General features: G+C 45.3%; 2 protein-coding genes and 1 long non-coding RNA gene across 6 annotated transcripts; 1 reads left to right on the forward strand and 2 right to left on the reverse strand.

The window, feature by feature from the left end:
- Positions 1-25027: 25027 nt before the first annotated feature.
- PRICKLE2 (prickle planar cell polarity protein 2) lies at positions 25028-133532 on the reverse strand. Of its 4 annotated transcripts, XM_039558908.1 has the most exons (9): positions 133425-133532; positions 133065-133150; positions 56568-56751; positions 45040-45153; positions 43179-43316; positions 42330-42533; positions 40498-40684; positions 37270-38133; positions 25028-26973 (listed from the first exon to the last, which is right to left on the reverse strand). In XM_039558908.1, the coding sequence occupies exons 1-9, from the start codon at positions 133464-133466 to the stop codon at positions 26105-26107; spliced, it is 2688 nt and encodes an 895-aa protein (XP_039414842.1). In that variant the 5' UTR covers positions 133467-133532; the 3' UTR covers positions 25028-26104. The 4 variants fall into 4 exon arrangements, with proteins under 4 accessions (XP_039414842.1, XP_019135969.3, XP_010388495.3 ...); XM_019280424.3 differs by lacking the exons at positions 133065-133150; positions 133425-133532 and adding an exon at positions 82371-82393; XM_010390193.4 differs by lacking the exons at positions 133065-133150; positions 133425-133532 and adding an exon at positions 66465-66993.
- Positions 133533-143971: 10439 nt separating this feature from the next.
- On the reverse strand, positions 143972-225278 carry ADAMTS9 (ADAM metallopeptidase with thrombospondin type 1 motif 9). Its single transcript, XM_039559099.1, is given in 41 exon segments — positions 143972-146547; positions 146846-146940; positions 148933-149037; positions 150514-150605; positions 152076-152209; positions 152304-152398; positions 152551-152645; positions 152883-153015; positions 154846-155040; positions 156576-156746; positions 161820-161905; positions 161908-161992; positions 166104-166271; positions 178719-178895; positions 179465-179626; positions 180279-180563; positions 180741-180908; positions 181054-181158; positions 182937-183056; positions 183928-184092; positions 185212-185376; positions 186096-186306; positions 187936-188062; positions 188626-188755; positions 188864-189030; positions 191526-191621; positions 191881-191998; positions 193059-193195; positions 193291-193472; positions 199836-199981; positions 204513-204617; positions 204833-204974; positions 206475-206621; positions 208474-208579; positions 208700-208740; positions 209108-209229; positions 209332-209415; positions 210377-210663; positions 223144-223306; positions 224499-224887; positions 224994-225278. Coding segments are annotated over 40 exon segments (5790 nt in total). The 5' UTR covers positions 225088-225278; the 3' UTR covers positions 143972-146547; positions 146846-146850.
- Positions 224881-230537, forward strand: LOC120410666. The gene is made up of 2 exons (XR_005602971.1): positions 224881-225055; positions 225841-230537. It is a non-coding gene; the product is annotated as an uncharacterized LOC120410666 (long non-coding RNA).
- Positions 230538-288358: the final 57821 nt, after the last annotated feature.

A 288358-nucleotide genomic window follows, 5' to 3' on the forward strand; every position in this document is an offset into this window, starting at 1 on the left:
ATTTATATGAAGAAGTAAGGCCTTGTGGTGACCATAATTTAATGTGGTCTTACAGCATTCAGAAGGATCCAAATGATTTTTTTTTTCCAAAATGGATCTCAAATGATTGTTTCCTTCCTTACCAGATGCATCAGGGCAGCAAGGAGCCCTGTGATAGCCCCTAGTAACTTTTTCTTGAAGAGTGACAGTATGGATGTGCTGCAGGTAGGGTCCAGACCCTGCACTCCCATGGCGATGCTCACATGCATCAAGAGGTTTTTTTACTCCTTGCAGTTCCTGGGTGAACACATCTTGTGTGGTCAGTGACCCAGACAGTGATCATGGGCATCCCAAGTAATGCCACCCTCCTCGTTATCATTTTTGCAGCCATAGGAGGCCACAAACAGGGCTGGAAGTGCAACTAGAGATTTCCAGATCCCCTCCTTCCCCAGTAACAGCTGTTCGTTACTAAATGCTACCCAGAGCAAGGTGGCTTTCTATGCATCTGTGTGCTGCTGCTCGATTGTGTCCTGGCTGTTGGAGCCGTGCCCAGGCCACCCCGATGTCCAGCAGGACAGTCAGAAACAGTATGTTTCTGGGGCTGAGCTGCCACAAGGTGCCAGTGTTTCAGAGCACTAACTGCGCGCTGTCTCTGCCTTCTGAGTGTTTGCTTTGCTGGGCTGTTTTTCCCCCTCAGGGTGCCTAGTGAAGCCCTGCTATCGCTGAATGTTGACTGAAATCTTTGGGGACTGCCAGCCTTCTGCAGGGGCACAGACCACCCAAAACCTGCTGTGTCCCCTCCCCAGCCACTGCCTGGTTTCCAGGCCCCTGTGTCCAGCCAGACACCACTTTGCTGCTGGCAGAGATAAATAACATACCCATTATGGCAGTGTCAGGAGCCAAGTACTTTGCTTGCCAGTGCCATCAAGGGAGCCAGGGACCATGTCTGTCACTGATCCCTCTGCTTGTCCCTCTCTCTCTCCCAGTCCACAAAGGGAAAAGCTCCCCATCACTCAGGGTATGTGGCACTTTTCAGCAGCAGGTCACAGAGTGCTCGCCTTTCCTCTCCAACGAGGTCCTGCAGCCCTACCTGGTTCTCGCAGGCTTCAGAGACAGGGACTGTCCTGGCACTGTGAGCATTCTCTGCCAGTAGATCAGGATCTGCAGGAGGACCCAGGACTGGCCCCAAGTGCTGTTGGGTGACTTTAATTCCCACTGCAGAAGGCATGAAGGGCCCTGGGAGCTGTTTGACCTGTCCGTGCTGTAACGAAGAGCTCTTTGTGCACAGCCACAACGCTGTGAGCTGCAGGCTCACCTCAGCAATACCAATTATGCTTTCATACCTTGCTGTCACACTCAGGCATCTTCAAGGCCAGTGCATTTGTTTCATTTGCAGGGCTGGTTTAACTGAACTTGGGAAAAGATGGCACTTGAATCACATCTGGCTTCATTCTTTGCCCTTCAGTAGTGGAAGTGTTGACAGCAATACTCACAGCGGCACTGTATAAGCATACAAGTGTTAGGCATTCTGAATAAGCTCCTAGAAGTTGCCTGTTTTCCTAGGTAATTATTGTTGGCATAGGTATGGCTGTTGTCTCAGGAAGTCTGGCTCTCTCGAACTACAGTCTGTGTCAGCAAGGAGTGAAAAGCACAGGGTTGAGCCCTCTGCTAGTGCAGCTCCATGGGCTGGCTGGTGTTAGACAGGCCCTGGCACCAGCATAAGAACAGCTAGAAAATGCCCTTGGAGTGGGATTTCTGCATCTCTTGACCTCCGTGATATTCTTTTGTCATCCTTTCTGTGTCACTAATTGCAGCTGATCAGCCAAGTTTCACAGCAATTAATAGAATTTATTCCCTTGCATATTTTCAAATCAATAAATCCTTGTTTGGAAGGACAACGTTTTACATAGTGCCCAAATTAAGTCTTTTGCAGCATTACAGTCAGGGTGTTCCAACAAACAGACATGTTGGGGGAGCTTATTACTTTGGGAAGAGAGGATGAAACTGCATCATTACATAGAGATCTGAAAAGCTGTTAATGTGTAATGGCCATGAGAAATCAAACAGACAAGTAGGGGCAGTGGAGGAGCCTCTTCCTTTGCTCCACACCTCTGGCAGCCCTAGGTGCAGGGAAGGGTGATGGCATACTGCTGCCTGAGGCTGGATATATTTAACACTATTGCCTCAGGAAATCTCAGGGGAGAAGCTCTTTCTGAACAGGTGAGAACCCAGGGGATTTGGTGGCATGAAGACATGCAGCAAGTGACAGCTCCTGGGTGGAATGGCTGTAACGCGGAGTGGGAGAGAGCGCTGCCAGCACAGGGAAGTGAAATCCTGCTCAGTGTCTGTCCCATCATCAAACCAAGAGACACTGAAATTACATTTATGGAGATGTGTAAATACACATACACACACACACAAATGTTGTATGCTTGAGCCTTTTGTTTCAGATCCTGTGTTCCAGCTCACCTGTTACAAGCAGAAAGGGGGATACGGACTTTGGAGGGTCCATGGGAGATGGTAGACTGTGAGTCTGAAATCAAAGTGAGGTCTGTTTGTTGCATCTTTTCTCCAAAGTATCGATTTAGTTTCAGAAAACAGATACTCGAGACCAACCCACTGATGTATTTGTTTCATACACAGCAACAGCACCCAGTCTTTCCCATGATAAATGGTGTCAATATTATCACAGGCTGGTGCTGGATCTGGCCCACATGGAGCACAAATATTGATATCCCCTGCAGACTGATGTGAGTTTTAGGGGGGTGCTATGCACGGGGTAAGGTGTGCTGCTGTTTAAGGTATCCTATTGAACATAGAAATCCACAAATCCTCATTAAGATGTGATGGCTCCAGCTGTGTGTCTGTGTCTGCCTTTGTTTTTTAGGTAATTTGTGCTGTACTCTTTCATCCCATGATTGCTTTTATTGTATATGGATCCTTCTGTTGGGCACTTCTCTGTTGACTATGATTACTACCACATCAACTGAAAATGCTCCTGTACTGTATAATTAACTTTATCTGCTTTGCTACAATGTCTCTGACTGGTAATTAAACACACTTCAGCTCTTTCACTACATTTCTAAGACTTTAAGAAGTGCTGATTACTCTTGCCCAGTCTCTGTCCAAACTGGAGGGGCTTTACATGCCTAAAATGATATCTTTTTTCTTGCAGCAACCCTGGCATAATCTGGATATTGACTGTAGTACGTATAATGTGATCTTTAAACAAACCATCAGTTTGGAATTCATTGGGGTTTACATGTGCTGGTGGCAAAAAGCTTATTTAAATCCTCAGGTTGTTGGTGGGTTGATGTGTTAGTTATCAGTTTGCTGAGGTAATTTGAAATGAAGAACAAGGAATTTGAAATCTTTCAGTCCTCTGAGAAGTTACTCCATTTTCTTCCTCCTTAGCTCAGCCTTGTCAGCCTCCCCTGTGGCTGAAGAGTGACTTTTGTCCTTTGATGATTTTTTAAGCCTCTTTTTCTTAAGCAATAGTCTCATGCAGTTACACCCTCTGCCATCAGCCTGTGTTTCTGTGCTCTAATGTCTTTGAACCCCTTGGTCAGTTTGAACCAAATCTGATAAATGTAATGAATTCTTAGTAATGTCCAGTTCCTTGAAGTTACATGAGATCAGGGAGGGCAGATCCCAACTGGGAGGATTAGCCATTCTGGCTAACCCACACCATCCTGCCCTGCAGTGAGTGTATTCCTGTGCCTTTTGCTCAGCTGGTGTTTAGGGAATCTGGCCAGCAGTAAGGACTGCTGTGTGGCCAGTGCAGAGTGCATGGAGGGATAGGAAATATATAGGAGTGAGGAGCAGAGGAAGGAAGAGCTGGGAGTCTCATCATGGAGAGAGCAGAGTGGGGAGGAGGTGTATGGGATCCATGGAAAAGCAGCCTTCATCCCTGACTACTCACCTAGCAGCAGCTACCACTGTAATTGCCAGTACTGGTCTATTTCCCACAGCTTCTTTTCCAACACACAGCCTGGGGTTTGTTTGTTTGTTTGTTTTTTGTTTGTTTGTTTGCTTGTTTTCACTCTTTATAACACAAATGATTTTCACATCATGAAAGGAAAAGCACTTGGCTGAGAAGTGTTGTGTAACTTCTTTTGAGATCTCATAGCAAACCAGGTACACATTTATTAATTAAGGCAAATGATGTTTGACACAAACAATAGTGTGATGATTGAATATTGTGTTGTCTTCTAAAATAAACCCAGTGTTGAAGTGATCACAGTCTCAACATGCTGGTAAGTTCACAGGGCAAGGCATTTCTCTAAAATATGTGCTAATTTAGCTCTGGCTGTTTCTGCAGACTTTTGGGGTACCTGGAGAGCACCTGCCAAATGCCCATTGGCTTGAACACAAATTTAACTGAGGAAGATGCTCGTTTCCTTCTCCTGAGTGCACTTTGAATCCCAGAGTGAGTGCGATTTCAGAGTTCACACAGTGCTGTGCCCTTGTGCCTGGGCACTGATCTCCCCAAATGTTTTGCTTTTACTAATGGGCAAGTTGCTAGCCTGAGAAACTTCAGTTTTGGTGAAAATAGATGGATTGTTACTTTAGGGGGTTTTATGTTGGTTTTAATAAGTGAGCAGAAAATTCAAACCATCTGGAATTGAGAGTCCATCTCTGTGCGGTGCTAGAGGATCCTCCTCAGCTGATGGGAAGAGTTTTGCCATTGCACAGAGGTGCCTGAGTGACTTTGGGAAGCAGAGTACTCAGGTGCCCTGAAAGATAAGTAACTCCAGTATATTTCCTTCTTTTATTTGCAAGACTAACTCTACTTTCACAGAGTAGAAGTATCCTTCACCCGGTAGAGCTGAAGAAAACTCTCCAGATGATTTACATCACATCTCGAGATCAAACCTTCAAAGGTCAGAGAGAAAGGCCTTAAGAAAGGAAAGTGTGATTTAGCCCTCTATAAATGCTACTGTTATTAATGGCATTACATCAATGTAGGCAACTTCTGGTTGCATATTTAATCTTCCTGAGCTGCGATTTCACATTACTGAGTAAAACCCCCCATGTAATTAATTCCTTTTGGTGTCTATGTTGTAACCTCTCAGAAGTAAAGAAACCTGTGCCTCCATGGTATTTCATAAATACCCAGTCAGTGCCCTGTAAAGCCCTGACTGGCTGGGGCTGCATTGAACTCTCTCTCCCGTTGTAGCTGATTAGAATTGCTTCTTAGCTAGGGTTACTTTTCTCTAAATTCCCATTTTCCTTTCACCTCTCCCTTGACCTTCCCCATCTCGTATTTTGCTCTCTGGACCTTTGTTTTTTCTTGGTTCCTTGCACTTGGGAGTAGCAATCCCCTCTGGTGAATGAAATGGTTCTTCTGCTGTTGCCTCCTTTTGGGTTGTCATTTGAGTTGCTGATCATTATATTTTCCATGGATATGACCAACTGTCTTGGTCTGAAAGACAGGTGTCTACCAAGGAAGGCAGGAACTTCCCTTGGAATGGAAAATATGACCCCCTTCCCTCCAAATTACTATAACTTTGAAATTAAGGGGCTTTCAGGCAAAGATATGGGGAAAGGAATAACAGTTCTTTACTAGTGTATATATATGTATCTGACAAGGCCAACAAACAACAACAACGGCAGCAACAACAAACAGACCCAGAACCCGGTGCCAGCCTCTCTCGGCTGTCAGGCCCTTTCCCCTCGGGTGCAGTTCCGGTCACAGCCGGCAGGGGCGCTGGTGGCTCCCCGGCCGGGCAGGGCGGGTGCGATGGTTCCCCCGCGCCTGCAGGGGCGCTCCGGAGCGAGCTCGGCAGTCTCTGTCCCGTGGTGAGGGCGGACGCGGCTGGCGGAGGAGATGGAAAAATGGGCGGCAGCAGGAGCTGCGGGGGTCGGGTGGACACGGGGTGTTGGGTTTGAGGGCAGCGAAAAAGCCTGAGGCAGCTGCAAAAAGCAGCGGGGCTTGGCAGCGGCAACTAGGCTTTTCCGTGTTGCATGCAGCGTGGGAGACGTGCCCTCTGGGAAGGGGTGGGGGCTTTTTCCCCTGAGGCACCTGAATAGATGGTGAGGGTCCTTTCCAGTCAGATAGGGTGTTAATAAGGTCCCAATGCAACGGCTGCTCTTAACGAGCAAAGGGTCACCCACAGTAAGGAAGAAGCAGTACAGGGCTGGGCTCCAGCGGTGGCAGTGAATGCTCCCTGTAGTAAGCAACAGCTCACAGCAGCCGTCGTCCTCCGATGCCGAGAGCGAGAGAGAGTTAGGAGCTGCGCCCAGCCCCTTCCCCCCAGTCCAAAATCTCAGGTATCTCTGCCATTCCCAAGAGAATGCCCCTCAGCTACGGTAGTGCAGCCATCTGCAATCCTCCCCCTCCCCCTTGGGTACGTCTTTTGTCTCTCTTAAGTAACGGTCATTATTGTCTCTTAGCAACAAATGGGAGAAATTCCATGAGAGAAAGAAACAAAAGGAAAAATCCTAACCCCCAACACCAACCTCTAAAATCCCCCAACTCACATGAACCTGCTGTAATGCCTGAACACCTCTGGTACTCACCTTGAACTATTTTGTCTTGCCTGCTGAGACACACTGCTTGGTACTTTCTAGGGCGTATATACAAGTTGCTGTCGCAGGATTATTCCTGGTTAATTCACTGTTTATTCCACCGTGGCACAAGAACTGGGGTGGGATTATCCTGGCCCCAGCCAGCAGCAAGTGCTGCTGAGTGATGTAACATATATTCTGCTGCTTCTCGCATCTTCCAGCTAACACTTTTCCCTGTTAGAACACAATTCATTCATCTCCAAGTGCATAAACCACCCTTTAATGTTTTCCTAGTGTGACCTGCATGACAGTACCTCCACATCGCACCTGCTTTCCTCCGTGTTCATGCTGAATCATGCCCTGTCATTCCCAGCACCATTACCTGGAGGTTGTACCTTCTGCTCCACTTTCTGGACTGGCACACCTGCTCCTTCCCCTGTGCTTGCAGCTCCTTGTACCGGCAATTTTGGCTGGAAGAATATGCCTGGATGTGCCACCGAAGGAAAAGGCACTTTGTGAAATGCAGTTTGCTGCTTTTTTGAGCAGATACGAAGGTGTCCTGGTTTGTGGCCATCTCTCCTTGCTGGGAATTGCCAACTGCCTCCCTGTTGGCTGTAGGCTCTCTTGCACAGATCCATTCTGCTGTTAGGTGCTGGATCTCACCCTCTTTGTGTGTTTTCTGGTCACAGCCATCCTTGGGCAGATGCCATTTAGACACTGGTCCAACTCATCAGACAACTTGCTTTCCTGCTCAAGGCCTTGGACTTCAGTCAAGTGAACCTCTGAGAAACCCTCTTATCTTCAGTTGGATGCAGGAAGAATTTGATTTGTGCTGCCTTGGTGTTTCAGTATTTTTTTCCCGGTAATGTATATGTGTAATGTATACACCTATATATGTGTGCACACTCTATGTAGTTAAAAATATGCACTCTGTGCTCTATGTAATCACGCACACATGCATTATTTTATCTGTCTATACATCTGTAGGTATGTGTATTATAAATCTTGTAAGAGTCTTACGTGCACTCATTTTTCTTTCAGAGATTTTTTTCTCCTGGAATGTTCCCTGAGCCACAGTTTTGTGGTTTGCCCCATTTTTCCCTTTAAAATCCAATTTCCAAGAACATCTAAAATTACTAAGCTTTATTCAGTTGCCTTTTAACGTCTAGAACCTTTGCAAAGAAATATTCCAGAGCAGCTATTTTCAGCTACTTTTTTCATACCTACTTGTGTTTTGTGCTACTTCACTTGTAGTTTCCATGACAATTATCCCCAGTTAGAGGCAATCTTGCCCTCAGTCGCTGTTTTGCAAAGCAGCCATTGCTCTTGCCCATCTGAGAATCTGACTGCAGAAGTTCATGTTTAATACAAGTGTTTGTTTTCATAGTTTCTCTATATCCCAGTAGCACTACCTGGGTTCTGCAGGTTGCTGTAATAAATTGCATCCTGCCTATTGCTATGGGAATGATGTGGAGGGCAAAGACATCCCATCCTCAAAAGGAGAAGCATATTCTGGCTGGTGGAAGAGGACATATTGTCCACAGAAAGACTCACACAAAGGATTAGCTTTGCCTGGTGCAAGGTAACCCACTACCCAACAGGAATTCCCCACAGTGCAGTGGAGCCTGGTTTGGTTTGTGGTAGGATGGACGAGGAGGGTGGGCACAGCGCGTTTGTGCCATGGGTGGTGCTGGTTTGTGCAGAGCCTGAGCCCTGGCTGGCTCCTGCTCCCCACCCCCGACACCAGTTCCCTACTGGGCACAGCCTCTGCCTGGCCACATCCTCCCTCCTGGGCACAGGATGTCACTTTCTTCCTGCACAGTTGTCCAAACATGAAAATAATGTATTTTGAATATTTTGAACTGTATACTGTTCAATATATATTTCAGTATCTTTTAATGTTATTATCATCTTAGTGTTTTCCTCTCACTCATTCCCCTTTTCCTGTTTTCTCCATCCCACCTCTAGTGACTCACAGCAATTTTTGAAGTGCCCAGCAGCAATCCTTTGATACATTATCCTTATGCATTTCCTTATTATCCTTATCTATTCAGTTTGGTACATGTAACTCTGAGCTTTCTGTATGATCTACTCTCAATACTGCCAGTACCTCCTCAGCCTTTTTGTGCATCTTTTTTTCTTCTTTAGTTGACTGTTTCCTTCCAATTTTCCATGTACTGCCTCCTTTTATTCTTACCTACTTGCATCCTTTCCACCCACCACCCCCAGTTTCCTCTCCTGAATCCACTTAAGTGTAATCTAAAACATACTGCTTGAAAGTGGAAGCCCAGGGAAATATTTGCTCTGGCTCTCACTAGCACCTCTTGATGCCAGTGAGCTCTGAGACAGTGGATTCTCAGCCCTGCAGTAAAATGAGTTTTTCCCATAAGTTTAAAATTTGGTTCTTTCTCACAAGCTACAGTCAAAGTGATTGTCAGCTCAAAAAGTACCTTTTAACTAAATTCAAAGGAATGCATTCAGAGCAGATTTTTGAATTTACACCATGATAAAACTAATTACAATTAGCAGCTTGTTACTGAAACAGCAAACATCCAGAATGCCACAATATTTGAAGTTATATTTTAAGGAAAAAACACATATCAGAGAAAAAAGCTTCAAAGTCCAAACTGATTATCTTCTTAAACAGTCTTAATTGTAAGATAAATGGGAATGAAGAACTAGGGGAAAGAGAGATCTTGCAGAGAGAGTGTGATCTGCCATAGCACATGAGCTGTGAGTGATTCAGTACTGAACAGTCCCAAATTACAAATTCACCCACCCAAATGGCACCACTGACCAATGGCCCAAATGCCTCCACTGACCAATGGACTGACTTGGCTTGTAGTGTGGCAAGGGAGACTGAGAGCTCCCACTTCAGGTAGCTATGGGATAATGAATGCTGCTGCTGGTTACTGAGAACAGCTCTTCAAAGCTCCTGAAATGTTTGCTCATCCTTGTATTTGCTGTTACTCATCTCATCCTTAGTCAGATGAAATGCAGGGTTTTGCAGTCATGTGGGGTGAATTTCTGGGTGAGTTCCTTGACTTGTTCCACTGGCTGCTGGAGGTGATCTGCATGGATGCACTTTTTCAGTCTCATCCTTGCACTGTGTATTGCTCACTGTGAGATCCAGCCCAGCTACAAGCAGGGTTTGAGGCAGTATTCCTTGTCTGACATACCTCACCAGATACACCCCCTTGTGGGTACCTTTGACAGTAAGGGGTTAACCTCTCTTTCCTGAGGCTCTCTCGTGTTTGATGTTCTCCTGTCCAAATGCTTTGCTGTGTATCCAGCCCCAGCTCCTTGGTACAACCTTGGTAAGAGCTCCATTTCCAAAATGCCCCATGCTTAGGTCTGTACCCAGAAGTATGGCAGCTGGTTGTGCCAGGATGCCCAGCTGGACTCTTCCATGGGCAGTGGCTGGTTGCCTGATTTGACAGTGTCCATCCACAACTCTTCCCAACCCAGCCTGGACTGTTGAATGGGCTTTGGGGAAGTACAAGTGGTGGCAGAAAGAATTAGAGGAAAGAAGGCAGTGGAGGATCAACCTGTACATTCACCAGACCCCACCATGCACCGCAGATTTGTCTCAAAGCATTAGCCAGGAGTGGGGCTGGGACCCCTAAAAAAAGGGCTAGGGTGAGTAATAGGGAGACAAGAAAGAGAAGGGGAAGGTGGCCAGGCTGGTGAGGTGGGCCTGGAAATTGCATCTGGAACTGAAGCTCCCAGACTGCATCTTTCCCTGTGTGGTTGGACTTGCCGCAGTGCCCCAGGGATGTGGATTTTGGAGGCAGTCACAACTGGCTTCTTCTCAAGCTGTGGTGTTTATGGCCTGCTGTGGTTTTGGCACACAGTTCCTATTTCAGCTCTCCCCAGATACATGGTTTGGGTATGAAGGTTCCCTGTGGCACGGGGGTCTGCACCCAAAGTCCGAGGGCCAGGTGAGCATTGTCACTGGTGACTTTTCCAGAATCCCTTTTCAATGAAGATGGAGCCAAGGTGTGGCTGCCCTGCAGTCCCTTCTATTGATACAAGGCAGCTAATATTTTATTCCAAGTTGGGCTAATGATGAAAATGTGCTGGACACTGGAAAAAGATGTCTTGAGCACACAAAGCAGCTTACAAGCCTAAGAGGCAAGGAGGGAATTTTTCATTTGGCAGAATAACATGCATAGTGAGTGCTCTTGTTTTTAATAAGCTCACAAAGCTTTCTTGAAAGCCAGGGATTTTTTTTTCCATCCTGAACACATGAGGTATTTTCATTTCATAATGAATGTATGTTACGTCCAAATTCCAGAAAGCCTTTCACATGGAAAAAAAATAGCAAAGAATATTTCAGATGCTGACCTGAACAGGGTGGAAGTAATCATGAAACAAAATGCTGGAATATTTGCTCTGTGCTCAGAGATTGTGTGGCATCTTGTATTGTGTGAAACAGCAACAGATAATAATCATACGTGCAAATCTCTCAGACTGGAGCAACAGGGAGAGGAGCCAATCTCTATGTTTCCATAGAGCTGGAAGAAATTTCAGATATTTCTGTTTGTCTGCAGAACAGCTGGGGACTTCTCAGACATGAATCTAATTAAGCATGTTCCTCGCTACAAACACTTCAAGTCCTATTTCTGAGATCCAAATGTCTTTCCGAAATGAAGCCTTAGAAATATTGCTTTCATGCAGCCTGCTTTTTCTAATTTGGGCAAAATTAAATTACAGTTACAGGCTCAGAGGAAAACTTACTGAAGTCAATAATACTGATTGGTATTTGGGTATCAGTGTAATGCCATGCTTTAGTGATAGCTGAATTTAATCCACAGGCCCATGAGGGCTGCCAGCAGCAATGTGGGTATTGGATTGGCCAGGCTGGGTGACATTTAACATGCGTGGTCCTCTCCATCCAGCGATGGGTGTCCTCCCCACCATTTGGTGCTGGTTCCTGTCCCTGCCTCCTGTCCTGCCCTGGGTTTGCAGGTAGTCAGGCTAGGACCAAAACTCAAATATTGAATCTTTTGTTTTTTCTCTGCTTGCCACATCCCAAGGTTTAAAAGAGAACATTTATTTTCACAGTAGAGAAAAGGACTTCCCACAGCAAAGGGCTTAACTGGACCCACTTCATTTTGCTGGGATGTGAAGTGGTGTAAGCCCGGTTGCGTGAGCACAGTGTGAGCAGTCGGGCCTCCAGCTCCCATGCTCCCTCTGGCATTGAGATCCTTCAGCTGTTTTCATGGCACAAAGCCCTCACGGCACAAACTCTCCTGCATGGCTGTGTGGACTGGCTGCTCATCTGGTAACCATGCCCAGAACACAGGGCAACTATGCTCAAATCAGGCCTGCCACCGCCTCACTGAGACCCCCAGGAGCCCCAGCCCCACCACAGCTCTGCAAACCATTAAATTGCAGTCTGCAGCCACTTTGTTTTAAACTCTGGGTTTCAAACCAATCCAGAACAGAAAGAACCTTTCTGCTTGCTTTCTTCTGCTTGTTTTGTGGCACAAGATTGCCACTGGCTTCTCTGCTGCGTGTGGAAGCACTCTCTGGAATTCTTGCAGAATTGAAGGGATCTTTTCCTGCTGATACTTCAGGGAATACACTAATCTGAATAAAAATCCCAGTATTGATGCATTCATTACATTTTTCATCTTTTTCCTGCTGTCTTTATTCCACTCTTAATCCAGTTGAAGCCAAACATGAGGCTTACAGGAGGGTGGTCCTAGGCTTCGGGTCCTGCTCTCTGATGCAGGTCACAGCCATGGCAAGGCTCATTGGCAAATCCACATTCCCTCAGACCATCTAATGGAACTGGAAAAAACAGATAAGTCAGTCACATAAACTTGGGTCTCTTATATGCAAAGTTGTCTGTGCTCCTCAGATGTTGAGCTTTTGATGGGACACCCTCCCTTCTTGGACCAGGGTAAGAGAGCAGAGGAGGCTGCTGTTTTGCTAAGTTCTTTATTTCATAGTTTCACAGCTTTCTTGAAGGCAGAGTTCGAAGGAGGTTACATGATAAAGGCAAGCAGCAACAGCAGCAGCAGGCAAATAACAGGCAGAAAACAGCTTCTTTTTCTAATTCTAGTTTCCTCTATATTTTTTCCTTACAGAAGTGTGGATTATATTTGTTAATTGACCAATAAGATTAACACACAATTCTAGTTTTCCTTTTCTTAGCCTATCCTGGTCTAATTCTAACAGTCATAAGTCTTACACAAGTGTTACACAGATTTGCGTATACAGTTTCTATCAGCTCTTATTGTTTATGTGAACACTCTATCTAAAAAATGTAGACAGTATAGTTCTGTCTATATTTTGTCTAAAGTGAAGAAATTCTGTGAATAGTTAACACTGCTGCAATAAAAACTATGTTTAAGGTCTCTTTGCTGCAGCTTTTCAATGTTTAAAGCACTTAGCATATATTTCTACTAAAAGTTAAAAATCTGTATTTCTATTTCACTTTGATGTGACTTCATGTATCTCAGTTTATCCAAAGGTTTTAATTCAGCCCTTGTGCTTTGGCTTTCCTCTGGGTCTGAGTCCAGAGAAACTTTCACTCCAACACTCAGAGAGTTTGATTTGTGTTCATTTGCAGGTCCCAAATTTCACCTTTGCGCAGTGAAACCCAGTGAATTCTCCTGATATGTTTTCACTCCTGCAAGAAACATGATGGGAAGTGGAAGATAACGATCATCTCCCTCCCTAGTGGCATCAGTATCACACATATCAGACTAAACCTTTGACATTTTACCAGCAGTGTGAAATTTGTTTGAAGATGCTGGAAAATGAGTTGAAGATATGAAAGCAAGGCTTGGAATATGAATACAAACATGTTAACCCTAAAACCAGTGTAATTTGCTTTTCCTGAAATCCTGATATGTGGAGCTGGAGGGGCTGGTGAGGAGAACTCCCACCACAGAGCCTTGGGGTGAATAAGATGTGAGCCATGAGACAGAAATGCCTTTTGGCTCCTGAGTAGTGATGGACAGCTAAATCCTGCCCACTGATCCTCAGGGATGCACCCCAGCAGTGATGGGGGAGATCACCTGGGGGTCCCTGGGTGGTGTCAGGTATATTCCTGTCCCAGTACTGGGGTGCAAACTCCTGTGTCAGTGTGGCCACTGGGGAGAGCTGCCCAGAAGCTTTGCATGAAAAAAAATACACTTTTCACTTAGCTGAAAAGATAAAATTCCTCAGGAGTTGCTGCAGTATAATTATCCACATGCAAATGACTTCAGGAAAGATGAAAGCTAGGGATTTGAGATGCTGTTGTGGGCAGGACTGAGCTTTTGATCTAGAATTTAAGTCAGGACTCTTTTATGTCTTACAATAAGACTGGTTTTAGTGGTTTTTACTGCAAAAACTCTCCATCAGGTTTCAGACACTTCTTCCCCTGACATGCTTAAGCTGAAAGGTGCCCTAGGGTAATGATGTTGGATTTTCCATGTTTGCATTTGGGATCTGTCATGTCCTGATGGTGAAACCTCATCCTGGTACAGTAACCTCATTTGAGCATGGCACGTCCCACTCAGTCCCCTTCAGCCTCCTCCATGGACATGCACAGGGCAGCAGTGAGCAGCAGCAGCAGAAAAAAAGCTGAGAGACACGAGAAATGTTGTGCATTTTAAGGAACAGACTAATTGTAATCCAGAGGAATTGTTGAGGCAATTACACTGTTCAAAGTGGTTTCAGTGCTTCTTATTAATTTCTTCTGCATTATCCTCTTGCCCCCTTGGAGATGACCAAGGAGTTGATTGCAACTGTTGTTTGTGAGTGCAGCAGTTCCTTGGGAGTCATTAGGGATACAGGATCTGCTGGAGTTGCCATGGGGATGCCGAGGCTGACTGTAAGCCAGGTGAAGTGCTCCTGCTGCTGCTGGCTTATCCCTCCTGGAGGACATGGCCACACAGCCTCACACTGGGGTGGGAGGAACAGCAGCCTCAACTTGGGCAATTGTGCTGCTGGGAGGGATGGCTGTAGTAATCAGAGCCAGGTGCTGGTGTGGCTGGAGCTGGACCCATCACCAGTGTGGTGAAGCTGTTGGAAGCAATACAGACAAGCCCGAGATTTATATTTGCAAAACGAGATGGGCCACAGGAGGGGTTCACTACACCAGACCTCTGTCCTAAATATCCTGGGCCCAGCCTTTTGTGGGTTCTCTCTGGTTGGTCTCACTGACCTGGCCAGAAGTTGCTCCAACGGAGCTGTGGCCATCACTGGGTGTTTATGCCCAGAAGAGGAGGAGGTAACTCCGTTTGGGTTTGTGTTGTAGCAATGAGAAATCTGGTCTTTCAATATGTGGCAAGCACAGAGTGACTTGAAGTACAGTCTGAGCATAAATTACCTGTGAGCACATTTGTCTGTGGCAGAGGGAAGGTGGCCCTTTGGCAGCAGGTGGCTTATCTTTTATGCAACAGATATGCTGTCTTCACTTAATAAACATGTATCAGATAAAAGGGTGATGCAGTTGACATCAGGCTCATCTATTCTGGCATTTGGGAACATGGTTCACTGCCTGGATTTGCGCGGAAGCATGTACCATTTCACAGGCAGAAAGGTCCTTCACTGTTAATAAATTTTGACTGAGATTTAATTGCAAGATAAGCAGGTACCCTCTGTGCCCCAGCTTTTCACTGCAGCCACTGCCTGCATTTGTAGTTTGCCCAAAAAATCAGACTTCTTGCACCCAGTGCTGCCCTCTCCTTTCAGGGTCCAGTTTTAGGAGAGCCCATCAGACCACTGGGACACTCACTGGGCTGTATCTGCTCTATGGATGCCATTACTTTATATACGTCACACTATATATATATATATATATATATATATATATATATATATATTTATATTTATATATTTTTAAATATATATTTATATATATATATGTATTTATATCTAGCTATCTATCTATCTCCTAATTTATACATAGCCTACCCTGACACTATGATCACCTCCTTTAAAAGCTAAAACAGTTCTTACATAGTTCAGTTATCAGAGAGAAAGTCAAGAATCCTTTTTTTTGTCTTCTTTTGAGAATGATCATGGAAAAAAAAAATTACGAGATATGAAAACAGGGTGAAAAAGCTGCAGATAAATGCGACAGAGCATCAAGTGAAGTGACAGGAGACCTAATTATGGGATTGAAGCTATGGCATGAAATAGGCAAAAATCTCACAGGAGTTTGTATCTCCTTTTTATTTTATTTTTTTTTGCAAGAACTTTAAATGCTCTTTTCTTTTCTCACCTGAGCATTTTAGAAATCAGTATATTTTTAGCTCAGAGTTGGAGACAAGGACCAAATGGCCTTGGCATTAAACGTTTCAGTTGTCCAAAAACAGTTGGAGAGGTGTTCGCCTTTCCCTCCTGGTATTCAGGACTGGGTGACTGACCTTGGAAATGTGGGGGAAGTCAAGGAAAGCCATTGGGCTTTTTTCCCACCATTTTAAATTGGAGTTTGTAATCACCACTACCGCACTTTTTACCATCTACTTGCTTCAGGTGCTGAATTTAGAAGGGCAAAATTCTGTGGCACCAAGATGTTATACAATGATTGCAGCAGTAAGTTCATCCTTGCTGTGGGTGGGTGGGATGGTCCATGTGGACCTCTGGTGGGAGGTGTTCCATGGCAGGGGAAGTGGAACTGGATGACCTTTGAGGTCCTTTACAACCCAAACCATTCTAGGATTCTGTGTTTGCAGAGTCATGTTTGCATGCCCAGGAGTGACTGTTCACATTCGTGCTCAAGTGCTTGCCCATCCAAAGGTTCAAACTTGCTGGTGCAAATGGCATTTGGCAGGATAGATGGGTCAGCCAGCCACAAACCTCAGAAATTCAGGCTTCTGAAAGCCTGAAATACAGGGACACACAGTCTGAGGGAGGAAATTAGCAATCAGGTTAAGGTTGAGTTGATAAAATGCCCCCTGTGCCTTGTGCTGTGCTGAGAGAAGAATAAGAAGCATGTGCTTTGCAGGTGGGCAGAGGCCTGGGAAGATGCTGGTGGGCAATCCATTTCCACAGTCCTGTGCTGGGAAAATGATGGTAACACATCAGTGAGAAGGAAATATTACTTTGTGGGTACGTAGTCTGCTCCCACTGCTCCTGAGGCTCCTCATTTCCCAAGGTTCTATGAATAAATAATGCAGTATGAAAATGAAGGCAATGTGGTTATTTGGGCTGTTAGATGGAAGCACATCAGGAGCTGATTTGAAACTGTCTGTTCTGCCTGTAGTTTAATGTAGTGGCTTTTGGGAACATCACTTCTCTGGAAAACTGTGCATGCTGGTCCCAGAACATGCTTACCTTTAGGAAAGAGTACTGGGAGATCTTTCTTCACGTTGGTGAAATGATTACTGCCTTATCATTCAGAGCTTGAGGGATATATCCATGCTGTTTTTATAACATGTTATTTCTTCACGGTTCCTCATATAAATGGTGGAGGCTGTGATGTAGAACTCCATGTGTGTGTGTGCAGGAGAGAGAGAGCCTGGTGCCTCTGTAAATGAAAATCCGTCTGTTTTCTGTGCTGGAGGTGGATGCTCAGTGCCAGGCAGAGGCTGCTTGCTCTGGTGGTCACAGTGAGCAGTGATCAGTGAAGGTGTAAAGCTGCAGGCACCAGGAGTGAGAAACTTTCTGTACCTGTTTAAGGACAGAGATGTGGCTCCTCTGGCAACCTCCTAGATCCTAAAACTGCCCAAAGCAGCAGCTCAGGGTCACTAGGAGGTTCCCTGTTTCTGCAGCAGAGCTTGTTGCTGGTTCTGTGGGGAGAGAACTCGGGTGGGAACAAACCAGGGCCATGCTGTGTTGCTCACACTGCTGTTCCAGGTCCACAGGACAGGACCTCAGGCAGCCTCCTCTCACCTGCTCGAGGAGAAACACTGGCCCCAGGGCAGACCCTCAAACCAGTTTCTTTATTTCCAGCAAACTCAGGGACTTGAACTGTACTTTGATGCCAACAGGCAGGGAACTTGCTGATGGTGCTGGAGGAGATCCAAAGCAGTACCAGCACATCCCAATCCTACCAGTCTTTATCCAGGTGTGGAGCTGGAGGTGCCTTTTTGGTTGGTGTCTGCACTAAAGTCTTTCAGGCTTTAGTGACTTCTTCGATGAGAAATGGTTGAATGGGGATTTATTGGGAGAGGGATCCTTCCCTGCCAAGAGCAGAGTGACATACCCTTGCAGAGACCCAGAGGAACACTGTGAGCTCTCCATCTAGCAGGTTGTTAAAAATAATTTTCGTGGGAAAGCAGAAATCCTGCTCTTAGAAAGACTGTTTCACTTGCTAACCAGTGTTTTCCACTTTCAGCCAACCCATGTCACATGGAGGATGCTCTGATTATCTTGCCAAAAGGTAGGCCCAGGCCACACCAAGGGGAAAGTATTCCTGTAGGCACCAGCCCTTGTTTTTATAATGAACAAAACCTCAGACTTCTGGGGTCCACATGTGCAGGGATAATGGCACATTTTCCTCTCTGGACAGAGGATTTACCTCCTGGAGAGGACCCTATTTCCAAGCACTTGGGTGCTTACAGCATCTCTGGTGTTTGATCTCGAAGCCTCACTTGCTGCCTTCAAGCCTTGGCACAAGCTCCTACTCAATTTTCTATTATTTTTGCCCATTCTTTAGCTTGTTTCATTCCTCATCCCAGTTTTCTCCTGTAGATGTGATTGAATTCAATACTGCTCCCTGCTCGATTATGGAGATCTGGAATATTGCATTGAACTCTGATTTTACAACTTTGTCACCTGTGAAAAAAATTTGCATTACATGTGGAAATAAAATCAAAATTTAAATTTCATTGAAAGGAAAACTGGGGTTTGAGCAATTTTCATTGTAATCTTCATGTCTTAAAACCATCTCAATATTCTAGCAATAATTTTGGGTTGTTTGGACCTGAAAGAATCAAAGTCTTTCTTTCTGACAAGGCTGACAGATGCTTTGACTGACGATAGCAAAAATCAGGTCTTTTAGTCTAAGAAATGTTACAACATGATTTGCATACAAACAGGGACTGAGACAAACTCTTGAAAATCTCTTGCATTTGCAAATCCTGTCATTGGAGACAAATAAAAGGAATTTTATTCCCTGAGCCCAGTAGATGCTCAGCAATAATGACATAGTCATCAACATTGGTTTGAAACTTGAAATTATGAAAGTGAAACTGGGAGATTTTTGCCTTTTTTCCCCCTAGACAGTCTCTCCCCACCCTCTCCCAGCTGTTAACAATCCAGGAGCATTAAAAGGCAGGGATGGATCTCTGGGGTTGCAGTGAAGCCCCATGGGGAGCCAGGCTTGTTTGCTCCAGTTCTCTGTGCATCCCAAATCAACTTCTCCTCTTTGTATCTTTTGCCATAAACAATTATGTTCATAAATATGCAAAGATTTGCTTCCTCTGAGCAAAACCCTCCACTGTCACAACTGGGCCAGGTGGTGAAGCCAGGCACACTTATTCCCAGCACTGTGAATTCCAAAATGAACTGCTAGAAGGCCAAGTGTTGGGAGAGGAGGCTGCCCTGGTACGCCTGCCCAGGCAGCTGCCCACTGCCTTGCTGTGTGCCCAGTGAGGAAAAAGCTTCTCCCCTTTCACTTCGTCTTCTCCTTTGCCTTTCTGCTTTTCCCTTTCCCATTTATTTTCCCCTTTTTTCCCTTTTGCCCTTTTTCCTTTTGCATTTCCCTTTATTTACTTCTTCCCTTTCCCTTTCCCTTTTTTCCTTTCCCTTCAGGTTGGCAGACCCCCCTAGTGCTGCCAGCTGAGCCATCTCTGCCCCAGGCTGGGGCCACGCCAGCACTTTTGGAGGGTCTCACTGAGGTTCCCCACACTCAGATGCTGCTGTGCTGAGGCCTGGCCTTCCTGACATATAAAAAAATTGCCATTTCACCCATCTGTTACCCAAGGATGAGGTTTTCATTTAACTCCTCAGTGGTGGCTGAGCAGAGGGGCATAGAGCTGCAGGGGGAAGGCACAGGGCAGCATGGTGTCTGCTGGACCAAAATTTTCATCTAAGCCATGAGGATTTTGCAGTGACTCTCCTTGGCTCGCCTTTTCTCTCCTGTGGCCACATGAACAGTCAGCAGTGTGAGATGCAAGTGTTTCACTCAACATTTTGAAACTGTTACAAGAGTCTATGAATTTAGTAAAGCTTCCTAAATATTCCCAAAGTGCTCAGCAGGCACATGATGAAGGATGGAGTGGGCTGGGGGGGCAGGATTTACTATTTTGAAGAGTCATCACATAAATTATTAATCAGTGCTAATGTGCCCAGCTGTGTTTACTGTCTTGGGCCAGAAGCTCCAGAGGCTGCTGCTCCCAACAATGAGCAATTTTGCTGCCTTGGCTTTTGGTGGGGAGTCAAGGTCAGACCTAAGCCAGGCAGATGGGGCAGGAGGATGGGGGAGCTCATTGGAGGCATCTGGAAGGAAAATCTCCATTGGGCCAGTATATGAATGGCCTTTCTAACAGGCCCTCTGTGCATTGTGAACGAGCAGTGACAATTATGGGATTGCAGCAGCTCCAGATGTTTTATGTATATTTCAGTCTTCATTTACTTGTTTTCTGTGCCGAGTTACTTGGGATACCAAAAAACATAAATAATGAATATGTGATGAGCAGCAAGAATGAATCTCTGCCCTGCCTCCTTCTTCCAAAACAGCTAATTAATCTAAGTACCAAAATAAAAACTGCTGGAGTCTTCTCCAGCATCAGCCATGAAAGCATGCTCATGAGCAAATAATTGACAATTAATGAATCTCTGCACTGCCTCCTTCTTCCAAAACAGCTAATTAATCTAAGTACCAAAATAAAAACGGCTTGAGTCTTCTCCAGCATCAGCCATGAAAGCATGCTCATGAGCAAATAATTGACAATTAAAGCCCAACTTACAGAAAAGAAGAAAAAACCTCAATTTGTATAGAGCTAAAGCTCTATAGCAGCAAGGATGTAAGGGAGGAAACAACTCTGATAGAAATTACTGGCATGCAGTGCCAACAAAGCTGGCTCAAACCCTGAGCCACTGGTCTAAATCAGAACTCTCTTGCCAGCCTCATTCACCCCAGATTTTTAAGTTCCTTGCTTTTAAAAGCTTCATTGTGGTGGAGGTTTGGAGATAGGGAAACTGAGGCACGGAGCACAAGCAGGGCCAGCAGCCAGAGGCATCCCTGTATTTCGGGTGGGAGTGGATTGCCTGACTGGGTTCGTTACAGAGGAGGGCATGTGCTAATATATACATTGCCTAATACACACCCAGCCTGACTCAGGGCTGCTTTACTCCTGGGTGTTGATATGGGATCCCAGTCCAGAGCGCTGTGCTTTTGACTGCCAGAATTACATGGTATATATATACATATACATATACAGATATACTGTGGTCTGATGTGTGCTCTTCAGAGTTTAATGCTTTATTTAGACTGAATTAACTTGCTTCACAGGGCTTTCTTTATCCATTTTAATAAATCATCCCTTTCAGCTAAATCTTGCCTTAAGAGTTGATCAGATCCAGAGCCTCTAAGAGCACAGGAGATATAAATATTTGCTTTTACAACAGGAAACTCTCCTGAGAATGCTTTAGCATTTAGCAACTGACTAGGTTTGCCTAAAACAGGGAAACTGGTAATTTGCTGAGTGGTTAATAAGAAGTCAAGAAGCAGAAAGGTGGAGATGCCTTTGGTCACTGACCTAAGAGCCAGTGTCCCATAGGTGGGTAAAGCCTGTGACCTGGGTTTCTCTGCTCCTCCCAGCTGAGGATGAAGCCTGGATGCAGATGAAGCTGATGCCATAACATGAAGGGAACACACAGCATAACACTGGAGTTCATTGTTGATGGCCAGAGGCAGCAAATTCAAGTAATTTAAACTTTCTAATTTTTTTCCTTCTCAGAGATCCAGACAAGGATTCTTGGCACTAAAAATGACTACAATAGTTCGTTCCTTCCTTCCTTCCTTCCTTCCTTCCTTCCTTCCTTCCTTCCTTCCTTCCTTCCTTCCTTCCTTCCTCCCTCCCTCCCTCCTTCCTTCCTTCCTTCCCTCCTTCCTTCCCTCCTTCCTTCCCTCCTTCCTTCCCTCCTTCCCTCCTTCCTTCCCTCCTTCCTTCCCTCCTTCCTTCCTTCCTTCCTTCCCTGCACTGATATGTCACAACTTGTGGATGCTTTTGGAAAGGGGCCCCAGGTCTCCAGTGACTCCCCTTTGTATTCAAACTGGATCTGAATTCCTACTTTTAAGCATCTAGGTTGAAAATGTATTGCATAAAAAAAGGATAATCTTTAAAATAAAATCCTCTAGAATTGCTCTCAGTTAATGAGCTTTTCCAGACATGGAGGATGGTCATATAATAGGTGGCACATAATCTTCAGGAGAATGAGGACAACCTAGATTTCAAGATTAGCATAATTGCATGTAAATGCAAGGAACTGGGAGCTTTTTTTAGCCTGAAAGAGCAAAGTTCATTAGGTAACAGGGCAGTTCAAAGCCCAGGAGACCAGATAGCTGAGAGCTGGGGAGGGGGCACCCAGCCCCAGCCAGGAGGGTGCTGCCAGCCCCATACTGCACAGGCATGGATTTTTGGGGTATTAAATTGTGAGGGTAAATGTGTGCCTGTTTCTTAGGAGCACTCAGTCTTTGTCAAACTGATGTAATTAATTAACTCACCACTCAGCGATGCTGTCCCTCCCTTCATCAGCAACTGGCTTTTCAAAGCCACTGAGGGCTTTGGGCTGTACCAGAGCCACTTGGGCCTCTAGCAAATGTGGGATTATCTGTGGATGATAATTTCCAGACAAGGTGCTGCTGAATATTTTTAACTTTACACTTCTGATCACTGCATCTTTCTGCAGAGGCTTTGCTCATCTCATGATGTATCTGCCAGGTTCAAGACTCTGTGGCTTTTGGCTTCCTGAAAAACAAGCCTTAGTGTGCTGGAAGCTTCCCTGCATAGCCCTAATGGCTTTTGGGCCAACATGTTGTCATGCTGGGGTGTCTCAGGTGTTGCAGGGACCTTAGGGAGTGCCCCCATGTCTGCTGGGGAACATGGACGTGAAAGATGCTGTGCTCCCACTATCACATGAGTCATGGCCAAGTGTGTGGTGCAAACCTTGGCTTTGCAATGGAGGTTAACACCAGCCCAATACAGTGGTAACACCGGGTGGATTTTGCCAAGGACTTTTTGGAGAATAAAGGGGGGAAAAAAAGACATATTTTACAGAAGAAAATTGTGGTAGCAATAGACCTGGTCAGATTTAATTATTTTTGTAAGTGACAGTGTGCCAGGCTGGCCCTGGCAGCACAGCTGTCTGGGGAAGCCCACTTGGCCAAGCCAGGGAAACTGCAGGTGACCCCAGGGAGACTGGGACTAACTAACATCGTGTCTCAGTAAAGCTCACTCAGTGTCACCTTCACTCAGTTCTGGAGACACAAAAGGAAACGTCAGCACATGTCCCCTGCTTCCATGAGCAGCACGCACAGAGAGGGGAACCAGCAGGGCCAGATGGCAATGGAGCAAGATTTTACAGACTTGTAGCTCCATCCCTCAAGCTCAGTGGGTATGTCAGAAATGGTTAATCATACTCCAACTGGGCTAAGCAGAAAAAGATCTCTTTTTCTACAATCATATGCCTCAAAGTGTACCGGACTTCTGGAGCCCCTATGAAAAATCAAAAGGCTTTGGAAACTGCATTTGCATTTACTGCTGAAATTTGTACGAACTCTTTCTTAGAAAATGTGATCTGACACCTTTCTGTGGTGCTGGTGAAGGGTCCAGCAGAGCATCACCCGACAGACTCTTTTCTCACCCATTTGTTGCCCATCTGTTCTAATTCCATTGCTGCATTAAAGCTGGGGTGTACATCAGTCATTGCAGGGATGCAGAGATGCTCTGCAGTGAGAACCCAATTTTGAAGAGTTGCTTCCAGCAGCAAAAATGATCGTATGAACAGAGGCACTGTGCCCAGGATTTCAGTATAAAATTGCATGTGCAGAGTGCTGCAATTCTGCTGCAAGGAGTCTCTAAACTTGTTCTGTTAGCCCTGGGGAGAGGCAGCAAGCAGGAAAAGGGGAAAGGCTGGGGATTAGTTTTTTATCATTTGCTGAACAATCCAAGCTCCTGCTGCACAAGAGCAGCTCAGCTGTACAGACAACATTCATTGTGCTTTTAATCACTGACAATGAATTAAGTGGTACATATTAACTTCCAATTATATAATAACTTGTAGTTACAGTGTCATACTTGTTGCTGTAAGCAATACCCCTATCCAGCTTGGCAGGTCTATTTTAGAAAACATGGAAAAATCTGTGAACTTCTAAGGAAAGGCTGTTACTTACAATTTCAGGTTAATAGTCTCCCCCAGCATGCCAGAGGCCCAGCAGGGATTTCAGCTGAGCTGTGCTGGCTATTACCAGGGGAAGATTTGAAGACAACCTGGAAATGTTCAAAAGCTGTGAGGATGTGGCTCTTGGGGATATCCTTTAGTGGTGAGCATGGTGGTGTTGGGTTGTTCTTGCTCAATGACTTTAGAGATTTTTTCCGACCCTAATGAATCTATGATGTGGCTTTTTAAACAACAAATAATGGGTCCAGGGGGTACCACACCAGGTCACCAGCCCTGGGGAAGGTGTGTGGTGTGCAGGAGATGTTCTTCCACCAGCTTTCCCTGCCCACCAAAACCATGTCAAGGATGGAGCTGAGCTGGTTCTTGTGCTTTTATTGCAAGACTAGCTCAGTGAAAATCAAATTTTCTACTCACAATTTACCAACACTCCTTAAGAGCAAAAAACATACACGAGACTCTTCCCTTTGGATGAATACTTCTGTTTATTCCAACTGGAAAAAACATTTTTTTTTAAATATATTTAAGTATCATTTCTTTTTTTTTTTCTTTTTAAAGGAATAATAATTATCACATTGTCCTTTACAAACAACAAAAAATTCCTAGCAATAGTCTGTGGTATGGAGACATCCATCTTCCAGATTTTTCTGCTGCTTTGAGGAGGCATGGAGGTGTCCCTGTGTGTGCCCAAGGCTGCCAGGGCCATCCCTGCACCAGGATCCACATTCCCAGGGTGTAGGGAGGGGCTGGCCTCAAGGTGCAGGGACACCCTGAGGTGCCAGCAGCACATGGGGCCAGGGCAATGCAGCTGGTTAAGCTCTCAGCCCTCCTGTGGCTCAAAGCCCAGCCTTATCTTAAGCCCCTCAGGTGCTTTGGGTGCCAAGAGCCTCTTTTGCAAACTTGCTCCTTTCTGGGAAGCACTGAGACAACCTGGCCTTGGCTTGCAGCTGGGATGGCAGAACCCTAATGGATTAAAGCACACAAGAGAACAAACTCACATTCCACCATAATACAACACAGCTGAGCCCTATGTAGGGGCCCTCTGCCACAGCGAGGGGCTGTCCTGGCCCCCCAGGGGACAAGCCCTGGCCACAAACAGCCCCTGAGGGGCAAGGGCATCTTGCAGGGCAGGAGGGGCCCATGGGGAGCAGTTTGCAGGTGTTCTCATATGTGTTAGGCAAGAGGCAATACTGAGACTTCCACTTGGTAATGAACAGCAGTCAACATAACCCAGGAGACTAGAGCACCATAAAACAAGTCTATATTCAAAACAACATCATGCTGACATCACACAATTGCACCATTTACACTTTATTTACTCCAAATAATAGTTCAATGTTTAGTAACTTCAGCGTTCTCTACAGAGGCGTGAAATTCCTTCTCTGGCTTTGGTAATTTACAATGTTGCAGACATTTGGTAGTTCTGTTCTTTCCTATGTAATGGTAATAATAATAATAATTATAATTTTTTAAAAGTCCCTTTTGCAGCTTTTGTCAGGGTTCCTGTATCTGACTGATGGAGTGTACCTGCAAATCACAGGCTTCAAAATGCCACCGAGGCCTCATCAAGATTTAATGAATCAGAAAATGTTCTGTTTATTGACCAGGATCAAAACAAATGAACAGGAAAAACCAAAAAAACCAAAACAATGTTAAAACAAAAAAAACCCTCAAAACCAATGAAAACGCAAACTCTCACTGAATAATTAAGGCGTTTGATGATGAAATGGAAAGGGTGTCCAAAGCACTGTTTGGTTAGCTCTGACTGAAAACAATTCTGAACATGCATGCATTTTCCCAGTGACTCTTAGGATATAGAAATTCCTCTGATATTACAAAATACAAAAATATTTTCTCCAAACTCTCATTTACATCGCATTTACAACAATTGTGGAAATAACTTAGGCTCCCACACTGTCCAAGAGACAAATCACCTACCAACATGGCTAATGGAAAACAAAATCATGGTGGAAAGCAAAAGCAACCAGCAGACTGATGCTGAGAGTCAACAGTGGCAACCAAAATGTACAGACAAACAGAGCTCAATGGGGTGGCGGTATTTGGGAGAAGGAAGAGAAACTACTAGGTAAATATTACAGGCTAAAGTGAACTTTTAAAATTAGTATCTCCAAAGTAATATGTGCAAAATATATTCACCATGCCCAGGATTATGACTATTTATACTAGCCAGTCTACAACCTTTTATAAATCCCTACTCTTCGGGCCTTTTTTTCTTACAATAAAAGCACTTACACGATCTAAAACAGTGCAAGATTGTGAATTAATTTACATTCTCCCAAGGTGCCTGGCAAGGATGCCATTAGGATATGATACAGTTCTTGCTCTTCTGTCTTTTCCGGCTGTGCAATTGTCCTCTGGCCCCCACCGTGGAAGACTTGGGCATGCTGTATGAGCCGTACTTGTGCAGCAGCTCCTCGCTGGTCACATACCGGAGGCGGGCAGGCTGCGGAATCGGCTCCCCGAGGAAATAGCCCTCATTGTCAGACTCTGAAGAGGAGGAGCAGGTGGAGCACCAGTCGTATTCGGTGAAGTAGGGCCCCCATCTCTCACCCAAGTGGTTCTGCAAGGCAAGATCCGACACCGTCCGGGGACAGTGGCCGTAGACATCCCTGCGGGGACCCTGCTCCACTGTCTCCCTGCAGCTCCTCTGGTGCATGAACGGGTCGTAGTCGTCCCTGGCTCGGAGCAAAGGTCTCTCCTTCAGGCGGTAGCACTGCTCACTGGCCAGGTGCAGGGCGTTGTCCGAGCGGGACCGCCGGGACCGCCGGGGCCGGTGCAGGCGATAGTGCTGGTCATCATCCCGGAGAGTGGTTCTCCGGCGCATGCGCTCGCTCATGGGTGTGTGCCTTGGGATCTCCTGTGCCCCCAGCTTGCCCCCGGGCACCCCGCTGCCATAGTCAAAGCTCTGGTGCATCCGTCCGTGCGACGGCCGCTCTCGATAGCCGAGGGGGCTGGCGAGGTCGTGCAGGGTGGGCTCTGTGTCCTGGTACTGCTGCACCGACAGCAGGCTGCGCACGGACTCAGCGCTGCGGAACTGCATGGAGGAGTTCAGGGTGCCCATGTTGCTCATTTTCTCTGAGACGTTCATGCCCGAGTCTTTGCTCAGGTCAGGCATGGAGAACCTGGAGAGGTGCTCCTGGCGCTTGGCTCCACCATCTGCTGAGAGGCCTTTGCAGGAAAAGGGCAAAGGGGAAAAAAAAAAAAGAAGTTAAGAAAGAGAATTTTCTGTCAGCAGAGATGCAGGGTGGAGGCTGGTTTTGGCCCAAGACTTTTGCTTTAAAAAGTAACTCAGTGGTACGATCCTGTCCTGAAGAGCCCTTTTTAAGAGGAGGACTTATATTTTTTTTTAAAGAGCAGGCAGTTCCTCCTTTGGGGAAATCACACCAATTTAAGGTGTTTTGAGTTGGACTCCAAGCTGCTTTTCACGACTTCCTTTCCCATATGTCTACACTGTCTGCAACTTGATAGGAATAACCAGCAACGCCAGGGAGAAATCATGCATCAGAGGTAACCTGAGGCCTCCTGCATGCTGAGCTAACTAGGGTGCCATGATCCAGCCCCCACAGCTTCTCCAATGACAACACATTTTGGAGGACAAAACAATATCAGGGGCAGATGAAAACAGGGCCGCTGACTTAATTCAGGGTTGTCACTATGCTGCACTTTACAGGTCCCCTGAATGACACCTGTGGAGAGACTGAAGTTACAGTTGGGTTTCCCCAGAAGCGAGGAAATGCCCAAGCACCAGAGGGTCTGCTGGAGCTCCCTGTGAGCAGCAGGACAGTGCGAGGGTCAGACTATCCCTGCAGATATCCAGGGAGTTGTGCATGGGCAGGAGCTAAAAACATGAGCTCCAGCTTGATGGGCTGCCTTGCTTGGGAAGGTGACCCATTGGATCTCTCCAGTGTGCTGACAAGCCCTGAGCTCCTGTAAAATGCTTTCCTTCAGCCCAGGAAGCCTTCACCTGGCATCAAGGAAGAAGTGAGGTGTTTGCTCAGCACCTACCTGTCAACAAGAAACTCAGTGCACTCCACAGTGCCCTAGTCCTTGGCTTGTTTTATGGGTGTTTCCTGATTATTTTCTATCTCCCTGTTGGCTTGACAACTGGCAGCAGTCAGTGGTTGCATTGCAAGCTCAGGACAAGACGTTTCACAAGTTATTTCAAAGGAAATCTGTTTCATCCCAAATCAAATGCAGAGTGTTTGCTTTGGCACCCTTCTCCCTGTCCCTCTCCGACAACACCCCGCTGCAGACCCAACACAGAGAGCTGTGCACCATCAGCAGAATTTCCAAAATGACGCATAGACTTTATGCAATCACCGAGAATTTATGACTTTGTAAATTAATTATAAAAAATAACAACCCAGCCCACAGTTCAAGAATAAAGCCCTTTTTCCCTCAACAAAAGCTGCTTGCATTTCATCAAGAGCTCAGCTGCTTTTTGGCATTAGCTGTTGCTGCTAAACCTGAGCAAGAACAAGGGTTGCTGTCACTAACCCTATTCATGAGCTGCTTCAGAGTTTTCTTGGGCTCAGCATTAAAAAGATCAACAGATCCTGCAAAGCTGGGCAAGGTTTTCCAAACCCTGCCCTTGGTGGCACCTGGAGAGCTTTAGCCACTACTGGCCCTCACCTGGTTTGGTTTTGTTCCCTGAGTCCCAGCTCCTTTGCTTTTCTGCTGTTAATGGGGGTGTTTCTGAAGTTTATGATTACAGAGGAAGGTAAAGTGAAGGTGATCCCTGAACACCACAGGAAGAAGGAGAGGCTGACAGAAGGAAAAGCCATGTTTTGTTTCAAAAAGGACACACTTTTCAAGTCAACTTTATGCTTTCTTTTTTCCTCCCTAAGTCACACTGATTTTGAGTAACCAAGCCCAACACTGCCCACTGCCCTTTGGAAAAAACCCTGGATGGACTTCCTGTCCCTTCTGAAGACCTGCCCACCCACACTCCACACTCCCATTGTGTTTCTCCTCCTTGCTGGAGCTGCTATCTTCTGCCTGTGAACCCAGTGAAGGCATTTGCCACATCAGGTGCTGCTCCCCATGTCCCTCCTGTGCCACTGTGGAGGAGCCCAGCAGCCCCTGGGGGGGGGAAGAGCAACTCGGTAACATGCGCAAAGACTTCCTGAAAAGTCAGAGCAACAGTGGGACTGCTGGCAGAGCTGATCACAATGAGAATCATGGCTGTTGACAGTCCAATGTGGCCTTAATCAGATCTGTCAGACAATAGCTGACACCAAGGAAAATGAGCCCTCGGTGATATTTATGCAGCCCTTCATTAAGGGAGCCGGTGCAGCTCAGCAAAAAGAACGAGCAACAGCAGTGCTGTGCAGAAATACAGCTCCAACACCACAGGATGCTTCTGTGACATCAACAGATTGATTTTGGCAACATCATTAAAAAGGGGCTGACCTTGTCCCACTCGCAGGGATGTGGGCTGAGCTGGTGCTTTGCTCCCAGCGCCAGCCGTATCAGATAGTACCCACAGGTCTCAGCTGCCCCTCACAGCCATCTCCCTTCTGTGGTCCTGCATCCAGCAAGAATAAAAAAGTGTCTAGGCACAGGCTCTGGAGACATGGCAAGAGTGATACAGTGTTTTCAATTAAACAAGACACATCTGCATCCTTCACATCACAGGCAGAATGATGTTGCCAAGATCAAGCAGGACAACCTGGAGGGAAGCAAGTTGTGATAAGTGAGGTGCTCCGGCTCGGGAAGGGCAGAGCCAGAGCTTCACTGGTTTAGTTTGTGCAGGACAGGGGTCTCCAGTCCCTCACATACTTCCACCAGACACCCATGAGTGCTTTAGTCTTTTCCCCTTGGAAGTCAGCACAGGGCAGTGAGTTCAGACAAGGGTTCTGTGACCATGTGAATGGCTCATGCTTGGAGTGCGAGGTTTAATCAGTCCAGGGGATGTTTCTGGCTGATCATTCAGACAGCTTGATTATAATTAAGCACAAACATTCTAAGATCTTCATTCACTGGGAAAATGCTGATTGTAAGAGGAATCCAGCACTGAATATGTCCATCACCATTGCCAGCACACAGAACTTGGGGTGTGATGGAGCCCATGCTCAGGAGGCTGATGTAAAGCCACTCCAACATCCAATGGCTTCATTTCTCTGTATGACAGAGTGGAAAAGGCTCCATGCTGAGGGGTAAAACATGTCTTCCTAGGTAGACTGGGCAGGCTGCACATGCACAAGCCTTTTTTTTGGGAGCCACACTTGGAAGTGACCCAGCAAGCTGTGTGGCTGGGAGAGGGAAACTTCATTTTACCTGCTCATGGTGACAGTGAAGGATTTATTCCACTCACTCAGGAGCAAAGCTGTGCTTTTCCAGCTGAGCTCTGCATGGCTTTTATTATGGTGCCCACAGCAGGTTCCAGGTCCAGGATGCAATCTACAATCCTTGCAGAACACAAAAGTGTTTCCCAGCTGAATTTTACATTTATGCCACGGCATCGTCAGTGGGGCTAGGCCCAGATTAGTCTAAGGTCTCTAAATGTCCCTCCCTATGGAGCCACAAGACCTCAGGAGGCATAGTGGGAACAAGCCAGGAGTGTTCCAGTCTGACCTCAGTGAGATCAGGAGATAGCAATAACCATTTGTCTAAAAAAATTTCATCTAGAAAGCGTAACCTGGGAATGAAGTTTGAAAGAGCAGAGGTTGTTTAGTCTAGAGGAGAGAAGGCTGAATGGGATATAGTAACAACCCTCAAATGCAGAAAAAAATGCTTGAAAAGAGGAGGGAACACATTATTCTCCAGGTCTGCTGACTCCTGCAAGGAAAGTTTCAGAAGAAAACTCTTCCTGTGTAATCACAGCAGAAGGTGACTGGGGCAGGCTCTGGTGCTGGAGGATTTCCTTGGCACCCAAAGGCAGTGGGTACCCATGCACATGCAGGGTGTCTCCAGATTCCTGGTCCCACACTGCCCTGGATGGGGTGAAAGTGGCACCAACCCTTGTCTCTTAAGGTCATTTGCCATTCCAGAGCTACACCTATCCATGAGGCCCCACCTTCTTGAGCTACCAGTATTTATGTACAGCTGTTGCAGCTCCCTCTTAATGAAGTGCTTCATCTGGGAACACAACTAATAACCCAAGAGAGCCTCAGTCTGGAAGAGCACACATGGTGAGACCCCACCATGCAGCCCTGACTTTCTCCTAACTAAGAAATCTGAGAACCTGTTTCCCAAGGCCATCCAAGGGAGCAGGAGCCCTACTCTGGCCCATGGTGTGGGATGGTTGTTACCACATCACAAAGACCATTCCAAGGGTGCAAACCCAGGGATAATGTGCTCATCCCACCAAAATTTACTTCTGCACAATGCTCTGAGACACATGCATTGTTGGCTGCTCCAGAGACTCATGCACTGGAAGAGATGTCACTGCTGCCTCTGGCATGGTGCTTCAGCCAGTGGCTGTCCTGGAGCCAGACTGGTGCCAACACTGCAGCACACGTAGACACAGCAGATTTTTCTGCCACTGCTCTCCACTGCATGGGGCTGCCAGGCTCAATATTTCACCCTGGAGCCATGGAAACACTCGCTTTTCCAATGAGCACAAGGGAAAGCTGCAGCTTGGCTGTGGGTGCTCGATATAGAACTGGAGCTAGCTGCAGTGCTGAGAAAACCAAGCAGGTGTCTCATTAACATTCAGGTTCGCTAAGAACACATTGTACCATACCCTCTGAAGTCCTTCCCCACCTCTACTGAGAACCACGTTTATCCCATAAGCACTGCCATGGGAAAAAACACCCAAATAAGCAAAGTAACAGCACAAAGATACCCCTCGTGAACATCACCTCTACAACCTTGCCACAACAAAGCACTCAGAGGCACTTAAATCCCATTGTGTGCTTTGCTAAACAGGGGCTGCAAGTTGCATTAATTATGAATTATTAAAGCACTTGGCAGATGACATCAGAGAGGCTGCAGAGAGCACGTGGGCTGGGTGTGAGGCTGGGAATGGAGCCCCCCGTGAGGGGAAGCAGCTCCCAGCCCCCAATAAATCAAACTCCCCATGAAGCTGTGCTAACATGGGGTAAGCCAGCATCCCACTGCAGGAGAGCATCACCCACGGAATGCAGAATATCCTGACATAGGATATTGCAAACAAACAAGGCTGTGCTGACACTTGCTTCTTGCCTTTACATTTATCACAGTGGACACACACACCTGTGCATCACAGCTCTCACCACAGAGCCCCACAGAGGTGCCTGCCAGCACCAAAACCTAGCACCCAGCCCTGACAGCCAGTGTTTAAATGCAGCTATAGATGCATAGGAGGGGACAGCATGGCATCTCTTGTGTCCGGCCCCCTGTGCCACAGTCTTCTCTCTCACACAGTATCAGGCATCCTCACTACCCCTCAAACAGGGTTTATTTCAAGGTCAGTTCCTAGAACTAAAAAGAAATTTAAGGAGAAACAGCCTGCACAGAGCTTTGTTTAAAGCCCAGCCCCATCTCACTTCTGAGCAACCTCAGGGCGTGCAGAAATAAAGCAGAACCTTTATGTAACTGGAAATCATGGTAAGTAAACAATTTGGGGGAAGGCAGAGCCCCCAGCAAGTGGATCACAGTCCCACCAGCCTTCCATGGTGTCCCCATGTGCAACTCATAGATGTCATTGGGTATTTCCCACCCAATTAGTCCCTTCCAGCTTGGTGAAAAGAAGTCCCTATGTGGGTGCTGCTGGGAAAAGGGTTGTATTTTAACCTAGAAGCCCCTCCTACAGCTCCTTTATCAGCAGTCCCATCTCCTGCACCCTCCCCAGCTGATGGCCAACAAGCCATGTTGCAGATGATGTGCTATTGCTTCCCCCAATAACATCTCCTTCCAGAAGTCCATTTCGGTTCTCCCTCGGTTTGCATTACCCCACATGCTCTGCAGACCCACACATGTCACATGTGTGACACTGAAGGGTTGAAGACAGGCAGGAGGTTGGCCTCTGCAGCAGGCACACGAAACCTCCCACTGTTGAGTGGCAAAAGGCAAGTGAGGGAGAGAAGAAATGTTCTTGACAGTTTTACGGTGGTTTTGCACTGGGCCTTTGGGGTGGAAAACCTTTATCTTCACATTGGTTTTGAAATTATCTGGCTTGAATTAGGGAATGTTATACCTGTGCCTCAAAATTTCAAGAATTTCTCCCAGGGATCTCATCTTCCAACTTGGAAGCAGTTTGGAGGAAAGAGAGTGATAAGAATATGGTGGAGAGCTGGGAGCCTCCTTTTTTCATAGGAAAACTCAGAACAGCCAATGTGTCATTTTCTGGATTGCATAACTCAGCTGGAGCACTCAAGGCAGCTGCCCTCTCCAGCCCAGGGGAGAGAGGAGCACCCATGGGATGCAGTGCTACTGAGGACACGGGAAGGGAGATCAGAATCCAGACCCCTCACTGCCATCCCTGAGGGTGTTCAGGAGCTGCTCCCAAGCTCCCAGTGCAGGAGAGGCTGGGTTAATTAATGTCTCTCCAGAAAATACAACCTGGGCCCTTAGTCAGGGCTTGTTCTTACCCTCACCTGCCCTGCAGCTTTTAGCTCCTCTGCAGGCAGAGGAAGAAAAGGGACTGGAGACAGATGATGCTGTCAGGTCACTGCAGCTCAAACATGCAGGGATCAGCCCTGTTCTCTCCACTTTCTGGGTATATCAACAGTTGTTGTCTAGTCCTGGAAAAACAAACTATTTGGGGTCGCTGGGCATCACACAACACAGATGACAGGAGCAGTGTGTACCATACAAGTGAAATCACATTCCACCCTGTAACAGCACCACTTTAACATATTTTTAAACTGGATTTATGCCTGTGACAGATGCTCCCCTCATCCAAACTCATTTTCTCAAGGAATCCTTAAAATCTGTTTCTCTTTTTGCATACAGCAGTGTCACCATTCAAAGTGACTTCTACCTCCAGAGGGCTCCTGCTCTCTGCAAGCAGCACACAAAGACATTGTTCCTAGAGAACAACATTTAGCTTGCAGGTACTTTCTTAAGTGGGCCATTTGACCAGCTGTCATTTTGTGGAAATAACTGCTTGGAATCAGCAGAGATCAGCTCTTGATTTCTAATTCCACTGCCAAGCACATGCAGTGACTGCAAAACCTTTCTGGAGAGAAACACAAACACAGGGAGCTGGGCTGATGGACTGAGTATCTTCTGGGAAGTGATTAACCCCTGGTAGAATCAGGCTTTTTATCATGAGCAAACCTTCTTGGACAAATTCCATCTTAACATCATCCCAGTTGCTTAATACAGGGAGCTAGCTACAAGGCAAACACTGCTACAGGATCCACTGTTTTTTGTTCTTGTTACTGCCATTAAAAAAAACAAAACACCCAAAACCCCCAAAAGTAGACAAAGGAAGCACAATATAAAAGATAGTATAAAAGAAAATCTGCAAAAATTAGCTCTCTCTTGGAAAACAGGCTGAGAAATATTGTTTCCTTTTTGCTTCTCCATCTAATGGCCATGTAGTGCAGGAGGATACAGTCTCCAAAAAGCTGTAGCAGATTGGAGTCTGCTGTAGCCTTCAGCTGATGGCAGAATAGGGATTTTCAAATAGAGACATGGAAGGGAAGGAGAGATGCCTCCCACCCGCAGGAGACTGCCCTTTGCCAGCGGATGTGCTTAAATCCCATCAGCATTTGTGGCAATTACGCAAGTGCAAAGCACAGGGCAGCAGAGACACTCCCACCTAATTCAAGCCTCAACACAGAGCACAAGGAGGGTCACAGCCACCTCTGCCACTTGCGTGTCTTCTGGCGCACTACTGCCCATGGTGACAGCAGAGCACAACCCAGCACTGTAAGGGCACATGCCCAGGATTAACACGGTGTCTCACCTCTTTACTAACGCATAGGAATTGGCTTTAAAGTGATTAAACAGAGCCCTTTTGGTAAGGTAGAAACCTGGGGTTTTGCAGGAGATTGGGGTCATGTAGATCTTGACCCCGAAATGGCTGACACAATGACTGACCCTGAAATATTACAGGGAACAACATCTGCTCACGGCAGGCAGCCTTCCGGCCAAAGGACAGGGATTACTGCTGCACAGCCCTGAGTTACCTGCATTACTGATTGTCTCTGGCTAATTAGTAGTTAAGTCGTAATAAAAACATCACAGCAAAATCTGCTGCGAGGGAGGTACCAGCTTTTAACATGTGTTCTCCAGGTCAGGGACTGTTTGCCCGTCAGCTCCCTATAAAAAGCAGAATGTTTTCAGCGATGCCATAAAACCTTAGATGGATGCAGTGTTAATTATTTCACTTTATAAGGTGGAGCAACTGTGCAGCTCAAAGGGACTTTGTATGTGGATGCCTGGGAGCTTCAGCAAAGCAGAACTGGAGGATGCAGGGTGGAGGACATGGGATGAGCCAGACCCCTGGGCTGTGTTTGGGGGCTGCTCTGTGGGGAGCTTGCTCAGCCACAGCAGGGAGTGCAGGGATGGGAAAAAGCCAGGCACTGGAGTGCTGTGCCCTGACATCACCCGCCCAAAAACCTGCTCTCTCACAGACCTCATCCAGGTCACCAAATCTCCCTGTCCTCAAAACACTGCCAATTAAATGGGATGATAATTGTGTCCTCCATAATTGCAGGCATAGCCCTGGGGGAGCTGCCTGTTGCTCCTAGCTCAGCTGAGCCAGCTCCCAGAGCAAGGAAAATTATTAGAACCTTACGCATTAATAAAAATATTATCACCTCACTCTGCAGAGGAACAGTGAACACTCACTGCAAGCCCCATCATGCTGAGCATCTGCTCCAGAAAGCAGTGAGCCATTAAGGCAGTCACTGCCCCTGAGGAAAATTCAGACTCTGGCTCCATATGGAGGATGGATGCCTTTGGAACGTCTTCCTCCCAGCATTTTAAAAAGGGGTTTCTAAAATGAAAGGCAGAATGATTTTCACTTTGATATGAAGGCCTTGCCACATTTTCTGTGTCTTGACGTATATCCCCAATAATATGTTACACTTCAGCTCCAAAGCATGCAACAACCCCTCCACTGCTTAGGGATTGCTCATCCAAGCTTGGTGTTGCTCAAGACTCTTTGTACTGATGGGGTTTACACAACGCAAGTTTTCAGGAACACAAGAGGCTTTCGAAATGTGGAGCTTTGCTTAGGGAAACCCTGTTTTGGAGAGCAATTCCCGATTCCCTCGCCATTTCACATCTATTTCTCCTTTGTGTATATCTGAGGCTGTTTAAGCAAAACCCTTCCCAGCTCATTAGCTTCTCCTCTGCCCCCATTTTTCCACTTGCTGGATAGGGAGATCCTGGCTGAAACAGAGATCATTTCACATCTTGGCATAGGGCTGGCAGCTTTGCTAAACAAACACACCAAACCCTGGGTGCGGGTGAAAAGGCACAGGCGTAGCAGAGCAAACCTGTCCATCCAGGTGGGGCAGAGCCCAGAACTGGGATTCAGGGGAGGCTCAGCTCTCTGTGGGCTTGGCAATCCTCACCACCCACTGCTAGCATCCTGTGGGGGTTCCTCAGGACCAGGCACAAACACCCCACAGGCCACTCCCTGCCAGCAACAAGGCAGAAGGGCTCCATCTTGCAGTCATCCAGATGCAGGACCTGCCCAAATCCAAGCAATGCTTGTCTGGAACAGAAAAAAGCCCGGGGAGCCACAAAGAAAAAAGCAAGGCAGTTTCTCTGGAGAGCAAACCAGGCTCAGTATTCTCTTTTCTGAGAAGTTTTCCGCTGAGGGACTTGGGAGCTGTGGTGGGTGAGTGAAGCAGTGCAGGCTGCAGGAAGGACGGAGCCTGCCCAGCGCCAGCTGTGGACCAGAGCTGCACACGGACACATCTGTGCACATACACCCATCCCCGCAGCCGTGAGTGAAACCCAAACATGTCTGGGGTGAGAGGACTGAGAAATATGACCCTGGGATGTGCTCATGAGAAACAGGCTCAGCCTGATGGGACAAGTATCTTGCCTGGCTTTTCCCTGCAGTTTCTACCAAGGGGTTGGGGAAGAGGAATTAAAGAGCTGTGTGCATAGAGGGGGAGGAATTTCTTTTAACTAGTCACGTGCTTGAGGACTGCGTAACATTCAAAAGGGGTTAACTGGGCCTATTTCAAAGCATTTAAAAATACTTTTAGCCCGCAAGGACAGCTGACAGCAGTCCTTCAAATGCTGAAGGCTGGAATCTGCCTCTGCGTTAGCAGGTGGCCTTGATTTTCCCCCCTCTCCTCACAAAAGGGAGGATTAAAGAGCTTGAAAACATTTGTTCTGAGCTGAACAGAAAGGCCAGCCATCTATAAAGCCCTGCACTTGGTAAACAAGCAAGCAAATGGAGAGGAACTGTTAGGCTTGTTGGGACCAGGCAGACAACTGTTAGACTTGGTGGTCCCCAAGTTGTCGGTCACCCTGACATTGGGAAGACACCGGAACACAAGGGACTCACTTGCATGGAGGGTGTGCTGGGGTAGTCTCAGGGTGGCAGGAGCAGAGGTGACATACCTGTAGCATTGGAGAGTGCGAGGGACTCCATGGAGCCTCGGGGGGTCTGCTCAGTGGGCGTCAGATCCTCTGTGAACTTGAGGGCATTGATGGGGTGACGGGTGCGGCACTGCGACGTTGGCATCCCACCCTCCTCTTCCTCTTCATACTTGGGGACTTTGAGATTTCCTCTGGTCTCTGGGAAGCTCTGGTTGGACATATCACTGTAGCTCTCCTGTGAGTGGAGCCTCCCTGAGTAGTAGTCCTCTCTGCAGTCCTGGATGAAGCTGCCACCATGGCTCTTCATGGCCAGCGAAGAGCTCCTCTTTGGGTTGCTGAAGTGTTTTGCCCATAAATCCGACTGTGAGCCTGGGACCTGGGTGGGGTTATAGGAGGTTCTTATGTTGCACTGGCTGAGAAGCTGCAAGGGGGTTTGAGACTGGCTTTGCTCCATTTTGCCCCCGTAGTGATAGAGCTCATCCCGGCTCCTCCACAAGTGGTCCCTGTTGAGGCTCGGTGTCTGGCTGGCCAGGCTCAGCAGATCCATCTGCAGGGACAGCGGGTCCACGTCGGTAGAGAGACGGTTGGAGGTGACCTGCAGCTGGTTGCAGGGGCTGCGTGCCCCCTCCTCACCCTTTGCCTTGTTCTTGCCGATCTTGGCGCTGCGGCGGGATTCCTTGGCTCGTGCGCTCTGGAAAGCTGAGTCGGAGGAGTCGGAGCCATTGGGGTCATCACCAATGCTGCAGGCCCTGGAGCAGAAGATCTGCCCCTGCTTGGGCAGGAAGGGCCGTCCCAGCAGTGACTTCTTGCACTGGGCGCAGCAAAAGCAGGTCTCGGTGGCGTGCCAGTGCTGGCCGTCGTATGTCATCTGGCCCTGGTCAATACCTTGAGGGGGAAGACACACAGTGTCAGGGTCATCTAACACTGCACTTAAAACCTTCATCAAGGTCAGGCTGGATGGGCTTTTGAGCAACCTGGTCTAGTGGAAAGTGTCCCTGTCAATGGTGGGCAGTTGGAATGAGACTACCTTTAAGGTCCCTTCCAACCCAAACCATCCTATGACTCTATGATCCCCTATGAGTGACGTGCACTCAGCCTCGCTTGAAAGCCCTTTTTCAGGGTTTCTCTGAAGCATGAAGTTAATCCCATTTTTAATTCCTCCCAATTGTAATTCCAGGCCTTTGCTTGGGAGTTACTCAGTGTTGGGAACGGCAGCAGAACCATGCCTCAAGCTATTTTGTATTAAATGGGGATATTTCCGATCATAAAGCAAAGGAATGCAAGAAGTTCTCCAAAAAGTCCTTGAAGTAAAAGTAATATGCTGCTTATTAAAAAAAAAAAAAAAAAGCCTCCAACTAAACCATAATGAGGAATTTGTGCTGCCTTGGTTAAGTATGTAACAGAGCAGATGACATCCCTGTCCCTTGCTGCTACTGTGGTCCCATCCTAACTTTATTTTGGCTTCTGGGGCCGCTTCTCCAAAAGAGAATGGAAAGAGCTGGCCCCAGGGGTCAAGCACACACCCTTGCCTTGCACCCAGCCACATTTCCTGGGTTGCTTCACCAGGTCCACCTTGGGTTCAGTAAAGGAATTGATGCAGTCAGTCTGTCCCCCGCCAGCCAAACCTCAAGGAGCAACATCTGCACAGTGCTCTCAGTCAGAGCCGTGAGCAAAGCTCCTGAGGTTTCGATTACAACGTTTGCACTCTTGTTTAAGCTGCTGTTCCTGGCCAAAGCCCTTGTTGCCCTTGTTCCCTGAGAAACTGCAGTGCACAGTGTGGGCTGGCTGGCACGGTGGGTGTCACACCCACATGTGCACAGCACGTGCCTGCACACCCGCTGTGGGGCCAAGTGCTGCCAGGTAACTTATAAATGAACAGTATGTTAATGGTCTGTTTTATTCCAGGCTAAATTAGGTTTAGTATAATTGGTTTTTTTCCTCCCCTTATAGTGAGCAAAATGCTTTTATACAGATGGGAGTGCTACCCTTGTGGGCAAAAGAGAGACAAGATGGTGGGTGGGATTTTACCAGCTCCTTTTCCACTGCCAAAGCCATCTTGCAGAGGAAGGAAGGCAGCCTCTTTACTTCATCCTCACCAACCCAAGCCTTACAAGACTTAATCACATGCTTACTTCTTATGTAAGAATCACTTCTTACTTCTTATGATTTATGTAGCTTGTAGGCACAGTGCTCAGTTCACTACTATGAGCGACTTGAAGCAAAATGGTTGCAGTCCCTCCTTTGCTAGAAATGTGCAAATATGCACGAAACCAGACATTTTACCCTGAAAACCTGACAGTCAGCAGGCTCCAGCAGGCCAGTTGGAGTGAAGGACAGCAGATGGGAGAAGCACAAAGGAAGGGACCATGCAAGAAGCATTAACAGCTGCTTCTTCACTGTTCTGCAGCTGAGCTTTTGGAAAGGATGTGCTGCAGGTCACAGCAGACACATCCTCCAAGTGCTTCACCTAAACCCTGAGTCTCCCCTCCCTGTGCCATCTGGCTGCTACACAAGAGCAAAATGGTTGTTTTCTTTTTCCCCTGCAGCGCATGAAATATTTGAACATGTGAGCTCACCTCTATGGACAAAGGAAGGGCTGCCTGTGTGTTCACGGTGCTCAGCCAAGTGGCAAAGGGGGCTGGGGAGAGTAGCAAGGTGCTTCCCAGCCCACCCAGCTTGCGGACAGCTAGCCCCTTGAATGAAGTGCATTTTAAATCACTGTTCTAGAAACATAAATTGACCCTGATGCATTATTTATTTCTGTCTGAGAACATCTATCTGCAAATTGATTGAAAAAGGCTCAGAAACAATAATGATGCCTAATGAACAAGCATCTTTTCTGTCAGTAGCTCATCAAATCATGTGATCCTTTGGCAAGCTTGGATGGGAAGAATCTGAGTTGAAGAGCCAGGCTGCTTACAGGAAAATGCGATTTAAAGGGAAAAAAACATGCCAGAGAAATTTTATTATGCCAGAGAAAGCTTTCACTGGCTGCCATTGCTGCTGAGGTTGCCCTCTGATAATTGTCCCCTCTCTGACTACAAAAAGGGGGATAAACAGTGGTTTAATCAAATAAATCACCATGTTACCTCCTTGGTGGGATGGGAGAGAGGCATAAGCACATTTGGTTGCCCCAGCCATGCATAGTCCTGCCCGCAGCCCCACAGTGTTGTCAAGGACTTAATGCAACAGCTCTTGTCAGCAGCAAGCTCCCCAGCAGCGCTGTGCCCGCTGCCCTCCTGCACATACCGATGTGCTGGGCGCAGGTGTCACAGTACTCGGCGTACAGGGACTCAAAGCAGCTGCAGCAGTAGGGCCTCCCATCCTTCATGATGTAGCGCTGCCCCCCCAGAACTGTCTCGCACTCAAAACAGCAGAAATGCTTCATGTGCCAGTGCCTCCCTTCGGCCTCAGTGCACTCGTCGGCAAAAATGATCTGGGGGAAGAAACACACAAGCGTGGAGCAGAGTTGGTCAGAAAAGGAACCTGGGATGCAGACACCAACCTTTGTGTCTCCAGTCCAGTGCATGGCAGCTGTGCCCCTTTGTTGATGCAACCTCCAAATTTTACAGCTAACTTCCCCAGTCCTGCATGGGAAACTCCCATGGTTTGGTTTGTGGCAGGGGCACCCATCATTTCTTAGAAAAATCCATTAAAATGCAAATTCCTCAGAAGTGCATTAGTGCCCAGACTACAAAGTGTTAAGGCAGAGCTGCAGTAATGTGCTCATAAGCTCATCCATCAACTGGAGAGGTTGATCAGGATAATAAACTAACTTACATACAACCTATCGATCTGGTGGACTTCTGAAGAACAGAGCAGCCGCTTACTGGAACACATTTACCCATCTCGGAAACAGGGACCTGACCACAAAGGATGAGCAAAAACACAAGGAGAAGTGGCAGCTCTCTAGGGAGGAGAAAAGATGGAGCTACCTTGGCTCCTCATCTTGCTGCTACCCCAGCCTGGGTGCTTATAAAGGTGATTGCAGTCATTATACCAGTGGGGAAACTGAGGCACAGAGCACTGTTAAGGATGACTTGGAGAAGCAGCCATCTAAAATGTCCTCAGCAGATCCCACCCTATCTCAACTCCCAAAGCCAAGCCAAGGGAGCCAGCAGCCCTAGATCTGCTCCCTGTTTCTCTACCCTGGCACAGGGTACACCAAAAATTTTCCCCTGCAGATCCTCCTATCCCTGAATTACTGTTTCTCACAATTAGCACTTGATGTTTTAGGGGGAAAAAAGCATGCTGAAGGAGCTGAATGAAAGAATTAAATGAAAATTTGCAGGGATAAAAAGTACATGAAAAAAAATTACCCAGCCTAAGCCACAAGGAAATAGAGCCAGTCGAATGGTTAAGGGTTGTTTTTTACTGGTAACACTACAAATTTAATTGGACACATACATCAATGCTCTTTATATTTGAAGTGCATATAGCCTTGGATATTTACTATTACATGCTTGCAAAGATGGAACGTGGTATTTTATAGTGCATACAGTTTTCCACGCTATGGTTTTCATAACTTTAAAAACCTGAGCAATCTCCTTCACCAGCCTTTTAAACAGAGATTTACAATTGAGAAGTGCTCAGAGGTGACTCTGTATGGTTTTCTATATTAGTTTTGTATTCTATTTGTTCAGCTTCCTACAGCTTGTTAATCACCTCTCTCAAAGCCTATTTCAGCTTGGCATGTACTCAGACATGACCGACTTGTAAGAAACACAGCATCCATCCCATCACAGGCTTTTTCTGGGGAAATGGAGGAGAAGGGAGGATCACCACACCAGCTGGGCTAAAATCACACAGCATGGGGGCTGTGCTTCTACTGGAAACACTCATGGAAACCCCCCAGCTTCCTGCATGTAGATGAGGTCCTAACTCAGAACAGTCCTAGGCAGACTGCAACTAAGAATACCTGAAACCTCAGGAAAAGCTTGCTCGAACCCTTGGCAAAGCCAAGCCATCAGACTTGGTGTGTATGCCTTCATGAAAAAGTCAGGGATGGAGGGGAAATGCCACCCAACCCTCTTGTGCCACCCCAGTGGGCAGCGGTGCTCGTGGCAGATGCTGGCTCTTACCTCATCACAAGCAGCGCAGCGGGGCTTGAGGCACTCGGCGTGGTGCCTGCCACAGTAGATCTTCCCATCCTGGTAGAAGTAGATCAGGTCGACCAGCAGCTCATTGCAGATGCTGCAGATGAAGCAGGGAGGGTGCCAGCAGACGCCGTGTCCCGCTCGCGAGGCGAAGACGGCCATGTCCCCTCCATTGATCTGGCCGCCACACTGTCAGAAAAGCCAGAGATTAACAGGGGGTGCGGGTGACCCCACTGCTACCCATTGCCAACCAGCTGCTCTCACAATCACTTCCCTGCACAATGCCAGGAGCTGAATTGACAACTCCATGTCAAATATCCTGAAAGGTGCCCTGACAGACCCCAGCACTCACACCTGGCAGGGTCATGGGCAGATACTTGTCCCATGAGCCTCATTAAATCATAGAACGGTGTGACTTGGAAGGAACCTGAAGATCATCCAGTTCCAATCCCCCTACATTCCACTAGACCAGGCTCCTCAAAGCCTCATCCAATCTGGCCTTAAACACTTCCAGGGATGGAGCAGCCACAACTTCCCTAGGCAACCTGTGCTAGTGCCTCGACACTCTCACAGGGAAGAATTTCTTTCTCGTATCTGATCTAAACATGCCATCTTGTCAGTTTAAAGCCATTCCCTCTATCAATATATGCCCTTCAGCTATATCCCTCTTCAGCTCTCATGTAGTCCCTTTAGGTACTGGAAAGGTTTTAAAGGCACCCCAGAACCTTCTCCTCTCCATGGTGAAAAGCTCCAACTCTCTCAGCCTGTCTTAACAGGAGACGTGCTTCACATAAGTTGGGTGATGCAGGTACCAGTTCATCAGCCACTACCCACCTGCTCACAGATGGCTCCTGTCATGGTTACAGGGAATGGTCGAACATTGCCTCTCCCTAAATTTTCCCTCTTCCTCTGGTTGCTGAAGAGTTTGAGCTCCCTCTTCTCCTCCTCATCCAATGAGTTGCAATAGCGGACCTAAAAAATACACGTGATGCTCAGTGCCTGGGGTGCCCCTGGCGCACTGCCCAGTGAGGGGCAGTTCCATGGGCCCTGCAAACCCCTGCCCTTGGCTTGGGAGAGGCTGGAGAAACAAAGGTGTATGGGCTTCAGTCTTCTGGGGTTTGGTCAGAATTTCAAGAGGCGGAGATGAGAAAAAGGGGCAGGAGAAATGTTGCTCTTTAGGTGCTCAATTTGTAGAAAAGCCTTAAAAGTTGGGTTCTCAGAGTCCCACCCAGACCATCAATTGGACTGATGGTTTTCCTGCTTTCTCCATCAGCCTCCTGTGGCAGAGGTCTTCATAATATTCCACTGGTATTTCTAGAGCACAGACCCTTTTCTCTGCACAAATTATGGTACGGGAAGAGTTCCAGGGACTTGTGAACTATTCTTCCAGCAAAGGATCAGGTCTGCACATTTGCAAAACCTCTGCATTGCAAGGTAATAAGGAAATAAGTAAAATAAAAGGATACAAACAACAAATGATGCAATTTCCCCGAAGCTTATAAAACTCTGAGGTTTTCCTGGCTATTTCCATCCTGCAGTCTTAGCTCTTGGCTGGTTGCATTTCAATGGGGAATACAACTGAAGAGCCAGGGAGGTCAAATGTAGCACCAGTGCCAATCCACCCTCTGTTACTTGGGAGAGAAGGCTCATGGAGCTGAGCAGAGCTAATCACATGAGCAACCACCACACCTTGAATTTTCAAAGGAGCAAAACTGAGCATGAAGGGAAACTGGATGCAAAATCTGCCACTTTGCAGAAAATACACACAGACTTGTGTGTCCAACTTGCAGGAAAACACAGGCTGCAGTAGCAGCTCTTGTGTGTATTTACTCTTATGTTTTTTGGCTGTCAGAGGCTGTGGGTTTCCAGCAGCTGCCAGGGAAGCAGGCAGGCAGGTTGGTGCTCAAGGGTGTACAGGAAGAAGCCCCTTCCTTGTGCCTGGAGCTCCCCCCATGCTGACAGTGCTGTGCCTGTGGCACCCAGCCACGTGCAGGCAAACTTGTTAAAATCTGACTGAGATCAAACAAGTTACCTGCATGTATTTCCCAGAGCGGCTTCTTCAGAAAGTAGCATGAAAATTATTCTTTTCGTTTACACAGGGAAATTTTGTGGGTTACCAGAAGCCAGTGTTCTCACTGGTGAGATCAGGACGTCAAAGACCAGACCCTTTTTGCTGCCTCACATCATTCTTGCGAGATGTAAGAAGGTTTATTTTGCTCTGACTGGTTTTGACTCAACCTGCGGCCTCCCAGGCTCTCCCAGCTCATGAGGCTCAGCCCAGCTGAAGCCCCTCCTCAGCACACTCACTCCCACTCCCAAGGTGAGTCGGAAGCAGCACACGGGAAAAGGCTTTTGCAACTTTGGATCTGTCTCTAGATAATCTCAACAGCATTTCAAGGCACTCTTAACAGGGCCTTGGCCTCCAAGGGCTGAGAAAATGCTTTTATTTCAGACAACTGAAGAAAGATGATTTAAAAAAAATTTAACTTCAATCAACTCCCCACCTCCAACAATCAAAGCAGGGAGCAAATATAGCAACTTAAATAGCAACATGACCAAAATTCAAGTAAATCCCCCTGAAAAGCAAAAGGACTTGAGAAAGGAAAGCCACGCTTCTCACAAGCAACCCCAGGAGGAGCGTCCACTCCCCACCCGCAGCCCTGTTGACGTCCAAGCACATTTTTTAGATACTGACCTCATTGTCATGGGGTGGCAGCTGGTGAAGAAGTTGCTTTATGCGAGATTTTTCCCCTGGGCTGTTGACATAGGGAACCTTGTCCTCGGGCAGGCAGCTGTAGTACTGGTGCACCTACGGAGCAAGAGAGGGGACTGCAGTGGAGTTCCCTGGCTGAGCCCGTGCCCCTCTGCCCAGCCAGCACCACCCCCTGAGGCAGCAAGCACTGGGTCTTCCCAAAGATTTTGAGCAGGGAAACAGAGCCAGGAGCTGCTTCGGGTTTGTTGTCTTTTGTCCTCCGAGGAAGAGGGGTGGCAGCCCCGGCGAGGTGGGGGCGCGTTACCGTTTGCTCAGTCAGCCTCCATAGCGTGAGCATTGCGCCGGCTGTGGGGATGTGTCGGCACCTGCCTCAGCAGGGAGGTTAAAAAGGCTGCGCCCCGGCAGTCTCCGTGTTGCTGGCTATCTGAGCCTCCACCTCCATCAAACCCCTCCAGGCTTTTTAATGCAGCAATTTGTGGAAATAAACAGCAGATAAAATCTGGTGGAAGGCTGAGTTTTTCTCTTTCGTCTCAGAGTGTGTAATTAAAATCAGCCATTAAAAAGGCTGAGGACTGGCGTGACTGGCGCTGGGAGCGCAGTGCAGCCTGGAGAGGAAGCACACCCTGAACCCCAGCGTCTCTCCTCTGACTGCCACACCTGGGATGTGCACTCGAGGGCCGGGCCAGCACCAGGAGGGGACTCGCTGGCTGAGGATCCGCTCTGAAATGGCGGCCACAGTGATGTTGAATGGCTTGGGAAGAACCAGGAGAAGGTAAAGGTAAGGGAAAGCTCAGCTGGGACTGGGATTCTCTGCAGCCCCAGATGCTTGGGCAGAAACAGAGGGCTGGCCGGCTTCCTTAAGTCTGCTCTTGGCTAGAGAGATGCAGTGCATACAGCTTTCTGCCTTTACCATGGTGGGATCAGCCCCAAGATGCTCCCTCAGCTCTCAGCAATTAATTTTGGAGTAGCTGCACTGCCTGCAGCTTTCACAGGGCTTTTCCCAAACGACAGTTCCTTTGCAGTGGTTTCTGATCAGCTTTTTCCCTCGCTGTATGCTTTGGACTTTGGCCTAGAAAGCACCACCTGGGCTGGCTCTCTCCAGAGAAGCCCCCTCTGCCTGCACAGCCCCACAGCATCTGCAGATGACAAGCTGCTGTGGGTCACTGGGAGGGATGGGGACACAGGCTGGTCACACAGGGCTGGCTGGCAGGGGAGCTCACCCACGGGCTCGCAGGCTGATGGGGGTGGCTCATACGCAGCTATCTTCTACAGGAAGAAATACCCTTTTATTCTAGAATAACTATCCAAACCTAGCTTTATTCAGGAATAATTGCTCTGCATTCATCTCACTCTTTGCTCTCATTCAGAACTACCTGCGAGCAAGAGCTGCTCCGGCAATTTTCTCAATTTATGATTCCTCCCCAAACCGATGTCACCATCCACCTTTCCCAATCATCAGATTTTCCAGAAAGGGAGATTTTAGCAGATTTCCACACACGACTCCGCAGTGCTGATGACAAGGGAACTGCTCATGTTGCAAAGCCAAGGAACATGCTGAGCATATGCCACTGCAAAACCCTAAATTTGTTTTGCTAAGGCACAGCAGAAACAGACCCACCAGCTATGGAAACTGTCAAAGAAAGAACGGCTGCGAAGTATTTTGTTATGTTAAAAAGAAAACAAACTATGTACATTAGAATACTTACTTTGCATTTATAGAGCATCCTTCATCCAGGGATATCAAAGCACATATGACATGCTACATAAGGTAGCAAATATACACATTGCGAAGGACTGATTGCAGCATCACGATGTTAAATGAGCTCCCTGAGTTCATGCAGCAAGTCTGTAGCAGAGTTTGCAGTTGAAAATCTCCCGGCAACGCCCCACCTGCCATACCATACCCTTTCCTGGGCTGCCAGGCTTCCACACTGCCATGCTGTGCCTGCCCAGCTGGCACACACTCCTGCTGGCTTCTCCCGCCGAATTTCCCACGTGTGGAGACGCTGCTCACTGTGCCCTGTGCTCACACTGGTTAGCTTGTGTTTTGATTTCTTGCAATGAAGTCTTTTTGCCCACCCAGTCCTTGAAGTTGGTGGAGACTATAAATTACTTTTTTTCTGAAGAGCCGCCAAATTCCTAAAGCAATGAGCCCCAAGACGCTCACCCTGGGCAAAAAGCAAGGATGGGAGCTCTTCCTTCAGCTGCCTGGGTGCTGCCTTCCCAGAGCACAATCCAGCAGGACGTACGTGCCCAGCTCCACTCCTGCTTCCGTTGGGAAGTTTTCCATTTAGTCTCAGCAGGTCTGCAGGAACTGGTTCCCATCACACCAGCAATATAGCTTGGCAGGGATGGGCAATTTGGTTTGAGAAGCAAAACAAAATAAATACAACAGGCTCCAACCTGTGTTCTGTTGCCTGAAATAACCTGAAAGGGTTTGCTTTGGATCCGCATCAGCCAAAGGGACCTTCTACAGGAGTGCTCATGGAGTGGATGGAGCAGAGGCTGTCCAGTGCCTGTGGAACATCTCATGGGGAGAAAATCCTTACGCCTGCCAATGGCTTTCTCGAGCCACCATTCCCTCCTGGGGAAAAACTTGAACCAGAGGGATGCACAGATCCTTTCACCTGGGACATCACTTCTATCCCAAGAGATCCATCCAGAGGGCAGATGAAGAGCAGAAGGACACCCCTTGCCAAGGCTCACATTAGGCCAGGCTTGTGCATATAACAGGCTCTCAGGCATCACCCATTCCCATGGCATGGACCCAGCTCCTTGGATGAGAGACCCAAGACTGGGAGGGACAGGGTCACAGGCTGCCAGTGTCCCTGCCTTTGTGTCCAGCTGGCTGCTAACAGCATTTCTGACCTGGTGTGGGAGCAGCTGGGCTGGCACAGGCCCATGTGATGCTCAAAAATAAAGAAGGAGAAGGGGATTCTTAGATCAATCTGGCTTCTCAGGGAAAAAGCGTTAACTTGCTGGAAAACTAAAACCGCTCAGTCTGCACTTTGCTTTTGTACAAAAGGTCACTGTTTTATGCTAACTCCTCCTCCATCCAGCTCTGGGTTGCAGCATGCACAAGCCTTGTAGCTGGTGAGCCTTGCAGGGCCAGGGCCAGACCCCCCACGTGCCAGCTGATGGCTCCTCACTGCTCTTACAGGCTCTGCACTGTAAGTTGCACCCAAATAAGGATAACAGTGCAGGCAATGACCCTGGAGAAATAATATTTCCCCTTTAAACCTTGCAGTATCTGTAACTGTTTTATTATCAACTACTTCTGCTGTACAACACAGCAGCTCTGCATCTTCCTATTTCCCCTCGCAACAGATCTGCTCTGCCCGTGATTATCCCAACAAGAATCACTAACACACAGGAGCCCCTTGTGGGGCTGGACTAGGTTTCATCCTCAGTTTCCACACTTGCCCCACTTCACTCTGACTTCTGCTCACATCTGGATGAGAGAAATCCCAAAGGAGTCTGAAACACCAGGCTGAGTCAAAATAAGGCTTCAGACAACATCACGAGGTCACAGATGCCATGGGAATGGTCTGGCCAGTGCACTGGATATGCCACCCAGCTGTGGGTGCTAGGTGCCATGGGATACTGGCCAGCTGGGCAAGCCCCATCCTGCCCCAGGGAGGTCCCACTCGGACAGGCATAGAACCTGGCACAGCAGATTCCCAAGATGTTATTCTCACCTTCAAAAGGAAAATGTCCAAACACCAAGTTTTGCTAACAAAAACGGATACACATTTTGGAAATTAACAGCTGCTTGATGCTAAAAGGGAGAAGAGGAGGAGGAAGAGGCATAAATTAGAAATAAACCAGGAGAAAGGAAAGAACATAATGTAAAAACAGGGTAGGAAAAAGCCTTTAAACTGGAGCCAACTTTGTTCAAAGGCACTGAGGAAAGTAATTACATTAGTTTACAAATGCCTTTGTGTTCTGTGATCTTCTTAGGTTTGGGGTATGTTTCCAGTTTAACTTTGACAGTTTACAAACCTACCCTGGCCCTGCTAAATAAAGGCAGGACTGTGGCTTGTCCTGGCGGTCCGAGGGTGACCAATGACAAAACCCACATGAGCATATCTGTGAGCAAAGCCTTACACCTCCCAGAAGGAAAAGTTTGCAAACATCCTGTAAATTCAAGCTATTGATGACAGATCTCTTTGATCAATTAAGTAAAGGAGTTGGAGAGGAAGTATAGTGTTTCTTACGCCACGAATTGCTGTTGGGAAGTAGCATTTGGTTGTACTTCCCTGAGCACAACACCCCTTCCCAAAGCACCCACCAAACCGGGCTGTTTGGAATGACTGTACGGCTGGGATGGACTACAAAGGAGCACCGGGTGTCCTGGCGCGGGTGCCGACTTGCTCAGCCCTCACAGCTCCAGCACAGCCAGCTGGGCAATCCTGCCTGGCTCTCATGAAACCAAACAAACTGCACAACCAACTGCAAGGCTTTTGCAAAGAGCCCTGTGAGGGCAGGACGTGCTGGCCTATGTGCAGTAGGGTGCCTGAACATGGATGTCCCCAAAAAGGGACCTTGGTGAGTCAGCCACCACTCAGGCACAGCACAGTAAAGCATCACACAAAGTGGAGTCTGTCCAAACTACAGGCACACCAGCATTCCCCAATGTCTGCCCCATGCCCAGGACAGCATCATTTCCCCTGGGAACATGCCAGGGTACCACAGCCCTAGCAGCCCATTCCATGACACCCAGGGATGTCCCATGGCAGCACAGGGAGCTGGTGGCACACTGATGCGTGTGAGCTCAGCTGTGGCCCCTTCGCCTGGCTCACTGCTGCATGCAAACTCCCATGGGATTTGGCTGCTGAGGGAGGAAGGCAGCCAGTGGCTCTGACAAGCCTGTGCTGGCCTGGGCGAGCAGGGCTGCTCCTGTGGCTTGCCTGCTCCTCCCCAGTGTCGGCTTCTGAACAGCACACGTCAGGCTTTAATGATCCTTTACAATGAGCACTTAAAATTGACAGAGAAACAAACCTGATGCTTTTGTATGTCTTTCATTCCTGCTGGCCTCTCTTGGAAAAGCAAGGGGGAAAAATCCCAAACAAACCACATGCAAATAACTTTCCCAGTATGTCTGTGAAATGTTGGAAGTGCTCGTACACGTCGACTCACACACAAGCTCCACAGATGTCAGCATGTGAGCCTGGAAAACGGGTTCAGTGTGCTTTGGCCTGAGTCTGGCATGTCCTCCTTTTCCAAGGACATTAGGATACAAAGCACTGATTTATTTTTTGAAGCAAAACAATCCTTACAGCAAGGTCAGATGCTCTGAAATGAAGAGTGGGAACTGCTGTTTGGGTCTGTCAAGCATGGAGATGCAGCCAGGCATGCACCCTGGAGGGATCCAGAGCACCCCCTGAGAGCCCAAAGCCCCAGCTGGGAGCAGACCTGCATCACCCCCAGATCTGTGAGTGCCCAAGTGCCAATACACAGCAGTGGGAGGCAAGATGCAATCCTTGGCGCCGGGCAGTCCGGCATCCCGCAACGCTGGGTTTGCTCTTGGAAACCCGCTCCTAAGTCAGAGGGACAAGGGCAGGGAACAAAGGAAAAATAATTTTTCTAAGTGCTATTTGTTCTGGCACGCTCTGCGGCTTTCCGCACGCTCCTCTCCCATGGTGGCTAACGGCAGCTGAGGCATCTGAGCACTGTGCTCCGCAGTCAAGAATGACATCCATTCCTGCCAAGCCTTTGGAGCAGCTCTCGGTCTGTAAGAGATCCCGCGGAAGCGCTGCTTCCTGCTGGCATCAAAGAGGAACATTTGAATGAAGGCCCTACATCCACATGTTTTAGACTTGTGAAAGTAGATGACATTATTTTTCTTTTTTAAAGCAGAAATTGAATTTGGATTAAAAAGAGCCAGATCAGCGCTTTCAACAGCATCCAGAGCGGTCTATGCTGCGAGGTCCATGCAGGACTCAGGGTCCCCTGGAGCACCAGGAATGATAATGATCATCTGCTGCATTGATCATCACTGATCATTCCCCTGGGTGCACTTAACATGCTCTTGGATTTCTAAGGCATGGGGTAGCACACTAGCCTAACACTGAAACACAGAAAAGCTGTAGTTGCACACTAGAATAAACCTCCAGAAGTTTCTATTGGGTAGTCCAGAGTTCTTCAGTTTTGTTTTCCATTCCCTGCCTCTCACCTCTGCTGACCACCACATATCTGCTTCAAATTTCAGAATCAAGCAAACCATGTCAGATGAGTGGTTTGCTTTCCATGGCCCACCAAAAGTAGCTGATTCCCTCCCTGATAATAAGATTGTTCAAGGACTAAGTAATTTTAACAGCTTCCATTGGCTCACCATGATCAGGACAACACCCCAGGATACAGAAACAGAGCAGAAGTCCAGACATAGGGTTTTGCCATGGGCTTTTTTGCAGCATGGGATGTGCTCACACTCCTCCATCCACTCTGTTCCAGGGCAGGGGGAACAGCTCCAGGACCTCCTACCTCACCCCAGCTGCCCCCAAATCATGCAGCACTGGCATCACATGCAGAAAAAGCATTCTGTGTGCAGGACTGGTGCTCCATCCAGCAGCTGGGAAGCATTCGGCACAGTCCGATGCCTGGAGGCTGGATTTAGACAGCTCCAGCCTTGAAATAAGAGCTGTTAACTGCATGGCTATTTAGGTACTGAGAGAGTTCACTGGGAAGGTGATGGACTTACTGCTACCTCAAAGTGAAACTGGAGAGCTTTTCAAAATGTGCTGAAATGCAGCTTTTGGGTAAAATACTCCAGTGTGCACATGTGTAAGGGGGCAAAATGAGAGGCAGCTGCAGCTCCTGGGAGCAGGGTACACAAGTAATAGCTTCTCCTCAGCACCCTCAGCTTTCCATCCACCCTGCTCTGCTCTCAGGATCAGGGTCTACCAGGAAGGTAGAGCTCTTTGGGCATTTTGTCCGTCCTCTACTAAGTAATAAATTAGCTTGTCTGCTCCCCATTACTATACAGGTTTGGGGCATGGGGTCACTTTGGTCTGTTTTACTCCTTGCCTCATGCAAGACTTCTTGAGGAGTAGAACAGTAAAACAGAACTCAGAGGGCTCAAGAAAGAACAAGATGGTACAACGACTGTGACACACAGGCACAAGTGAGACACACACCCCAGAGCAGGCTGGCCCAGATAGTGTACTTTCTACCTCACCAGAATGGTGAAAATCTTTATGTAAGGTGTAAAGGCATGTTCAGTGTAGGTTCACCTCCATTCTCCTTTGCTCACTTTGTGACCTGAACAGCAACTGATGAAATTTAGAGGTTTTATAACTCAAGCCCTTGCAACAGGTCTTGCAAAAGATCCAGAAGAGGGATTAATGTGTATGTTAGACCCTGAATAAGTTCCCTGTGACAGCTACAAGTTTCACACCACTGCAAAGCTCTTGAGGTCCAAGCTCTAACAGCTGCCTTAGAGAAAAATGGTCCCCTGAACCTTCATGCTGATAATTTTAGCTCAGATGAGATTTTCATAACTTTTTAAGGGACTCAACCAGAGCAACTGTGTTGACAACAAGAGGGAATTAAGTTCTTACGGCACATGTAAGGTTCTCAGATGTTGGCATGCCATACAAAAAGCTACACCGCAGCTGAAGTAGAGCCCCATCTCTTGTTTAATTGGAAATTTCTGCCCATAACCAGCTGCTCCTATTACTGAGACATAATAAAGATAGAAATCCTAAAAAATCTCTTGTATTCAGAAATTCAAGCTGGCATGTTATAACCCCTTTGGATTTCTCCAAACCACAGGCCCAAGGAATTCAAGGCTGCACATTCACATGTATTTATACATGCCTTGCCTAAAAATGTGAAAAACACATCACAGAAGGACCTATTTTCAAGCATCTGCCCTCAAACTTATGTCAGTGCAAGGAGGATCAGCTATCGGACTGCCAGCCCCAGCAGACAAACTGGCTCCCAAAGATGTCTTCCTCCGACTCTGCAGCCAGGCTCAGTCTGGGATTTTGCTTTGCTGAGGACACACTTCTAGAGGTGTTTGCCCATTTCAAGACTTTGACACTTATTTCTTTATCCAACCATTAAACTGCAGACAGAAAAAAAGAGCATTTCTCAAAGCCCATGTCCCCTGCTTCTGTAGGCCACCTCTGCCATTCCCATCTGCATCCCTATCTTCCAGAAGAGAAGTCCCTCTTCTGCTGTAAGGTCCAATCCAAGTGGGATTAGACCCCACAGAAGCCTCCTGGCCATCCTGTGTAGCTAATTGCAGCTACAAGAAACCCTATTTCCTTATCCCATTGTAATTTATGGAGCTCAGTCCTGGGTTTTTCCTGTCACTCTCCTGGCTGGCAGGCTGTCGCTGAGCCTTACACCTCGGATGGTTTCAAACCTCTTCCAATTTCCTGCCTGAATGCATTTTGAGACAGTTCATGTCTACATTCTTGGGCTAAAGTTGGAGCTTGGATAACTTCTTTTCCCCCTCTAATGAACAGGGAAGGATCATAACCTCTAAATTTGCTAAGTTGGACAAACTAAGCTCATGTAGGCTCCCCAATGAAATAACATTTCCAGTGTCCTACCAGTTTACACCCCTCTTTCTTGAGCAGACATGTCATACATTTTAGTTGGTTTACCAGAAAAAATTTCATCATACCTTAATTCAGGGGTGCTATCAATTTTTAAATTACTATCCTAATGCCTGTGTTATAAACATATTTAGAAATAGATTGCATTTATGGCTTTTGAGTCAAGCCCTTTGTAGTCTTACACACTGATGAGCCATAATATAAGGGATAATGTCCAGCTCCACTCCTCATTACAATGTTTGGATCAGTATCTGTGCACACTGGACCAATGCTTTTTTTGTCTTTAGTACTGGGCTTTGAGTAACCAACATGATTTTCACTAGTGACAGGTACCACAGACCAGCTGATGCCTGAGTTAGTGTCCAGGAATACAGTGAGACCTTATAGGTTTGAGTCGGTTCCCATCTAGATGACAATAATTTAAGCTTTGGATGAAGGGACTCTCCAAATACTGAAATGATGTGTGGACACTGCCAAAAAACAATGTCATGTTGCAGGCCAGCTCCTCCCCACTGAAATCCTCTAAATTGCTGTGTTGAGTGAGACATGAGTGCTGTCTCCCAAGAACAGCAAGGTAGGAAGGCTGTCATCCAAGTAAAATAGGAAAATTGCATTAGTCTTTCAGGGGAACACTTACCTCCCCAGTTCATATACTGCATAGAGATTTTAATAAGGTAGAATATTGCAGAAGAAGTTGTTTCATTTTATCTGTTTCACATCAAAAAAAAAAAAAAAAATCATCAGCAAAACAGCAGGAGGAAGAGAAAAATTCCCTGCCTGTTATTTTCCCCCCAGCCTGACAGCAGTACCCTCAGTCAGAGTAGAGCCCACCAGCTGCTCCATGGCAGGCACCAGCCTTGCAGAGGCTCCACATCACGTGCACACACCTGACTCATTGACCAAAAAGGCACACATATGTCTGCAGACTTACACGGCCCCAGTGAATTGTTGCAGAGGTGTCTCCTACCCCCATGGGAAGTAAATGGCCCCTCCAGCACTGTGGGGCATCCACAGCCACAGGACAACCATTCTATGATTCCTTGAAATTCAGGATGCTGCTCTTCACCCAGGGACAACCCCCAGCCCTGCAGTGTGGCTCTTGCACAGCCCAGGGAAGTCACACAACGCTTTTGTCATCTTAGTGGCTCATCTAACACATGAAAACTCATGAAAGGGCTAGCAGATGAGCTTTGCTGGATGGATTTCAGTGCCTGTCTCTGGCTCTGCTTATGGCTGCTCTTCATCTCCATAGTGATTATAGAGACAGGTTTGAAGTGGCAAATTTGCTGAAAGGCCCAGTGATGCAGACTGGGGAGTGTAATGAGAAAACGAGCATTTGGATCGAGGAGCACCATGACCTCTGCAAGAAATAGATGCTGGAAGAACCTAAAAATACATTAACCTGGGTAATGCATGAGATGTCAGTAGCTACAGATAGAGCTAATGGACTTCTGTTTCTTCCTGGGCAACCCAAACTCCCTGAAGCCACACTTAAAGAGCACCTGAGGGATCAAAGAAGCATACAGGTCTCCTGAAATATGTCACCACGATGCTGAAAGTGGGTTTCAATCACTGCTCATGCCATGATGTACTCATTAAAGACCATGGCTACCTGGTCAGGTGCCACCTGTCACTAAATACCTGTATTTCCACCCAAAGCTACAGGAACATGAGCCAGCTTGGGCTCCAGAAACTGCCAACATGCCTGGACAGAAAACAGCAATGACAGCAGGTGGCACCAACTTGGGTATGGTCCTCCAACGGGACGCCTCAAACCCAAGTGGTTCATGTTGCCACAGCATGAAGGACCAGCAGAGCTACTTCAGAACCATCTGCATTTCTCCACACCCCACATCTTGTACCTCCTATGAGGCAAAAAGAGAGCCTCTGACATAAGGAAGGTGACAGAAAACAAGGCTGCTGCCTGATTTGCATGGTTGGATGGCACCAAATGAAACACAAAGTGCTGTGGAGTTACAAGTGAGCACTGAGAGAGGCTTATAAAGACAAGGAAAAGAAAAAGAAACAAGCCACCAAACAACTAGATTCTCTAATCAGACAGATAATATTTATAGCCTACGGGTGGTACCAAAATATTTCAGGAAATTTCTAAGCCAGGAATAAAAGCACAGGAAAACACAGTAAAGGACAGCAACTATGGCAGTAAGAATGAAAGCTTTCCACCCTCTCCTAGCCTCCTTACACAGTTTAATATTATTGCCATATCATATCATACTGCAATTATCAAGGCTAAGCTAATTTTGCAATCTCCACTGCAAATTAAGTTCTGAGTTGAACATATAAAAAACCAGCATAAAAATCAAAGGAATCATGTAAACTGGAAGGAGCAGAATCAATGCATGCTCCACACAGCACACTGAGGTCTATCCATCCCACTCAATCCTATACCAAGAGACTTGAGCTTTATTTAAGCTATTCCTTCCAGTAAGGCATAAACATCATGCTTGAAAAACCCAAACCACAAAGCTTTTGGCCCATTTTTCAGACTAATCTACCAGCTGACTGTCTGCCCTGGACTTATGACAGAGAAGAGCAGTCCAGGAGGGCAGAACACAAGCACTGAGTCCCTGGGAAACACTGGAGTCCCATTGCTTTTTTCCCAGTGAAACATTAGATACGTCTGTATCCTTTCCCTTGCACAGCCACAAGAAATCCCATCCTGGAGGTATTTTGTCTCCCCCCCCCTCTCAATTACCAATTACATCCACATACGCAGAAAACCACAGGTCCTGCAAGGATCACATGTCTATTTTGTTCCATTTGTGCTTTCAGACCAGACCTGTCCCTGCAAGTCTCTCTAGGGCACCTGGAAACAGCCACATGCAACATGCGCTTGCACCCTAGAAGAAAAAGCAGGGAAACTATTTCCAAAGAACATGCAAACCCAATTATTTTCTGGTAACTGGGTGGTGTCATCATTACCTGCTCAGGCTTCAGGCCAGGGGGGACCCAGGCATACTCCTCCAAAGCACAGCCTGAGTCGTCGTCAGAAGTTGAATTCCTCTGGAAGTCAAACATGAGCTTCGTGACTGTCTTCTCCATCTCCAGAGGCATAACTGTTACAACGTGCTCTTCCTGGGAGCACTTACAGTGAAGGCAAATCTTCCTGTAAGGTGAGGAGAGACAAAAAGAGATGCCCCAGTGAGCAGTGCTTTAAACAAGAAAGTGATTCCTGCCAGTTGCTGGCCTGCAGAGACTAAACTCAACCCTTTCTTGTGCTCAGGCATTTTCTAACACAGGATTTGTCTCTCTTATGAGGAGAAAATAAAAATCCGTATTTGCTGTAACAACACCTGGCAATCCATCTGAGTCAGACTGCCCAATGTTTGGGGATATGCAATTACTTGTCCCTTTACTGCACCACAAAGAGTATTTCCAGGGGCCAGCACAGGCACAGGGCATGCACCTGCCTGGCGGGGGTTGACATGCCAGCCAGAATTGCAGAGTCATTACCGAATTTAGGACAACTGAGCACTTCGCTAAAATGGGAAATAGTGGATTGACTGGGAAGCTGCGAATGACAAGTCTCTTTAGCCCGCTGATAGCATAAATTTGCTTATTAAAGTAGCATAAAAATTGATTACAGTCTGAACACATAAAACTAAATTAAATTAAGGGAGGCTACAAAACCCACAGTCACACTACAATGGAATCTTAACCACCTGGCTCAGTGGCACACGCTGCAGCTCAGCGGCACAGGAAGGAAAGAACAAGAACTGAAAGAACAGCCCACAGGCTGCAATTCGACAGGCATTAGCTTAATTTACTGCAAATATCAGTTTTCTTAACACTTCTTTAAAGGGGCTGTTCCTGCAGCTTGTGGTCTGTGACACATTTTCTTCACAGGCTTGAGCCTGAGCTTTTATCTGCAGGGCTGCAAGGACAGTATAGATTCATACAATAGTTTGGGTTGAAAGGAATCTTAATGATCATTCAGTTCCAACATCCCCTGCCATGGGCAGGGACACCTCCCACTAGACCAGGCTGCTCAGAGCTCCATCCAGCCTGGCCTTGAACACCTCAAGAGATGGGACACCTGCAAGTTCTCCAGGCAATCTGTGCCAGGGCCTCATCCCTCTCACAGTAAAGAATGCCTTCCTAATATCCAGTCTAAACCTACTCTGTTTCAGTTTAAATCCATTCCCCCTTGTCCTATCTCTATATACCCTTGTAAAAAGTCCCTCTCCAGCAATCCTGTAGGCTCCTTTGGGTACTGAAAGGCTGATAAGGTCACCACAGAGCCTTCTCTTCTTCAGGCTGAACAATCCCAATTGTCTCAGCCTTTCCTCACAGGACAGGTGCTCCATCCCTCTAATCATCACACCCCTTCACCACAGTAACAGTGAAGGACAAACCTGGCAGAAAACATCCCCCGACAAAGAGGTTAAAGGGAGTGCTGATAAATTGGCTTCTATTTCTGAAAACTCTTCCACAGGCTGGGTCAACGGTATCTATTTTAAAGCAACCACACAGGATTCTGAATTAATTTGCACTAATGAAGCACCACTGACTTCTGAGGAATGAGATAAGGTTTCACTTGGGTAGCAGAAGGGAGACATCACAGAAATAATAAGGTACCACACAAAAAGCAAGGGAAAATTTACAGTTGCCGTTGCAGGTTTCTCTGCTCTGTGGCAAAGCAAAGAAATTCAGAGGGAAGCAATAGTTAAACCTGGGGGCTGGAATTTTTAAACACCTTTCCTTCTCTTTCACTGCTGTGTACAAGCCAGCTAAGCATAGCAGTGCTCAGATCCAGCTTCAAGTCTAAATTTCCATTTGGCCATTACAGCACAAAAAATGCACTCTAGCAAAAATCAAGAGGCTCCGTTAAGTCAAGCCAGGGAGATTTGCCAGATTTTCCCATTTCCTGCCTTTCATCAGATCTAAACCACACAGCAACCCCCACACACCCCAGCGTCTGGTTTGCATCCAGTTGGGGAGTCTCGGCATCACCTCTGGCTGTTTCTTTAAAAAATAATCAAGGAACCATTTCATGTGAATACTTTAATTAATCAGCTACCATGGAAGGGTGTGGAAGGGGTACTCTGCCTCAGCAAAGTCACTGGTATCATTGCTGTTTCCATCTCATTTCACGGTACGATTAAAAGCAGCTCAATAGGCAACAAGATGTTAAGAATAATTCATAGAGCCCCAATTTGGCACTAGAGACAGCTATTCTAAGGGAGTTTAGGACTTAGCCAAATTTTAACTTTTGGGATATCGATCATGAGCTTTAAAGGGGAACAAACCCAACAGTCCACTGGGAGCATGAACATTACAATGGGGAAAGAGCCAGCCCACAGGCTGCTTCCTCCTTCCCACTCTAGACACACCCCCTTCAGGAGATGGGAGATGGCAGGAGAGCATCAGAGGTCTTGGCTTTTAATAAATTAAATAAATCAGGACCTGTAATAACAGTGTCAAAGAGTGAATAGGTGAGATGTATGATCAGACAGACCCCAGAGATCACTCCCACCATTCCCCCCCCTGCCCCCAGCTCACACCACATACAGCCAGGAGCTTGAGGACTGGGTCAGGAAGCTGGTTTACTCCACCCTTCCTCCTGCCCCATTCCAGGCAAGTGAGTACTGTCGGTGAGTGGCTTCCCTGGTCAGAAAAGCAAAGGATGAAAACAACACAGGTAGTCTATCTACTCAGCAGTGACGTCCCCAAGCCAGGACAACTTTTCACCATTAAAACTTGATGATATCCAGGCATGGGGTTTCTGCCACCTCCCCAGGCAAACTGTACAAAATTTGAGATCTTGCCTCTGAGACATTCAGCTTTTTCCTCCTCATTAAAAGCAGATGATTAACAGCTTCAATTACAATTTTCTTTACATTAGGATATGTTGTTTCATGGGAACAATACCCAGTGTCCTAGGAGTGTCTTTCTATGATCAGGTTTCCATGACTTCTTCACATAGGTCTCACTTACTCAACTTTATTTTATCATCTTCCAGCTCACTATAATTAAAAATAATTCCCCATAGTAAAAATTTAATATCAAAATGTACATTTCAAATGTGAGATGAAATCGAAAAACCCATTTTCCCCTGCTGCATTCAGAGCAGAGCAGCACAAAGCAAGACAATGACTGTGTCAGCGCTCACCTGTGCCTGCAGTGACCGCAGTGACAATGTGGGTGCCCCTGCCACAGCAGAGAGCTGGTGGGTGTTGGAGAGGAGCAGGGCCATGGCTGGCAGCCTGCCTGGCTGCTCCTGCCAGCAGCAGCTCATTAGTCACTATTGTGGGAAGCGCAGCACAGCCTGGAGATGATCAGCACATCGGTGTGTCACACACCTTAGCATGGACAAGGAGCTACAGCCCAGGTGGGGTGGCACCTCCTCCAAAGGGAAACCCATTAGCTTGGCTCTGGCCAAGCCTCATCAGCACCAAGGCCTCAGCAACAACAACCTCTGCTGCCTGTGCAGCCTCGCACAACTTAAGAAGAGCGCAGGCAGCTGTTTCTTTTTAAGCAAGAATAAATTAACACCAATCACTGTCTGGAAATTCCGTCTTCATTCATGAGCCTTTCCATTTTGCTCTCATCCCAGGTCTGCAAGTTTGTCTCGGGGAAGAACCTGCCCTGGTGACTCAGAGATATCACCAGCACTGGGGAGGAAACAAGGATGCCAGGATGGCTGACAGCATGACTGGCTTTGAGCACGGAGGGTGAATAAAGGAGCTTTTAAGCAGCTGTAGCTTGTGGACAGGGAGGAAAGGCAAGCGGGAGCCAGCCGGCAGCCAGGCTGCTGCGGGAGGCACGGGCTGGGGGGCATCAGCAGGGCTGCTTGGCACGGAGCTGTGCACAGAGCTGCCCTGTAGCAGGGCCAGGACAGCAGGAAGCAGATGGGGAGAAAAAGAACATTTCCTGGTGTCAGATTTAGCTGGAAAAGAGCTTGCCTTGAATTTACTTCACATGGTACAAAGCAGCAATGTCTCAAAAACAGACCAAAAAATTTCTTCTCCTCAAGGCCAGCAAAGTTACAAGATGGATGTGCTTTATTTTGCATTGGCTGCTTTTACATGGTGCTCCTGGCACAGTGGGCAAGTTGTCTCCTCAGAGGAGACTTTAAGCCCATTCCCAGTCACATCCCTACCCACACACTGGTGCAGGAGGAAGGTGCAAATAGACCCACCACCCCATGCCAGCCCTTTTCTCTCTACGGATGAAAACAGGCACACAATGGGAATCTGAAGCAAAGAGGACCCAACACACCAAGCAGAGAACCTGGCTTCTAAGTCCCTCTTGCTTGGGATGCAGAAGTAAGTACACTCCCAGCCTCAGTCCACCTACAAAGATCTTGATAGAAAACCAATTGACCTGCAAGGTCTCCGGGACGAGGCAGTCCCTTGTTGTACATCCCTGTTAGCAAAGCACAGCCTCTGCTATCTCTGCAGGCTCCCACAGCCCCTTCATCTCAGCAATGGCACCAACAATAATCTAAACCACGCTGAAAACACTAGTGCTGTGCAAGAGGCTCTGGAGAGAGCTGCAAACATGACCCCAGCTTTCTGAAGAGACGTGAGGTCTCCCTGCTGTGAAAAACCAGCACCAAGGCAAAGGGGATCCTTGCCAAAGGTGTGTAGCTTCAGCAAAGGAGCCAGGTAAGCTGGCCTCTCCCAGCATCCCTGCATGTGTCAGGCTTTGGGGTGCACAGGCAGGATGGGACTCCCTAGGATGTTGACAGCAGCATACCCCTGCCTGCAGGAAAAGCTCCTGGCCACAGGGCTCTTCTCTTCCCGTTTAGTGGGTGGGCATGCAGAACATAACACAGCAAACAGCACCAAAGCAAAGCGTGCCCAGGCTGGGATCTGCAGATATTCTGAGGAAAGGCAGAGACCAACACCTCCCAGCAACAGTAGGAATGAAAGCAGAGTTTAAAATTGTGGCAGAAATGTTAAAATTCCTCTCAGACAAAGAAGGAACTTGGTAAACAGCCCTTATCACCCACCAGTGGGTGCTTATCTCTGCTTCTCACTTGTTTCTTCTGGGATGGAGATAAATGGGCTGTATCAGGGAGCACCTCCATCTCCAGACAAAGCGAGAAGCAGGAATGCCATGGCCTTGCAGGGCCATGTGATGCCTCTGCTGTGCTCCCTAATACAGGATTTGCATGCATTTGTGCACACATTAACATGCAAGATTTGGAATCCCTCAAAATGCAATTGGCTGCTCTGCTCGGATGGGGTGTGTAAATGCAGACGGACAATTCCCTTCTCATTTGGCTTAAGACATACACAGCAGCCTGATCTCTTCCCACCATCATGCCATCATTCTGACTGCAATAAGGCTTTTGAGTCAGCCATCAGTCAGTAAATCACAAAATCCCAAGACTTCTTGAGAAAGAGAGAGGCTCAGGATTTGGGGCAGCTCATATGACCTCTGAGTCTCTTAACAAGGGTGTCTTAATATCCCTGCCTGTTATCTCCTCCCCTCATTTGAGAGTTAATGAGGCATCTTCCCATCCCAAGTGAGCTCCAGCTATACAGACCCGTTTCTCCAGACCTCACAGACAGGGCAAACATTTACCTAAATGGAAAAATTAACACAGTCCTTCACTGCCATAGGGAGAGTCCAGCAGCTCTTCTCCAGCACAGGGAAACTGATGCATGGAGCAACCACAGGCAGCACCCAGCTGTGGCTTCCCCACAGACTTCCTAAACATCAGACAAGCCCCAAGCTTTTGTGCTCAAAACAGTTCAGGCTGAAGTTCTGCCTCTTTCTCCATCTTCTCTAACACTGTATTTTGAACTAAACGGTCCCAGCAGCCCCCAACCAGCTGCTGCCCATGGCCTCAGGTCCCATGGAGTTCAGTGACAAGAGGGCATCTCTCCAGACAAAACATTTCTGCAACTTCCCAGCTCTTCCAGTCACTGCAGCTGAAAAAAACCCCAACCTATCAGTGGGAATGAACTGCAAAGACTGTGTTACCTGGGTTGAAAAGGAAGCTTAGCAAAAGCTTTTACCTGCCCACTGTGGTGCAGGAGGAGGTGAAGTAGACACGAGTACCTACAACATTGGGAACTAAAAGTCTGAAGACGAGGCCCTTGGTGCCCTGCAAGGACAGTCAAGGGATGCTAACACTCACTTGACACAACCTGTTGTGGGAACAGCTGGCTTGAAGATCAACATCAGGTGGTAGCAACAGAGCTGGCAGAACAGTAATGCCAGGAAACCAAGGAGGAGAGAAATAATCCAGCAACCAAACTGGTTGCATCCTACAGATACAAGTCCCCCAGATCCCAAAGGCCATGGGAAGAGCACTTTTAGCCACCCAGCTCCATAAAGGTCTGCAGGAGGTGGGGAAACACTGAGAGGACGGAGGAGTTGCAAATCAGACTCTTCTCCATCTTCCCCATCCATCTTCTCTTGTCTCCCCACTCAATTTGCTCAAGGCAAGTCAACTTTACAGTGTTGTTTTATGTGTAGTTCCCCCTTGACCCCTGCAGTGCCCACAGCAGCAGCTGTGAAGGTATCCAGGATGGCATTGAAGCTTTTATGACGAAGCCCATTTCCACTCCTGGAAAAATTCTCCTCTCTAGCTGATTTGTCCAGGCTGGAGACTAATTTTATTTTAAAAACTCATCCTTTACCAATGCAAAAGCTATTCTTGCTTAATTAAAAAAAGGAAGAATAAAAAAAGAACTATCTCCAGTACTGCCAGTTGCAGCCAAATATGAGCAAGAGCTGCCTTTGAGGATTTTCCATTTGCTCTGTTTCCATCACAAATCAGGACCATCCCATTCAAAAGCAGGTAGAACATCTCCCTGTGGGTTCCCACTTGCCCTGTCCCCATATCACTGCTTCACTGAGGCATGGCCTGAGGCAGCCTCCAGGCTGCTCCCAATCCTGCTGTGGTCTTAGGCACCACATGGCAGACAACAACCGTCAGCACACCAGAGGCAGACCAAGAAATTAGGACAAAACACAACACAATGCACAAACCCCCCAAATTCCTCATCTGATCTGTCTGGTGCCCCCTTAGGCAAACAAGGAATCACAGAACCACAGATCAAAGCTGTGGCCAGACCTTGCAGCAACATCCCTGGATGAGAATGAAAGCACGACCAGCCTTTCAACCTGTGGCTAAACCACAGTGGGGGATCTAGGGTGCACCACAGGCCATTTTGGGGGTGCACCCCAGTGCTCTGCAATGAACACAGGTCCCTGCTTGGGCTCCAGTTTCTTCTCGTGAGCTGGGTAAGAGCTGCAGGGTGTTGAAACACCCTCTTGACCTGAACCACACTGCCAGGCTGCTCCCATGAGCCACAACCTCTGACATGAACTGTGAAAATTCTGATACATAAAGATGAGTTAGCTAAATTAAAGGATATTAATAACTCAGCAGGTCTCAGAAGAACTCTCAACTTGGATCTCTCAGGATATTTTGCAGAAGATTCAATAATTTTTTTCATAAAAAGAGGTTAGACAGAAGAGGGCAAAGTGCTACACCTATGTGAGCTGCAGATCAAGCAAAGGGGAGAGAGATAAGAGGCAAAAGAAGCTGCAGTGAGCCCCAGCCTGTTTCCCACCCATGCTACCAGGAGAAAAGGAATCCAACAGGCTGCTCCCTCACATCCAAGATGACGGAGGCAGCCTGCCAGCTCTCAGGCTTACCGCTACTCTCAGCATATTTATATTAGGGTTGGTTTTTTTCCCCTTAAAGGTCCAGCTCTTAGCATACAGAAACAATAACAACCACATATTTTTCCCTGGTCATGGAGAAAAAATGCAAACCACTAGTTTACAAGTTGAAGAGAAGAATGGGCTCAGCAGCAGCAGTAACAACCCTGAAGCTGGTGGGCAAACAATGCTGAAGCCAAGCTCATGATTATAAAAGGCAGAAGAAGGTACAGGATGGGCAGATGCAGGGACTGTGGACACCCGAGAGGGTTTGGTGTCCCCCATGGCAGGACAGCTCCAACCCCAAGGATCCCAGAGACCCATGGGGCCCCTGGCTGATGGGGTTGGGGCAGGGGAGGTAGTGGAGGAGTAGGCACAGCAGGCCCCTGACAAACTCTCCCTCTGGGCTCCCCATCCAAGAGCCAATGTGAGTCTGTGTGACAAAGTGCTGCCTACCCTGAGGGTTATCTTGTCAGATTTTAGTGATAGCATTGCGTAGCTTTTCAGCCTAACAAGATGCAGAGCTGTATAGAAGGAGGTTCTTTCTGCTTTGTTCTTAACTGAATGATGAAAATTCCAAGCCTGGGGTTCTAGAACCCTGGATCCAAACCCAGCTCTCCACTGAGAAACCTGTCACTGTTCAGCATGCAGATCTTCACTGTTTTCTCAAGTTTGAATAACCCTGGGCTCTCCACAGGCAGTATTTATCTTCCTGCCCGTCTCTTTCCCCCATCCCATTCCAGGCTTGCAACCTATCACTCCAGACTAGCTAAGCTAAGTGAGTTCCCAGAGACCTGCCCCAGGGCTGTACATGCTATTTTAAGGGCCTTCACCAGTTTGTATTTGCAGCATGACAAGCAGAAACCACGGGAACCAGTAAACATGCTTCAATCCAAACATATCCAGGCCATACATCCTGAAGGAAAAAACCTGGCTGACAGGCAAAGTGCTCAGAAGCAAGATGAGCTAGGCTGAAAATTGTCACTATTTCAAATGTTAAGGCTCAGACAGTGTCCCATGAAGCAGGCAATACTGACCTGCCTGTGAAAGCAAACACTGCCAGCCTGATCTGTGCCTGTGCTGGCTGAGCCAGAGCCATGCTGCCAACAGCAAACACACAAGGCTGGGTCATTCTGTTAAACCGAGTCTGGCTGGCAGAAAACACACAACGGGAGAAGATTAAAATATGAAGCAAAACATAATCTTGTTAGCTGCAGACAGTTTTACTTCACAAATCTTTATCACAGGCTCAAGCTGGCACCCTTATAAACACAATGCAGTGATGCGAGACATGTAAGTGCTCCCACAGCAGGCGAAATAATCGCCGAATGAAAATAAGTCAGATAAGTTACAAGATAAGAGAGCTAAAACTGAAAGGATGACACTGCATCTGGTGCAAATAATTATTTTGGCATTATTCTGTCCAGCACTAATCCTCAACTGCTCGAAAAGATTCAATCACTGTTGAGCACCGCCAAGGAATCATGACTAGAAAACAAAGAGCAACCGGATTAAAATCTTTCCATGGTCACAGGTCATGTCTGTGCCACATCTGCTTAAAATGTTCCTTCAAGGGCCGAGAAAAAAAAGGAAATTGGACTTGAAAAGATTGCACTGAAAAACAGAACCCCCAGGTTGCAGTTCTAGGTTGGTTTACAGTTTGGCATTCTGGCAAGAACAACAAGGACTTAGAAAGATTACTTTAAAACTTTCTATTCTCAGGAAGGCAAAACCACCAAAATAAACATCCGAACGGCAATGTCCTCATTCACAGCCCCAGCCTGCATGCAGAAAATGTGCTTCTAGGGGCTGCATTTACCAGAGCAATACAATTAACACCAAGAGATGAGGATTTTTTAACTCCTACTAGAGTCAGCTGAGCCTTCCTGATTATTTTTAAAATGAAAAGTCCATTACAATAGCATCAGCATTTCTCCCTGATATCCTGCAGCTGCAGAAATGCAATTTAAGAATTAACCTTTTACATCCATAAACACAGAGAACAGCAAAGGCTGGAAAAACAGCACAGCCCCTCACAGCTCACCACCACCAGCACACTGAGCAAAGTTATTACGCAGCTCCGTGCATCCATGGAATGCTCCTTATTCCTCCTCCTCCTCCCTTCTACCTTCTATCTCTCCCAAAAATCCACGACAAATTTGAAGTCTCTAGCCAAAGGAAGTTCCTTACCTGTTCCCACTGGCAATGACAGTGCGGGAGGGAAGAATCTCTCGTGCTGCCCAGCTGTCCTAGCTGTGACCGGTGCCTCTGGGCTGGAGGGCTGCTCGCAGGACCAGCTGGAGCACCGCAGTGCCATAAAGCATCCCTCACTCCCGGCTCTGCCCAGCGCCAGCGGAGCCGCCGCTCGGGGCTTTGTCGGAGCCTCTCAGAGCAGGCACGCACTGACCGCGGAGTGTTCCCAAAGGAAACCTGCCCCGGAAAAACGTGCCATTCCTGCCCCGCGTCTGAAGCTTTCCCGTCAATTGCCTCGCTGTGAAATCCGGCTCCAGAGGGTGCCTCCCTCTCTGCTCCCAGTCCGAATGAATCCAGCAGCTTCCCCCTCCAGCCTGCCTTTCACTAACTGACCCTTGAAGGTGGCAAGAGGATGTCCAATTTGCTCGCCGAGCGCAAGGCATTAACGAGGAGCGATGCAGCCCGTAGAGAATAATTGGCGGCGCGGGAGCGGCGCGGGGCTCTGCTGTTGCATTGCTCTCCTCTCCTGCATGTTAATGAACAATGATGTCAGCAAGCCAAAGTCACCGCATACCACCCGGACCGGCGCCGCGGCCCGGCCACCCGCCCCTTTATTTACATGGAAATCAGCCCACTCTCCGAAATCAATAAATCCTGTAGGCGGCTTAGGCAACGGAGAGGGGAAAAAAATCCTCCTCGCTCACTTGCGTGTTTCAAAGAGTTGGCTCCATACCAGCAGCCCAAACTGAATGGTGTGAAGACACTGATTATCCTTCCCCCCTTATTTGATGCTGACTGAACCTCAACTTGCTGTCAAACTTCAGGCACCGCTTCTTAGGTACGTGGGCTATTAACGCAATGATCCGATGCCTCTGAGCAACGTATCGTTTTTCTCCTGGCTTTCAATGCCCTCTTAATTATCTTCTACAGTCGTTTGCTGTGATTCCCTACTGGTTTTCAGATGCAGCATGTTTGTGACCAGCAGGGCTAAACATTCTGGGAAATACAAGCTATTAGCGTGGCATTTTGCTGCATATTTTAATACATTTTCTCTCACGCGGCCGCGACAGATGAACGATTCACACCCTTTTATGTGTGTCTCAGGTGAGTACTGCGAGCCCCAGGAATGCAGCACCTCAACAGGGATACTAAGCATCTTTCCCCCGTGTTTCCTTCCCCTTGGAAAAGAAAATGCAGAGAAGGAGCTACGCTGCCAAATCTCTTTTGCTGTTCTTTCAGTCCGTTGTTTGGGAATTCGGTGGTCACAAATGAATAATTCGAGTCAGCTGGAGTACAGCGTACTTCTCAGTTTTTAGCACTTGCAAAAAGTGAGTGAAATTCAAAAAACCAGTTTCTGTGGACTCAAAAAAACCCCACAGAAAGCAAATAAAATTTTCCCAACACACAGTGCTTCTTGTTGAGGAATGCACCTGGTCCAGGCAGCTGGGCTCACAAACTGCAGATTGAGATGGAGACTGAAATGCACTTTAAACTCTGGGCAGGACCCTGATACAAGAGGCCGTGAGCTCCCAACCTTTGGGATAACAAAGGACATGAAGATGGGGGATGCCAGCCAGGTAAACAGATACTGAGAGACACTGCAGGAGCTGGGAATTGCCGACCTTTTGGGTAACAAAGGAGTTAAAGACCAGTGATGCCAGTAAGGTGGATGGACAGGAAGAGGAGAGCAGGAGCCGAAGACAACTAAAGGTGAAGAGCGAGACTTGAGCCTGGGTAGACTGTGAGAGGATGAAAGCCCAGGAGTTCCTTTCTTGGAGGGTTCTTCTCGGAGGCACCAGCTCGGGCTGTGTCTGTGTTGCTGCTCCGGAAATAAATGGCTTTATGGAACAGGACAGCTAAGACTCTGCTATGAGAAACCTGGGGCCGAACTGGTGAGGAAATGTTGTCTGGCTGTGAGTGGGGTGTGCGGGGAAGCCAAGTGGGGCTCCCGTTGGCTCACTGGAGCCGCTGCTGTGAAGGGACTTTAGTCCCAGAAGTCAAAGTCTCTGGCCTTGGGAGTGTGACTCCCAGAGAGTCCTGTGAATGGTCAGACTGGGAAGTTTCCTTAACGTTCTGCTGCATGCTCCTGAATTTCGAGGCCTGACTCCAGATTTCACAGCCCTTGATTTTGGCAATATTAACTATGTTTACAGAACACAGGAGGATGCAGAAACTACAGCTGTGAGTCTTTCTGCAGCCTAAAATGACTTGAATTATTATTACTAAGGCTCATAAATTAGGTTTAATTACATGGAATTACACTCAAAATCTCAAGGGTGAGATCTTCAGCTGGGACAAACCAGCCCAGCTCCCACCCAGAGCCTCCCCAAGTTACTTGGCCAAGTGGGACAAACCAAGAATGTGCAGAGATCTGAACTCTCTTATTTTTTTCATTTAAATTAAGTCTGAGCAGCAAGTTCAAGAGCAGAGCACTGACTCTTAGTGCATCCATCCAGCCAGATCAGACCTTCCTTTCATAGAGCAGGGGCTTCTGCTGGAGATGGCTGAAGTGCTGAGGATGGTCTCCTTCAACTCGTCCAACTACAAAGAACTTGTAGGAAAAATCTTCCCTGATCCTTCAGCTTCCTAAACTGGCCCATTTTGCCTCTTCCAGCCTGAATCAGTGCTGCAGGCAGGCTGTCAAGCTTGCCTCTCTATGGTTAATGTGCCATGGCCCCAAGATAATTTACTTTTCCTCTTGAACTCAGAACATGTTAATTACAACACAAAGGGAACGAGATGAAACTGAATTGGGCAAAAGCAAATAAAGAAGCCTGCTTATAAAATGATAATGTTGAGCATAAATGCTGTAGAGCAGAAATTATGCATGTTCCCTGGAAACATATCCCTAAAAGAGTGCAGCAGTGACTTGGGGCTACAAATGGCACAAGGAACACATCCTGCTCCATAGGGCACATCTTGCAGGCACTAATTTTCACCCAACACATGAGTAAAAATGTCTGACTTTACCTGCATTAACTTTCAAGGAGGAAAAGCCCTTTAGCTGCAAACACTTTGGAGCAAAGTCTCTATTCGTGCTTCAAGTGCTGTAGGAGCAGGACTGTCAGCCGGCCTTGCCCTCAGGGGAAAGGTTGACATGGCACGAGTGTCCAACCCCACACTTCTTGTACAACACTCTCTGTGCAACCATCTACAGCAGCTTTGATCACCCTGCACCAGCCTGACATGATCCCACCCCAGGGCACGTGGGGTCCCCACACAACCAACCATCCTCAAGCTGAGTTCTGCTTGGCTTTCTTGGCCAACTGATCATCTGCACAAAGGGATCACACCAGGAACCGCAAACTGTTCAGTCTAAGTTCATCCACAAAGAAGAATGGGTGTGAGAATCATGGACTGAAGTAAAAGATTAGTAAAACACCAATGTCTGTAACACTTCAGCTGCAGGGCTAGCTGCGAGCAGAGGAGCTTTGTGTCTCCAAGCAGCGTCTCTGATCATCATCGCTCCTGACAGACTTCTTGTTCCAATACCTGCAAATCTAAATATCTACAAAATCCAACGAACAGCGTCTTCTGAGACAAGAAATCAGATTAGAAGCTGTGTAATGTTTGGACACACAACTGTCTCAGGGAAATGGAAATGAGCCTTCCTGCTTTGAAAGCTGCCAGTTTGCTGACAATTGCTCCATATTATTGTTACCTACTGCAAGGCTTGTGAAAAGGTCATGCATTGGAATAACTCCAGAAGGCACACAAGATTTGTTGACGGATTGTGCACATTATGCAGGTGAAATGGGTGTTTCATTAGGCAGCAAGGAGAATACTGAGCTGGTGGAGCACATTATCAAAGGTTAGGTGAAGGACTTGCATCATTACAAGGATGGATGCTGACAATTGCCAGCAATGAAGAAAACGACCAGAAGTAAAAAGCTACTAAAATAAAGATCAAGAGCAGGAAGCCCCTGCTTCTACGCAGGGGTGTAAGATGGACAGCTCTGCTTGTAAATGTAGCACCATCTTTCTTCCCTTTGTTGCTAGTTTTAATGATAAATACCCAAATGCAGTCAACTTTAAACTTTCTGCCATTCGCACAAACTCATACCTGCGGCTAATTTAACAAATCATTGGAAGAGCCCATTTTTCATAAATGCTGTGTTTTATCACCTTGATGTATTGATTGTCTGTCAGTCAATAGAGTTCCACAATGTTGACTCTGCTGATGGCAATGAGCTGCACAGCAGAGCCACATGCAGCAACAGCAGACTGGTGCCCTCAAGGTCACCGGGCTACTACCCTGATGAATGTCAGATCAAATTGCCTTTCTGAATTATTTAGTGAGCATCCTCTGCTGCAGCATGCCAGGGCACTGCACAGCACTGCTACCTTGGGATGTCACAAGAGGCTTCAGACTCTGCCACCCCAAAATGCTGCCCACAGGGACGCAGACCATCCCTTGTACTGCACACACCACCAGCTTGTTCTGCACCAGGGGGGTTGCAGGTCCCCTTCACCACCACCAAGCCCATCCTGGCTCATAGCCACAGGCATAATAATAGATGACTTTCCCATTGCTCTTTCTGACCACAGAAATACAGAACTGGATACTACAGTGGTATTTTTCCGCTCCGGTCCCACGCTCACCCTGTAATTTGCAGAGCAATCTCCACTGACAGAGCCAGTGCTCCCACCCCAGCGCCAGCACAGGAAGAGCCCAGTGTGGTCCCTGGGCACAAGGCAGTAGAACATAAGCAGTACACATAAGCAGTAGAACAACAGGCTGGAGAGGGCACAGTTTTACAAACACTGGATGGGAAAGGCAAGATGACTGCAAAAAGTTGTTAGTGACAGGGAAGGGAAATGACCCTATGTGGCAGGGTACAGCCCAACTCTGCCCAGCCAAATGCCCGTCTCTTCAAGAGTCACACAAGGATGTGTCCAAGGCATGGGGAAGGCTCCTTGAAGAATGTGAATCATGAAACAGAGGTCAGGACTTGAAATAAGGATGAGGTTTATTTTTTCTTTTTTGTTTTTAAGCAAGGCAGCAAATGCTTCCCCACGGCTCTCAATGCTAGAAGCAGGGATGTCTTATGTAAAAAAAAAAAAATGGGATAGACAGAGAGGCAGAGAGACCAACACCAGATGCAGATCATTAATCCCAAAACTTGGCCTCCTCCACTTTTCCTCAGGGCTGCCATTTGTACCTTCACGTGCCTGCTGCCTGAGACCAACTGTGACAGACCCACTCCTCCTGCTGTCACCTCTGCTGCCTTCCACTCATTTTTGGCAGAGCCAAGGGTAAGGATCTGTGCTGTCAGTCTGCAAGGAGGACTTTGGTTTTTAAAACACCATCGAGTCCAGCAGCAGCTGACACAGAAGGGGAGATGCAGCCCATATGCACTGCGGCTAATTTTAGAGACAATTTTCTGTGTTTCCTACCAACTCACCCAGTGAGACAGGTCTGACCCTGGCTGGCACCCTCTGGTGCACAGCCAGAGCTGGACAGTGAGGTGTGGCCATGAGCTCATGCTGTCCTGTCCATGTCCTCTGGCAGCGCTGAACCACACAAACACAGGGATGATCAGCACACTGTGCTGATGTTCCTGAGCATCACTGCCTGGCACCCCAATCCCCTCCATGTCAAGGCACCCCAAAAGGACCCTCCTCCACCGACCATCCTCACCCCAGCACTGCATGCCCTGGTATGATACACAGAGCACACCAAAACCAGAGTTTAATCAATCACTATCTCTTCCTCTCTCTTTTTTTTTTTTTTAATCACCTTAATGCAAGAAGCTTTAGAGAGCTTAACACAATAAGGCTTCCATTGGCTCTAGCTTCCACTCGGCACTAATAAGATTTTTACTTTTTTATGTTGAAACCAAATTTGTAACTGAATGTGAACAATCCAGATGCTCCTGTGGTTTCTTCCCCTTTGCTAGCCTGATAGGCTTCTCATCTGAAGACTTTTTAATAGTGTCCTTTAATGATGTCTACAAAAGCCTCATTAAAGCACTCTATTGTAATTTAAGCTAAATAAACTCAACACAGTTATTTTTGTAATCGCATATTTTCCTTGGGGCCTTTCCACAAACAATAAAGTGTTCACTGAAAATACATTACAAAGGAATTGCATAAATCTTCAGCTTATCTGGTGGTATGTTTTCCAAAGATCTAAACCTTTGATCAGCAACAAATTAATTTTCCATTTACACAAAATAGAAGATGTATTTTCAGGATAACCAACTAACCCTGCAAGTCTGCATTGACATGGCAGCAGCTCAGGACTCCCTTGCTGCCGCCCTTCTCACTACCTGACACTGTCAGGGTCGCTGTCACATCAGATGATTTTTATTTTATTTTTTGGTTTCAAACCTGTCTAACAGGGTGTTTCGGGTCAGTGGTTACATACTGAGGATTTCTTGTCTTAAGTCACTGAGCTCTCCACTGCACTAGCCATGCGCTGCCTGGCCCCACCACCAAAGCTGTGCATCCCCGAGACCAGGGGAACTGACTATCTCCATGCTCAGAGGCGAGTCTTGAGCCAGCCCAGTCCTGGACAAGTGACACAAGTCTGGTTTTTACCTCCTTACACCAGATTGTGCACATCTTCCCTGGCTGCCAGCAGGATTTTGGTGCTTCCCTCACTTTGGCTGGCACCACATGAGCCCCTGCTCCCAGTCAGGTGCTGCAGGGCTGCACAAACCTCTGGCCAAGCTCCCTGGACACCAGCAAAGGTCTGAGATGGCCATGCGTCTACTCCCACCCAGGAGACACAGTTGCCTGCTTTTTGTGAACTAAGAGAAAAGATCTGTTTGCTGCTGGCACCCAAACTGTGTTAAATGCACAGGGAAGTGGTAAATTCAGCACATTTTTGGATCCAGCCCTCTCATATGATGTCAGGGAGGGAATCACACATGCTGGGTCATGAACAAGAAGGGGCTTTTGCTATGTCTTCAAGTCTTAAATTTCCTAGTGTATCTAGGGAGATCAGATGTGGTCAGGAATGCACCTGGCTCCTCACCTCCCAACAGAGCAGTGGGAAGAAAGGTGCCCAAATGGGTTTTTATTTCATACCTGAGAGCAAGAAATGGCCCTGGATGGTACAAAACCAGCCAGCAGATGGACTAGCACGTGCTGTTTCAGTACACCCCAAACTCCACAAGACTTCTACAATCAAGCCAACCTTGATTAAAAGAAACACCTCCAAAATAGAAAACAATAAAATTCTGAAAAGTGGCATCTCTATCTAAGCTTGGGTGGTTTCCCAGCCCCAGCCCTCTTAGGATCATGGCCCAGGGCCCTTCATGGAATGCACAGAGCAGGTCTTAGGCAATGGCAAGGTTCCCAGCCTGTCTGTCCCACTGGTTGAAGCTGGATGGAGTTCCAGTGTCCTCCAGATAGCCTGGCACTGCACACACATGACAGGTGATGTTTGCTGTCCTTCCCTTTGTTTTAATTAGCAATAACAACTTGTTATCGTGGCTTGACATTTGTTCATACTTAGGAATAAATTGCTTCCTTGAATGATGTGCTGACATTACAACAGGCTTTCTATGTTTCTGTTGGTTTTAGTAGCTCATAACAATCAACGAAATTCATTACTCTTGCCACAAGCACCCACAAGATGTGCCAACCAGGGTGTGGAACTCACAGCTCAACTCATGGAAGTTAAAAGGTTTTAATGTTGCCTGCAAGAAGTCCAGGGTTTGAAATTTTATACACCTGAATTACAGAAAAAGAGATGCAAGCCACTGCATTGTTTTATCTGCCTAAGGACTCAACATTAAAGTCAGAGTAAAAATAATTCATTAAATATTAATTAAGTGTATAATTTGGACAGCGTTTTTAGTGATAAGCCTTCTGGCCTGCAAGTTATTTCATTCTCATCTGTTTTTAACTTAAATTTACCTTAAAAATTAAAAGGATGGTATTTAACAGCAAAAGTTCTCTGCTACAATATAATTCGTCAAAGCATTCTCACTGAAAGGAATCACTAGAGAACAGCCTGTGCCTCACCATCCTTAATGGGAATGGGCTGTCAGTTATACTCTAGTCCCATTTCTCCATGCTGTGTCAAGCCTTGTACATCAAACTCAATACACAAATCACCAGCTCCATCAAGATCATTAGAGCCGCTCAGTCTGTCAGGGAAAGGTCAGTGCATCGCTGCCTGCTCCAAACACAGCATCAATCACAGCCCTCATCAAAGACGGCCACAGCGGCAGGAGCATGCAGCTGGAAACCCACATTCCTTCCTCCTGCAGCAGCCTGTCATCCCCTAAACCTTCTTCTCTTCTTGTAGAACACAGCCAGGCTTTTATCTTATCATCGTCTATAGGGAAATGCAACTATATCGTCTGCTCTGGGAACAGGGGGATCAGGGGGAATCAGGACCTGCAGGGAGGGATTAAGACCGTTATCAGGAGAGGGCTGGCCAGAAACGTGGCCACTGATTCTTACACTGGCTCCCTCCTCCATGGGGTCCCACACTGTCCCCACTCCCCGGGATGAGTCCAATGCAGGCAGTGTCACGGGAGCATCCCTCCTCACTGTGCCAGACCCAGACCCACACATGTGGTAACAGTCCTAGGGAAGGCTCAAAGCCATCCTTTAAGATGCTGGTTGTTTCCATCATAGCCACACTGAGGCATGGCTTGCAGAGAGACCACATTACCCTGGCAGGCTGCTGCTGGCCTTCCACCAGCCTGAGCCTCAGCCGTGGGGCTCCCAGCTTACGCGAACCCACGAGGGCATCATCCTGCCCACAGCTCAAGCACCAGGAGGGGTGGAAAACCCAATTGCTGGTGATTAACAGGGGACACCAGCATTATCCAATGCTACGGCTCCCACCAGACACTGCTCATTAAACATGATGAAACTACAGGCCATTTCTTCCTCTTTTTTCCCCTACCAAGCTGCGTCGAACACACAGCATTATCTTCAAAGGGCAAAGCAAACATGTTTGCTAAACATGAGCAGACTAAATACATCAGCCTTTTAGAAGCAATTATTGCTGCTAGAGACTTAGTGAGTCCCATTGTTTTGTGGCTCAGCCAGCTCCTTTGGAGTGGGCTGTTCTGCAAAGCCAGCACCCTGTGACAAGGCGTAACCCCTCCCCAGGGAAATAAAAAACAGGTGGGCATCCCAGGGAGTGGGGCTTTCTTTCTGCTGAGTGTTCAACTTACAGTGTCTCCTTGCAACAAAATAACAGCAGTTTGGAGGTCAGCTCGGCTGCTGACTGAGGACAGGGTTAGCCAGGCTCCTGCAGCAGAGGTTTGAGGCTGTTTCTGGAAAACTGTGGATGGGTTAAAGCTGGGAACCTTCCTGTGGTGTCTCCTGTCTGGAGGGGATTACTCTGACCAGTAGTTAGCCTGGCTGCACTGGTGGGGGGGGGGGGGGGGGGAAGAGGGAAAAAGCCCTCTTCTCTCCATCCCAAACAAGCTGGGCAGCTCCAGACCAGGGTGGCTCACTTTGCTGAGATTTTTAAAAATGTGTATTTGCAGAGTCAGGGAAACATCTCCCCTTTCCATGGCCTTAATTCAGGGCAAACAGCTCAATCCCCAAAATTCCTTCTTTGTACAAACTGTGATCATTCCCTTGTGTCAGTATGGAGAAGCAGAGGCAGAGTGCAGTCGGGCTCCCTGGGGTAATAAGCACTTCCAGTGTATCTCAAAAGAGATGAGCAACCAGGGATGGCCAACCTGACAGATGGGGGAAGGAGAAGGGAAGCTAATGATACCAGCAAGACGATTGTAATTAGTGTAATAAGCAGCAATCGTAACCCAACAGCTGCCTTTCCCTCCCTGAGTGTCTGCTGCATGCACCAGCGCAAACCATGGCCAAGGATTTTGACACTTGCTGCACTCTGAACATCTCTGCTGTGAAAAAAGTTCTGACTTTGATAGTTTTCATTCCACACAAGACATAGAGCAGAGCACTTATTCCAGCCTCTACACCTTCACCTGAGTGAGCAGCACCGTGTGCTTACAGAAGGGACATGAAACTGGGTTTAGTTTTAATGTCAACTGTGAAAACTGTGTTTTGCTTGTGACTTTGAATGAAAGGTCGTCTCCTCTATGTTGAGGCAAACCTGCCATGCTCAACTTTTTGAAGTGCCTGAAGCCTCAGAAAAGCTGCTCTACAGCAAATGGCAAAACATGACAAATATAATTTTTGGTGGGCATATATAACCAACCTCCACTGATGGGTATTTGTCTAATGTCCTTCCCTGGTGCATGTTTAAGCTAAAGTCCCTTGAAACACAACAACAAAGCCGACAGTGAGCCAGAAAAAACTATGTTCTTCCACCAGTTTTAGGGGTTGGATCAACATCCACAGTCAGCATAAGAGTTGCAAATCTGCTGATGTGACAAGCTACAGGACCTCAATAACAAAAATATGCTGTGTCTTAGACCCAGACTAATCCTGAATCATTTCTGGTGCTCAGTCTCCAGGAGGGAATGCTCTTCTCACTTCCTTTCTGTTATCCCTTGGTCCAACGGAGGTGGTATGGGGAAGCAGTCACATCCTCAGGGTATCTGGATATTTTGGCAGTAGTTAAGGATTCAGTTCCCAATGATTTTTAGTGGGTGTTAAGACACTCAGAAAGTATCTGCTGTGAAGATGTTTGGAGGTGTGAGCTCTAAGCTCTTCAAGCAAGGGACTATTTCCTGCAGTGCTTAAGAAAATGAGAGTATGATGACAACAAATAATGACAAGCTCAGAGAGCAGAAAATGTTTATGTTGAGGAAATTTAACCCCTATGAAAGGAAGAAGCCCAGGCTGGGCGGGAAAGCTCAGGAATAACTGCAACCAGGAGGTTTGCTGAATGTTTCCTGACTGACCAGCTAGGCAGTGAAAAGTCAGAGGCAAGTTAAAGCCATCTATGTGAGGTGCCACAAGGCATTGCTTCATGCACAGTGAAAAACATGACAGACCAGAGGCTGAGGCCCAGTGAGAAGCTCTCTGTGCTGCATTCCTGGCACAAACCACACCACTGTCCTGACTGCCATCAGGATCTCCTTTCTCATACAAAGGACAGGGGAAAGGTATCAGGAAGCCAAGAGCATGGCTACAGTCAAACCTTTCACTTGCTGCTCTGCTGAATGGTGCCAATGGAAATCAATTGGGGTTTCAAGTACATAAATGGATCACAGAGACATCTACATTGAATCCATCCGCTAATTGGTCAAGATTAGCATTTATTTTATCCAACAGGCAGTCCAGGTAAAGGAGGTAATTCTCTCTCTGTATATGTCCCTTTTACACTTGTTAAAAAGTAGGACAAAGCTGTCTCCTGATGACAGTAATACTAAGAGGAACTTTCCACCGGGGAAGGTGCCTGTGGGTCTAGCCTGATCTGGGCATATCACTTGCTGTGGCTGGACAGGGCCAGCATCATGGACCTTCAGCCCCAAATCCCAAATCTGGCAGACCTGTGCAACTACTAGAGTTTTTGACACGAGCCTGAGGCCAGTCTTGGGCTCACAGTACTGGTCCAGAACAAGGCATCCTAAAATCTAACACAAGACCCCATATCATCTCAAAGGAAAATTTAAACCATCAGGCTGCTACTGCTTCAGACTTTCCATTAACACTATGGGAAACCTAATACATTTTGCTGTGATCCTGTATCGGAGGATGCAATGGCCAGCAAGTAAATTCAACCATTTAAATAGCTTTACTTAACAAATATAAGAAACACTTTTGATTTACAGCATCAGAGTAATTCGATACCTTCTATGCTGTTAATGAAGCAAGCATTAACACCATTTTATCATCAGTTCTAATCTTCCTGGCATCATTTCATGCCCACAGAACACTCACTCTGTAACACGGTACCTACAGCTCATGCTGGATGAGGCCCCTGGCTACAGCTGGTTTCCAGCACTCCGAGAACTCAATCTCTGCTAATCCCAGGCCTTTACATCACCTCAGACTGGAGCAATCTAAAAAGGAGACACATGAAGTCACTTAGGCTTATCTCTCTAATTGCCTGCCTGCAAACCAGGGTTTGGTGTCAGCCACTTGCACTCCCATCAGACACAGCAGCCAGACCTAAAATATTTACCACAAGCATTTTGAGAACGGTAAGTGAAACTACTGAAATCCTGGTTACTGCTGCAACTCCAAATGCAATGCCAGCTACGAGGGATGTGTCTGGTAACAAAGCCAGCGTTCATGCCTTTCCTCTGCTGCAGCCCTTTCCAGGTCTGTGGCTGTGCAACACAGACTCCAATTCTCTCGGCAGCTTTCTTGAACTGCCCAGTGCCAACAGAGTGAAAATGCTAATGAATACTGTTCCATAAATACTTAATGCACATTTTCCTGTGAGTCCTGCTGTGATTAAATAGCCACCTCATTACTCAGTACCATCTTTCTTTCTTTTTTATCTTTGCACAAAATACCAAGAGTTGGAACTATATCCATACAATCGAACTTCTGGAAACATCACTGCATAAACCAACACCAACAGGGCAAAATCCAAACATCGATTTCCAAGGAATGCAAAGAGAAATCAAACCCTGCTAAGAGCACATATTTCCTCTGAGCTACCTCCTCCTAGGATCAGCAGGAAGAAAAGCAGAGGAAGAAAAGCAGAGGGCCCTTGCCTGCAATGCATTTTGTCCTTGAGTCTAGTTTATTTGGTTTTGTCATCTTTTTCCATTGCATTTGGAGGTCCTTGTCAGAATGCGGGTCCACTGCAGGCACCCCCCAGATACATGAATCCCTGCGTACCACCCTGGGGCTGGCTCTGCTCTTACATCAACTCCTGAACAGCTGCAACAGGAACTCTGCTGTTCTCCCCCAACTGCAGCTTGGAGGGTGTCCATGATTTGTCCAAGGTTACACAAGCCATCCAGGACAGACATGTAAGGGAACATGGATCACCCAGAGACATTTGCTGTATCGGTGACCGTGGTGTCCAAAGCACAGCTGACGACAAGATCCATCATGCCTGCATGCACAACATCATGACAATCATTTAGGAATCATGACATAGAAATATTAGAGTATTGTTTTTTGGACCATTAGAATTCATGTATTTGAGTCCTTCCCACCAACCCTCAACTATTTCACAAACCAACTAAAAAGCTGCAATTCCTTTGGGATACCCAAGACCACAAGGATAATGCTGAGAGCCCAGAGTCAGTCAGGGTTGGCGGCACTGGGGTTGTGGGACTGTGTGTGCTGCCAAACGTGACACGTGGGATTTCCAGCACTGCCATCCAAGCAGGTCCTGGCTGGAGTGAGTGCTGGTGCTGGAGATATATTTGTGCTGCTCCCTGTGGTTTTGCTTTGCAGGGCAACACTCTGCCTTTCACACGGGCCACAGGAAACATTTTCTCTGAGAGAGGAAAGTTGTACAGTCCAAATTCATGTCAAACAACTAAAAATGCAGAAGACTCAAAGGACTAAAGCTTGTGTACGTCAGAACTTTTGGTTCCCCCCAAAAACGTAATTTTTTTTGGCGCGGATGCTTCAATGTAACTAAAGGCCAAGCACTTAGCTCCATTTTAGCAGGGAGAGTCCCAGCTCCTCTCTCTCCAATTTAAATATGGAAGCAGGCTCATTATACAGTATGTGTTTCAGAGAGTTCTGCGCCAGAAGAGAGTGTGAAGCTAAGGCTAATGAAGGGAATATCATTAAGAGTAATAAACAGTACAAAAGCAAGAACAAACAGGCTGGTCTGAAGTATGGGCTGCTGCTACATGTATCACAAGAAGTTTCCAAAGAGAAACATTTGGGCCTCTTTGAGACTCGGGAAAAAGCGCAGCAAATGAGGGTGTCTGGGGAATACTGGTGAGGAAATGCTGGCAGCTGGAGAGGTTGCTTTTGAAGTGCTGTATGGAGACACTGGGTGGTCAACACAGTGCCATGTGCTAATGCATGGGAAATGTAAAGACCACTGGCGACTAAAAGATGCTTTATCCCCTTCAGAACTGGTCCTGAGACACAACCCCAGCCTTAGTCCAGTTAATACACACAAAGGACCACTTCAACTTATTTTGTTTGTCTGCATAACACAGATGCCAGGAATAAATGTTCATCTACATCTCATTTCAAATTCGTGCTGCCAGGACACTCAGCCAGCAAGAAGTACCAACATCTCCTGGAGTCAGAACTGCACATGCCAGCACATTTCCACTGCCAGCCTGAAAGGGCTGGTTGGATTTATAGATCACCACTTCCACGAGTAAAGCGATGGTGCCATTTTGCTCAGCCTCTGGAAGCAGCTCACTTCCAGCCCCCTCAAGGCAGTTTTGCTGGGAAGGACCTGGTGGTGGCTGGCAGGATGCTCCAGCACAGTTGGCATGGTCCCCTAATCACCATGCTATCACCATGTCCATCCCACAGAACCCTGATGTGGCAGCACCAGTGAAGCCAGCTCACCTGAGCTCTCTTCACTGACTTAAGATGATCTGCATCCTGGAAAGGGGAAAAAAAAACCTTTAAAAGAGAAAAAACAGGAACTTTTTTCCCCTTCTCTGGGTGAACAAATAGACTCATTTAAGGTGTAAGTAGATGAAGTAGCTAATTAAGGAAATAACTGATAACTAAATCAAGATCATTAGATGAAGCAGCATGTTGCTGCCATTACTTAAATGGTAGCTGAGCAAAAACACGCTCATGCAACCTGGGACTTCAAAATCTACAGATAGCCTGATCCACACAGGGAGAGCTTCCCATGTCACCCCACCACTGGGGCCAAAGCCATCGAGGAAAACACTCAAACCTCCTGGTAGTTTCCTACAGTATGAACATTTAATCATCCCCAGCCAGCACCATAGAAATCGCAAGTGAATGATTCACACGTTGAGAGAAATTTGCCATAAGCAGCAGCAGTGTCTTCTGCCCTAAGATGCAGCCCCTGCCTGTTTCTGGCAGTGGGGAGAACAAACCCTCTGCAGAAATAAAATCAAATACATTGGGCCACATGAATTTTGCTTCTGGCATCTTGTGTTGACTGTGCTCCTCAGCCAGCTGCTCCCAGGATGGACTCTGGGATTTCTCTACCCACCCCCAAGGGGTGTTTGCACACCAGTGCCACATCTCTCATGAATTACTACACCAGTTGCACAGACAAAACATCTGCTGAAGGAGAGAAGGAATCCTAAAGCACACAAATAATTTGCACTGCCTAAACAAAGGCAAACAGAGGATGCGGTTAAACCCCCACCCACCACCCAGCAAACAGACCCAGGAGCTCTGCCCACAGGCTGCGGGTTCCTCTGCCTCCTCCAGCAGGAATGAATCCTTGTTTCCAACTAAAACCGCAGGCTACTAACATAGCCTCCTTCTGTTTAATTCCTAAATTATCCTAAAGCAACTGAATTCAGCCAGTTGATTAAGTACTTAAAACACTTTGTTTCCTTCAAAAGAAGCTTTTGTTTTGCTGGAAAAAAAATTGGACTTTTTCTCCTGAATTCATACTAACAAAGGCATAAGAAACCCAAATCCCAAAGCTAAAATACCGCTTTATCCTGCATTAAATACAGCTGCCAAAGGCCCAAAATCCGCATTTTGTCATTCCACATGTATCCTTGCAACAGCTGAGAAGACACACAGCACATCTGGAAACTCAGAGCTGAAGATAAGCTGCAGCCTCTTGCGGGGTTTTACTCTTCATGGGTTTTAAAGAGAGTGAAAAAGCAGGAGCAGCTCAGGGACTGGCGACAGAACTCATGTTTGCAAGGAGAAGTTTTGCTGTGTCCAGATATTAAATCAAATATTAGCAGAGGATACAGCACAACCCTGCTCCTGTGCCTGGCCCCTGACAGCCCTTGCCTGTCCTGGACTCTGCCTACAAAGGGAACTGATGCTCGCAAAGGCAGGCAGGAATCAGGGCTGAAAAAGAAAACCATTTCTTAATGCAAACATTTGTAGAGCATTAAAGCCACTTATACTTTCAGATGCTGTAAATGGGGTGTGATTACTTACCCCGGCTAAATAGGCATTCATACGCTGGAAAAGCCCCATGGAATGGGTAAGGGCGGAGGGAAGGACGGGCAGGACAGACCCTGGAGCATCCTCAGCGATGGCAGTGCCCGGGCTGGAGGCTGCCTGTGCCCTGCCAGTGGCTGTGGGAGGGCAGGTCCCTGGCGGCTGCCCCGGCTGCTGGAGTGACGCTTGCTGCAGTTTTAGCTTATTGGTGAAAATCTTAAACCTTGCTCCAATCCTGTCCCTTTACCCAAATGTAGCTCTCTGCAGAGGCAACAGCCTTTCCAGTTTTGACTAGCAGTATGAAAGCAGTTACCTTGCCAATGTATAAATCACACAAAGAGAAGCAATAAAAAAACCACCTCCACGTTCAATTTGTTTCACCTCTTTCTCACAAAAAAAAGTTTCTTATCTACTTACTTGGAATAACAGCCATGTGAGAGCATTGAAGAAAGCCGGCAACTCTCAGCCTGTATCACCAGATCAAAAATCAGTATGGTAAGTATCAGGATGCCAAGAGAAGCACTATTTGTAAGAAAGTCTACCAGTGCTGCTGTCACATGTGGGACAGGACTGTAAGATGTACAGAGAAGGTTTGCAGAAACCGTCAGCACATGGTTCCTGAAGTTATACTGAATTTCACAAAGGTAACTACTGAATCATAAAGTGCTGCTGGCAAACAGCCTGACTGGCCAAAATATACGGTTTTCCTTTTTTTTCAGCTTGGCGCAGACATTAGACTGTAGAGACATGTCCTTCTCTCCTACACACAGACCTAGACGCTTGACCCTGGTGCTCACTTTTGACACTCGGGCTACACTGGATCTGCAAGCAGCAGCTCAGAAAGCACAGGGCTACACTGTGGGCAGCTGCCTGCTGCAGGCAGTGACCTGGAAACCTGCATTCATTCGCAAACAACCGACAGGCAGGGATAAAAGCCTCTCATGCAACTGCATATTGCTGCACTCAGTTACAGATGTGCAACCCTGGAGCAGCTCCAGAGCATGGGCTGGCATCTGGGTGAGCTCTGAATGTGCTCACACAGCTCCTCCAAACAAGGGGGGAGTCAATGGTCTGCACTCCAGGTGTCCCGGCAGACAGGCAGCAGAATCCAGATGTGGGCAAGCTGCCCCAGCCCTCACACAGGCTGGGGATTCAATGAGGTCTATTCATGGAGGAGTGAGCAGGGCTTCCAGGAACGCAGAGGAAGCATTTTGGAGGGGTATTCCCATTGTAAATCCAATAAGCCTCTTTGCATTCTAACCCCACCACCACTGCAAGCTTTAAATACAGAAGTAATCAAAACATACACTAAAAGAAGAACTTAGAATTTGGCAGTGTTAATCTAAGAACCATCCCACTGGGGAGCGGGGCTCGAAGAGCACTGGCAGCCTCAGGGAGGGCTGAGCCTGGCTCTCCAGGAACAAAGGCAGCTTACAAACCAGGTTTGCCACGTGAGAGCCTAATTAGAGACCGAAGCCCACACAGCAAACAGACAGACTACAGAGGAAATTGGAGTCTAATTTACATGGAGAACGATTACGTACTGCAACCAATTAGTGTCAAGCTGACTGACAGACTACCCAAAATATATTCTCCCCACCCTCCCCTGCAAGTCTGAGTTTTCCCTGCTGTGTTATTTAACCTGGGTTGTTCGGTAGGTGAGCAGTAGCACCTCACCACTAGACATGAGACAGCAAATGGAGACCTTCTGAGCTTCCCCGTAACAAACACAGAGTTAAAGCCACCCTTCTACACCCAGTGCCAGCCTCAGCCAAGCCAAACACAGCATCATCAGAGAGCAGTGTAATGTATTTTCTTCCCTGGTCTTAAATCCTCGAATGACACCCTGAAGATCCCAAAATTAATTCTTTAGGAGAGGTGCTCACTGCTTCCTGAACATGTATTCTGCATGGGGACTTTCACACCCTCATTTGCAACCACGCAGTAGGAACTTCAGGTAAAGGCTGCATCCACAAAGTCTTTGCAATGTGCTCAGGCTGTGGGTTTTGGGTCCCAACCCATGTTGCTGGTCTCTGTCACTGGAAAGCACCATCCCACAGCATCGCTGCCGCTACTCAGGACACTCAGCTCCAGGTACCTGCTTATGAAACAGCCCTTTCCTCTCTGGCCGTGCTGTTCCCCATGCACTGGCAGGACCTTTGCTGCTCTCTGGGGAAACAGGGAATCCCACTGCTGCTGGAGGGAGCCATGTGGACACAGAAACTCCTCCTTGGTTGGCACAGCAAAGGGGTGCCCATGGTCCCATCAGTGCCTGTGCTGGGCAAGGACATCACCTTCATTCAGTGCATCTCTCTTCAGCTGCCCTGAAAGAGGACTACTTCATCACGCTTCCCAAAAGACAAGCCTGCTGCTAGCTCTGCATAAAACCTGCCCCTTCTCCCTATTAATTAGTCCCCAAACTGATAAGCAGACTAAAAACTCCTGAAGTGCACACATGGAACTGACCAAATGCCATTTACCTTCATTTTACTGTTACAAAAGAAACAACTCATTCTATCACTTTTTTCCTTCCCAGCACCATGCTCATTATTAACAGGACTGACTAATTGCTGTCCTCTCTTCCACACCCTGGCATGTGCATTTGGAATGCACAATGACAACAGCATTTCAATACAACTTGCTGTGTTATTCTTCACAAATTCCTAAGTATGGTCTCTGTCTGAGCAGACTCTCTGACTACTCAATCAGAAAGCTCTTCTGTACACATGCTCAGGCACACAATGACCACATTTTGGATATTTGAGACCAGACAATCAACCCTTCCTTTGAGAAACACCAATATAAAACATATTTAAAGACTTTATGAGTCTTCTGCATGGATGAGATAAATAATTTTTTTAATCTCTGCAGGCTGCATGGATATATGGCATTTTAAAGGAAAGTTATCCTATGTAGCGGGTTTTGTTTGTAACCGGGCAGAAACACCAATTCAGTGTAGTGGTTTGGTCCAAAATACTCATTACTGTTTACCTTCTGTGAGATGAGAATTAGGAGAAAAGCAAAGCAGGCACAAAACTTGAAAGAATATAAAGTTTATTAATAGAACTAAAAGAAGGGAAAAAGAAAAAAAAAATCATACCACATCTTCAGAACACTTCTCCTCCCCCCACCTTTCTCCCTTCTCCCAGTGACAATGTAAAAAGACAACCCTTGAGATGTTCAGTCTGTTTACCACTTCCATAATAACCTTTTTCAGTCCATTTAGGAAGAGGAGTCTCTCTTGCCCATGCTATGAAAACATTATCACAACGAGCCAGCCGCCTGGGTTGGTCCTCTGCTTGCATGTGAGCCCCTTCCCTCCGACTTGCAGCTTTTCCCACAACTGCTTTTGAGGGTCCAATCTTGAGCTACTGGGGTACAATTTTAAGGTTGAGCCGTTCAGAAATAAAAGTTCTCTTCACCCATCTCTGGGAGCATTTCATCTCTAAGAACAGAGGCCCTTTCCCTGGGAGCAAAGGGTCCTCCTCATCTTCATCTCTAGGACTATCTCTGGGAGCATCTCTAGGAACAGAGGTCTTCTCCTTCCAATTTGGAGCAAGAGTCCTCATCACTTCAATCTCTCCCTGTTCAAACTTCTCATCAAATTACAGCTGCTTCAGCATTTGCTTATTCCAGCACAGGTGCTTTTGCTCACAAGTACAGTTTGAACGCTCCACCCCCCATGCCTTCATGAAATTACAATGGGGTACTCTGATATATCATAGTCCATCACCACCATAGCGTTACAACAGAATTTCAGCTTTAAGCATCTCCTCTTTCTCCTCCCTCAGGATTTCAGCTCTTCACAGCACTAAAAGGGTTAATCTCACCCGGGCCTTGCAGCTGGAATTTCGCTGATCGCTGTTGGTCACATGATTTTTGCTGGGCATCGGGCAGCTTCATCTGAATCTTCATCTTCGGCCGCACTGGAGAGGGGGAGTGGCCCATCTGCACGTAGCAGGGTGGGGGGGGGGGGGGGGGGTTGTGGGTGGAACAGGGCCCATCGGCTCCAGGATGGCTGTGGCCCAGCCCAGCCCAACCAGAGCAGGTCCCGGCAGGGCCCGGCAGAGCTGCTGCCCAGTTAACAGTCCTCTGGCTGGAAGCAAGAGAGACAGCTTCCTGGGGTTTGTCCATTCTTAAATGTGGACCACAGAGGCGGTCAAAATTCTAAGTGGCTTAAAAAATTGTCCATATTCAAACTAGCCTGCTGATAGGTTCTGTCAGGTCATAGAGGAGCTGTAAGCACCTCTTTGCAAGAACATCACTTCCGGGACTGTGCTTGCTAACCCATGACATTCTATAAAGAAAACTTGGAAGAAATGCTTGGTGAAGTTTTATCTAGTAACTGTTTGGTAATATCTGGAGATAGCCAGGACCTCAGATGGGGTAAAGCATCAGCAGAAATCCTTTGAATTTCAGCTCACTTCACATCAATGGTGCTCAATAAACTTACACCACAGAAGCCCCATCAAGAGAGGTAATGCAGGATCATCCCACCTGGTTTCCTTCGGGTACAGACACCAAATCCTGGTGGCTCTGGTCTCCCTCTTGGTTAAATTAAAAGTCTCCATTAATCACCAAGTGGATGCAATGAAAATGCACGTGTGCTCATGCTCCTCAGAATTAGGCTGTTAATCTGCTGCTGGTGCTCCTGGAGTTTATCTCCTCCACACCTCCCTTCTCCCCCAGGAACTGCCTCGCTGCCACTTTATCTGCAGCTCTAAGGACAACACATGATGCTTTGTTTTTAAATTCCCCTCCAGTGCTACCCCTGAACCAGCTCTTCAGAGAGGGGGGCTCCACCAGCTGTAATTCCCATTCATTCCTCTTATAATTAACAGGTCAGCTCACTCCACCCTGACAGCAGTGGGCTTCAGAAGTCCAACTCTATCAAAATTATCTATGCATGAAATACAATCATTACAGGAACAAACACCTCACTGAGACTTTTATCAGCTGTGTGCTTCCTGCTTGCTGTTGTGCCACTAATTTAGAGAGGCACAGGCTTTAGAGAGAGTGGGGAAGGCTTCAGCCTCATTGCTCTGCAGTGGCTCCAGGCACAGGAACCTCTTCTCTGTGCTGGGCAAGATGTTAATTATAAAGCTGTGGAGGCAATCACTCCTGGAGAGGGGCAAGGGCAGGTCGGAGTGCAGGGAAATTACAGAAATATGGGGAGTGTATCCCATTAGGGCTGGTGGCAACTACATGCACTGATCAAGGAGGTGGGCTTCCCAGAACACATTCTGAAATTACCAGGAGGGAAGGGAAGGTGAGAGAAAGAAGGAAAAAAGGAAAAAAAAAAAACAAGAGCAGCAAAATAACCTTCAACAACAGCTGAGACATCCTCTGGCTGCCTGGGATCGGGGACAGGAGAGCCGCCTCCTCCCTGCAGGCAACACATGCTGGTGGTCACTCAGGGGAGACCCACAGAGATAAAAGGCAGTATGACCAGTTGAAAAATGCTTGTAAAAACGCTAATGGTCTCAGGTCCTTTTAAGCCACCTCAAGCACTACTAAATCACTTTTACTTACTTTCCGGTGGATTTTCCTTAGGTTTAAGCTCCCCATGTTTACACTGATGCACTGCACATCCCCGTGTGCAGGTCAAGGTCTGTGTGGATCCACCAGCCAACCCACAATGCAGGCATCACTGCCACGTTCTGCAGGTCCTTTTTCCTCTCATTTTCCCACTTTTTTCACTGGTTTCAACAGGAGAAATGAAGAAACCAACTTAACAACATCTTCCTTTCAATGTGCACTATTGGGAGTTATTGTAGTAATAAAAACTAGAAGGAAAGGCAAGAACTTGCATTGCAACCACTGTGCAGCCTTGCAGTCTTGACCCTGGAACTCCTGACAATGTATCACCACACATTATTATGAAATATTCATATTAATCCCAATTGTAAAGCTCTATGTTCAGCCAATTACACTGCTTGAGTGGCTGAGTGCTCCTGGAGACCTTTGTACTCTCCTTTTTATATTCTTTTTAAATGCTCTCTTAGGGAAAGGAATGGTTTCTGCAGAGATCAGCCACCCTGCTCCTTCCAGCCTCACCATGTGTGTATAAAATGTTCTTGGCTGCTTTCAAACACTGCACATTAATCTGTGCAATGGAGCCTGTCTCGTTCAGCATTCCATCATTTCTCTTTGAGACGGGTAAGACAGAGCTGTTCCACTTGGCATCACATCACCTCCCTGCCTCCTTCCCAGGTTTTTTTTGGGTTTTTTTTTGTATTGCCAGAATAGCTCACAAGCCATCACCCCTGGCACGTCTGGACCTGGAGAAGAATATATCGCTGTAGCAGTCCACAGATATATGAGATAAGCAGGGTGCTCAGAAACAGGACTGGAAGATTATGGTTTTAGCACTTCAAATTATGAAAAATACCAGTGCTCCCTTCCTGCAGCTTAGGACACATTACTTCTTTCTCCCCCAGCCAGTTCTTTGCCAATGTCTTAACTGGAGGGACAAAAACTGTTTCTTGAGTTAAGGGCTGCTGGAAACAAACCCCAGAGAGGTCTTTGAGTGGTGATGACTGGGCTTTGCTTGCGACCAGTGTGAGCACCATTGTTCCACCTTGACAAGCTCTTGCACTAATAAATCAGAGCATCTCCCACACACAAAGGGTGATCTGATACAAAGCCAAGTATTTTTACTAACCCCACTCCTGGGACATGGGTTTTCATGCCTGCCTGCCCAAAATTTACACATGTGAGGATGCCTGTTGCTCAGGCTACTGCCAGCCAGGCACCTCACTGGCTGCTCGCATGTGTGACCACTACCACACCTGAAGTACCTTCTGAACTACCCATGTGCCACCAAAGCCCAGACTAGCAAATCATGACATTTCTTCAAGTCTTTATTAAATACTAAAATGTTCTGTAGTTGCAGCCAATAGGGTTCCCCACAGAGGAAGCTTCAGCTGCAGCCTTCTCTGCTGGGAAGTATAAACTTGGCTGCGCCCCACACAGAAGAGATGCATTCATTGCTGGCCTGAGTGGTTCCTTGCCACGAGTTATGGAAGACATTTCCCTTCTTCACCCTACTCTCATCACCTCGGGTATTAAACTCCATGGAAACACCTAGAGACTGAGGAATGGAACAGGAGCCAAGCGGAGAAGGACCACAGACCTCCTTCATGCCCGGTGCCAACTGCTTGATCACACCTGGGTTTACCATGAAAGGGATGAGTGTCCATAGATGGGGCTTCCCAGATGGGCAAATGGATGTGAAGGATAAAAGCTGCCTAAGGATGCATAGGCATTCTAAACCCTGCCAGCTGCTAGTAATCCAGCAGCCACAGGCATCTGCAGTACATCTCGTGTTTTGGAAGCTGCAATGGGAACACCATGCACTTTCCCTTATTTCCAATTATCCCTAAATCCTTGGCTCCTGGCATTTCCACAGTGATTAAACACACAGTTCTCAACACTGAAACCCCATAAAAACAAAAATCCATATGGGGAGTGTCCCCATAAACTGGCCGATACCTGCCAGCAGCTGTAATCTTGGTGCCATCAGATCTGCACAATAAACAAGTTAATTTTACTGGGGCAGGGTTTTTCTACAAAATGGAAATAAAAACTGGCTTGTGAAGATGAACGATGCCTGTGGAAGTTTTTTGCTGCACTTGATTAAATACACACAACAAACCCTTTTTTTTCTACTTGAACATCAAACTCAATAGTCTAAAATTAAGACCAACAGGGTAAGTAAGATCCTGTATGGATTTCAAAAGATACTATCTTTTTTTTTTTAAAACCTGACTGCAACATATACGCACTAAAAAATCACTTGAGTACCTCTGGCACCAAACATAAACAAAGGGAAAGCTAAAAATCATGTTGTGTTTTTATTGTGATACATCCTGCACCACAAAGTACAGCCCTGGTTTGCCATTTCATGATAAACCAGCTTTTTGCTTTTGATCACTTTAGTGTACAACCATGGATGTAAATGTATATTAGTATCATAAAAAGAAAACGGGAAGAAAAAGCCCAATCACAGAAGCACACCAACCTGAACCACATGCTTCCCAACCAAGGGGTATTTGTAGATACCAGAATTACCATTTCTCTTCAAGACAACTGATCCTTTTAATGAAAAGATAAGAAGCCCTAGAGAAATTCTGGTTGATCGTTATTAAATGCACAGGCCTCATGCATTTTTTTTTCCAGGAAAATGACTGAAGCTTGGCTTTAGCATAATCCTGAAGATTATTTACATCTTCCCTATTTTTTCCACTGCTGTTGAATAATCAGGGCTCCTTAGAAAACCGCTGCCAGAGAAACAGAAGTCTTTTTTTTCCCCCCCTTCCTTTCCTCTCTCTTTTACCTGCTTTTATATATTCTTTCTTGCACAGAAGCAGTGAGGAGGTGTTGGAGGTTAGGATTTTTCTTTTTTTTTTTTCTTTCTTTCTTTCAGGGAATTTTGTCCCATTTGTTGCCTAAGAGATGATAACAACCGGTACTTAAGAGACAAAGAATGTGGCTGGGAGGGGGAGGACAGGAGGGGTGCTGCTGGCTACTCTCTTAGCTTGGGGGGGGGGGGGGGGGCGTTTCTCTGGGAAGGGCAGAGACACGTTGAGATTTTGGCTAGGGGGTGAGGGACTGGGCTCAGCTCCTCACTCTCTCTTTCAGCATCAGAGTGGAGACAGGTGGGGTTTCATGCCGGACCATTGGCACCCAGAGAATTCGCTGCCACTACGGAGCTGTTGTCCTCCCACTGCTTCTCGTACTGTGGGTGAGCCTTTGCTCATAAGAGCATCTCTTGAACTGGGACCTTTCCAACACCCGACCGTCCAACACCCGACCTCCCTGGGAAGGGGATCCCGACCCCGTCCCCCTTCCCGAAGGGCGCGTCTCTCGGCTGTGCGCGGCAGCTGCTTGCAGAAGCTCAGCAGCCACTGCCCAGCCCCGCTGTTTTTCTGTTGCTGCTTTGGGTTTTTTGCTACACTTTAACTCGACACCCCAGATCCTCCCGACCCCCCGCGGCTCCTGCTACGGCTGCGGAGTTCCTGCTACATTTTGTTTGCCACTCCGGAACCTGCTTGCCTCTGCTCCGAGGTCCCTGCTACAGCCCATTTCGCCATCCGGAGGGGCACCGGGACCGGCTGTCCCAGTGGGTTTGTAAAGGAAGCCCCTTCTCTATCTCTCCCGCCAGCGCCCCCTGCAGGCGCGGGGGAACCATCGCACCCGCCCTGCCCGGCCGGGAGCCACCAGCGCCCCTGCCGGCTGTGACCGGAACTGCACCTGAGGGGAAAGGGCCTGACAGCCGAGAGAGGCTGGCACCGGGTTCTGGGTCTGTTTGTTGTTGCTGCCGTTGTTGTTGTTTGCCTTGTTATAAATATATATAGATACTAGTAAAGAGCTGCTATTCCTTTTCCCATAGCTTTGCCTGAATGCCCTGTAATTTCAAAGTTATAATAATTGGGTGGGAAGGGGGTCACATTTTCTGCTCCAAGGCCGGTTCCCACCTTCCTTAGCAGACACCTGTCTTTCAAACCAAGACAGGAGGCAAGCAGACATGAGAGAAATTCCTGGGAAGCAGCTAGGAAGGGGCAGTGTGCACACTGCCTCAATCCCCCTCCTCAATCCCCAGCTTCCAGACATTTGATGAAGGGGAGCTTAGGTTGCCTTTCAAACAATTTTTTTTTTGTCAGTAGAAAAACCTAAGAGAGTTAAAAATTGTGGCTCCTCAGAAGGCAATGGAAGGAGCTGTCTCTCCTCTTTGGAGGAAAGGGCTCCAAAACACTGCAGGTTCCCTAAATATTGGGATGCTTTGGGGAGGGACTCTTCCATGGATGCTTCAAGACAGGCACTTTGCTTTCTGCCTCAGCATCCTTTATTATTTCCCAACACGTGACCTCCCTTCCTCTCCTCCTTCTGCCCTATCCACAGAGAATGCACAGGGAATGAAAACAATTTAATACCCTTAGACAGGCAAGGCTGCAACTGGCATGGTAATAAGGTCATTACACACCTAAACACGTTTTCTGAAAATAAATTACATCCAGGTATAGAGATGTTCTGACTGCACTGTGCCTGGGGAATTATCTTAATGCAAAATTTCTAACAACCTGGTTTGGTTTGGTTATTTCAAAGCAAACCTGGCCTCATCAGGAGGCCAACAACAAGGGCTTGGCTGATGTGCAGCATCACAAATTTCAGCTCATCTCAGGTCAAGGGGAAGCCAAGAGGGCTGGTTCTCTGCAGGGCCAGACCTTGTGTTAGAGCCAAGGGTCACCTCTCAACGCACCAGGGCACAGCCAGGCTAAGGGAGCTCTGCTCCACAACCAGGTGCCATCACAGGTCAGGACGAACATCTCATCCCACTTGTGTGACATGCTCCCTGTCACCAGCATGGGGACAGACACTGCCAAGGTCTTGCCTAGAAAGGATACCATCTGGAGTGCAGACTTGGTTAGAACTACACAGCAGCCTGGGTCGCAGGAGGCTCATTTGTAGTAATTAGAAGCATGATACGGGCAAACGGGAGGACATCAATGGACACTGGTAGCTTTGATGGCACAAGTCTTTTTTTTTCAGTGGTCAAGAGGAAAAAACTCCCCTGTGCCCTTGAGCTTCTCTTAATAAACCAAAACTATGCAGAATTCTGTTTTTGGCGAGCTAACCAGACAAATCACTACAAAACCCACGCCAGGGGAAAACTAAAGGTCAAAATTTTTATTTTAACATGTGCATTCATGAAATAATTTAGGCTGGAAAAGACCTCTAAGATCATCGAGTCCCCCCATTAACTAGTACTACCATGTCCACCATTGACCATTGAACCCTGTTTGTAAGTGCCACAAGAGACCTGTGCATGTGTATGCACAGACACACACATTCCCTGCTCCAATGCACAGCCATATGGGCTGCTTTGCATCCCCAGTCTCCCAAACTGAATACAAACAAGGCTTCATGTATATTGGAATCTGTAGGAAGCTTAACATTTATTTGGCTTTTATGTAAACACTTACGTGAATTACACAAGTTTCAGTCAAGAGTCTTGGCACCCTGCCGTACTGAGCCAGGTAACTCATTACAATTAAAAGCAGAGAGGGAGGCAATCAGGCTCACCTGACACTGGGTCGGTATGGATTTGCTCTTGCAAATGGTTTCCAATTTGTCTTCACAGCAGCTCAGCCTCTCTGGAGGAAACCCCACTAGCATCTGCATGGGAATGGTGCTCCTGCACCCCAGGGCCAGGCTGTGTGCAGCAGGGACCTGGGACACAGAGGTGTCCCAGCCAGCAAGGGAGCCACCAAGCTCCCCTTCATCAACCAATGTTGATGTTTTGGGCTGTGCCTGTGTCTACACTATCGGAGTAAGGCAGCACCTGCTGAAACTTACCTTGCAGGCAGGTGAGCACTGCCCTGGGTACAAGTTTTATACATACAGAGCATCACACCCTGAAAAAAGTACTTCAACAATAACAATGATGATAATAATAATAATCAACAAAAAGGCATGTGGATGTGGTTGGGGATATGGCTTAGTGCTGAACTTGGCAGTGCCGAGTTAACAGTTTTACTTGTGATCTTAGAGGTCTTTTCCAACCATAAGGATTTTATGATAAAAGAACCCCCCCCCCACCATAACCACATGTGTCTTGGTTTGAAAGACAAGTGTCTGCTAAGGAAGCCAGGAGCCTCCCTTGGAATGGAAAATGTAACCCCTCTTCCCTCCAAATTACTATAATTTTGAAATTAGGGGCTTTCAGGCAACAGTGAGGAACAGGAATAACAGTTCTTTACTAACATATATATATAACAAGGCAAACAAACAACAATAACTATGGCAGTAACAGTGAACAGAACCACAAACCCAGTGCCAGCCTCTCTTGGCTGTCACGCCCTTTCCCCTCGGGTGCAGTTCCGCTCGCAGCCGGCAGGGGCGCTGGCGGCTCCCGGTGAGCAGGGCAGGTGCGATGGTTCCCCCGCGGCTGCAGGGGGCGCTCCGGAGCGAGCTCGGGGAGCACGCGGCAATGGCGGCCTGGGATCCCGGGGAGGGATGGGACAAAGGCTCCACAAACCCCTGGGCAGCCAATCCTGGTGCCCCAGCAGGACCCTCGGGAGAAGCAAACTGAAATGGCAGGCATGAGCACAAAATCCTGGGTGGTAGATGACATGTATCAAACTCCACATCTGTAGCGGGAACTCTGGGATGTTTCGGCAGGCAGGGGGTATGGAGCTACCGTGTAGCGAAGGCTCGGAGCAGTGGCAAAGGAATGGTGGGGGTAGGACAGCTGCAGCCTGGCTCTCAACAGGGCAGGGAAAGGCGGTCTTGGGATCCCGCAGTTTTCCCCCGAGGCACCCCAGCAGACAGTGGAAAAAAAGTCCCTCTTTTAGTGAGGTGGGGTGTTAAATAGGGCCCCAGTGCAACGGCTACTCCAGCAAGCAGAGCTCCACTCACGGTAGAAGGAAGGCAGCAGAAGGCAGAACCCTGCAGCGGTGATGAATCGTCCCCACAGTCACTGCAGCCTCTCTCCCCTCCCAACGCCAAGAGAACAAGAGACCTAGGATCTCCACCCAACCCCTTCTTCCCAGTCCAAACCTCAGGCATCTCTGCCCTACATGAGAAAACCTCAGGTAAAAGAGAGTAGCCAGCTGGACCCCTCCACTGAGCTGTGGCCAGGTCTTTTGTCACTCTGAAGTATCCAGTCATTATTGTCTCCTAGCAACACATATGGGGAAAATTCCTTAAGAGAAAAAAAACCAAAAGGGGAACTCCTAAAACCCCAACAATATGCATCACCCCAAACTGCAAGGCAGCATCTATTCCCCAAACTCTGCCTTTCTCACTCAGTATCCATAATATGCTAAACTATTAAAACTATCCTGAGGAAAGTGCTGTGGCTTACAGTGCTGAAGACAAGTGGTATTATCATTTGGTATTTCTTCTTTTGTTATTACAGTGAATCTTCCTACATCTCTGAAAATAATGCAATTATTGCTTACCACTGGTAAGGTCACTGTTGCTTTGAACAGAGATTTGGGTAATACTCTGATTACTCTTAAGCAAACATTGCTGAGACTTGAGCAGAAATTTGAGAGAGATTGAAAATCCATTTAACTGGAAACCACAGATGGGAAAATATTCACACTCTAGTGGATATAAACAACAAAAAGAAGGTATAATTTCTCTGTCTTATTAAAAAAATACTGGTTTATCTGAAATCAACAGCATAAATATATTCAGCTATTAAAACAATATATGGTTTCTCATATCATATAACCTTCAAAATACAGCAATCATCGAGTCTTTATTAAATGTTCCTATATGGGCTTCCAAAGGTATTGAACTACTTAAGTGCAGTATATGGAAAAAAGCAAAAGGTTTGTACAATTTGTGGGAATAAAAGAGCTCCTGAAGAAACGCAGATATCAAAGATCAATCTGTAATAAGGAAAGGAAGTTAACATCCCTTACAGTGGTCTTGAAGATAATTTTTCTGCATGGAGCCAACAAGATAACAGCAAAATCTTACAAAATACAGATGGTGCCAAGAAAAGGTGTCTATTATAATTCCTTTGGTGCAATTAATCATAGGTTCTTTACTGTCAGACCATCTCCAGGTAATGGCAAAAAAAAAGGGAAAAAGCACCCAACTCTTTTTGTTATTTTTCCTTAAGCAGGAATATTATCACTGGAAGACGCTTTTTCTGACATTGCTTCACTCGAACTGGCCAATTTATATTAAAAACAAAACACAGCAAGGACTTGCTGTCCCTCTGCTAAAAGAGCGGAGAAATGCTCAGATTAACCCCCAAGTATCCTGACAGCTGGGAACGACTCATCTCAGCAATACCACCAGAAAATTCAAGCAAGTGTCCCTGGACAGGGGGAAGGATGAAAAATTCCAGTAGCTCTGGGGCTGGCTGCCTGAACCATGGATGGCTTCTCCTCCTCTTCTCCTTCTTGCAACCACATCGTTTGCTGGAGAATTTCCTCCCAACACCCCCATAATACATCTTCATCCCACAGCAGGGATCTGTACCAGGGTCCCAGCTGAACTCCCACTCAGCCCTGGTGGGTTTGGCACAGTGACAACCCTATGCCCCTTTTAGAGCTGCATCTTTTTTTTCTCCACTCTTTCAGTCTCGTGAGGTTTCCAGCACTGCAGGCAGATAATGCCAGGGCGGGATGCCACAGTGTTGTGCCAGGAGTGAGACAGCCAGTGATGTGCCCCTGGGGATACAGACAGGTGAGCAGGCACAGTCCTGCATCCGTCTCTCTCCGAGGCAACCCACTCCGCCTGCCTCACATGCGCCAAAATCCCAAGGGGATAGTGAAGAGTGGAAATTGTATCAAGAAAACCTGTTTAAAGTGATACCCCACTGTCATGCAGCAAAGGCAAAAATGTGCGCCTCAGCCCTCCAGATGACTCTATTCCCTCCAGAGAGCTGCCTGCAAGGAAACTGCCTGCCCAGCACCAACGATATGGCAGAACTATCACAAAGCCCAGCCCTGCCTTTGTCCTGCCAGTCTTTGTCTTGGACCACGAAGGGGACAAAGAAGGCCTGCAGAGGAGAGAACCATTGCAGGGCAGCCACTGCCTAGTAAAGACAGGAGGGGACAAGGATGCTCAGGGAACGAGGATGCCCAGGGGATGAGTGAGATCCCAGCCATGGCTAATTCCCCCCTGATGAGTACCATGGGGTTCCCACTCATCTCCCAGCATTGGCTTCTCCCCCCTCTCCCTGCAGCCAGGCAGCAGCAAGGGGCTGCACAGGGATTCAGGCATGTTTTGCAATGGGACGCAATGCTCTCATCCACACACTCAACATGTTTTCTATTTTGTACCTCAGTCCCAATGCCTTTCTCCTGTTTGCTTCGTAATGCTTTCCTCATCAGTGCCCATACCCACTCTGTGGCACAGACACCTGCAGGCTTTTAATTGCTTCTGGATTGCCTTGATTAGATGCTTTGGGGGAACTTTTACTCTTCTCTTAAGAGGTATCCAAGAGACACGCATAAACTCACAGTGTCAATCCAGAGTGCTGGGCTCTGTTTTCTTTTGTACATACACAGCAGCCAGGGCTTGGGTCTGCTTACACCATCCCTGGGCATCTACAGTGCTATGAAACCAGCATGCAAACAGTACAAAATGCTGGCTAGCAGCAACTACGCTTCCACTGGGCTAAGAACTCACACCTCATGCGCTTATTTCTACAAAAAACCTAAGTATGTTGCCAACTAATCCCCTCTTTCCTACATAGTAACTGTATCTGGATTTTTTTTTTTTTTAGCTCTTTCTCTGAAGACCTGTTTCTTCAGAGAAAAAGCAGCAGCCTAAAAACCTGAAAACTAACTATTTAAGAAATAAATTGTATTGGTGCCTTAGGAAGAACATGGGCTATTTTAAGCACATTAGACTGTTATGTTAAATATTAGCAAACAAAGGAATAAAAAACCACATAGTTTTGCGCTTCTTGTTAATGGCACTAAACCCCAGCACACAGGAAACCCCATGAGATAGAATTTTTAAAACCATTCTGTGAGCTGCAGAATAACCTCCAGGTTAAAAGTGCATTAAGACAGTTATAATTAAAACATCTCTGTCAAGGGTGGATCTCAAATCCACATTCAAGGACAGCACAACACAAACAATCCACATCATTGTTTTGCTGCTAGTGGCAGGATAAAAGTTACCCTGGCCACCTCGCTGGGGCTGGCACTGGCATAGGGACCCAGGATCCACTGCTGCAAGATGCAGGCACTGTGGGGGACCCTGGCATGCCAAGGGAGCCCACCATGTCAAAATGCCCAGGCTCCTCACAGCATCCCTCTTCCAAAAAGCAGTCTGGGTGAGACGGGCTGAGACCTAAGAAATGATGGATGGCTCTGAGATACATGAACAGATGCAGCATCTGAGGAAAGGCAGGGCAAAATGCAGAGCCAGGTAGCAAGCATTGCCTGTGACTATGCTGGCACAGTCCAGCCTTGATGCTGCCAGGGTTTTCAGGAAAGAAATAAAAAAATAATGAAACCCCCCAAACTCAGCTGGCACAGACTGCTTTTACAGACATTTGCACAGACACTGGAGGAATATCCAAAGTATAGTTGTGTTTAATATTGTAAGTTTACAAACAGCACCTGATAATGCTGACTGGGTAGAGCACTTCCCAAATAAACTTTTTAGAGTCAGGAGGACCAAGAGAGGATACACTCTAACCTGCTTTTAGCCAGGGCTGTATAAATGTGAGGAGCCTGGGGAGGCTGCTAACAGGAAAACAAAACAGGTGGATTTAATGCAGAAACCAGAGCTGGCTCATTAGTGTGGAAGCAGTTGTCAAAGAGCTCAGGTCTGCACCAAAGCACCTACCTGGCCAACTGAGCCCAGCTATTTAACCCAGAGTGAATGAAGCTTCACTGGTGGTACCATGCTGCCATGCAAACCAAGGCAGCTGAAACAGCCAGCAAACACCATGTATGGGAGGATTTCATAAATCCAGTCCAATGACCAGTTGCTCAGAGCAAATGCACATTGAAATAATGCCACTCGCAATATCAAGGTTCTCATCAGGGACGAGCATGTCATGAATCACTGCTGAAGCCAAATTTAAAAGGATATTGATTCCCAGGCATCCCATTTGGTGCTCATGTAACATATGGCACATGTGAATTTTATAGCTTTTGTATGAATCTGCCCAGAATGCCATCACTTCGTGAGATTTCATGACATATTAAAATTAATGAGGAGAATTTATTTTACAACTCTTGGCAAAGGCCCTGGGAATGATGAGAACCTCCCCATAAAATTCACTCAGGTTTGTGACTCACAGCCCTAATACCTGGCATCTGTTTGCTGAGGGAAAGACACAATGTTTTTCAAGTTGGTTATTTGATGGATTGGACTGAATTTATTCATTAAGGTTTCTACAATCCATTATCACTACAGGAAACAGAGGGGGAGGGATGATAGACTAAGCATGTTTATCAAACCATCTACAGAGATGTTCAAAACAATTCTCTCTAGCCACTGCAGGAAAGTGTTGGGTATCTTTACTGATAGTCCAACTGTGCCTTACACAGTTGGCTTTCAAAAACCCAACAGAAGACTATGATGTATAAGGACAATATAGGAAAAGGCTGAATTTTCATGTCTTGTGATAAATACAACAGTGCTAGAGTAATTTCTTAAGGACTCTGCCCACCTGTGTGCAAAACAGTATTAAAGATATCAGCAGGTGGCAAAACGCTCATGTGCCAATGGAGAAACCCAGGCAGTGACAGACAGCATTGGAAAGCAGGCGGGGCCAAGATATTCCCTGCTATAATGATTACTGGGGAAGAGAGTGGTTTCTGCAATGTGTATCCAGAAGATTCAAAGCCAACAGCTGCTGGGAACTTTGAACAACCACAGAATTCAGTAGTTAATCTCTAATGAACGGTTAACACCTTGCAAATCTTTTCAAGAGCAGTGAATGGTATCAGACTAGTAGCCTGCTGCAAAACTATGTGTGCACAAGATACAAAGTCAGTGTTTCAACCAACTAATCATGAGAAAAGAAGGGTTCATGCAAGGTCCCTTAGTCCAGCCACCTGTCCCAAGAGGTAGGGGAATTGATTGTGTGAGTAATCGTGTGTGTCTTGGACTTGGCTACATCTGTGCATGCAGGAAGAGGCAGCGGAAGAAATCTACTGCAGCAGTATATCGTGTCTAACAGCTTCAGCTGTGTTCACGTCTGAAAAAACAGTTAGCAATCCCTGTACCTGAAACAGATCACGCATCAACTTCTGCAAAATTTATTATTCCCTTATTTCCTATTTCAAATTGGTTGACTGAAATCCTCCAAGCTTCGCAACCAAACAAATCATCCTAATAAACATGAACTGAAGGGAATGGTTGGAGACAAATCTGCTTAAATGAGCACAACTGGTAGTTACTGAACACACAGCTATGAAAACTTGAGTCTGGGTCTACGGAGATGTTTCCCACTAAAAAACATCTTGTTAATAGCAAATACTCTTGGACTATTTCTCTACAATGTAAAAAATCATGTGCAAAATTACATTCTACTTCCAAGATGCCATATACATGAACAGCAGAAAAACAGTATTATGAAAAAGGAATTTCATTGCTCATGTTACCGTGCCAAAATGGCTGCGCTGCAACCAAACACATCAATTGTACCATCCACAAAAGAGTCAGTAATTGCCCAACAGCAGCCCACAGTCAGAATCACAATTGATAAGGACAATGATGATGATAAATGAAGTTGGACTGACAACAACTGGCTCTGAATTACACTTTGATTCTATTATTTCCATCTTCCAAGACACATATGCTCAATATATTGAGAACATACACACGGTGACACGTGGATTTGCATCTATTTCAAAGGTATGCGGAGTCACATAAGCAGAGCAGGAGCGTGTGCTTGCTCCAGCCAAGATACTCATTTATTCTTCATATGCATTTATGTGTGGAAATGGGCTCGTCAGCATCGCTGCTTGGTTCATCCATAATTAATATCTGGATGCCAAAGAGAATGAAAGCTGACACAAGATCCAAATATTCCAAAACTCAGCAAGCTCTCTGGACACTTGAAAACTAAAGAAATATCTTGACCTGAAAAGGAGACTTCCCATTTCCAGTTTAAGCATGTGCTAAATTGTACAGACATGTTGGTCCAGGGTGTTGACCCCATGTCTCAGTTGATGAAGGATGACCTTGACAGATGGAGTGATCACACAGTAATGCAGAAACAAGAAGAGATTTTGCTTTGACAACTCTTTTCTGGGAAATGATCAAGTGGAAACAGTACCACTAAACTAAGGGAGGCTGGGGAGTCAAAAACAGGGAGAGGAGAAAAACCAGTACAAAAGAGCTTTCATGCACCACCAAAACATGACAAGGATGCAGATGGCCATGCCTTTCTCCCATAAGGGGGGTTTGCTGGAGAAACATTCCCGCGAAACACCTCAAGTCCTTGTTCATCGCACCCCAGCCTGGGACCCTGTTCTCTCCTCAGGGCAATCACAGCGCTCAACTGGCTGGGATGCAAAATTTTGACTGGAACCAAAGAATCTTGAATTGGCTTTGCAATTTTGTTTCTGGAAACTTCAGAGCAGCTCTGTCATTCTCTGTTAGACTGGGGAATGCTGCTCGTGTACGGTTTCTCTGAGTCTCCTTGCTTTTAAAGGGCCATCAGACATAAACAGGATCAGGAAATGGACAAACACACTCGGAAAAAGTCGTTAAAATACTTGTAATGTTCCCTTAAACATTCACTGTTGTGCTTTACTGGAGGACACCGCATGCCCTCTGTGGGCTGGGATCTCCACCAAAGGAAGTAATCCTGGTTCTTCTATGCTTTAACTCATGGCAAATCAGTCTGGATCACCACATTATACCTGTCCCTAGAAATAAGGAGGCACTTCTCCAGGGCACTACCTTCTCCTCAACTCAATCCCTCTGGGAAGCCCCTTGGCAGACTGGCTGTCCCAGGTTTTTTTTACACTTTTTTTTTTTTACAGTGTTTTTTCAGAGGACCTGGGCAGAGTCTAGGTGCTGACTGACCTAACATCAAACCCTCAGCCATCACCTCTGTGATGGCTGCAAATCCATGCAATGCACCAGCAAGGTGGGATTATCTGTTAGTATAACTGACCCAGGAGCAGATACGATTCCTGCTCACACCTTGGTGAAGTGAGAGGCTGGCGGACAGTTTGCCTTTGAGTAGCTGTCAGAGATGGAGGTGAAGTCATCATGAAACAGAGGCACTGTGGTAACTGTGAGGTGAGAAAGAGGACAACCCCCTACGAATCCTGAGCCATGCTCAACTTATGCCAAGCAGTTAGGGATAGGCTCCTTTCATTGTAAACATGCTTCTTGTTTGCAAACAAAACTAATGCCACAGCAGAATCTACTTACGGAATGTCAACACGAGTCTGAGATATGTTTTCTACCCCTACAAAGAGAAGATTAACCATAGTACTTTCGGCAACTCACATTTAAATTAATAAGAGCACTATCTTATGAATAAACCCAATTATTAACTATCAAAATCCAAAGTGTCCTACAAGAGGGGTTTCAGCAAATGAGGAAAACAAAGCCTCACTTGCTGTTAGCAGAAGGATGGTCCATCTTTACCTTCCCAGATGCTTTGGGCATTTGGCATCACAATCACAACACAGTGAGTCAATATACATATTATATATATTACATATGTTATGTATCAGTACTCTGGGTCTCCAAAGGCTTTACAGATCACTCATCAACAGCAAAGCTTATGTGTGCTATTATCCAAGTAGTTCATGCTTCCAACTAGCGTAACTGTCTTGGGTGATTTAAATAAGAACTGAAAATCTTCCCACAAGACTGAAGCAGCACCATCGAATTTGTAAATACCTTGGGCTCCACAGAAGGATGTTAATGCTAATACAAGGAATTCAATGCAAATGAAAAATGAAAAAAAAACCCCTCATTACAGAGTTTCTTGTAATGACAGTGCTCAAATATAACCACAACAGTCTGCTTTTGATTAGAGCAAGCCATTTAGTGCTGCCGTTATTATTTGTTGTTTCTATGGTTCCTTGGGTGCACATCACTCTTCCCAGACAAACACGGAGAGAGGCTCAAAAGCTTCTTCACTGAGATAACAAATCCTTCTGGATTTCAGCAAGGTCAAGCCCAGGCACACCTCTGCCCTCCTCCCGGTTCCAACAGTGCTTTCCATATGGACTTGACTTCTCTTTTCTCCTTTTTGGAGGAGTGAGGTTCCCTTACACATTGAGCCACACTGGGAACTTTCCATGTTCTCTTATCCATCAGCAGAAAAAGTTCACACCTTTATTACATCTGGAAAAAAGTCATTCGCATCTTAAGGAGAATTGTTTAGGGTTCATTTAAATCTGTGCAGTGCCATGGATGCAAAAAAGAAAAGGCCCCAGGTGAGTACCTCAAATTAAGCACATGATCCCCATCCAGTACTCCAAGGTACATCTACACAGCCAGCACCCAGTGACCCTTCAGCCATCACAGAAGTACCCTTTCTTCAGACTTCTCATCTGAGGCTTATTTTGATTTTTTTTTTTTTTTTTAAAGAAAAAACCCAGCAAAACAAAAAACCTCCCGCAATCTGTTGGGTCAGAGGGTTAGAAAATGGGAGTCCAACTTTAATTAGGCTGTGGTGGTTAACAGCCCCATAAGCCCATATTTTACATTGCGTACCCAGATTTGCGACCTGGGTTCCCCAGCACACACCTTCGTTTGGCTGCAGGAGGTGACACCAGGCACACAAAAGCAGCTGCACAGCTACAGGGTCAGTTTGTGTAGCATTAATGAAGCAATATAGATGACAAGAAATACATCCAGTGCCTGGATATACTGAATGCTCGGGGGAACTGGGCTCATATTAAACAACAAAATAGTGATCTGTTGTGTAGAGATGCACGTCTGAAAGAATGGTTTCCAGACTGGACCACACCACTGGTAAACAGAGATTGAAAAAAACCTCACTATTAAAAAAGAATAAGAATAGTATCTACACATACAGTACATCTATAGCACATATCATATATCTTGCTTACATTTTTCCACGGAGCCTTTATGACTGCTCTTCTTTAACTTGTGCCTCTTTTGTACCAAGATTTTTCTTTTAAGCATAAGGTATTTTACCGACGCAGCACGTGGCTTTCTGCCTTAGAAAAGAATTCGAATTGAATTGCCACACCTTGCTTTTGCCCCCAAAAATTCTCCCAGCTCTGGATGGCTGGGATGGATTGTAATGCTGGAGCTCAGACAGCAGGAAAAACAAATGTAAAATTGTTTTAATTTTTATAGTACTTCCATGTGCAGTACATAAACCCCTATTCAGGGTAAAGAAACCCACTGTGGAGCTGGAGGGAGGGATAATCAGAGTACAGAGATCTCAATAAATACATCAAACTATCGAACTGTCAGATTTGGCTCTTTCTTTTTCTATTTCAAAGGCACCAAACAAACAGTTGGAATTAATAAAATACTATTTAGAAAGGCCATAAAATAATGAGGCTGGTAATAAATCACGTTAGCAAAGCATCCCGGTACAAACTTGTGTGTTAGAGCAACAGACTCTGGGAGTAAAACACTGTTCTCCACTCCTCATAACTAAAAACTTGCTTTGTTGCCATTGACATGTTGTTCTCAGAGTTCCTGAAAAATTTCCTGCCTGTCAGTGATTTTAAAGAAATGTTCACTATGGGTTGAAATTCCCACCTGAAGCTGCTTGGGTTGCTGTGGGGCAAGTCACCACATCCCTGCTCTTCCTGTCTGCCTGGATGCTGGACCAGAGGTGATGGGAAACTAGGACACTGAATCCTGACAAAATTTTACCTATTGTTACAATTCCACAATTTGATTTTTACTCCACTTCTCACATCTGTTTGCCAAATCCAGTTATTTGCTTATCCATTTCATTTAAACATTATTTTCCTCTTTGACATAAACAGTTCATTAGTGGAGAGCTACTCTACACCAAATGAGGGCTGTGAGCAATATTCCACCCTCTTACTTATGTAAATACTGTTTATTAATGACAGACACAGAGTGCAACACCTGAACCAAGCCCTGTGAAACTTTGCATCCACACTTCGGCAGAAAATCTGAGAAATGTGGGAAGGTTTGATGGGGTGTAAATCAGAGGGAACCCCAGCTTGCTACCAGGGAGCTGTTGGAGCTCCAAGCACCTTGCCATGCCAGGCAAGGCTCCTCACGCACCATGAGCCACCCCAAAATGCAAACCCATTTTCTGCCAGTCCCAAGAGGTTCTAAAAAGGCACATTTTTCTGAGTGGAAACGTCTGACTGTGGCAAGGTCAGGACAGCTTTTTGCTTTATTGTCACCATTTTACCCCACAGTTGGTGGGAACCCTGTCAGAGGAACTGAGTGAAATGGCAGTTACAATATTATGGCAAGAGATTTGCACCATAGATCAGCAGCTGATGTGATGAAAACCAATATTCTCCAGTAAAATGGTATTCCCTGAATGACTGACCAGGCAACTCAAACGAGTACAAAAGAAGAAAAAGTCTATAGGTCAAATTACTTAAAATCTTGTCTAACCCTTGTTTACTTCACTAATGACAACAAACTCTCTCACTTTTCATCTGCATTACTTCAGCTGTTTATCAAAATTTCAATAAAGAGCTTTCTTCTTTTTCTTATTCCTGTTTACTTCCATTTACTATTTAGAGATTTCAGACTTCAGCTTTGAACATTGGCTCCACTCTGCTGCTTTTCATGTTGCACCAGCAGACTTGTGGCCGACTGAAATAAGGTAACCTCTCCTCTGCCTGCCCCTGAGCATAGCCCAGGGTAAGGTGCAACTCCCTGAATAAACACCCTGTGAGTCACTTTGTTACTGAGCTGGGTGCAAGCTAATTAACTGGCCTTATTGTTCCCCTGTACTGTATTTATTAAGGCAGCTTCCCCAGAAAGGCTGGCTGCCTCGCAGTTACAGCATTCAGATGTTATAAGTTCATGATCCAGAATCAGTAAACATGATGCAATTATAAAAATAAGTTGATGTGGAAAATCAATTTAAAGGGTCCTCGAGAGAAAAAGTACTTCTAGATAAAATGCCTCATAAAAATGCACATAAGAGCACCCTGGCTGCAGCACAACCAACAATTCAGGACTGTGTTTTATTTCACACTGGGTGAGTTACACCTCAAGATAGATACCTGATTCTGCCTTTCCCATCCAGCCATGTATCCAAGGTCCACAGCCCTGGATCTGCTCCCGCTTCCCAAGCCACTTTGACTGGACCACACCAAGCACTCAGCCATTTCGAAGATTGACAGGATGGGTTTTCTCCTGTTGTGCTTCTTACTGTTTCCCAGGGTTTCTTTTTGATTTTACTGTCATGTTAATTCTCCTGAAATCCTGTGATAATCACCCTTAATCTGGCTGTCAGCATCCCAGCATTTGTTACCTTGCATTTAGTCCAAGGAAGGTGTGAAGGTGTTTCATACAACCTAGTCACAGATAGATGAGCTTCTAAGTGCAGAACTGTTTCTACTTGCAAACCAGTTTCCATAAGAGAGACAAGAAAGCCTTTGCACAACCCTGCACTTTCACATGGTCAGCACATTCTATTGGCTCTCCTGGCAGTTCACAAAACCACTGTCCACCAGCTTTACTGCCTGCTTGCAGGACTGGACAAGAGAGGACAATTCTGTTCACCAGTGGCTCCTTCCTTCTTCGGAGGTTTGAAGAAATTCAAGTGGTTAAATCTCTAATATCATCAGAGGGCTCAGGTGAATCATGGCCTCTCATAGTCTGAGGTCACCAACACGTGTTCTTAGTTGCAAGACCATCTCTTCAGGATGCTCTGCCCAACATCTCCAACAGCTAGTGGCATGGGCTGAAGGGAAGGCACCTACACCTTAGGAAAAAGCCCAGCTGCAAAGCAAGCACCATAAAAACATGTGCCCAGGATGCTTGTAATCATTTCAAGGAGAGAACAAGTTTATAGAATCACAGAATTGTTTAGGTCAGAAAAAACTTTCAAGATCATGAAGTCCAACCATTAACCCAGCACTACCAAGCCCACCACTAAACCATGTCCTTGAGTGCTTCTTCTGCTTTACTTTCAAATACCTTCAGAGATGGTGACTCAACCACTTCCCTGGGCAGCCTGTTCAATGCTTGACAAACCTTTCAGTGAACAATTATTTCCTGATATCCAATCTAAACCTCTCCTGGTGCAGCTTGAGGCCTTTTCCTCTTGTCCTCTTGCTTGTTGCCTGGGAGAAGAGGCTGACCCTCACTTTCAGGGAGTTGTAGAGAGTGATAAGCTCCCCTCTGAGCCACCTTTTCTCCAGGCTGAGCCCCCCCAGCTCACTCAGCACTCCTCATAAGCACTTAGGAGAGTTCCTCCCTTTAATTTCTACCAGCATCTTCTAAGAGAGTCCTGTGAGCACTGTGAGGAGCCTCACCTTGTTGGAGTCAGGATTACACCTTCCTTGCCCTCAACTCGACAACAGCAGGAGGAGCTGTCAGGATGTGCAGAGAGACACTGATACAGTGACTATCTGAGCGCCACTACAGCCACATAGGTTGGGTTGATGTGTGATGCCCTGAGGGGTCCTGGGGCAGGTGCTGCAGAAAAGCACAAGTTTTGGGATCTCCTGGTAGAGAATCATCCCTGTGCCCCTTTCTGTGCTCCAAGCAATGAAACAAACTGTCTGAGCCTTTGGGCAAAGTGCTATCCCAGCCCTCATGCCAACATGTGCCAGATGCCATGGCAACTGGCGCACTGAGCTAATGATGTCCGGCCACAGTTACATCGCCTCAATTAAAAAGCCTTTGCCTGGCATTGCCCTCTCTCCCCGTTCTGCCTGCAAGGGGAAGAGACCACTCCAGCCATCGCACTGCAGGGCCCTGCCAGCTCCTCTTTCCAGCAAAAATGACAGGCTCTCCATCAAGGTGATGGGGCTGGATCTGGCAAACTCTGCACTGCTCTTCTATGAAAAACTCCATTCCATGAGGAAAATAGAGGTGGGTGAGCTGGAGAGGCGATGCTATCCCTTGTATCCAGCATGGCCCCTTCCCTTTGCCTCTCCTCACATGGTGTTTAAGGCAGCTCAGCAAAACATCCCGGACTCGGGGCTGGCTCCCACCCAGCGGTATCCACACAGGACCCTGCTTGGTTGGCTGGCCAGGACCATTTCTGTGCTCTTTGCATGTGGTCCCTGTTCAAGCACCATCTGTCTTGAGTTTAGCAAAATAATGCTGCAACCCCACCAATTAAAACAGGCTGCAGAGTTAAATCCTGAATAAGTACAAAGTTAAGTAAATGATCAGCAGTGAAGATAAACAGCACAGAGATGGGTCTGGCACTGAGGTGGGAGCCAGAGGGGCTGGGACCCCACATTGACCCCAGGTAGAGCCAGTCCCGTTCCCAACTTTTAGACTGGTGACAGTGACACCAGGACACTGCTCCCTGTCTTTAATGCAGACTTAACTGTTCATTTTCTGCTGCACGGCACCTCACTACTCCAGGGTCAGGTGAAAATGCAATTATTATCCAGCCTTCCTGACATCCTCCCCATTCCAACCATTCCACGTCATACTGGAGGAACAGGGTGGGATGCTCCCAGTGCCTGCATCCAGCCCCTGCACCCGATGGTCTGTCTGAGGCACCAACTCCTGCAGGTTCTGCCTGCTGTCCCAGTACTGCATCTACCAAGGATTTTAGGAGATGCAGGAGCTCTAAGATGCTCTCAGAGGAGCAGCTCTGCACTATGCTCCTGGTGCACAGGCTGCCCAGCTCCATCCCAGGTCCATTCCCCCAATGGGCACGACAGGACACACACCCTTGCAATAGCACATCCTACCAATCCCACTGGAGAGGTCCTGCTGGCTCCAGTGGGAATGGGACCATTTCTTAACCTAGAGGATGCAGCTGGAAGCTGCTCAGTGGGGATAGTTTAGATAAGCATCATATAAAATATCTGAATCCCAGTGCTTGTGCAGAAATGTATCTGCTTGTACTTACCACCCACATACTATTTTATTAAGACATAATCTCAAACAAGAATTGTTGCCATTGCTCAAGTTTATTTTAACATATGGCCAACTGAGCCCAACAAAAAACACGTAAAATACATTTTAATGTGCTATTCTTGTCTAATGGTTTTTAAAATTTTTTTAATGTGCAATATATATTTATACATTCCAAACATTTGGGGAGGTGTACATTAAAAAATTTTATCAGTCACAAGTTGACTGTTAAATGAAAAAAGTACTGTCGTTCCTTTGTATTACTCCAAAACCACTAGTGTTGCATTAATTTTCAATAGGTAAAAGGTAATTTGTGGCTTCATAAATTCTGTTCAAGACATGGTAATTCTTACCTGGTCACAGCTGTCAGACATTGATAGGCTATACCATGGTGATGGGTTTTTAAAACCAGAGATGGATGTGCTGTGAAAATCCTGAGGTATTTAAAAGGCCAAAAAATTCTTTCAGTCCAGAAAAAGCCCATCTGAAGTCCTGGCTGGGGTTAGGTGCTTTCTCTACAGTTCAACAAAAGCACTGAAACACACACCTAATACCGAGCACAGGAGTCCGTTCTGCTGCCTTTGATAAACCATTTGTGCATGAACTTTAAGCACACAATTTGCCACATAGTCATGGGTATCAGGACCCCATTAACTGGAAACCATTTGCAGAATGAGCATCCTTGGGGTTTCCAGCTCCCTCATACCATTTGCATACAGGTACAGTGCAGGCACCCATCCCACTCCTGCAAACAGGGAATGCTGCTTGCCTCCCCACTCCCAAATTGTTCCCCCAGGCCTTAAAGAGTGTCTGGTGGTGCTGATCATCCCCACAAAAGGGAAGCGCAGTAACACATCAAACCACCCTCGGGCTGGCCTGGATAGAAAGCATTCCGTCTATCCAGGTTGCTCAGAGTCGCTCGCTCCCATGGAGGAGCATCTTGATTGGAGACCAGTATGTGCCACCCAGCCAGAAGGATGCTGGAGCCTCAGAGGGTGCAGCCTATGAAGAGAGACCACAGGGCAGCCCAGGCTTCCCCAGCGAAGCCCCTGAGCTGCTGTGACCCACCAACCCATTCCCACACGTTGGTTTCTCATTCATATGATGCAGACCCAACCAAGGGTGGCAATCATAGGTTCACAGAATCATTTAGGTTGGAGAAGACCCTTAAGATCATCAACTCCAAGCATAAACTTATCACAATGAGTCTTGCTTCTTCCATGATGCCATATAAGAAGAACATGCCAGCCATTCCCTGGTGGAAGACAGGCTCCCAATGCATCAGTGACCACACCCAGGGCTGGAAAAAGTCCTTGTCAAAAGCATGGATGAAGTTACAGCTGACCACTTCTTCATCAGTTCCTGCTTCTCATGCTTGAAGGGGCGCAGCTCTAAATGTATTTATCTTCACATATGTCCTAGGTTACAATGCAAGATGTGCCCACATCTGTATTCTATCACCATCTTCATGAGCTGTTAAAAGCAGGTGGGGCAGTGCTCCCTGCCTCCTCCCTCAAGACTATGTCCTGTTAATGGCCCATCAGTGCCTTGTCTCATGACTCATCATTCCGCCGTGAAGATGCTCCACCCAGAGAGAGAAACCAAGCATCCCATCCTGGATATAAACTGCGATTTTTGAAGACCACAAGCAGCCTTTTTCCCACTGGATTTCCAGAGGACAACAGCTACATACCTACCACTGAACCTTCTGAGGAAGACCAGATCTTTCTACACAGGATCACTGCTTCAACAGAACCACATCCATTCACTCCAGGAGGACTGCAGCCACCACCTTATCGGACTGCTACTGCTACCCTGACTAGCAGGGTCAGGTCATATCTGTCTCTGTCAGTTTAAATCAGTTTTGTTCTTTTTTTTTTCCTGCCTTGTTTTTTTATATATATAAGAACTGTTATTCCTATTTCCCATACCTTTGCCTGAAAGCCCCCTGATTTCTAAATTATAATAAATTGTAGGGAAGGGAGGTTGCATATTCCAAGGGAGGCTCCTGCCTTCCTTAGCAGACACCTGTCTTTCAAACCAAGACAACATGAAAGCCCACTCTGCAGAATTTAATTGAATACATTCTAAAATATCAGCTTTGTTTCTTCACCAATAAACCAGAAAGCTGCTCCCTCACATGTTTATTTGAAATAGGGATTTAGCAAATATTAAATGCTTTCCTCTCAGCTACAGTTTCAGGCCAGGATTTAAATACCTGTGTTACAAGACGAATTCTAGCTTTAAAACGCAGTAAGCACACCCTAAAAATGGAATAAAATAATCAATTCCATGTGCAAATCTCTGCCCTCCCGGTAACCTTCCTGACCCAAATACAACCAATGCTCTGAGCAGCATGGGATGGTCCCCGTGCTACAAGCTTAAAGTGAAAGAAGCCAGAAGCCAAGACAGAAAACACTCCCTAATTTTTGCAGTTCTCAGCTATTACCCTCAAAGGACAGAGGGTTGGGGGGGATGAACTCTGAGACCACTTGCAAAGGACACTCTGCACACATGCAGCATTCTTTATTTACATATTTACATATTGACTCGCATCCTGTTTTGCTGTAAACCATAATGTTACTTCACCGCTGTCTGAAAAATGCAAATTCCAGCAGATGTGGCAAAACACTTCAGCCACTGCCTAGCTTCCAGTCCAGCAGTTGCTCAATGGGGCTATTCATGAGCCCTGCAGAGACTTTAATCCTTTCTGTACTAAGCGGTGCTGAGCTCTTTTCCTGGTTGCAATCTAGAGTTCCCAGCAGGACATATTTTCACCTCTGCCCCTCTGCCTTTATCGCCTCTCTTTGTGCTGCACATGATGTAACAACCAAAAAACCCCCAACAAACCAAACAAAAAAACCCCAAAAAACAAACAACAAAAAAACCCAAAGCACACAAAAAAAAACCCCCAAACCAACCAACCATCCAAAAAGCCCCCCAAGAAAATCATAGAGAATGCAATGACTGATTTGTTTTCAGTGTTGGCCTGAAGGCAGCCATGGTTCAGCACAAGCAGTGGGCAGCAAAGGATGGTATTGCTGATCCCAGCGTGGCTCACCATTACAGACACAGCAGAACTGTTATTTTCTACATTTCTAGGACACCACTCATACAGAAAACACTCAAGATGAACCTTAGATTATGTAAGGGGTTATCATTTTATGAAATGCATTTTTAATTTCTATTTTTTTAAAGAGAAAAAGGAGAATCATATAGCTTTTTACATCCAGTGAATCAAACTCCTTATAATTGGGGCTGCTGGTTTCCAAGGTAACAAGGATCCAACTCTCTTTCACGTGAAGTAAAAATAAAGAATAGCTCTATCCAGCTACCGGTGTGGTGTGGGCACTTTAAGCCAGCCCACCATGGCATGGTGCTGCAGACACAGTGGACCTTGGAGCACCCAGGGCAGGTCTGCTCTGCTGCCAGTGCCACCACATTGGAGGAGGGACATATAGCAGAATACTCCGTTTCCAATCCAGCCAAAATCATGGACATGGGCAAGGTGTAGACAGGGATTTCTCCAGCCTTCCCACTGATGCCTGTGTCCCCACGGCCCAGGACTCCACCGCCACCACCACCCCTCTTTCTGCAAGAGCAGCATCGCCCACACCCACTTCCAAGGGCTACAGCCTCCTCTGTGATGACTTCACCTCTAACAGTAACTTTCAGAGCCCCATGGACTCCAGAGGAAAATAAACTCAAGTTAATTTTCCCTTTTACACTCCTCTTATTTTAGGAATTTGATGTACATGTAAAAGAAAAAAGACACACCTATCATAGCTGGAAAAAAGCGCTGCGGGTATGATGTGACTCTGGCAAGCACAAAATCACAGGAGGATCTGCACCGACTGTCTAAAGCAGTAATTTGCCTGGACCAGGCTTCTGCAACAGATGTTGCCATTTATATATGTAATTTAGTATTGCTTTTTCTAATAGATTAAGGGAGCGTGTGAGTGTTAATGTGTCTGTGTGTTAGTGAGTGTGTGTGTGTGTAACTGTGCATCTGAGTGGGTATGTGTAACTGTGTGAGTGTGTTTGAGTGTGTAAGAGTGTGAGTGTGCATGAGTGTGCAAGAGTGTGAGTGTGTGGCACAGTCATTACACAATGTCACCATTTTTGCACCAAGGCTTGGGCACCTGGAAAACTCAGATGTCCCAAAGCCTACCAGTCGCTTGTATAAAATGTGAACCTGGTTATTTTCTGGATGGTTTCTCCCTCTTCCCCTGCTTCTGGCAACACAGAGCCAGAGCCTGTCTTGAGAGCAGCTGAAGGGACATGGCCAATGGGACAGCCCCTCTCATGGACAGTTCGACTTTGTACATCCCATGTAATGTGGAGGAAGTTCCTGGTCCCCCCTTGTCACCAAAATCTGGGAGATCATTCTCAATCAAAGCAGCCCTCTGCAGCCCTTCTGCAGCCCTCAATATATTGTATTCCACTGTCAGATGTCAGGTCAGAGTCATTCATGCAGTCAAAAAACCTGGTTACATCCACACACCATCTAAGCATCTGAGCTCCCAGGATGTCTCTTGAACAAAACAAACCCAATTATTTGCACAACATTGGACAAGGGGTTGTTCACTTCTGCAGAAGAATGCCTGTGATGTTTAAATGCTTTCCAAGAAGAACCTTTTCCTTTTTTTGCTTTACATCCAACCACAAAGCTTTTTCCTTATCTATTAGGAATCTTTATTACAGATATACTGTTGAGAAAATGAGATTGGCTGAGTAAATTTGCAACTGCTGCTATACTATAAGCCAATAGGGAAAGAGATACAACTTGCTCAAGCTTCCAAATAGTGCTTTGAGAAGAAACGTGGCCATCAGTGCAGCCCTGGTGCTGGCAATGACCTGTGGGCAGACTGGGAAGGTCTTTCCCTCTCCCTTCCTCTGCTTCCCCACCTGGATGGTGGACCCTGCTGAAGGAAGTTACCTGGGTTCAGAGTAACCCAAGCAAGGTGGTCCTCCATGCAGGGGCACCAAGCCATGGCAAGTGATGCTGTGGATGCCAGAAGTCCATGTGGGCTCAAAGGAAGAAGATAACTTACGGGACAGAAATGCACCCAGGGACACCTAATACCTGGAAATCACCATGGCTTACAAAGTCCCCAAACTGGAAATACTTTGGGTGTGGGAACACATGCGAGAGACCGTCACAGTGTTCTCTCCCCAGCACTGTCACAAACTCTCCCAGTTACCTGACTCAACCCCCTCCCCTCCACTCTCAGGCTATGTTCACCTTTGCATTCCAGGAACCAGAGCATCTTGTAAACCACCAAATTAATGTTTGCTTGTCTGGTTTTTTAGTTGAAAACTTAGAAATGCTACATTTGACAAGCCACTCCTTTCACTTCCAGACACTTTTCAGACCTGTTTGTTTCCCCACTTCTCCACCACACGCTTTGGCTGGTTATAAGCAAAAAGGAAGTTTTACCAAGGAAGTTTTTCAACCCACGCCTAATGTTAAATAAAGCTCAAATTCATGGGACACTCTACATAAACCCAGCAGAGACATAATATGGCATGAGGCGTTTGCAGAATCCACTTTGGAAATCCACAGAGGTGCTTACAAAGACATCTACCCTGATCAAAGTGATTTATATTTTTCATGAGTGAGCAATTTTCTTACTAAGAAAGAGACAAATTTAATTTTTAATTTGATCCCCATCAAAATAATATTTTCTTGTTGCTATGACAGCTGAAAGGAAAACCTCTTCCCGCAGCAAGAGCCAGCTAACAACACTGCTGCACGTCCCCCAGCAGCAGCTCGGGGAGGGAACACAGCCATGTGCATCATTTTTGGCTCTCGGTGGCTTTGATTTGATGGGATTTTTTAAAAGGACATTCTGAAGCCAAGAAGTAGAAAGTGTCTTTGGAGAGACTGAGAGGAAAGATCTACAAAACATGGGAGCCTCATAATGCCTATGGGACTCTCCAAAGCCCCATGGATCATTCCAGGGACCCTCTGGGTTTCACACCAGGCTCCTGGGATCAGCTGCCCTGCACCATAACCCAAACTGCACCTCTAATCCAAGATGCACAGTGCTGGGAGGGGAGAAAAAAGACATCTGCTGACCATCAGTAGATATGGCAAGAGTCCAACAACAATAACAGAACGGGCTTAAATACGTAACCGTTCTTTTCCTTCCACTCCTCCTCCATGGCTACCATCCTTGCAGTACTGAAGAAGTGCCCTGATGAATAAATATCTTCTTTCGCTTAGCAACAGAGTCATGGTTTTTTTGCCTTGCTCAAAAGAAACACATCTCAAACTAACATAGATGATTTAAACGGCAGTAAATATAGGACGTGGGTGTAATCAAAAATCACTGAAACGCAAATCGCACTTTTTAGCCTGGGTTATTTTAAAGCATGAGCAAAACTGCCAAAGATCTGTAGAAAGAGCAAGGAGAGGGCTAAAGGGGAAAGGAAAATCACAGCAAGATTTGAGGAGGACAGAGAGATACTGTCCATTCCTCCTGAGCAAAGCCAAGGCCAGGAACAGCAATGAAACCTGAGGTTTGCCTTCAGCCTTGAGTACAATCTGAGTTTCTGCAGCAGATTTCACTTTTTACAAACTGCAAAGCTCACATATAGTCAAAAATCTGTTAAATGCATAACCCCAGTGCACAGCAAACGTATTCTTTTCACGGCTCTATTACTTTAACAGTTCATTTAAGATGTCTGCCTTGCATTTTTCCATTTGGTGTTGGGAAAATGTTTTCTTTCACGTGGCATAAAGCCCAATTCAACAGAAAAAGAAAGCCCTCCCCATTTCCATGGGGCCCTGCAGTATAAGACATGGGACTGATTTTACCTTTAAGCAGGCTACTTTCAGCTCTGTCACCAGTATTTTGGCCCTTTCCTTTTTGCCCAGGCTCTTTTCCTCCCCTGTCATTTAGAGGATGAGTTAATCCTTTGCTGGTTCCTTGATGCATCAAGGGCAATTCCCTACCACCACCTCTGCTCCTCTAAGGGTTGTCATCACCACCTCCACCACAATCCATGAGAACCGTCTCCCTGCAGCCCTTTGCACCCCATATCCTTAAGCCTTGGTCCCAAAGAATGCAAAGCTGTGCTGCCACCAGTAAAGCGTCACAAGACACAGGTCTAGCTGGGTTTTTGGTGACACCTCCCTGCTCTTTCTCCACCAAGAGAAATATTCCTGATTTCCATACAAATCACAACAGGAATCACAGCTGGACCACAGAACACAACCTGGTTTCTATCCAAAACCAAACAATGACAAATATCACTAAATGCAAAACAAAACCATGGCATGGTCCTCCTGATATGGCACCACGAGAGGATAGCCTGAGAGTCCAGCAGTTCCGTGGGGAAAAGTGGATCTTTGGGATGCCTGGCTCCTGTGGATATGGGGGGGAATGGCAGTTGGAGCCAGACAGTTCCAACATGCCCTGATTTTATTTCTCTAGAGAGAAATAAAATATATCACAGGTAAAAAAAAAAAATCTCAGAGAGATAACAGCATTTGTTTCCTGCTGAGTTTTTCACAATAAAAAACTGGCTGAATTTTTTTATTTTTTTTATTTCAGACTGAAGCTGGAGATGGCAGAAGGTATCTCTGCAGCCAAGGAAGCCCAGCTCCCCAGCTGATGCTGTGTAATGCCACATCCCCTTCTTCATCCTGTTCTATTCCAACAATGAAAACCTGTTAGGTTCTTTTCTCTAATTACCTATTGACTTCAGAGAAGAATCCCCCGTACTCAGTGATGAACTGAGGAATGATTCCCATGTCACACCCCGTCAGGACACCGTGCTGTAACGCACGTCACAAGGCTGTGCCGTATGGATTTGTACCTAAAATGACTCAGTAGAATGATGCCAGCTGTGCTGACTGAGAATTGGGCTGCTACGTGGTTTTCTATTGTATGTAGATGTCTAAATCCCTAAGCCTGAAGTAAAATAATTTATAAGCTTCAAGTAGAAAAGATCTGCTCCCAAATCCTCATAGTTTTTCAATCCTAGTCTCTAACACATTATACTCTTTCTGTATTTAATGTGCCCTTAAGGTGGGGATTAGGCAGATATTTGATTACATCTTTTATGTTTATGGCAATTTATTTCCAAACCTTTACAAAATTTAATTAAATGCTACATATTTACCACCTCATCCTGAATTAAGAGAGACCAGCAGAGGAAAATCTGTCCTTAAACAGAACTTACATTTCTAAAGCACCTTTTATTGTGCAAGCACCTTTGGAGTGACTGCATAAAATCATCCTGAGCTGCCTTAAGATGTATCAGTGCAGACATCAAAGCAGCTCTAATACCCAGCATCACGCAGACCCGCACACAGCTGAGACCACTGTGTTCGAAAGCACGAAATAAAACAGTTCCTGCCGAAACCAACCATTGATCCTCTCAAGAGGCAGCCGTGGCCATGGGGAAAGTGAGAGCAGCAGCCAAGCTCAAGCAGTAAAAAACAACCTTTGCCTTTGAGAAGGCTCACAGGAAGGGGCCTGGTAGCCAAAAGCATAGCAACTTCATTCAGTCCCACAGACCCTTTTTTTGAGCATCACTGTTCACAAGAGCCATTGTGTTCCCATGAAGCTGAAGGGGAGCTGAGCGTTCCCAGTGAGGAGGAGAGCTCAGCAAAGACAGTTCTCCAGAACTGGGAATGATCAAACCATCTCCAAAGGTAATCCCCCCCTTGACTGAAAAGAATTCCAGGGAATGGGAAATGTAATGCCATTTCCTTAAAATCTGGACTCTTCTCTTAGGTTGCAGCTGGGGTCACCCCATCCCTGGCTCAGTGAAAGGCCACACACCTGCATGCATCATCTTGATGCCATGAAGATTTTTTGCTTTTTCTTTTATACCCCTGTTATACCTTTTTTACAACTTCTGTATTCCTAGTGCTTTTTGCCTACATTCTTGGCCTTGTTTGTCAAGCTAAGAGACTAAACATTTTAGAAGCTTCGTAGCTAGGGATCAGTGTGCCCCAGACTGCAAGGTCCTCTCCAGAACACATTCTGTAAACTAAGATAGAACCATCCAGGGGAAGGCTCCTTGGGGAGGGGGGGCTCACTTGAGCCTCTCATTGGGGAATCTTTGATAGATATGCTAATTAGTAACACCTATAATGTTACACCCGATCTTTTGGGGCATATTCGGTGGGGTGCATTTCGATGCACATGACCTGGACATGTGCACCTAAGGATCCTTAAAATAAATACCAAGGTAAAATCCCTTTTTCCCTTCTAACCGTGTATGACTCTTGATTTTAAGACCAGGAAAAGGAATCAATCTCTGTGGTCATTTTGCAGAGGGACACAACAAAAAATCTGTCTCTATTCAGCATTTAGGACCAAAGACATTGGTTTTGATGCCAAATTTTAATTTCAGGTTGGAAATTGGGAATTTGTCCTATTTTAAAGTCTGGGTGCAGCAGAAACCATTCTGAGAAGCTGTCAGATCAAAAAGATAGGGAATCTCCTAAGATTAGCTGAGTTCTGCAGCTTTGCCCTTTGGGGGCAAAACAGAAGAATGATATCAAATTTTTATCAGTTAAGAAACTCAAGCCTGGTTTGAACACCACCACATCACTGCAGTCCATCAGAATAAATTCAGACTACATAAGGAGAATACTAAAAAAGGTTTAGTTGAAAATCTCACAGGTTGGCTAGCATCAAGGTCAAAGCTGCAGACACTCCTGTGCACAGACATAGAAAACAATGAATCAGTAGCAAGATCCTGCAACTCTCTGCCCATCCTTTCAGTGTCAAAATGCTGTGCCTTATTTGCTGCCTCCCCATCCTATAGGCTTCAGGGTGGAATGGTGAGATGAGATCTCTGCAGCTATGGACAGTGCCACCTGAGCAGGCAGGGCATCCCAGCTCCCTGTAGCACAGCCAGCTTCAAATCCTTTAAACAGCTTGGGGGGGTGGGATTTAAATCATTGATCAGCCTTGCATGTGCCCTCTGTACTGGGCTGAAATTTCACTCCTTGGGTTACCACGGTTGGAAGCACCACACGTGCACAGAGCGTCCCACTCTGAAAACTCACTCATTGCTCACATCCGAACAGCTTCACTTTTCCTGGATCACACAAAGGCATTTCCCAGGATTAACCATGGTCAGGCCAAATTTTGGCCTTCTAGCTGCTGTTGTTGACATCAGAGAGCATTAAGAAGATGTAAAGCTGTGTTTCACTTTGCCTGAAAAGTCCCACAAAGGCCAGACAAATTCTATTCAAAGACTGTTATCACAGGTCCTGCACTGACAGCCACTTTCCAGGTCCCTGGGAAATTCATAACATGGCTTCCCTGAGGTCAGGATTTTACTCCAAACTTGGAATAGTTCAGGCCAAAAGGAGTTTCAGCAGTTGCTGCGTGGGCTCAGAGGAGCGGCTGGAGCAGGAAGCCAGTGTTTAACAGCACTTGCAGCCCTGCAAAATTTTACAAGACACAACCCTCACGTTAGAGGATCCATTTCTTTCTTCATAAAATATACTGGGCCTTTCCACAAACTCCTTTTATTGGTCCATTTGGTTACTCACTCCTTTTATGAACTACTCAGGTTCCTGGATCATCTGGAAAAGCCAAGGGAGACGACCAAGCTGAACCACACGGATGTGCCAGCCATCACTAACAACCCTCTCTGCTACCAGGGCTCAAGCACTGTGTGCCAGCACACAGGGCAGCTGGATTTCATCCCCTGAAAGGAAGCATGCAGGATCTTTTTAACCCATTTCTTCTCACTTCCTACAAGATTTTGGAGTTCCAAAGTTGAAATAAATCCCCCAAACCCAGGTGCCTTTATGCCTTTCACTCCAGACCAAAATCCACCTGGCAGCAAACAAGCAGTTAAGACTGGGATTTTTTTTAAACCAACCTCCTACATCTCTTCCTTGGGGGTCCTTTAACTGATCCAGTTAAAGAGCAAGCTCGCAGGGAGGTCCACATGCTAACCTAATAACATATTTTTACTGTGTATTTAAATAGTTTCATTTCTATTGACATTGGCTAAGGTGAGTCCTAAGGCTTGCTGGTTTCCAGCACAAGGCTGGACAATTCATGAGTGCAGCCTTTCAAGCTCGGCATTGCCACATCTCCTTTAACAACAACAGAACATTTCACAATGTTTCCCCAGGAGATGGGTGCCTGAGGCAGTCTGTGTACTACGTCCGCTCAAAAAAGACCAGCAAAGACTTTCAAGAAAGGAAAAGCCAAGCAGCATGAGCAGATACGTGCTGGGCTCTACACATGTGCTCCTGCCCAAAAACCTGTAGCCAGGTGGGTCAGAAGCAGGGTCCTGTGCTCCAGGCTGTGGTGCTGCAATTTGCTTTTGGTCCCAATCCCAGAGCTGCAACAGTTCATTCCCAGCAGCGTTCTCCCAGTACCTCCCAGCCCACCAGCAGAGGCAGGAGCATCTAACTGGTGGTGGCAGCACCATATTGCTCTCACAGCCCCAAAATCACACAATCCAGGAATCACCATAATGGGACAAAACACCCTTTCCCAGAGCCCAGCTCCAGTGACATCTCCAGAAAAGTAACTATCCAGGCACAATGATATAACAGCATCTTTATCCTAGTGAGAAGGTGCTTTGGAGCATGTGGGCCAGCTTGCATCCTTGAAATTATTCACATATGTCGTGCCTGAGCTGTACCAAGCCCTTGTGAAGTAACCAGCCAAGGGTGAACGCTGCTTGAGACAATCCCACAGAGAGGCTAAGCCATGTAACAAGGAGCTGTGCTGCCCTCCCAAATAGCAGGAGCTACTTTAAAAAAACCTTAATATTGTAATCTTGGATTAGTCCCTACTACCCAAATCCATTTCATCATAATTAGCACCCATTATTATAAAGCCCCTCCAGTATTTCCATATTTCTCTGATCATTACACTCCAGAGATACTCTGTAGCAAAATCTACCCAGCTGTATATTTTGCATAAACTGGTTATCTTGAACCACATGCCCTCTCATTCTTGTTACCAGCCCCATATTTTCTACAACCGCATTAACACTTCCAGCCTCTTGCAGGAGCTCTGCTTTCAGAGACGTAGATTAAGCCCAATGCAACCAGCTCACTGGGGGAGACAGGAGGAAATCTGAATTCCTCTTGAATTAATTACTAAAATCTGAATATTGAGCATGGCATCATATGGTTTTACCATGAAATACCTCACCCAAAGCATGGCACAAAATCCATCTGCCCAGAATATTTTAACAGCACTACAATGCAGCCAAAAGCTGATCAAGGACTTTGCTTTGGAGTTCTTTATTCCCTCTTAAAAGAAAAACACAAGGTGCACTAAGAGTTCAACTAGAAACACACCTTGGCAGTGTCTGAGCAATTAGCTAAAGGGAACAGGAAAAAAAAAGAAAGAAGTCCATTTTTGTTGGAAAAAAACTTATTACAGAAGATGAGGTAGCCCCAATCTCTGTGATCAGCTCTGGACAATAAAGCGCATACATCTGTACCTCCAGGATGGGGTCCCTCACTAGCAAGCAGGTGCTTCATCTTCCAACTAACAACGCTCCAGCCAGCATCCAGCCCTTCCACAGCATCCTTGGGGCTAGGACTGCTTCCTGCTCCAGGACAAACCTCAGTATGTTAAATTTCCTTATACAGATAACTTCTACAGTAAGGATAAGAACAATCTCAGGACATTTCACAAGAGCCTTGCAACTCCACTGGCTTTGGTGCTGTTGGGAAGGAGACCTCAGCACTGAAAACTCCAACACAGAACCCCCAAGCCCTCAGATCTGCTGCTTTTCTAGACAGAAGGACTCTTAATTCTGCACCCTCCAATATTACCCATCTTTCAAGATCTTTCCTTCACTTGGGTATTTCCCAGCATCCTAGGATGTCCCCAGACTCTGTGCCTTCAAGAAGATGAAGACTGCAACACTTCACTAGTCAGGGCCTCTTCATTTTCTCGTCTCAGCACACTTCAGTCCCCTCTGAAGCTCAGCGTAACACCAGGCTGAACATTAATCAACACAACATGCGCTTCACCTAACTTCAGCTACTACTACAAATATTTAAGTTTTATATTATGTGCTGGGTTTATTTTTACATATATGCCACCCTGTCTCTTTTTATATACACACTCACACCCCTGTATAAGCAAACACAGAGTATTTCATTTCTGCAAACTATAATTTAAGCACAGGGATTTTTTTTCCCCTTCAGGCAGCTGGAGCAGCAGCTGAGTAGTACAGCAGTGATGCCGAGTGCCCTCTGCTGTACATGAGGCAAATGTTTCTTTGTTTAAAAATATTCTTGAAATACTTATAACTTTTCTTAGGAAAATATTTATGAAAATTACATTTGATCATTTCTAGCGCAACATGCAATACTGATACCACCAGATTTCTCCTGTCAGACTGAAAGATTCACGTCTCTTCCAAGTTATATCAGCAGCAAGTAAATAAGTCTGGGCTGGAACTGCACAGGGTACAATGTGAAAGTCTTTTATTTATACACTTGAAAATAGCAAAGGGAGATGAGAACAAACAATATAGATTTATTATTCAGGCATTTATCAGACAGCCTTCACACTTCAGCAAAGCACACATCTATTAGATGTACAAGCTGAAACGGTCACGTGGCAATGTGAAATCATTCTTCTATTGTAAAGCAGTGTTGTTCCTGCTACTGGAAGGAAAGATAATATTAAAAAATATTCAAATATATGTAGTTCAAACTGCTACACCTTGTAATAAATTATGCACTTGATATTAAAAATCCAAGCTATGTTGCACAAACCTGACTTTAGATTATTAACTTTTATTGTCTTCTCATGTCCCAGTTCTTCTCACATCTGACATTTAAAGGGGCTGCACTTTAAACATGTGGCCTTTATGGCACCAAAAGCAGATAATATGGCCCAGCCACAGCACTGTGATGAGAGCCCCCACTGTTTGATAGGTGAGAAGAGAAAGGGAATCAGCCTTGTCCCCACCCTGCTGCTACTTCTTCAAATGTTGTGTAATTTCAAGCAAAAGTCTCACTTTGATAGAGTTTGAGTTTTGCAAAAACAGGGATTAAATAATCTGCAAAGAGTCAGGGTAAAATAGGGGACACCAAGGCCCACAGCATCTCTGCACAGGGCTCCACCTCCACCCAAGGCAGATGGGTCAAAGAACAGCCAAGTCTTCCTCCACAAAGCAAACCCTGCCACAAAGCACCCAATGGCCTGGAGAGGTTGGAGCAGCACTGTGTGCTACACAAGCATCAAAATCCCAGTTACTGGCACCACGATGTATTTTCTCCCTCCCTGTGTCACACTCCCACAGAAGAAGATGTCTTTTTTTAACCTGTCTCTATGCAATACCTCGGCTTTGCAAGCAGGGCCCATCTGCTCCGCAGAGCTCTGTGGCGACACCTCCACGGCGCCCTTGGAGGGTAGGAGGGGAACACTGAGGTCCAAGCACCCCTGGGTGCTGGCTTGAGATGCCCAAGCCTCCAGGTGCTTCCACATAGCCACCCTGTCCCCATCATGTCAAAGAGCTGGTTGTTGACCAGCACAGTCACACCAGAACAACTGGTTCCTCATCCTTTCCAGTGACTCACTGCAAAACCTCTCCATTTCCAGTATTTGTATTCACTTCACAGCTTGGGTTTCCTAGAAGAGGCACTACCCAGGAAAACAAGCCTCCTCTTATGCCCTCCTGTAAATGTGTCCACATGAAGCTGATCAAAAATATTCCAAATTATTTTTTTAAACAAAATCTTTTACCTGCATTTTTTCCCCCGAACAAAACACTGTGGTTTTTTATAACTTTTCATCTTGCTCTTCTCAGGGATTCTTGTCCTAGATTCCCTGTCTTGGTTAAAGGCCAAGCATCACTAGCTGAGCCAGAGGGAATATACAAGCATCTTTCTAAAACGGTATAGAAAAGAAGAATTGGACTCTGGGAGCCAATTCACTTTTATGCCTTGGGTATTTAAGGATCAAGCACATTTGTCAGCTGACACCAGGTAAAAAGATGGCTTTGAGACTATGGTGTCTAAAGAAGCCTCTCAAAGCATCTCTTTACCAACTAGAGCAAAAGAGAAAACAAGGAGCAGTGACACAACCTCTAGTGTGGCTGCTAAGCCCCTGGAGACAGCTGGGCTCACAGGCCACTCCTGGTGACACCAGGGGCACAGGGAACTTGCAACCACTGCTCCGCTTGCAAAGCAAACAGCTGAAGCCAGGGAAACAGGAACCACCCAAGACATGCTGAGGAGGTTTCCTATGGTTACTGCTGCCATGGAAATATTTTTTTTTTTGGCTTGATCTAAATAATCTCTGGCTCCTTGGCTGCAGTATGCTTCCTGCAAGGTTGGGTTGGATCCTTAGACCTTCACCCTGCCGCTGGAATGCGACCGCACTGAGCACTGGCCACCTTCGAGCTGGTCCAGGAGCATCTCAAACTTGAGCTGCTTGGGCTTTCCTCTGTACTCCCTGGAGCCTGTGACTTGGTTTCAAGGAGAAGAGGAGGAAAGAAAGTGGAGGGAGGGGAAAAGACATCCTTTACTAATTACTCACAGCTGTGTCTGAGCAGCTCCCACTTCAGCTGCCAGGAGCTGCAAGCTCGTGCTCTCCCCAGCAGGCTTCGGAGCAACAGAAACCCCTCACAGGGAGAGGGACTCTCCTCCATCCACCCACAGGCTCTGCATAGGGATTTCAATAATTACACTTATACACTCCCCTTATCAGCCAGAGCAGCCATTATGTTTCTTATCACAGCAGCAGCAGCATCCACACAAGGGCAATGGATAGGGGATGAAATATTTGCTGCAATGGCTGAGTACAAAGTGTTTCCCTCTGCAGTGAGAATAATAATTGAGCTCTCCAAGTGATAAGCTCTGGCGTCAGGGTCCTGTGAAGAGCAGAGCCACACACAGGAAGAAACAGCCTCTACAGCACCAGAGAGGAGCACCCTGAATTTTCTGTACACCTCCTGGCCCAAGCACCGGTGAACTGAGAAAGGTTCTGGCTGTTGGGGCTGCACTGATGCACCTGGGGTCTGCAAGCATGAGAAAAATGTTCTTTACAGCCACACTCATGAGGTTCACCCTGAAATTAGTTTTCCTCACATCAGACAATTCTGCTAATGTTACAAATTCCTCCAACATTAGATAGTGACCACGGAGATGCTACAAAAGAAAAAGTCTGGCTTTCCACTGCCATGGCTGGGAGATTATTCATTGGAGAAAAAAAGCAAATACCCAAATGAACACCACAAATTGCAAAGCCAGCTGCCAAAGGTCTCAGCTGATACTATCGGCCATCCTTAAACTCGGTGATAGACTTACAAGCCAGACAATGAAAACGCAATTCATTATTAGAAGAGTGACTCACTGGTGTAATAAGGATGGATTACTGGGCGGGGGGAGGAGGGGAGGGGGGAGGGAAGAATGTCTTTGAAAAAGTCTAAAAGACTGCAGATTGACTTTTTAAGGGCAAACAGAAAAAGAACAAAACCAAAGAAACACTCTTGAAAGCACTGAACGTACTCTCTAAAGTCGAGAGCAACAAAGAGGAGGGCAGTGCTCAGTAGGCGTCAGCCGAATAGCTGCGCCCGGCCCCTCCAGCTGGGCATCCCGAGTTCCAGCCTTTATCCCACCAAAGCGGCGGCTGGCAGCTTTTTCTTCCACGCCATACCACGCTGGTGACAAAGGCCTGTTGCAAACCCTCTATTAAAGCAGTAGGAGTCTTCCTGCCTGCCCAACACGTGCCATAGGTGGCACAGCACCGCCGGGTTCCAGCGGGACACATCCTGTGGGGAGCGCGGATCCGTGCACTCCTGGTGCAGCCAGAGAGGAGCACTGACAGGACTGACGCTACAGCAGGGCAGGAAAATTCAGTAATGGGATAAGGATGCCGACGGCAGGGATGACAGCTCAGCTCTGCATGTAACAGGACCAATGCAACTCTTTATCTCCCACCTTCTCCCTCTCATCAGCTCAGCAGAGGCTTCAACAAGCGATTTAACCCATTTCCCTGGGCTTGGGTGGATGCACAGGGAGCTCACCTTACACATGCAGCGGCACTAATCTGTTACATCAGTTCACCATGTCCCACTAAATCACAACCTATACACCTCCCAAATCTATAACAGCAGCCTCCAGCACCGACAGCTGTCTGCTTCAAGGAAATCCCACTGCAAGCCAATCCATCCTGCTTCCACGTTTTGTGGGTCTCTCTCGGGCAAGTCCATCTCGAAAGGCTCCATGAGGCAACTGTGCTTTGCCAGTGTCCGGCAGCGCAGCCCCGTGGCTGAAGCACCAGGAAAGTGCTCACCAGCCACATGCTGCCTTCAGGATGGCAAACTCTGATTGCCAAACTCGATCACACCAGGCAGGTAACTTTCTACTCTTTGCATACCAAGAAGCAGTTGTAGTCATTTTCAAAAAAATATAGTGCAAAAAACCCGACCAACGTTTTAAATTACTTGTTTAGAAGTAAAATATCACAGAAACTTACAATTCAGTGTGTCTGCTCTGCAGACAGCTATCCATCATCAGTGTCATTCACAATCACACCAGAAACAGAATAAACCCCACAAAATCAGCCCAAATCCCGCAACAGCTTGTAAGTGTTTTTTCACACCATTCATAAAAATAGAATTGCACAAGGCCACTTCAAAACAGACAGAAAATCTACCCACACTGCCTGTTCCCTAGGAGAAATTCTGCTTTTCTGGCTTTTGCCAGCAGCTCAGTGGCAATGGAGCTGGGCAGAGTAGCTCCAGCTAGAGCAGCTGCAGAGCAGGACTCTGTGCTCTGCTGAAATTCAATCAACAAGTATCTCAAACTCCTTTGAATTCTTGCAATACAATCCTGAGTGGCTTGTAAAGGATTTCAAACAGGCTTCCTTGGCTTGCCCGGAAACAAGTACATACCTCACCTGCTCTTTTGTACATCGCATACAAAAAATTAAAGAATTTATTTTAGGCTTTTTGCCAGGGACAACACTGCCTCTGACACTGTAATGCTTTGGTAATGTGGATACTGTGTCCCCCAGCCAACACAAACAGGATACCTTATCGGTCTTGGCTGTTTTAAGTGCTCTTTCAGCAGCAGGGCATGAAGAAATGGAACCCACAAGTCAGAAAAAATGGTTGGGAGTCCCTTAAATGCAACTGTGCACTCAACATTTAGGAAAAGATTGTCCCAGGGCAGGACAAAGCTGATACCTACACCACGACCCACCCAAACCCCCATCCCAATGGTCTGGCTGCCCCTTGGTAGAGCTGCTGTGGGAACAGTGGGAGCAGCACAAACCATCACTCATCACCCCTGCTCTATCCCTACTACCATGGGGGTGAAAAGCTCAAAGAAAAAGTAGACCTGATTTTCCAAACACTTACACAAGTGTCTAATCTCACAGGGGTAAGAAAATAGGACAGCTGAAGTCATTGATGCCAAGCCAAGTGCACACTGCAGCATCCCCCTGAGCTGAGCTCCAGTGCACACAGCAGCCACCCACAACAAACCGCTCTGGGCACAGGGGCTGAAGGGCACTGACTGTCACTGAGGAACCTGGTAGGGAATGGCTTCTCCTTTCTGAACCTGTGACCAAATAAACACACAAAAATAAATTAAAAACAAGCTAATGATACCAACTGCTTTGTGAAAGGCTTTAAAATCAGCAAACAAACCCAACCTTTGATTTTTTTTTCATCCCCTCTGCCAGGATGACAGTATCTTTGGGAAGCAGGTGACTCCTGCCCAACCCGAGGGACAGGCACAGATACCCTAGAGACAGCAGCACCCTTAGCCCTCCACAGGCCCTTAGGGAATCACCTCAGGAGCGCTGTGATGGAGTTGCACTGGTTGAATTTTGCCCATTTTAGCAGGTTCCCCACTGCAAAATGATGAATTTTCTAAAACCCTCCAGGACAGCACAATTCACCGTGGCAGTGGAAGGAAACATCAGCCTATTCAAGATAAGGCATTGCTATTCTCACATCTCCAAAACCTTTCAAATAAACATGCAAGGAAGTGGAGAATATCTGAATCCTAAAGGAGAGAGGCACAAAGCCTGTTATTCATGACAGGCAAAAGCTGGGAGTGTGTGTGTGCAAGAGACATAACCTATGAAAAATGCTGAAAACATATGGAAGCAATAATCTGTACTTTTTTTTTTGAAGCAGTAACAAATGTTTCAGAATTCGGTGTTATTCGTTCATGTGCTGTGTTACAAATATTATTGTTTCTGCTCTCTGGAGGAGGAGCTAGGCATCAAACTGGAGACCCAAAGGCACCCAGGGATACAGGAGTCTACTGGGGTGTACCTCCCATGCGCAGCATCAGAGCTGGGGGAATGCAGACAAAGGCTGCAAACATACAGAATTTCTCACTCCTCATGCACAGCAATCTCCAGAGCACTGGGCACTGAACAAACACGCAAACAAAACAAACATCCACTGCCACAAGCAACTCCCTGCCTACAGTCAACAAAGCAGAGAAGGGAGTTGCAAAGCAACTTGTGCACCATCACCCAACAACATCAAGCACCACTGGGCATCTGGTCCACCACCTCATTTTGGGTCACCGTCCCATGACACACAGCTCTTTACCTTGTCCATAGGTTTTTGTGATCCAGTGGTCAATCACAACCCTTTGGGCTGATCACCTGGGATCTCCAGGCGGATCTCTCCTGAGAAGCTGAAGTTTGTCTCTGCAGATGCTCCCTGACCCAACAAGGCCAGATGAGATCAGACTTCAGTGGGACTGACTGCTGAAGATTATAGCAAGATACTGAGTTATGGAAATAAATAAATAAATCCTCTAAACAACTGTGTGCAGCAAAATTTGTTAATATGGGATATTACTGGATACTACATCAGGTAACATAAATTTGCCCTGGAAGTTAAAAGCCAGGCACTGTGTGCTGTACAAACACATACCACTGATATTAAGAGCATGACATGTGACAGCAACATATGAAGAGAAGCAGATCTCTTCCCAGGCAAAATGTGATTACAAGGGACAAAGATCACACGACGTATGCAAGCAAAAAGATGCTCCAAGAAAAGATGTATGACATAATCTCACACTGAAACTAAAACCCTGGCAAACCAGTCTTTGTCTTTATGTCATGTTTATTACTACTTTTCAAATGCTTCTGCAAACCAGAAGAATAACTATGGCAACAAAGTCTTCTCCAAAGGTTTTCATACTCTATTTTTAAAATTGTCTTCTCTGTCACAGCATCTGAGTTCCTTCCCTCAGAAACTGGCCGTATGCCACTGCCTCTGCAGGCTTTGCAAACCAGGTGGTACATCCCCCTTTCCTCAAACCAAAACTCAAACACCATCCTGAGACCTGGGTGTCCTGCATCTATGTTTTTAGCTGGTGGGTTTGGAGAAAGCAGAGAGCAGGGAACAGTAAGGTCTGTTGAACTGCAAGAGTATTTTGCAAGGCTTTCTCCAGGAGCAAACCATGGTTCCGTGTGCTAAACACATGCGCCAATCTCCCAAAGGATCCGCTATTTTAACTGCGGCACTAAGGCTGCAATTTTACTTCAACCAGAGTAAATCTGAAATTAGTTCTTCACAGTAAGCTTAACAGCAGCAAAAGCCAACCATTTGTCACCTTTAAGGTTTTCATACTCACACTAATTGCACCAGGACTAGGTTATAAATTCCCTTCCCTGCTCCTAGACCACCTCCCTGGAAGGCTTTTCTCTACAAGACATTATGCAAAAGACACTCCTAATGGCTATTCATTCACCAAACTACAGTGACACCTTTATTTAATGCCAAAGCCTGTTAACAAGCTGAATGGCACACAGTTTAATGTAATGCAGATCTGATTAGAAAACAGCAACCAGGCTCCTAAGGAGTTCCATTTTTACTGAATTTGATTTCCCTTTTTCCACACAAAGCCACCTTTCAAGTATTGACCTGTATTAATGAGGATATGGTTATGTACACCACATTTCCATCCTCCAGACTGGAGCCCACACAGATGAACTCAGTCCTTCTGTACTTTGCTGACAACCCACCACAGCTAAAAGCGATGAGACGAGAGGAAGGAGTTGTTTTGCTGCTCAGGCCATGAGAAATTCAGGGTTTTACTGGTTATAGTTTGACAGCTGTGTCCTCATGGACTTCGCGCCCAAGGGGGGTGGAATTTAATCTTCAGCCTTCTCAGATAAACCACTTACTTTCTCCTCTTTGGGGCTAAATGATTTAAAACTAAAAATTGAATTTCTGCCTTACAACAAAAGGCAGATATCTGTGGCGTGCAGAAGAGAGCTTTGAGGGGTAAGATGTAGGCTCTAGTTGGGCTCTAGTTTAACCGAGGTGTTTTCAATTCCTTGCTTCCACCAGATTAGCATTAAATAGGCTGGCACTCGTACAGGATAATTCGCCCATTACCTTGAATGTGGGATTATAATTTCAGAGCAAAATTACGAAGATTCAAAAACAAACTTAAAAAAACAGGGACGTTACTTAATTATTTAACAATCCCCTTTCATCTTCTTTCTGCACATCACCTACAGTACAGAGACCAGGCTTATTCTGAAAACAGTTCTGCAGAGTATAATTTATTTTCAAGAGGTTTCCCTGTCTCAGGAAGCATGCCTGTGCTTCCAGGAATGATAAATTCAACGAATGTTCAGAGCCATCTCTGAGAAAAGTGGCTTTTAAGGCAACAAGCACAGGAATCTTCATCGTCTAACAAAGCAATCTGCCTGCTTGATGGAATGCCTGCACAGATGACGCCTAAAATCACAGGTAAGTAGAAAATACACAGTCCAGCATAATTAGGTATAGACAATGCCTGTCTCAGCAATGGTTTCAGTGTCTGCAAAAGTTCATAAATTCTGTCTCCCTAAAGCGTTATCACCACTCGGCATCTTTGAAGCAAAAACGTTCAATTTACATTTATCAGCAAAACTCCGCTGTTTAAAGGATTATAAAAAGCCTTACAAATCTCTACTGGTCAATTGGTCCAGAATTATATCCCTAATCTGAGGATCTCCTTGCAAACCCTTGTTTTCTTTCTATCTCACTCTGCATGTTCAGGTGAGCAGCCCCACCAGTCAGTGGCTGCATCACCTCATGCACAGAGGGCACAGGCTCCTCAGCATGTTTTCAGCCTACAAAACTACTGTGAATAATTTGCCTGCTTATCTATTCCTGGCATTAATAGACCACTGGCTAGTAAAAAATGAACGCATTTCCTCTCTATTGTGTTCTGGCAAATAGGCTGCTTTTATTTGGCTTAATTGCGTAATTACTCTTATATCAGGCAATTAAATAGGAATGCCTGCAGGAGGGCTCTCAGCTCATCGAGTCCTGGTGTAAGGTCTAACCTGCTCAGCGGGATGCAAACCTGGAACATGAAGGCTGCAGTGCCTCTGGGGGCTGACCCCACCCATACCCAAAGGGTCCCCATCCTTCTCCTGCTTCAGGGAATGTGACTACTTCTTCCCTGAGAGAAAGCTGCTGGAAAAAATCCATACTGTTTTATCAAAAATTCTTTCCCATGTCTGGGGCTCCTCAGCAAAGGAGATGGTTATGGGTAGTCCTGGCAGGCTGGAGCCTCCTGCACATGGGGTTGGCAGGATCTGGCCAAGAGGCACAGTGTGCCAATGCAGAGGGCACAATCTGAAAAGAGCTGCAACATCCCTCTCATCTGACACTCCCCAGGCAGCTGGGTGCCCCTTCTTCTGGGCCATTTGGCATCTGGTGGGATGCTATAAAAATTCACTTAATTCTTCAAAAGCTACTGTACAGGTGTACCCTCTGACATAACAAAACATGAACCACAGCACCTCACAAGTCCTTGGAGCAAGGGAGAAATATTGTTGGTGACCATGGCTTTTCTTCTTATCCTTCATTTGAAAGATCTCCTTGACACTTTTAAGCATTACAAAGCAGCTCTGAAGCAACACGAGGAAACCCGGGACAGCCTGAGAAAGCCGTGAAAAGGAGACAGCTCCGGGGTGACCTTCTGAATCTGCCACATGTGTGTTAATAGATTTATATCACTGGGAGGGTGTCAAGAGACCATATCTCCTGCAGCCCAGGAGAAAGGGACACCTTCAGCTCCTGAAGGTTTGAGGTAGGACATGATACACCTGGATGTGGCATCAGCACCTGCAGAGGGCAGGCTGGAGGACCATGGCGAGCCCCACCTGCCGCTATGCATCCCTCAGGGCAGACCTCACCCTATGGAACCTGTCCTACCACACCCTGGGGCAAATGCCACAGGGAACGATGATTTGCAAGGCTGAACATTAAGATAGAACTCAGAAGGAATACATCAATCCCCCTCCTTGCTCTGAACCCAAGCTTTAATCTGGTGAGACACAGCTCTGAGAAGTAGGGCAGAGGCTGGGAGGAATGCCAAGCACAGCAGATGCTGTAGAAGAGGGTATACCCTGAAAAATAAGGTTAAAAGGTCGCCAAGGGCTCCCTGGCCTACTAAGACTGTGCACAGCTCCCAGAGCCCACAGCCCAGATTTAATATTACCAAGTCCCAGATCACCCATCAGCAGGAACTCATTTCGAGGCAGCAGAACATGGGGAGGGGAGAAAGAGCTGACCCAGGAGAAGGCCAGGGCTTGCTTTGCTTAGCAGGCACCAGTGCTGTCAGGTTTGTAAAGAGACACAATAGCAACAGCCAAAAATACTTGTTCATTCCTACACACTCCCATCCATTTCAACAGCTAAATCTCTGCTTGGCATCACTGACAAGGGCTAAATCCAGTCACAGGGGAGGCAGGAGTTTCATGGAGCGGTTTGGTGCAGACTGCCAGAACCCCTTCAGCCCCGTTTTCCCCTTCCCACCCCACCCAGGTTGTCCCTGCCAGGTGAGGGCGGCTTCAGCCCCCGGCATGACCCAGAGCAACAGGACGAGCCCCTGACCGCAGCGGGGAGGCTGCGAGTTGGTAATTACCAAACCAGTTACCCCAGTCCCGCATCTGGATTCTGCTGCGCCCCGCACCGGCGGCGGCCACGGCCACACCTGTGGGGCACACCTGTGTGGGGCTGACCGTGTCCCCAGAACGCCTACCCTGGGTGGGCAACACGCTTCGGACTAACACAAGCACTCCCAAAGTAGCCATATCTGCACCCCGGATGCGCACGGAACTGGGAGGGAGCCGCAAAACCCTGCGAAGGGAGAGCCAGGATGGGACCTGTCGTGGGGGGGACGGGGGCGATGGGCCGGAGGATAAGCGGGGTCTCGCCGGGCCTTACCTCCACTCGTGCAGGGCGAAGCCGGGGCACTGGTCCCCGCAGGTGTTGCAGGGCTGGCCCCGCTCCGGTTCCCCCGACGCCGTCAGCTGCAAGGAACGGCAGAGTCAGCGCCGGCTGCGGGACGAGGGGGACGGGAACAGGCACCCGGGAGATAAGGAAAGGGACACGCCCGGGGGAAAGGCACCCGCACGGCTGGGAGAGGGCAGGGGAAAGGCTGGAGGGGGGACGCACCCCAAGTAAGGGGCACATGTGGACGGCGGGGACCCGCTCGGCGCCGGGGCGCAGCGGGAATGGAGCGGAATGGAGCCACAGGTTGGAGCGGGGCGGGGAGAGAAGGGAGAGAGACCCCCCGGCACTCACCGAGCGGCTGGAGAGCCGCTTGCGGGAGCCGCGGCCGAACATGGCAGCGCTCCCGGCGCAGAGCCCGGCGCAGCCCAGCCCGAGTGCGCGGCAGCAGCGGCCGCCCCGGCCCGGCCTGGCCCGTCCCCCCCGGCGGCCGCCCCTCGGCCGCGCTCCCGCCCCTCACCCGCCCCTCGGCCCGGCAGGCACCGCCCCGGGAGGGACCGGCTCCCCCCGCCCCGTCCCGCTGTCATCGCTCCGCTCCGCAGTTAGCCGTGCTCCCCGAGCCCTTCGCGGCGCTTGCTGCGGTGCCGCCGGCCTCGGGAACGCCGCGCTCGGCCGGGTCTGGAGTGGGCAGTGCAATGTCCTCGGTACGCTCCACAGCTCGGGTGGTAGTAAAGAAGCTGAGCTCCCGAAGGACAGAGGTAGGGCTCAGCAGGGCTGAAGGGCGCACGCTGCGCTGTGCAGGGGGATTTTACTGGCCCAGGCAGGGAGCGAACATCCAGGGTTCCTGCAGGGCGTCTGATCCGCTCCTCAAGGAGAATAGGTTTAGTTCACAAACACCAGCAGGGTGTAGGGAAAAACACTGACGGGAAATATATTTGCAGCCTGAGAAGCTGTGCCGGGACACAGAGCACCTGTTACAGCCCCGGAGCTCACGGTCCTCCCAGAGCTGCTTGTGGGCTGGCAGGGCAGTGAGCCTGGGATCTGTGGGGCTGGGAGCTGTGAGCCTGGGATCCATGGGGCTGGTTAGCCTGGCATCCATGGGGCTGGGAGCCGTGGGGCTCCCAATGCATCAGCCCACTCTTTTCATATATACAATGCACTAAAAGCAATGACCACAGCCAACAACCAGCCCGTGTCCCTGGGGTTTGCAATCAAACAGCACATCTGGCGCAAGGCAGAGCAAAATGAACCGTGGGGAGAGGGGGAGCAGCAAACGCTTCACAGAGCACAGGGCTCCTCAGAAACTCATCCCCAGTGGGGCTGGAGCAGCTTCGCCATTAGCATTTCACGGCTTCCCCCAGGGTTGTGGTTGTTTGCAGATCCTGTCAACTCCTTCCCTCCTTCCCTACCTCTTTGTTCCCTTGCCTTGCTGCCTTACAGCTGGTTAAAATGGTAAACCTTTGATTTTTTTTTTTTTATCTAATCATTCTCATTTTTGTCAATTTTTCTCTCGTATCTTCCTCTCTGGGAGGCTGATATGAGGCTGGGAGCTGTGTAGATGAGGTGGCCTTTTGAAGAATCTCAGGCAAAAAGTTTTGGGGAGATTTTCACTCTTTCCTGCTGTAAATACTGTGCTTCCTTTAAAAAAACCCAAATAAAACAAACAAACCCAACCTACAGGAAAAAACCCCACACAGAGAACTTTGTCATGGAGAAAATTGCCTTTTCCACAGGCCTTCTTCATGGCACTGGGAAAATATTGAATGCTCCCTGCTCTGTTTTTCTGTGGTTGCTATTTTTACCTTTCCAAAACCCTCCAAGCTTCCCTCTATTGCTTGCTTCTGCTCATCAATTTCCTTCTTGGTTTCTCTCCCAGTTCCCAGCTCATACAGTGATGCATGAATATATTATAAACTCTCAAGGGAAGAGGTGATCTCTCTAAGTACACATTTCATCACACAGTGGGCAACTGGTTGCAGACTGGGGTTTGACCTCATGTTGAAACATCTCCACCTGCAACCTGTATCCAATGTTGAATAAATTATGGGGGTGCTGAGTTACTGTTATCTCTACTGAAGGACAATGGGATTTCAGGGAATGGGCGTCATGCAAGAGAGGGCCTGAAAATCTCCAGCACTTTGGGTGTCTTGCATAAGATTCAGAATATTTAAAACTCCAATTAAAACTGCCGAAATAAAAGCAGTATTAGATACAGGACTTACAACAAGATTCGACGTGCTGTGGGAAATGCTTTAAAGGTGACCTGCAAATCCTTTTTAATTGCTCTGCTTTTGCAAGAGATGCTATGTGCCCTCAATAAAAGGGCTGGTGAGGACATCTGCTATGAGTTTAAAACAGCAAAACTAAGTCAAAGTTGGAGGGTAAATTCCTGGGAGGTGTGGCTGTACTGAATCACAGCTCCAGTCTTCTGATGAAGATGCAGGTCCTAAATTGCTACCTAAAACAAGGCAGGCTGGTCCCCTCCCTCCATCCCAAGCTGTCCATGAAGCTACCAAACTTCCCTGTCACCCTGCACGCTTGTATCCTCCAGGCTCATGCCAGCAGATACTGCAGGCACAGGGGGTGACTCCTTAATACACAAGCAAAAGGCAGGGGAGGTTCTGAGCATCAAGACTTGCATCAACATGTTCAGAAGAGGGAAGATGAGGGCTCAGCCTGGGAGAGCAGAAGATGCAGATAAGAGGGGTGAGGGGTGCTCACTGCTTCTGCTCTGGTGTGCCTGCAGAGGGATCTGGGGAAATCAAGTCCAAATAGAGCCATAAAAATGTTCAGGTAGCACAGACCCCAGTGAAGCTGGGTCCTTAGGGACTCCTGGTCACCTAAATATCTCATGGGGACAGCAATTTCTCTCTGGCCTGAGACATCCAGGATAAATGAAGGGCTATTCAGGAGGACTCCATCCACATTTTAGGGATGCTCAGATGCTGCATCTACATAAGGAAACAGCCAGGCCAGAACATCATTTCTGGGATGCATTTGGAAAAGGGAGAGGATACGTTATCTCATTGGCCTGAATGCTCCTCTTCTCTTTCCTCCCCCAGAAAAGCTGCCAAGAGTAAAGATCTCTCAGGAAATAAACTCCCACTCCTTTGTTCTCACCATGTGCAAAGGGGATGATGCACCATCCTGGCATGGCTGGGTGGGCAGGGGACAGCAACACAGCTCCAGCCCTACCTGTGCTACCATGGGAGCTACTTTCAAAAGGGGATTTTGCATTATTATTTTTATAAACATGGAGATCTTAATCTTGAGTGGAGGCAGACTCAGCTTGGAGGTGGGGGGTGTCAAATACTGCTGTCAAATAGGCTCAGAAACAGACACACATGTATAATACATGCCAGACAGTTTGTCTGACAAATTATTGTTTCTGCTGTCACTTAAATTGTTCCATACGTCATCCTCCCCTCCCATTTGTTTCAAACAAACCTGCCTAGGGATGACTCTCCTTCCAGCCCTTCTCATGACTAAACCTGTTTAAAACCCAATTTGCTCCATTCATGCACTGTGAGTTGGACCCATTTCCCTTTTGAAGTCATGGATGCCCAAAAGGAGGGAAATGACAGGCATGCTCTTTGTGTTCTGCTCCCTGTTGTACCTGATACTACGGAAATAATTATGATGAAAATCATAGAGCTCAGGGAAAGGTAAAATGCAGCTCCTGTGCTAGCTTTTGGTCACAAGGTAGGTGGAGCAGGGACTGGCATGGGATAGATCTGTGCAGGAGAACAGCCCAGGATGCCAGGCAGAGCTGTCATTAGGGGTCTGATCTCCTGGTGACCTCTGTCCCATCTGGGACACCAGCATGTGCAATAGCAGCAGTGACTTGTGTCCAAGCCCAGTGGGCAGCCCTTACCACCCAGGAAGAGGAGCTGCAGGTCCACAGTAGTAACTGCAGCCAGGGGATGGGAAATATGGGGACAACTTGTGCCACCAAAGACTGTGGAAAGTTTGCCTCCAGTTCTGGTCCAGCAATTCTGGATGGGAGTTAGCTGGCAGACAACACACTCTTGTGTGTGAAGCCAGGAAAATTTGCTAGCCTTTCCAGGAAAGTGCCCGTGTCTCTTCTATCCTGCAAACCCTGCCCCATGTGAGGAAATCACCTCCAAAATACTTGCATGCAGAAAGCTCTCAGCATCCCTCCATCAGCTCTGACACCCCTGTGCCTTTCACAGTCCAGCCCTGACCACCAGCACCAAGGCAGGAGTAGCACCAACAGAAAGCACCGGAGTAAGGCAGAAAGCAGCTCTCATTTTGATGCTGGACCCATCCATTTCTCCCCTCTGTGATGCCAAGGTGAATTTGGCTGTTACAGACCAAGTCAGTCCCCTCGTGGTTCCTCCTGCCAGCAGCCTGTGCAGGTGAATTACAGCTTAACATGAATCCTGTCTCCATCTAGAATCCTGAAGGTAATAAATGTCTGACTGTTATTAGGAAGTTATTGTCTGAAGCCTTTCAAACAGCAAAAGGAGGACTTAAAAATACTTCTAAGTGACATAGCTGCTGAAGGAGTGTGCTGGGGACCAGGCATCTAATTTGCTGCATCGTTCCTCCACCAAGCCTCCTTCTTCCTGGGTAAATGTGCCCCCATGAGAATCTTTTAGGAGTTTTCAGTGTTTCTGCTCATTCTGGCTCCAAGATTTGCAATTACTGCAGGCAGAAAACGCTGTGCATAAACCAAACCCCAGTTTGAAGTGGGGATATGGAATTTCAATCTGTGCTGTGCATAACAGGAACCCAGGCCGGGATGAATCATGCTATGTTACTTCGGTTTTAAATTTTTTTTGCACTGCGTAGGTTTTTCTGGGGCATATTCCATCAGGCACATAATGGTCAGATTCACCCTGAATGTTTATTACATGGTTTCTTTGCAGTACACACACTTCAGATGTCACAAATGGCAACAAAGCGGCCTTAGCAACTTAACAAACCCTCCTACAAGTTCTGTAGATCACCATACATTTTCTGAGTGCTCTTTATCACAATCATTTGACTACTACTTTTTTTGTTAGATTTCTCTGTTCTGAGGTATTTTGATTAAAACTGTACTGAGTAATTTCACCATTTTTCTTTCATCAATACACTAATTTGTAAATATCCCAGGAATTTTTTTTTTGTGTCCTCCCACCCAGGAATGCAAATGGCCATTATGTGCTCCCCAAGGTATCTCCAAATAACCCTTCTCCTTTTAACCTTAGGATTTTATTGTGTTAGTTGCTAGGTAACTGAGTAAGATTTATAGTCATCTATTGTTAATTTTCAAGACGCTCTTCAATTTCCCTGTAAATAGCATTTGGAAGTTGGAGTCCACACCAGCAAAAACTTGGAGCCCAGTCCCACTCTGTGGAGGGGAGCACCTGCTATGAAATGCAGAGCCAAGTGGATACATAAAACTTACCACCCCCCCAAAAGGGATCTATTCCTCTCAGACTGGGCAGGCTGGGCATTGCTGAGGTGTTGGAGGGACCCTGGGCACCCTGGCCTCTGATGCCAGCATGGCAGTGTCACAGGCTGTGCATCCCCCTTCCCTCCCTCCTGCCCCTTTCCAGCCCTCTCCTCATCCTTCTGGCTGTTGCTTCACGAAATGAAATGACAGTGCTGCAGCTTTTCCCAGAACTGTATTTCTCTGCTGTCAATCTCAGGGGTCCCCCAGTGCAGCTCTCCCTGCCTCTCTGACAAGGAGGGGCTGTGGGGAGGTGGGGGATGGCCCCGTTCCACAGTTCACGTGGTTGCTTAATGCCTTTCTGTTTGAGGCTAAACAAAGCAGTCAGGTGGGACTCAGCCAATTTGCACACAAACATCCTTGCACTATACCAACAAGTAATTTTCTACTATCCCCCCTCACTCCCTGTAGCTCTCTTTTGGTGCAGCAGAATTATTTGCGTTACGCTGTAAATTCACATTTCTGCCATGCTACTTTGACTTTTCAGGACCATTTATGAAGATAAAGAAAAACAAACCAATTTGGGGTAACTGGCAGAGAGGCAGGTGTCAGTGGGCCTGGCAGGAGGTGAGCTGGTAGGAGAGAAGCCATCCTGCCCTTCCCTTGCCACGGCACTGGAAGTGTCACAGATGTCCTGCACTCCCTCACATTAATCATTCATTTGCCACCCTGCAGGTGGAAAGGTCCTTTTACTCGTGTTTTTAAAGCTGCTTTATTGTCTCTTTTCATTGGGAGAAAAAGAAAAGAGTCTTTTACTTACAGTTTTACAGGGTTGATACCTGCTTATAAATAGGGGAGAGAAGTGCCTGGCAAAACCAGGCCGCTGGTGGTAGCTCAGATCACAAGAAATTAGGTAGCTGGTCAAAGGGAAAATTCAGAAAACTTTGTCTGTGGCCCTGAGATGCCAGAAATTGTTTCTTTTCTGGACACCAATGTTGGCAGGTTTTATATTGTTGCTATTTTAGCCTGCTGGAGCCACCAGTTCTTTAGCCAAGGCAAACAGCCCAGGACATACCTTCTGTCAAAAGTTTCTGATTCTCCCAAGTTAAGTGCTGCCATACATTTAAGTTCTTGAAAGGCTCAAGCCATTGGGAATGATCAGATGGGAAAATACCATTAGTGAAATCTGAATGCCAGTCATACCTGGAAAGCTTCATATACCATTTGCACAATGTGGAGGAAAGCTGAAGAGGAGGATATACTCAGGTTAACTTGGGCACCAGCCTCTCCCAGGCAGGCAGGCAGCTCTCAGGGGTTATACCAGGTGAGGTCTGCACCAGCACAAGGCACACCCACTGCATTTTTCCACACAGAGCAGGATGAAGCTGTCGGTGTTGACAAGAGCTGTTGAAATGACTTGAGGACACCCCACTTTATGCAATTCAGTCAGCAGAATTCAGAAATATCTCTAAAAAGTGGATATGAAGGGCATCACCTCTGCATTTGCCCTTCCTGAATGGAGCAGCAGCTCAAGTGAGAGTCAGCACAGTGATCTGCTGGGGTTTCCTTAGATCACCTGTACCACTGATCAGGGTGGACTGTCCGCCTGAGACACGTGGATTTGAGGAGACATGGCATGCTCAGGGATACCCTGGGAGGAGAACGGTGAAGGAGAGACAGACGTTGAGCCCCAGCACAGACAAGAAGAGAGGCCATTGCCTCCTGCTCCCACAGACAAGGCTCAGACTCACCGTGCTGCTCCTGTGCTGCCAGGAAACAAACCTCCATGGCCTCTGCTGCCCTACAACTCCTTTCAGCAGCTCTTGGTTTGTTATTCTAGGTGTCAGTTGTTTGCCAGTTCAGCTATGCTGCATTTTCTGAAGCAGGGAAAGATTGCCACAGTTGTGTACCTGCTTGTTCTAAACTCTGGCAAGGCGTCAGCCTCAGTGGGAAGTGCAGAGCTTCATGCTCCCACTACTACGCATCTGGATCCTGCTCCAAAGGGCTACTCAAACCGGGAACCAAGCTGAGAAGTCTTGGGAAGTCCAAGCCATGCATGAGGCCACAGCTCCAGCCTCTGGCAGCATCTGGTACCTGCTTGCATCGTCTGCTGCAGGAGGCCTTGCTCCCACCTGCCAGGGGTGGTTTGGAGGCACCACTTGTATTTACCGCTACTTGTATTTGCCAGTAACAGTGACTAACCTGGACATGTCTGTTCTTGCCAGTGAGTTTGCAGGGAGCCATTCCCACTTCCTTACTCCTGGGTGCGGGAGCAATGAAAGCGTTTCACAGTCAATGCTCCTTTCTGTGTGGGGCTGGGGAAGGCAGGCAGCGAGCAGTGAATAGCTTCAAAGAGGAAGGTCAGCAAGCCATCGAGGACGGATTAGAAACGGACAATGCAGGAAAGACCTGATTAATTTAATTGCTCCTCCGAAATGTAGTTGCAGACTAAAGAAGGATGAAGAAATTATAAGCATATGAATGGAGCCAAGTAATGGTTTTGAGAGAGAATATGCAGAACCCTGCCTCCCCCTGCACCCTCTGTCCCACATACAAAGGGTTTTGTATTCAGAGATTACTCCAGACTTCTGGCTCTTCTTCTCATGCTCTCTCTTCAGAAATGGAGACACTGACTACCAACAAATGTTTAAGTAGCTGCAGCTTGATCTTGCTGCTGGCAGCTCAGACTGAGCATTAGAGTCAGGCATGTGCAAGTCTGTGAGGAGATGTAATGTGGAAACCATTCTGCTCCCAGCAGAACTGAGTTTTTCATGGGGGAAATGGATTGATGGGCATGGCCTCAGCCTCTGCACTTCATATCCTGCCTTGAAGGACCTGGATCAGCTTCACAAAGGAGAAATGCATTTCTACCTTCCCTTGCTTAAAATGGTACCTACATCAGATCTTCTTGTACTTACAGTCAACAGATCACATCTCCAAACACTTCAGAACCAATATTTATAACTAGAGAGAGGCATAAGTAATTTCAAGGAAAAACTCACAGGTTTGTTGTTGTTCTTGGTTTGTTTTTTGTTTTTATTTATTTTTTTTTAATTGGAAGAAACAAACAAAAGAAACCTCCCCAGGAAATGAAGTATAACAGACATTTGGGTTAGGTCAAAATACTATTCTTCTTTTCTTCGTTTTTTTTTTTTTTCCCCAAATCTGTACTTTATGTTTGCTAATATAAAATAGCTGAAAAATTAAGCCAGCTTTGAAGTGGAAATTCAGACTCTTCTGTGAAGGCTGAAATAAGAAGAATGCTTCTTAGCATTCTTCATCTCGCTATTGCAAAGAGAGGTCAAAAACTTGCCAACTAATCTGCTTCTGGAAGGCTACAATTCCAATTGCCTGGATCACTTCACAGGCGAAAATACTTGGAAAATATTGGAGCGAGACTGACAGGCACCACTTTTGGTCATCAGCTTCTTCCTCCTTCTCAATGCAAGCCGGAGAGCTGCCTCCAGGAATTTGTACCGCAAAGGGACTCATCCCCTCCCACTACGTGACCAGCACTGCAAAGGGTTGTGACTTCTGGATGAACTCAAACACGTCTCTTACAACGACCTGATTGAAAGAGTTCTCCATTTGAAGAGTTCAAGTGATGGGAGAACTTAACACATGAGCTGAGCCACTTCAGCTGTTAATGACTCCTGGGTTGGGTTGAATTTCTGTGCCTTTGCCTGGTAATGGGAGAAGTGCTCTTCCCCTGACAGAATGCTTTCTTCTGAGTCAGCCCTCAATCATCTGTTTGAGGAGTTGTGTTGGAAAGACACAGTAGACCAAGCCTCTCTTCACTCTTCAATATGAATTTCAAAGTGAGGTTATGAAGAAAGGAAGGAAAGGAATCAAATGTCCTGATTTAGGACTAATTCCTTGTGACGTTCCTTTCCAACAGCCTTCAACAAAATGCATTTTATTTTTCTATACAGGAAAAATGCCCATCATTGGGGCAGAAGGCCAAAGAGAGAAAGCAATCACCTCTGTCTCTGAAGCTGCACAACGAGGCTGAAGAAGAGCGCTGCAATTGTCATAGAACCTCAGCATTAAGCACACAGAACCTAAGCACTGAAAGTGTTAAAACGACCTTTCATTATACAGGGCTTTGTCAGGAAAATCCACAAACGCCAAAGGTTTATGTCCAAAAAGGAGACAGAGTTGTCCTTCAACTTTATTTGAATAAAGGGAGGGAGTCCGCCGGGGCACGCACCTGCGAGGTTTTCTCCCTCGGGATTTTGGAGGGCACAGCCTCCCTTTTATCCCAAACTCCCGGTCGCATGCTGCCCTCTTCCCTTCCCCACTGGGTGAGGTACTAGGAAGGTACAGCCTTCCTGAACCGCCTACCACATATACCCCCTTGAACCTACTGTTTTACCCCAAAGTTCAGAAGTTCGGGCTTCTGCAGACCCATGCCTATTTCAGAAGCCAAACTGTCTGGGCTCTGCAACAACCTGCTGCCCAAAGTCAGTAGAGACATTAAGACCCATTTTAAAGACTTTAACACCCATACCTTCACCCATCGAATTATTTGTAAAGACATTAGCACACATCTTTCCTCTCAGCTGGAAGGTTAAATACGATTCAAGGTCTGTATATGCATTCCACAGCAGCTCACTTTTAAAGTCTTTGTAATCATTTATTAAGGATAAATGATAGAAAAGACACTTTTAAGAGATTGATAATTTAAAATAAGATTTGAACTTTTGAAATACTGCATGTTCTGTTTTCTCCATCTGACAGTGTTTCAGACAGCACAAGGGAGGAAAACATAGAAGCTGGAAAAGGCTGGAGCTGCCAGCACTAAGAGATCGGCAGCATTTTCTGAGACAAAGCATGAGGAACATACAAGGGAGGACAGAAATTGCAACTTCTTCACTCTCACCTGCAGTATCTGGGGCAGTGGTGTTGTAAGACTGGTTGCACTTCAACACTTGATTGACATCCTGGGAGGTGGTCCCTACATTTGCTTCCTTTTAAACCAAATTTCTCCTGCCTGAATTTTCTCATATATTTGATATTATTTTCTCCAATTTAGAAAAGTTGATTTTTTTTTTCCACATTTCTTTCCATAGCACTTTCCATAAGTGGTATGGACCAGGCCCATTATCCCAGCTCACCCTTCAAAAACATTTGCAAAATGAACTGTTTATCTCCCTTATATCCTATGGCAAAGGATGTCCCTGGTCTTTGAAGGCAGCACCACCCAGTCACCAGACATATCTGAACAACGCATGGGGCACCTCTGAGATGTGCTTGTGTATATTTTGCACCTTGGGGCAGTCCTCTCTGGACAGAAATTTGGGAGCATCAGTCTCTCCAACCAGCAGGACATGAGTGGATGGTCATAGCCATTCTCCAAGGTGGTCCCTGGTCCACAGACTCCAACATCGATTTGGGGCAGGGCTCCATATAAGCAACGTTCTTCCCATCCCTGATTCCTTTGGCATGGGACAATCAAACAAGGAACCCAAACCTTGGAAATAAACACCAGCACAGAAAAGACTGTTTACCATTCAATGTATTATTCCCTAGTGTACAAAGTATTTTGCCTCTATAGTAGCACACACGTATTGAAATACGATGGCAAATGCAGCAAGACCATAAAGACATGTCGTACAGGTCTTTTCATTTCCTTTTGGGTATAAGCAGAAAGAAAAGAAACATTGTACAGGAAAGTCCTTGCAAAAAAAGACCCCAGTTTGTAGAAAAATAATGGCATTGATATACAAAACCCAGCGTTGTTTCCTGAACAAGGAATGTCTATTGTCTCTGGTCCTCAAAATCTGCTCTACTTAATGATGATCATTAAGGAACCACAGGATCCGTGCTCTGTCATTTTTTTCCCTTGTAGTTTATTTCATATTTTTTAGGTTTTTCTAGCTCTGTTAATAGCTGCTCTGAAACTATACGGTAGAAATGAATGCGTACAGGTCAAAATAGTATTTCTTTTTATAAATAGCCATTCACTTCATTAGAGAAAATATAATATGCCTGTACTTTCTAAGCACTGTTTCTTTCTAAAGTTCATAGTGCAATTTTCCCTTTTCCCCTACTATAGTTACACAAAAGCAATTATCATTAGAAAAATCACTATTCCATTATTACTCCTTTCTCTTTCTCCTTTTTTCTCTTTCTCTTTCCATGTTTCCCCTTTCCTTCACCAGCTCGTCAGCTGCTGGGCTGTAACACAGCCCTGCTCGCCTGTGAGATGTGTCCCAGCTGATAGGAATGCATCGATCCCCGATTGTCAGGCTGACAGGTTTCACTCTAAAGGCTGAACACAGCCCAGCACACACATGGGTTATGAATCCAGGGAACAGATCATTTATCACCATTGATCCAACTGTTTTGTAACAGACTGATTATACATCCTTTGGGGAGCTCTGTGAAAGACTCACACAAGATCCCAAGGTTGCATTTGGTAACTGCTTGCATCCAAAATGGAAAGAGTTATCCAGATAAGCCTCTCTGGTTTTCCAAACTGGTGGCAATTTTGTGCTGAAAAGCCTCCTTTCCTTGTACTTTGTGCCCTGGCTGCCCTGACATGTAAGGTGAACGGGCAGCATCCTCCTATCACTAAGTAAAGTTGTGGAGAAAGAGATAAGGGACATAGTCACAGACTACAACAATAATCCGGTCACATCACCCCCCTTCAATGTGCTACGAAGCTTGGTGAAAGAGCAGCGTGCTACCGGCTATATACAGGCAGGAGCCACCACACCTAAGGGAGATGGCTCCTCAGTTTGATTTAAAAAAAGCCAACAGTAAATGTCTGGTTGTACATGGGTATGAGGAGAGGCAAGGAGCACAGATGCCTTATCAGGAAGATCCGAAGCAACACAGAAGTAGGCGTAGAGCAGCTTGCTTTTGAAGGGGGGGCAGAATCATCTGTAGGTACAGAGTGATCTTGTTGAAAGGAGGCAGCAAAGCCTCCCTTTGCAGATGGTTGGGGAGTGAGTAGGAAGCTGGGGAAATGCTGCAAGTACCTGCAGTGGAGTCCCCTGGCCAAGAGAAGGGGTGGCTTGGCTGGGCGTGCTGTCCCCATCCCTGGGCGTGCTGTCCCCATGGTCCTCACCAGCCCCATCGGGTGGGAACACCACAGGGATGCTTTCAGCTGCACACTAGGATTTTGTAACAAAGTCTGTAAGAAACTACATCTCTTCTGAGCACACAGCCCAGGGAAACATATGGCCTGATCAGCCTGTCTGGGATGAGTTAATACCCTGCTTCCAGATGGAGTCAGGAAGCACAGTGGCACATGCAATTAGGAGACAAAGATACATTTTTTAAAAAAGTGAGTTCACTTCAGAACCCTAAGAAAAAGGGGCTTAAGCTGAAGATCCATCTACAGGAATTATCCTAAACCTGGGGTAGATCTTGACTGATTTGAATTCCCTGACAATTTTTCTGCTTTATTCCCTTCTTCAATGATAAAGGCACTGGATTAACTAAAACTACAGAGCATTAATAAATATCATGTTAGCACCAAACCAGTACTTTTAGCACTGGCTACAGAGGTCATGTGAAATTCAAAACATACCTAAAATATAAAGATTGCTAATGCAACTAGCACTGTATTCATTGTCATGTTTTCCTTGAGTGCTGTCAGCCTAATCCCTAAAAATAAAATTTTAAGCACATCTTGTCTATTTTCCTTGCATAAAGACAGATTGAAATGCCAAAAATACCCCTATGCAGATTGTGTAGCACCGTGGAGGGCCAAAGCAGCCCATAACGGAAGGAAAATTACTGATTGAAAGTAAACAACTGAATACAGTGACAATAAAGTATCACTTATCATAATGCTACATATAATGTAGAGTACGCAAAATGCAGTGGTTTACGACTGCAGGATTTAACAATAAAAAATAAAAATAGTAAAAGCAGCCTTAATATAATGATTTTACATACAAAAATATTAAATCAAAATAAATAATCCCAAACATAAATATTAAACTGTACATTAGGAATATGTGATCTATATACACATATACACAGATATAAAAGTGGAAGGCAGAGGTATTGCATCACTATCCTTCATCCATCTCTCATCTCCACTGGCTGCTCCCAGACAACCTGAAAAAGACAGAAAAGGTGCACATTAGAGTCATCCTGGCCTCTGGAATATGTCACTAGAGAAACTGGCACAAGAGCAGGGAAAACGTGGGTGCCTGCAAGGTGGGAAGGTGTTTCCAGGCGACAGTGTGGTAACCATAAGGGTTACTGGGGGAGCAGGGGATCCCACCAGGATGCTCTGTGGGGTGGGTGGCTGTCACCAATGCACTCAATGTGTTTTTGCAAGGATGGCCTGATCTGCTCCTTCAGGGCATTTTGGGGAAGATTTTCCTTCATGCAGAAGCAGCTGGGAACTCACCATTGCTATAACACCTGAATGTCGAGGCCTGTTCCAGATGATGGAGTGCACTTCCCACAGTAACCACCACATCTTCCTACTACTTTGGTACCATCCTGCAGGCAAAATCAAAAATAACAGCTCAGTAAGAGCTCAGGAAATCCATGCTGCAGAAGGGCCAGATCTGGGTTACTTGAGCCAGGGTTTTTAATAGAAAATGGCTTGGAAAGAAAACAAATGACGCCTAAATCAATCTACAAAATCACCACTGTATTCAAATACACACAAATGTAATTCTCTTTAGTGCTACCAGGTCAGATTGTGGACACAAATAGGGAAGGGTAGTTTTGATTTATTAAATTGAAAGCTGCCCACAGAGAAGGCCATTTGGAGGATATCTCAAGGATATCTGCTTTCTCCACAGTGAATAACAGTAATGAGTAGAAAACTTGGCTCAAGTGAGAGCAAAACCACTCTGGGACAGTAACAACTCCTCAGCTCTGCCTGAGCATGGGAGGGGCATGGGAAGTGTATTTGCAGGCAATACCAGGAAACATCCACCTGGAAGGGAAAGTCCTGGAGTGGCTCCAGAGACAAGAGAGGAGGGAAAGTGATGGGGTGAGGTGATGCCACTTGCTGAGGTGCCAACCCTCTTCCCCATCCCACAGCCAGAAGGGGAAAATATGGAGTGGTCCTGAGGTCAAGCTGGTCTCCAGGTGAGCCCAGCAAGCGGGCTGCAACTCTGGACTTGAGTCAGGAGATCAATGCCTCCATCTGGCCTTCCTTATCTCACTCTGCAGAGCCTTTCTCCTGTTGGTCATTACAATGGACAGACAGTCCTTGAGGGCAATTCAACCCTCTATTACCAGAAAACTGGACTTAAGCACACAACAAGCTTGCACAAAGCATTTATTTTTAAATGAGCTCCACCCTGCCCTTGACATTACTGATCTGTGACTGCAGCAGGCTGCTATCATCTCTTCTTGCTACACCATTCTTTCTTCTGCTCCTGCAGGCAGTTACACCCTTGGAACAGCACTTGACAGATGCCACCAGGTGATGGAGAATTTTTGAGCAGCCCTGCTCCTTAAAGTTTGTTTTAATTCTGCCAGCCATGATGTTCTCTGCAACCCCAAAGTTGACTTCTCTCCTTTCAGAAGGGAAGAATAGAAAAGCACCTGCTGGAACTGACAGACAGGGCCTGTGCTGGTCCTCTTCCACCTGTAGCATGGTCAGACCAGTAGCATCAATTCTCCTCTAAGAGCACCAGCACAGAGGAGACTCAGGCTCCCCAGAGCCAGGGAGACTGAAAGCAGTACAGGAGAGGATGTTTTGCAAATTGCTGTTTATTAAATGATTATGGTGACCTTCTTTGGAGAGTTTTAACTGGCAATTGGGATGACTCACATGAAGTAACAGCCAAAAAAGCAATTCTGGGTTTCTACAATTTCATAATATGACACAGGAGCAACAGAGTGAAGGCACACAGTGACTGCAGGAGGTGTTAACAGGCAAGCAAATCAAGCAGTACAAGTACAAATTTGGCTGTGATTGTGAAGGGCTGCCTGGCTTACCCTGAGGCTCCAGCCAGCAGAGCCACAGGCAGTGACAAGGAATGGTGCCCCTGCAGCACTCCGGTGACTTGAGACTCTCCCAAGGAGATAAAGCCAGACCAGACCAGCAGGAAGGTCCACATCCTCCACACTTTTTCACGATGTTTTGGGAACAATTCCTACTCAGGGGTCTGCCTGGCACCAGACCCTATCTGCAGGTCCAACCCTGCTCTGCAGTCCTGACTCTGTCCTGCTGCCCTTCTCTGTGATGCACACTTCATGCTGGACATCTCAGGCAACTAATTAAGGATATATCTGCCCCACAGCACTCAGTGCTCTCAGCTTCACAGTTAATCAGGCTCACTAATTAATTGCGACAACTCTGATCAAGTCAAACCCACCAGGGCCTCGCCCCACTACAATTACATGCAACACTTTAATGTAAGATGTTCATTTTTTTGTTAGTCTCTATTGGAAGATGTTGCCATGAATGACAATGTGGCGATTAAAAACTTCTGATGAGCAGGTATAGCCATAATTAAAGTTACAACTTACTGGGGATTTCTGAATTTCTGACACTGCATAATTCCCTTGTGAGAGCCACTTGGCTGTTCCCCTTAGGGACAGGCCTGTCCCGTACAGGTCTATGCTGAAGCGACCCTAAAAAACAAACATTTGGTTATCCCAAAATGCCGTGCTCCAGACTCCCAGCACACCACGGTGTCACTTTTCTAACAGGATCTTGGCAGCAATGTTTTCCTTGTTTTCTATTGCTCTGACCATGATTAACCCATTGTACAAATCACAGCATGGCTCACATTAGGAATTTCTTCTCCTTGGTGGCTGCAGAGAAGGAGGGGCTTCAGATTGCTTTTGAATTGCCTTTTTTCCCGGCTTTTCACTGCTTTACCCCGGTTTTGCACTGCTTCTTCTCTGCCGCCTGAGGGCATTGTTGGCTTTTCCATGGCAAACTGCAGAGCCTGACGTGCTCCAGCAGCTGGTGGGAAGGAACCTCAGGGTTGTGCTACAGCCACTGTGCTCCCTCCTCAACTGGAGAGGGCACACATATCCTTGTTTTCCTTATTTTCCACTGCTTCCTCCCCCGCCACCCCCCCCCCCCCCCAGGCTAGTGAAATAAAAACTCTTCCTCTTCCATTTGCTTATTTCTTTAAAACATTTAATTCCACCCTCTCTCAAAATGCAAAAGATGGATGGAAAATTAAGGACTATGCCAGCATCCAATGCTCAACCCTCCAGCCCTCCCTTCACCCCCATGGCAGTCTCCAGTCCTGCCCATTTCTGCACTCACAGAGGGATCCTTTGGACACATCCCCAGGCTGACCCACAGCCCAGCATGGCTGTGCAGTACCAGATGGCTGTTAGCTTTGCCCCGTGCACTTGCTGCCTTGGGAATGCTGATTTTCTGTGAGGAGCAAACTGTCTGGGTCAGGTGGATGGTTATTAACATTTATGAGCATTCCTGAGGTAAGAAGTCAATTCCTAAGCCGCTGAGCTGTGCAGGAAAGTGTCAGCTCTGAAAGCAGGGAGGGAAGGAGATGGAGAGGTTTGCCCTCTGCTGTCTGCTGCTGTGACTCCCTGTTAATGCCCTTTGCCAATATGGCCCACCCAATACCTTGGACTATCCAAACAGATCACTTGTCCCCCAGCCCCACAAAAGGTAGGTGTGCTGGGAACATGCAGCAAGCCATCCCTCACACAGTGTCATTTGTCTCCTACAGACTTTCAAAAAGCATCTACTCCCTACTGCTCTCCCTGCCAAGCATTTCCACCAAGCCTTGTCATGGACTGATCCCCCTGCCTTCAACTATGCAAGCAAAACCCCGTTCTTCCCCCCCAGCCTATTTCTTCTTCTTTTTCTCCTTTACTGAGGCCCTAGGGAATGTCTCTTAGCCAGCCACTGGCCTGATAACACGGAAAATGGAAATTATTTTCTTCACAGTCACAAAGGGAACTTTCTCCATCACTTTCTCCATCTTCACAAAGGGAAAAGTTTCAGATCACTGAGATAAGAATGTGCCACTTACTGAAATTGGGCTGCTTCGATCAGCAGTAATTAACAGAGGGCCTGAACATAACAAATGGCACCAATCCCTATTAAATGCTCTTGTCAAATACCTGCGGGCATTTGGCAGCACTGTAGCAGTCCCCAGCAGTGGCATAAGGGACAGGTCGTCCATCATGTGTCCGCGCAAACTGTAAATCAGTTGCTGTGGAGAAGAGTTGGTGAATAACAGAAAGAAAGATGCAGGGAGAGAGACAAAATAAATGTAAACATGCTCTTTGCTAATGTTTAAATTCACCAAAGCTGGCTTCCTACATTAATGTATGAAGTCAAGACTACTATACTTTTTAATATTAAATCTCCTGATTCATCCCACATGTGATTCCCAGCACATGAGCACTGAATTTAACAGGACACTTACACTCAGTATTTACAGCTCAGTTTAAATCCGTTGGTGATTTAGGAACAAGGTATAAATAACAAAACTTGAACCATTGACTTGGGGTTTATTTCTCTATCAAAAAATCCCCCACTTTCAAGAAGGCTACAGCACCTTCTAAATCTCTCTTTTAAACAAAGGCAAACAACATCTCTGCTCTCCTGGCTGCCCCAGCCCAGGGGTCAGGTTTTCAAAGGGAATTGGAGTATTTTGCTCTGGAGGGATCTGAAGTAACTGAGACTCATTTAGATGGGGATGTGAGATAGCTCCTGCCTGACAGAGGTAGGTGCCCAGCTCCTTTTTAAATTCAAAGGGATTTGGTATCAAATTCCTCGAGGGTGGTTCCTTTGAGATCTTTACCTAGGAGCTTTTACAGATTATTAGTAGCTTTTTACAGATTGATAGACTGGGAGGTCTTGAAAATTAAGTGATAAAAACCACTTGTCAGATAAAGAGTCGTTTTACAGGGAAGGATTTTGATTTGCTAAAAAGCCACTTAGCTATTTACTGAATGAACTCCCAACAATATGTTATTTTAAAACATTTGCTGGAAACTGATAGCAGTGGAGTCAGGGGGACTGAAACCATAACCTTATGGGATGCTACAGGGTCTCTGGTGGTGGGATGGGCTCCCAGCTGACAGGAATGACAAAAGAGACAGTGTGTTACTCATATTGCATAGTTACACTCTTTCTCCACTGCAAATCCACGTCCCCAGCTCTCAACACAAGTTATTTCCCCGTGGTCTGGCTCTGCCAAGAGACTCGTCTGCTCTGGCCACTGGGAACAGCATCCCCACCCTGGTGGAGACCCCTGCACTAGGATCTCCTGACACCTCTCAGAGTAAAATGGAGGGGGAGTGGGGCAGCTCCTCCCTGGTTAGGCTTTGTGTCCGAGTCCATTCTGAAAAGAGGGGACCAAATGAAATAAAATAAAATTCTTCACAAAATACACTGGGTTGCTGGGAGCATGCAAATACTCACTCTGCAGAGCAGATACACCAGCAATTGCCTTAATATTTTCCTGTTTTACAGAGAAATAACATGAGGATCTCTGATGTACTTAAGTTGCAGTCTCCAAGTGTAAAGCAGCAAAGAGATGACCAAGTCTAAAAGCAGCTTTTAAAAGGAATTCTCAGGAATATTGTTCACTAGAGTACTACTGCCTGCTTGTAGTTACAGCTATATTTGTGTAAAATAAACATTTTTTTAATGGCAAGGCCCTGTTTTTACTCACTTATTATTTGCATAGTGTTCAGGTCCAGCCTTACTTTGCTGAAGGTGGAAAACCCAGCTGCTGTGTAATCTTTCCTACACTGGCAGTCTTCTCGTCTGCTCCCGTTATATGGACACTCAGTTGGGTTATGCAATCTAAATCAAAAGAAAACCCTTTCTACTCATGACTGGGAAATATTGCCATGGAAAACAAAAACACTGTGAGATTCATGATTACAGGATTTCTTACCTGTATCCATACACCTCTGAAAAATTCTCTGCATCCCCATTTACAAGGGTCACATATTCCTTTGGGCTGTCAGTCTGCATCCCAGAGCAATACACCTGAAAGAGAGAGGCAAGACTTGTGTCATGTGCAAAGGCAGCACAAAGACAACCAAAGGCAGAAAATCCAAGAGTGGAAGTGAAGACCACACGAAGGGTCCTCTTGAACCTTTAGAAAACCCATTAACTATCATTCTGTTGCTGAAATGCACCTTTAATGTCTTTCCTTTGACTTGCAGGAAATATTCACTATCTTCAGTGACACCTTTGAGATTTTTAATGTCTTTGCAACTCCTTGGTAATTCACCTGAAACAAAACAGAAATACTTGAACAACTGTACATCAAAATCTCTTTTGGAACACTGTGAGGCTTCCAAAGCATCAAAACATCTTTTTTTCTTTTTAAGAGGTTTCCCTGAAGTGCCTTAGCGCTTACTTGGATGGCTCCCAATGCTTGGAGATACTGCAGATCTCTACAAGTTTGATGGGAAAAGATGCTGAAGCCATGAGAACGGCAAAAGAAGGTGTAAATCTGCAGACTTACAGTCATGGACATTGTGGCATGTTCTCCTCTCTTCGGGTTTCAGGTCCACATGGCACAAGCTGCTGACCTGGTCATCGTTGGTCAAACACTGCACTGAGCGGTGCATGACCCCAACTCCACAGGTGACAGAGCACTGCGGGACACAAGACAGAGATTCCTATTCTATCTCAAGGGTTTCTGGGCTCCAGAAGAAAGAACAGAGACAGATGGTTTCCCTTGTATCAAGAAAAAGCAGCAAAGACTCCAATCCTGCGAAGTGTTCAAACACAGGCTTAATTTTAATCAAATGTGTAGTAGTCCCTTTGGTTATTAATCCCTTCCTTATTATCACTGATTACTTCAAGACTACCATATTTTGCTCAGCGTTTGCACACTTTGCTGGATGAGGTAGTTGGTTAAAGCGAACCATGTGTTCAAGTGAAATTGTTTATTTTTCACATTAGGAAGATTGTTGTTTTCTATGCCAATTGCACCAAAAAAAAAAGGAACCTCGAAATTTTCTCTCCCCTCACCTGCTGGAAAAATGGCTAAATCTGTGTACTTTGAAGGTCAACCTCAAACCACCTAGATCAAGGGCAATCCTAAGTCTGAAATTGCACAAGTTACTGGAGCTACAATGCAGGAGACCATCCAGCTACTGAGTGTGGGCTATGAGAAGTGGAGCATCTTGCTCCCCACCCACAACTTGTTCTTTCAAGTACTCGAGAAATTAAAATCAGCTCTTTCTACAGCTACCAGGTTAGGCTATAAAGAAAATGAAGTTGCTCATCCATTTAGAATGATTAGTCTAAAGGAACACACCATGAAGAAGATGGTCTTCAATGGCTCATGGTATTCACAGCTTGGGCATTTACTCTTTATCAAGTCCAGTTCCATGAAACTTACCTAAAGCACTGAGTAGGACTCTCTCTGTCCATCAAAGGTGATGGCATTTTACATCAAATCCCTTTCAAAATCAGAGCTGACAAGGGTCATGGTACTTGGTAGTCACTGGGACATTCAGCAGCCCAAAGTGAGGAGAAAGGTCTTTCTGAAATAACTGCTCTTTGCAGTGAAGTTGGATTAATGAGTTGGGTATTTTGCACTGAAATTCTGAGGGAAAATACCAATTAATTGAGGCTGAGCTCTTTGCTGCAACTCCTCTGTGCTGACTCACACGGAGGATCTGAAGCTTCCTATGGGGCAGGAGGAACTTAGGTTTCAAATGGCTTTGCCAGCTACTGTGACAACTTCCACTATGTTTTACTTGGCTTGACACTCATTGCCTCATAAAGGTTTGACAAATTCCTACAAATGCCTGAGCTGGGTTAATAAATCAAGTTTATGGGAGAAACATCACATTTCAAAGAATGTCAGAAGCCCTAAGAAGTGAAATGTTATCACCTTAACTAAAATTTGATCTTGTAGTTCAGGCCCCAGAAGAGGCTCAACACAAATAACTTTAGGAGTAAGGCCAAGCTCTTTCCCCTGACCTGTCCCAGCATTTGTAAGAAGGAGGGGAAGGAAAAAAGAAGAAAAAAATCCTTTTAAGGCTCAAATAACCAGTGTTTCAGCCTAATGGTGGCTCCCAAGTCTTTATCGTACATGTGGCCAAGTGGGATCAACTGCAGTTGCCAATGACCCATCAATCCTTCTAGCACAAGGCTTTCAAACCCTTGTTTTCTGCAATGACCCCACTCTCTGACTAAGCATTCAGCATGGCCACCAACACGGCCACAAATGCTGGCTACATCCCAATTTTCATGAATGACTCTACTTGTAGCTGCTGGGACTCCCCCATACAAAGGGGTTCAGTCTGAAGTATGGAGCCCTACACACACCAGGGCTGCTGCTGCACCAGAGTATCCCATGCATTAATTTAAGCAGCTCTAAAACATTCCCCTGCCAAACCTTCAGTCTGTGTCTAAAAAAATCCCAGGTTGTTCCAGCCTTTTTGGCTAAAAAAGAAGTTTGCCAAACTTACGCTTCCCCAGTTGCCGACGCGCCAGGAGGCCGAGATGGGGCACTCCCTGAGGTAGCAAGGCTGGATGTTGGGGGGCTGTGTGCCAGGACAGTTGACCATGTTCTGGTACCCGTACTCGTAGTGGTCCTTCCCGGTGTAAATCTCACTGCAGGACACGAGGCGCTGCCTGTATCCCTTCCCGCACGTGACGGAGCACTGTGGGCAGAGGAAATACCGGTGAGCACCACCTACTTCAGGAAGGCTGCCCAAAATGGGAGGGGAGGAAACCAGGCCTGTCAGCTTTTAACACAGGAAACTGCTTCAAGGGATCACGGGTATCTGTTTAAGCCAGTCATGAATATTGTAAGTGGCTACTACAAGTGGGCTGGTACCTGGCACTATCTTTGAGCACCCAGTTCCTCTCTGGGCTGTATCTACAGCTGCTCCAGGACTCCCTACTCTAGGCTGGCTCCTGGGCACCTATTATTTCTTCCCAAGTACAAAGAAAGGAGCAGAAGATCCTTGGGAACTCGGAAATGCCTCTATTATTTAGTTGTTTTGGTTTGGTGGTGTTCTTTCCCATGGGATACACAGAGATAGAAAATGGTCAAGGTTGACCCAGAATTGCAGGTACTTGCCAGCAACTGGAAGAATGAGAAATTTTTCATTGTAATTAGAGGATAAACAGCACTTCTGCCCTCCTCATCAAAGGGCTAAGTGGGACCTGGGGAGAGACAAGCTCTGGCTCTGTAAGCCCTCTCCACCTCTGTCTTCATGGGCCTGAGTGCTCCCAAGTGGTCTCCCAGGCATTGGGTGTGGGTAGACGGTGCCTGGGAGACCACCTGGGAGCAGCCAGCCTGACAGGCACCTCAATATTTCTCTTAAGAAACCACCCAGGAGACCAAGCTGCTCTGAGATACTCTCATGTCTCCATGTTTCTCCCTCCTTGCACTGTCTCAGGTGGCTTGTCTCTCCTCCCCCTCAGCTCCGGCATGTTTTCTTTTTTCCCTTTCTTGTTCTTTCTTTTTAATCAGTGCTGTGTCCGCAGCTGCCTCGTCATTTCCCTCTGCTGTTTCTCCAACTGAAAAGTAACCTTCACTGGCTGCAGAAGGACATAGGCTGAGATTAGCCTGGGTCCTCCTGCATGTGGCACCTGCCACAAGGAAAACTCATCTCTTTTCCTTGCCAAGCCCTCTCTGTGTGAGGGTGAATGTCCTGCCCTCTCAGCTGTGAGGGTGAATGTCTCGCATTCCCTCACTCTGGGTCCTTGCCCCTGCAAAGACACCACTGAGGAAGGATGTTCCCCTGTGGTCACATCCAGGCTTGCCTTTCCCCCATGATGCTCACCTGGACCCTTATGCAATTCACAGGGCCCCAGAGCCCCCCAGGAGTGGATGGGACTAAAACCAAATAAATAAATAAATGAAATAAACCAGCAGAAAACCAAAGAGGGTGCCTGCTGAATGCACTGTGCTTTGAAAGAAAATTGCCTCCAGATAATATTAGCTAGGACTCTGAGCACACTGCTTTTAGTCTTTAATATCCTGGTTGTCTCCCACAGTGCTGCTCCTTTCTATCCAACAGGGAGACTGTTGGATAGAAAACAAAAATACAAAAATAAACCAAAAAATAATAATTAAAGCCCACAGCGCTGCCCTGCCTCTGTTGATCTGGGTCGCAATACCTCAGCAAGGGCAGTGCCGAGAGGAGGAGAGCATGGCATTGGTGCAAGGATGGGGATGGGGACTCACCTCCGACCACTCTCCCGTGATCCAGATGTACTCGCAGGGGGGCAGCCTGCAGCTCTCCATCTCGGGGGGGCGCCTGCTGGCGTCGCAGTAGCCACTGTTCTGCAGCTGCTTGTTTTCATCCACACAGAACACCCTGCGGAACCGGGACGCCTCCCCGCACGTCTTCGTGCACTGTGTGTAAGAAACAATGGCTCATGCAACCCCTGAGGGACTCCAGTGAATGAATCTGCATCCAGAGTGAGTCCTCCTCCCAGCAACCCCTGTAAGCTGTCACTGGTACCACCTGGGAGAAAATTTTTGACTAGGACCCTGCTGTGCCAGATGCTGCTGCCTTTGACAAACTGCTCCTGACCTCTAGAGGTACTAACCCAAATCCACAGGAGAGAGGAGAAACCAAGGTAGTACGTACTGGGATGGGGCAGATGTGGAGTCCAGCTGTGATGGGATCAAGAGATGCAGCATTGGGCATGCTGGGTCAGGAGATAGGGCAAGGGGAGAAGAAAGGGGCCAACCCCCATTATTTCAGCCCCTAGTAAATATGACTGTTTGGAGAACAACTACTCAGCCACCCCCTTGCAAAAATCACACTGCTGCACCTCTGGCTATGGCTGGTGTGGGGGGAGCCCCTTCCCCACCTCTCTGCCCTGGTGTGGGGGCACATAGAATCATAGAATCATAACAGAATAGTTTGGGTTGAAAAAGACCTCAGAGATCATCTAATTCCAACCGCCTGCCATGGGCAGGGACACCGCCCACTAGGCCAGGTTGCTCAGAGCTTCACCCAGCCTGGCCTTGAACACAGCTTTGTCTCTGCAGTGGAGACAGCCCTGAAGGTTTATTCTCTTTTAAACACTGCCCTGCCTGATATTAAGAGCAACCCGTGCCAGCCAAGTACAACTGCTCCCCAGGGCCTTTTAGAGACTTTAAGGACTCAGTTCTTTCTCTGCTTGTCTTGGAAAAACCAGCCGGACTGTGAGGCTGTGTTCCTGGGAGTGATACTGTCCTTGGAAAGCATCTTAGAAAAAACACATATAAAACAAAATAAATCAGCATAGAGCAGGTGCCTAGTAAAACCCTATTTTCTTTAAGCTATTGCCTGTAATGGACTTCTAACATTTTCAACTAACTGGATTAACAAGGAGAAAAATGCATGAAAATAATAATTTTATAGAACATGTAGGAAATGTCTTCCCCTTAAGGAAAGGGATAAAACATCCAACCAGACCATCCCTATCTGTACAGAAACACCATTTGAAGTCACCTAGGCTTGTAACACTGTGCCAGTTTTAGAGTCCCACCCTCCAAACATCATTTCCAGCCTCCCTGAGGCAGCTCCTGTTCTCCTGGCTGGCCCACAATTAGCAAGATCTTAGTGGGTTCAGCTAATTGCAAGATAGAGGCACTGTCATGGCCCTGTTTCTGTAATTAGCTGTCAGAATCAGGATTGTAAATTATTTGAGAATACTGAAAAATCAGATCAGTCTGTGGCAGCAGCAGCAAACCTGGAGAGCAGCAGTGAGCACAACATCATGTTGGGTGTAAATATTTAGAACTGGGACAAAGTGGAAAGGGATGGGGAAGGAGAGGCAGCTCCACAAAGCAGCATTTATTCCAAAGGAATAACTTAGGAGCTCTTAGGCAACAGTCAACATTGCAAAATCTGCAGTCTGCCAGAAGACCCCAGGGGCTTTGTGTGCTTTCAACCTTATTTACTCTCTTGCTTTGAGTCCTTGGAGTGGAAGCTCCTTTCTTGGTCTGTGCTGAAACATGGCGATCCTACAGGGGCTGGAGGAATTTGCTGGAGTGTGATTTCCCCAGAAAGCAAACAAAGTGAGCTACATTTGCTCATCTCTGATTATCTCCCTATTACATAAGTAAAAACTGAAAGGGGGTCATTGTGTGTGAATATGGCTCCACTAGAGCTCCATCATCATGGAGCTTCCCTGATAGCTCTCCAGGCACTTTTGGGGCAGCCTGAACCCTGACCTTCCTGCTCCTCCCTAATGAGGGACTCTCCAGCACAGTGGGAGTGGGGTCACAGGATGCTCAAAGCTTCCCTCCTCTCTGGTTTGGCATTTTCCAGCCCAGAAAGAGGTCAGCAATACAGGGTAAATTGTTCCATGGTCCCTCACAGCCAAAGGAGGCACCTTGAAAGTAGTGGGAAGGACCAAGCCTGATTTTGCCTCCCCTCCTTAATGTATATTTCAGACTAAATTTACAAAATACATTGGCTCATGCTTCACTTTAAGAGCATGAGCCATCTCTATGCCATCAAGGCATCTTCTGACATTGGCAGTGAAGAGCTATCACATCAAAAGCCCATCCTCGTTTGAAGTCATCACTTGCTGATGAGAGACTGACACTCCCAAGCACAGGCCAGCCTGATTTGGGTTTGTCTGCAAGTAACAGTTGTGTGGCCAAATAAACATGAGCCAGCTCTGTGCATTTTGTCATTGTCAGAAATTGAAAGTTTGATTACTTGTATTTTTAGGGGTAACTGACAATTAAAATAATCCCACTGAAATATTAAATGTGGCTCAAAGACAGTGAGACCATCATAAACTAAGTCAAAGAGAAACACTGCAGAGATTCCAATCAGCCACCCCAAGGTTATAAAACATTATTCATGTAGAAAGCAGATAGTTTAGCCAGGCTATTTTTCCTTTTGATGCAGTGACAGATTTTGCATGAAATCTCATGTTCAAGACTGACTTAAATCTCACACAAAACAGTGGGGCCAGGCTATAACAGCTATTGATAGCAAAATCTGAAAAACAGATCAGGCATTTGAAAATATTTGTCTCTTTTGCCTCATTTCCCAAATTTTGAACTTTTTTCCTGGCAGTTCAAATTAAGGACCATTTCAAGTGCTTCTGAAACTGTTTTGGAAGAACAATAACAACAATTAAAATAACCCCAAAGGCATTGCTTTGCAAAAGCATTAATTGTTTTCTTCTTTTTTTAAAAAATAACAATCTGACACAGAGATTAAATGTACCCCCTGTGCCATGAACACTTAAAACATGCCTTGGGTAACTCTGTAATTCAAATCAGGCAAGGATGGCACAATTTACCCCCAAAAGGCAAATGTCAAAGATTGAGGAGTTGCATGGCAGCTTCCAGAGCTGTGCATTGTCCTTCCACAGAGGCTCATATTAAATAAAAAACCCCTTCTTTCTCCCAGTTTTCCTTCTTAGTTTGTGACGCCGGTCTGAGTTTTATTTTGACATTAGTGAGGCTTTCTATTGACTTCCTTCTCCCTGGTGAGGGCACTGAGAACAGGTGATTAATGGTGATACACCAACAGAGCAATAAATGGTTTCCAGTAAGTTTCATATTCCTTCTCATTGTCAAGACCAACACTTTTTTTCTAAACAACAACAACAAAAAGGAACAATTAAAAAACCCCAAACCCTCTTGACAGATTCCCTTTAAAGATAAGAAATCAAGAACAAGACAGCACTGGGATGTTATGTACATCCTGCCATCCATGTCAATTAGGGTTCATTGCTGCTCCCTGCTCAGAGAATACCAATGCAACCTGTGCCTCCTCAGGGAGAGGGCCCATGGCTGGGGAGGAGGTGCTACTCCTTTTGTTCACTGTGTAAACCAGAACAAAATAAGAAATGCTTGGAAGAAATGCTTGGAGTCAGCCAAAGGGACAAGCTCACATTGGGCAGCTCCTGCATTTTCCTGTTCATGGTTACTTAAGAGTACTTATGAGGGTGAGGAAACCTCCAGTCCATCCCCCCAGTAAAGCTCCCTTGGAGAAAAAAAAATCTCCATAATATGTTCAAAATTTCCCCAGTGCAATGGGGAGTCCTGGAAAACTTCAGAAGAACATCAGTATTCATATCCCATCAAGGGCTTGGAAGGGTGGAGACAGGCGCCTCTCCAAACTGGTTCAGGAAGTTGCAAAAATAAGGGAGAGAGGGCAAAATTCAGTTGAAAGTTGGACTTGATGATCTTGGAGGTCTTTTCCAACTTAATGATTCTAAGATTCTATGAAAGGATGGAGCACGAGCTATTTCTTTTCAGGGCTGATTACACCACTAGGTAAGGACTGCCACTACATGCTGTTTGGTGATCTACTTTGCTGCCTTTAAATTTATTAGCTGAAGAAATTAATAGGCTCTGTAAAACCTAAAGTTCATTGCAAGGAGTCTGCTGGAGCCCCCTCAGCCATTCCTACATTTCCTTTTCTGGCTGGGATGTTTCCATCAGGTATCACTGTGTGACCAGATCAGCTTTGCCTCCTGCTGCTTCCCATCACACCTCCCTGTGTACTGGGAAGCAGCTGGGAAAGGGCACAGCCCCCCCTGGCCTCCTACACTCGTGGCTGGGTTACATAGGATTATAAACCCAACTTCCCAGCACTGCTGAGGTTGGGGAAAATGAAGCTAAACTTGTGTGCCCTGTTTCTGTCAGGCTGAGATAACGCATGCAGGGGCTAAAAATAGAAAAAAAATCAGAATGAAAAGAATAATTGTGGTGTCTGGTCTGAACTGTCTCTGCCAAAACCTTCTGTGCACTTGAAGGCTGACATAGCAGCCTCCTGGCAGTGCACAGGAGGGCTCCTCCTGCTCTGAGTCCCCTCGTCCTCCTACGACCCACCAGTCTTGAGGGCACCCACTGCCCACACTGCAGGAGAGATGGAGTCACTCCCTGAACCACTGAAGCAGCAGCTGTATCCCCAGCTCCAGCCTCAGGAGCTGTTTTTGATGGGGACTGATCCTGGTCACTCAGAAAAGCATCATCTCCCATGGAAGACTTGATGTCAGCACTACTCCTGGCTTGATAAAAGAGCAAAGACCGGGGGCTCAGTGAAAGGATAGGGATGTCAGCTGGAGCAAGGGTAATGGGGCAGGAAAGAGGGAATTACCACTGCTCCCTAATTCCTCCAGGCACGGGGCTCAGGCTGGAGCAGCGCGGCAGGGCTCTGTCTCCTGGAAGAGACCCAAATCCTCCCTACCCAAAACCTGCTCAGTATTTGCATAGGTCCCAGCCAAACACAGGGCAGCACGAAGCAATAAATTAACCCTACAGAGGCATTTCTCGGCTCTCCCTTCCAGCCAGCACGCATGAGCCTTCCCTCTGCCTCTTTTTCTTTTGTCAATCCCAGGTTGCAACCCCAACACCCCGACCCTCTGGCAGCGCTCCCCGGCCTCAGCATCCAGCATCATCCCACGCCTGAGAGCACAGAAGCCGATGACCCCAGGGCCGGGTGGAGGGGGTCCTGCTTACCGGCTGCCATTCTCCGGCTGCCCAGAGGTGCGTGGGGCACGCGGGGAGGTGACAGTCCCGCTGCGGAGCTGGCCGGCTGGCCGGTCACACTCGGCCTCCTCGGCTGCCTTCGGGGTGCCGCTGTGGCACTGCACAGAGCGGCGCTGGACGCCCCGGCCGCAGGACACAGAGCACTGCAGGAAGGGACAGAAGGTGAGTGGAGCTCCCCGTGACACTCACCAAGGTAAGTTCAGGGGGTTCACTCTCTGCTCTGAGCTCCGTGGCATCGATAGCGATGCTCTATCAAACTTCCAGGTGTGGCTTTTCATTGTGCAAGGGAAAACGATGAATCTGAAGCCAGCGGGAATTTTTGCCGTTGGCTTCAGTGAGGTCAGGACTTCCCAGACAGGATTTTTATTGCAAAATCTCATTTTATTGCCAAATAGCGGCACTGCTAAACCACCCTGACACCCCAGAGGTGGCTGGGCTCTGAGCATTGCTCTGAGTATTGCTTCTAAGGCACAGGTTCAGAAAAATCATAGTTCAAAATACATCAAATGCCATAGAATGGGCTTTAATGAAAAGCAAACTTGGATTGTGTAGAAGAAAGTATGTAGCTGTAGAGAGAGAAAGGTGTGATATAGCTGGGATTTCTTTCAGCATGCATTTAAATGTGCACATGCACCAAGGGAGGGAATACAGTTAGTTTGTGAAAACAAATGTCTTTTTAAAATTAACTGCATTTCACATTTCCTTCATTACACTGTGGGCACATTTCTCCCAACTTCAAGGCGCAGCAACAAATGCCTGAATTTCTCTGTTTCTCATACATCTTTAAATTATTATCTGTACTGCAAAACTCTTAACAGCTTATTTTTTCTTTCATGCAACATTTCTTAGTGTCGTGATTACACACAAATATGTTTAGCAGTACTTAATATTTCTCTGGTACAGATTCCTTCTGGCTAGACCTTAAAGTATACTATACAGATTTGGAATTAAGAGAATCTGCATTTATAGAAGAAAGTGCATAAAAATTAAAGGCATGTATTGAAAACCCACCTGAATTAACAACTAATATTAGTTACTTTTTACAACTAATATTACTTATTAATATATCAGAAACTAAGAAAATAAGTTCACAGTCTGTTATTGCAACACCCATTAAAACGAGCCTTCATATGGCAGGGAATTGTGGTGCCTAATGGGGAAGCAATTCCCTCTTCTGTAGAGTATTCCTCCATAATGCTCTTTGCTTTACTATCCAAATGCCCCATAAAGCCAAGAGAACCAGAGAAAAGCTGACTGTGAATATTCAACTGGCTTCAGATATTAAGAGGGTGGGAGCATTTTTGTGTAGCTTTTGAAAGCAGCAGTGAGATTTCTGTCACTGGTGCTGCAAATGCTTCCCATGTGCTGCTGCTTCCCTGGGATTAACAGTGCTCTTTGTCCTACACATTCCATAGAGGACTCTTAAATTGCATAAAGGCACAAACTTGGAGAAACATATACACCAGGATGCCTACCATGCTCTAAGATATCTTTTGGGTTCCATTTATCACCAACATAAAGAGCCCGGGTATGGATAAAAGAGCACAAGTGACACCATGGCTTTTTCATGGGGGGCTGCACTGTGTGTGACACATGGGTTTGGGGAGAGGATGGTCCCTGGGCTGTACCAGAAGCTCTACCTGATGCTCTACTTGTTTTTTTAGATAGGGCTGCGTTTCAGCCTGCAGTTGAAGTATGCAAATACCAGACAGCAGAACAAATATTGGTATTTTTGTTAAATGAAAGGTAAATGGCCATAATTGACACCACTTAGGAGAAGCAAACACATTAAATCTGACATTTAGTGCAGACATAAGCGCATTTAAAACTTGGAGAAAAAGTCTTTTTTCTTCCCTTTTGATTATTACAGATATCTCAAAAATGCTTTGCTGCAGGGAAGTGGGTTCATAACAACCTAGAAAAGAATTCATCACCCTCTGAATACAAAATATCCAAAGAGAAAAAACCTAGGAGTGGAGCACGAGCACAGCCAGTGTCCAACTGAGACTGGTTTTAAACCATTCCTGTGTTCTTTAATCTTAATTTTTTGAGTAATTCCTTTTCCAGGAGGCAAAAACCCCCAACACCTAAAGGTGTATGCAATGGGTCCTGTGCATATATAGTGACACCAAGATGCACTTTTATGGGAAAACTTCGCCTTATTTCTCATGCAGACTTTTGCTGGTTTATTCAGGAAAAAAAGTAGCCAGCTCACAGCAGCTCAGCCTTGGTATTAACTTTCTGAGGCAATTAGACCTTCAGAAAGTTTGGGTTTTTTTGGATAATATCTAAGTGGAAACGGATCATGGTTCCTATTTGCAAGAGTGGGACTGGTGATAGGGAAAGTCACACAGAGTTTTTGTGCCCAATTTATACCCTGATCTACTGTGTATTCAGAGCACCAAACTCCTGTCTGCTTCATGCTCTTAATGAGAAGTTCAGCACCTAAATCCAGCTTGGCTCCAAGGCATTAAATCTCTGGCAAAGCCCTGAACACCCCTTACAAGGGATTCAGGGCCAGAACTCCAAACGTTTTGACAGCCCCAACTCTTCATCTGTCACAGGCAAAAAAATGCTGCCAGCACCAGTGAGGCTCAGAGATCCATGTCACAGCATTTCACAGGGCTTTAAAAAGCCCAATTTGATATTGTAGCATGTGTTTCTACCCCTTTCTCTTCTCTAAGCAAGATGCTGGCTGGCTGAGCACATCCAGCATCAGGAACCTGGGCTGAGCAGCTACTCCTGGAAAAGCCTATTCTTAGCATTACCATTAGCATACAAATATTTCTTAATTGCCCAGTAATAAGAGATTACTTCAGACCATAAATCACCTCATCCTCCTATTAACTCGGGTTCCTTTCTCTAAATATAATCATAAAATCAACACCCCTTATGCAGTGGAAAGCTGGGAATTTTAAACCACTTACTTTCATCAATTAATATTAGTGTATTTTAATACAGCTGACAGACCATCATGTTTACAATTATTAACTGTAAAAAACTGCTTTTGGGAGCAGTCATTTAAAATAAGGTGCAAACTGGATATCACAAGACTGTCTAATGGCCTGGTGTTTCATTTCAGTCTGGCTCCTGTATAAAATTTCAGTTTCAGTCCTGAAGGTAATAAAAGTAATAATATTGACTTAATTTCCAATATGGGAGCAGTACTGTGGATTTCACAGGCTGGATGCTCCCATCCTCAAGTAAAGAACCCAGACCTCAGTAACTGAACCTCCATGGTGAATGAACACTAAGTTCTTTACCCACATAATGGCAAATACTCCTTTCCTGTGAATCCAGTAAGGATCAAGAAAACCCAACTAATACAAGTCTGAAAATAATCATAGAACATTAATGGGTTTATTGTCCTTTTTATTAGTGGACATTAATCAACAGCATGCTGTCCTAGTCCTACCATTTGCATGTGTGCCTGTAGCAATGTTAATGGTTTGTCTTTCAGGGAACTCGAATACAGCAAGAATGGGTGTTTTGTACCTAAATTTGAAAGATAGAGTGCATGGGAACATGGTGTTTTACAAGTTAACAGTTCATTTAGTCTGGGATTTTCAATAATTCCGCTGATTAGCATGCTAATGAGGTAGAGGGAAAAGCAAGGTTCAGAGTTAAAAATGTGATGAAACAGATTCAAGGTGATGACAAAGACATTATTTTCAGGAAAACAAGGATTCAAGGTATGCTTTCAGAAAGCAAGAAGTTTAAGTCCTTTCTCATTTCCAGCAGCCTCTGCTCTCTGCATCACTGTCTGACTTTTTAATGAGCGAAAATCAAGCAACGAGTTTGTTAAGAAAGAAAGGGAGTGAAAAACAGTTTTAATGAACAATTCTGATTATTTTTTAGGCTTTCCCAGGAAGATGATAATAGTTTCAGATTTCCCAAAACTAAGGAAGCTTCTACTTGAGATATGATATTTAAATTATATTAAAAACATGAATAAATAGTACATTCTCTTTAATATTATATACTAATGATGTTTCTAGTAGAAACTTAAAATATACCACAAGGAATTTACTTCCAGATAGACACTAAAAGCAAGCTGCCATGTTTTCAGCTGGTACAATTCTGTGTTGCTCTACTGCTGTCCATGAAGCTACACTGTTTTACACCAGGATCTGGCCCAAAAACTTTTATCCCTGAATAATTCCTGAGGAAAGAAGTGATTGGAAAACCAGGCTCTAACCAATTTGATGGAGGAAGAATACCAAAAGGTGCAAAAAGGTACACAGCATGTCTCACCTGTCCCCAGTCTCCTGCTTTCCACTTCGGACATCTGCCCCCTCTGCATTTCTTTTGCACGTTGGGTTTAGCAAGGTGTTTACAATACTCTTCTTCTACATGCCTCCCTTCCTCTGACAAACAGTACACACTGCGGTGCTTTTGGCCTCTTCCACAGGAGACAGAACACTGTAAAAATGAAGTAACAACAGATCAGTTTTCACACTCATACAGGGGCCATGGATACCCAGGGCAGTTTCTTTCAGCTGGACCAAAAGCACCTCCCCAGGTCCCTGGGAGGCTACACAAAGCTTGAGGTGAGTGCAGACACTTAATAGTGCATGATATTCTTGGTCAAAGCCCCCAGAATGCCAGTATCAAAATAGAGAAAACAGCTGACATTCAGCAGAGATAACAAGGCTGGATTCCTGCCATTGCTGTAGTGGTTTCAAAGGAGCAGAGTCATCTTAAAGGGATCAAGGCAGGAGCCCTCAGTATCTACTTAGAAGAACTTGAAAGGAGCCATTTCCATTTACCTTGGTACAAAGGGATGTCACATATTGGTAAATCAGGAGGGTAAAGTGTGCTCTGCACCTTCACAGAGGGAAATAAGTGAACAAAGGACAAGGCAGAAAAGTGCAGTATTTCCATGTCCTTGGTACAAAGGCTTGTGTTTGTTTCATCAGTGTAGTCTGACTTTTCTTTTTTTTTTTCCTCACTAAACAGACTGAAACCAGGACATGCTCATCCTTAAGATTTATGCATTTTGAAAACAACTCAGAAGGTGGCAAGGCGGCAGAGCCTGGAGAATCAAAGCAAAAAGCAAACCAGCAGGTATGTTAGCTGCAAGCTTTGTAGTGAAGCAACTAATTTCAACCTCCCTCTGCAGGTTCACTGAACTTTTTCAAATGTGACCACTTCTGGCATGCAAACCCCAAGCAACTTCACTTTGATTTCAGATTAGTCTCCTCCAAAGATTTAGGAATGAAAGGGGTCTGGAATCACGACATGAATTTAATATGACAGTTTCGTGTAGAACAAGCCTCTTACTCAGCATGATGCACCCAGAGACTCAACTTCTATTTCTTCATTACATGCTACGTCATAAACATACTGCTTTAATCCTTGAGTGCAAACACACTGTTTTAACCATCTCTCCATATAAAATGTTCTGCTTTCTTTTCAGAATAGAGAAAACATGCAGAAATGAGGCTTTCACTTTCATTTTGAATCCACTCCATCAGTATATTTCCCAAGAAATATATTACAGCTCAAGCTCTTCCCAGCCTATAAATACATTTGAAACCTGAAAAATTTATATATATATAGCAGCTCTGGAAGATTCACTAGAATAGAAATTGGCCTCCAGTATTGACACCTGTGATTATTTTATATTACAGCCCTCCTTAGAGCTCATTCAGCCCACAAAGAACCAGCGAGAGAGCAGTAACTTGTTTCTAAATAGAAAAGTTCAGACCAATGTGGAGAGAAATGGATGTAGCTTCTAAAATCAGACATTGATGCTTAAAAGCCTGTATAAATGATGCCCTGGAAAAGGTTGTTTTCCCGCTGCAAGAGTGTTACAGATTGAAAAAAGATCACTGAGGTCCTGTGTGACCAACAGGTTTACGAGCCATTAATGATGCTCCTCTGAGAGGCTGAGCAGGGACAGCTGCCTCTGAGTTCTCCTGAGCCCACATCCAATTTGAAGATAGGCCGAAGAACCCAACAAGCAACATGCAACCTTGCACTGAAAAACGGAGGAAATGCTGTCCCTCGCAATAAAACAGAACTTTCACGAGTTACCCAGATCCATAAATGTCACGTCTTTTCTTTAGTATCAACAGAAGAAAGATCAAGCTAATGTTATCCTATTTTATAAGCCTTCAAATTTCATCAGAAGTTAATTTTTTCATTCTGTCTACTTCTCTCCCCAGGCAACAAACGTCAGCCGCAAGACAGAAATGTTACATCCTACAAAACCCAGTTGTAAACTTCTAATATTTTCATCCATTTATTGTTTTGGACTAAACACCAATACTGATATTTAAGCAAAAATTCAAGTGTTCCTTGGTAAATGCTCTCCATGCAGGTTATGCTACTGTACTGTGACAGCTAAAGAGTAAATTGATCAGGACTCTCTCATGCCCCACATCCCGAGCTGGTACAGCTCAGACAATCCTTAATTAAAAAAAATACATTGGATCCCACTACTTATCCAAAAGTAAGACTAACCACACTGTGCAACAATGCAAGCACCTTTCTGGGGACCTGAGGGTAGTTGATAAATACTTGATCTCATAAACAATTTGGTACTAGTTATTTCCAAAATTATTATTCCTCTTCTACAAAATGCTTAACTTTGGCATGGAGCCTGATTCTGACATTTATCTTGTGATCCCATGATCAAACAAGTCTGTGTGCAAACCTCGGTGCACTCAGAGGTTGAGGCATAATTTGCTTAATTTTGTTAATACTTAAATGTAATTCCCAAGATGCTGGAATTAATCATTTCTATGTCTGCCTTTAATATAAATCAAAGTTAGGCAGCTGTGCATTTGCAGATCTAAACCACCCATTTGCTTTCGTGCACATTTGAGTTATGATCTCATTTGCACTGACAGAAAAGAAAGGTTGGATAATCTAATGTAACTAAGTATCAGAGACTGAAAATTCCTTTGCAAAGAGTCTACTTAATAACTGCCTTCTAATTCATTTCAGGTATTCAACTTTTATCTGGCACATAGATTTTAAGCATATGTGAGCCACATGCAAAGCATAATTTAATAGTGGGCTGCATCTCAATGCCATGTGTCAGGGAAATGCCACACCCAACTACCACCATCAGTCTCATCATTTATTTTGGACCCTGGAGAAACTTTGCATGCATTAAAAGAATTCTTCATGGCTGCAAATGCTGCTTGCTTATAGTACCTACCAATAACAGTACCACAATGAGGTAAGCTTTGACATTGCCCTCCTCAAAACATTTGATAAAATCACTGTCTTCACATTCCTCTTTTTCTTGACTTCTTTCCTTTCCCACACACCCCCCCCCCCCCGAAAATGCTTCCAAGTACTGCGGACAGACGGTAGGTCTCTGGAATAACAGCCTCACCTTATCCAAGGCTCTCTGAGTCAACAGAAAAGCCTCTATTGCTTTATATCATCTCTGAGCCAGCCCTGATGGTGTAGCCAGGTACTGTACGGAATTTTTTCACTAACCAGCTTCCTAGAGTCAAGAATCACATGCACTTGGATATACCCGTGGTCAACTTGCCTCTGCCTCCACTTAAGTTGCTCTGAAAGGCTGTTTGCAGCTTGTGATTGAGGCACCACAGCAAACAGCACCCCTGGATGAACCTGGGAGGACAGCCAGGCATGGAGGAGAGCGTGAAAACAACACACTGTGATGTTTCTATAAAAAACACACCAAAAAGTTTGTGGCACATAAAATAAGAGAGAAATAGTATTTCAAAAAATCAGCTATAGCCATCACTCTAAAACTCTAGCAAATCTTCCCCTTGTTATTATCTTTATTATCTCCTAAACCCACCTAAGTCGCACCTGGTACTTTACACGGAGAACAAAAACAAAAGGACTTTCCTAAGAGCATTAGGATCAAAGCACTTAGCACAGATTTAAGGGCTTTATGTTTATTGCATGATTAGTGTTGTTAATATGCCAAGAACTGGAAATTGGCATGCTGCTGATGTTTTCAAATAAATACACTGCCTAGTTTAAATAAATGCAAGGAAAAAGTTTAAATAAATATGCCAGAAATATTTCCATATCAACTGTTTCCATAAAGGTCAGAACACGATGCTAAACATCTCCTGCAATGCCTTGCGCTGCTCTGCTTGTGTTTTTGTTTCCACAAAAAAAATTGTTTTCTGTTTCAGAGTTCAGGAGATGATAATTCTGTTTTACCAAGTGCATGCAAATTGCTTTAAAATAACCTTTTCTGCATTTCCTGGTCTGATCATTTGGAAGATGAGGGTACATCTTGTTCAATAAGACCTCTCTAAAATAGAAAGGCTGCTACTTGATTCACATGGTTGGCAGCAGGATAAAAGCCAGAATATGTTCAAAAATTGTCTTAAAAATTTGTACAAAATTTCTGGTGAATTTCTGGGAGCGGGGTCAGTCCAGCACCAGGACGACTCAACAGTTCTGGGCACAAATGAACAAATCTTGGCGAGAAGAAAAAGGCACCATGGAGCAGTCAAGAAGAAATGGAATGACTGCTCCTTGTAAACTTAGTGCATTGAAGGGGCAATTCCACAAAGGGCAGAAGGGCATATGCCAAGCAAGAACCCGGGAACACTCTCCCCCAGAAGTGAAAAGTTGCAGAAAATGCTGTCAGACCACTTTTCAGACCCACTGTGCATCAGCCGACGATTTGGGAGGTATTTAAGATAATGAATGCAAGCTGCGGTGATCACCAAATGAATTCCCAAAGATCGGTATGCTCCGATAGCTCACCAAGGGCAGGGCTGGGAAGGATTAGATTAAAAATGGCATTATCAGATTCTGCCAGGAGCAACTTTTTGGAGGAAATTAAAATCAATCCTTGTAGATTTAGACTTCCCCACATTAAGGATATTATGGAAAGTCAGCAGCCGTAAGTAAGCCCTGTTTCATTCTTCCCAGCAATCTGAGACAAAACATGCTGGATGAAATAAAGAGAAAAGCAACAGAGCCCTCCAATGCTTTACACCCGTTTTCTGAGAGGGCTGTGCTCCTGGACGCCAGCAAACTTTTCCAACTACAAGCAAACCCAACAATGTACTCCCATAGCTGCCTTTCAGCAGCAGATCTATGTCACCTTTTACTACCACTAACACTGCTGCTGTCATATACTGTGACTTCTGTACCTCTGAAGTCTCTTGAACACAAAGGACATCAACAGACACATCACCAAGGAAAGCATGGATCCTTCCTCACCAGCTGAACCTTTACCAGGAGTCCTAAAATGCTGGAACCTTTGTGTGTTGTCCAGCAACAGAGGCTCTGTGGCATCCCAACCAAGTTAGCTTCACAACAGCAAGGTATTTCAGCAGGTAATTCCCTTGGCTTCAGTGAGACTGAAAGTAAGGCTGCAGCACTTTAGGAGATGTTTAGGAAATATTTATTGCTGCTCTGAAGCCCTGTTTCTCCCACTGATGTGTTTTAGCATGGTCTTGTGCCCATCTGCATTGGTGGGGACACATGCAGGGCAGGAGTCACCCAGCTTGGCCTTCCTTTCCTGACAAACTAAGGAGCCATGACTTGAGGCACATGGGTGCTGAGTGTGTATGGTCATGGTGATTTTAGCTGGTGCATGGCCAGAAAATACATGTGATTCTTGTACATTTAAAAAGGAAGAGGGGTCTCTACATTCAAGGGAGGGCAAATGGACCAGAGACCTGAGCAAAACACACCAAAGCACTGCACTGCACTTTTGGAAGAGGCTTTAGAAATGTTTAATGCAAATTGACTCCTCAGAGAAATGGGGTGATTGAAAAAAAAGGCATGAACATTAGGGATTTTGGAATGTATGAGTCTGAGGATGTTTGTGAGCATTGTCCAGAGCCCCTGTGGAAGTGTTCTGAGGAGCCCTCTTGGAGCTGGAGGACAGCCCCCAGTGTGAACAAGAGCAGGCTTTGCCCGAGTGTTGCCAAGGAGCTCTCCTGGTCCCAGGCCATCCATGCTGGCCTACCCTGTCTCTGCAGTGCCCACAGGGTCTCCATCTTCCAGATGCTCCATCCTCTGGTCTTGGCTCGGAGCAGAGGCACAGAGCTTCCTAAGTCATTATTGCAAAAGGGAGAAATGAAACGATCCACTAAATCTTCACCTTCCCACCACCAAACTCAGCTGGAGGGACTGGTGAGACCAGAAAAAAAGAGGAAAATTTCTCAGAGAAAAGGGTCCAATTTGATGTGTTACTGCAGCACAAGAAAGAGCTGGTGTGTCTGGAGTCCATTACTCCAGCACAAATTGCCCAGAGGAAAGGATGCTCTTGGATTCTTTAACTCCTGCAAGATTTAAGGCCCTGAGCGCTAAAGTCAATACAATAATTTCCCCAAGCTGGGAAACCTCACAAGATCTATGGGAAGAAAGAGGTAACTGCAACAGGAGAAACCATGCATCTCCTCTTCTGCAGCATCCACTCAGTAAGTAGCACCTTCTCCCCCTCTTTTCCCTGCCCTGTGTTACACCACATACAAAGGCACAGAAATCATCAGGGCTGTGAGCACACAAAGCTCTCCTAAAAGCTGTGTCCCTGCCCTGCTCAACACTATTTACCTTGAACAACAAACAAGCAAAAGCCCCATTTAGCCACTGCAGGTCTTTCCAGGGAGGGAGGCATTAGATGGCATTTCCTCAAATTAGGAGGAGATGTGTGAGTTACCCAAGGACACCAATACAGTGGGATGTGGAAGGTACTCATGAAGCCTATTTTCCATACTGTGGCACTTTTAGGAGAGTACCAATTGAAGCAGCAAGGTGCCAGCTAACTGACGCCTCATATTTTTAGTGAACGGTGGTATTACAATGCCATTTAGACATTCCATTCCAGAATAGGATTTCTCTGTGTTGGATGGGGTAAAACACAAAGTAAAGAGCTCTCACAGGAACAGCAGCCCTGTTTCACAGGTGTGCATCACACTGGGGGGTTGTAGGAGCACTGGGCTGCTGCTCGCTCCCCCATTTTATAAAGGAAAATCTTGGCTTAATGCCCTAGGGATAAATACTGTCAACCTGCATACGGTCTTGGGCATCAGACAGATTTTCCTCCATGCTGCTGACTCACTCACCTCCCCTGTAAGCTAGTAAAATTAAAATGTGAATAGAGCATTAAGTGCCTTTGGAACAGGACTGACTACATCGTTTTTTCTTAATAACTGCACAAATCAGTCACTGGGAAAGTTAGAAACACAGTAAATCTCTTTGTGCTTAGTGTCCCTCATTGTTATACATCCTTGTTTCTAAATCCCTAGGATCTGAGCAACAGCAATGATTGCAGTGTGGGGTATACAGTGTGACTCTGGAAAATGGGCAAAACCGCAGGCAGACCTCCCAAAACCCAGCTCAGGGATCTGCTTGAAGATGCTGCATTTCATAGCTCATCCTTGAAAGTGTGTTACTGCTCCAATGCTACCCTTGCAGTCTAATGCATTCCTGTACTCTGAGCCAGTGCTTTGGGAGACAACTCCTCTCAGCAACTACCCTTTTATTTATTGCTTTATTTCTCCTGTATGGGCATGTGCAGATGTGCAGGAGGTCTGCAGGCATTACAGGACCAGCAGCCAGGGATGGGCCACCCATAACACGAGGACTGAATCCAGTCATTGCTGAACAGCAGCCTCACCACTTCTTGTTTGAGTTCAGGCCTAGAAAATGACCATTCCATTGAGAAAATGTGTAAGAGAGGAGGTGTAAAATGGCAACCACATGCCAAATGCAGCCAAACAGACATTGCACTAGGGGAGGAGAGAGGCATGTTGCAGTACGTTGGGACAGAAGCATGGGTTGGGCTATATTGCTGTATTCACTGTTAGAAATATCAGCGAATACCAATGGAGTTACCTGCTCTGAGTGAGAAAGTGCACTGAGGAACTTGGGGAAAAGATGCACTGTCTGGGGGCAAAGGGACAAGAAGATTTTAAAGATACCTGAAAATAACATTTGTGAGTCTAACCACTGGTCCAGCTCATTCCTGAGTCTAACCACTGGTTCAGCTCCTGTCTGTCCTGGCAATGGCAACAGGACAGGCTGTTGAAGGACAGCAGATGAGATTCTCTGCAGCTCCATGCTCTGGTCTTTCCCCAGCATTTAGTCACTGGACTAGGGAGGTCAGAAGGGACATTGCTGACCAGTCTTTTTACTTCTTCAGACTAAAAGGTCATGAGTGGTGTAAAGACCAATGGGGGTTTGCAACAGCTGAGCTATAAGTTGCAGGAAATCAATCCTGTGAGGAGTTGATCCAGGAATCACTGAAGTACTGGCTCAGTGTTAAGCACACAGTGGCCCAGGGTGGTCCCTCACCTGCAGGGTGTAGCTGATGGGCTTCCACAGTTGTTTTCCTGCTAATGTAGCATCAATACTAGCAAAGAGGAGAGAGAGAACTGATAACAAAAGTATACCCATATAGTTCTCCTTATTTAAGTAGAAACAGAAAGAGCAATGATAGATGGTGATAGTAGACAAAAAATAAAAATGGAAAGGAAAACAAAAATTGGAGATTTTAGGGTAAAAAGAGATGAAAAAAATTATGTTCCTCTACTGGGCAGCTGGGTATCACTGGCTTTGCCCACCTGTGATTGCCTTGGAGCCACTAGCTGTGGGCACTGAGGAGAGGAGAGAGATGCATTAACATCCATCACCACTGCCTCAGAGGAGCAATAGGCTGAAACACTTCAAACAACCCCCCAACAGCAGTTCAGTAATGCTGCTGCCACAGCAAATTCATTTTCTGCAGAGGAGAAGAAGGGAGCAGAGTTATATACACTTGCAACCAAATCTGTCCCTGGTTATCACTTCTGCCTTAGCAACACCTGACATCCTGCCTGCTAAGAACATTTTCAGAACAACGACACAGAGAATATTGCTGTTCAACAGCCTATTTTCAGCCAGCCGCATGGGGAAGGCATTTTGCAAACAACATGCTGGGGCTTTGACAGAATTAAATAAAAATAACCTAAAGTTTCCACTGACACCAATTTTAAGATTAGAATTCTGGAGTGCCAGCTGCCTGACACAGATGTTGGCCAGGCAGTTCTTCCACTTCCCACCCAGTTCAGAGCCCCTTTGCTGCTCTGTCCCTGTGTGCAGCCAAAGAGCCCTCCAAAGCCATCAATGCCACCAGCTTCTTGCCAATGCTGTCCTAGCCCAGACCTCAACTCACATCCACAAGAACAGAGTTTGGAGCTTAGCTGGTTAATATTCTAATTATTTGACAGTAATCTTCTGATTCTTCTTTAGAGCAAAAGGCCCTCAAAGACTCTGATACCAGCATCTCTGTCTACAGGATACAGAGCTGGGAAGCACTGAGAGCTGCACAACCACTGCACCAGCAGCCTGAACTTCAGATACCCAAGTCTGACAAGTACTTGACAAGGCAGGCTACTTTTAAAATTGTAATACTTTTTTGGGAAAAAGCCAAACAAAACCCAAATAAATCTAAACCTCACCTACCCATTTTCCAGAGTTCAAAGTCAAATGATCACTGCCCTGTGCAGTGAAGCCCAAATGACTCACCCAACTGAACCAGGGTACTGTGAGATATAATTGTTTTACCTTATCTGTGCCCATTTCCTAACTCGGAAAGAATGAGAAGCCCACAACAAGTTCATTCAGCATTGTTCATACATTGTATCAGGATACAGTTGGATCATTAAGGCAAACTCAAAATATCAGAGATTATTGCAAGGAGCAAATCTGCTCCAAGGCGGGTGTTTTAAGGGAGGTTATGCATATATTTTATATATATGGTATATATATGGGTGTATTAATTAAAACCAAACCTCAGGTTTTAAATGAAGCAATGGGTAATTCTTGCTGTGAACATCTCCCTCATGAACATGACACGAGAACATGACAAGATTTCCCCTCGATATTCAAGAGTGTGTATGGAGATCTGCATTCATACCATAAAGCATTCAGAGGAGAAAAAACACTCTCTGTATTCTGTGACAGTCTGTGCACATCTTCTAAAGCATGGTTTTAATAAGAAGGTCAGGTCTATCACATGGTGTACAATTCTGCAATGGGTAAATACATGTTCTTAAATAAGCAAGGAAATAAAAATGTCACCTTCTCTTAGTCCTCTTTGAACATACATTATAATGACAAGATATCTCACCAGTCTCCTGTTGTAAAATTATCATTTACACATACAATCTGTTTATCCATTTAATTATCTCTTCCAAACCTGGATTTAACCAGCCAGATAAAGATCACTTGTTTACTGTGTAAAATCCCAGTGGAATTTTGCCCGAGGACTGTGGGTTGGATGCTTCGGACTCTCTCTGCTTTAATTTTTGTACTATAAATTTAATTTTATAATACTAAGTTCACCGAAACTTGAGTAAGGCTAAGCCAGTCAGATGATTGCAAGAAATTAGTTATCCAAACTTTGTAATTCATACACTTTTAACTGTGTTTGTTTAATCATTGAGAATAACAATTTCTGTTGGAGAACAAAGCAAGTAAAAGAAATGCCAGTTAAAAGATGGAACATTGCAGAACCGTTTCAGAAAATTTAGGAAGTTACCAAATCTAATAAATTATCTGAATTTAGCAAAAGACTCAAGAAATCATTATACAAATTCATTTATGATTACATTCTACTTGCGTTTAATTTTCACTGTTCAACATTAACATTAAACATTGTAAATGTATGCAATGTTTATATAAAATTAAATAACAATATTGGAAAAATAAATACACTTTTACATAAATACATAAATCCATACTGCTGAAAAGTTTCAGCCAATACTATACTCTTGTTTCAAAAGTGACCAAAAAAATATGGTAGTGACACTCCATCACAACAGATGAAGTATGTACAGCTGCAGAATGATGTTTGCAACAGATGACAGAGCTAAAGCAAATCCAGGTGATACCACACTGAAGGAGAAAAATTTGGCCGTTACTACCTACAGTAGTAGCACGAGGTAGACATACACATGGAGTGTTTTGCTGGAGGGACACAAAGCCCTGGGGACCCCATAGATACTTCTCAGTCTTCAGACAGCTCTGGGTCCCCTGTGTCAGAGCCCAAGGACACCTCAGTAAATGAGACTGAAAAATCAAATCAGTTCATGGCAACGACTGGGGCTCAGCCCTGCAGTCCCTTCCACAGGGCTGTGACCCTGTGCCAGCTGGGAGGAGACACTGCAGGCAGGACAGGGTGTCCCTGCCCTCCACCTGTCTGCCAGACATCCCACCTGCTCCCAGGAGAGCAAGGACAACCCATTGAGACTAATACAACAGAGTGGAGCCAAGGGAATTTTTCCTGGGTGAAAAGAAAACAACCGAAAATTAGACTAGAGGACTGCACCCTGTGTTTCCAAGACTGAGAAGCAGGCGCAGCCCTGCAGCCTGCTCCTGAACAGCCACAAAGAGGCTGAGCAACACCAGAATGAAACACAACTCTGTCCACACCTTTGGCTCTTGCAAATGGTCCAGCACAGGTAAACTATGGTTGGCAGCACCTCCCAGCTGGCAAATCCTGCCAGGCAGTCAGCACATGCATTGCTACCTCTGCTTACCTCACCTCGCTCATCCTTAGCACCAGCCAGGTTGATGGACAAGGGGTACATTAGCACCTCAAATGAAATATTTCATAGCACTGTCTCTTGTTCTGGTGAAGCACCGGATAAACACCCGTTCAGCAGTTTTATGGCTATTGCAGAACTCACTGAGGTATGATAAAAATATTGAGGAGTGTTACTTAAGGCATCCATGTTACTGAAAGCACCCACAGAAGGAGAGCAAGTTTTGGCAAGATGACTTTTCAAACTATGACAATTAAGGAAGTCCAGTACATTAAAAAACAGGCCTCTTTTTTCTTTTCCTATAAAGTGCTTTTGAATCAGATTTAAAAAAAAAAAAATTCTTCAAATGCTTTTATAACAAAATACACAATAAAGGTTGACATCTATTTGAAGGCCACTCCAAAACAGACAGGTCCGTGGTTTTCCAGGGCTCCGGAAGCGCCTCGGGTGGCACGTGCTTTGGTGCAGGATTCAGAGCAGAGGTTGCTGCTCTAGGCAGGGAGAATTGCAAAGATGTGGCACCCAAAATAGCACCCCAACCCTGTGGTTCAGGGCTGCTCTTCCCTCACAAGAGCATCTCTGTAGCAGACTCCTCCAGCGGCAAAGGGGCAATGTAAAACACCTCTGCTCCAAACACTATTTTGTTATTGGGAAACTCCCAGGGTTTTAAGCCTTCCAGCACCTTGCTGATCATTTGCTGGCTTAGTGATAGAGCAGCAGTTGGAGATCAGGCTAGACAATCACTCTCCAGAACCAGAGAGATGCATGAGAATAGCTTACAGGTGCCTTTGCACTGTACATCACAGTCATATTATATGCACAGGAATAGAAATAGAGCACAGGTGTGAATGCACATGTGTTTCCATGTAGGTCTGTGTGTGGGCAGGTAGGGACATGCAAACACATCTATACATACTTATACATGCCTGGAAATTGGTGCCATTTAGCACATTCTCCCCAGTAATTTTGCTTTTGGCAGAGAACATGCGACTGGTAAACCAGTAGGTGCACAGTGCAGTATTACCATTAAAGAGCAGAACAATTTAGCTTCAATGGAAATGTACTGCTTAAATGCCAGGTGTAAATCCACATGCAAAAACTCAGTCAGAACCAAGATTCATAATGCATAGCACTTGCACAGTGTAATGAAATGGACAAAGGTGGCAGAAAGTGCCTTTTAAATTAAAGGACTCAAGCTCCCTTAATGTAAGACCTTCCTGAACAGGTGTTATTCTGAATATATGGTAAATAATCCTCTGTAAGTGCAGTTTTAAGACATGAAGCATTAGCACCTTGGTTTGAAGCAAATTAAATCTGTTGTTAGGGGATATCTACAAAACGGTTCACAAAGAGAAAGAGTTTATGGTCGTACCGAGCTCCAAGGACCAGCACTCCAGTCAGCATCTCTAGGACAGTCCTGCACATTGCACTGCTCTCTGTCTGGTGGCTTGTCAAGGATTTCACAGCTCAGATCCGTAAACCTTTCTCCATTAGGGCGCTGGCACACCACTAGCCGTGTCCTTGTCCCTGCCCCGCATGGCTTCGTGCACTGCAAGTCAGCATAGGACAGAGCAGTCACCGTTGGGACAGCAAAAATACTGCCCACTGGCTGCCCAAAGCACTAGCACCTCTAAAAACCAATGGTGGTTTCTGTTCCCAACTAATCCACTCCAGCCAAATCCCCCTTGTGAGCCTCAGATGGACCTTCAGCTGCTTCAGCTTCTCTCCTAAAGCTGTTCATGCTGCTCCACCATGATATTGCCCGACTCAATGTGATACTGGAGGTTTACATCTCCAACTGCTTATCTCAGATTAATTTTCAAAATGGAGCAGTGCTTTCATTTAAAAAAAAAGGCCTTCGGTTAAACCTGGCTTAAAAAAAAAAATCTTTTTTGTAAAACTTACTTTTGCTGGGGAAGAAAGTTTTTGCAAGACAAATGGAAACAAAAACACCACCCAGCAGTTGCTCAGGTTCATTCATTTATCAGAGGCTGCCCTTCAAGTTCCAATCTTTCTAATAAATGACACCACAATACCCCTCTCTTCTCCCATTTTTCAGCCACTTGCTAATGAAAGTCTTGCCCTGGGCACAGAGCCCAGGATGGATGGTACACTCACCTCTCCCCAGTTGCCATAGACCCACTGAGGGCAGGGGCCAGATTCACATGATCTCTGCTCCATGGGTTTGCTTTTCTCATCGCAGTTATTTGCGGTGTATCCGTTTTCATCCTGGCACACCACGACCCGCCGCTGGAACCCCCCCGCACATGTGCTAGAGCACTGGAAGACACAATTGCCCATGGTTTCATTGAGTCCAGGAATAAGTTTGTATTCCCAGCTCCTTCCCAGTGTCTTGCACCATGGGAATATACCACTAGAAGTTTAATGCAGCTAACAGGCATTATTAAACTTCAAAACCCAGCTATTACCAATAGCAGTGCAATGACTTAGGAGCTGACTAAGCAAAGAAAGTAAATGCTAGCCTAGTTTTAAGCAGGTGAATAATCCCTGCTGCAGTGTTTGATATCCCATTTGCACTTAATTCCCTTTACAGACTTCCACGATAAAGCATTGCATACTGTTTGCAGTGAGAGTAGCTGGCATCGAGGCTCCGCTGTGCTTTGGCAACAACTCTGTTGTAAATGTCCCAGGAGACAGCCAAGAAGCAGAGGCCGGCCTTTGCCTCAGGGAAAATGATGCTGTCAGCTTTCTGCCTAGAGTACCTTGGAGATACAAGGTATGAGAGGCTGATAAGCAATGCCTGAGCCCTTCTGCAACACTTGCTTGTGTGAGCAGAGAGCAGACAGTGGGGAGAAACGTCCCTCTCTCTTTTCACTGTGTGCTGACTTCTGACTTCAAGAAAAGACTGAATGAGCCTGGGAAAGAAACAAAACCCAACAAAACCCAGGAATAAGAGAATCGGGGCACTTACAGCACCCCAGGGGCCAATCCTCCACTGATTGCCTCCCGGTATATGTGCACGGTTTTGGTTTGGGCTGCCTCCAGGGTGCAGTTTGAGGCGATGATCAGGATAGAGGAAAGGGTGGATGGACCTGCCGTAGTCATGGCTGTTTGGACGACATGGAGACATGGAGCAGTCTTGCTCGGTGGCAGGGAGGTCGTCTGGGTCACACTCGCTCCTATCCACCAGCTGGTCACTGTAATTGATGCAGATCACTTGTCGCGTTGCCTTACCTTGACCACAAGTCACCGAGCACTGCATTACAGTGGGAAAAGGAGACACAGTCACATTTCCAGTTTTGAAAACCAGCTCTTGCTAATAATGAACAACAGAAAACCCAAATAACCTCACTTATAAAAGGGCAAGTGCAACAGATTAATGAAACATGTTTCCAGCAATGAGGTCTCTTGCAATAGACAGTGTTATGCTTACAGAGCTCCACTCCAAGGCTTTCCACTGCCCGCACGGTGTCACGGTGCACATTTCTGTGGCTGATGGCTTTGGAAGGTGGAAACAAGCTGACTCATCAGCCACAGAGCCCTGGTCATCCCGGCAGCTGACATATCTCATTCGGGTTCCCTTCCCGCACGTTGCAGAGCACTAGGGAAGAGCAAAGAGCACTCTACTAGGAAGTTGCCTGACATACATTGCAAGGACTTTGTAATGAAAAGTTGGGCATATGCACTTAAAAATATCACATTGTCTATTGTAAAATAATCCTGAAAGTATTATGATGTGTGCTTACCGGTGTCCAGGATCCAAATCTCCACTGCGTCCTGTGAATGCCTGATATGGCTCTCTTGGCTTCAGGACTATTTGGATGGGGAGGACATACAGCTATTTCACAGTCCTGTACAGGAAATACATTGGGGAAAAACAAGAAATAAAGAATTTGCAGAGTTTTTGGTTAAACCACCTCCTCTTCAATGAAATTATGAACAACATGCAACATCTTGAAACTCTATGACCTGCATGTGCTGTGCAGGCAGGCTTCCTCCCTGCATCCTCTTCCTGAATCAGCAAAATTCGATATCTATATTCCAAGGCCTTCATCTGCAGAACCCTATCTGGACTTTTGACTTATTAGGAACTCTACAATAGGGATCCCCATAACCATGTGCCATCTCTATGCATTAAAACCAGATTTTTTGAGACAAAAGATGAAAGTTCATTAAGAGTTCTGACATGAACACACATCTGCGAAGCAGCAACTATATCTCCCTTCAAAGCTCCCTTCCTTCAGCGCAAGACCTGCTGCCCACACAATAAAGGTTATGCTGCTGATTACAGCCCTCTGAATCCTTGCAGCCCACCAGACCACCTATATCCATGTGCTAATCTCCACCACACACCAAGCAATGTGAGGTTTTGAGGACAGGCATGTAATTCTGCTCAGTCTTCGTACGGTGCCTCACAGGAGGGCTCTGTCCAGACCTTCTGGGAGGTCTGGTGACAGAAATTATGAACATCCATGACTTACTCCATCGAGTGGTCCTTGCCAAAAAGGAAATTAATAGTGATTGTCCTTGTGAGGGGGAGAGCAGCTTCTGACAAATGGCAATCCTGATTTCTGTTCTGCTGTGATTTCACTTATGCTGGAGGCATGCATGCCAAATGAGGGCTGATGACAAGTGGGTTTGTTACCCCTTCACTGTAGTGCAACTGGTCTCCATACATGGGAAAAACAGTGCTTTCCCAAATATTGTAGCCTTAGATAAACTCTGTGAGTTCATGCAAGACTGAAGCTGGGCAGGGCATGAGCACTACAACTCTCCTAGATGACAGATAGATGGTAATGTTCTGTTTTATTCAGCTCCTTCAGACACCCTGGGCATATCTCCTGCTTGAAATGGGACTTTACATGTTTGCTTCCAAGCATGGAAAGCCTCTTCAGCAAATCTGCAAAGTGTGCAACATTTCTCAATTTATCTGGCCAGGGAGGAAGTGTCTGGAACTGTAGCTGTCACAAACACTACATTGTCGCATGCAGCATACAAGAAATTATGGCCCTTCACCATCATTTGTCAGAACACAGCAACAGTTCTGCAGCCACATGAGCCCAGACTGCAGCCAGGTATCCTCGACTCCATGTAAGCCAAAGGAGGTATCAAGACCTCTAAGGCCAATAAATACTGTCTCAACCTTCTGGTCTCTGGTTGTTATCCCATATTCATCCCCTGCAGCTTCTTTAGCTCATAAGCTCTTAAGAATTCAACTTTAGTGCTGCATCTGAACATACCCTCACATCCCACTGTATGACTAGAGCTCCATGGATATAAACCATAAGCAAAAGTAATTAATCTTCACCCACAAAGTCCTGATACCCTCATAGGTTGTCTGTTGCCTTTCTGGCAATCTGGTGCTTCAGAGTGTAAGGTGAACCACATGGAGAGGATGGGATGGTGCCACAGATGGGCACTCCCTGAACACAGCTCATCTGTACCATTTCTACCAAAGCAGGGTGCTGTGCTGCATCCTTCCAACAACCATGGAGCAGCCCAAGGTACTGCTCTGCAGGGCTGGCATTCAGAGCAAAGCCTTTCTGCAGCAAGATATCCCCTGAACCTGTAGCCTGGATGCCTCCATACACACACAGTGAAGAAATGGAGACAAGGCAGCAGGATTTACCTGGGTATCTGTAGGCCTGGTTGCAGCATTACAGTCGTTATCATCCACCACTGACACGTAGGTGCCCACAACACACTTCACTGCTCTCATCTGGTAGCCTTGGCCACAAGTAACAGTGCACTGGGACAAGACAGATGGGAGAAAAGAGCACTGGGTCTGAGTAACTGCTTTGCTTAGAAAGTATTAATCAGCCCAGCCTGTGTTTAGGCACGTAGCAAGAGCAGCAAAAATAAAAGACAGTTTCCCTTCTGGTTTCTCTCCACTTCATGCATTTCAGCTTTAAATTAGGTCAAAGTTTTAACTCACTGCGGCCACCAGTGCCTTGCACGCTTCACTTGATTCTTTGGAAAGCAAAGTGCGAGCACTGAAATGATTTACTTTGCTGCACACATTAGAATCAGTATCTGGTAGAACCTGCATGATACCCTTCTTTAAAACTGGTTGTTCAGCCCCATGGTTGCATGAGCAGCTAATGAATAATTTTACTGATGGGAAATACGTCTGACTAGGACAACTGGTCTGGGTTTGTTGCTGCTTTTTTAAGTCAAGAGCTAACAGCTTTGTGAAAAAGCAGATGCCAGAACACTCTGGAAGAAATGAGTAACTTGTATTTTAACAGAAAAAAACCCCTCACTAACCCAGAAACTGGAAAACATTAAAAGCAACAAAAGTTATTCAATGTGAGCAGCTTTTCTCTGAAAATTAGGCCATATATTTATGTGCCTAAATATGGATTTAGGAACGTAACCTTGGAATCCCCTTTTTTTGAAAATCATGGCAAATTTAGTATGACAGAGATTAAATTTAGCACAAAAGGCAGGTACTGTTATTGCTGCCTATCCGCTGAACCCAAGCAAACAGAGGGCTGCTTTGGTGTGCAAATCAATTAACACAGTTATGCTGATGAATTTGGATGAAAGGGCAGCACCCAGCTCCCACCACCCTCATCCAGGTCCCCCCCAGCTGGGAGCCCTGTGGGGCTCCGTGGTACCTGGCCCCAGGGCCCCACTTGCCACGAGGCACACTCCTGCTGCTGGCACATCTGCACTGACTCTGGCTTTGTCTCGGGGTCGCAAAACCTGTCATTCAATCTATCTTCTCCAAAGTGGCACCATGTCTGGCGGTGCTTGTGTCCTTTTCCACAGGTGACCAAGCACTGCAAGGAGAAAAGTGAGAGTTCAGGTGGTGCCAGGGATGCGCTGCCAGCTCAGCACCTGCCCTGGCACTGGAAAATAAACCTGGAGACCTACTGCAACCACAGCTTAAAAAAACCTGGTGCTGAAATGCAGCTCTTTAGCTAACAACAACAAGTCCTGGAAGACAGGAGAGTGTCTTGTCAACAAGAAGATTGCTATCAGGAGCTCGTCTAGAGCAGGAGCTGGACCATGGAGAGCACAGCTGGGCCAGAATCCTTCAGCACGGGCAAAGTGAGATCACAAAGGGTCTTGATTTCCAGCAGGTGTGAGACATGGTGCGAATGCACAGCACTGCCCTGCGGGGTTTTAGCTGTGCACAACAGGGTGCTTCTAAAAAACTTGTTCTTTCTGAGCGTGCACTTTAAGGGTCTTGGCTTCTGCAGGCTGTGAGCACCTCTTCCACTGCCCTGGCATGGCTTGGACTGCTACTAGCTTGAATCAGAAGACATGTTTTGTAGAGAACAATCCCTGTTCCCATTTAATTGCTTTCATTATGCACTAAAAGAACATGATTCACAGAAACGAGAAATTTGGCCACAATGGTGACGAGCATCCTTTGAATACTGTTCTCCAGCACCCCCAGTCTTGCTGCAGAGACGAACCTATCAAGATAGTTTTGTTGCATTGCAAAACACACGAGCAGCAGTGGAAGAGGTAATAAACAGCAGAGAGAGGCTGAACAAAACATCAGCAGGGTGAAATCCTGCCCTCCAGTGACAGCCAGAGCTGCCAGGGCTCTTGAGGATAATCTCTAGGGAAAATGAGGGCAGAAGGTATTTTTCTTCCCAAATGTACAGCAGAACTATGGAAAAACTGGGGAGAAATTACTGCAGGATTGGAGAGACATTAACCCCCTGTGGCTTAGCAGGGAGGAAAGTGGCCACCTGACCAGGGCTACCAAGGCCAATGACTTTGCTGCCTGGCTGAAACCTCCCTGTACACAGGCCTGGGGAGACCTTCTGCAGGAGGCACAAACAAATCATGACAGCCAAGCAGGGAGGGAGACACCTTTTTGCAGGTACCAGCCCCTCAGGGTGGAGGACCAGCAGGGTGAGCCCACCTTGATGACCAGCACCTACCTCGGACCAGTCACCGGTTTTCCACTGTGGGCACGAGAAGTCACTGCATCGCTGCACTGTCAGCTTCTCCTGCTGGCTGCACTTGCTGTCATCCAGGACATCATTGTAGGTGTTCACACACATGGCTCGCCGCCGCCGTGTGCCCCCACCGCAGCTCTTGGAGCACTGCGAGGGACACACACCCAGTAAATATTTCCTGCCACTCTATTCCTATTGCCTCCTCTCTCTTTGCAGTCACTGTAGAGTGACTGCAGGAGACCTCCGGAAGAACAATTCATACTTTAAGTAACAGGTTTTTACTTTATGTATTCTTTTAAAAAGCCAATCTCACTAAGCTTAATAAAATGTCGTGGCAATGTGTTTCACAAATTCATTTCAGGTTATAACCCCATTATTACTTTTACAAGTGTTGCCTTTCAGTTCTCCTAAATGGCTGCTGCTCGTTCTCATTTTAGGAGAGATTTACTCTCTCTGACCAGCCAACCCTCCTTCATCGTGCCCCTCCCTGGAAATCCCCAGGCTCATCAATCTCTCTGTGCCTGCATTCAGGAATTTTCTTGTTCATGCAAAAGCTAAGATGTGGAAAGGAAACAAATTTCAGATGATGGCAACGTCGTCCCCAGCTCCTGGCAGTGGTGACAGCTTTGATGGCAGAAGACAGCTAGCAGGGCCTCATGTAATGAAGACAGATACTTAAAGTATATATTAATTGCAGTGGAAGGTAAGGAGTACCAGGCTGATTCAGACTAGAGCGTACTCCAGAGGAAGCAATGAAAGCAGAACCACTGTGCCCATATTTTATATATATTCTGTTAGCAACCTACACAGCCCAATGTACTCCTGTGCAAGGAGCAGCATTTGCTGTGCCATGAAGCATCCCTTACCTCAGTCCAGGCCGAGTACCGCCACCCTCCCACGTTACAGTCTCCAGTGCACTTCTCCCTCGTGCTGGGCTTGGCCTGGCTGTTGCAGAAGCGATCATCCACCTTCTCTATCTTGCCCTCCAGCCGGCTGTACTTGGAGCAGTAGATATCCAGGGTACGGTAGCCCAGCCCACACTGCGCCGTGCACTCGCTCTTCCTTGCAATGTGCCACCTGGGCCGAGGACAGCAAACATCAGCCCTGAGCTCTGCAGACAACGTGCTCAAGAGTGTTTGATGGAAATAAGGAATATATGCTCTTGAACAGGAAGTTTTGGCTCTGTGTCACGCTTCCCAATGCTCTGGGACTTTCAGCTAACCCTGGCATTGCTCCTTGAAGGGAAGAAACTGTCAGCAGGTCTCTCTTGAGCAAAACAAAGACAGCAAAGCCACACCGTAACCTTGTGGGACCAACGTGGCAATGGGAGTTCACAGCCAAGCAAGGAACAATGCTCTGAAAGCTTCTGAAAGCTTTCTAGCCCATGCTCCCCTGCACCTGTCTCTAAAAAATAAAAGCTGGAAAATACAGCACCAGAAAATGACCTGCACAGGTTTGAGAGGTGTTCCACATTGCAGGATACCCACAGAGCAGTTTCAGCACTCCAAAGGACAAGCAAATGGCTTGCTACAAGACACTCAAGCCCTAGCTGTGTCAGCAGGGATTAGAGGTGTTCTCTTGACAGACAGATTTCCACTCTGCTACCTCCGCTGTGAGATAGGCAACAAGGATGGTGCTAGAGGCCCTCAAGGACCCACCTGGGGATACAGCCCTGCTTCACATCAGCCCAGCTCTGGAAAGATATGCTGGATATGAGGCCTGATCCAGGGAGGTGCTGGAGACCCTGAAACCAACAGGAGCCCGTGACCCTCACACCTGACAGGGGTGGCTTCTGGGGGAGGAGGCAGTGACATCCTCTGGGGGTCCTGGAGACCCTCAGGCTGCTGCCTGTGCCTGTACAGGGAGCACAGAGCCCCGCTCCCAAGGCAAGGGAGCAAACTCCAGCACAGCCTGGAGAATAAGATCAAGGGGATTTGGAGTCAATAGCTCCTGACTGGTGGGAGCCTCACATCCCTGCATGCCTTCAGACTCCTGCGTTTGCCCTTCTCAAGTTTCCAACCTGTTGCAATGGCAACAGCTGTTACCGCGACAACCCGGGCCTGCACAGCCCCGGTTTAACAGGGCTGAGAAACCCCTCGGGAAACTCGGCCATCTGAATTGCTTCACCAGCAGCCGCTTAAGGCTACCATATTTAAGCCCCAGAAAAGAAAACAGATTGCTTTTTAAAGGAAAATGGGTTGTGATGATTTAGGCTGTGCTCCATCAATTCCAGCTTGCCAGGAATTCTCTGGGGACAGCCCCAAACCCATTCTACACTTAAACCTATTCTTTGCTTTAAATAAACAATGATAAATCCAAGTCTTAGCTACGTTTTTGCTTTAAGTATGTTTTCCCCTCTTTGCAGGCTGTATGTAGAATGGCTCTGAGCATTTCTGATCCAGGCAGATGCAAATTTCAGACCCTGTATTGCACAGAGAGATTTTTCAACATTAGAGAATTTTTGTTATAGTTAGCCCTAATTGAATCAAGAAAGAGAAATGTAAAAAACATCAAAAAGTGCCTCTCAAAACACCACTGGTGGATGACAATCCCTCTTGGTTGACAAAGAGGCAACTACCAATCCTTTTCTTTTTCAAAATCTAATACAGGCTGGTGAGAAAGGGAATTATGGTGAGAAGTGCATGGAAAGAAGAGTAAATAATGAGTACACAATGTTATTTATATACACAGCTAAGCACAGTGCACCTTAATTCACATTCAGTGTTACAAGGCTCAGTGGTGGGGTCAGGCTGGGGAACTCGATCGCATCGCTGGTCTGACACTGTGAGCTGATCCGACTCTCTCTTACACACAGGTTTCCTTTTTCGTTCTCCTGCACAGAGAAAACCAGCACTTGGTTTGAGTCATGCAGCGAAGTGATCAATTCAGTTATTTCTCTTACACCTTTCGTAGCAGCATTTAAGAGATGTTTAGGTGTGCTTTCCTACCTCTATCAGAAACAGAGAGGGAGTTTAAGACTAAGCGGAGTAGAAGGGCTTTATCACAGACAGGATGGACACAAGCAGAGAGCTGCAGCACCCCCACAGGGATGGGCTCTGAGTATTTAGCAGGGTGGGCACTGGCAACGATCGGATGTCAGACCCAAAACCAGACACTGGTGCATTTTGCAGCCTTAGGAAATGCCTCATGACCTTTTCTGTGCTTCAGCTTCCTCACTTGCAGACCTGGTTGTGAGGCTCACCTGGCTGGGAGGGGCTGTAAGGTGTCCTGCTCTGAAATCCAGAAGCACCTTGTAGGATGTTACCTACCACTGCAGTCCAGGGAAACAATCACACCCACAGGGTAAGAATCTCGAAGAAATCAGAGAGAGATCTGACAGCAATGCCCAAACCCCAAATGAATCCAGGACAAAACTAAGCCTTCCCAAGCACCCACCTTGGCAAAGCTTACTGCAGGGCTGCCATGGGCCATGCTCATTCCAGTAGAACTGCTGAGGTTTGTCCTCAATAGGGATATTGAACGTGTAACGAACGTCAGGATTGTACAAGTTGCCCACTGATAAAACCTGAGAAGAAGAAAAATGAAGCAGAGTAAACCAACAGATATCACGGCCCACTATTTTCAGTCCAACAATGCCGGGCAGACTTGTCCATACACACAACATATACTTCACCTGCAGTGTTATTTCTTGCTCAATCCGATCTGTAGAATTAATTCTTTCAATAGTATTATCGGAGCCACTGTATTCGATCACAGCATTCCCAACTTTGATTTCCCTTTTAAACATACTGACGACAAAGTCTCCATTTAATATAAAGTCTCCTTGACTGTTAGATAAGGCTGCATAGGTGCAAAAAACAAGAACTAAAGAGGCAGAATTAACTCATACGTACATAACAATGTGGGTCATGCGGTCTCAGTGCTCCTTTCCCTTGGGGGTGGGGGGAAAAGCCCACTGGCACTCTCAAACAGAAAGGATGTAAAGACAACAGCAGAGCTCTTGCAGACATTGTGCCTTCTCCTTTTTCCACTGGAAAGCCTCTTAAAAATGAAGGCTGAATGCCTGAAGTTGTTGCTAAACAGTTCATCCATAAGCCAATGAAGAGATATCTAAAAGGCATTCTGGGCTGGCTGCTGCAAGGAGCACGCATAGGCTGTATCCCCACACATACCACAGAAATAATCCTGCCGAAACCTTTCCATTAGCTGTGTGGATAGGGTGGCTTCCCTGGTGCTTCCAGGTGTGTTCTTAGGGTAAATGCACACACCCTAATTACCTAAACATGATTTTCTAGTATATAATTACAGGGAGTTTGGTCAGTATCTCCCCCTTTCTCTTCCTCTCCCTCCTCCCCCCGTACATTTTATTATTCCAAATCTTAAGCTATGTGAGAGTACTGGAGGCTTAAAGCCTAAATGCTTTATAAAAGGAACAGTTTCCTGAAAACAGCAGTCTGCTGCACAACTTCACACTAATGCGATTATGTAGCTAATTTCCTAAGTTAGTTTCCCCACCATTTCACCCATCACAGCTCTGCTACTAAAAAGCCCCTGTACTCAAAAATCTAGACACCAAAACACCAAAGGGAAGGTTTTTCCATCAAATGAGGAGCGATAATGAAGCAAAACACTGCTCAGTAGCAAACAGACATAGATGGAGAAAACCTCACAAAGCAGAGGCTACACTCTAACAAGTGCCACACTTTGGAAGCTTTAATGTTATTAGGCAGTAGTAAAACTCATTAAAGGATTCCTTCTCTTTTACTGTATCTCCTGTAACAGCAGGTACATCTTGGACTTGATGATGACATCAAATCCCTCCTAAATTGTTAAGCAACTACAGGGTTCACAGTAACTGAGGGCCCAAGATTTCACACTCAGAGAGCTGCAAAATAAGTGGACACATGCATACTTCTCATTTGCTTCTAGTCAGGCCTAACGTGAAGAGATGCTTTCCCAGCAATATTAAAGCAACGTTAAAGAAGATTTGACTTCATTGTTTCCCAAGAAGATTAAAGGCCCTCCAAGAAGAGCTGAGAAGTTTGGGGCTCCTTCTGGGGTGAACCAGTTTGAGTAGGCACAGCATAGCGAGGATTGTTTTTTCCAGGAAAGAGGAATAATAAAACTTGCCTCCCTCCTCCAAGACAGAGAACTCTGAGACCTCAGTAAAGTTTTTTTGGTGCTGATGTGCATTCATGCTGCACCACCTCATCTTTTTGCCTCAATGAAGAGTCCAGCCACATGGATGGCATTTCAGACAGCCAAGGCTGCCAGCATTGCCTCCCTTTGGTGCATGGTAGTCTCTGGTATTGTTTCTCAAGTGACTCCCTTTACCTTTGATGGGCTAGGGGCCATCAGCCAACTCCTCTTTTTAACATACCCAGTTACAGGAATTTGGTGAGATAAAACAAAATGAAGTGCCCTGTTGAGAGACGTAAATACAGGACCCTGTGCTACTGCAACACAACTGGTAGTGCAAGGCACAGGGTGTGCAGAAGAGGAGGACCAGAGACTCTGAGAGACCCCAAACAGGACTTAATGGCAAGATCAGCCTTCAACTAGCAGGTGTAACATCAGTCGTGATGTTCATTTGTATTATCTCTGCTATTGAACACAAACAGAACTATCCATGGGGTGAGTTAGTGATCATGATGGAAAAGACACTCATGGCCATGCTAACAACATATATGTGCATGTAGCAGAGTGGTCTAACAGAAGCATTTTCATCTGCCTCTGAAGACACAGCCACAGGTTAGAGAAAACAGTGACTATGAAAGTCCCTCAGCCAAAGGCCAAGTTACTGTTAGGTTTAAATCAAACCAACATCTTTGGTGCAGGCTATTTCTTTACAGTTACGTGTCACTATCAGGCCTCAGTCTAAGTGAAATCAGAATTATTATTCTCAGAAGAATAGAAGACAATTTCTCTTTGTATGTGTTTGCACAAACATCTTTCAGGACATGGCACCAGCCAAAGCATGGTGACAGCAGTTGCAGTGAGGAGACTCCAGCAGAACTCAGAATCCTGTTTGGTTCCCAGCTTTATCCCTCAGTTCCCATCCAGGCTCAACAGTCCTTCACAGCCCTAGACAAACCCTAAGGGAATATTTCTTATAATTGGTGAAGTTCCCAAATGTTGCATCTAGGACAGCATGAACAAAAATAAAAGGAAGAAGATAAGGCTGGATGTTTGGCAGACATATAAAAATTCCCACCAAGAAAACACCTCCCTTAAATGAATTCTTCATCCTCCCTAGCAGAGAGCTGCCAGTAGATATATCACCACAACCAGGCAACCTAGCAGATTTCTGGAGTGAAATAAGGAGTACAACTCACCCAGGTAGTTGTCATCCTCTGGTTTCCCTGAGTAACTGTGCTGACGCACATCAATATTAGTGGCACCAGCTGGGATGCGAACCACAATGTTATAACCTAGGAAAGATTTAACAGAAAGTCAAGGCTATTACACAGGCATTTCATTTGCTTTGTACAGGGGAAGGGAAATGAGCAAAGTTACCTCACATTACACAAGCTGATACGTTTCAGCTAGGGATAGCATAGTTATAAAATGGAATATACTATAGCTAGAAGGATTTTGTGGTTTACATCAGTGTTTTTGTAGATTAAGTGTTGTAATGGCTTTTACAGACCCACATTTTTCACTATGAAGTTTTTAGCAACAGATTCTTACCATAATGCACCGTGTTAAATGTGCCTGCAACAGTTTTGCATGAAGAATTATCCCCACCACAAACACCACATTTATCTCTTCTTGCTTTTGAATTCAGCACATGATCACATCCAGCTTGCTTTAAGAGAAAAATTGAAAAAAATAGATTGAGCAAATACAGACTAGAACAGCATTGACAAATCTCCTAATTAAGGCACACAAAAGCTGTTTATGCAAAAGGCTGCCGTGAGATAAAGCGGTTTGCTTACCCACATTTTTCCACTGACTTACAGTGTGGGCATCCCACAAGGTTTTACAACAAAAGGCTTTTTAACAAAGCAAGAATCAAAATGGCTGTTTGCACTAGGCAATGCCTTCAGTAGAGAAAAATTCTTGCATCAATTGTTCCCATAGAGAAAAGTACGAAGAATGATTGTGAACAGAAATCTGGGGTCTGATCAGGAAGAACTGGGGCAAAGCACAGAAGGAAGCAACACTGGGATTTAGGCTGAGACCTCCACACCCCTCAATAACTTAGGGCAGATGTGCAAACATCTTTCACTTGAGTGTGTCCCAAGAAGAGCTGGTGAATGGTCTAGAGTAAGTCTGATGAGGAGTGGCTGAGGGGGCTGGGGAGCTCAGCCTGAAGAAAAGAAGGCTCAGGGGAGACTTTCTCACTCTCTACAACTACCTGAAAGGAAGTTGTAGCCAGGTGGGGGTCAGGCTCTTCACAGGTAACAAGCAATAGGACAAGAGAAAACAGCCTTATGTTCAACAGGCGAGGTTTAGGTTTGATATTAGGAAATAATTCTTCACCAAAAGGGTTGTCAAACACTGGAACAGGCTGCTCAGGGCAGTGGTGGGAGTCACCCTCCCTGGTGGTATTAAAGGACATGTGGATATGGCACTTGGGGACATGGTTTAGTGGTGGACTTGGCAGTGCCGGGTTAATGGCTGGACTTGATCTCAAAGGTCTTTTCCAACCTAAATGATCCTATGATTCCATGTGTGGCTCTTTGGCAAATCTGGAGGTTGGCACAAATGTCAGACCATTTAGGGCTTACGGAGTCTGCAGATGCTGCTGGCAGCCCCTGAGCGAAGAGGACATGCCAACAACTGCCTGGATCGTGGTGCAGAAGTGCCAGCCTGCCCTACAAAACTGCCATCCCCCTTTGGTGAAGAGGAAGGAAAATGATTACCCGGCAGAGGCCCTGCACGCAGATGTCATTGGTGTCGGGGCCGCAGGGCGTCCCGTCGATGACCCGGTCCCGCAGCTGGTAATAGGCCGTGTTCCCTGCCACCCGGCAGAACAGCTTGCACCGATCCTTCATCAGGACTGTGGCGAGAGAAACCAGAAGCACGCTATCTGAACACCGTCATCCCAAAGCAGCAATGCAGGAGGCAGGATCTACATCCCCCCCAGCCACTTACTGCCGCTGTATTTGGGAACCCAGCGCACATTTGTGGGAAGCCCATTGATGTTGAAGTGTTTCCCATCAAAGTCGGCACACTGCTCATCCCGGAAATCCTTCTTCAGCTTTGAGCATGGTTCTGTGTTGCAGGATTTAAACTTCATGCGACGACCCACACAGTATTTCCCACCGTTTTTGGGTCTGCAGAGACAACACCAGGCTGGCAATGAGGTGGAATTGCAATTCTGCAACCTGTTCAGTACAGTCAGGATTTGCAACAGCATTTTGTGGGTTCTGTCTTTGTGCATATCTTTAACTAGTATCCCAGGCTGACAAGCAGGAAATGTTATGCCGGTGTCTAACAAAAAAGATCACATATGCAATAAAAAGGGATGAAAAAGAGAATATGTGCTTTCTGATGGATGCCATGGCAGTGAGAGAAGCCAGAGAGGAAGAGCAACATCTTCTTCCCCACCTGAGGATTTATTTTCACCTGAGGGATCCCACTCAGGCCCTTGTCTCCTTACAACCCCATCAGTCCTATGGATTTTGTGGCTGAAAATTTGCCTTTGATTTAGTGGGTTGCAAATAACTAAACATCACAGGAGAAAAGGCTTCCTTCCCTGCAGAGGCAGCACTTAGTCCTTCAGGATTTCTAGCCCCAAATGTTAGAAATGTTAATGCTGAGCACTTTGAAATAACTTCCACATATGCCAGAAAGCACCAAAGACAGCCAATAAATAACTTACCCCCATTTTATAGCAGGATGACACTGGTTTAAAGTGGGGAGAGAGATCCCACCCAAGCCACATAAAAAGTGGATAAGCCTAGGAGAAGCTATCGTTTTAAATTTCCTGACTCACAGATTCAGGGCTGTAGTCATAAAACTATTTTTCTCACATGTAGATGGAGTCTTTGCCAGAGAACATCACTGTGAGGACTGAAAGAGCCTCTCCAAATGCCAGCAGTGGTGCAAGAATGAGCTGCACATCAAAATAACCACCAAACCTACATCTTCTACCCAGCCCCTGTAAAATGAGTGCCTGCACTAGCAGTGCAATCAGAAGAGCAGTGCAATCAGAAGAGTTACGTGCCAGGCTCCAACATCCTGGCACCCACAACTCCTGCCTTCCAGGACTGTTCTTCAGGATCAGCTCTGTCTTGCCTGGGGACCAGGCACTCATGAGTGCCCCAGGGATGCTGGCAGAATGCTCCTTCCCTTGGAGCCTGGTTGGGAAGGAACACACAAAGGTTTGAACACTTGAAGACCCTTCAAGACGCAGATGAATGAGTGATAAATGGGAACCACCCCTGCCCTCAGAACAGAGATGCTCACCGTGAGATCTCCACGTTGCATGCAGCCAACACCTCTAGCAGAAGGGACAGCACCCCTCTGCACATGCACAATGGTCTCTACACACTGTGAGTCAACAAGTTCCTGCAGCTGAACAGAACTTTTTTGGCATCTCTGCACCTCCACCACCCAGGAAGCCCAGCAGTGCCTTTTCTCCCACAAATAACAATTCTTCACTCTTACGCTCAAAAACTCATTGTGACTCAAGTAGCAGAGTTCCTGTGAAACAAATGGAGAGACAGAAGCATAGAACAGCTCGCCCTTGCCAAAAGATTGCCTGCAAAGCAGGAAAAGGCAGGCAGACTCCCCACCACCCCATCAGCACCACTAGGGATGCTCACAGGTCTGGCAGAAGGAGTTGCCTCCTTGAGCAGCTGCAGGTGAGACGCTGTAGCACCACTAGTTACACACATGGGATTTTTCCTGCCAGCATCCTCCAGTCACTGAGATCCTCGCTGCTGTGGTGCGGACCCCTCTAGTCCTATCCTAAATGCCACGGAGTATGAACAGCCTGAGCAATAGCTACTAACACCAGCTCTACCTGCTCTGAGGGCAGTTCTCACATGCCATCTAGAAATGAAATTCCTGTCACTTACAAATGTTTCTGGTGTTTGCAATTAAGCAAGTACCAGTGATAAAAAGCCCAAGCAACTGCACAATGCCCATTGAAGATTTTACACCACTTCCTAGTGGCAGAATAAGTCTAAACCTGGTTTTTACCGATTTAGTCTGTTGTTCACCTTGTTGTGACAAACAACTTCAAATAACTTACTTGATTACACTTGGGACAGCTCTAAGGCTATCAGCACAGCAGCCCCTTTAGACATAGCCCAAACTCCTCCTTGCCTTGCAGGCACAATGGCAATTGCTGGGGGTTTCCCAATACCAGAGCCCATCCCATGCCTGCACATGAGCTACCTCTAGCTACAAAGGGACATCTCAACCATCTCACTACACAGCACACTTCTTAATCATGGCAGCAGCACACTCCAGACCTGGGTGAGTCTTTCATGGAGGAGTTAACAGGATTCATCATTTTCACTTCAAAAGCATTTGTACCTCTGCAGGACTGTTGCAGTTTGACAAAGCCTCTGAGGTATACAAACCTTTAACAGGGTATTTCTTTAAAAAAAAAAATTGCAATTACAACATTTTTACGGTAACCACATTGCTTCCAATATAAATCAATTTAACTAAAATGAAACTCTTAACTATTTAGATAAGGAGAACATGCAGGAGGCTCTTTTTTTTTTTTAAGGTGTGTCTGATAAAATCCAAAGTCCCAAGCAATTATTTAGTTTTCTCTTCTCTAGACATGACCCCTGAGATTGAGATAACACTAACACATGGATACACCACAAACTAAAGGATGCTACAGCTTGCCATCTTGTTGCAAACTGTCAATTTGGTAATCCGGGCAGTAAATCTCCGTGCAGACAGTGCTGGGGGCCGAAACACACACTTCCGACATTTAAAAGCAGCTCCAAACTCCCCGGATGGTTTCAGAGTGTGTCTTAGGTTACAATGTAAGATGTAACCAAAACTATGTATTCTATTACCATCTTCATAAGCTGCTAAAAACAGGTGGCGAAGTGCTCCTGATCACGTTTCGTCCCTCCTGACTCCCTCCGGGGGTTAATGGGCCATCAAGGTCTCACTGCATGACCCATAAAATTACATCATCCCATTGTGAAATGCTCCGCCCAGGGGGAGGAACCAAGCATTCCTACCTGGCTATAATCTGAGGCCTGGAACACCACGGGAGCATCTACCACTGGATTCCCAGAGGATACGAGCTTGACAACCACCACTGGAGAAGGACCAGACCCTTCTACAGGATCACCGCTTTGCCAGCACCACATCTGTCACTCCAACAAGGACGGTAGCCGCCACTATTTAATTGGACTGCTACCACCACCCTGCCTGACAGGCTGTCAGGTTGTATTCTGACTCTGTCAGTGTTTCTGTACTACTGCATTTATTTTAATTTTCCTATTAAATTGTAGTTCTGACTTGGAATCTCTCACTGGTTTGCTTTCAAACTAGTACAGAGTGTTTTTAAGCAGCATTGCTTTTCACAGAATCTGAGGGACAGAAAAAGCTGACTCTGAAAAATAAGTCACCCTCATAACATCGATTTTCAGTGTCATGAATAAATACAGCATACTTCACTCTGTGTAATATTTTTATGGATCATCAACAATGTACCACAGAGACAGAAGGGAAAGCAGCACATGCATAGAAATCTTCTTGTTTTGTTTCCACTTCCTTTCTCTCTCTGAATTAACAGCCAGTGTGGACCCACTTTCAATCCAGTATCATTCCCCTTACAAGCTCATGCACACACCCCAGAACCACTGCACTCCTCCCAGCAGCCCAGAAACTCTCAGGCCCAGGAAATGATGCGGTCTCATCCCCACTACCACCCCAACAGGTCTGAAATAAACTATGCATAATCCATCACCTTGAGCATTTTCACTTGCAGATTTTGAGACAGCACCCAGCTCCCAGCAGTCCAAGAGCACCAGGTACAGACACCCTGCCAAGAAGTGATGTTCTGGGGGTGCTTTGCACCTGCTGAGCCCCATGGGCAGCAGCTCTGCCTGGGAACACTCAGATTATCACAATGAAAAGCCCCAGGAGAATTAACTGCAACGTACACGTGTTCATCTGCACATTTGCCCATGTACCTGTGCTCATGTGTGAGAGCAGAAAAATCTGTGAAGTTCCAGCGTACACAGATCAGTTTGAGATAGCCTTCCCTGCATTTCAGGAAGCCCGAGGATTGGGAATTGGTTGGTGGCTAGCACACTAACCTATACATGTGTTTACATGTCAGGCTCAGACAGTTTTCAGCACAGGTGGATATTTCTGTGATGGACTAAAATGCAAACGTGATCTGACTCGCATCCAGAGATAACACTCCCCCATCCAAAAAGCCATTCCTGAAAACAAGGCTTCTGGTATTGACATCTTATCAAATATGCCCTTTCCCGTAATTCTGCAACACGTCTTTCTTTGAAAACCACGGCTTGCACCACAGACCCTCTGATCATGCACTGCAGCCATGGGCTTTTTCCACCAGTCAAGCTCAAATTCCCATGTGGGCAATCTCAGTGGGAAGGGTCTGGTCTGGTTAGCAAATACATTCCTTCAGGGTATGTCAAAACATGCTGGCATTTCAGAGGCTTACAGCTCTTCCTGCATCCCTGCAGGATACTCATCCATGTAGGTGTCAGAGCACTCTACAAAGAGAGGCAGGAGTTGCAGCCTTACCTTCTGTACCATGGAGGGAATGGATGTAATTTTCAATGCCAGATTTAACACAATTTTTACTGGATGCAAGATCCCACCCCAGATCCTCATGCACAGAAAAAACTTTAAAAAGCTAAACCATCTTTGACTAGAAAAGATTTACTGAGAATTATTTCAGACCTTACTTGAGGTATCTGGGTTGAGTTTTCTGCCTTCTACAATAGAGGAGAAACTGTCTATTTTTGAAGTACTTTGAGAAGGGGGAAAGGCAAGAGAGCATCCAGTGGGGTCTCATCCATTTTCATCATCTCAGCAGCCCCATGATAACGGGGACACAGGTGGTGGGAGCTCACACTGTGGTGTCAAATCACAGGCACAAACCAACAATCAGTGTAAAGTTCTGTGGATGGTGCCAGGACAGATGACTCCTCATGGAGACCTCATGAGGGGCTGGAGAAGAGAGGCCAGTGTCAGCACAAGGTTCAGGAAAGGGGGCCTGGAAAATAACCACTATCAATCATAAGGATTTCTTGGGCCGCTTGGTGCCAAGCGTGTTTAGGTGCTTTTGCAAATCCCAGCCACAGCAATACACCTTCTGAAGCACCAGGATACAAACCACAAGCTATCAGGGAAGATGGAATTTCAAATCCCTTGGCTAGCCTTTAGGATAAAGGAGATTTGCTATCACAAAAAACTATCAGTCCAAACAGATGCCTCTCAGAAGACAGGAATATATCTCGCTGACAGCATCCAAAGTTTCAGCAGCAGAGCTGGAAACATGCTTTGTTTTTGTCTTTCCATGGCTACTGAAGACCATACGGAGTGTGCTGTCTCAGCACAGCCAGATGAGAGCTCTTTGCGCTTGTGTTTTTCTTAGCATCGTTTTAATTAACGTGCTGATGTCCTTCTCTCTCAGCCTCAACTTTTGACACTTTTCCAGCTGTGCTGAGCAGCCTCTCCTGTTACTATACCACCAGTGCCATAGGTATAAGCTCTCCTTTCTCCCATTAGCAGTGACAAAACTATCACTGGCACATCCCGAGTGGCAATTTCCTTGGCAATAAACCATCCAACACCAATGATGAGAAACAGGAATCTTTTTAAGACCCCTCAGTGCAACCAGCCCCATAGACCCCTCTCCTCTCTGTATCTCAGTCACAAATAAAAGCCCAGAAAGCCTCCTGCCCACTCCTTCTGCAAGAAGGCAGTTAAACAGAAAGCAGCACAATTCACAATTTAGGTAAACAGGCTGCTTTCATACCAGTTGCTCAAGCTATTACTATCATACCAGCTACATATTTGTCTTCTTGAAGCCCACAGCAAAATTCCCTGCCATTTCAAAGGGTGCAGGATTTTGCATTCCAGGCTGACAGCAAACATTTTTGAGACCCACTTTTTAATGGGGCACAGATTTCTGCTGAGGTTTGGCTAGTCTGCACCAGCTGAAATGTAACTGTATAAAGGATCAGCAGCAAAAGCAGCCAAAAGCTGCAAAACCAGACAAAGCAGGAATAAAACGGCAAAAAACTTTATTATAAAGGCCTGTAGGAACAGCTGCAAAAGCAACCAAAGCAGGGGTAAAATGGTGAAAAAGGAAGACTCCTTCCTTTCTCCCTCCTTTCTGAATCACAACTTTGGAGGAAGAAAAACACCTCTGGAAGTGGGACCCCAGCTGTGCTTCCACAAGAAAACAGAAGGTAATAAACCCATGCAAGTACCACCCTTTTCCTTCCCTCGTTGGTGAATGGATCCCTTTTTAGAGCACTTTGCCCACAAATCAATGACTGGATCCTGCCTCACCCGTGCCAGGCAAAGCCACCCATCCCCAAGGCAGAGCCATCTGTCCTTGGCGCCCACAAGGACTGGGGACAGCCAAAGTTGACTTCAGCCCATCTGGGCAACCCGAACTGCTTTTCCCCATCCCACCCTCTGGCACTTCCCCTCTGTGCACTCACTCAGGCCTGTTGCATTCTCGAATCGCTGTCTTTATGCCGCCACCACAGGTCCTCGAGCAGGCCCCAAAGGGGCTCCAGGTGCCCCATGCTCCGTCTGTCACCGGCGCCTCTCGCTCCTTGGGCACGCACATCCCAAACCTGCAGTGCTGTGTATGAAGGAGAGACATGGCAAAGGTGGGACTGTGTTGCTTTGCATTATGAGCGACTAACAGTGACAAGCCTGGGCAACAAGACTCAGCCTCACTTATTTCTCAGCCACACACGATGATTTTGCAATCAAATAAAACTGAACTACTTTATATTTTGCCTGTCACCCCCATATTTTTCTTTCTCTGTACCCTTAAATGACAAAGTGAAGGCAAGGTGCTGAGTCCGTGGAATGATTTACGGGATGAAGACTGAGGAGAATAGCAATCACTGAATATTCCCTACTTACTGGTGCTGAGCAGCACAGCAAAGCTCACAGCACTGGCTTTTCAAAAAGCTGCTTTATCTGATTTCCTGGAGAGCTGCAGAAACTGTGCCGTGCCAGGGGAGGAGACAGGCAATGAGGAGAAACACCAGGGAAAACTCAAACCTCCCCACAGCTATCCAGCAGCAAACTTCCAAATCCAAAAGGCAAATAAAATAGAAAAATGAATTCCTCAACCCAAAGTGTTTTTTTTTTTACACTCAGACATAACATGGGACTTGCCAAGACCTGGTCTACACTTCCATTTTCCAGCTATGACTCTTGCTTTCTTTTGTTTGGAAAACCAGATTAAGTTATCTTGGCAAGCCCCCCATCCCCATTTTCATGGTATAAATTGTGTTCTTTGGGGTATGTTTACCAGATGTACTAAACAGACTTCTGCAGAAGTGAGCTCTAGAGAAGAGTCACCTTCTGGCCTCACCAGAGTGGATGAAAAGATGTCCCCTCTCAGTGAACAGTGCTTGCTACAGTTGATTTAAACCCAGAGATATGCAGATGCCTAAATCTTTGTAATTATGGGAAGCCCAAACATTGCTGATTGCTCACAGATTTCAAGAGGCTACAGACTACAGATTATAGGTAGAGAGCATCACTAAAATATTCCCTTGCAGTATTTCTGTGCACCAGGTGCTGTTCAGATCTGATGATCTTTATGGAAACAGGGTCAAATTCGCTGATGCATCATGTTTTTCCACCCCTTTCACTAATAGCACAACGTTGTGTCAAGACACACCACAAGCTCATCCCGCTTTTTTAGACACCCTTATGAACCACATTGGATAAAGCTATCTAGGAAAACAGAGCAGAATCAAGCTGTCATGGGGCCGTGCATCCCACAGGACACCAGCTCTGCAGCACACAGACACCTTTTGCCCATGAAGGCTGACTTGTTACATTGCTTTGCTGATGAAGAAAGCTGATCTCAGGTGCATTTACCCATGGACACGGTTTGCAGGACAGCTGAAGAACTCATAATTTGAGTTCTGCATGTGGTGTTTGCTCAGAGACAAGCATGGTCTGTCTCTAGGATGCAACATGCCCGAGATTTGCTTTCATCTGAAGATCTGATTCCCCAGACGAAACTGACTACAACCCATCTGCTACAGTAAAGGACTGCAATAAAATCAGCTGAAATGCCTGTTTCTTTGCTGCAGGATGAACACTTATGATGTACAACTCCTCCTGGCATTTAGAGGTTGAAAACCTGAAGGTTGGGGTCCCTATACAGGTCCAAAGAGGTCTGACAGCTATCATTAAATAACAAAAATACATGACACCAATCCAACAGTGCTGTCCCAGTGGAGAACTTCTTGCAGCAATGTTGATGCTCACAGCTAAATATCTAACTAGAGACATGCTTGGCACCACTGACCCAGGGAAGATGACTGAATAGCTAACTAGTGAATGAACACAGCTAACAGACCGTGACATGACCTGTATGTCTCCTATCCTATGGTTGAGTATTAACCAGGAAGTCATCTACATCCATTGATTTTATTAAAAATTTGGGGTTTGGAGTTGATGGTAAAGCAAAGTGGGGGAAAAGAGCAGCTGTTTTAAATAAATTGCAAGATTACCTTATGAAAACGAAATGGTGTTTCCTGGAACCACACTGCGAACAGTCTGGCTATGCAACCTTTGTGCCTTTCGTATTTTAAAAATAATTTCTATGTTGAGATACAGCAAGAAAAATTAAAAAGCCTGCCAGGTCCTCTTTCCTATAACCTTACAGCTCACAGAATGAAGAGAATAAAAGGGGGGTTGTCTGGAGCAAATTCAGAGTATCTTAGACACACGGAGCTGGAGAGCACTGGCAGGGATGGAAGATATTACAGCAGAATTTCCTTTCCTTTGTCTTGCCACTGGAGTTCCAGATAATTCACCAAATCCAGTTCCCATCCTTGGGCTGGCTGGCTGAATGGAGTAGCAGGGGACAGAATGGGGTGTGCAGCTCCATGCATGCATAAGAGATACACTACCTGCTGCCACAGGGCAGCAGACACAAATCATTACTATTCAGCTACTCTTCTGTTACCATTCTTTAAACAGCCCTGAAAACCACAAGGGAGAGCCGCCCAAATTTACAATCCTCTTTATTTTCTTTCAGAGATTTATCTCCACCCAACAACGAGCTGGTTCTGTGGAACACGATAAAACCACCACCCAGCAAAGCCAGACTCTGGGCTGGGCTTATGGTTTGATTTAGCACTATCAGATTCAGGGTCCTCACATGCAAAATATGCATAAGTTAATACTCCCATGTTGTTTTAATGCCCTTGATTTAAGAGTAAATGTAGAGCCCAGTTAAATCTACATCCAGTAGTTTTAGCTAGATCTCTTTTTTTAGCTATTCAGGCTCTCTTATTTCCAAAGATATCTCCATAAAAAATGGTATGGTATTTTCTCCATCTGCCAACCCATACAGCACAGGCTTTAAACATGCAGACTCGAGCCATTAGTCAGCAAGTAGCAGTTTGACAGAGCTCCTGGCCACAGCAGAGTACCAAAATAGCAATTTATTCCAAGGGAAAGCACTTCAGACTCGCACCTCAGCACTTTACAAGCCCAAGTAAATACTAAGCAGGACAGAGTTTATGATGATCCAAACTTTAAGCTTGAGTTAGACGAACACACAGACAGAAAATTACTCTGTAAAGCCCTTTTGTGAGAACACATTTAAATGCCTGAACATGAGTGGGCTGCATTAGCTTTTCTCAAGAGCCCATCTGCACTCAGCTGAGAAGTTGAGATCACACTTGTCTAATTTGTCTAAACTTGTCAAATTGTCTAAATTTGTGGCCTTAAATGTTTTTTGCTCACATGGTCTTTATTAACAGCCATGCAGCTGGACACTGCACGACACGAGGCAGCTCTGAAGGGGTGCTGATCTACTCAGCTGCTGCTCTTTGCACATCACTCTGGTCATACCCAAAGGTAAGTGCAGGTTTGTTGCAGCCCAGATTTTTGGAATTCCAAGAAAATTTCAAGGTTATTGCTGATCTTTCAGCAGTGAGCAGATCCCAAGCTCACCAACAGAGAAGCTGAGGGCACAAGGTCTCAAGTCAGGGACTCCACAGATACCTACACTTTAGTGTATGTATCAAAACGGGGATTTTACACAAAAACATTAAATAGACATTCCAACCATATCTCTAATGCACATTCTCAACCATGAAAACAAATCTGCAACTGCACTTTTCCCTAAGAAAGGAAGGCAAATTGATACATGATGCTCATTGTCCTGAAGGAAATCAGTCAAGCATCATTGAACAATCGAGTTTTCAGACACATGGAACAAAAGATAAATTACCAAAGAGTTCCACAGCCTGTATGGAAAACTATATTTAAAAGAGCATCCAGAATTTTTTTGAAAAATACATTTGAGAGAATATGATTTAAAGCTTTGACTCTTCCAAAAAAATCCCATTATTATTATTATTATTAATACTAATTATATAATAATAGCAATAATATTGCTCTTAAGAGCTGGAAAAGCAAAATTTTAAGCTATACCATGTAGAATAACATCACACTATTTTTACTAGACACAGATGGACAATACTTTTGTTCAGACACAAATGGTAAGAACCAGTTAGCATTTTTATTCAAAAGCTTCAGTATCTCAATAAAAGAAAAATCCTCTCAACTATTTTTCTGCAGATACCAACAACTAAAAATTAAACACTTATCCTAGAAACCACAATGCTAGCTGGAAATTAACATTGCATGTGGAAATTGAAAGTTTCTATGAATTACTGCCAAAAATGTTCCATACAGAAAATGTCAACCAATTCTATATTTTACTCTGAAGTTGTCAAGATGAAAAGCCAGCTGACAAGTTTACGTTACACAGAATTACTAATTGCTCACATCACATAGGCGATTTCTAACAAAAGCTTAGGGAAACTTTGCAGAAGTTTTGCTCAAAAGTTCACTCAAGGGCATGAATTTAAAAAGATAAGCACTCCAGAAGGAATTTAAACAATGTTATGCTAAGCAGCCAACTTCAATCACATTATCTGGGCTAGAGATGGCCCAGGCACCACCGGGCTTGAAACACATCGAGCTGCTTTGGGCTTCCACCACTGCAGTCAGAGCCATGCCCCACACAACTGGCATTAGGGTAGGATGATTTTGACTGATATCCTCAGCCTGAACCCAAGGAAATAGAGACACGAAGGCTCAAACCACCAGGTATTACAGACCTTTCCAGGCTCACATTCTGTCCCATCAGCCCAAGGTGTGTGTTGGGTTCGACATCCCTTGTGAGCACCATCAACGTTGATACACCAAAGTCGTCGACACTGCATCTGCTTAAGTGATTGCAGAGATCGAAACATTAAATAAGTGCCATATGCCTTACCAGACAGACAATCCTTTATGAAATTATCCCCCTAGGATGTATCATTAACTCACAAGCTTGACAGTAAGTTGATGGATTGTGGGTCTGCCATTCATCCAAACCCAGGAGACCTTATTTTGCTCTGGCAAAACCAGGAAAAATAAGGTGTGAAATTTCACTTACCATATAGGGGCACACTTGGGATCCGGGTCCAAAAATTAACTCACATTGTTTGTTGACGTCATAAATCAGCCCTGGGAGCTGCTGAGGCAATGTGTAAGTTCTTGATGAAGGTTCATCAAGCAAACACTCCCCATAACCAGTGCTACAACACAAATCAGAACAATGGTGTTAAACAGGAGGTGATGAGATCAGAAACCACTTGTGTTTGCCTGAATTAGCCTTTGGGCAGTTGTACACCACATTTGCCACATTTAACAAGCACTACAAGAGCTACTGCAAACTCATGCACAGGAGGATGTGTTACCCATCCACCACCACCCTTGTACTGTGACAACAACCATCCACCACAGCACAGTCAGCTACCCTGGCAAAAACATTTCTGAGTGTGCATTTAGTTGCTGAGCAAGTGCTGGTACATTTTTATAAAGAATTCAGAAAGAAAAATAATTGATTAGTGTCTTGGGGTGACTTTATGATGTGTATCCTCTATCACTGCCCTATGCCCAGAAATTAATTTTTGTACCTTTCAATGCTTTTAAACTGAGCCTGAGAGGGGGAAGGAAAAACTGAGCAAAACTTTTTCAAAGCAGTTTGCAGCTTGTTCAAGGTCACACAGAGATAGAGACTTTTTTTCCAGCTGCGGCAGGAGAGCAAGAGGGAAGGGAAGCACCCGGCTTGCTTTCCTCTCCAGCCAGCTTTCGGCAGTTTTTTTCCTCAGCTTTTCTTTTTCCTTTGGGGAGTTGAACTTTTGTTTTCCTGGGACTTCGTTTCTTTCCCCTTTTCTCTCTGCTGGACCGTTTCAACATCGGAATACATTGGGAGGACCTTCCACCAAGGCCTTGGCCGTGGAAGTGGGCCCACCACCCTGTCCCAGCTCCAAGGAGGGAGAGGGAGAGATCTACGGAAGGACTCTGGAATTTTCCCAGGTTTCTCTCAGCAGGGCGAGGGCTTTTATTATTTAGCATTATTATCCTTTTCCTGTGTGTTTGTTAAATAAATAGTTTTTATCTCTTTCACTTTCCTTTGAGGAAAATTTATTTTTCCTGAACCTGGTTGGTTATGCCTTCTCTCAGAGGATATATTTCTAAATTTGACCAAACTGGCACAGAACTGCCCAAGGGTCTGAGCTCCTGGATTTGCCAGAACACCATCATGGTTCTCATTCTGTTCCACATCACAACACATGGGAAGGCATCACAGCAAAATGGGCGAATCGCTGTGCATCAAACTGAACCATGGGCTCCTGGAACGGTGTTCCCACCATGGATTAGTGCCAGGGCTTTATCTTGACCTGTGGAGCAGAAAGGCAGATTCAAATTTGCCTTCTAAAACACAGCTCCGTATCTGGGCCACAGGGCTTGGAAAAGTCATTCTTCAGGTTTGAGGAGAACACACATTCCTTAAAAGCAATATCCATGGGGGAAGACTTGTTCTTCCCCATTGAGAGGCTGGTCCTTGCCAGCTTATCATGAGATTGAACTGGCAGGGGTGCATTCCAGCTCTATGTAAAGGATGTGTGCACACACAAATCCCTCTGATTTCCTCCAAACGCTGCACACTAGGACTCCAAATTAACCAAAGAACTCTATGGGACACATGCACATGTGAAAACAGCCCAACACATGCATATGCAAGGCCTTACTCCAGAAATTCAGTGATGTACTTCCTACTGCATTTTGACCACATCCAGGGATTGGTGTAGAAGTTCAGTGTTGGTGCCATGACATGCTGTTGATTTTTACCTCCATCTTCCTTGCACTTGTGATTGTCATCATGTGGCATGTTAAATCTAAGAGAAAAGGAGCAGCGAAGAGTCAGTTAACAGGCAAACATCAGGTATCCAGCATAGCAAGGGCAACAGTGTGAACAAAATGCAAGCAAACCCAAGACTTTTTCCTAAATATGCTGCTGACAGATATTACAGAATAAAAGTACTAATACACACATATTCATAACAAATTCAGAAGTGTTAACTAACAGGGTTTCTAGCACTCATCTGGAAAAAGCTGTGCAGCACCCTGCTAAGCTCTCTACTCTGTGCCTGCGTGTATTTAGCCAGAGAAGTCCTCCAGGGAGCCTGGTGGAAGATGCAAATCCAGCTGCAGTTTCCTTTTCAGCTGATGGCTGCTATCCTGCAGACAGGCTGGAGTCTGGCCCCACCCTCATAAAAATGGCAAATACTTTGGAACTGACCACAGATTCAAGAGTTGATCTGAGGGAATTCTGAAGGAGATTAGTGATTTGAGCCCACTGACTGCAGACCCTCATGCACACAGGCAATACCATGTTGGATGCAAAATATTTTCTATCCTGGGCCACACTGCTGCCTAAGTGGGGTTGCACCAGGGATAGACTTGGCTCTTACACTTTATGTGGCAGGTTTACAAAATGCCATCAAGCATTGGTATCAGCAGAAACGAACATGAAGTTTGCAGCACATGACACTTTGAAGAATGTGGTAAATTCGCTAATGGAGACAAAGTGGCTTAAAGTGCTGTGCTGTTTGAAGTGGAGAAGGGGAAGTGACCTGGTGTGATCCTGTGTTCCAAGGCTGGGGAGTTTGTATTTCATTAAGATTACCTCCAACAAACCACCGTTTTACTCTGCTCTCTGAAAAAAAGAGCACAGAGGCACTTCCTGCTCGGGAGCACTGCTAACCCCCTCAGCAGCTCTGGGGCAGCATCAGCGAAGGAATTAGCCACAGGTTAGGTGTGGGTAACACCAAAACTTCAGGGACTTTCTGTCAGGAAGTCCCTTTTAAATAAATACTACTGTGGTTAAAAATAGACTGTCTCAGCCAGCTCTCCATGAAGAAAAACAGAGTTTAGAACAATGAGAGATCTGTTCCCAAGTACTCATCCATCCCACACCTACAGACCTCCACTGCAAAGCAGGCGTGTGGTGGTTTGGGACTTAGGTTTTGTCTCAGATTGTATCCAGGGGTAAAGGACTATGTGATCTCAGATGATTTTTTTCATGATCGTTTAGTAGTGAGAAAAAGCAAAAATCATTTGAAAGAAATTTCCGCTGGAGGAGCTGCATCTTGAATGGCAGCGTCTCTTCTGGGGATGTTCAGCAGCACAAGATTTTCCATGATGAAACAGTTCAAGAGGTGGGTCAGGCTCACTTATACACCTCATCACCTCCCAGATGCCCTGGGTATGTTCCACCTTCACACAGCTGCTGCACTGCCTTCAGCTGCACCACACAGAGCTGTGGGACAAGTTGTGGCAGGTCTCTGAGGACCTGCCCTCAGAGAAGACTTCAGTCCCAAAAGATAGTTGAGATGTGCCAGCATCTCTTGCCCTGGTCCTCCCCAAGGCACCCAGCACCTCCCAACTCTGCCCAAAATCCTGGCTAGTTCCAATGGTTTGGCTAATACATCATTGCTTAGGTGCTGCTTGTGGTACTCTGTCATTCATCCTCCCCAAAACACGACTGTGCTGGTTTTGCTGCTCTCAGGTAGGCTCTAGAGCACCCCACAGTTTCATCTACCTCAGTGGTGCATCTTCTAGCCAAGTACATTGATCTCCCCCACAAATAATTAGGCTCAGCAGTACCAATTCCCAGCCTGGCTGGCAAGCCCTAGTTAGCATAAATCTTGGGCTATTTAAATGTAAATGTATTTACATAAAACATACACATGGCCAAGTTCATGTGCTATTGTGAAAGCAGTGCTCAGTCCATTATCTTCACTAATTGAACAGCTTCTGTATGGGTCACAGACTGTGCCCAGCTCTGCCAGACCTAGGAGAGAACAGAGAGGTTTATGATAGAAAAAGAAATGTCACTCACAGTTCAGCACAGGCAACTAATATTGTCACTACAAAAAAAGTTATTAAAAGACAAAGAAAAGGTTTTCCTTACCCAGAGTATCACATTTGTCGTGTGCTCTACAAATATCCTGTCTGAAAGCAGAACAGACCTGACACATTAATTCTCAATGCAGCAGTGAGTTAAGGTACAAGCACAGTAACAATAGCAGAAACAACTCTTGGTCCTCCAACGGACCTTCTCATGCTGGTTTGCCACATCATCCAGAGTCCAAACTAACTCCCCACCACAGTCAGAGTTTTTCATCTTACGTTAAACCCATGGGCAGACCTTAGACAGTCTTGAACCTCTCAAAGTCATCTCTTGTTATGGTGGACACACGCTCCCACAACTGCAAATAGCATTACAACCACATCAAAACCTGAACATTTGCCATATATTACATGCTCACGGCCCCTGACACACAACTGGCTACAGTTTTCATGAGAATATTCACCACACCTGGTAACAAGCACAGCTGTATCATGCCGAAGGTGACTTCCCTCTGGGTGGTTTTGGGATTGCTGCCATTGGCAGAAGTTTTTTAATGTTGTCTGGGCATTGTAAGATATTGCAGGGCCATCCTGATAAGCAACACACAGAAAGCAGGTATTTTAATTACTCATGACAATGCTCACTACAAATGCCATTGTCAAGTAGAAGGTGAAGAAAATAATTTCCATTACCTGCTCATTATGTATCACGATCAATTTCACAATAACAATATTAATTAAATTTCCAATGCTTGGGTCTTTGTAGATAGAAGCCACCTGTTTCAAAAAGCAATATTTGGAATTACTGTTAACATTCAAGGAAACAAACAATTAAGACAACACACATATTCTCCATTTTGCAACTGTTTTTTTCTCCTGGGCTGGGCTGCTCTTCTGCCCTGCTCAGTGCTGTGACGCTACTTGGTGAGACCTCCTGGCAGAAGCACAATTTTGGAATGGAAAAAACCCGTTGGTATCACAGAAACCCAACATTTCCTTTTGCTTTAGCACACATTTTACCAAATTAAAGGATCATTCTGCTCTGAGACATAAAGACCACCAACCAAGACTGTCAAAAGCAACTTAAGTCTTCCAAGTGCCTGATTTTGACATGGACAGTTTCAGACCACATATTCATTGTACTTCTGTCCTTCAACAGGATGAACATCCCTCCAGAGACACAAATATGCTGGATACTCCCTTCCAGTCACTGTGAATCTACAGAACTGCCTGTCTGGAGACTGCACTACTGCATCTTAGTACCTGCAGCTACTAAAGTGCTTGTCCTCAGCCTGGAAAGCCAACTTGAGAAATATGCTAAGGATCAAGGTGACCACAGGCTCCTTCTTGCAACAGCAATGAAGTCAGGCAACTGCATAACCTATCAGCATCAGTTCAAAGTACCTTTTTAACTCAGCTGTTATTTCACGTGGGCTTAAACAATAAGAGGAGTACAGCATGGGGACTAAACAACCAGTGATACTGCTCATGGGGTCTGATGTTCAGAAAGCTGGAAGAGAGAGGTGTGAGAAAAACCAGGAAGCCTGAGGGGTCTGGGAAAGAAGACTCTAGCCAGCATTTTCCAGCCAAGTTTTACCAATTTTTAATGTAACCCCAGCATTATTTCCATGCCTAGGCAAGGCAAAGTGATGCTGCATATGAACGCAGCAGAGAGGGGCTCTGTGACCACTAGAAAATGATTAGTGTGTGAATCTACTTGCCCTGGTTGAACACTCACTATTGACATCAGGGTTAAGACATAGTGCTGTAGGTTGGCTCCGTGGTAGGCGACCATTCTGCTGTCAGCCACCACCATCACCTCCACAAAACGTGGGTAGGACAAGAACCGCTTAGTTCGCTTGTGGCTCTTCTTTTCACCGATGGTCCCTGCCTTGTTGCTGTCCCCAGAAAAAGCATTCACTTCCAGGCTATGTTTCAACATCTCCACGTCAGATAATATGCTGCTCTCTGCCCACTGCCTTCTCCAGTGTTTCCGCTTGTTCTTTTTGTGACTGTGGTCATGATCTATGGACAAAAGGCAGAAAAAACCATAAAGTACATTCTGGAGTGAATAAAATTAATACCATGTGTATGTTAAGTCAAAATACTTATTACCTCAACAAAGTTGTGTGGGCTTGCTCTAAATAAGCAGGGAACTGAAACAGAAGCACTCTGTGGAAGCCCACCATGTAATCCAACATCTAAGGCTTCATTTTTAAAGCTATCTTGGGGAGGCCAGTAGCACTTAAGAGGTGGACATTCCCTGCAGCAGAACCAGCTCCTGGCCCGTGCACAAGGGATGGAGCCCTGCAATGGTAATTAGCCACTTGCAGCAGCAGTGTGAGGATTCTGGGCACGTCCAAGGTGGCCAGGAAACCACAGGAAACAAAGGTCCAAATCCTGTATTTCTAACTCGGGCATGAAGGACAGCAGGATTTGGCCTTCATAGCAAAGCAATTATATATGATTTATTTCTGTCTCTAACAATAAAACGGCTGGGCTTCAGTCTCCCCCCCTCCCTTTATTATTCTGTGCTACAGGAATGGTAAAGGTCATCTAATAGCACAGCTGCCACTGGCAAAAGAATAGAATTCAGGAAGTTTCACATATACTGCTTTTGATATTCAATTAGGCCAAACATAAAAGCAGCCTGAAAATACACTCCATGCTGACACAAAGACGACAAAGTGAAGAGGGAGAACAGGCATATAAAACATATGGAACGTGTACAATTAAGATTTACCATCTGATTAGTATGTAATTATAGCATTATTTGAATGTAAGAGCAAAATCAGTCTTATTTGATGCCACTTAATTTTTAATCAGTTCATCATAGGAAGTAGCTAATTGAATGTGATTCATCCACGAAAGACTGTTCACTTCTGCATTTAATATAAAGACAGATCTGAACTACTCATCTATGACTCCAGGCTACAGCCCTCATGGTCTTTGTAGCTTTAGTTTAATTTTGTCATGGTAGTGAAAAATATCACATTTCCTTATCTGACCCATTGAGTAGGTTAGAGGAAGCATAATATTAGGGGACAAAGGAATATTCAATGCTCAAACAAGACTGAAATGATATGAAACTTCTTAGTTATTTTTCCTGTGTACTTTCCTTTTAGGAATATTTGCAATAATTTCCAAAAAAAGAAATACGTTCTGCAATATCTTGGAAGGCAAAAGGTATCAGACAGCTTCTACCCATCTGAAAAATACTATCCATTTGCCCTATGTGTAAACAGGCAATAGAGTAGTTAAGAATTAAATCCTGTCTACTCTGCACTACCTAAGTCCTATAAATTCCCCTTTCTTGATATAGTCCAGACCACCTTAATACAGCAGAGAGTCTGCGGTTATTTGAGTAAGAATTCGAGAAAGCCAATGGCATTTGTGGTTATAATTGGATTGCCCTAGTTCCTCTGCTCTAATCAATGCCCTTGTGTTGGCAAGGTTGTGCTCTCATGCTGGCACCGCTTCGTGGGCAACCATGACATTATCCCAACTCACTCAGTGCCAATCAGCTTGGGGAGCCAACTATGCATACAAATAACTTAAAGGTGAGGAGAGGACCAGACTGAGGAGAAAGTGCTAGCCCCAGCCCTTCAGCCAGCTCCTCTCCTCTCTGTACCCTCAGCCCGCCACTCAAATTCCCCTTTAAAATAACTAACTTCCAAAAGGAGCAGGTGCTCAAGGAAAAATGTGTTAAGGATGGGGCAATGCTCAACAGGGCTTGAGCGAGGCTGAAGACAAGGCTGCAGAGCAAAGGCAGAGCTCTGCAGGGCCCCATGTGGGACCATGAGGTTCAGGTGCCTTCTCTTCCAACCATCCAGGCAGAGGGAAGTTAGATGGCAAAAGAAGAGGGAATTGCCGAGGATTCTTTGAAGACACCTATCACACAGGAGGTGTATAAAAGAAATTAACTGATATTCACTGGGCTTGCACTGAAATCTGGCAGCTGGTGTCACATGCTAAAAAAAACCCACACAAACCCACCCAAAACCCAGAGAGTACCATATGAAATGCCATGTCTCCTTCTGAGAGCTCTGATCTGCCCCTGAACATGGAGGGGAATCAGAGCCCAACACAGCCAGGTATGCCCAGCACAGAGGAAAAACGACTTTCCTTTTTGTTGCAGAGATTTGGCACAGGGTCACACAATCCCAGAATCATTTAGGTTGGAAAATACACTTAAGATCATCAAATCCAGTCATGAACCTAATGCTGCCAAGTGTTGGTACAGTATCAGTGTTCTTTCCCCATCCAGCACACAAATGAAGTCAGACACATCATCCCTTCAAAAATAACCAAATCATTTCCACACACAAAGTCACTCCAACACCTGCAGCGTGGTATTTGGATGGGTCACATATTGGGTGTTTGTCAGCCCAGTTACTGGAAAACCAGGCACCAGTGATGGGGATGCACTGCATGGAAATCCACTCCTAGACTTTGGTCGTAGTGAACTGTTATCTTCATCCATCTTTCTTGCATGTAGGTAGTGTGCACTCACCTGTAAAAACTTAAGTGCTAGTGGCTGTGCACTGCTCTCAACCCATCCATAAAACCCTAACCATGTTAATGGGAGCTGCACACAGGCTCTGCCAGGAACTGTATGTGCCTGATTCTGTTGATATCCTGCTCCATTACAATGCTCACAACAGCAGTGCTCTCATTGAATGGTGCAACGTGCTGCCCTTCCATCAAGCAGAAGGGAAATTCTCTCACATTACACAAAAAACCTGCAATTTTGCAGCATCAGCTTCCTACTGCCATACTTAACACCAGAAAAGGCTGTGATACTCTTTTTTTCTATTGTGTTAACATAGTAACAGAAATCAGGTAGAAAAATGGTTTGCTTGGCAAGTCCTGAATCTTTGCAATGACCTGAAACACATGTACTTACACACGGCAGTAGTTAGATGGGTTTAAGAAACAAAACATTTTATTTCTGCTTTGTAGAAAAAACAAACCCCAGTGAGTAGACAAACCCTTTAAAACCATGCAAACTACAGTTCAATAATTCAAGTATCAGGCCAGCCCATGCACTGATTCAACCGTTCATATTCATTTGAGAGGCAGATAAAGGCTAGAATAATGTCAATTTTACTGCATACTTTACTAAGACAATCCATGCTGTTTTCACTGTCTTTATACAGACCTGGAAGTTTATCTTAATTCTTTTTCTGTTTGGTTTCTTCGTTGTAATGTGGGACTTCCAAAGGACACCCAATCCTGTAAAAGGATATCGCTTCCTGATGGCATCAACCCACTAATGCCATTTATTTTTGCTTGGGCAAGAAGCCTCAGCCCAGAACCCATTCAGCTGATTTATGGGTGTTTCCTGATGGTTAATGTACTAATGGTTAATGTAATGATCTATCACAAGAAAGAGGGCAGGGAAGACTCAGGCCCTATGTGAGTAGTTTGCCTGCATGAAAGGGTGACAGGGCAGAGTTAGGATCTGCTTTTGACATAGTAGCTATTGTTATACTAAACCCAAAAACTAAGAGAAGGAATGATCACTTATCCCAGCAGTCCTAATCCTTTCCATTTCTACATTAACTAGTCCTTGGAATAGAAAGCAATTTGCATAATTAAGTAAGACATGTAACAATTCAAGCAATTCCATTTCAGCTCCAAGTTCATAAGAGCTGCACATAGCAGTGAAAAAAAATGTACAACACAGAGAGAGAGAGAGCAAGAGAAGGGAAAAAAAAAAAAAATCTCTTTCTTGAGCTAACAACATCTCCTTGCTAGAAAAAAAGTGTGATCCTTTCAAACCAACTTACTATAATAACTTTTTGGAATGTGTGACCTAGAATTTTTAATGAAGTTTGCCGCTCAGCGGTTGGCTCACATCACTTCTAGCCCTGCTCTGATCCAGCTGCACAGATACTAAAACTATCATTTGGAAGTTAATTATTTATTGCACACCTCAATAAAACAGAATTCAGCTGAGCTCCCCTCAGGCAGTCAGTCAGTGTGTGACCCGTCTCCCTCAACCCACAGGAGCAAACCCTGGCCAAAAGCTTCAGTACAAGCTCCAGCTATAGCTGCCTGACTGGATTTGCTGCCTGTAGCTGGTACAACAGCAGCCGCCTAAGGATCTGCCATCACTTGGGAAACAGAGGGGAGAGGCAAAATGGATTTGCCTTCATGCAGAGATCAGACTGGCTGAAATCAAACCACATTTTTAGCCTCTTCTTGCCAAGAAACGGAATGGAAACTGGCGCCTCTTTAGGCCACAAACAGGTCCTAAGCTGGACCAAAGGATTTTTCTAGCCCTGAGTCTGTCTTAATTCTACATCAAGATGTTTTATCTATCTATCCATCTACAGATGTATCTCAGATGGATTTGCATGAGGCAAAATTCTCACCTCTGTTACTGTGGGGTGCTATTGTAGTCAGCGTAACCCAGAGCACCTTCTCTGCCAGCAGCTTCTTGCCCAGCTCGTACAATAGCCAGGGATGAAAACATAATGGGGGACCAGCCCCTGCCTTGCCCTGTACCATACTGAGATGATCAGTCCTATGAGCAGGACTAATCCTGCCTTCCCTCTGAATAGCTCCTTGACTGTGCAACCAGAGCTGCTGCTATAGCTGGGAAGGAAAAAGAGGTTTTATTGATAGAGGTGAGATCAATCAGCTACACTGGAAGGGAAATGAAAGATCTGGGCCGGCCGGGATCCAAAGAGAAAGATATTCTGCACTAAGAGTGGAAATGAAAGTTTGCTTGATTTTTCAAACCTGTAAATGAGAAAGTGTTCAACTCCAAATTAATCTGAGCCCACTCAACTGAAATCAACTGGGGTTTCAACCTTCAGCAGCAAGAGCTGGACAAAACTGCATAGATTGAACTTTCATAGTTGGAACCACTGAAAATGCAATAAAATATCAGCACTTTCACAAATGCCACTCTTAGAGGAATATAAAGGAGGGAAGCTTTGATTTGCTCATGTTGTTCATACTTCCCTTTGAGTTAGGAAACAGTCTGGGCTCAGGACAGTTCCCTCCCAAACTGTTACAGGAGGATCAAAATCTTGGGCCTCTACAAAGAACTTTTCTTTGCTACTAAGAAAAATACTTGCATGGATGGATCATAAGCCCTCAGGACAAAGATACACCTGCCTGTTAATTTTCTCGCCTTCCTCTGCTTTGAACTTTGCACACACATTTAACTAAAGTGGTTTTCTAAATGTCCAACTGGAGCAATGTTCGGATCCACAGACAGGTCTACGTCCAGGAGCTCCTGCTGCTGAAGTCAGCCCCATGTGTCAAGCCCAGAGCCTGTAATTTGTGTTTGCAATATGTGAAAATATTAAGGCCTGAAAGCAAAGCTATAAAGGCATAAGCAGCTCAGACTGGTATGAAGCATCACTGATGCAACAGTTCCACTCCAATTCACTCACATGTGTCTGTGACTGTAGAGACTTGGAGGTGCCAAAGCTCAAGGTGATGCTGAACCCTGATGTCTGTCAGGGTGACCCCTGCCTTTCTTCTTGCTGCTTGAACCAGAACACTGAGAACCATGGACTTGCAGTGAGCAGCAATCAACTTCCCTTAGTAATAAAACATTCTCTGGTTTATACTATGCAAACATTAAAGACCACACATACTCTAGATGTTTTCTTTCCTGGTGATGAATATCAGAATGCATTCCAGCCTAAAAGATTATTTTTCTGCCTAAGGTAAGAAGTTGTATGTGAAAGCTATCAATTTTGCACAGTAGACAGAAAGTAGATTAATGAAGAAAACAATAAATTTCCTCTTTAAGAAAGGAGATACAAACACATGAGCTGAGCATGTGGCAGAAAATGATTCAAGATCACCTTACAGGACTCCCACACATGCTCTTCAGGCAACTTCCAATGCAAAACAATCATGAGTACACCAACCTGTGTTCCACACTTGTGTCTAGTAACACCTATGAGGTACCATTCCAACAAGAACAACACTGAGACCACCACAACTTCATAGTGACACTCAGTAAAAGATAAGACAAAATATCCCATTAGAAAAAAAAAAAGTAATTGTCCAGCAATTGGCCACAGGGATGTTGATAATGCCATTACAGGCACATGGGAAAAGAAGTCACAGAATAGTCAGCCTGTTTATTTTCAGTAGTATATGCCATAGGAAGCAGACAGAAAGCACCAAAGTGATCCTCCCCTGCTTCTCCCACCTGTCCTCCTTCAGTGGATGTCCACACAAATGAGGTAAAAGTAGATGTAAAATTGCAAGTATGTCCATTTTGATTCCAGGAGAATAATTTAACTCTGTCCACTTATCATGTTCAAATCGCAAAACAATAACCAATCAACAATAATTTGTTTAGTCACAATCTTAAGTCTTATACCTCTAGGGTGCCAGATGGATGCTTGATACATTTTCAATACTAAGAGTAACAACAAAATGCATGTACCTTGCTTATAACTCACATGGAGAAATCTTAAACCAAAACTAGTTATGGGATCTGTATCATTGACTGTGATCAATTTTTTTTTAACTGAAGTCTACTGCCTTATTTTACTTGCCAACATCACAAGATACCTCAAACATTACAGACTGATCCCTTTCCCAACTCAGCATGGGAAAAGCTTGTGCTTGACCTCCTAGACCCATCTGACCAAATACCAGTTGGCTCTTACTGTGCTGTTACCTTAACAGGGAGGCAGAAATAGAATTAATTACATTAGCATATGGGACTTGTGATGTAAGTCTCTTCTTTGCTGATTCTGGGAGGGATGGAAACCTGAATTAATTACTATCTGACTAAACATTACGATCCACTTCTTTAAGATAAGAAACTTTTCCGAGGAAAAGAATAAAGTCAGTGTTTTACCCCGAGGCCAAAAGCAAAGCTGACAGCTTAAACAGACTCTTGAAAGAGCTCAAGGATTGCTCAACCTGGAAGTAAAGGCTTAAGAAAACCTCCCTGCAGATCTCCTGCAACCCTGAGGTTACGTGACACTCAGCAGTACAGAATTTGCCTGAAGACCTGCCTGGAAACCAGACACATAGAATGCAAAATTCTGCTGGATGAATGAATTGAAGACAAAAAAAGGGACACAGTTGGAAGCAATGCAGAATCCAAAAGAAACAGCAAAAATACTAAAGGGCTCTAGACCAACAATCCAAGTGCAAAGGATCTGGGATTTCACCATGGACCACTCAACAAGAGTACAAACATTGAGTTCTGTGGAAAAGGAATTCAAAGTTTCTGCCTCAAAACTGCTATAAAATAAGAACATAACACACACAAAGGGTCTGTAGAAGGAGCAGGAAATTTTCCATAACTGGCCCCATTCCACTCCATTGCCAATTCTAACACTGTGAACACACCTTGAACCACAGCTTGAGCAGGAGCAAAAACTCATCCCCTCCCTGCACCAATATAAGACCACACTAGAAGGTCAGACTTTAGCTACAGTACCAGATCCCCAATACATCCTTCCCCAGGTCTCCTCCCTGGTCATGGCACTGATAACACACTAATAAACCCACATTCTGGCAACCTCAACCTGACCACCCCTTCCAAACACATGGGAACATGGTGACAGGACCACCTCCTGCTTGTGCCATGGGTTCACCAGTGACTTCCCATGCAGCTGGGTGGCATTAGGAGAGCAGGCTGGTGCTAATTATAATGCAGAAACAAGATCACAGTCATTGAGCTGGCAGCACCAGGCATCTGCTTGCTCAAGACACAGGGCAGCATTCCTCTGCTCTGGTGATTCCCCAGTGTCACGTTCAGTGGGAAAGGTTGTTACAGTTACTATGAAAGGGTAATCTATTACAAATTACTCATTAATGCAAGTGAAAAATCAGTGACATAGTACTGAGTATGCCTGTGTCATGCTAGCTCAGCGGCAAAACTTGGTTCATGCTGCTGGCTTCTCCTTTGCTTTTCACAGGACCCTTCTCAGCACAACTTACACACAGAGCTTCTCTCCTCTTCATCTGGACCACACAGGGCTTCCCTCTGTGGAGCTGCTATGCCTGGCCACACATGTACTCTCCAGTAATCAAACTGCTGTAAGACCCAACGAAATACCAGCTGCAAATTTGAGACCCTTTTGCATCCATTTCTGGCAGGTACTGGGATGTGCTAAGCATGCAGGTTGTGTCCCACAGCCATCTGTGCTGATAATACTTGGTGGATTTTGGAAAGCAGCCTCAGCAGGTAAGTCACTGGGCTTTCCCACCTCTGCCAGCAGTGGGTGGGGGCACAGCCAGTGTGGTGCAGGTAAGACCTGCTCTGTCCTGCCCTCATCTGAGCCTGCTCCCAAAACCTCACCATCTCAACACGAACTGCTGGAAGGCCTCTTTGCTGGCTACAGCCCCTTGGCTCCCCTCCAGAAACAGAAACAGCTCTAATTGTCTTCCTACTGGTTTGGCACCATCAGAGTGTTATTGCTGCTTCTGCATGAGGAGTTTTGCCCATGGTGGATATTCCTGCTTTAAATGCTCTCATTAAGGAGTGAGGACTTTGTGCAAGATCCTCACACGCAGCCCCAGAGCCCAGGTCCAATGCCAGCCTTGGGATGGGCACAGCTGACCAGCAGCAAGTCATGGGAGCAGCTCACACTCACTACATATTCAGTCCTTGGTTTATTCATCTCAGCCCCAGGTGGCTCTTGAATATAAAAGAATTATGAAAAATGAGACAAGAACAAAGAGGTATTTAACTAATGAAGCTAGGATGGAAATTGGAAGCACATATCAGCCAAATGAAGGCAGTGGGTACAAAGAAGGAGCTGCCCCAAGAAGTTTAGTCAGGAGTCCTGCATTAGAGTCACAGTAAAAGGTGCATGGAATTTGCTAAGTTTGGAGCAAGAGCTGGGCAGGCAACAGAAGTGGAGTGGCAAAAGGGCACAATACTTGCAGTTATACTCACAGATACAGGGGAATTGTGGCTCAGTGCCACCAGGCAGGTGGAGGCCACATCTGTCTCAGAACAAGGAGTGGCCAACAGGCAGAATGATTGGGAAGGTTCAGTAAAAGGCTAAAGCTATCACAGACCCCAACAAAACTGGGAGAGAAGAGCTCCAGAGAAGTCAACAACCAAAATATACATACAAATACATATACACGTACATCAGTGACTAAAAACGTGGGAAATATGATAGAAAGGAGAAGCAGCAGAAATGGACATAAGACCCAGAGCAAGAGGTGGCCTGAAGTGGTTTATTTAAGTGATGACCAAAGGCAGTGTCCTATTGGCAACTGGAGCTGGACATCTCTCTGTAAGACCAAACCTTGAGGGTTTCACATGGAAAGGGCTCACAGGTCTGCTCCTGGCAGAAGGTCCCACTGGATGGGGGCTTGGGGAGGTGCTGCTGGCCTCATGAAGGCGGCTAGCACAGGGACACAGGATGCAGCTCTGCGCCGTTATCACTGGAGTCAGATTGTTCCTCCGTGGGGCGCAGGAAAGCTTCGCTCTCCAGCCTTGCAATGAGCCACTTCCTTTTTTTCTTTTTTTAGGATTGAAATTTCTTTTCTCTTCCTCCTCCACCTCAAAAAAGCGGATATTTAATAATTGGGATCGGAAGAACTTGCTATCCTGAAGCGATGGGTGGTAGTGGTGCTGCACCTATAGTGACATCATGCTGTCAGCCTGGCCAAGTCCTCATCCGTCAGGGCTATTCAGTAAAACACAACTAATTATTCTGCCAGATCCCTGGCCAGATGACAAAACTGATTCATGGCACTAACTAAAAGAAAAGAAGGAGAGGGAAGTGCACCATTTCCTACAACTGAAACTACATTAACCTGTTACCCCAAGGAAAACTCTAGCCAAAGTTTTTCTTGCGGCGGCTGAGCTGCATGCCAGACGGCTGAAATGCATTGCCAGAGACCCCTGTGCTGTGCTATGAAAGTTCATCTGCAGAGCACAGCTCCCATTTGATATCCATTAGCGTTGAGAGGAAAAAGATCTTTTCCCAGAACACCTGCAGAGTATCTTTTATGTCAGAGTACCTAAAACTGTTATCAGAAACGGTTAATTAAAACTTAACAAAAGCAAATATCTGTTTTTTTAAGCTGACCTGAGGATGCTGAAAACTAAAAGTAAGACCACGGAGACGGCTGCAAATGAAAGCTTTTACTCAGTCTGTTAGTCAATTCACAAGGGAAACTTTCCGGAATATCTCAAGCCTAAAATTACATCATTATGGCAAGGGCACATCAGTAAGTTGCTTATTAATCATTTCCAGGAAGATGACTATCAGAAAGTCATTCTTAATAGCACCACTGCCTGGTAACATGGGGTCCCTTGCTCACCGCAGGGTGGGTACTTTAGATTTCCCTTACATGAATTTCCTCTTTGACCAAATTTCCACTCCTGTCAGAAGCCTGCAATGCAAATGCACCATTTCACATGTTCTTCTTAAAAAAGACTGGATTCACACAACACCCTACAACTATGACTAACTCCCAAACTCTCATGAAACCATTCTTCTCTGGCAGGAGTGAGAGATACACCTTGTCTAAAACAGTTGAGTGCTGCTAGATTTTGCCTGCTCACCTCTACTGCAAAGACATGTGAGACACCTTCTCTCACCAGACATAACCTCAGGTAGGATGCCAAGGTTCAGCACTGCCCAAGTGGCTCTGAACTTGCTCCTTGAATGAAATAACCAAGACTTGTTCATCATACACGTACGACCATAGCATCATTCCCTTTCAAAAGCTTGGACAATGACAAAAAGAAGAGATGATAAAGAGGGAGAGATGGAGGGAAAGAAGACAGGAGGACAAATAAGACTCTCATGCATACCTGGAACACTTAAGCTTGTATTTGAGAGGTGAGAACTCCTCCCTCCACTACATGAAGCAACTGAGAAGGGCAAGAAAACAAGGACAAGCAAGAAGCAAAGCATATTGGAACAAAGGAGGAAGAGATATACACCACATTGGTAAAATCACAGATGAAGTATTATTCTTGTGAACTATAATACAGAAGAATAATATCCTAAATGGGAACTCCGATACAGTGGGGTGAAATACAGCAGTCTGTTACAGCAGCACAGAGTCAAGTCCACAAGCAAAATTCACAGCCCTCCCAGCTACCTTTGATTTAATGAGTCCTGTGATCTGCTGCTCCATTCCTCCAAGGGTTACTGATGCAATGTGCCAGATTCCATGTTTCTTTCCAACTGTTCTGAGTCTCCTGCATCTGATCTCAAAGAAGGGAGCAGAAACAGCTGGAAGAGAGAAACCAGAATGGCATATTCCAGCAGCAACCCTTGGAAGAACAAACAACGACAGCCTTGTGAGAGGTGCCATTGTACCCTCGGCACATACGTTTGCATGTGGACATGGATCCACATGTCTTCTAGAAGAAACATGTGTTGCTCTGGCTGGTCACAGAGCATCAGAGCATCTCTGGACTTAGCATGATCAGTGCAAGCTGAGCAGACTGACAGCTCAAGAGCACAGCCACGACCCACAGTCATGGGTGCCAAACAAGTCATGCGTGCTAAGTGCAGCCTAATTTGGGCACCACACTTCTCCTCCAGTGGTACCTTTACTCCCTGAGCAACTCCACCTACTTTGCAGCATATGACCAGCTTGCAGCCCACAAGGGAACCCAGTCAAGGTCTACTCTGTTTAGGCTTTAAAGCTCCTGTAGATCTAGCTGCAGGCCAAAGGAGGAGGGCAAAATAGCAGGTGAAACAGGAGACCGAAGGAATAAGCTTCTTCTGAGAAAATTTAGGTATTTGCTGCCAAAGGAGAGGATTAGTTGTGAACATCAGGAAGTCAAGGAAGCAGAGAGCAGCAGGAGGCCACTGTAGATAATAGGGACAGTAGGAGCAAGGCTACTGCTCATCAAGGCACATGAAGGGGGAGATAAAAAGGCTTGTGCTCTTTCATATAAGCAAGGACTAGAGAGAGGGAATGAAGAAGTCAGGGAGATGGTGCTGCTGGAGAAAGGGCCATGAAGAAAAAAAAGTCTTTGAAAATTAACCACGGAGAAGTGATTAATAAGGGAAGAACTGTCAGGGTTGGTGTTAGGACCTCCTCATTTCCACTAGAAAGAAGTAAGACATTGCAACTTACAGCCAGATTTGGGGAGGGAAGGAGCACAGCAATACCAAGACAGAAGGATGTCATTTAAAGGACAGAGTACCAGACAGAGAGTATATCAGATTAGGATGGTTGGGAATTACATGTAGGAGAGAACAGAAAACTAGTTTAAGGGCTCATAGGATACTTAAGGCAAGACAGACCAAAAGCTCTCTTGCCAGCTTTACAGCAGGAATCAAAGGGAAACTGCAACATTTATCTGACCGCAACTTTCTTATAACAAATTCCTAGAAAGCACGGGTGCACCACATCTCTCCAGCTCAGCATCACTGCCACAAGCCCAGTCCTAGCACCCACAGCACCATTTCTAGAGGAGTCCCTCAACTCCACATCCCTTATTTCCCACTCAACTTTGCCTTTTAACTGCAAATAGCACAAGTATCAAGTCATCCAAGGCAGTAACAAAATGAGTACCTGGAGTATTGCAAGTCTGCCTGTCCCCTGAAGAGTTGGTTGGAGGTGTCCGGTGTCGGTAGACAAGATGTGGTTTATTGTGCTCTTCTTCATACTCCTGTTCCTCAAGCGATAGCAGCGGCTCTACAAAATAGTCCCCATCATCAGACTTGAATGTGCCTAGCTGAGAGGGACCAGAAAGAGGAACAGGAGGTCAGCTTTGCACGATGACAAACCACCTAGCAGCACTACCCCACAAAGTGAGCGGTTAACATGGGAGGTGTGCTCAGTTCTGTGGCAACCCCTGTGAAGGCACCGGCTGAAGCTACAGCTTTGGTCACGCTGCTTGCACCCATCCTGGGCTGCACTGCTCCCTGCAGCCATCCCACTGGAGCTTACAGAGGGCTAATTACTAACCCACAGGAAGGGAGCATGAGAGGGTCACATCTGCCAGACCCTGTCCCTATGCCAGTGATGTTTACCAAGCCAAACCTGCCTGAAGGGTGATGGTGCTGCCATGTGCTGGAGGCCCCAGTGCAATCCCATCACGTGCTGGTTTCATACAAGCACCTCTCCCTGAGACAGGCTTTTAACCTCATGTAAGGACCAGAGGGAGGTGTCCAGCTAGTGAAATCCCTGCTTATGAGAAGACATCAACACTCCTAGCTGCATACAACTCTGAATGCAGATATTTAGCAAGTAAATAAAAAAATATCCAAGACAAAACATTCTGCAGCCATCCCATACTGCGATCCATGGCCAGTAGCTGGGAGGGAAGCCACACACACATGTGCCCGAGCCTAGGTGAACACATACACTCAGAGGAACTCCTGGACTGAATGAAGTCAGCACAAACCTCCGGGGAGCCCCTGGGATTGGCACCCCGTGGGACTGAAGGACACCAGGACAGACAGAAGAGTCAGCCCTTTTAGGAGCTTCTGCTCATCCCGCTGCCAACATCCCCGCACCGAAGGGCACCCAGCTGGGGTACCAAGGACGGGGACATGCCCCTGGTCCGGGTGCTGGGTGGCTCCGCGGCCAGCGTTGGTGGTAAGCTCGCAGCCAGCCCTCATCGGCACCCCGGGGGCAGGCGGGGGTCCATGCCCGGGTCTGGCCCGCGGATCGCCCCCCAGGGTGTCGCTGGGTGGCATTTTTCCTCCCAAAACCCGCGCAGCAGCAACACCGCACCCCGAAACCCAGCGGACTAAAGAGCGGCCCGGGAGAAACGCCCAGCCGCGGCGGGTCGGAGCCACCAGTCGCGGTGAGGGGAAGGGGCGGGCCTCATCGCTCTGCCCACCCTCCCCCGCCCCGCTCCTCCTCCTCCGCGCTTCCGCCCCTGGCCTTCAGCGGGGTGGGGCCGGGACGGCGGGTCTCACCATCCCGGAGCAGAGACTGATAACGGCGGTGAGCCGAGGGCGGGCGTTGACGTGCCCCCGGTAGAAGCAGTGCTTCACGTCGGCGTCGGCCGCCTCGGCGTAGAGGCGCTGCTGGTCTGCGGCTGGCTCTCCCAGGAGGCTGACGGTGAAGAGCGGGGCGATGAAGGCCGAGCTGGCCGTCAGGTTGAAGAGGAACTGCTGCCCGAAGGCGGACAGCCTGTAGTGCGCCTTGGGGGAGGCGGCGGCGGCCGCCGTCCAGGCGTCGGGGGCAGCACTGGTGCTCCGCCGGCGCCGCCTGAAGTGGACATCGGTGGGGAAGGGCTCACCGAACTCATTCACTCGGGTAGGAGTCACGATCTCGTACTCGCTGAGCTTCTCCAGCAGCTGGGCTGCGAGGGGACAGACGCACATGCCTCTGAGTGAGGTGGCCAAGCCCCGCGGCCCCGGGGGCGGCAGCGCAGCACTCCCCGCGCCCCTCCTCGGGCACCCCCTTACCTTGCCTGGGGTGCAGCTTGTGCCTCCTCGCTCCTGTCGTCAAGCCGTCGATGAAGAGCGTGGTGAGTGCCAGCGCCAGCGGCGCCAGCTGCATGGTGCTGCGCGCTGTCCTCGGAGGAGAAGCTTTCCCCGCCTCCGCTTCTTCTCCTCCTTTTTCCTCCCTTTCCCTCTTTTAATTTTTTTTTCTCTTCTCCTTTCGCCCCTGTGTCCCCCCTCCCCGCCCCCGGAGCGCTGCCGAAGGAAGGCGCAGGAGCCGGGCGGCGTTAGGGGCGGGCGGGCCGGCGGCGCGCGGGGCGCCGGGGGCCGCGCATGGTGCGCGGGGGCGGACGGGCCGGGGTCGGGACCGACGGGGCCGGGACGGGGGAGCCGCCCGCCTGCCTGCTCTCCCTCGCTTTCCGCCTCTCCCCCCGTCGGGCTGGTGGACGAGAGCTGCCGGGACTCAATTTAAAAGGGGCGTGCTCCATAGATCAAGCAGGAGAAAAGAGCCCGCCCTAGGAGCAGCCCTTCCTCCGCTTACCCCCATTCCAGTCCTTCTAACATGTCACTTTCATTCCCGGCGAGCGCCGAAGTCGCAGGTTTTGGTTAAGAAAAGCCTCGCTGGGGCTGGACTAGGCGGGCGGGGGGAGCCCGAGCTACGGCTCCGCACACCCGGGTCCGGCGCCCGCTCCTTGCCGGCTCCTTCCAAAAGGCTGTGAAATCCCCGAGTGGCCCGGGCAGAGCAGCACTGGCAGCTGCGTGCTCTGCCAGGTCCTCCCAGCGGGGAAGAGTCACTTTGTCACTCACCGGGAGGAGAGTTGAGTTTTCTTACGTAATTAACGTTTTCCATTTTTTTTTTTTTTTTTTCAAGGCAGCTTGAAGAAGTGGACCAGCAATTGAACAATCCCCCTGTGTGACATTTCTTACAGCAGTTGTTTTTTTCTGCATTTCTAAGATAATAGGCAATTCAAGCAACTTTTGTTCAGGGTTAGATTTGTGTTGTGCAGTTTTCAGGCACCCTGAGGGAAAAGGAAGATGATATCCTTTTCTGAGTTTGTTTTGTTTTACAGTTGGAAAGGTCTCTGTAAAAATTTAAGACATCCTTTAGAGCTAAATGTAATTAATCGTTGTCTTCTACCCCTTCCTCAAATGAAAACCCAAAACCTTGGTTTAAAAGTTTTTTAAACCTTTAACTCCTGTAAGCAAGGCAAAAGAGAAGTTTGGAAGTTCAACTTGCACTTCCATAGAAAATGTCAAAGTTCTTTACATTTGTCACTCAACTTTGGGACAAAGCACGGAATCGGTATTTGCTGCAGAAAGGGAAAGTTTTAAAATAAAAATCAATTCAGAATCCACTTCTGGGCAAAATGACACCTTCTGACTCTTCAACTGGTGAAGTCCTACAAACCTCAACTATTACGAGTCAATTATTTATTTTGTATGATGAATATAAAAAAGAGTAAGTAAAGCATCACCTGCAAAGCCATGCATCTTCAACCCTGTGACTGGCTGGCCAGGGTTGGAGGGCTGAGAGGCAGAGGAATCTCCAGGATTGTGGAGACCCAAGTCAGGACACCCTTAGGACAAGGTGTAATGGCACATAACCTCCCTGCGTGGCCTTGTGCCCACGTTTATAAGCCAGGTTTAATTAAAGTCTTGGATGCTTACAGTGAGATGACTCACCCATATTGGCTGGGGTGCTTCCAGAACAGAGTTGCCCTGCATGCAGTCAGTTCTGACAGTGGTGTTGGTTCTTCTCGCTGTGTCCATCCTTAGGGCTGGTGTGAGCATAGCTGTGGCTGCCTGATGGCTGCCCGCTTCTGGGGAGCAGTTGTCTCCCTGCTTCCCTGTGAGTGTGTAGGTGCACTGACACGCCCATTCTGGTATGTGTCATCTACTGCCAAGAGCAGGCCTTCCTAAAAACAAACAAGGTTGTATCGCCATGTGCTCACCTTGTTGATGAATGAACCTGAACCAGATTTGCTTACAGTGCTGCAAAGGGCCTGCATAGTAACATTGTCCTGTCCTTGCAGCTGATTGCTCATCCACACACATTGAGAAAGAGATCCTCAGAAGAGGAGCAAACCCAAACTTTTCTAAAAGTATGGCCTTTCCTGTGTCAGTATGAACGATTGTGGAATCCCCATCCATCCCACACCTTTTGTGTCCCGATGGAGTTGGAAAAGCCACCAAGGTCTTTGGGCTGCTGGATCAACAAAATACCATACATCATACCATCACTGCATAGCAGCCAAGACTTTCTTTTAGGTGTGTTTTCTCACCCTGATTCTTTGTCTTGTCAAATAAATGACTCATAGCAGGACTGTTCTCTGAGCTGCAGTGCTTGCAGAGCACCCTGAACCCTGACCATCTTCCAGCGCCTTCCTGCAATGTCCATATGTACCTCAAAGCTTTCAGATTTCACAGAGAGAGATACACGGTGCTTGGGCTTGGGATAATGCTCCAGAAATCATGGCGAGAGAAGGAAGGGTAAGCTGTATCTTGAACTCAAGGTGGGTGTGGACACATTTCCCAGGAGTGCCAGGGGGAGCCTGTGCTGCCAGTTGGGCGTGTGGAGCAATGTGGAGCAATATCGAGCAGCCGGTCAGGAAAGGGGGAGTGAGGAAAAGTGAACCGAGTTGCCTGAGGAAGGAGAGATGAAAAGCTGAGCATAGCATTAGGGCTGAGTCAGAGGGGAGGGGAGGAGGCTTACATGGAGCTGGTCCTGCTGGTATCCTGGGGAAGAGGGGTGCAGTCTTCAGTCCTCAGATCAGCATGGTGTTGGGGAACAGGTCTGGTTTATCTGGGCTGCAGAGTGCCCCAGGGCATCCCCATTTCACAGACATCCCACCACTCAGCCTCAGCATCCCCCCCGATGCCACACCAGGTGCTGGTGAGAGCTGCTTTGCTTCTGTTCAGCTCACTGTCACAGGAAAATCTATCAAAGCTTTGGATTTTTTTTTCTCCTTAGTTTTCTACAAGGTAACCAGTTAATTTGGCTCTGGGGTGAGGTTTGAAGGAGCTCAGGAGCTGGCATGGAGTGAAAAGTGACAGCACATACGTGTGACTTGGTTGGGTAGGACCCTTTCCTTTTTGGCACTGAGCTGAATGGAGCAAGGTTGTTTTGTGGAGCATCCTCACAGGCCCACCCACTGATCTGAAACCCCCTTCCTGAGGGAAGGCAAGAAACACGGCTCCATCATTTAGAAGAGGGGATCCAACGCATGGCACTCCTTTATGGGGCAGAGTTGGGAGTGGACTGAAGGCTCTCAGGGCTAAATCCTGGTTTTGCAATGTCACTAAACATACATTTATGCACGCCATGCAGCATGGCATGACTTCCAGAGCCATTTCCATCAATATGTACAAGTTGTATGTTGTGTGGCATTTTGAATCTTTACACCTGGAGATTAGGAGGTGCAGAATGAAAGCTGTAGTGTAAATAGATAGATTATGGGGAGTTTAGAGAAACTAAGCTGCAATCTTAAATTCAAATAACTTTCCTATTAGGAAGGATCTATTAATACTTACGGTATGGTAATTGTGCTGGCTCCAAGTCCTCACCCAGTCAAAAGTAAGTCGTAAGAGCCCATACCTACACATAGAAAAATCTCCTTAAAACACTGGGAATTTTGCCTAGATAAATACTGCAGAACCTGAGCTGCAAATGCCTCTTTTATAAACTACAAAATCAGAACTTGATCACAAAAGCAAAACTTCAGTAAGAAATTTAAGGCAGTGCACACTGCTGCAAGAATACACTCGAGGAACCCAGATTTCCTGAGGTTTTTGCACTGCTTTCCCCCTTGTTACCATTTCCTTTTCCCTATAGGTGAGGCCATCCCCAGTACTAATCTTTGTTCTTTGTGGCTCAGCTGCTCTGGGTAAGCATCATCTTCCTTTATCTGCTGCCTCCTCTTGCTTGCCCAATGATTATCCCAGAAGGCAGATGGTTTCCCTTTGATGGTTGCTCCTCAATGCCACAAGATATCTGAAGACAGCCAATGTTTTCTCCTCCTGTCTAATCTGTGTGGTCAGAAAGTGAAAGATTGCATTCCCTTCAAACAGCTGACCACCCTCTCCTGCCTCTCTCATTCATCTGCTGATGCTGGTAACAAGGATACCACTCTGGGCTGCCTTCCTCTTCATTTTGGAAGCTCTCATAAAGGCTTCTCTTTAAAAGACATTTTCAGCAGTTGTGTAAAAGCTGGACTTTTACATTGTTGTAAGCCTTTCACATTTGTTTGGAGGGACTGAGACTTGCAAATTTTTGGTGTATACTTAATTTTCAAACTTGCTATCTGTGCCAAGCCAACTCTTTTTTGTCCTCATTAAAAGGATTTAAATATACAGTTTGACTCATCTACTGTAGCCCTTTAAACTCCTGCTTCCTCCCTGGTGTTCTCTTCTTACCCCATGTATTGTGCTGCTGCCATCAAGGTGTGAATCACTGGGTTGTTTGGGGATTTGCTCCTCGGACCTATAGGAGGGTGAGAAGTGCTCCCTGCCATTCCCAGCAGTACCAGCACGGCAGTGCTATCACTGCTGTCACACCTAGCTGTCTGTGGGCCCATATCCTGGTCCCCATTTCAGGGCCAGTGGCTGAGGGAGATGTGAAATGATGTGCCAGGATGCTTCAGAGCCATTGGTGCCATCCCACTCCCCTGAATACTGAGATGCGCACACTGAAGTTATCCAGGGAAATAATACCCAAACATCCTTCATCTGGGTCCTGGGTCAAACTGTGCAACACAGCCCACGTAGATGCTGCAAATGTGTGAGATTTTCATCTTCAGGTCAGCACGGGTGGACATAATGATCCCTTGAGGCTCTCTGCTTGAAACTGCTGGTTCCAATTCACCCCTCCCCTGCTCCCAGCGTTGCTGCTGACCACACACTGCTCCTTTTCCTTACACCTCTTATCTGCCAAATGGAAAATGCTCAGAGTAGCCCAGCTTCTGCATCTTGGTGCAGTCGGGCAGTTCCTTTGGCCTGATAAGCTGTTATAGATCCCATCCCCCTTTTTACTACAGGTAAACCTGGGACAGGTCCTAAAGTAGCTGAGAAACAATTCTGAATCTTCCCATTTTTGTGCAAACTAAGCCATGTCAAGCTAAACATATTGGTTTACCTTTTGTTTGACATGCTGTAAATCAAACAGGACCTGAATACCCTCCTCATTACTTGATATTATGTATATATGCGTCTATGCTGTGTTCCAGGTGCCTTTGCCAAAATATTAGCAGTAATACTAGGAGGACTAAACGGAGCAGATGTTCTGTAATCCCACACCAAAAGGCAACCTGGGAGTGTTGGAAATTATGCAGGTACAAAAAGTTTTATCCCTTGAGCCATGTACTTTTATTATATAAACGAATTATTGTAACAGCTCTCTGAGGTGTCACCATCATCTTAGGAAGAGGAGGCTGAGATGGTTGATTTGGCAAGGAGCATGGAGTCATGGAGTTCTGACCTCATGGTAGTTCCACCCTCCCTCTCTATCTTGTATGCAGCCTAAGTGTATAATGTAATATTTCAGAACAGGGATCATTAAACTGTAAAACTCTATTTTAGGAGTGTTGTTTTAATTCTTTTCCCAAATAGTAGATTGTCTCCAGAGATAACAACATACAAATATCCATTAGAGCAGGGAGAAAGCTAAGCTACTTTACAGATATCAAGTTCTTTTTCCCTACACTGTTTGATTTCCCTTGGGGTGTAACAAGATACCTAGCTAAAAGCAAGGACATCTCCCCAGGGGAAGTTATTTGTATTGTGGTAGGAAGTCTGTGCCGGTTATAAAACTCAAAAAATTGTCAATGGCCAAAGAGTGAGAATACTTTAGGCCTAATCCAGTGTCTGTCAAAACTCATCATCAAAACCTCCACTGACTTGGAAAAGTGCAGAATCTCTGTTGTTTCCAGGAGCTATTTTACAGCATCACGTCTTGCTTATTAATGTCCACCTGACAAGCATATATAACATCCAGTATTTCCTTACCAAGATGCAACAGCTTGAAAAAAAACCCATTTCTTTCTAACTTAGAAAAATGTCTGTGCTCCCTAAGTTGCAGTATCCAAAACTAAGATGTTTTAAAATTCTTCTCAGGTAGCTGAGGATTCCCAGAACAGATAGGCACAGGGAGGGAGGAGATAATCTAATGGCAGCCCATCACTTTGTAGCACTGCTGGTACCATATCATTACCACAGCCAGAAGGTGCAGCAGACTAGAGCCATTGCCCACTCCCCCACCCCATGCTAAATGAGTAAGAGGTGCTGCTTAAATGTGATGCTTCAGACTTGTCTGCAGTCTCCAACTTGCAGGATATGTTGAGGAAGCAGCTCTCTTCCTATAGGTGATCCTACATTTTTGCGCCCAGTTTCCTCCTTTCCTCTGAAAGCAGCATTTATAAGGAACAGACTAGAAATGCTTAGTGTGGAAGATTCAGCGTATAAACACAGGTCAAAAATCCAAAAAGGGATTTGGTTTCTCCCCAGCTATGCTGTATTTGCCCTGGATGAAGGAGTGGTGAAAAAGTTCTGTTTTCAGCCACACACCCTGTGCTGGTTCTCACGATGGCTGTCGCTGCCTGAGAAGCTGGGCACATCTAACACAGGATCCCTCACTCTGGTTTGTGTCTGAACTACTGCTTTGCTGTCAGGTGCCTGGAGCTTTGGCTTTGCTACTTAACTTCAGTGTCAGGCTCTGCTTTTGCGACCAAAATAGGGGACTTAACAGTAAGAATTCAGTTTCTTAGAAGATGGAGTTTAGATGAGATGTTAAAGAGTAGGCACAAAAGTAGCAGGATGCAACCAAGGGAGAGCAAATTCTGGATGATCTGTGAAGCTGAAAAAAAATTGTCTTTTCTTTCCAGCTGTTTCCAACAGCCACCTCTGCTCTATGCCTTCATGCCTTCTCACTCACTAAATACCTTTTTTTTGATGACAAAGGCTGTCTAGGAGCAAACCTGGAATCCATACATTCCCCTTGCAGGTGTGGGGAGAGCTACAAGAATGATGTGAATTGGCTGCAGCCTTCCTAACCACATTCATGTCATGCCACTTCGGCTGGGATGCTGGAGAGAGAATTAATGGAGTGTAAATCCCTGTTTGGAAATCTCCAGCTTCTCCCTGTAACTCCTTCATTCCCTTTGCAAACCACAGGAGGAAGGGATCTCCCGCAGAGAACCACAGTTGCACATTTTGGGTCGTGATAGAAAGTAGTGGAGAATTCACACAGCCAGAGCTGCCTGGCTGATGGGTTCAGAGTGAGCTGTGATACTTCCAAGGGAATCTGTAGTCCTGAGACTAAACCCTTGGAGCAACAATCCTCTTTTAAAGTTATTGTATGGCTTGGCTACAAAGATAAGGCACCAGATGGCTTGGGAAGAATTTTTAGGAGACCGTCATGCTGGTATGCCTGGAAGGATCTTGGGAGTTTACGTTTACAGTAGACCATTTCTTTGGAGGTGAATGTTTGTCAGCAACATCAGTTTTAATTACTTAAAATGTGGGCTGTTTCCAAATGCAGAGAGTGTTAAGAGAAGTTTGTTTCTTTTCCTGAAGAGAGGACAGCCAACAGAAATCTCTTCCCTTATGGGCAGCAAATTGACTCATGAGAGTACTGTTACAGAGTTTTCATCCCAAATACTATCCTGCAGCACCTTCTTTCACTGATGAATTATTCATAGCACAAGTAGGTATTTCTTTTCATCTGTTTTCAGCCAATGAAGTAAGCGGCTAATTTTGTCAACTCTAAGCGCACAAGAACATGGGTCAGCCCTCAAAATTCCCAAGACTTTTCAACTGAGCCTTACTTTGTGTTTTGCATGCAAAGAGGGATGAACTGGGACAAAAGCCATAAGGATGCCAGTAGGGATAAGCAGCCTGTCAGTAATCTCAATGGTGCTTTCATACACGCAATTTACTTCTAAATCCAGGTGTGATCAGTTTGCAGTAAGGATTATAGCACTATTACCCACAATATCAGGCTGAATTCAATGACACCAGGAATAGAGCTCCCATATACCCAGTGTGAGGGCATGACATTTCTTTCCCAGCCAGAGGTGTTACCCAAAATTATCTAAAGTATTTGGACCATTTGGACCTTCCTGAGAGCCATGGCCCTGCTGGAACTCCTCATCACCTGGAGGTGCGTGGCAGACCCAAGGAGGTGTGCATGTGGGCAGCACACCTTGTATGTCTGGAGGTGTGGCAGCTCTGCTGAGGGGGTAATTTCCTGCCCTACAGTGCATGGATGGTGAGATATACATGTCATCTTTTTCAGACCTTTCAACTTTCTCATATACATTACAGCATAAATAACATTAACAAATGCTGGTGATGGGAATCAGGCTCATGTTTGTAAGCCAGCTGTTTCCATGTTGTCTCCCCAGGTTTTATCATCTTAAATATCCCTAACCTTTCCATTCAGAATTTTTAAAGGGACAAAGCACAATTTGGAAATGACTGTAGCATGAGATTTGTTGAATTAATTCACATTGTTTTGACATGTCAGGTCCTACTAAGGGATCAAGACCGCATTGTCTAACTGCAGAGCAAACACCGGGCTGAAAATGGGGCCAGTATCGGAGTTCCCCTGCCTTATCACACTCAGTTAATGCGTTACTCCACACCAGCCAGCCAGCTAAGAGTAGCGTTTGTTGCAGGGGAGGAGAAATCTCATACACACCAGCAGCATTCTTTCTCTCTGCTGTTTTCATAGGAGGCTCCTGCACATGGTTCTTTGTAACTCAAAGCCCATAGTAAAAACAGAAAATTGTCCAAATCTGAGCCATTCCATCTACCAACAAAGTGGATGTTTGTGTTCCTACAACAGCAGGACAGGGAGATGCTGGCCCATGGCTGAGACTCCTAGATCTGTGATAGCTTGTGAAACACGTAGAGAGCCAAAAGAGCAACTTCCCCCAAACATGAGTAGAACTGGGCACATTAAAACAAACACATGTTATCCTGCTTGATTCTGTGCATCAACTCCTCTGAACAGTGAGAATGGAACTTTGTAGCCCTGTTTATACATACATTAAACCATGTGGTTTAGGGCAGCAGTATCTAATTTCATGAAATTTTTTTGAACACCATTATGTATAGAAAAGAGGCCTCTGGGCCAGCAGCTGGCACTTTTCAGGAGCTGACATACTTCTACTGAAAGCCTTGTGAGGATCATCCAGTGTTACCACCTCTCTGCAGCATCATTAACAGTTGTGACCAAGAACCATCCCTGAGTCACTCTTCTGCAACACACTGCACAGCACAAGGGAAAAAAGAGGAGTTTCTGCATTGCTTAAGCACACAAGAACTACTGACCCAGCCCTCTTAGAGCCATTTCACACTTTCTCCAGGGCACACCAATGGTGAGTGTTCAATGGTGACAGGGCAGGAACAAGGAAAGTTGACAGGGCCATGCCTGAACACCAGTCCATCTTCCAGGGATCTGCAGTTGGGTGACCCATGCCAGAGGTGATGTCCTTGTGCCCCTCTGCTGAGGTGCTCCAGGAGGAGAGGGACACAAGTCCTGCCTGGGGAGACACAAACGCCACTGTAACTCTCGCCCTTGTTCAAAGGCAGTGCTGGTGTTTAAAAGCTCAACCTCGCACTGCCCTACGTTCTGATGTTGGTACCAAATATGATGGCTTAGTTTCCACTTCCACCATACAGAACAGACATGGCTGTGGAAACCCCAGATGAACAATTCTGATTTGGAATACCCACCATAGTCTCAATGACGTGTGTATGTGACTGCTAGTGGCTGTGAGATCTCTCAGGGCATGGAGATACAATTACAGCTGTCAAGGACAGAAGTTCCCTTTTACTTTTCTGCCCCACTCCCTAAGATTTTTCTCATGCACCAGCCCGCTCCTTGTGTTGTTCCCTCAGGCCATGTGTCACCTGTCCTGGTCAACAAGGAATTGGATTCCCATGCCTAGAACCACTTTTGTGTTATTGGCACCTCTTCTTTCTGCACCCATTGAAATCTATAAAAATAAGACAATGCGTGAGTAGCTTTTAAATCTAATTATTCTTGTGTTTACTTGGCATAATCTTGGATATTTTGCAACCAATTTATTTGACCCAGCATACAGCTTCCAGGAGAAGACTTGAGCATGAGATACAGTGACCCAGATGTCTCCTGTCAGTTTAAAACATGCCCTTCTCTATCCAAGCCCTTCAGCAAAAGTGCTTGTAGCTTGCTCCTTGATTTTGGGAAATGGGTGCAAATGCGCCCAGGCTCACCCTGCAGCTGGAGGTGTCTGGGGCATCCTCCAAGTGTAGGTCCAGCTGCATCTGTCCCTCATGTCACAGGCATGGGCCCCCAGGCCCTGAGCAGTGTGTGAATAGCACAGCCGTCAGAAAAATTCACACAAGATTTTTCAAGCACATTTGCTGGTTTAAACTTTGTCCTAGAGATTGGAGACTCCAGGAACTGTGAGAAAGAAGGGTCCTTGTCATTTATAGCTGAGGTCAGCAGAGGGCCAGAGCAAGGAAGTTTGTATTGCAGCAATTTGTACCTTATCTTGTTTATAGATGTAAACAGAAGGTTTACACTTCCGTTACTGAACTCTCCTGCATCAAAAATGTTGAGTGCAGAGAGGAGGAGAGGGATAGGCAATGTGCGTGCACTCATTTCTTGAGCTTCTTTCAAAAAGTACAGCTGAAGACTCTGGTATTTCCGAAGTGCTTGGAAATTGGGACTTCCTTACAGGGTTTCAAACCCCATCTCTGCAGACTGCAGGGGTCATTCCAGGATCTCCATAAGGTCTGGATGTAACCTGTAGGTCTGATGGACCTGAGTCAACGTCATTGAAGCCAAGAATCCTTTATGAGCTTTAAGTCACTCCCAATTGCTTCTGAAGTCATTGCCCAGGCTTTTCTCATTTTAGTCACAGTACCAGAGTTTTGTATAATCTGAAAAGCTCCAAGGCATATGGAGCTTACAAAAGCATAGCTATTGTGCTAGCAAGCTCCAGTCCCATGCCAAGCAAATTATCCATGCACATTCTGTGGATAGGAGGCACAATTTTCATGTGGTTATATAGATAAAGGGAGAAGAATTTGGGCCACTGACTCAGCCTGTCAGCAATGCTTCCCCCTAAATTCAGCCATGGAGCTGCAAAGCAGATTTCTCACAGCACTGATGGTGGGGTAGTGCTCTCTTTGGAAAATGTGACCCCTTATTTACATGCTGCTTGGAAACCAGTATCATACTAGGGAGCCAAATTATTCTTGAAGGTCTGGCCTTTTGATTTTAACCTTTCAGGAAAGTAAGCAATTGAACAAAAGCAGCTTAGAGATAGCATTTCAAATGAGAATCAGTCAGCTTGACTGGAACAGGAGCAGTAGCAAACTGCCCAGCCTGTTGGAGACATGGCCCTGCCATGCGATGCTGCTCTCCTGCATCCAAAAGGAAACCTGACATTCTACTGGTGTTCTGCTTTTTGGGTAGTCTCATGGAAGGAGACAGAGTTTGAGGAGACACACTACAAAAAGTTCATTTTAACAGCTGCTGCTTTTCCATTTCAGCTTCATGACCAAAGTGCTTTTTTGTTTTTTCTTTTTTTTTGCCTCAGCAGATTTTATTCAATTACCATTGCAGTGGTCACTGCAGAGTGCAGGGTATATTCCTGCTCCAGTTGTCTTTGTGTCCTCCTGGCAGCAATTCTGGACACCCAGAAAAGCAGACAGTTGCTATTTTCCTCCATTTTCACTTTCCCTTTAGAAATATTTCTTATATAGCCTTCCCACACTGAAAAAAAAAAATTCTTATGATCCTTCCATGAAGTAATTAAATTTGCTCTATTATTCTAGTTAGTGGAAATAGAAAAGCCAATCAGCTGACTGTTACTGTGCAATAAAGCCAAGAGTAGTTCATTTCAATCCTTGTTCCATAATACTTATATAATTCAGACCTGGAGACAAAAGCACTAAGGTCATGGATTAGCAGTGGCTTAAAGTTGAAAATAGCCTGAGGAAGTAAGGATGACAAAATAATTACTACTGGGCAAATCATATGTTAATGGGTATGGGAATTACTTAGTATGTGATATTTTATCAATGTTAATGGAAGAAATACAGAAGCAAATTCAATTTTTAAGGTCTCCATGAATAAATATATATATAAAAATATATAAAAAATGTAAATATATTTAAATATGACCAGTCTCTATACTTGAAATAGAGCTATAAAAAATTAAATTTGAAATGACAATATAGTAAAACAAATAATTTGGTAATAATTAAAACAGTTGTTGAAATACAGTGCTAGTTTTCATTAACAGTGTTTTATAAGTTTGCTTTTTTTCAGTGATGTACAAAACTAAAACCCATGTCATTCAACTGAGGTGCCATGCAGTTCAAAGAACACACTGTGCAGAAATTCATCCCAAAACACAAACCATAAACTGTACTTTTCTAGATAAAAGATCATGGTTCATAGGCAAATAATTATGGCAATTCACTTGGATATAGCATGTGAGGTAAATGACATCAAAGCCTTCACCTGCATACCCAAACAAATTAGCAACATCTATAATAAAAGCTCTGGTGGAGTCCATACTGTGAAATTCCAGTGCTGGAATTTCACAAGACACTACCAAGGTTTTGTTATGATCACCTTTCGCAAACGTTACGGCTGGTACAATAATAATTGCTGTGCACGAAATTGTGAATAAGAATTGCTGTGATAATTGTGAAAGCACAAAACACATGAAAACTAGAAAAGGAATTTTGTGACAAGAATGCCACGCAATTTTTCCCACACCAGCGAAGAAAATTAGATTTATAAACAGTGGGTGAACATTTGCTTACCCGGGTATTAGCTACTGCCTGCACAGAAACCACCCCTCAGAGGCCATGGGACATTCACAACAAGCAGCAGCTGAATGTACCCAAGGAGAATGGTGGTAAAGAGTTAATTATTTAGTGCTTCTGTGCTAAAAGAAATTACACCTGCGCATGTTACTGATGGGTAAAAACTCCCACATCTGTAAAAGTGCATATGGAGTAGCTCTGTTATTGATCAGAACACTTCTAGCCATTTTGCCCAGGACACCTCCTTAAGAGGAACATCTTGACCCAGTGATTGGGACTTACTGGGAGGAATTAATCTTGGCCTCAATTCACAGCTCAGCTAGAGAGTTTACAGAGACCTCTTGGGTGTTTGTAACACTGTGTTAAGTAATAGCACAATTAAAACCACTGGGATAATGCACCTTCTTTTATACAAACATTTCATTTCAAAGTCTTAAATAGGCAATAAAACAATATTTAGTCTTGTAAGTCTTCTTTGGTTAGGTTTATAATGTACCTGCCTACGAATTACATTCCCTGCATTCAGAACACCTAGAAATCTCTATTTTTTAGCAATCCATCCCAAAATAAATGTACCACTTGAGTCAAAGATAATCTATTCTGAAGGAGACTGCTAGACAGCTCCTGGGGATAAAGGAGGGTAAGGTGCTCTTGAATATTTAACACGAAAAAAATGAAAAAGAAGAGTTTTCCATTTCAAAGTAATTTTTTCTTAATTCAGACATAGGCTGTGACCTCAAGTAAATATTCACTGAGACCCTGCTTACTGCAGCCTTTGTATAGCAACATCTGGAAGATGACGAGACCTTGCATCCTTTGCCCGTACACACAACACAGTATCTCAGGCTGTTTCCATATTTTACCTGCCCTTCAAGTGCCCCATGCAGAAGCAAAATAGTTGTTGCATATATGTAGTACAACTTAAGGGCTGCTTAACAGGCTGGTTATCCTTTTCTGTGCCTTACAAGCCACGTAATCCTATTTAGTGTTTTAGCTGTGTCATACATGGCTTGGTGGCTCTGTGCAGTGCCTTGTCCACTGACGGCAGATAATAATGCCTTTGGTGTGCAACACTCAGCTGAGGAAAGCTTGGAAAGTGTTAACTCTGAGGCAGAATAATATCCTATTTGGTTGAAGTAAAAAGTAAACCAATACAGGACTTACAGCAATTTAAGGCTTAAGATGAGATCAGATGCCTGTCGTCTCCAAACACCTCTCAATCAGCAAAAAAATAATCCTTCATGAAGTGGATTGTTGGGTTTTGGTGCAAGCTTTTCTGGGGAAAATGGACCCATATGTTACTGTTCTGTAGAGTGGAGGAAGGTAAAGCATAAACTCAGCTGAAAACTTATCCAGGGCTTCTGGCAAGTGCAGGCCAGAAGCATGTGATTTGTGCTGCTTACCAGATCGCTACATTTCATGAATCCAGATGATGATTTGCAGGGGGATCGCTTTAAAAGGATGCAGGAAGTTAGAACTATCATCAGCTAATGAAGAGGGCAGAGAAATGAAAATGGAGCCAAAGGGAGAGGAAGATGTACTCATTTTCCTGGGAATTACTGCGTTAGAGCCACCTGCTTACAGGGTTAACTTTCTTTCTCTCTGTTTCAAATGAGGGGAGTCAACCTGACCTTTACTTTCAGATCTGAGAGTAGCCTTGAAAATGAGAACAGTGAAGCTGTCCAAATGCAAACAGTGGCTGCAGCAGACCTATTTATAAATAGTTTAGAAGAACACCATGAACTGCAGAAGGAGGGGAAGTTCCACCCTCCCCCTTCCCCCTGCCAAAGTTTGCTGCCTCACCGAACACAGCGAACACAGCGACAAGCTTGAATTTGCTTTCTTACATACCAGGAGGCCTCTAGCAGAAAATGAGGTTAAATCCACAAACACACGACCCGATACAGTCAAGTGGCACTGCAACTCCTGTTTTGCTGCAGTGCATGAAGGGGCCATTCTGCAGAGAATGCCCATGGTCCAACATGGTCACTCAGGCTTTAGTAATGGTCCTGCTTCATGGGAACAGATCCTGGGCAGAGCTGCCAAGGGGAAAAATCCCAAACCAGCTCAAGTGGTTGAGAGGACATCTACTTCTGAGAAGGGAGGAGTTGGGGGCAGACTCCCAGGCTGCATTCATCGTTCTCTTACATGTCTCTCCAACCTAAAAAGATTTTTTTTATTGAAGAATAAACTGGAAACCATTCAACTGAAATAGTAAGTAATATTAAAAACTCATAAAGTGAGAAACTAACCCAAAATAGCAGCACCCCAGCCCTCACATATTCTCATAAGAATTCAAATTTATCACAGCCCCTAGCTTGCTTCACAATTCCCAGTCACATCTACTACTACACACTTCTGGGCTGCTACTTTCAGTTTTGAACCTTAGCCCTACAAGTAGTTCTCTGAACAGCAGGTTAACCTTTGTTTTAAAGGATGTCATAAGTAAAAACAAACTCTGGCCTTGCAAAATTTCCCCATTTGTATGTTTTGCCCCAGTTACTCAGAAAAAGTAATCCAATAGATTAAATTTCCCTTTCTGAGAAGTGTTATCTAATGGCAAACCAGTGGTGATGTTACTGGGCAGATGATACAGTCACTAAAGTGCAGTTACTTGGTCAGCAGAGATTGCTCAGATGCTTGAAAAGACTTTGCAAAAGGACCACTTCCATCCCTTTTCTGTCTGCCCTCACACACAAACACTGAAGATCAAGGCAGCTTTCTAGGGCCTGACAGAATAGATGACAAAGAGTTGGCTGATCAAGTTCTGTGTCATTTCAGAATAATGCCTACCTATCTGTAATTATTGCCATGTTTTGGTTTCTCCTATCTGCAGACATCACAGGCTCTCTCTCATCCCTCTTTGAATCAGATGCCATTGGAGCATACCAGCACTGGGAACAGAAGTCAATTGAGGGTGAGATGCAGAGAAGAAGAATGCACACGTTTGACACATCTCCATAAACAAAGGTTAACCCACTGTCCCCTCTTTTGCAGGTTAGCCCAACAGTGGGGTGAATTTTACCAACCCAAACATTTCCAGCTACCTATATCATCTGTTTCCCATCTCATTTCTCCTGAAGCCTCTCTAACAAACATCATGGGTGATTTCTGGGGTCAGGGTGATATCTTTCTACTTGTATTTCATACCTTTCAGTACAATTGTTTTCCATGAACTCATTTGGTTACTCCTGAACTCAGGAGTTTTACAGAGTCAGCTGTAGAAACAACTGAAAATGAGAAATTTTTTTTTGCTATGAATAGTAGTCACAGACATGCTCCTCTCTCCAACCAGCTGCCTGAAACATCCCTCTGCATTTCACAGAAAATGATCTGGTATATGGGTTAACTTGAAGGGTCATTGAGCAAGTTGCTGGCTACATGAATGGCAGACTTGATCTTCTAGGATAGCTGTGGCAAAGTTACTTTAATTTCTCACAGGTCCACTCTTGGATTCAAGGAAAATAAGAAAAAAATAAAGACGAGGGGTAAGCTCACTCTCTTGGTCAGGCATGTAAGTCCACACCTTAGACAATCTGCTGGTGAAGAGTGAGAGTTCCCAGAAGTTCAAGGATGTCTCAGGGCCTCTGAAAATCAGCTCCAACAGGACCCAGTGACACCTGGAGTGGTGAGGAAAGGAACCATGACACTCCTTGTGCCTGCACCAAAGTCCCTGACAGAACTGGCAAAGCACTGAATTTATTTGCTTTAGATGGAGCTGATTAGAAAAACAGCTGGAAAGGTGAGTGTCTTTAATCAAGTGGACAATAATTTATGACTTACATTGGATGCCTCACAGTAAAAAATAAACTGTTTAATAATAATCGTTTTAAATCTCAGTTCCAGTTTTAAGCAAAATAAATTTAAGTAAGCAATCCCAGCTGAACTTCTGGTAGGAGGGAGTTTATTGGGAAAATTAAGTTAAAAAAGAAAAAAGCTATCCAGAACTTACTAGTGTTTGTTTACCATCCTTAAGTTTTGTGAGGAATGTAGTGCAATGTAGCATTTATACCTCAAAGGTTTTCATAAGCCACTGGCAGCAGGCATATTTCTCCCCTGGATGAGAATTTGGATTCTTGGAACCTCTCTCTCATTTCTTATTTTCTTAGTACTGTAAATGTATTTTGTACACACACATGCGCATACACACACTATGTATATTTACATATATACACTTCTGTATACTAATATACATGCATACATATAAATTCTTCCTGATGCAAAGCAGTTTGAGAGTTTCCCTCCACAAATAAAGTGTCCAGTTCAAGCTGGAAAGCTCTTCAGAATGTAACATGAAATGGAAAGGGCAGCAACTGAGCACTGGTTTTGTTATTAGAAAAGGATCAGTTTCCTGTGATATGTCAAATTCCTTCTGTAACTATGGGTAGATGAATTAGTACCACACATTCAGAGGGATTTAAGTTTGCAAAGATGTAAATAGAAAACTTACAGCAATTTCTTTAATACCTGGTGCTCAGGCGAGCTAGACATCTTGGGGGAATTTTGAGAATTGCTCTATGTGCCTCTTTCTCTCCTAATTTGCTTCAACAGATGGAGTTTTCTCTGCCTTGGCTCTTCCTATTTAGAAAACGTCAAAACCAGTGATTTCCTTCCTCACCAGGAAGGATCAGGAGAGTGAGGCACGCCAGCAAACAAGTAATTTAAAAAAGGAGATAGATGAAGGAGTATGAAAAGTTTAATGAATTGCGGCTCACCTTTATCAGATGTGAATGACCTATGAAATATTTATTGTCAGAACCACTGTCCTTGGATGGGCGATGCTACCCAGAGCCTAGACAGCATCGCTGCTTTCCTTCTTTTCCACTGAGCAGGAAATGCTTCTGCAGATGTGGAGGAGAGGAAAGCTTCACACATGAAAGCAGGGCTCAGCTCCAACACCTTTCCTCAGCAGTGACAGGGTATACAGTTGGTCATGAGGATCTACTAAACACACAGAGCTGAAAACCAGCCCCCACCACACAACAGACCTGAGATCTGTCAGGAACTCACTGTTCTATCAGCATTCATCGCTGGACCAATTTACAATTTGGACACTGTGGTCCAAATGTAAATGTCCCATGCAGAGTTCTGGGATCATGGAGTCACTGTGCCACGTAATATGAATCTGGCACATTTATATTTTGATTTTCTACAAGCTGTGGTCCCACACAGAGATGTTTTCAGGTTGCCATCCTCTCTAATGCAATAAAGCTTTCTGTGCTCCCTGCCCTCACGTTCTGTTTCCCATCCATGCTCAAGAATTATTACTAAAGTAAGTACTGGAAATGCACCTCCCAGCACAGTTGCACAATATTGAATGGAAAAAACACCTTTGTGTATTTAAAACAAAAGCCCAAAAGTTGACACACATCTCTGACAGTGAAGTTAGGAAGGAGTTTAACAAGAAGCCAATCTGTGAGCAACAGAAGCTTGCAAAGCCTTGTTTCCTTTGGCTCCCTGGCTCAGGGCTGAGCCAGTCTCTGGATAATAACACACAAAATCCAAGTCAGAACACCTCCTGTCGAAGGAACACTTTTCCTGTGGGTAGTCTGAGGGATTTGGAGATTTACTTGAGATTACAGGTCAACTTCTGTTCCTGATTGAGGGGCATAGATTTAATCTTTCCTCAATGGCTTATCTTGCTATTGCTGACATACCTAGCTGTCTGTCACACTTGGATGGAACTTAACAAAGTATTCAGGTGTAGAGTCTGACTTACAGTGTGATGGTGGAAATCTCTTTAGGAAACCAGGCTTAAAAACCCCCAACAAAACTAAGTAATTGTAGTTTGACTTGTCTACTTCAGCTGTGTTAACTCATGGGAAGTTACTGAAGCAAGTTCACGAACCATCACTGATGCACAGCATGGGAACCCTGCTGATTGTAATTGCTGGGAGGATTGATTGGAGCATTAAGTGAACCATTTATTGGACTAATAAACACAGAGCTTAGTGTTCCTATAGGAAACACCAGCAACTTTTGATACAAGGCAAGTGAACATGGAAGATCTTTTCTTGTGGATGTACTACCTGCAAAGGAGCAGCTGAATTTGTTTCACTGGAGTCATAACATCCTTCTGAGTAACATTTCCAAATGAAGGACTACTGAGAAATCCAGACATTGTCCATTTCTCCCTAGGATACATCCTGCTGGGCCTTTGTACAGATCATTAATACATTATCTGCTGAGCCATAAGACAACAAGCAAAGCCAGAGAAATGCAGTCTAGTGAAATTTGACAAGAATAGAGGAGGCATGGGTTTGCTACTTAAATAAATAAATGTTTAAATATTTAAACAAAAATTTTGGTTTGAACGGAAAAGCTCCATGCAAGGGAGAGGTCAGATGAAAGTTGATGTTTTCTGGACCAATAACAGATCTAACTACTGATCCAAAAAAACTTGAATACAGGAAGCTCTGCCAGGTTCCATTTGAATGGATAACGAATAGCTGGAGTAGTTAAATGAAAAGAGATGTTATGCGATGCTAATATATAAAGCTCTGAAAGGAGGTAATTCAATTGCTTTGATCAAGTAAAGAAAGAAATCCTCACCTTGGCTCTTCCCAGCAGAGATGGTTATCTTGGCAAAGCTTCGGAGGGGAAGTGGCCAGGCTTGTTCTGAGTCAGTGTCAGCAGTCTCCTGATGGCTCCCCCATGGGACCTTGCTGTACACGAAGGCCTTGAGACAGAGGAGCGCAGTAGCCTGAGTAGGAGTAATTCCATGTTGTTGCCCAGACAGCATTATTCCCCTGCACCCTTGGGGGCAAGTCACAGTGTTTCACATGGCAATGGCAATGGCAATGGGAGCCCCTAGTCACCACACACAGCAGCCCCAGGTATCCCCTCTGAACATGGCTGTCAAACAGGACCATTCTGTTTTCTAGGCTTCAGTGGAAAAGCTTCATCTGCTAGCAAAACACTTGAAATTAGGACATATTTCTGCTCTGAACATTAGCAACCAAATGAGCAAAATATGCATTGTTTCCCAATCCTCTCACAGGGTGGGTGATGCCTGGAGCTCTGGAAACTCAGTGCCTTTCCTTCCTTCATGTTCTCACCGGTATAACCTCTCACCTACCTCAGTTGTATTTTTACCTCCCACATCCCTTTGACTCCAGCTCTTTACAAAACTCCAACCACTTTATTGGGCAGAAACGGAAGAATAAGTGACTGTGAGAATATCTTGAGGGAGTGTAATCAGTGACTGAATCCAAATACAATTATTCAGCTATTGTTCATTCAGTACCATGCCTGAGAGAAAATGAAATTCTGACCTTTGGGTATTTTGTAATCTAAAAACTGCTGATAATATTAAGACAAATATTTTCTTGCATACTTGTGGGAGACATCTGCTGAAATCAAAGGAAAGTTTCCCACTATTTTAGCGTTCAGTGTGTCAGAGCAATTGAACTTCTCAGAACTCCTTGCAGGTGTCCAGCACATCACCATTAAAAGGTATGCTCCCATTTCATGGACTTGCATGTACAGTGCTTGCCAAAAATCAGGCATATTTGGCTACACAAATTCTGAAAGCTGCTTAAACCTGTTCCTGAACCAAACACTTCTCAGGTCTTTATTCCTTTGCAACAATATGTGCTTTATTAAATAGCAAAGGGCTCAGAATCACAGCATATTTTAAAATTATATAAAATGTTTCACACGTCAAACTAGAAGTTACACAGAAAACTTCATGTGGACAGACCATCCGTGTCTGACCACTGAGATAATATTAATTTCTGGAGTTCTGGGTCACAAAATTCTATTAATTTCAAAAGCTGTCTAAAACTTCACTTGGATTTTATCCTGTTGGCTTGAATCCTGGGTATCTTGTAGAACTTCCTGACTCTGTAGATGACATGTTACAGTAATAAGCACAGAATACTTAGAGGAATAAAATTGAGCAGTATTTGAACACTGGGATAGTTTTCAAAGGACATTGCAAATATACTCAATCCATCATTTGTTTTGCATTACTCTAAACCACATATAATCCCTGGGAAATATAAGTAAATTTTGATGGAGAGAGAAATGGAAGAGGGCAAGGAATGGAAAGCAAGAAAATGTAAATACTTGAAGTGGAAATTAATATTGAAGAAATAGTTTTTTGTGCTAAATAACTATTCCCAGGCTGAATATTAAACATTTTGTATTCAAATATAAACCAAACTATCTGTGTAACATAAGCATAGTTGAGAAACGAGAGTTTATTTCAAGTAAATACATATTTTTCAATTGAAATAATCACTCAACTAATTTTACAATTTAATCAAGGCTCTGCATGACTGCGGGGGCTTTGTATATACCAAGCCTTTGGGCACACACTGGAGCATCAGTGAGTAGGGACAGCCCAGGGCTGTTTCTAGAAATTCTTGAGTTGCCTTCTGAAGTCCTGCACATGCTTTCTCTGTCACATACTGAGAGTGACTCTATCCCACTGACGTTGGGCTAGGAAACTGGAGCATTCAGTTCACCTGTCTCGGCCTGGGAGAACTCCCTGCCTCATTTTGCTTCCCATTCCCCTTCACACACACAAGTTTATTTTGCAGAGCTGCCTTCCTCCTTCTGCTACTGGAAAAGCTTTTAAGGTTTTGTTTGGCCCTAAAATGAAACCTAATATAAGAAGTAGAAATTACCCAACTTTGGGAAATAACATGGACAAGAGGACAAGCATGGCTGTTCTTCCTGTTGTCCTCCCTATTGCTAGAAATCTTGGTGTTGATGTGTCTGAAACATCATTCAAAGCCATTCATGAGCCACCAGCCATGGGCTTGTGTAGTTCCTTTTGATCCCATTCGTGCTTTGGCTTCTTCAGCTTCCAGCAGCAAGAAGCTCCATGAACAAATCGTGCTTTTTCTGGACAAGAGCACAACAAACCAAACAATGCCTACACAGATGGCGTTTTGGCTTTTCTCCCCTCTCGCCTCAGTTCGCAGACAGTCATGGAAGAGACACAAAGCAACCTGTGCAGGCACAGACACCTCGAGCTGAGCACATGCACAGAAGACATGCCAAGAGCCTTGATGCAAACAGCCACTCCGTGCTGGTCTGCTCATAGCTCCTCCTCTTGTATTGCAAACATAAATCAGAGAATGGGGATGGAAGGTTGTCCAGTTCATGCCCATGCGGTGCAGTGCAACCACCACAGTTACGGAGCTTACCCCAATGCCAGTTCTGAGTCTCCTGCAACCCCAACCCTTCCTGCAGTGTTTTCTGTAACAATTTCCATTTTCCTTCCCTTCTTCTGGGACAGAGGAGGGTAAAAGGAGAACATACAACATTCTTGGGCAGGGAAGAAACTCTCCCTGGTGGGCTTTCAGAGTTGTCTTTGGAACTATAGCTGTGTTCAAGCCTCACTGTGCCTCTCCATACCCACAAACTCCTCACATTTCTATTAGTCCTTCAAGGTGGATGGGGAGCAGAGGTAAGCTCGCTCAGTGCTTTTGAGATTGTGATCAGGGGCAGGAGGGTATTTCATAAAGCTGTTGCTAGTGAAGGTCCAAGGTTTCACTCCTTAGTCCTTCTCCAACACATAACACATTCCGCTCACTTGTCCTGCAAAGCATCCCATGGACCTAATGATGTTATACAAACATGATGCAGCATCAAATTTTTGCAAGACAAAACAGCAACAGGGGATGAAAATCAAGTGCTGGCAAGAAAAGCCTTGCTAGAACAAAATAATTTCCAGACTGGAGAGCTGAGGGAACATTATCTTCAGAGAAGTGGGTTTCAGAGTTGCTTTGATCAAATGAGCTTCAAAGGTGATTGTAGCCCCATAAGTATTTTCCTAAGCAGTATCCTGTGAGATGGGGAAGGGCAGAATTCAGGCAGAAGTTTTCTCCTCTACAAAAGCCTTGCCACTGACATTGTCAAGGGATCTGTTGCACTCCATTGTGTCCATAATCTTCAAATTAAAGCTCACTAAATCCACAATAGTCTAATAAACCACAAGCCTGTAACAGCCCCTTCAATTTTCCACGTTAATAATCCATGGATTAAGAGTCCCTCTGCTGCTACAATAGCCAGAACTGATCTTCTCTACTGTGTCAATGACCCATGAATTATAGGGCTGTGTCTCAGATGGTAAGATAATACTTCACTCAAGTCCCAGTGATAGATTTTTCTAACAGGGCAGATTCAGGACTCTGTTTTGAAGTAAAAGCACATCATGGCATTCTCATTTTTGGCAGTGCTCTTCCTATTCCTCTTGACAGTAACCCCACACAAAAGCACAGCCCCCTTTTTATCATATCAATCCATTTGTTTTGCAATAAACAGTCTAGTTGCCTTTAATTTACAACTGTACATTTAATACGTCATATGACAGTTTAATGAGAGGCACAGTTTCATAACTGGTTAATCAACTGATGCAAAATGCTTCCATTTTCTTGTAATAGGGCCTTATAAAAGCCTGGAATATTTTATACTGATTTGTGGATAGCACTTCTTAACACACTTGAATCACTTAATAACCCTTTATTACTCATTTGCTATGAAGTACACACAGCATATCCAGCAGTCAAATCAGAGGGCAAAAGGAAGCAGAGCAGAGTCACTTCAGAACCGCTGCACAAACCCATCATCTGTAAAGTGTTTATTGACTTTTCTGATCAGGAATGAGCAGGCTTCAGTAACAGTTGCATGATTTCAGCTTTGCAAATACCACTGCAGCCAGCAGCCTGGATTTTGTGTACAGATTGAAGTGCCCTGTCAGCCACTGGCTTGGAAAGCGATGTGATGGGTAGGAGCAGATTTTCTCCATGGCATTTTCACTGGGGAGCATGGTCCCAGTGGCACATTATCTGCCAGGACCGAATGCTGATGCAGTTACTTTTTTTCCCCCTTTACTTTTTAAAGCAGAAACCTTCATATTGAACTCAAAGCCACACAACTCATTGGACTTTGTTGCAGGGTTGCAACAAAGGAATGCCTGTTAGGTTAGTCATCCATGTCTTCATCAAAGCCCTGCTGTTTTGTACCATAACTTTTACAACATTTGATTCAGACTCCCATAACTTGGACCATTTAAAACTACACTGCCAGTTCTGCTAGACGTGGGAAGAGGCTCTGTACTGCAAGTAATCAGCTACTTTTACTTCTGCTGCAACAACATCTTAATGTGCACTGAACAAGAAGTTTGGGGTTATTCCACCCTTTGCAGGGCAATAAATCATCTACTCAAAAGTTAGAGCAGTAATGCTTTGGGGCATGTAAAGTTGTGGCCATGACTCAGGTGCCATGGTGATCCCCAATAAGGAAGAATCCATTACTTTCTGAAGAAATGTATTTACTGATTTTCTGGTTTTCCAGACAGTCAGTGAAGGTCACTTTCGTAAATCACCACTAGACGCTATGAGAGTTTATTAAATAGGGGTCCAAAGTAAAGACTTCTTAACATCAATTCTGGAGTTTAACTCTACTCTTTAATCTTTCAGTGTCAGAAAGATCAGTGCAGCATCTATAGACAATTAAAATTATAGTCAAAGTCACAGTGAAGCAATCACTGTGGTGGCTGACAGAGAGTGAAGACAAATCTCTTCTGATGCAACAAAGACAAAATGATAGGAGCATGGAATAGTAACAGATGATGAATTATTACTGCTTGTGTAGCAACTGTGACAAGTGTCAAACCAAAGTGAAGTAAGTTTTGTGCTGCAGGCTACCACTTGTGACGTGATCCTGCAGCAAAACCCTGCAGTGCCGCAAATAATTGGATTCCCCTTAGCTAGCTGCCTAGTTTACAACTATCAGAATCTCACTTCCTATTCCACTCTGGTGGAGATTTTAATGACTTACTTCATAGTCTTTTAGATGATGATAAAACAAGGGTCTGAATTGCCTATATATATTTTGGGTTGCAGCTCAGATTTGTGAGACCAGATGTACTGCACTAAATGGCAAAAATAAAGAAACCTGACCCATTTGCCTCATGGAGAGGCACTAAAATTCTGTCGTCAACTCATTTCCTGTTGCAAAAAGGTGTAAGAACAATAACTGTATTGTCACTATCCAGCATATAGAATCAATGCTAGGAACAAGCCCACACTAGCTGATCCACATGTAATAGGAAGTGCTGTTTTATCTCCTACAACTGCCAGGACCTGAGAAATGACTCTCCCCCTGACTTTGACACAAAGTCAACATTGTCTTCTGAACCCATCTCAACCTTCAAGGTATCCTTGCAATATTTTTCTTGGTTGTCATATTGAGCACAATGTTTTTCTTGTTACATTATTTATAAAGAGCAGACTATTTTTCCATAAGGAAAATATCAAGTGTCAAGCACCTGAAAGTCCAGAGGACCATGTACTCAGCCAGGGTTCCTGCTCCAGAGATGGGGCTACCAGTGGGAACACAGTGCCAGTGCTGAGCTTCCAGTGCCCAGCATGATGGTCTTCAGACCATCCCGTGACACAAACAGCGGCAGCATCATATTCATTCACTCATTCAGGCCTCATTAGAAGAATAATTGATACTATGAGACCTGTGGTAGCTCTTCAGGTTGGGCAATGCTGTGATTCCCATTTAGTGATAAAACACTAAGCCTTGAGAAGTGAGGACAGGGCACATGCAATTGTCACACAAACAGCAGAACCTGTCACTCCTCTCATGCCAAGACAGCCTAGTTCCCAATGTGAATGGGATCAGGAGAAGCCCCACTGGTGAGTTCCCCAGCCAGTCCTTTGCAGATGAGGGCAGGAGGGACACCTAAAGGACAGCTCAGGGTATCCCCAAGCCCCAAGCACTCGAAGGCACTGTGCAGGCTTTGGATTAAGTGAGCTTGCCCACCCCTCTGTCCCCCCTGCCTCCAGCATATCCCTACGTGTTCTCAATATACACACAGCTTGTTAGCAGCTCTGCAGGGTTCCCAGGAGCAGTGAATGAACAGAAACTAGGATTGTATGATCATAACAACCAGCTCAGTTTCTTCTGTCTCCTAAGCCCTCCTCCCCGAGCACCAGAGGAGTGGCTCCAGAGGAAAGGCCATGAATTTTTTATTTCCCTGACCAGAGGGTGATTTTTCCTGGTCTAAGCTATATACATTGTTCCTCGTTACTAGGGCAACAGATACCTTACAAATGCTGATAATACATAAACTAATACAACTCTGCAGTTTGCTCTTTCTTTCCAGCGCAGCTTAATAACCCGTGTGGATGCTGTGAGCCGCCTCTCTCCCGCTGGGATAAATGAGCATTTCAGGAAGTATTATCTCCCTCCAGCCTGGACTCCATGGTGCCTGCACAAAGAGGAGGCACTGAACTGGGGAGCTGGGCCACTATCAAAAGGCAGAGTAGTTTCAGAAAGCTCCAGGGAGAAGTGGGAATGGCTGTGGAAGCACCACACAAATCTGCTGTGGCAACTGCTGCCTTCCTGAAACAGCAAAAGATCCTTAGTGCTCAACATCCAGAGGGAGGAAATCCTGAAGCAAACACTCCTTAGTTTCATGTTGTGGCCCCATCAGCAGCATCAAGAGCTAACTGGATTAGGAGCTGTTTGTCAAACTCCGCCTCACTCCCCCTCTCATGTCCGAGCCCCTTTGATACACATGCCCAATTGTTAAGAGAACACTCCAGTTCCCCAGTGCTCTTTCGGTGAGAGCAGGGTTAAAATGCTTCACTGCTCTCCTTAATCCCTCTCACATGATTTAGTCAACACCAGTGGGGGAGAAGGACTGGAAGGTTTTGCCTCGGTGGCTCCCTCCTCTTCAGAAGTTGGGGAGGAGGGCTGAATCCAGCCCTGCACTCAGGCTGGATGCTCGGGGAGCTGCAGAAACGGTCAACACTGAGCACATCCAAAGGTACTGGAGGCTGCAGCTGCAGCACCCATGGGCTCAAGATCTGCTCCTGCTCTAGCCTTAAGGCTTGTTTTTTCCACTACTCCACACCATGTAAAGCTTGAAACAAAAAAGGCAAAGAGAAATTTAAAATACACCTTTCTGCTCCTGTCCAGAGCTGCTGTAGCATTTGTTCTGTGATAGGGAGATGATCACTGTGCAGTAACAGTGGGGAAGAGCCATCAGGAAAAAGGGGCAAGTGCACACTACTGTGCTGGTTGCACTCCTCCTCAGTGGACCAATATACCAGTGATCTAGCTGCAGAATTTGATTTTCAAAGGCAAATCTGCTGTAGGAGAAACTGAATAAGTAGCTTTATTTCTGGGGACGAGAGATAGCTTGAAATGCAGCAGGCTAATAGGAGCTCAAAAGCAAAAAATACAACCCATAAACCAAAGCAATTCAAAATATAACGACTGATCCTCACTCCCACCACCCCCCCCCCCCACACCCCCCCCTTCCTGTTTTGGGAGTTTGTTTTGTTTCATTTTTTAGAAAAAGAATCATAGGGGCATATATTCCAACTATTTTATGCTTGCTACCAGTCAGCCCCTTTGTCCATGATCTAACAATAACACAAATAACTTAAATAATGTATGTTTAACTTCCTTCCAAAAGCAAAACACAGGACGGGTAGTGTACTCTCAGAGCTTTACAAGCACAAAACCAGGACAGTTTTACAGATCCCATTCTTGTCCTGGATGACTTGCTGCTGCTGCAGGAGAAGGGGCTTTTATTGAAATCCCAGCAGAAGAGTAAACATTTGAAATAAAACTAAACAAGAGTTTAGTTGTTGAGGAAAAGACAGTCATCTGTCAGCAAATGGCAAAGCAAGCTCTTATGAGTGGGGTGCTGAACTGGGACTCCAGCATTTAGATTTAACCTCTGTAGTCTGAATCCCTTCTGCCTAATGAGAGGGCTCCCTGCTGGATCAAATTTGAAGTGCTGTTGGCTGCTGGAAGCACTATTCATATGCCAAAAAGATCTGAGGAAAACAAACCTGGGTTCCAAGTCTCAAAACCATTGAAATATGCTACTGAAGAATTCCCCCAGGAAAACACCGTGAGCTCACCACCTCCCACTGAAAGCCACCAGCCAAAGGTGCCTGTCTTAGCTATGAATTTACTACCTTCCCATTTTATTTTCCCAGACCTTGCCTGCACTGTTCTCTAACACAAGCCAACCTTTCAGGCTACACGTGGAGACACCAGGTAAAGGGAAGAGATTGCCCTGTATTCCCATAGGAAGTACTTCAGTCAAGAAAGACATGAATAACCAAGTCAGGCAAGGACTGGAGCACAGGACAGGCCAAGAATGGCATTTTTTCAGCCTGGAAGGGAAAGAACTGAGTATAGGTGCATGTAATTGCTTTTTCCTGCTATCTCATGAGTGGCTATGATGAAAGCAAAGGCAAATGGTCTTGCTTTGTGTAGGGATTGGTCTAAATGACCTGTAAATTTTCTTTCCAAACGCAGTTGTTCTGTGATTCTATGAAACCATTCCAGTAAGAATTGTTTGCAGAACATGACATTTGAAGTAATTGACTCCTGGAGAATGTGTAAAGCTCAGTTTCACCATAAACTCAAAGGGAAAAAAAAAAAAATCTATGAAGCCCTTACTTTGCCTCTGGATGGCTTGCCAACCCAAACACCTGTTTCATATGGGTAGAATGCAACAAATAGCCGACCCATATCTGTAATTAATCTTGAGGGCGTTTTGATTTTTCAGAGGATTAATGCACCCAGCATCTTTAATAAAAAACAAAAAGCCAAAACAATCTAACCCGTCTTGAAATCAAGCAGAACCTAAAGCAGATGGCTAGACAACAGTTGCAAAGCAAACAAATATTCCATAGTTCAGCTCAGCTTCAAAAACGTTCAGCACTGAAAACCTGAGTAAGCACAGAGAATGTGTTATCTTTGGCAATCAGCAGGGCTTCAGATTTGCAATATCATTTCTGATCTATGCAGACTGCTAATCAAAAATGACTATTCAGATTCTAATAAAAATAAACCTTCAAATTACTTCAGATGTAAACCATGATTGAGACTGAAATGTCAAGTATTCAAAAAAGTTCTTTGACTGAACTAAGGCTATACAGACAATCTTGTGCCTACAGATTATGCTTCAGTTTTTGGTTACATAGAGCATGTGAAAACAATAGAAGTGGCCTACCGGCCCCATTTCCCACTCTGCTTTATCAGAGTGACACCATCTGACTTTGGCAAAAGCAAGGCACAATCCAACATGCCTGGGAAATAGTAAGACCAGGATATTTTCTTAATCACATTTTTTCTTCATGACAAGGTTGGACCAGATGATCTTTCCAGATCCCTTCCAACCTGGGCTGTGCTATGATTCTATGCAGCATTTCTCATAAACAGCTGAAATTTCCAACATACAGTGCCTTACTGAATCTCCCTCCTCCTCAAGATACACTTTTGACTCACTTGTTCTAAAATTTTTCGTTTAGAAATCACTTATAATGAAATATTTCTTTCCTTCCTCTTCAGATTTTCAGGTGTTACCCAGTTTCTCTGGCAGGCAAACAAGAGTGACACCATGCCTGATTTATGGGACAGAAGTGCTCTGGGAAATCCATTGCTGGGATATATGGAAAGAGGAGGAGGTGAGAGGAAGGGAGCATGATCACTTTATACCCTGGATGAGACTGGAGTCACTGTACAGACTCCTTTACACCACAACTCCTACAAGCATTGACAGGCACAGATCATTTTGCCTAGAATGGAGGATGCAGGAGGGAAGGACTGATTACAGTGCATGTCAGTGCATCTGTCCTGCTTCAGACTGAAAAACCTGCTCTGGGGCTGCCATTGAGGTGGCTTTGGTGGAAATCCCTGTCGCCAGATATTCCATTTATCCTTTCTCACATGCTTTCAATATCTACCAAAAAAAAAATACCTGGCCTGTGCAGAAGTACAAGAAGGCAAGGTTTCTCCTCCCTGTGCCCCAGACAACATGAGGCATCTACAGCATTTCTCAAACATCTATCTTGTTAGAATTTTTTTTTTTTTTTGGTGTTTTAGTACCTGCCTCTGGCAGACACAGCTTAAGTTTCAGCATATTAATCAAACTCCTCCACAGCCCATCAGCACCAATCTTGGCGCACGGTTACTTTTATCTCAGGGACTCCTTGAGCTGTGCACCCTGAGTCTACAAAAATTCCCCCCATCCCTCAAACCTCAGGAGACAGACAAGGTTATGGTCCTGGAGGGAGATGCTGAGAGACTGTTGGAGGAAGAGGAGACACTACTGAGGGCTCTCAGTTTTTAATATTACTACTCTTGAAAGTATTTTAGGACTAGAACAAAGCCTAAACCATGCAACATGAATTCATAACACTGGAAAATGTAAGGATGAGACATGTCATAGCTAAGTGCAATTTTTTTTCCTTCATTCTTGGAAGTGTCTGATACGGAAAAGGAGAAGCGGGGGAGAAAGTACAGCTTTCCTTTCTCTCCAAAAGTCAGGATATCTTTCCATGACAAAATACATCTGACAGTTTCATTGCTCCTCCCATGTCTCTCCAGAGGACTGAAAACTCATCTTCTAAGAGAAACCAGAAGTATGTGGCAGCAAGGATGTGTATTATGGTCCTAACTCTGGGTCAGAGTTGTAAAGCCCCATCTTTCCATCAGTCCATCCAAACCACTCCTGTTTGTGTCACTGATGGTATTTGCTGTGACAAGACACTGTAGACCATTGCTTGTAACCAGATACACATGAACAACTCTTCCTTTGATTTTCAAAAGGGTTTCACTTCTTTGATTATGAGTTTATCAGTAGCACATACTCAGGCTGTAGACAGACACAGTTTAGTCTTAAACCATTTTGAATGCAGGTACACAGCCAGCAAGTGTCCTTTATGCTGTATCCAAGTATTTATTGAGATAAACTGCCTTAGCTTTTCCAGGAGACAGCCCTTCTTGGCAGGTGCAACAGGGTGAGCTTCTCAAGATACCCAGAACCATCATGGCTAATAAACTAGTTGTACTGTGACTTTTCCCTCAAGTTGAACTCTCAAATACACCACATTCCATATCAATCACAATCACAGTGCATTAAACCTACAGCACCTTTACATATGGTTTGACTCTGTAGCATTGTCTAAGCAAAAGGGTGTCAGGTAAAAAAACCCCACAACACACTAGTAACATTTAGAATTAGGGATAGGAAAGGATGTTCTTTTTACCACACCAAGTTCCAAACAAAGTCAGACCTTGGTAACGGCCACACAGGCAGGTACAGCCCAAAAATGAAAAGAAATGCAGTATCAGCAAAGAGAGAGAAGTACTGCAGGAGTAATTAATTACTTTTCATCTGAATTTGGTAGCTGATACAGTTTCTGACCCTTGTGGAAATGCTGACAGGGCAGCCCAGAACACCTGCTGCTGTTTAGGCAAAAAAAGCATTAAAACAAGGGTAAAAAAGAGTAGCAGTTGGTTTTTTCATGTTTGGCAGCCTACAGCTAATTCTACAAAATCTGGTTGATTTTAATAGCAATCTGCTCAGCTCCTCACTCTTTACAAGGAGATCAAATTCTGTTTGAGGTGCATGTGATGAATTGTGTTACCCAACTGTGTGTGGGGAAGAGGGACTTGCCACAGAAACTCCTGTGGCCATGTCCTGCAGTCTGCTCCTGTTCCGTCTGTTTTATCACCACTTTCTCCAGCCTTCTGCTGCTGGTCTAGGCTCATGAGCTCTTTGCAGGTCTTTCCTGTGGGCTTTATCAAGCCAAATACAAAGATCCTGCCAGAAAATTAGAATATTTCTATAGAAATCTAGAATATTTCTAAAAATATTCAGAATCAGAAAAAAAACAGGTCACTTTTTTTTTTTTTTGGTTTTTTTTTTTTTAAAGGGTTAAAATCCCTTCCAAAAGTGGACCAGTTTTTTCAGGAAAGCTCAACATGCTGTTTAACTTATTCAAATATCTCAAAAAACCCTGGCCCCCATTACAGCATTGAACACCTGGAACTGGACATGCTTGGGTTTAGATGTCTGCTCATAAAAGCAACAATAGCTTGTGCTGTTGTGGGTAATTCAGTTTTGGAAGCAGAAGCCTTGATTTATATGAACTCCATGCTAATGGAGAATTACTTCCAGTTTGTTACAGATTTCAGCACTGAAATTAGGTGGTTCTCTTGCCAAATTTGGGTCCAATGTGATTCCAGTCGAATGAGTTTTGAAGAGCTCCAGTCCTTTTTATAAAACTGCAGCATGGCTTGCAAAACAGTTTTTACATGTTTGGGGTTACCCAGCACTACAAAGTATTGTTTTATCAGATGCAGCTGACTGAAAAATGAAAAAAACACTCCCTCTTTCCTCCCACTCTAAAAGCATTTAAAATGCAATGTTTCTGGCAACCTGGCTGGGTGGAGGCAGTTGGCAAAGTGGTTTGTAATGTATAAAATACAGAGGGACAGATGTTCAGCTGATGGCTTTAACAGATACAACAGCAGCATGAAGATGACAGCTCTATTAGATTTCAGAAGGTGATGTGTCACTTGTGCAGTAGGCTACTCCACATCTTCATAAAACCCACTTTTTATGGGGTGAGACAAGAGAGATCCAGATAGAAGTGACATAAGAATGCTGGTCATGAGCTTGACTTGCTGGAAATCACATTAAATAGGGGCTCACACCTGCAGATGAGCTCTGTGGCATTCCCAGTTGGCAGCAGAGCCTCTCCTTGCATCCCACTGCTCCCTGGTGCATCCTTCACCTGGCTCTTACACACAGGTGTAGCTGATACTCTTTTCAGAGGAAGAGAACTGCCCATTGCCCAGAACATTGCCACATGATGGACATTTGGAGAAGACCCACTCCCAAATCAGTAATATCACAACAGCATGGTATTGCCAGTGACAAAACCCAGACTAGAAATCCATATGATCCATAAAGCGGGAACACTCTCATCTCCAGCAATGTCTATACCATTAGTTTTATCTACTCCAGTCTTTGCTCTTTGCCTGTGACCTTCTTCCACTTCATCTTCTATTTCTTTTTAAAATGTCTTTTTCAGTTCTTGAAACCCAGGTGTTTCTTCAGCTGACACTCAGGCTGTGCATCAGGCAGCCATCGTGACTTGGCAAAGGTTTACTGGGTCAGTGAAGGAAGACCCTCAGGTCCAGATTTTTGCTATTAAAGTTGTCAGTCATGCAAGTCCTTAGAGACTGCAATAGCATGGAAATTAAATCTATGGATTGAATTATCCCGTGCTTTTATTTTTTCTGCCTCAAGTACACACGTGGTCTAGTCATCTTGCTGTTTTTATCACTGTTAGTGATAGTCCTGAAAAAAACAGTGGGCTAAAACATCCAATTTCTTATTCTTGCTGCAAGCTGAATACCAAATATGAACTCTGCAAATTGCAGTTACTTATTCTGCTTCACCTATCACATTCTTACATTATATCATACGTAATGCTTATGTAACATTTGCAATCAAAGCAATTTTGGGTGATTTTTTTTTTTTGGTTTTGTTTCTTAGTCTATAGATAGGATTTTTAGCCTCCTAGAACAAAACAAGGAAAGTTACTGTTTTCAAACTCCAGCAATACTATGCTGATATTCCTAAAAAATTAGACCAGAAACTTTGAGCACATGAGGAGAATTTGACACAGGCAATAAACTACAAACTGATGTCCTGATATCAATAAGTAGGAGAACCTGAAAACATCTGTGTCCTGCCTGGCAATCAGTCAGAGGAGAAGGTAAAACTACTATGGTGATTCTGACCTGTCGATCTCAGTCCTTGGCCAATCACACTTGGTGATAGGGAATCAAAACACAAGAGCCCCTGGAGATCCAGGGCAAAGAGTATACAGACAACAGCTATAGAAAGAGTGATAGTTTATTTTAAAGTTCACTTCTACCAAGGTTTCTGTCCAAAACCTCTAGCCAACTAAGATAAAACTCAAATCCATGAAAACTTTCTTCACATCCACATTGTACAGCAACCTCTTTTCTGCTAACACTAACATAAAACAGGCAGAGAAACTTGTACATTTTTTACTTAGGAAAGAGAGAGCAAATGACAACCAAGTGCAAACCCCACAGTGTGAGGACCCAAAAGAATGGCTATGCAGGAACATAAGCAGAGTTTCTGTCCCTCTGCTGTAGCCATGCACAGCCTGAACAGAAAGAAGAATCTGGTGAGAATTCATACAAACAACAGCCCAGAGTTTCAGGTGTTATGTATAAGTTGCTTGCATGATTTTTTTGTTGTCAAGTTTAAGGCTTCTTAAAAGACCTAAGCAGCTGGAGCCCTTCACCCTTGCTGGAAAATCTGCTTCAAGCTGGGCAATCTTAAATAGTGTAAATAATAAAACTGGGTCTGTTGCAAAGCTACATTTCCTGGGAAACTTAGTAGGAAAGGACAAGATTTTGGAGGACGAAGTCAGAAAAATCAGGGGACTGAGGACTATTCTTCCTGGGTCACCCATGTTCTGTTGAAAGTCAGAACTTGTTGAGTTTGTCTGGTTAAAAAAAAAAAAAATCAACACGAGGCAGGTCCATAGCAAGAGATTTGAGCACCCTGCTCCCAGTTTCGACCCTCTGTGAATAGAAATTTGTTTTCAAGTTCCTAAAGCACTGAGTAGCACATGGTATCAACGCTAACAAAGCAGGAAAGATTTCTGCATATCAACTAATTTGCTAATCTGTTCTGTCTTCTGGCACATGTCCAATATTTACACTTATTTGTTTAAATTGTGATTTTTATCCATGAGTGGTATAACTGTAAACTTGCATTTTATTTGCAGTTTTGTATGCTGCCCCAGCGGTTTCCTGAAAAACCCACGAGGAGCAGTACATGGAGGATAGGAAATGTTATGCAAAGTGTCAAGGCTGTTGTAAGTTTCTTTTCCAGGCTGGATTGCAGGAGAAAGGTAGTCTCAAGGGGGAAAAACAAAATGAACATATGTACTCAGGAAATTCTTGATGCTTCATGAAAAATCTTGGCTCAGATACAGCTATAGCTAATAGTCCAAAGTAAAGCTAGTGGGAAAAAATTTCTCATACACAAACTAAACAGTTTAAAAGTTGAAGTTTAAGCCTTCTCCTGAATAGACGTCCAAACCATATGAATTATTTCATGCACAAAGTAGCTAGACAAAGAGCTAAGAAACAACAGCTGAAAATCCTGAAAAAAGCCCCAAACCTCTGTATTGAAATGATAACATTATAAAGGTATCTCATGATTCTCACATTGAGATCCACAGAGCATGGGACATCAGCAATGGGGTACATAAAGGGATATGTACCTACTCTGCCTGCATGCCCCTGTTTCCACAAAAACCTTCTTCAACATGCAACTACTGACACTGGAGAAGCTCTGGGGAGATGTTTTGGGACATCATATATAAACCTTTCTTAAGAGCAAAATGATTACTGAGCAAAAAAACCTTGCTGTGGAATTTGCTTAAGAACACATCAAAGCTAGAGATATTAAAAATCAAATATTTTCTTACTAAAAAAACCAACCAACCAAAAAACCCACAAACCCAACAACGCAAAACTCCAAAACACCCTCAGAAGATCTCCCTAGTCCCAAATCTCTGTCACTGGAAACCAGCCAGAGGAAGAATTTATGTTCCTCCCCATAATGGATGTCAGTTCAGCCAGGGAGCCTGGCCCACGGTGAAGGATGAAAGGATGAAGTCTCATACTCCCAAGGACGAGCAGTGGCACCATCTTGAATGAAAACATTTAGGTTGTTAATGACATTATTGTGCCCATAGGAAATAAAAACTTGAGCAAAACAAAAGAATAACTTTTACTAGAATAGTCCATTTTTTTTTTTTAATTAAGGAAACTATTTAAATTAGGCTTTTTACCAGACACAGGAGAACATAATTTCTGCAAGTATTCTACTTGTAGTTTGACCCTATGTCCACAAGGAAAAAAACCCAAAAGCCACCAAAAAATGAACCCATCCAAAGTCATCACAAAAAAAAAAAAACCCAACCAACCCAACTTTCCCACAGCTTGATATCTCAAGCAGAATTTTCCATAGCAAAAAGCAGGGAGAACAGCTTTACCCATTTAGAGCAACTGAGATTTGGCCCCCAGACGTTCAGAAATCAAAACCACCCAGTAGATGCAATTATGTCTCACAGCAGAAATAAATATTCAACTTACTTAGGAATGTCCCAATGGACAACTTTTCTAGAAATAAATTTCAACTAGAATTCATTTAGTTTTGCAACAGATGCTTTGAATTTGAATCTGCTGGTTCTCAAAAACCATGAGACACCAGCTGACCTTAAGCCATATCTTCCTATCACCCTTATTCTCATATCAACTTATAAACTGCTGGATGAAGTTAAGAGCAGGATCCGTCTTGTATTTAGAATTTACGAACTATTTGATAGAGCTCAGCTCACTCTGACTTTATTTTGTTCTCATCACTAAACCACATTCATTAGTTACTGGTAAAGAATCCCTGAGCAGGATCTAGGGATTGTAACGCAGCAATTAAATGCCTTTTGGGTCCAAACAGTAGCTATCCAGCACCAGTCTGTCTTTCCAGCTCTTGACAAGTATCACATAGGCCGACAACAAAAAGAGCTGAGTATTTGACAAAAATTTTACCGGACGATCTGGGAGCAGCAGAAAAGTTACAGACTTTGGTGCCTGCACAGAGTTTAGCTTGTGGGGTGCAAGCTAGAAATGCCTCTGATGTACCATCACAAAATTAATGCTCAGTATCTTTAATCATTCCCTACAGTATTTAAAATAGGAATCAATCTAAAGCCTCTCAAATGAACATTGTTTATAGTCTTAGACAGAAAACAATGTGGGAGTTAATGTGCATGTAGAATACAGTATTAAAACTCCCTTCCTATTTTTCTGTTTCTTTGCAAGGGTCCAAGTGAAAATAGCACTGTTCCCTGTTCTCTGAGTTATCTGTCAAAGGGAAATGTTTCTGTGAATGCCACCAGCTGTTTTATATCATAATTAAAGGATTGGTTTTTTTATGGGTACTTACAGAAAAATATCTTTTACTGATAACTACAGCATAAATATTTATGTCAATTAGTTACAGAAAAACAGAAATAGTTAAGAAACAGCTTTAATCAGTTATTACACTACCTGGTAGCAGTGTAACTACTAAAAGTATCATGAATGGTAAATAGAAAAATAAATGTTGAGAGTAAGGGAATCTTCATATTTGCTCTTTTCTTGAAGACAAAGAGAGACCCTAGCCCAGCTCTTGCTGTGCACCTGTGATGGGTTTTTTTAAATCACAGATCTGTTGAAATGCAAATGCTGTCATTAAAAACTAAGTGGCTGCTGCCTGTAGTACCTTGTGTACCTCTATTTTTCTATCCTGCAAATGAGTTTGCTTCAGTTTTGCTGCTCTCCAGCTATTTGTTAGCAAATCTCTCTGCTAGGAAATTCACACAAACAACATTGTAAGCAAATATTGGAGCATACTAATGAGAGACAATATTTACATTTACAAAATATATTCTTGAAACCCAAGTCCAAATGCCACAACCACTTATCCAAGGTTAACTTTACGTGCAGTAGAGATTTTACAGACCTCAGGACCAGAGCAGTGCTTGAATAAAGTAACTCAGACACAACCCTTCAGAAAACAACAGCAGCGTGAACTTCCATCTGTTTACATCTGAGAGAAACATTTGCTTACACTCTTAGTTTTAAGCACCTATTTAGGTCTTTATAAACTGTTTTAAAATTCTCAACTGCATAGAGGTGAAACCTAATTCAGAGATGCCATTAGATAAGAGAAACATAATGAGAAATAACTAGTAATTTGAAAGTTGTTTAAAACTAGCAAAAGACAAAATTGCTGAGTGCAAACATGGCCTGTTGATCTTACCCTATTTCTTATTTAAAAAGAGAAAGAAAAATTCAAACAAAATTTGGTTTCAAATATAGATTATTCAAAGCATGAGTGAAAACGTACTTGGTGGATTTCTGAAAGTAGAAATCCTGTGTGGGGAGAAATAAGAGATATTTAATGCAACTGAAGATTTTTTGTATTTTGCCACCCTCCAGAGATTTTTGTCCACTGAGGACACATTTGCCTTCCCCAGTTTTCGATTGACTAAAAATACAGAGAAATAAAGAAAATGAATAGGATTGAGTTCTTTTTAAGGGTGATAACATACTTTTAATGCTCCCCCTTAACCAAAGCACAGCTCAGCCTGATGAACCTGCAAACCAGATTGATCACAGAAGACAAGACCACTTCAGTACCTATGTTCTGGTAAAGTTTCTGCAGTTATATTATTCATTATATATTGCTGCCCATGGAATGCACATGCTTAAGTACCCTAAAGGATCAATACTGTTGGAAAACTACCTTATACACCTCAGACATGCATTTTTGAGCATAAGAAGTTGATGTAAGGATGAACTACTCTGTGCTGGAGATGATGCTAGTAGGATGTTTTTGAAAACATCCTGTCACCATCACCCAAAAGATGCATGCTTCTTCTAGAGCTGTAAGCTTTGCTCTGATATTGACAAACACATGGAGGAAGATTTCCCATTAATGCCAACAATGGCAGTGGAAATTGGATTTGAATAGGAAATAGCAAAACCAAATAGGAAGATGGTCTCAAAATTCCTGTGCAGGAAAAGCACCTTGGTAGATAATTAACTTGCAATTGCACCATGTACTTGAACCAGGGAGGTGAGATCAGAGACACGGCTGAGCACAAGTAATTAATGAGAACAGCTGTGATGTCTGCAGCTGTAACCATAGGCCTGACTCAGAGAACAAAGAGAAGACCTGCTTGGAAATTCCATAGCTTCAAAAAGAAATATTTTTAGCCAAAACAATTACATTGTCATTGAGAACTTCATTGTATGGAGTCTGATGGTTGTGGTAACCTCACCTGGGACAAGGCTGAGTGCTACCCTGTCCCTGAGCACTCTAAGGTGATCCACCTGTTTTGCTGCTGCTGTTGTACCCACACCAAGTCAGACAACTTCTGTGGGCTAGGAACATCTGCACTCAGGTAGCCCAGGCAAAAGCAGTGGATCTGCATGCCCAGTGAGGGCAACTGCTTAGAGCTTGTCCCAGGGAGAGCAGGTTGGCAGCAGACATGCTTGAAGGCTGTGCTGGCTCCAGGGGTTACCAGCTGCAGGGGTGGTGAACACAAATCCACTGAACAGGTTTTAATTTTCTTCCAGATATTGCAGCTACATGAAATCCTACCATTCTTTTTTTCTGTCTCAAATTCTACATGTCTCCAAAGAGCATGACTCTGGTGACTAAAGAAGCGATTCCCTTGCACTGCTGGAAAAGACAAAGAAGTTCTGAAGAGAAAAAAAAAAACAAATAAAAAACCCCTGAAGGTGGGGAAAAAATAAAAAAGAGGTACAGCCTCTTGACTGGTATTGAACAATAATCCTCACCCAAAGTTTTTCCAAGCATATTTCCATTCCCACATGGCAAAATCAGGGCTTTCAAATAACACCCCAGGACAAGCCTTTATTTTTCTTGGAAGATTTCATTCGGAAATCTAGACTAATAGATTTGGGCCGTGAAACAGTCCAAGCTTTTGGATTCTGAAAGGAAAGGATTTCCAACCAACTCTCAGTGAGCTGATATCTACTATCTGTCATCAGTTCTCTGCTCTGTGCACCTATTAGAGAGGGTTTCCTCTTTTTATTCTCCCCAAGAACGTGGTTGGGTCTGGTATGAGAAAATATCCAACAAGGCTGTGCCAGGTATCTCCAGCCCCCTGTGTACAGGCTCTCAGCTTTTCCTTACAGATAAGGAAAACATGCTCTGTGTGAGGCCATGGCACAGTCACAACATTAACTCCCTCTCCTCCAGGCTCCTCTCCTTCTCATTGTGATTGCTGCATTTCCTTCCCCAGCACACTAAAGTGACAATGCTGAATCCTGACACTGACCCCCAGCCTATCCAGGGCTTCTGCAAAACCAAACCTCCAAATCAGGGTTTCACATTTGCTTCCACAGAGTACTTTGGGGATGCTGAACACAATCAGGGAGAGGTATATGCTCACATAATCCCGGTATTCTGTGCTGCCAGTGAGCTGTCTTTCACAAGAAGAACTGACTGTTTATCTGTCCTATCCATAAGAAATGCCTGACCAAGATTTTCTATCTAGTTTACGTCAGTTTTCATTAAGCCTTTTGTTTCTACCATCTGAAGAAGCAAGCTTTGAATGGGGTATTATAAATGAAGATCATTTCATCTTCACCCCTCGTAGAATAGTCTCTTGACTTAATTAAAAAAAAAAAATTGAAAGAATGAAATCAGACAATGATGCTATTAGAGAGTTCCATATCATTGTAATTTGAGGTCATTTTCTAAATGGAACAGACAAGTGGCTGAATAATACCACAGATGACTGTCTTAACAAGAAATATTTTTCCTATTTTCATCTGTGATGTATGCACAGACAATAATAATGATAGCATGGAAATAATTTCTTTAATTACTGTGTCACAGACTATAATGGAGTAAAATGGCTATTGTTGGCTGGGATTAGAATCAGATGGATGCCTCAGAAGGAAATCCCCAAGATGTAGCTGGACAAACACCAGGCACAAATACATGCAGAAATTCCATGAAGCACTTTATTACTGGGCGCATTCACTGACTGTCAGCTGATAAGGTTTTCAATTGCACGGACACTGCTAGATGTATAAAGCTCTGTAATCTAAACATAATTAAAAGTGTTAACAATTTTGTAGCCTTATCTGAACACATTTTTCCCACATGCTTTAGGTGACCAGGTCATAATCCAAAGACAAGCAACTCTCTTGTTTTACACTATTAGTCTAGAGAGTAGCAATCTTTTTCCTGCACACAAAGGTCATTGTACCCCAGGCAACATCTCATTTCGGTGTCTTCCACAAATCCAGGATGCACCAAAACAAACACAGATGGATTACATTGTTACTGAGTTAACAGTTGCCTGTTAACTCAGCATTCCTCTTTCTTTCCTCAGATGCCAAAAAGTAATTAAAGAGCACGTCTGTGTGAGTGGTGGCAATGCATTCAAATAATTTGGCAATTATCTTGTCAGCTACCTTTATTAGATTCTCACTACTGTAAATTGCTTTGAAGTATGTGCTATATGGCTCTACTATGCTTACAACACCAAATCCTGCAATTGCAAGCTTAGAGATAAGTTTTAGTGGTAAACAAGTTTGAGTGAAGTTCAGAATGTATTTATATAAAACATTTCTTTTTTCTGTTTAAAGTCAAGGAGGCTAAATCTTTCATAGGAGGTTAAGTAGGATTTTGTTTCGCTCTGCTTTTTTGAGAGGAACTTGGTTCCCTTCCAGTCACACATGCAAATAAACCAATTTTGAAAGATGCAGTGTGTCTCAAAAGCTCTCTTTTAGGCACCATTAGGCACACTAGTGAATTTTCAAATCTAGCCACAAGAATATTACCCCAAGCCAGGGGACAGGAGATGAGGTATCTATGTCTGACTCTGCAGGAGCCCAGCTTAAGAGAAACCTTCACCCCAAACCAGAAGGCTGTGGTAGCAGTGACTCTGCAGGAGCCCAGCTTAAGAGAAACCTTCACCCCAAACCAGAAGGCTGTGGTAGCAGACCTGGGCCATTGGCAGGAGGCATATGGGGCACAAAAGCAAGGATCCCCCTCGGTAAAGTGACAAAATTGGAGAAGAAAAAGAGTAAAAAGAGTGTGATTTTGATGAACAGCATTACTTGATAGATCAGAACTAGCTGATGGACTACAACATAACCGTGATCTTAATGTACTCCGAAACACATTTTCTTTTTTCCATCCTCTAACTCAGTGAACATGAAAAGTTACAATAACAGCTTACAAATTGCTTCTCCAGCTCCATTTCTCTCATGCTTACTAGTTTTTTAAAGGAAAGATTTATCTGTCTCCAGTTTCCAATACTTACTGACACATGGAGATAGACCATGACAACAGCAAAGCCCAGCTCATGGTGTCATGTTGAGAGGCACAGGGTGTGTATGAGCCATCAACATCTATTCCAGTGCTACTTGGAGCACTGAGGGATACGTGGAGGATAATTACCAGCTCACTTTAATTTGCAACAATTTCTGATGAGCCAGGATAGTTGAATGCACAACAAAACTACTGAAATTGTTTGAACATTTCATTCTCACTGTAATGTGTACCTAACAAATGCAGGTGTTTTTAGGGTGTATACTCCCCTGCTCTCTTCCTGACACCTAGAAACATGCAAAATTTTTCTGCTCTATAGCAGATTTTTTTGAGGTTTTTTTTTTTTTTTTTTTTTTTTTTAAAACATAGGTAAGGCTGCCTGTACTACCTCTCCCCATGGGAATGTTTCTTTCCTGGATTACACACAGCTGCAAGAAAAATACAGATGTGCAAAGGTAAAGAAAATATCTCAAAATTTCCACGTACAGCTGGTGTTTCAAGTGTCCTGGATACTTTGGAAGAATCTTGCTAGGACCATACCAAGTTTAGATAGATAAACATCGATTTAGATACATAAACATACCAAAGTACTTGGTTACCTTGATATCACAACAGGATCTAACCTACAGCCTAAACTTCATATTTATTCTGTATTTAAACAATACCATGTAATTTCTACTGGGCTGGATCCCAGTATCACCACTTCCAGGTGACTATCCTAACCAAGACACTCCAGGATTCTTTTCATCGTTTTTTTAATTATTTGGTGAAATTCAGGACAATTTTAGCTGAAGAGACCTTCATAGACAAATAGAGTACGAACATGGGATGTGCGGGAACTCATGTCTTCTGATCAACGAATCAATGATTTCACAGAAGCTTCTTATTGTTGAAAATACACTCCACTCACATATTTCACAACTTTGACATCATACCCTACTTATACACCTTGCTTAGTTATACATTCTACCTACTTATCTTATACATATACATATTACTCTACTTATACGTTTTCTTACTTGCTTATACATTTTACAACTTATCCATAATACAGTACATACACATTTTGCAACTGCTGTGCATGAGTTCTCACATTGCTTGATTGGCTTTTCTATTTTGTCCATGAGCTCTGCACACACTTTTCTGGTAACATGATTGGTTTTAATCCAGTGTGGCACAGTCCTTTTTTATCTATTCCTTGCTGTCTTGGTATTTAGTTTTTCAGCTTCTTCTTTCCCAATTCAGCACAGTTTACCTTTCAGTCCTTGATGAATTCCTGAGGGATCTGACAGGTTGGGCTCCTGATCCAGGCAAGCAGCATTGAGATGATGACAGCAACAAAACCCATCCAGTGATCAGGAGCCAAGTTAGTCCCAGAAATCCAAACAAGAAGACGGCAGGGAACAGATGTAAGTCTGTCCCACTTCTCCTCTCAAGCCTTCAGACTGGAGCTTAAAAACCCTCTTGGGGCTGATGTGCTGTAGCTGAAGGTGGAAGGCCAAGTGAAGCTGGTGAGGGTAATTCCAGCCTGGTCCCACTCTGAGGGCTCTGATAAGAATAGCTAAAGATGGTTTGGCTGAGGCACACTATCAAGTTTCAAATACCTTACAACAGGGATGGGAACATGAGCCTAATGGGCAGAGGTGGCAACTGCTCAGTGGGGACCCACCAGCCAGAGGGAGGACTTCCCCAGTCCTGGAGCTGGTGGGCTTAACAAGACCTGGCTCAAGGTTGCCTTCTCCACCAATTTCACAGGGATCAATAAATTATTTTCACAGCCAAAAATGTAGATAGCATTGTTGTTGCACTAAGTTTTTTAATTCCAAAGGCACTGCTTCCTCTGTTTGTAAAGGGAGGAAGTATCGCAAACAAAACAATTCAGCTTTTCCCTTGGTGTTACCTCCTTTGTAAGTAACCATCATTTAGCATTGCAGAGTCAACTCCTTTTAAGATACTCTAACAGTTGCAGATATCACACAACTAGAACCAATCTCTGCTGGCTTGCTCACTGCTCTCAAGTTCAAACTTGAGTGATATTGTGTCTAATCCTTGAAATGTCATTAGTAATTATGGGTCTATAATACACCCCTTAAGCTACAACCTTGTGACTCCGCTCACAATGTCACTGTTACTTAAACAAACTGACTGAAATATCCTTCCCCAGGATAAATTTCACCCCAGCACAACTGTCCTCTGTCCTGCTGAGGTAGTTCAGGTGGTAAACTTTGCCTTAACAATACCACAGTTTGGGAATGGGATTAAGGGGTAAGAAACAACAATTGCAGGTCCTCTACTAGAGGTCAGCTCATACATGCTTCCCTGGATGTGTCAGGCAGCCTCAGAGAGGCAAATCCAGAACCAGAGCAGTATGCAATCCAAATGGTAAGTTCAGACCAGATACAACTACACCATCAGGAAGCAAATAATCATCACTCATTTGCAAAAAGCTGCATTAGGAGGGGACAGTCCTATACCTCCCCAGTGATTTATAAGCTATGATTGTAATTACCCCTTTGAAACAACAAAGAGAATGGCCTCCCTCCAAATGTGCATACAACACCCAGACAACTACCCTCTTCTTGGAAGACAGAAAAAACCCAGACAAAATTGATTATTTAATTCTAGCAACAAAGATCTTGCACGGAGGGAAAATGATTCACCTTAAAAAATTTCCAAGTGATGAGTGTCTCTGGAGGTAACATCCCTTCCTTTGAACCCAAGGGTGAAAACCTAGAATCCTGGCCAGTAGACAAAAATGTGTGCCAAAGGCATCTCAAGGTAAGCATGACTAGCAGCCCCTTGTCCAGACAGCTGAAGCCTTTGAAGATGAAGGCATTAATTGAGCTCTGACCTGGAGTTGTACCACTTTTCCACTATTAATTTCTGTTTGTACATGAAGAATAGATGAACAGTAGCCAGGAGACTGAAGAAGAGAAGGTGGCAGAATCAATTAATATGTACTTGGGAAAATGTCAGAGCAAAAAGAGCTCATGAAGTAAAGCCAGGGCAGAGGTAAAGGTCAGGGTGGTGCAAAACTCGGGTAGAGGAAGCAAAGGTGCCTCCTCACCACCTTTATGTAACGCAGGTTCCCAGGGCAACAGGGGGACGGGATCTGTTCACTGCCAGCTGATCCTGCCACATACAAGACATGCCCCTAAAAGTCCCCCTTTCCCTTGAAGGGGAAAGAGAGGGGACTGCAGCAGAGCAAGCTGTATGGAGGCCAGCCCAGCCTTCTGGTCGTTGCACCCCAGGCAGCAGCTCCACCACTCTGGAGGGCAGCTCATTCTAAGGATGGTGACTGCCTCCTAAGACCAATTCTATTCACCAGCTTATTCAAGGTATTCCAGTGGAGAACACTTTGTTGTATAATTCCCAAGAGAAACAGTGAAATACCAGCAGTTTTCAAGTATTGGAATCAATGGCTGACAGCATGTTGCAGGATATTCCTTCACTGTATGACACATTTTTGTTGGACTGTGTTCACCAACACTTAAAAGAATAGCAAGGATAGCAATTATACCTAGGATCTCAAACATTACTACTACTACTTCCCCACATCCCTGTCTAACTTGGGACCAGACAGGCATTGCTTCCTGAAGCCACCCACATTGAATTTTACAGTAGTGTACCGGGAGCTTTTCAGGCAAAAAACAATGTGGGAGCTGGAACTAATGAACAAAAACTGGGGAAAGAAAAGGCTCAGCTACAAGTCATTTCACATCCTCATCCTGAGGGCTCACTAGACTTCTGCGTGTTTAAAGTCAGACCCACCTTCAATAAATAGAGATAAGAAAGGATATCTCTCCTGCCTGAGGGACCAGCTTCCCTCCTCTGCCACGCCACTTCCCAGATTAGCCACTTAACAGCTCAAATCCTATATGATCCTACATGCTACAAGAGTCAACTGCATCACGAAATCTACAAGGATGTCCCCAGAATTCACGTACTCTCAATCCATGAAAAAGGGACTGACATAAGGATTCTAGTGTAGAATTAGGACATAGTATATCAATCATACTCCAAACAATGCATGGTGAGAAATGTTTCCTTTTTTTTCCAGAAGACTTTTGGAAATTATTTTCTTTCAAACAAGAAAAATATGTTTTTGATATAAAACAAGTCTTACAAACCAAAATTTTACCCTGGACAGAGATAATTCAAGCTCTTTCCAGCCATGAATTCACAGTGGGAGAGAGAAAACTATTGAGTGTAAAATAGCAAGCCCAGTTTAGCTAGGACCTCAGACTTCTCAGATAACTAAGAAGTGAGTCACAGAAGCAACACAACTAAGCTTGTCATTCATCAAAACCAATCTAGCCACAGACACCACAAGTCCTGTTATCTTGCTGCCAGACACTACATTTTCCCATATCAGTCTGCCTTGCAGCCTGGTCTCCTCATGGTCTCACCGTCTTCATCATTTCGGTCTTCTGTTAATTTCTTCCTTTCTTGCAAGCATTTTCACTTGATCCACCAGGTAACAGGGAGAGGAGAATGTTCAGACAGACCAAGCCCACATTTTTTAAAATTAACTTGCTGGCTCTGGGAAAAACAAAATAGTTTTTCCCCAGCCCTCTTCAGGGGGTAAAGAAAGAAATAATCTGCATAAAAACACTGACAAATGTATTTTACTGACTCTCCTACTTATTCATGGAAAAGAAATTCTCTCAGGGAAAATAAGGGCATTTTTAACCAGGTCTCTTTTCTGAAAGAGACAGAGGAACAAATTTAAGAGGTAAAAAACCCCTTTCTAGAATCAGAACAGTAGAGATTTGCCCTTGGATAAGCACACAGGGTCTGTATTAGCTGTGTCACTTAGTGCGTGATTAGTGAGCTGTTAAACATTACAGCAATGAGACAACTGCAACAGCATATGCAGAGCAAACAAGAAGCAAGGTTTTTCCTAATACAGACCTACATTTTATGAGTGGCTCTAGAAAGAGACCTCTCACCACCATCACAGATGGCTCAACGTGCACATCACTGAGGAGCCCATTGATGCACCAAGTTTTTCTTTGCTGGAGGCTCTGGGTAAACAGCAGACAATGGGCTGTTCGTGTACAAGTCTCTCACATGGAATGATTTCCACCCAGAACTGCTTCCAAACATTGCTTTTGCTAACTGAAAGGGAAGTAAAATAACTCCTAAAACATTTGCACTAGTGGTCCTGCTTGGTTTGTCTCGAGCACATGCACAACTGCAACACAAACACACCACCTTCAGCTGGGGAAAATGGATATGGCTCCAGTGACCTGCCCTGTGCTTAAACCCTGTAAGACCCACTGAGCCTGGATCCTACATATTTTCCATTATGCTACAGCAACTGATAGAACTGCCATTCCCCTTTATAATGTCTGTGCATATCTGATTAATTCTTCTTTCCTGCAGGAAGTCCAGCAGCCATAGACTACACTTTATTAGGTAGAGTATAGCCAGATGATTTCAATAAAGCACTTGAAAAAAAAGAGACTAGTTTCCTGGTATTACAATAAAAAGCTACTTGAAGAGAATACTTTCAGATGATAAATCTGCTGCCATTCACCAACACTTGCATAGCTGATTAGAAACAGTGCATTGTCCTAAGCACATCCCCTCCAACTTCCCACTGAGAACACTCCTAGTTGCACAGATATAAAACATATTCTCCTACACATGGATACTAATATTGGTGATAAATGTTACCAGTTTAACAGCTATTGTGCTACATTTCTTGACAGACTGTGTAGAAAAAGATCTGTGCATTTTTGTAATATTTAGGTCCAAATACATTGGGCATTCTCCTACCATCTTGAACTTTTTATTTAAAGTCCAGAGAAATCAGAACAATCCACTGTCAACACCAAACCCATCAAAAGCTAAAGGAGCAGAATCAGGACAATGACAGGAGTGTTATGGATGATCTCAATAGAGCCCTACTACATACATCATATAGAACTTCTTCTTGCATGGCTCCAGCACTGAATTTTCCTTATTCATCTCATCACAGCAGTACACAGGGAAGCAAAGAGGCAATAGAGAGAAGAACATGAGAAAAATAAAAATCACCTGTGAGAATAATTATTGCTTTTGAAATAAGTTTGTTCCAGCCAGGCTTTTCCACTGCTGTTTGCTGCATCAGTGAAGGCAATAAAGAATTTTAAGCTGGTAAGCTCAAACATTGCCCCCAGAAGCCACACAGGATGGATCACTGCTGCTAACATGGTACAAGCTGCTGCTCCCAAAGCCACTCAGGATTCAAAAAGGGAACTAAATGAACAAAATGAAGGTGAAACACATTTTCATGTGATGACTGTGCAAACACATACAGTCATTTTGCAGCAAGAGAAAAACCAAGCTCTACTAGCCCATAAAGGAGTGATGTTGAGTATCGCTGGTTTAATAAACCAACAAGAAATGCTGGTTTTGGTGCATTTTACTCAATACAGACATTAACAGTTTCTTTTATTTCTCATGCAATGCTGCCCTTTGAATTTCTATGTAGTTTTGTACTTTGACCCCTTTATGATGCAGCTGATTCTACAACACTGCGCATTCAAATCCCAGACCTGAAATATGAATATAACTGATGAGAACTGACTAAACTGATTTGATCTCCATGTTAAGACTGAGCAAAAAATGTGGAGTCAGAAGTCCATGACTAAGTTTAAATATCCTCTGAAATAATTTTTGCAAGAGTGTATTTGTGTGACGAGAGGAATACCTACCTCCCTGCTCACTGATGCTCCAAAAAGGAAGCATAATAATTTATGAAATAGGTGTATCTGTCTAGCTGATAAAATGTGGTTTAATCCATGGGCAAACAACTGTCATATGCTAACTCTCTGATTATCCAAAAATCTGTAACTCTTTAATGAGCACCCAGATATCACAACATACTGCATGCAGACAGACTGCAATAAATGCATCTTTCTTTTGGTAGGTGCCTACACTTTAACTGCTGTTCCCAAATCTTTCTTTAGCGTCAATAACCACCCCAGAAAATCAGAATCCCAAGTACAGCACCAATTTTCTGTTGTACGTTGGAAAACACTGCTTTAGTTAACAATGGAGTTCGACTGTTGTGTTTGTGTAGGTTGCTGCTCCAGGCCATCCCTGTAGCATTGGATGTTTGAGGTCTCCTCAACTTCCTGCTATTCCATCACTTCTCGCTTGGTGCCTGCCTTGAGATGTGTCAGCTACAACATCTGTGCATATAACATCAAAGATTCACTTTAGTTTACATTCTGGTGAGATGATGTAAAAGCAAATTGTTTGGGTCTTTTTAAAATTTATTTTTCCTCCTCTTCTTTCTTTGGAAAAGGACATGCCACTGATGAGTCTCAGTTCCATGCTGGATTAGCACAGTAAATTGTGATGGTTGTCTATGAAGGTTGTTCCATGTTCTCTCCATGGGGGGGAAGGAAAAAATATTTTTAAAATTTCCCATCATCAGGTGTAGAGGGTCTTCTCAGAAGGAGTTTAGTCTATTTGAACTCAGAAATTAAAATTAGCCTAGCAATGACACTTTTTTCATCCTTCCACTTTCTTAACTTCAGATGACACAAGTTTACCTGGGGAAAACAAATTTATTTAGAAAAACTTCTGCATTGAGGAAGAAGAACCTCATTGCAACACTCATATGGCGAAACAATTACTTATGAACTGGTTTAGAGAAAGAAATCTGGTCTGTCAGGTAGGATTCTAGTCTCATAACTGCTGTATTCATTGTCATACAGGTTGCCACGTAGACAATGGCAACCTGTCATATATGTTGCCTCAGAAGCTGTGGATCCCATCCCTGGGAGTGCCCAAGGCCAAGCTGTACAGGATTTTGAGAGACCTGGTCCAGTGGAAGGTGTCCCTGTCCACTGCAGGGGAGTTGAATCTAGACAATCTTTAAGATTCCTTCCAACCCAAAACCATATTATTTTTCTGTCCTTAATTAGGCATTGAAATATTTTGATGAAACTGGATGCAACTCCCACGCTTGAATGCCACACTGTTAGAATGAGGACAGAGATACTTCTCCACCTTCTATGTTGGGAGAATAACTATAGTGAACCCACAGATGATCACATCTCATGGTGACAGGAGACATGAGTTGGCATCAGACAGCTTTGTGTGGTAGAGTACCTGTGTTTGCAAGCCTTAAGAGAAGCTCATACTAAAGCCATCTGCTTTCAGTGTCTCTCCAGAAGTTATTACCACTACAAGGCTCTTTGGGATATTAATTATCAGTAAGAAGAAAAATGAACAGAGTTGAGCCACCTAAGGCTTTAATACACAACCTCCACACAGTGGTTCTGGGGAGCAGGAAAGCTCCTGCTGCACACAGAGCTGCTGTGGGCAGTACCAGGCATCCTGCAGAACAAGCAGCGTGAATTCTGCCAGCAGCACTTCACAGGTATAGATGCTCCCAAATGCACCATTAATGTTTGTCCTCTGGAAAATGAGCCTGGATTAAGAGAGTTCTGCATTTCTCCCTTCATCCATAGCCACATACACATAGCAAAAATGCTGGTGTCAGGTCAGGGGGCACGAGGGCAACTTCTGGCTATTTTCATCATACTAGGTCCTGTAAATAAGAATTGCAATTGCTCAGCTGTGCAAGGCCCATATCCATTTGGGCAAAGCCCTTGTGGCTTTTTTGGTGTGCTGTGGGTGTTTTTTGCTTGGTTTTTGAAATGAAAGAATGACCCTAATATCTAGTTTTCCTCTTCAAGGAAAATTTTTCAGTGAAAGTAGTGTATTTTTTTCCTTCTCTGTGTGTGTGTTATATATATATATAAATATATCCACACATACACCCATGAATTTATTTCTATGGGCAATTTATAACCGATTTGTCTCTGAAATGCTCTTTTGAAACATAGCAGGGAAAAGCCACTGATTCAATAGAGAATATTGACTTTTTTTTTTTCTACTGGCCTGCATATCTACCCAAACAAAGAGCTGGTTAGACAAAATACAAAGGACCCTTTTGTGTCGGGCTAAGTCCACCTGGGAGAAGTATTAATGAAGTCCCAAGGGGGTGGGGACTCAAACTCCCCTCTGTTTTCAATGATAAAAGAAGACAGGCTCAGAACACTGAATACCCTGCCTTCCTCACCCCTTTCTCTTTAAACCACGAGAAGGAGTGCCAACATAATTGAGAATTAGGGACTTTTCTGCCATTAGTCTATAGGGTCTGTGAAGAAAGCAGGTAGAATTTCAGATGGCACACCAGCTGCTGCATGGCAGCTGAGAATCTAAACCAAAGATTTTAAGTAGGTCAATACTGGAGGACGGTTAACTCTCACTAAAAGACCTTCAAAAAAAGTCAGTACCATAAGCAATAATTACATGTGATAGCTGTACAAATGTCTGAACTTGAAATATGGTTGTTTAGTGTGTATTAAGCCAATTGCTCAATTTTATTTCTACTGCAGAAGACAAGAAACAAAACCATTGCTCTGCCAGGGAATTTATGTCCCTTCTAGTGAAATACTTCCCTACCATTACTGTGTAAATTATAACACTCCTAATTGATTCATCAGCTGTGCTGAGGAATATTCTTTTCTCACCTCATATATTTGTATACTATATGTAGTTTGCACCCTAAAGTTGGAATAGTCAAATATCTTTATTTGGTTTTGCTCATTTTTAACTTTTCTTTGACTCCTGCTGAGCCCATTGCCTTAACTATTACACCACGAAAAACCACTCCTGACTTGACTTGGGCATTACAGAACCTATACCTGATTTCAGCACTTCTCACACATTGAAAAATAAGACAGTAGATTGCATACTCTCAAGAGAGCTTAAAAGGATGGAAGTGCATGAACAAGGGGCAGCTGACCTGATCCAAGTGGTACTTCCAGGCCTTCTGCCTGGGCAGAGCAGACAGCTGCAAGAGCAGAACAGCACAGGGAAGAGCATCACCCAAGGGATGGGACCTGTCTGTCCACCTTGCTGATGCCACAGCCTTGGCTTGAGTTAGGTGTTCAGCTGCTTCCCTATCCACAGGATGAAACAATCACTTCAAAAGAGAAGGAAAGGCCTATGCCACCACACACACCATTGCCACACCAGTAATTGCAGGAGAAGAGAGCCCAAGCAGGCAGGGAAATTACTTCTTCCTTACAACCAAGGAATTGTGCGATTCCTGAAATACCTTGACACATTTTTGGGACAACTGTGCTGCCCGTTGCAGTACAAACACAGCCCTGCTATCCTGTTCCCAAGGGCCTTTTGTAGCACAAGTTCTGCTGCTACTCTAGTGGAACCATCAGAGCATCTCTCTGCAGCGCTTTTCCTGTGTAAAGCACAAAAACATCTACACAAGGTATTGGGACTCAATTGCTTTTGCAACAGTCACTGTTTCAATGAGAAGGGCATACTTCCAGATCATCTAATTTATTTTGAAGACCACCTCTGGAAACTGTGCCATAAACCTCTTTCTCCATCTCCAGTGCACACTCAACTTCCAGTAACACAGTGCACGAGCACAGCTTGCTCCAGAGGGCTGTGAAACAGCCCTGGGTTTGTGAATTGTGGCTACCACTAAAGTAATGCACGTGGTCACCTCTGCTGAGCACAGGCTGCTGACACAACTGCACACCTCTCTCTTGTGGGTGCTAAAAATCACAACGGCATGTAATTAAGAGCACATATTTTGAATGACTAGCTCAGGGCTAGGAACAATTACAATAGGCTACCAAAGCAGAAAGGTTTATGGCCTTCAGGAAACCACTGTTTTGAAGGAGTCATTCTTCAGACTTGTAATGTAAAATGGTTTTGATGAGCCAATTTCCTTTTCCCCTTTCATACATCCCCAACATACACATACTGCCTAGGTTTTCTATTACTTTATTTCCCTAAAAATTTAGAAATGCTGAGAGCATACCAGCACTTGACACAGATATACTGTCATTTCAAATAATGCTCATCATCCAAGAGAAATACTACAACAATCACCATGTAATATGCTTTTAAGCAGGGGTCTCATAGAACAAATGCTATAACGGCATTTTAGGCTGGACTTTTTAAAGTAAAAATCTCATAGCTGATCAAATGCTTTTGTTCTGGGTAGCTTAGCTCTATCTGCTAGTAGAACTAAATCAAAATGAACCTGGTTAGTATTCTTAGGTAAACTATTCTGTCATCTGAAAAACAAGTCTCTGTAGACATAATTAAAGGTTACTACTTTATGAAACTTGATAGAGGGTGTAATGACTCCATTCTAGCTGCACTTAACAGGCAGTCTGTTATGGTAAGTCAATATAATGTTAAACAGGATATATTATACTGCCTTTGTTATGAAAAGCCAATAGCAAAAAGACAGAAACATAATTTTTCAGAAAGTATAGCCCAAGACTTTCTGCAAAGACTCCTTAGAAAAGCAAAATAAGGCTGAGTAGTCCAATTCCACCAACATTTCAGGTTAAAATATACACACAAATTCATTACCTAGGAAGAACACACATGCAGAATCTTCTGTCTTCATGCAAAAAAGAACATGAGATAGCCTAGGTGCTGAACTTTCTCCTGGGAATGTAGGAATACCTCTTTCACCCCCATCTAGCGTACCACAGAGCACCTTCCAACCAAAAGGAGTCACCACACCTATCAGCTAGTTTCCTTAATCTCTCCTCTCAGAGGAAACAGCTGGACTCATGTTAATCACAGAGTGAAAGCACCTTCATCTGCCTTTCAGTCTTGCTTGTTAGAGTTGGTTAGTAAAGGGCACTGAGGGGCTACAGGTGGGTGGCATTGTCTGCTGGCACTGATGCCTCTCCCCAGCAATGCTGCTCTATGAGCAGGGGCAATGCCAGTTTGAGTTGTAGTTTTACTGAAGCAATATAAATATATTAAAGGTCTGAATGTCAGGTGACAGTAAGCAACTGCTGCAGCCTGTACAAGGTACAAAAGCACAGCAGTAAATTCAAGCACAACATGGTGTCATTTTGGCTGAAATACTTAAGTGAATAATCATCACCTTACCTGCCAGACACAATGCTACTTTATAATCCTTAAGAATCACACCTATGTTTGTGTGCATACATAGATAAAACACATAAGCTCATCCCCTTTTTGGGCAGATTGGAGACATGCTCTGTACATCCCAAGTTAAACAGGAAACTTGCTTATACCATCTAACAAGATTTGTCTCATGAGCACTTTATTAAATTTTCAGTGCCTAACTGTTAAAATGACAAAGCATCAGCACAAGCTTAGCTTTTTTGGTTTAACCTGAAGACTGATGGATATTCTCCCAACACTTGCTGAAAGATTTTATTTTATTAGGTCACATTACAGAACTGTCTTCCTGAAGAATGAAATAAATTCATCTCTTTGGTGATAGCATGCTTGACTGACACAATGCACTTACCAACATCTTGTAGACAGCTGTGAACATTTGCAGTGGTGCCAATTAATCTACGATAGCATCAATGGAGACAGAGAAACGACGCTGACACAAAAAAGCTCTATTGAATAACATAATAAATGAGTGATGCAGGTGTTCTATGACTGGGCTTAATTTTTTCAGCCTTGCAGAAAGTTAACACTTGAGTCACCTTGGTTAAGGTGTCTCCCAGTCATTGTCTCTTGGCTGTCTCCTCTCCAATGGCAACACACAGACCATGCTCTGAGTTCCACTCTCAAGTATAAAGCTTGTACATACAACTACTAAAAATAAATTTTCATGGCTCAGCTGGAGGGGCTTTGGTTTCTAAAATAGCCTTCAACACTCTGATGATATTTTAAGGGTATTTTGTGGCATTGGAAAAGGTATAATTTCAGATAACCACTGGGAACGGTTGCAATGTCCAAGGAACAGAATGGCAAAAGTCAAAATGACAAGCCTAAAACTCACTGAATTTAATGGTATGTGAGCACATGGTAGTTGTTTTGCTGAATGGGGGCCTTGCAACCTTAGCTTAATGAGTTGCTTAGTAAGCTCTGAGCTAAATGGAGCTTGGAATCTTTAATGACCAATCAGCGTGAACAGCAGCTACTAAGTAACACTTTAATGCCTTGATGATCTTTTAATTTAATAGACAAATGATGAAGCAATTTTAACCAGCATCATAGCATTAATGCAGCAGGGAATGCATGCTGGAAAGAGCAAACAGAATAAGTAAGCAAGGATATAAAGGATGAACAGTATCTGGTACAACTCAGATGCTCAGATGTGCTTTCCAGAAGTGAGATCTCCAACATTTGTATATGTTCAGAATGAACATATTTTAGCTGAATAATGGTGAAGCGGTCCCTTAATCCTGAAGTATACTGGGCCGGGGTCTTAAAGCCATGGTTCCACTCATGCTAAAGGATGCAAAGTGACTAAAGCACAGTATTGAAAAACCATCTTGGCATGCTCACTGTGAAAACTGAGATTGTGAAGTCCTAGCCCAGTCATATCACAGCTGCCACAGGAAGGGCTGTGCAAATGAGGGGTAATGGAGCAAGGTCATTATGGTCAATACAGTCATTTATAACCTGCACCCCTTCTGTCACAAGGATTGTGTTAGATGTCAGTCAAGTAGTGAAATAAACTCTTTATGGAAAAGATGTGGTTGAAGACATGATGAAAGCAAAGCTGTGTAGTTACAACACATTGCAATGTCTTTAAAGAAGTGCTGAGCATTTGCCTGGAAGTGCACGAGCCAAGAGTACACCTAAGGTCTGCATTTAATCTGCTGATGCACTTGCAGGGGCAGCATGTGTAATATAGCAGGCTGCAGGTGCAGGCACTCTGTGGACCCATGCCTCTGAAACTTGGCCACTGCTCTTTTCTTTTCAAAGAACATTACCATTGGATCCTACCAAAGATGCCAGCTTCCTTACAGGGTCACGCAGTCTGTGACAACCCTTCCAATATGCACTGAGCTTTCCCCAAAGCTCTCCTGTTACCCAATATCCACTGAAACCTCTCAGTTCAATCTGCTCCTTTCCTTCCTACAAGACCTGTATATTCATTACTTGCCTACTTTTCCCCCTTGCAAAATTCTTCCCTGTCAAACTCCCTGGTACCTGGCAGTGCTGTTCCATGGGATTGTGCCACACTTGGCTGTCTCCAAAGGTCTGGTCCTTTTCCTGCTATGTTGTTCCCAAGGCTCACAATCTCTAGGGCTTCTCTGAATAAGCTGTGTATCAAACATATCACCCTTTCCCTGGGCTGAGAGAAACTGCTGAATTTGGGAGGTTCAAAGACAACATCCACATTCTTTTTTAAAGCGGAGTTCAGGAGACATCTCTGCTGGGTTACATACGCAATTTTGGGTATGGGCCTGTGTGAACCCTGGGAGTCACTTCCCATTTCCTTTCTGATCAGGTTCTCTCTTTGCCAGGGAACATACAGTTTTCTTTAAAAGCGTAAGTCATACCTCTATCATTTATTCCTTTGAAAATGAGCTGCAACTCATGCATGTTTTTGTAGGTCTCCACCATAAAGACATCAGATTTTGGACTGGCTAATATCTGAGATGTACTGTACCACCACACTGTGGATAGCAGTTGTTCCTTACCTGTTGGGAGGGCAGAAGAAGAACTTTTTTCTTCAGTTACATTTAGAGGCAGCATCAGAGAAAAAGGGGCTTGTCCAAAGTGTAAATATCATGTGTCATTCTTGAGGAGGGAGGAACAGAGGGACCTGAAGAGACACATTTCATATTCCTCAGAGGGTCTTCTTGAGAGGCTGTTGAAACAACTTGCTTGAGGAGAATATGTGGGATGTGCCAGGATCTTCAACGGACTTGCAGGAGAGACCTGGATGTCAGAGGGAAGCCAAGAGACACAGGGGTTGCCAGGGACAGGGCAAGCGCAGGGCTGAATCAGAGCAGAATTAATCTGTGAATTAGCAGTGCAGCAGTCTGTGTTGCACCCAGCAGCTCCCTGCTTTAGTCCATTTTGATTTGTTATAGACTTAATACTCCCAGGTATTTTATGTATCTTTCAGCCTCTCTTCACCTGAAGTTGGTTCATACATCCATCCCAACAATTAATGCAGGAAGCTGATGAAAGGTTCTGAATCTGTGGAAAATTTGTCTTTAGGCTTTTGGGCAGAGCTCTTCCCTGCTCATCTTTCAGAAAGCCAGCTCCCCTGAAATGGTTGGTGATGTTGCTCCTGCCTGGCTGAGAGTGTCAGCAGCTGCTCTTGGTCTCCCAGGTGCAGAATGCTTTGCTCCAGGCAGATGAACTAGGCTGTCCTGAAGCACTGATAGTGGTGAAAAGCTCTGGCTGAGTGGTTCCTCCATTTAGATAAGCTGCTCTTTACTTTTCCTCAAGGTTTTTCTTTCCTTTATGTGGTTGGTGATCCAGACTATGTTGGCTTTTATGGGTGCCTTAATGAGTGTTGGGATTTTAGGAGCTCTCTTGGTTTTTTTTTTTTTTCTGTTAAAGGAATGTTCCCCATACGTGTTGCTAGGGGGACAAATGTCTGGGTACTTCAGTAAAACAAAAGAGCTGGCCATGGAGTGGGGCACATCTGGCTACTCTTTTGTTTCACCTGGGTGTGTGGGCAGTCGGTCTCGGGTCTCTGGCATTTGGACAGAGAGGGAGGCTGCTTTCTTCAGCTGCTTTTTTTTTCCTTCTGCCGGAGAAGCCCCAGGATCCCAAGCCCGCCTTTCCCTGCCCCGCTGGGAGCTGGACTGTGGCCGCCCTGCCCCCGCCATTGCTTCGAGCCTTCTCTACGCTGTAGCCCCGCACACCCTGCCTGCCCAGACCTCCGGGGGGTTCCCCATTTGCATACACCTCATCTGCCACCCGGGATTTGTGCTCATCCCTGCCGTTCCAGCCTGCTGTTCCCGAGGGTCCGGCCGGACACCGGGATCGGCTGCCCAGGGGTTTGTGGAGCCTTTGTCCCATCCCTTCCCGGGATCCCAGGCCGCCAGTGCCGCGTGCTCCCCGAGCTCGCTCCGGAGCGCCCCCTGCAGCCGCGGGGGAACCATCGCACCTGCCCTGCTCACCGGGAGCCGCCAGCGCCCCTGCCGGCTGCGAGCGGAACTGCACCCGAGGGGAAAGGGCCCGACAGCCGAGAAGGCTGGGACTGGGTTTGTGTTTGCTGTTACTGCCAGAGTTGTTGTTGTGTGTTTGACTGGTTATACACATAGAGATATATAATAGTAAAGAACTGTTATTCCTATTTTCCACATCTTTGCCTAAAAGCTCCTTGATTTCAAAATTATAATAACTCAGAGGGAAGGGGGGTTGCATCTGCCATTCCAAGGGAGGCTTCTGCCTTCCTTAACAGACACCTGTCTTTCAAACCAAGACAATGAGTCTGCTGTGAAAGTTTGCCAGATCATTATTTAAGTGCTCCATCAAGACTAAACAGAATTCACTCTAAATCCATCCATCTCTGCAGAATAAGGCCTGACAAAGCCTTGTGCCCCAGATAAGCTGCACAGGGATATTGTCCTGTGCTTTAGCTGGGGGTATCACATGGTTGTGTTGCAGCCATATCCATGCCTCCTCCTGCACTGCTTGGTGCCTGCAGCTCTCCTGTACCCAAAAGGTAACATTCCTGCTCTGGAGGTTTCTTATCACTAGCCTGCATTTCCCCACTGCCCTCAGAATGGTTTTATTATATTTCTGCAGCCTAATTTCTTCTGCTTAACAGGTGACAGTCCAGTTGGCAGGGAAAAGGTTGCTGATTCAATAACGTACATGCAAATGGGGCCAAAGCTGTTGGCAGTCCTCTCCTGTCTCATGGATTTATTGAGTCTGGATCTGAAAAATTCACACTGCAAGTCTCTTCCTTTTCACTTCTCTTCTTCTAGTTCTTGAAGTCACTGAAGCTTTGCCTCTCTCAGCCTTTGCCCCATAGCTCAGAGATGGACGAGGACATACTGACACCCAGGATGCCCATGCCCCCAGACAGCTTCTGTTTGCCTTTTAGTTCCTCTGTTTAACTCATGGTCTTCCTTTCTTGGAATCTCCCTCTGCTTATCTCCCAGGCTGCTGGCTCTCTGGAGGCATTTCTTTAGGATTAGAGCTGCCTGTCTCACCACAGACTCCTTCAAGATGCAGTCCCACATTTCATAAATAACCTGATCTGTAATTAGCAAGATTTTCTGTCTCCAGACTTGCAGTTCTAGTCCTGCACACTCCCGTGAGTCCCTCCTCATTTCTTCTTTACTGAAGCTGAAAACATCATTCATCTCCTCTTTGAGACTGATGTACTTGTGTGACGCCTGGGCAGCAGATCCAGAAAATGGGGCTCTCCTCCTGAAAATAGCAGCTTGCTCACCTTGTCCTTATCTCCTCACTATGAGATAGAAAGAAATGATGTTTCATCTTTATCTCCCTCAACTATGTTGCTGGTTCTGAAACCAGACTTGCCTCTTACTACAAAGTTTGTGTAAGGCTTTTTATCCAGTTGTCCTGAGAGGCTGAATCCCTGCAGGCTGCTCCTCTTTCCATCCTACCTTTTCTGCTGTCCAGCCCTCCAGATGCTGCTCTGTGTTTTCCACCGTAGCCCATGTACTGGAGGGGATGGGGTGTCAGGTCTATTAATCCAAACCAACCCTTCACCCAGGAAACCATCCACAGATTTGCTTCAGCCACCCTTCAGCATTCAGCTGGGCCATCCATGGGCTGAATCCTGCAGCCACAGTCTCCTCACCACCTTCTCTACAGTTTTGTTCACCCCTCACATTTTGGAAGCACAATCTGAATGATGCCACAGTTGTGCAAGCGCTCTGAAGAGATGTTTTGTCCGAAGCAGAGGGCAGAGTTGCATGGAAGGAGCATCAGTTCACCCGAAGTCCACAACTCTGATGAGCAACATCAATAACTTTCTCTGACTTTTTTTTTTTAACCTCTGCAATATTAATCCACATGTGTATGAATATGTTATTACTTACATGCTTGCCTATGGAAAGATTTGCTTCCTAAATTTATTCAGTCTGCCAAATTTAAGTGCTGCAGCTTAAATTATTTTGTTATTCTTCAAAGGCTATTTATGAAATTGTATGATAGAAGAAAATTATGCTCTATGTTAAAAATTCTTTTATAAAACCCTCAGTAAAACATCATTTGGATGTTTTTAAAATTGCTGACAGATTTCAAAGGAACAGCTGTTTATAGACAAATTCCCCACTAGAAAAGTGATGACTGGGGTGTACCACATCATATGTCCTTTGTGAGCCCTGGTACTATCAGGAAAGGTGATTTCAAACCTGAAATTTCAGATGAAAACAGCATAGGAAGATTAGAAATGTTCAAAATCCAAACTAAAGTTGGGTGAGAATTTTTCAGGTGATTCTTTGAGCTTCTACAGATGAATGAGACATCTGCGGATTTAGACAAATATTTCCACGTGACCTCTCCATTCTATCTGAGAATACGACACTGGACTACTGCCGACGACACTGGAATACCACCCCTGTAAGTGTCCCTGGGTCCATGACTTGTGTCTGTACAGAATTCAGCACAGAAGGAGAACTTTACCAGCCCATGGCAGAGTTCTAAATACACTTATAAATATATACTTTTAAAAAGCCATGCAAATAGGACTTAAACTACTTTTACCTGGCCACAGGTACAAATAATCAGTATGCACAGGTAGAACCAACTCATGGCAGTGGTGAGCGGACAATGCCACAGTTTTATTTTGTCAGAGGCTGTCTAGTCTGTTGATTGCAAGACAGAGAACTGGGTGCTTTCCAGGACTTAACACGTAACAGAATTCTCAAAAAGCAGACAAGCACTGCAAGCGAAATACTAGAGGAGACTGGCCAAACCAAAGGCAAAATTAGCAGCCATCTCTTTCGCTGCCATGAGTAGCTGAACTGAAGATTTAATTAGGGGGTGTTTTAAATATTTTCAAATAAATTAGCAATACTTCATATATCTTCATTTCACAGATGTATCCAAGATTTATAAAATAAAGCAATATTTTTATGGCTTGGTAAATCATCTTTAGTCAGAAACCTTAGGGTATAACCAGAAATGAGTATATGAGGTCAAACTGCACCAATAGGGATGGTAGAGAAGGTCAGCTTCTTATAAAGAACTTAGATTTTTCATGCAAGCCCCAGAGATCTTTCAATTCCTACTGAAACCTGTGCCAGGTAGGGTTGCAGGACCTGGTCTTACATGAATACCATAGTGATACTGAGCATCACAGTCTCTGCTGCTCCACTGCAGTGTCTTCTGAGGTCCAAATGTCTCCTGAGATCAGAAGCAGCAGTTTCTCCCACTCCTACTCCACCCAGGTGGGTTCATCTCTGGTGCTACAGTAGCTAGTTAGAGAAAAAGCACGCTTTTATTTTTAATGGCTCTTCATGGCCAGGATTTTTAGTTTGGAACTTGGTTCTCATTTTCCAGAAGGCCATATGGGGTTTTTTTGCTCTCTAAGCAGCTTTATTTAATATGGAAAGTAGAATATCTTTTAAAACAGAAACCAGCTGTGTAGTTTATGGGTATCATCATATGGCTCTTCTTTTTGTTTCCTTACTTAACTGGAGTTTGGGGTTTCCAAGTTGCCAAGCTGCTAACACTTGTAAATGAAGTTTATTAGAGACAGTGTTTGTTGAACAATAACATTTTATATAGTCTGTCACTGTCTAGTACCTTAGATGAGTTGCACATTTTTGTTCTCTATTTTTGGTCTGATTTTCTTGGCACTTTAAATCCCATTTTCAGCTGCGGACACCAGAGACCAAAATCAAAGACATGATCTTACGCTTGCATATGCCTAAAATCTGCGAGCCATCCCTGACCAAAGTCACAGAATCAGACCTCCAAGGGTTAATCCCACAGTGCCTTTTGACTGAGCTTAGCCAGCAGGAAGGGATTGGATGGCAGATGAAATACCTCCCCAGGAAACCCCTTCCAGGAGAGGGGCCCCTTTGCTCAGTTGTAAAAGATAATGTGTCCATTCAAAGGCTGTCCCACAGCAGGAACACAGACTGGGGTGGGTGCGAGGACTGGGAGAGGCATAGACCCTCATGCAGTGATACCATCCCCTCCCAAAGGATCAGCCTCTTCCTGGAGTTTTGGAGCACTGAGGCATTAGGAGCAAACAACACTTGCAGTCTAAGATGTCTCTGGAAGTTGCTCTCAGAGGGCTGCTTTCATTTGGCTCCTACAGGTATCAAATTCAACCCCAGCTAGATGCACAGAGGTGAGCACAGCTTCTGCTTGGCCCTTTGGTGGCTAAATTGCATATGTAAAGCGGGGGCATCACTCAGTAGCAATGTTAGGGGGCAGATGAAATGAGGGTTTTTCACAGCAGCACTCTTCCCCATTTTTTTCTCCATGTTGTGCAAATATTCTGAGCCAGCTCTGGTAGATATCTTTATCTTGTTATCTGCTGCTCTTCCTCTAATCAGAAAAGATTAATGCACTGTCAACTTTAAACTGCAGGCCTGCTTTTAATAGCAGTTAGAAACTTCAGATATCTTTAGAGCTCTCTTTCACGAGGATTCCCCTGGGTTTTGGAGCAACTGGGCTATTAAACAAGTGCTCTGTGGGTGCAGCACACGGAGAACTGGGGTTACATCGAGTTCCTTCCCTGCTCAAGAACTATGGCTTCTTTGACTACTGCTAACTCAGCTCTGAAAAGCTTATTTATTTTCATGGTTCATAAAAATACTTCTGGAGGAATTTCCCTTTTCCTGTCCTCCTTTGGAATAACTACATTGCAACATGACTCGGATTTAAAAACAAATATGGCCTGGAAAATAATATCCTTGGATTTCCCCACTCGTACCTTCTGCTGTACGCAGTGGCTTCACTCCCAGCTTTAAATCAGATTAATGCTATGCTAGCAATATACTTCCCATATGGACTGAGAGCAAGGCATAAAAAGTTCCAGCAAATGGGCTCAATAGACATTTGCTTGCCAAGTATTAGCTGTTGCTAGAAGGTAATTTTGATTCCCAGAGTTAAGGGGCCCATGCCAAGAGAACAGGGTTTGATGCTTGATTTTCTTTGAATTACCTTGAAAAATTAGAAAAAAATGCTCACACCTTGAAGAACTTGTGAAATTTATTAATGGTTATCAATTTTTCCAATGTATTCATTTAGGTGTAAGTGACTCACGACTTCCGTGCAGTAAGCAATGTCACCTGTCTAGAGGAGCTCTTAGTCTATATGTGTGTGCAGAGAGAGTGTGTCCCTCGCTGCTCCACTGCCTTGGCATACAGCTCTTTTGTAGATGTTCCTTAAATATTTGCAGTACACAGGTACAGGAATTGTGGCTGAGGAATCCACAACAAGGCACTGTAGGGACATAGAACAAAAGAATTGTATCTGTCTCAAAGTTAACAGCTTACCTGTTTTTTTTTTTTAAAAAGGTCAAAATAAGATTCTGATCCTTCCATAAAACATGTATGTCTAATGCAATGTTGTGATTAGTCCAATGAAGTCAATAAAGACAGTAACTAAGCAAAAATTGGAACATATGAATGTACTTTTGCAAGTCAGAGGAATGAGGAAAAGCAAATGTATTCCCCTGGGTTTTAGCACTCAGAGAGCACGTGTATTAATAATGTGCAGTACCCAATGCAGTGCATGGAAAGCCGTAAAAACGTGAGCCATTGGAGACGGGTTCCTACATACAGAATTCCCTTGCTCTTAGAGGTATATCCATTGATATCTACACACAAATCAACTGTAACAGTAAGAATTGGTTTGGCACAAGCTCCCAGACACTAATGGATAACACAGACCAAAAGTGCTTCTCTTGCCTTTTGTTAGCAATTGTTGTTCCTCACTGGAGACATCCGCAGCAGAAACCTGCTATGGGGCTAAACTGGGAGGGTAGCTAGAGCTAACCCATCCTTGTCTACAGAAACCTTCTAGACACATAAATGTATTTTACAGA

Source organism: Corvus cornix, chromosome 12 (genome assembly GCF_000738735.6).
Source record: "Corvus cornix cornix isolate S_Up_H32 chromosome 12, ASM73873v5, whole genome shotgun sequence".
Lineage (NCBI taxonomy): Eukaryota > Metazoa > Chordata > Aves > Passeriformes > Corvidae > Corvus > Corvus cornix.

Bases quoted from the DNA above. Each gene is read 5' to 3' on its own strand.
- PRICKLE2 (XM_039558908.1), bottom strand. From the start codon at position 133,466: ATGTTCGGCCGCGGCTCCCGCAAGCGGCTCTCCAGCCGCTCG. The intron at 45,154-56,567 runs GTAATGATGACA...CTTGCTCCGTAG, and splicing joins CTGGCCTGAAGCCTGAGCAG to GTGCACCAGTACTACAGCTG. The intron at 40,685-42,329 runs GTAAGAGCCAGC...TTCTTCCCCCAG, and splicing joins GCTGCGCTGCTTGTGATGAG to ATCATTTTTGCCGACGAGTG.